General features: G+C 44.5%; 1 protein-coding gene across 2 annotated transcripts; it reads left to right on the forward strand.

The window, feature by feature from the left end:
• Window positions 1–90,255: 90,255 nt before the first annotated feature.
• KHDRBS3 (KH RNA binding domain containing, signal transduction associated 3) lies at window positions 90,256–203,573 on the forward strand. Of its 2 annotated transcripts, XR_004693199.3 has the most exons (11): window positions 90,256–90,787; window positions 134,782–134,903; window positions 144,939–145,055; window positions 152,831–152,977; window positions 156,546–156,685; window positions 169,589–169,781; window positions 173,031–173,113; window positions 192,321–192,379; window positions 197,655–197,804; window positions 199,365–199,424; window positions 203,338–203,573. XR_004693199.3 is itself a non-coding variant. In XM_035125026.3 (9 exons), exons 1-9 carry the CDS (start codon window positions 90,700–90,702, stop codon window positions 197,744–197,746), a joined length of 1,041 nt encoding a protein of 346 aa, XP_034980917.1. In that variant the 5' UTR covers window positions 90,256–90,699; the 3' UTR covers window positions 197,747–198,330. The 2 variants fall into 2 exon arrangements, 1 of the variants encoding a protein (XP_034980917.1); XM_035125026.3 differs by lacking the exons at window positions 199,365–199,424; window positions 203,338–203,573 and having other exon boundaries at window positions 197,655–198,330.
• The last annotated feature ends 84,785 nt before the right edge of the window (window positions 203,574–288,358 follow it).

The raw sequence follows: 288,358 nt of genomic DNA on the forward strand, positions 1-288,358 counted from the left end.
GGCAGCTGGAGAGGATGGTGCTGTTTTTTTCTATGACGACCCATATTTTGATGTGCCGTGGCTGCTGTTGCAAACCCATCACAGGGAGACTGCAGGAATCCTGTATATCGAAGCCTTATTCCCCCAAACTATTAATAAGGCAGCACAAGGAGGATCCCATCAGCATTTTTAAACCATTCTTCATTCTTTTATTCCTGAGGCCGACTGAATTAAGCTTCTATTGATTTCCCCGTTAGATACAATCTGATCCATTTTTACCGCATTGACCGGGGAATGAAATCGCACGAGGGGACGCGCAATGTTTGGAGACATTTCTAACAAATGCATTGGGCTTTTAGATTTTGTTTATTTAAATTTTATGAGCATTGATTTGACAATTCCTATTTCTGAAAGGAGGTTGCTTTTATGACTCGAAGCAAGAGTGGGCAGCATGCAGTTGGTTTCCTTGTGGTCTGATAATGACAATATGCCATTGTCTCATAGAGGAAGTAAACCTGTGTCTGAGCTACCCCAATTCAGACTGCAGGAAGGGCTCACATGACATGACTGAATGTTCATGCTCACTGCTCCCCCCCAAAAAAAAAATCTTTAGGGGGACTCTCCTTTTGACTCAAGAAAATCACTATTTTATAGTTCAAATCGGGGGAAATAAATACAGTAAATGGGCACAAGTACAAAGAGCATGCATTTCCTCAGATGCCGTCCTTTCAAAAACCATGAATTTACCAACACCGCAGCATTCAAATATTCTCAGTACTACTTTCAAGAATGATGTATAATCTAAGAATGGATTAAAGATTATTAAATTATAACATGACTTGTTATCTAATGGCAGTGAACAAATAATGAGAATTTGAAGAAAGGAATAGACGGGAAGTCTGGTCGATAGAAAAAGACCATCTTTATTCTAAGGTTTAGACATTACTAGTTGTCTTGTGGTGGTGGATATTTGTTTTCTTTTTCTGTATGGTGTGTTAAAGTGAAGAAGAAGAAGAAGAAGAAGAAGAAGAAGAAGAAGAAGAAGAAGAAGAAGAAGAAGAAGAAGAAGAATTTACCAACACCACACATCCACATTCCACACTGCTTCACACATTAAACGCTCACTTCCGTCTGAGACTCAGGAAACACCGTGACAGGAAATGAGGCCACCATTGGGGCTGGCAATGGAACTGACAATTCGCTATGCTAGAGAAAAAAACTAAGAAATTTAAAATTTTTAGTTTCTTCTCCAGTTAGATTTACAAAATGTTTAGGGGCATGCGTACCCCCATAAAAAAGCACTGCTCATGCTAATAATAATCCCTTCACTGAGAAACCTAGCATCATTGCAAACCTCTGGTTGTGAACAGGATCCGGAGGCCCATTTGCAACATGAAAAGGCCGCATCCTGAAGCACCGCGTCTGCGCATGCGTGTGATGCAATTCAGCAGTTCTGAGCATGCACAAAGCACGATTTAGCACTTCTGTGCATGCGCGCGCACTGAACCCGGAAGTAACCCCTTCCGGGTTCAGCGCATCTGTAACCTGAAAAGACGTAACCCACAGCGGACGTAACATGAGGTATGACTGTAGTCCCATTTTCCTGGACGCACTAGTTTTCTATGTGTGGGAATTTTTGTTTTCAAAGGAGCAGTCAATCATGTGAGGTATTTAACTGTAGAATGAAATAGAACCCAAAACTCTAAGTTATTTGTAGTATATGGCATGAATGTCACTGACACCTTTAGTAAGACTCTTATGCTACTTTAACAGCCCTGCAGAGAATCCCAGGAATTGTAGTTTTACTTTTTTTCCCAGAGCGCTGAGTGTTGTTTTGATTTGATTTGATTTGATTTATTACAGTTCTATGCCACTTTTCATTCAAATGCATCCCAAAGCGACTTACAAACAAACAAAGAGGAACAAAATAAACACGATGGAACATAGTAGAACATCACAAATACAGCATAAAACATATAGAATAATTAACAAATCATCACTGAAACAATTACAATCTGCAAAGCACTGTTAACAAAGCAACAACTGAAAAATAAGCAAAAGTCATATTATATGATTAACAAATCAATACCGGATTTTAACCCATAAAACAATATTAACAACATTAACAAAAAAGCAACCCAAAAATTAACCATGCCCTGTTAAGTTCATACACACACTCTCTGCACCTCCGTGACTCATAATCTTTTATTTCATTCAGTTGATTAAAATATACATCCATCTAATGCCTGTGGCAGCAACTCATGTCTGAAGTTTTCTTCGGCAGCACAGGTGAAAACACCCACCACCTGATGGTAAGCAGCGACTCTCCCCCCTCACGGTTCTTCCCATGGAAATAGCTCCATTATGAAGGCTCCTAGGAGACCCCTCCCAGAGCCACAGTTCACAGCACCCCCAGCAAAGCATCTCATACGGTAATTACTTGTCGCTGTTCAAGTCGTTCAAGTGGTATAAGAGTGCTTTAAATGCTTGGTGTGGGTGTGCCCACAGAGGGCTGGATCCAGGCAAAGGCTGCAATCGTAAACATGTCAACTCAGAATTAAGCCCCACTGAATTCAGTAGGGCTTAAAAGTGCAGTAAAGGTAAAGGACCCCTGACAGTTAAGTCCAGTCACAGATGACTCTGGGGTTGCAGCACTCATTTCGCTTTACAGGCCGAGGGAGCCAGCATTTGTCCGCAGACATTTTTTCTGGGTCATGTGGCCAGCATGACTAAGCCACATCTGGAGAAACCAGAGCAGCACACGGAAACATCATTTACCTTCCCACCAGAGCGATTCCTATTTATCTACTTGCACTTTGGGGTATGCTTTCAAACTGCTAGGTTGGCAGGAGCTGGGACAGACAACGGGAGCTCACCCCGTCACGGGGATTCGAACCGTCAACCTTCTGATCGGCAAGCCCAAGAGGCTCAGTGGTTTAAACCACAGCGCCAGGCAAACAGGGTTAGTTAGGAGTGGAGCCAAAGTGAGCTGAACTTAGGTCCCTCGTTGAAATTAGGTGTACACATATGTCATGATGCAGTTTCCACTGTATTCAAAGCTCAGCTTGCAAGAACGTCGCTCTTGTCGTCTAACAAAATACTGTGGGCGACAAAGTTCTCTCCACCTCCACAAAAATTGCCTTTGTTGTTTCTTATGAAGCACCCAAGATGGTCAGAGACAGTGTGAGTGAATTCTCGGTGCCACTTGTTCCTGATTGAAAGGAACTCCCGATTCCTGAAGCCATTGTTGAGGGTTTTGTCAACTAAGTAAAATGTACATGCATAAGCAAGTAAACAAAATAACTGAGGCAGAAGCTGCAACTGCACTCCCCTCCCTACAGTAGCACATCCTAAGCATCATTCTCTATCCATATTCATGCCCAGGCATTCAAACCAACAATACCCTTAACATGGCTGTGTGGGAATGTTAAGAACAGTATATTGAATAAGTATTATCCTTCCTTTCACTCATGTGAATGATGTAGCAGGGCAGATTCCGCTCAATATAGCTGGAAGCTAGTTTGCAGATTCGTTTGAATCTCTTAGTTAAGATTATTTCCTGGTGTCCCCTTTAATCCCCCTTAAAAGAGTCTTTCTGAGTAAAGTAACAAAAAGTTTACTCACATTTCCATTCACAATTTGATCCCTGAAATGCAGGCTTTTCTTAGTAGTTACACAATAAACTGTGGGTTCCTCTCATATGGAGATTGAACTCATGTGCTGCTGGCTGAGAGCCGGCAGACAGCAAAATTACATTTAGACAACAAAATGGCTGCAGGGGAGCAGCATGGCAGCAAGAGATCAGCAAGCAAGCGCAGCAAGTGAAGCAAGAAATCAAGACTGAGAAAATGGTTGTGTGACTCGGCTCTTTTGCGAAGTCAGCCAGGGCCATACCTATCTCCCAGGTCACATGCAGGGGCAGGAGCTCCAGACCAGTGGAAAAGGAAGTTACACTGACTGGATGTCTCCCTGCCTGTGCCCGCTCTAGGGAAACAAGGAATGTTGCATTTGACTGCACCAATGGATTACATCCCATGGGCTGATCCCCAGCCAGCAATTTGCTGTGAAGCAAATGCCTTCCTCTTTCCTCAGATATTTCTTCTAGAAATATGGGGGAGGGAGCTGAAACTTAAGGCCTGTGTCTGTGTGTGTGTGTGTGTGTGTGTGTGTGCACACACACACACACACACGTTTTTAAAAGCTACCCATAACATCTTCCCAAATGATTAAATAAGGACTGTGAGAACAGGTAACAGAATAAATGGACCACCCCATACCCAACAGAGGCTATTGGATTGTACAGTTTACAGACAGGAGGGGACTGAAATGAGTTGGATTCCAGCAATTTGCTGCCTGCCATCACAGGGGGCGATACAGTACTTGAATTGCAATCACTTTGCCCTGGGAAGAGGATTACTAGAGTCACTTGCAAGCTGACTCTGTGCTGTGCATCCTGCTTTGAAAACCGCGTTATTGTTTTTGAGACCTTACTAAACTTTTAAATATGGATGAGCACAGTTCATTCATACGTGTCTGCAAAGGAAATCAAAACTGTGTTTCAGCCTCGCAGTCACCAGGACCCAAAGGTCAGTGACGTTGCGCCTCATCACTGGGATGCTCAGTCTCCCTGGCTTTTGCCATCTCTGTTTTTGCTCTGTTTAATAAAGCCAGTTTTAAGTGACTCCCCGCTCCCCACATTCTTCTTATAGCCAGATGACCTTTCTTGGCTCCTAAAATTTTGATATCGCATATTTATTATGGGAAGCAATAACTCACAATGCTATTGCTCGCTGATACATTCCTTTGGCACACCCAGATGCCTCTTAGACTATGGAGGCTAAACTTATCAAATGCAAATACAAGGGCCATTTCATTCAACTGCAGCAGACTCAAGCGGAGGAAAGGTGATTTCCCCCACAATGAAAACTAGGGATAGGTAACTGGTGACCCCTGGGGGCTTGATTTCTCTCCCCGCTCCCCACAGTCTCTTCCCATCTAGCCTTCAAAACCAAACCCAGATTTCTTATGCACCTTAGGCTGCATTCACACAGCTGTGAATTCCATCTTCCTGACGTTCTCCTGGCTGTTAATTTCCACAGTATATTTGAGCTTTCCCAAGGCATAAAAGCAGGGACCAGGATCTCATATTCAGGGGCTACATCCAGTTTCTATTGAACATTTGCAAGCTGAAATCCTGCTGCCTTAGTACTGTATGTCCATTCAGTTTATACCAACACAGCCTCTGTATAGTTCTAAAGTCCTCCCCTGAGGTTCTTCATCCGCTCTCTCTCTCATTTGTCTGGGTCATGCAGTGGAATTAGCAGCTGGCATGTACAGGCACATTTGGATGCGGGTGGCACTGTGGTGTAAACCACAAAGTCTAGGTCTTGCCGATCAGAAGGTCGGCGGTTCAAATCCCCGCAACGGAGTGAGCTCCCGTTGTTCGGTCCCTGCTCCTGCCAACCTAGCAGTTTGAAAGCACGTCAAAGTGCAAGTAGATAAATAGGTACCGCTCTGGCAAGAAGGTAAACGGTGTTTCCGTGCACTGCTCTGGTTCGCCAGAAGTGGCTTAGTCATGCTGGACACATGACCCAGAAGCTGTACACCGGCTCCCTCGGCCAGTAAAACGAGATGAGTGCCACAACCCCAGAGTCGTCCACGACTGGACCAAATGGTCAGGGGTCCCTTTACCTTTATGTACAGGGACAGAATTGCAACACATCTTCTCTTGCTATCCATATGGAGAGGGAAGTGAATTGCAAAGCTCTTTGCCTGCTTGAAAATATCTTTTAATACATTTCCTCTCCCCTGGACTGCCCACATTAGGCTGCTTGGAAACTCACTTGTTCACAAACACACTTAGGGGGACAGTCCTATGGTAAGATCCACCAGGATGGGCAGGTAAGTAGGCAGCAGATCTCCAGCTCCGACAGGAGCTTCCCAGCTCAGCTGGTGTTACATCCCCAACCCCACCTTAGCTGAAGACATGCCAGCGTAACTTGCTCATCCCAGCTCAGTCTGGGTTCAGCCGGCTGAGCGGAGAATGGTGTAAATCTCCCAAAATGGGTATTCTTGGCACAGGAGCAGGCAAGCAGGACTTAAGCGGGATCCAATCTCTGGTAGTTGCATCAGAGGTGGGTTTGGGCAGAAGGACCCGTTTCCCCCCCCCCCCACTGGGTGCCGAGCCGGGGGGGGGGGTTGCCACAGGGTGCTGCAAATACAATGTAGTGCATGCACAGAACAGAAGGCAAGAGGCAGGGGGTACAATTTTTTGGCCTTGCCCAGGGCGTCGCTGAAATTGAAAGGACCAAAGTCTGCCCCTGATTGCATGACCAGGAAAAAATATTAGTGTGAGTCAAACTGTATTTTAAAGGCTTGTTTTCCCACTGACAGACTTAGGATGGCTTGGCAAGCAGTGTCCTTGCTCCTACACACTCTCCAACATTTCTCTGACGAAAATAGGGGTCTCCTGTTCCATAATAATGCTGGCTGGCAATAGCGTATTTATTACTGCACTGGTTGCAAAATTTGCCTTGGCTGCAAGTAAGTTGAGAGCTAGGCACAAAGACAAGAATTATAAGGGGGAGTGTGAGATGTGGAGGCCTTAATTTATGCAGGTGTGATTTTTGCATTGTTGTCTGTTTGCTTTGCTGCTGTGGTTCAGTTTTAAATCAGTTATTTGTATTTTACACATTGCGACCAATTGTGACGGCTTATAGCTTTTAGCAATAAAGATTTCATTCATTCATTCATTCATAATAATTTTATTTTTTATAATCCACCCAACATATGTGGCTTCCAACATATATAAAAACAAAATAAAGCATTAAACATTTAAAAAAAACCTTCCCTATACAGGGCTGCCTTCAGATGTCTTCTAAAGGTTGTACAGTATTGTTACTTATCTCCTTGGCTCGGGGGTCACATAACTCCAACCCTCCAATGACAATAGGGACATCCTATCATACCCTCCAACATTTATCCAATGAAAATAGGAACATCCTAAGGAAAAGTGGGACATTCTGGGATCAAATCAGAAACTGGGATGGCTTCTGTAAATCCTGGACTGTCCCTGGAAAATAGGGGCACTTGAAGGATTTGCTTGGATTTTGCATAATTTTATGCTGATTTAATTTATGCCATCTTGCTTTACACCAGCTTTTTGAGTGTAGGATTGCTCCCATTTTTGTTTTATTTTCTAAGTGATTATATAGCAAATCGGGGGGGGGGGGGGAACTAACCTGAAGCTTTGGACGTGAACTGTTAGGTTTGTGTGCGCGGAGAGCTTTAGCATTTACGCAAGTGAAACAAGCCATCTAATTGTGAAGGCTCTGCCATTGCCTGTCAAATGACCTAAAAAAGCAACGGAATTGTTCGGAGGCCAACATAAATGCCCTTCTGGCCACGACTATTCTGCATCTGCCATCAATAAAAGATTCAGGAGCAGTGAAGGACTTTAAAGCTGGGGAAAGCAAAGCCCAGACTGATCCGTAATGGAATTCGATTCACTGCCACAGAAGGAACATTACCAGTGTCTTATTGTAGCATTGATGGCTTTGAGGGTAACCACCGTGTGTGCACAGCCCCAGAGGAGAGCAAGTTTTTCCTCCTTGATGAAAAGGACATTCCAGCTAAGGAGTGAAAGGACAGCAAGGGAACGCCATAGCAAGTGGTTCTTTTTATTGCCAGCAGATCAATATGTCATAGTCTAAAAACAGAGAGCAGGAAAACACCGAGGCGGCAACAAGGAACAGAGGAAGCTGCCTTATCTACTGAGTCTGAGCATCGGTCCATGTAGCTCAGTATTGTCTACACTGACTGGCAGCAGTTCTCCGGGGGTTTCAGGCAAACAGGAGATTGTGGAGAATGAACCAGCTGGATGGCTCAGCTGGTTAGACCGTGGTGCTGATCATGCCAAAGTTACAGGTTTGATCCCTGTGCGAGACAGATGCATATTCCTGCATTGCAGCAGGTTGGACTAAATGGTGCTCAAGGTCTCTCCCAATGCTACAATTCTATGATTCTGTGATTCTAACCTTTATCACTGAGCTTTGTAACATTGAAATAGGATAGTGATTTGACATGTAGTTATCTCTTCCCCACCCCACCCCTCTTTGTGCGTGGGTGGCGCTGTGGTCTAAACCATTGGGCCTCTTGGGCTTGCCGATCAGAAGGTTGGCAGTTCAAATCTGTGTGGTGGGGTGAGCTCCCGTTGCTCTGTCCCAGCTCCTGCCAACCTAGCCATTCAAAAGTATACCCACGTGAGTAGATAAATAGGTACCGCTGTGGCGGGAAGGTAAATGGTGTTTCCGTGCACTCTGGTTTCTGTCACGGTGTTCCATTGTGCCAGAAGCAGTTTAGTCCTGCTGGCCACATGACCTGGAAAACTGTCTGTGGACAAACACCAGCTCCCTCGGCCTGAAAGCGAGATGTGTGCTGCACCCCTTAGTCACCTTTGACTGGACTTAATCATCCAGGGGTCCTTTACCTTTACCTTTTGTGTGTGTGTGCAATTGCCAAAAATTGGCAAGGAGTCCAAATAAAGTTTTTCATCACACGTGTTGGACTAGAATTACTAGCCATTGTGTTTTTTGCAAACCCCCAAATGATGCTTTTCCTGGCACTGCAAAATCAGAAGAGAGTTATTTGCAGCAGAGAAGCACCAATCAGCAGGAGGGTTACTTAACTCTTCCGTCACTTGTTACCTTACTCGTGCAACTCCCTCCACCCCAGCAATCTTTTTTCACTAGGTCAGAGGTGGGGGAAGTATACGGCTCATAGCTAAACTATGACACTCACTCCCATAGAGGAATGACAGCCACCAGGGGCAGACCTTGGAGTCTCAAATTTCAGCAGCGCCCTGTGCGGCACCAAAATCCCCCCCCCCGCCTCTTGCCTTCCATTCTACATCTCTGTTGGTCACCCTCTCCTAAATCTGCCTCTGCAGCCACTCACTTTCATGGCTTTAAAAGAGGATTGGACCAATTCATTGAAGATAAGGCCATCAATGGCTGCCAGGCATGATGACTATGCCTTGCCTTCATAGCAGGAAGCCACAAAACCTCTGAATACCAGTTGCCAGAAGCTGCAAGAGGGGAGAGGGTTCTTGTGTGGTGTAGTGGTTAAGAGCGATAGACTTGTAATCTGGTGAACTGGGTTCGCGTCTCTGCTCCTCCACATACAGCTGCTGGGTGACCTTGGGCTAGTCACACTTCTCTGAAGTCTCTCAGCCCCACTCACCTCGCAGAGTGTTTGTTGTGGGGGAGGAAGGGAAAGGAGAATGTTAGCCGCTTTGAGACTCCTTCGGGTAGTGATAAAGCGGGATATCAAATCCAAAATCTTCTTCCTCTTCTTCTTCTTCTTCTTCTTCTTCTTCTTCTTCTTCTTCTTCTTCTTCTTCTTCTTCTTCTTCTTCTTCTCAGGTCCTGTGTGCGGGTTGATCAGAGGCATCTGTTTGGCCACCTTTGAGAACGGGATGCTGAGAACTAGATGAGCCATTGTCTTGACCTAGCAGCCTCTTCCTATGTGCTTATATGTGCTTTTTAATGCGCACCTCCCACACTGCTGTAGAGGAAGCCTTCACAGAATGTTATTCCAGGTGATGAGCAGCAAGGAGAGAGAAACCTGTTTGCTATGTTGGTACATCCACTTCAGATTGGAATGGATCGATTGGTCTGATCACTCATTACATTGACAGAGATGTGATCAATACATCACCACCACCCCCGGCCAACCGCTCCCGAAATCCATTCCCTGTAGTATGTCTGATGTGAGCTTTACTTGCCGTTTGACGCTTGCAAAGTGTTTTGCTGCAAGTGATCAGATTAGACCTGAAATGTTTACTATTTGCAAGCTAATTTCAGTTCCCTCGCAGAGCATACGCCGGGGGTAAGCTTGATTAAAATAGACAATTGACTTTTTGATTTATGCTGTACTTTGAGGGGCAACGTAACGGCCCCCGACGGATAATTAGATGAAGCATGCAGAGCTCGGCGTGCAGGAGGGAAGGAGTCCTCCTGGCCAGTCTGCCACCTAACATTATGGAGCTGAGCAGAGTATGAAGGGAACTGTCACCAAGCAAGGCTTTGAAGTCAAAAGGCACAGAGGTAACATGCCCAGTCTCCGGGTGCTAGAATATGACCTTGAGACATCTCCTGTAAATGCCAAGCAATCTGGCTATATCCACCAACTTATATGGCTTGCTATAGTCTCTGCATTGTAAAATGCAGCTCTTGAAATATTGCTCCTGGACTGCAATGCCTCTATTAAAAGAAAGAAAAAAATCCATCAACAAGGGGGGAAGTGGCACTTCGCACACACACACACACACACACACACACACACACACCCCAATAATTTTCAAGGCTTATGCACAGGGCTGTGTGTGTTCAGCAGTATCGGAGCACTTCAACCCCATATTTCCATGCCAAAAGTTTTGCAAAGGAGACCCATTACATAAATTAAGTATATCTTTTATGACAGCTCCGGTTTATAAGGTGCATAGCACTTTTAATATGCAACATGCAGGTGAGAAATTGGAAGGCTTGGTATATTGCCTCCTTTATTGAGTTCACCTTCCTAATATCCTTGTTAAAGCCACTATTTCCATTCTATACATGGGGAACTGAGGCAGGCAAAGTGCGTGTGACATGACCAAGCCAACACTGTCATTCAGTGGCAGAGGTGCAATCTGAACACGCATCTCCCAGATCAACTTCCAGGTGTTTAGCTTCTGGGTGTCACATTTATGCCTTTTTTATTGCCTCTGGCAATAGGACTTTGAAACAAAACCCAACCATATTGGAAGATACAAACCATGGAGATTTCAGTATTAAATCATGGTTGCAAGGTTGGGTGATGGACATGATCAGAGATGCCTTTGAAAAAAGACGATGCTTCAACGTCCCTCTCTCATAATACTAGGACCTGGGGTGATCCAATGAAACTGAATATTGAAAGATTCAGGAGATACACAAGGAAGTTCTTCATGCAGTACATAGTGTGGAGTTCTCTCCCCAAAGTGATGATCTCCAACCTCAATGGCTTTAAAAGAGGATTGGACAAACTTATGGAGCATAAGGCTATCAATGGCTGCTAGATGCAGTGACTCTGTTCTACCTCCACTGTTGAAGCACTATGCTTCTGAATAACAGCTTGCAGACTTCCGATAGGCACCAGGTTGGCCAGGGCCGTCTTTACCTAGGGTGCAAGGTGTGTGGGCCACCCGGGCGCTGAATTCTGGGGGGCACCCAGCGCTGAAACCACCTAAGCTCTTAACGATCTACCTGCTATGAAATAATAAATAATTTTGATCAAGCTGACATTCAAAGCCACTGCTGCCTCCACCCTGTTGGCTTTCTCCTCCCTGGTGTCCCGCCCTGCATGGAGAGTCGCCGCAACTGCTGCATCCCTCTTCTTCTCCTTCCTCCTCCTGGGGAGCTATTAAAAGTGCCTGGATGTGAAGCTGTGCACCTCTGTGGAGCTCAGGCGTCTGGTTCTTGAGGGGCAACAGCAGCAAGACGTGGAAGAGCAGGCCAACGCCAACGCCATGGCCTTGCCTACAACTGCGGAGAAGTATATCTTGGGTATACCTGTTTCTCATATTTTAAGGCATCCCCATAAAATAAGCCATAGCAGGATTTTTAAGCATTCAAGGAATATAAGCCATACCCCGAAAATAAGACATAGTGATAGGAGCAGCAGCAATGCCGGCCGCGGCAGGAGGAGGAGGAAAAAAATAAGACATCCCTTGAAAATAAGCCATAGTGTATTTTTTTGAGGAAAAAATAAATATAAGACGTGTCTTATAATATGAGAAACACGGTAGATGTGGACAGCACTAAATTTGGGGGCGCTGTGCAGATCTTTGCACCCCGGCGGCGCATAAACTAAAGACGGCCCTGAGGTTGGCCATTATGAGAACAGGGTTCTGGGCTACATGGGCCTTTGGCTTGATCCAGCATACTCTCCTGAACTTCAACAGCAATTAGCCATGACTGCTACAAATGGAATAGCCATATTGTATTCTCCTCTGATAAATTAATGCAAGGGCAAACTCACAGCCTGTCCGCAGTAATACATATATTGGTAGCACATTGTTTGATTACCGTAATGCATTACAATCAATGCATTGCATAAAGTGCAACGCCAGAAACATCAGTAGTTTGGAAATACAGCTTCTTGGTTCTTGACTGAGCTCTGGAAGCGTGAAGCAGTTTAATTTTTATCACCACTTTTTTAAGACAACAACACTATACCGCTTCCCTTTTTCCATTTCTGAGGCGAGTTTACCTCCCACAGACCTATAGTTCCCAGCAACTTTAATAAACTACAGTTCCCAATATAATTTGGGAATTATAGCAACAGAACTACCTAAACTGTATAGAAACTTATTCATGTACACTACTACAGTGGCAGGAATGTTACTCTCCCAAAAATGGAAAGAAGCAGAAGTCCCAGCAAAGGAAGAATGGATACAAAAACTTATGGAATATGCAGAAATGGCGAAACTTACCAGAAAAATAAGAAATCAAGATAACAAATTTTTATAAAAGAATGGAAATGGTTTATTGAATATTTAAGGATGAATTGTAAACAGATAAGAACATTGGCAGGATTATTGTAATAGGCTGCAGTTTTATAAGAGTATATATTTAATGTAGATGAATAAATGAGAAAATTAAGTTAATTTGGATATGCAGAAGATATAAAAAATAATTTTAAGGAGCTGTGAAAAGAAGGGAAAGGAAGTCGAGTTTTGAAATGTTCAAATGATTGTAAAATTAGTGAAATGTATAAATGTATAAAGGGATGTGGGTGGTGCTCTGGGTTAAACCACAGAGCCTAGGGCTTGCCGATCAGAAGGTTGGCAGTTCAAATCCCTACAAGGGAGTGAGCTTCCGTTGCTCAGTCCCTGCTCCTGCCAACCTAGCAGTTCGAAAGCACACCAGTGCAAGTAGATAAATAGGCATTGCTACAGCGGGAAAGTAAACGATGTTTCCGTGTGCTGCTCTAGTTCGCCAGAAGCAGCTTTGTCATGCTGGCCACATGACCTGGAAGCTGTACGCCGGCTCCCTCGGCCAATAACGCGAGATGAGCGCCGCAACCTCAGAGTCGGTCATGACTGGACCTAATGGTCAGGGGTCCCTTTACCTTTACCTATAAATGTATAAACCTGAAAAGCATAAATAAAATTTAAAAAAACAAACTAAATTATTTGGTGGAAGTCAGGTGCTTTAAATAGATGGTGTTTATGCAGCCTTAGCTTCAATGGATGACTCTGGGTTCTGGTGGTGACCCTTGTCTGACTCTCAGCCTGGTTGGAAACATAAGATTCTGAGCTTTCTGCTTTCAATATGTGGTGCTAATCATTTTGGAATGGCTCCTAATAGTGCCTGCAAATACGACACATCTGACCGCACACATCATTCTCTCTATTTGTAAAGGGGCTGTCACAGAACATTTTGCTAGCCGATAGCAATGACTCCCTGGCCACATTCTCCTTGAAAAATGCCACTCTTGCCTTCAACACTTTTTTTAATTAAAAAAGCTTTTATTTAAATTCATTTTTACAAGAGATTAAAAAAATAACACACAGAAAAACCAACACAGACAAACAGATAAACAAAAACCCCAAACCCTAAGCCCCCAATACATAATAAATCATATATAAATCATAATAATTACAAATCACATTTAAATCATATATAAATCATTTAAATAAAAAAATTACAAGACCACCAACACACACAAACAGACATACACAAACCCCAAACCCTAAACTCAAAATACATAATAAATCATATATAAATCATAAATATAAATCATAAATATAACTCATACAGAACCTATTTAGATATCCACATAAAAGGAATTACAAGACAAGGACCCCATTTCCACCCTCCCCCCCTTCAACACTTTAGGGATCTAAAAGTCCATGGGATTTCCAATGGGCTGTCCCTGGGTTCTTTGGTTTACTGCCTCCATTATTATTCATTTGTTTGGCCTCATCCTTCCTTTTCTCCTTTCATAATAATCAACAGCAGCCCGTTTCTTGATAGAGATGGGAGATCCGTATTGGCAGCTGCAACAATTGGATCACAAAACAGTTTGATTAGTGCATAATGAGAGTCGCCGGTAACTGATAAACAGCTCATTCTTGTGTATGAAGGATGGGACTTTGCATCTTTTTACTCCCTCTTTCCTTTTTCTGCATGCCCCCACCACCCCGGAATTCCTTAAACAAAGCAGTCATATCGCATTTGACTAAGAAGAAATGTGTTGACAACTTATGAAGACTCCGCAAGTTTCTCCTTCCCCTTTTTCTTATGTCATTACAAATTAAGGTGGGGCGGGTTGCATCAGTTAGAGAGGGGAAAACACTGGCAGTCCTTTCATGGAAAGCGAAAAGAATCTTGTTAAGGCTGATAACATTTGCTGGGGAAGGTGGTCAAGGCCTCTTTTGCAGCAAAATGTCAAACCACCTAGGCCGGTGGTTCCCATTTGGTGGTCTGCAGACCCCTGGATGGTTCAAACAGGGTGTTCGAAGCACCATTCACGTAACAAAAACTACCATAGAGATCTGGTAGCGGGTCCATGGTTTGGCTTTTGAAAAACAGGGGGTCCGCTGTACTTGGCTAATTGGGAATCCCTAACCTAGGCTGTTAGGGAGAAGATCAGTCTACTTCCCAATTCCAAAGAAGGGCAGTGCCAAAGAATGCTCCAACTACCGCACAATTGCGCTCATTATACACGCTAGCAAGGTTATGCTTAAAATTCTACAAGGCAGGCTTAGGCAGTATGTGGACCGAGAACTCCCAGAAGTGCAAGCTGGATTTCGAAAGGGCAGAGGAACCAGAGACCAAATAGCAAACATGCGCTGGATTATGGAGAAAGCTAGAGAGTTCCAGAAAAACGTCTACTTCTGCTTCATTGACTATGCAAAAGCCTTTGACTGTGTCGACCACAGCAAACTATGGCAAGTTCTTAAAGAAATGGGAGTGCCTGATCACCTCATCTGTCTCCTGAGAAATCTCTATGTGGGACAAGAAGCTACAGTTAGAACTGGATATGGAACAACTGATTGGTTCAAAATTGGGAAAGGAGTACGACAAGGTTGTATATTGTCTCCCTGCTTATTTAACTTATATGCAGAATTCATCATGCGAAAGGCTGGACTAGATGAATCCCAAGCCGGAATTAAGATTGCCGGAAGAAATATCAACAACCTCAGATATGCAGATGACACAACCTTGATGGCAGAAAGCGAGGAGGAATTAAAGAACCTTTTAATGAGGGTGAAAGAGGAGAGCGCAAAATATGGTCTGAAGCTCAACATCAAAAAAACCAAGATCATGGCCACTGGTCCCATCACCTCCTGGCAAATAGAAGGGGAAGAAATGGAGGCAGTGAGAGATTTTACCTTCTTGGGCTCCTTGATCACTGCAGATGGTGACAGCAGTCACGAAATTAAAAGACGCCTGCTTCTTGGGAGAAAAGCAATGACAAACCTAGACAGCATCTTAAAAAGCAGAGACATCACCTTGCCGACAAAGGTCCGTATAGTTAAAGCTATGGTTTTCCCAGTAGTGATGTATGGAAGTGAGAGCTGGACCATAAAGAAGGCTGATCGCCGAAGAATTGATGCTTTTGAATTATGGTGCTGGAGGAGACTCTTGAGAGTCCCATGGACTACAAGAAGATCAAACCTATCCATTCTTAAGGAAATCAGCCCTGAGTGCTCCCTGGAAGGACAGATCCTGAAGCTGAGGCTCCAATACTTTGGCCACCTCATGAGAAGAGAAGAATCCTTGGAAAAGACCCTGATGTTGGGAAAGATTGAGGGCACTAGGAGAAGGGGACGACAGAGGACGAGATGGTTGGACAGTGTTCTCGAAGCTACGAACATGAGTTTGCCCAAACTGCGGGAGGCAGTGGAAGACAGGAGTGCCTGGTGTGCTCTGGTCCATGGGGTCACAAAGAGTTGGACACGACTAGACGACTAAACAACAACAACCTAGGCTGTATCACTTCAGGCAATAAGTGTTCCCTCTTGGACAATCCTCCAAGCCCCACATCCGAGAGGCATGCAGGGCCAGATGCAGAAAGTGGTTGAAGCAATGGGTTTTGAAGCTTAACTTTGTGTGCTAGGCTGCCTGCCAGTTTCGCAAGCGTCAGAGTTTTCCGTGAGCACACAATCTCATACCTTCCAACATTTTTTGGATGAAAATATGAACTTTTCTTTTCTTTTTTTTTCTTTTTTGCATGCTCTAATTGCATTTTATTTTTTAAAATGATTTTTATTTGGTTTTACAAATTTGTTCACATTCGAAATCACAAATAATAAAAATTATACAAGACTCTTCCGAATCTCTAAACTTCCCTCCTCCCTTCCATGGGTTCTTTAGTTATTCATTTCAACTGCATACAGTCAATCACTCTAATTTTTCAGTTCTCCACTATATCCAAAGTCTCCAAATTACAAGAGTTATCCAAATTACAAGAGTTATTTAAAACCTGCTAAAGAGTTCAAATGTTTACAGTGATCTCTCAAGTATAATATAAATTTCTCCCATGCTTTATTGAAGTGTTGATCCTCCTGGTTTATTATTTTCCCAGTCATTTTTGCCATCTTTGCATAGTCCAGAAGCTTGATAGGAACATTTCTCACTCTCCCCCCCAAAAAAACATTTGCCCTCTTCGACCCCTGACAGAGCGTTTCCACTCCTACTACACCAATGACAGGCAACACCCTCCACCACCCTGAGAAAACCCCTTGACCCCAATTTGATTTTATTCTTCAGTAGATTTACAAAAGAAGAAAACCCACACACCAATAAATAAATTTTAGAAAGGGGCAAGATTAGAATAATAGAATCATAGAGTTGGAAGAGACCACAAGGGCCATCCAGTCCAACCCCCTGCCAAGCAGGAAACACCATCAAAGCCTTCTTGACATATGGCTGTCAAGCCTCTGCTTAAAGACCTCCGAAGAAGGAGACTCCACCACACTCCTTGGTAGCAAATTCCACTGCCGAACAGCTCTTACTGTCAGGAAGTTCTTCCTAATGTTTAGGTGGAATCTTCTTTCTTGTAGTTTGAATCCATTGCTCAATGTCCGCTTCTCTGGAGCAGCAGAAAACAACCTTTCTCCCTCCTCTATATGACATCCTTTTATATATTTGAACATGGCTTTCAAATCACCCCTTAACCTTCTCTTCTCCAGGCTAAACATACCCAGCTCCCTAAGCCGTTCCTCATAAGGCATCGTTTCCAGGCCTTTGACCATTTTGGTTGCCCTCCTCTGGACACGTTCCAGCTTGTCAGTATCCTTCTTGAACTGTGGTGCCCAGAACTGGACACAGTACTCCAGGTGAGATTAAACACAGTCACACAAAACCCAGACTCCTTACATTCTGCTCTGCACCCCTCTTCTTTCCGCTCAGGGTTGCCCTGCCCTCTGCCTGCACCTCAGAGCTGGCGCATCACAAAAATGCTGAGTCTGGGTGGCAGCAACCTGTCCTTTCCCTTGCTCACTCTCCAGAAGCCGCTGTGAGCTGCCCAAGGGAAGAGGCTGGCCGCAGTGGCCATGGAGAGGCCATGGGGTGCTTCCTCGCAGCTGCCACTGCCACTGCCGCAGTTGGTCAGGACAAGCAGTGGCTCATCCTCCTCCCTGAGCTCGGCGGCAGTGCCGGCAGATGAAATAGGGACATTTCAGGATCAAATCAGAAGCCAGGATGGGTTTCATAATTCCAGATCCAATCTCTCTTTCTCCATCTCCATCCAAAAAAGCAAGAAGGGCTTTTCACCGTTGAAGGGCACATTCCAGCCTGGGGGGGGGGGGGCAGGGGGTGGGTTGATGAAGGGTGCAACCTGGGGAGAGGGTCCTAGAGGCCAGGTAAAGGTACCAGGAGAGCAACATCCAGGTACCCACCCCTCACCTACAGTCACTATCAGAGAAAGAGGTGGGAACTTATATCCCACAAAAACTGGCCTGTGTTGCAAAACCAGACAACCTAACTCTTTGACCTGGTGCTCCTTTGTGATTTGGGTAAGATGCTCAACTTCCTTGGCTCAAGGTAGAGGGCTGCCACATACCACCTGCTTAACGTAGCTCCTGGCACCATTTCCACAGTGTCTTTAAGCTCTCCTGGCTTTTAACCAGCTCACTGGGATAACAGCAGGTGCAATCGCCTGATGCCATGAATCTGCAGTAGAGCCAGGTTGAAAATTCAAGTATCCCTGGCTCTCGTCGCTGCGTTTTGATTCCAGGTGTCTGTCTGGGGTGGCCTCAGGAGCTCAATTTTCTCTTAATCAGAATCTAGCAAAAGTCCTGGCTTAGGGGGAGAGAAAAAAACATACAGAATCATATATATCCACCATTTGGACTCAATTTGGGAGAAGCTCCCAAATACTAAGTGCCTCTCCAGACATAATGAGCCACTAGAGGCTGAAAAATTGGAGTGGAGATTTAGCACACGCAGAAGTTTTGTGGGAGAGTTTTGAGCCATTAGGTCTCTCTTGCAGACCAGCTCATATCAAGATCAGGGGGACGTTTAGCGGCTGTGCAGTGTATTCTGATCCATGCCTAAGTTAGAAAGAGAAAGGCAAAACATACTGTACTGGCAGTGGAGGGGAAGGCAGGATTCCTGTGCTTTTCATGGAGGAAAGGGCTACCAGCCATGGTGTCTATGTTCTGCCTCCACAGTTGGAGGCAGCAATGGTTCTGAATCCCAGCTGCTGGAAACCACAGGAGGGAAGTGTGTTCAAATCCTACTTGTGGGTTTCCCAATGGCATCTGGTTGGCTGCTGTGAGAACAGGATGCTGGGCTAGATAGCCCATTGGCCTGATCCAGTAGGTTCTTCTTATGCTGTTATGTTGAGTGAACCCACATCCTCCCATGTGAACCTTCCTACTTATTAAGTCAGGGGTCACAAACATGGCACTATGCCCACCAGAACTGTCCATGGCCATAGCTGCCAAGTTATCCCTTTTTTACAGGGATTTTCCCTTATGCTGAATAGGCTTCCTCGCGAGAAAAGGGAAAACTTGGCAGCTATGGTCCATGGCTTCTGAAAAGGTCTTGGTATAGATCCCCTTAACAACCCGCAATGCACGAGAAACTGTTTGCTCTTCCTGATCAGTTCCTGGCACAAGATCCCCTACATTGAACACACACACCCTTAAGCTTGTCCACATTTCAGTGGGTGCCAGGATTGGGTGCCCACCCTCGGTTCTGTTCTGAACAGAGGGAGGACAGGTGCCAAGAGCTGTTGCCTGATGAGTTGCCTTTTCTCCCTCTGTCCGCTGGCCCCTAAAGACTGATGGTTCCTATTTTGATATCATTATTGGAGACTATTTTCTAGGAGTCCTAACCATTTCCATGTTAAACTGAGCAAGAGCCATTAGTGTGATGCAGTTGCTAAGAAAGGCTAATATAATCTTTGTTATTGTTTAGTCGTTTAGTCATGTCCGACTCTTTGTGACCCCATGGACCAGAGCACGCCAGGCACTCCTGTCTTCCACTGCCTCCCACAGTTTGGTCAGACTCATGTTCGTAGCTTCGAGAACACTGTCCAACCATCTTGTCCTCTGTCGTCCCCTTCTCCTAGTGCCCTCAATCTTTCCCAACATCAGGGTCTTTTCCAAGGAGTCTTCTCTTCTCATGAGGTGGCCAAAGTATTGGAGCCTCAGCTTCAGGATCTGTCCTTCCAGTGAGCACTCAGGGCTGATTTCCTTCAGAATAGATAGGTTTGATCTTCTTGCAGTCCATGGGACTCTCAAGAGTCTCCTCCAGCACCATAATTCAAAAGCATCAATTCTTTGGCGATCAGCCTTCTTTATGGTCCAGCTCTCACTTCCATACATCACTACTGGGAAAACCATAGCTTTAACTACCGGTATACAGACCTTTGTCGGCAAGGTGATGTCTCTGCTTTTTAAGATGCTGTCTAGGTTTGTCATTACTTTTCTCCCAAGAAGCAGGCGTCTTTTAATTTCGTGACTGCTGTCACCATCTGCGGTGATCAAGGAGCCCAAGAAAGTAGAATCTCTCACTGCCTCCATTTCTTCCTCTTCCATTTGCCAGGAGGTGATGGGACCAGTGGCCATGATCTTGGTTTTTTGATGTTGAGCTTCACACCATATTTTGCGCTCTCCTCTTTCACCCTCATTAAAAGGTTCTTTAATTCCTCCTCACTTTAATTCCTCCTCACTTTCTGCCATCAAGGTTGTGTCATCTGCATATCTGGGGTTGTTAATATTTCTTCTGGCAATCTTAATTCCGGCTTGGGATTCTTCTAGTCCAGCCTTTCACGTGATGAATTCTGCATCTAAGTTAAATAAGCAGGAAGACAATATACAACCTTGTCGTACTCCTTTCCCAATTTTGAACCAAACAGTTGTTCCATATCCAGTTCTATAATCTTCTATAATATCCAGTTCTATAATCTTCTATAATATAATCTTAGGCTACCTTAACAGAAGCATAGCATCTAAGAAGTAATAGTTCTGCTGTATTGTGAGTTTTAGAACACTGATATCCCACGGTTCTAAAGCAGAATCCATAACTACTAGAGGGCTTTATTCTTTTCATCTGGTCACCCACTACATTTGAGCCAAGTCATATAACTGGTGGAAACCCTGCAACCTGAGTCCTCCTCATTCAGCCCATGAGGCCATTTTCGCCAAGCCACATCCACCACCCCCTGCCCCCCTGAGTGATATATACAGCTGATTGGCAATGCCTTCAAAGCAAGTTTTCAGCTGAGCCACATCTTTACCTGCCCCACACTTGATGGCGTTTAGAACAAGTGGTATGGCTTGGCCAAAGTGCCCATCAACCTGCTCATTGACACTGGGGCATTCTGCACACAGATTTGCAAATGCAGTCTACCCTCCCAGAACAAATCAGCCTGTGGGGAAAATAATCAATCTGTATGGTATCTCAAATTTTAAACTTTTAGGTTCTCATACGTCTGTTTAATTCAGTTTTAAGTCTTAAGCGGTTTCCTGAATACTGTTTATAAATGCAAATTTTATTTTTGTGAATGTGCTGTTGGAGCTGGTTTACAACTGTAATAAAGCATTTCATTTCATTTCATTTCATTTCACTGGGGCATCACAGCCAATGATCCCAAAGGAACGGGGCTTGGCACACAGTGCCCGTCAGCTGATCAGAGGGGTTTGCATAGGGCATTTCACCTGCCCACACAATTTGATGTGAAACTGTGCAGTGTAGTGTCACATTCTGCTCTGATTCCAGCACCTGCAGGGAAAGCAGCAAGGGTGCAGGACCATGGACAGCTCCAAATGCGCAACTTGCTCTGACAAAGCTTGGGTGTGGACTGAGGTCTTTTATGTGTCTGTCTCTAGACCACCTCCTTCAGGCTCCATCCTCTTGATAGAACCTCAAAGCCTTGAAATACCAGCCCTCTGGCCTGAAGATGGGCACTCCTCCTGCGTTCCATAGCCTCCCTCCTGGCACACTCCTGGACTTATGATTTGTGGTGGGAGGCATCTGGTTATTCAGGTGCAGAAAAGAGTGTCCATGGCAGTCCAGGCTCTATTCCCATAGGCCCTGGAGTTGTGGGGGGTTCTTATGGTAGCTCTTCTCCCACTGACTCAGGTGCAATGGTCACCCTATCTTCTGCAGTCGACTCTGAGCCCTGATCCAGACATGACCCCCATCTGGTACCCCAGCAGTCCCTGACTCTATGTCCAGGCCACGGCTGGATAGAGGGGCAAAGGAAAGTAGGTCATGGGCCATCACTGTGATATCAGGTGATTGGCAAATAGACAGCCTGTCCAACTTGACTCACATGTCAAACCAAGCTCAAGGTCGTGGGGAGGGGAGGTAAGGTTCAGGGCCACAATCCCAATCCAGTTCCCTACCCATATTTTAAGTGAAGGGGAATAAGGTTGAAATATTCCTTCTCACCAACTTTTATCTCCTCAAAGCAATTTTGCAGAGAAAACATTTTTTTTTTTAGAAAAAAAAGTCTTTCTGCAAAGTCTTACGTATCAACTGATTATATGAATAACCATATTTTTCAGACACTTTCATGCAATTATGAATAAATCAATTAATGAGCTCAGCTGTGCATCCACATTTACATGTCGATCACTTACCTGATTATGTCAAATTCTTAGCTGGAGAAGATTTAATAATGGGAATTATTAGAAGATCTCTGTTCCCCTCATGGAGCTACAGTTTCCAGAGTGGTATAACCACCATTCCATCTTCCTGGGGAACTTTGGAAATTCTTAGTGGGAGGGGGGAGCCATGACTGTTGTAAGATGCTGCTTTAAATGAATAGTGCCAATGAGGCCTTAGTTGTTGCATTTGGAAGCTGCCAAGATGCCATTAGCCCAGACCCTGGAGAGACCTGTTCAGAAGACGAACCTTGTAACTCATGGAGAACCACATCCCACCAAAAGACCTGGAGGAACCCAAAGTAGCCCCAAGGAAGGCTGAAGTGCCCCATCTCAGGCATGCTTCATCTGGGGGCCCCAAGAACCCTTTCAACCCCATCCTGAGACCTGCCTTGATATGTTATTGTGCTCCAAGATGGAAACCAGTAGAGGGCCCAACAAAAATCCCAGAGTTGCCAGATGAGTGCCTGTTTGGCTGCCAGGCAGCACTCTCACAATGAATCTACTAAAGAATACAGGTTGACTGGTTCTGATTGTGACTAGTAGGACAGGGAGACTAACAGCAGGTGGAGCAGTAGGCAATGACAGACAGAGCCAAGTAATTCTAGATTCGCCCACATCTTCCTCCCTGCTGAATTCTACAAGGGCAATGCTGAAAGTTGGATGTAAGTAAGAAGACAGGCAGGTAGAGCTGATGGGCAGCACTCCAGTCAACCTGCTGCACCAACCTCCACTGGCCTACTGCAGAAGAGGTAGAAGACCATGGGTTGGCAAACTAAGGCCCGGGGGCCAGATCCGGCCCAATCGCCTTCTAAATCCGGCCCACAGACAGTCCGGGAATCAGTGTGTTTTTATATGAGTAGAATGTGTCCTTTTATTTAAAATCATATCTGGTTTATTTGTGGGGCATAGGAATTCGTTCATTTTTTCCCGTCTGGCCCCCCACAAGGTCTGAGGGACAGTGGACCGGCCCCCTGCTGAAAAAGTTTGCTGACCCCTGTAGAAGACCAAGTTGCAAGGAATGACTCAAAAGAGGACCAGATAGAGGAGGCTCTGGCAGTGCCTATATAGAGACTCATCCAAACCTTTGCTGGGCTAATAGTTCCCTTCTGAGCTAACTGGCCTCCAAGTTCTTCCAGGTTCGATTTGCTCTTCAATATCCACACCAGATGCTGATCACAGACCAGGCGGTCGGAGAATGATGGAATGAGCTGGGGTGCTCCTATTTTACAATGGCCCTGCTCCTGGGCTCATTACAGTAGCTACTGGGCAAGAAGAATGACCTATATCACAGCTTTTTATCTTCCTAAAACATAGGTCACTTCTAGAATGGCAGTATTTTGTGGGAAGGATATTTAAGCCTGGATCGGAAATGGAGGTTTGCTCAATTAAAGTGAAATAATGTACAGTACTCTGTTGTTCAGGAGTAACAAGGCCACCTTTTTAAAAAAATAAATAAACATTTTGCTGTTTGGAAAGCGATGGAGGAAATGCAGTGAAGTGTGGACAAATGATTAATGAGAAGACATCTAAGCACCATGCAAGCAAATCAGGGTGCGTGTTGATTGTCATATAACCTGCCTGCAAGCAAAACAAAGACCAGACATGGTCTAACCTCTGCAGAAACTTTGTGCAAAGAAATTTGGATGAATGCTCAATAAGTAGGTTTTCTTAAAGAGATCAGGAGACAGATCGAGAGAGAGAGAGAGAGAGAGAGAGAGAGAGAGAGAGAGAGAGAGCTGTTGACTGTACTGTTCTCCAGTTCCTACTCCACTGTTTTGTAAATAAAATATGATGGTAATGTCTGGCGCAAACCATTTCTGGACTAAATCAGACATTTTTTTCAGATGAGATTTGGATTGGGGCTATGGATGCATGATTTTTTTTTGGGGGGGGGGGTTAAACCTTGTTCCACCGCCAGTCCAAGTTACTCCCCACCCCCATCCTGCAATGCATTTAGCAAAAAAGAGAGGAGATAATTCACACACTTCTAACATCTCCTCTGGCTTGCCTCCTATATGAACAAGGATGTGCCCTTTTTGCCGAATGAAACAAATTGTGCAGATGTTTGGGCTACATCTGAAAAGCAATTGTTTAATTTTGGATTGATTTCATGGGGTGTTTGTTTGTTCTCTCTCTCTCTCTCTCTCTCTCTCTCTCTCTCTCTCTCTCTCTCTCTCTCTCTCTCTCCCCTGGCTGAGAGAGTGCCATTGCAGACTGGCTGTTCCAAAGGACACTGAGGATCTGACCACAAGGACATTTAAATGTCAATTCATTACTGCATGCAAATAGTTGAGGCTTGTGATCCACTTCCCTAAATTAATCTGAATTGGTTAAATGCAATCCAATGGCCAGAAGACAGTTTACTGATGGCAAATTGATAATTACAAAACCAGGAGATCGACGGCGTGCCTGATGTGTTCATTCCTGGGGGGAAGCAAAAGGGGAAGAGGCTTTGCCATTTGTTTAATGAATTAATGCCATTTGTTGCTTATGTGCCCTTGCAAGGGATGCTTTGGTGATACAGGGGAATCTGTGTGTTTAATCTTGTAGACAAATTATATGAGCTGCTGCTGCAACAGTGATCCGAATGGACCACAATGACCATTACTCTGGAATGCTGAACTGGCCTATTTCTCAGTCATACCATATATCTAGCTCAGCATTGCCAACACCAGTCTACCCAAACCTGGTGCCTTCCAGTTGTTGTGGACTATAACTCCCATCTTCCCTAACCAGTGGCTGTGCTGCCTGATGCTGATGGGAATTGCAGTCCAAAACTTCTGGGGGATATCAGATTGGGGGAAGATGCTTTAAGGTTTCCAACCTTACCGTTAGGGACTGCCTGGATGAAGCGGAGTGATGGGAGACACCCACCAGAGAACCCGCAAGAGAAACCCCAGAGGAGGAACCTCAGAGCCCAGGGGATTGGTTGTGGGACACTGAAAAGCCAGAAGGAGAAGACTGGGAGGAGATGCCGGAAGGGAAGCAGGGTTTAGTGAGCAGGAAGCACTTGTGACAGGGAGCAGTTCAGATTCTGAGGCTGAAGCAGAGGAGGGACGTCAAGAGACTCCTGGAGAATCCAGGGAGGGTCCCTCACCCCACTGGTCTCCAACGGCACACAGGATTGTGAGAAGAGCAGAACAGAAGCCAGAAATGCACAGACGCAGTATGAGACTGCTATCTGGAAGAGGAGGAGCTCAGTTCTGGCAACTGGAAGAGGAGGAGCTCAGTTCTGGCAACTGGAAGAGGAGGAGCTCAGTTCTGGCAACTGTCCAATAGGGCCAAGTCCTGCTGAGAAGTGTTGCTGAGACCACAAGGCTGAGCTATATGTTCACTTCATTTTCCTTAACTTCACTGACAAGGAAGATCTGCTTCCTTTATTGCCAACCTGCATCTGACTCCAGCCCTGACATTTACCTGCAGATATTGGAATCGGAACTTGAAACTTTTGTGTGCAAAGCAGATGCTCTACCTTTGAGCTATAATCGTTACCCTTATCATCTCCAGCTCTTTATCATCTACACTTACCAGCAGTGGACCTCCAGTGTTTCAGACATTGGTCTTTGCCAGACCTACCTGGACATTATGTCGATTGAACCGGAGGCCTTTTGCATGCATAGCAAATGCTCCACCGCTGAGACTTTCCGCCGCTTTCTGAGCCGCTCCTCAAGGCCCCTTCAACCGACATGGAGGGATACATTCTTCAGCCTTGCTTCTGAAGATTCGGAGGGCTCAAAACCCTTGTCCTTGCTCTCAATCCACTTCATCTTCTCGTCCTCTGTTCGCTTCCCTGTCCCCCCTGATAAAAATCCAGCCTCAGCCTGAAGTCATGATGTGTCTTGAAAATCAAGACATTGGAACGTGCACCTTTGCCATAGATGATGTGCTCCTCATCGCCTCTCCAGACATTGCGGGGGGTCGTGGGCTGACAGGATGGATATCAAATCAAATTGCTTCTCTTAAGTTTTTGTCCTTGGCTTCATCCTCCCCAAGTGCAAAGGTAGCAAGTGCCGGAAGAGAAAATATCAGAGAGAAAGCTTGAAGGGGGCCTTTATTTATGGGGATTAAACTGCCATCACATCATTCTCTCCCCCCCTCCCTCCCCCCTCTCTTTTGCAGCCTGTACTTTAAAGAGCAAGCTGTCCTATTTTGGTAATCCCCTTAATTTTGAGCAACACACGTACATTATCTCTCCCCCCACCGCCCTTTCTCGTCACCTTAACAAATTATGCCTCTCTGTCCTACTAGAAAGGCCAAACACCACACAACAATCACTGTTCACAATCCCCATTTAAATGAAATTATTTTTTTGAAACGAGAGAGAGAGAGAGAGAGAGAGAATGAGATTGAGAGATTCTTTTCTTTGAACAGGTACCAGAATGATAATTTCAAATGAACCTAGGAATACACGATCAACATGAACAAAGCCCTTGCATCTTCAGTAGGAAAGAATATATAGAAGGCTTTTGCACAAAAACATACTCAAAGGAGAAATTTAAAAGGAGCAAAGGCACCGGAACAAGCTTTGTTTCCCTGTGTTTCCTGCTGAGACATGTCATGCACTTTTGTACTCTTAATTATAATAATAGCTTTCTGCTGATTTGGCTTCCTTCCACTGCAAAGTTTGAATCAGGGACGGGGGACCTGGCAATCTCCAGGGGTTGTTGGTCTCCAGGTCCCATGAGCCTCTACCAGCATGGCCAATGGTCATCGCTGATGGGAATTGGAGTCCAACAACATCTAGAGCAGGGGTGAGGAGCACTTTCATCTCCCATCAAGTGTGGGGAACCTTTGGTCCTCCAGGTGTTGCTGAGCTAGGACTCCCAACAGTCCCAGCAAGCATGACCAGTGGCCCAGACCAAAGGCTCCCCACACCTCATTGAGAGTGTTAGTATGGCATAGTGCTTAGAGATGCTAGGGGTGAGGACATTTGGGATCAAATCACCATTCAACTGTGAAACTGAGAGGCCTTGGGCCAGTCACCATTTCTCAGCCTTACATACCTCACAGGGTTGTTCTGAGGATGAAAGCAGAGGGAGGAAAAAAACAGATGCACAATCTTGAGTTCCTTGGAGGAACGGGGGGGGGGGATGGACGGGGGGGAGGGGGGATAATACCCCAGAGGACAGGATCACACTTCAAAATGACCTTAACAGATTAGACAACTGGGCCAAAGCAAACAAGATGAATTTTAACAAGGAGAAATGTAAAGTACTACACTTGGGCAAAAAAAATGAAAGGCACAAATACAGGATGGGTGACACCTGGCTTGAGAGCAGTACATGTGAAAAGGATCTAGGAGTCTTGGTAGACCACAAACTTGACATGAGTCAGCAGTGTGATGCTGCAGCTAAAAAAGCCAATGCAATTCTGGGCTGCATCAATAGGATTATAGCATCTAGATCAAGGGAAGTAATACCGTGTTTCTCATATTATAAGACATGTCTTATATTTATTTTTTCCTCAAAAAAACACACTAAGGCTTATTTTCAAGGGATGTCTTATTTTTTTCCTCCTCCTCCTGCCGCGGCCAGCATTGCTGCTGCGCCTATCACTATGTCTTATTTTCGGGATATGGCTTATATTCCTTGAATGCTTAAAAATCCTGCTATGGCTTATTTTATGGGTATGTCTTAAAATATGAGAAACAGGGTAGTACCACTGTATTCTGCTCTGGTCAGACCTCACCTGGAGTACTGTGTCCAGTTCTGGGCACCACAGTTCAAGAAGGATACTGAGAAGCTGGAACATGTCCAGAAGAGGGCAACGAAAATGGTCAAAGGCCTGGAAATGATGCCTTATGAGGAACAGCTTAGGGAGCTGGGTATGTTTAGCCTGGAGAAGAGAAGGTTAAGGGGTGATATGATAGCCATGTTCAAATATATAAAAGGATGTCATATAGAGGAGGGAGAAAGGTTGTTTTCTGCTGCTCCAGAGAAGCGGACACAGAGCAATGGATTCAAACTACAAGAAAGAAGATTCCACCTAAACATTAGGAAGAACTTCCTGACAGTAAGAGCTGTTTGGCAGTGGAATTTGCTACCAAGGAGTGTAGTGGAATCTCCTTCTTTGGAGGTCTTTAAGCAGAGGCTTGACAGCCATATGTCAAGAATGCTTTGATGGTGTTTCCTGCTTGGCAGGGGGTTGGACTGGATGGCCCTTGTGGTCTCTTCCAACTCTACGATTCTATGATTCTATGAAATTGTAACAGATAATGGTAGTCCAGTATTGCCTACTTGATAGGCAGTGAGTCTCCTGGATCCCATGAGCCATTTCGAAAAAGCATCTGTACAAGCCGAGCTCCCCTTTGATATTCTGAAACCAAAGGGTACTTTCTCTGATCTGGAGTGAGCTTGTTTGCAAGCTACTGATTTTACTGGAAACAGGGCTCCTCTCCTTAACCCCCCCCCCGGTGGAATTTGCAGGCGTATATAATAACTCATTCTTAATTTCCCATGTGTTTTAGTAGTCCTTTCACATTTTGCTCAGAGAGCTGATTCATCAAAGAGAAGGAAGCACAAGAACCTTTCTTATCTCGCGTGCACAACAGGATCAGGCCTATCCTATATTTGAACACTTCTCGGCTTTCTCCTTGCCCCCTTTCTATGCAAGGGGAAATCCAGGTCATGCTTCCGAACACCAGTGTAGCAGCTTCACAAGGACATCATTCACCCAGGGATGGCCCATGACATCCCCGTCTCCCCACTTGACATAAAGAAGCTGGCTGAATGTGACTCCAGCACTGGTGGTGCGATAGGGTCCTCCACTGCATCTGAAACAAAACACTCCAGGTCAGGCTCTGCAGCAAGCACAGCTCTGTCCTCCAAGTGGAGCAACAGCCAAGGAGACAGGTCCAGCTGATGAAGAGGCATGAGTGTCTCCCTGTACTACAGTGGTGGGTTTCCCCACAGTCTCCCAGAACCAGGAGAGGCATGAAAAGGGCAGACAAGAAGTTAGCTCCATGCAGGTGCAGCCTCTGATTGCTTGAGAAAAGCCCTGGAGAGTAAGACCTAAACGGCCTCGGTCCTGTATACCTGAAGGAGTGTCTCCACCCCCATCATTCAGCTCGGACACTGAGATCCAGCTCCGAGGGCTTTCTGGCGGTTCCCTCACTGCAAGAAGTGAGGTTGCAGGGAACCAGGCAGAGGGCCTTCTTGGTAGTGGCGCCCGCCCTGTGGAACGCCCTCCCATCAGATGTCAAGGAAATAAGCAGCTATTCTAGTTTTAAAAGACATCTGAAGGCAGCCCTGTTTAGGGAAGTTTTTAATATCTAATGCTGTATTGTTTTTAGCACTCGATTGGGAGCCGCCCAGAGTGGCTGCGGAAATTCAGCCGGATGGGTGGGGTATAAATAAATAAATAAATAAATAAATAAATAAATAAATAAATAAATAAATTATTATTATTATTATTATTATTATTATTAGGCAGCTGTGGGGAGGCGGTAACCTTCAGTCTCAGCAACTGCTTCATGGAGGGCAAGACCTGCCAGAGTTGAGTTCCTCTGTTAGCCCTGACACTCCTGTGCAATTACTGTTTTTGCTAATAAAGAGTTAATGCCACTTCCTCAGTGAGATTTACTGTTGGTTTGCTCTGGTCACCCCACCTGTCGGTGACATGTCACCTCCTAGGAGATTGCCCACAAGGGAATGAAGCTTTGGGGCTGAAAAAAAGAGATGCCCCGTTCCTGCTTTATACAAGGCATAAACAAACTTGTACAATTTATTGGCATGTGGAAGCATGGAAGCGGAGGCGGGGAGAGGAATCACGGGATTCTCTGTTATGCATGCTTCAAAACCTGGCCCCGTTAAATGCCGTGCTCTACGTTTAATTTATTTTAAGTAAATTTTGCTTAGACAAGTGGATTCGCTCTGCCCTGAGACTTGCATTAGTTCACCAGCGGTAGAAAATAGTGCTGAGAATTTAATCTGGATCTATTGACTGTAAGGGAATTTACAACGCTGCCGGCTTTGTGCACTTGTTATGGAAGCCCAAGCTATCAATCATCTTTTGGAGCTCTTGCCAACAAGGTGAAGTGCCCAGATGTCTTATTTTAGCAACTTCATTGTGCTTTGTCTGAACAAAAGATCAGCCTTCTTCCTTGTTCTTGTTACAAAAGGTGCCTTCTTCGATTACAGTGACGGAAACTGGTGGAAGCACCAGGGCCCCTCTCCCCAAGCTCCTTCAGTTCTGATGTCCAATTCCCAAGAGAACCGGGCATATCATTTTCTTGACTGCAAGCTGGTGATTAAGGAGAGCTCTGTCAATGAATCTTGTTAACGGCTTTGTGAATGGAGCGCAACCATTCATCAGCTCCGAATACCTTGTGGGCTGGCAAGTGAGGTGGGGGGAACAGGAGTGAGCAAGACACCTCCCTTCCCCCCCCCCACTGCTGTCCCCCTCTCTGTTTTGTGATTCCATTCATTGTCATTCTTGCAGGTGTCATTCATGCCATTAGGCGTTCATTTAAAGAAAAATCACATTTGTTTCGCATTATTCATTTTTTTTGTTTCATTGCTCACAATGAGGATTTGGAATAATCCAGCTTGCCCAAGCCCAGAAGCTCAATTTTCTACACCCACACCCTGGCATTTGCAACTAATACATTTATGACTAGATAGATGATAGATAGATAGATAGATAGATAGATAGATAGATAGATAGATAGATAGATAGATAGAGATATCAGCCTGAAAGGAAAATGAGTGCCACAACCCCATAGTCGCCTTTGACTGGACTTAACCGTCCAAGGATCCTCTACCTTTTTACCTTGATAGATAGATAGATAGACAGACAGACAGATAGATAGATAGACAGATGATAGATAGATAGATGATAGATAGATAGATAGATAGATAGATAGATAGATAGATAGATAGAGATAAGGAATCATGAGTACTAGAAACTTGCTGATTTTTCTTTCTAAGAGGGATTTTGAGAATCTAGAATACCAGGCAAATATTCATATGTGGGAAATCTCTGAAGGACACCTGTCCCTTTTCATAGTTTGCTGATATCCACAAACATGGACTTCTTTATTAACCTAGGGAGTTTTAGATATTTTCCCTTTTTCTCAAGCAGAGCTGAGAAAGAACAAACTGTCCCACTGAGATCCCAGAGAGTCATCTGCTGAGTGTGCATATTCTTGCACATCAGTGGGCCTGTGCAAGGGCTGTGATTTTCAGTTGCCTCCGCTAAACCTTTACTTTTCCTGTTGACACCCCACCACCACCATGCATTTTCCTTATCCCATGCCTTTCTAGAAAGAAAGAAAGAAAGAAAGAAAGAAAGAAAGAAAGAAAGAAAGAAAGAAAGAAAGATCAGGCAGGGGGGCGGGGACCTTATCATGCATCAAACACAGGTGATACCTGTTCTTTTTATTGTCACCTAACATCTTCCTTTGTTACATTTGCAAGGCTCTGTTCTCCCTAGCAACATCTCAAGAGCTTTGTTTTATTTGAGCACAGGGGATGCACCATCTCCTGGCTCCATCACTTGTGTCAGAGTGGCTGATCAAACCAAGTGTTCTAAAACTGCATTGCTTTAATATGATTCATTGCATCCAGGTTATAATTTGGAACAAAAAGAATTAGAGAGATAGAGGAAGAATGTCCTGGTTCCTCTCCTGATTCCTGCGACAGAATTCAGGAGATCAAATATCTAGGGTTGCTACTTTGTTTTTAAGAGAGGTTTCTAGATCTTATATCATTTGCTTGGAAATGCTTGAATGGTGACTGGGAAAATTTTAGAAGGAGGGAGATTGGGGGAAGGGATCAATAGTTGCCGTGTGAGATTTCACATTCCTAAGCCTCTCCCTGCTTCACTCTCACCCACCCTGACAAGCAAAGTAAATTATGTAAAATAAGTAAATATTGGCAGTGGTGCTTAATTTGCATAATGTATTCTGGCCACAGATGTTTGCCTTTATGGTGACACAGAATTTCCATTGTCTTTTGGTTTATCGACCTATTTGTTAGCACAGAAAACTCACCGCCCTGACATGAGTGGCAGATTCACAGCCTAAATGTGTTTCTTAGGGCTGCGCCAAATGTTCCCCAGATTTCTGTTTCTGGTGTTGAAAACAGTGGCTTTGGGTGGAGCAAAAATGTTTCCTCTTTTTCTTTTAATACTAAGGTTGCTTGACAGAAATGTTTAGATAAATAAAATGAGCACCTACATCTCTCCCCGCACGTTGGCATCTTACCTGTATACCTGGTCAAACTGAGGCTGCAGACACACTATGTTGTGCATCCCAGTTTCCAGAAAACCCTGGAAACTGCAGTTTGTTAACGGTGCTGGGAACTATTGCTCTTTGATAGCTAAACGACAGTTCCCATGATTCTCTTGGGAGGAGAGAGAAGCCAAAGAATGGCCATTGGTCAGGGATAATGGGAGGTTTTCTTTTGTGTGTGAAAAGGAAAATGAATGAATTTGAGACATTTGGGCCCAAAGATTGGGGGGGGGGGGGAATTACTTAACAGAAAGTAGAAAAGTTGAATGTCATCCTAGAGTGAATGATTCGGATAATTTATTTTATGTAACTGACAGACGAAAAATTGGAAGTCTACTTTTCTTTCTTATTTCCTCCTTTCCTTTTTTATATTCTTTCCTTCTTTCTAAATTTTATTTATACTTTTCAGATTTATACATTTCACTGATTTTACAATCATTTTGACATTATAAAACTTGACTTCCTTCCCCTCTTTCTGCGGTTCCTTAAATTTATTTTTAATATCTTCTGCATATCCAAATTAACTTAACTTGCTCCTTTATTTATCTTCTTTATATATATACTCTTATATAGCTGCAGGTCATTACAATAATCCTGCCAATGTTTTTATCTGCTTACAATTTATCTGTAAATATTCAATAAACCATTTCCATTCTTTTATAAAAAGTTTGTTATCTTGATTTCTTATTCTTCTGGTAAGTTTCACCATTTCTGCATATTCCATAGGTTTTTGTATCCATTCTTCCTTTGCTGGGACTTCTGCTTCCTTCCATTTTGGGTCAAGTAAAGTTCTTGCCGCTGTAGCTGCATGCATGAACAAATTTCTGTACAATTTAGGTAGTTCTATCCCTATAATTTCCAGAAGAGAACTTCTGGGCTTTTTTTTTTTACAAACATTATTTTAAACATCCTTTTCTTTTCATTATATATCAATTCCCAGTAACCTTTAACCTTACTACAAGACCATCACATATGATAAAAAGAACCTTCTTTCTCTTTACATTTCCAACACTTGTTTTAGTTTTATACATTTTTGCCAGTTTACTCGGTGTTAGATACCATTGATATATCATTTTCTCTTAAACCATAGCATGCTGTAAATTTCATATCCCTATTCCACAATCGTTCCCATGCTTCCAAGTCTTATTCTTTCCTTCTTTTTATCTACTTTCTCTTCTTTCGCTTTCCTTTGGTGTCCTCTGCTCTGGGCCATTATTGTGGTCCAAGGACACACACATGGAGGTGAGGATAGTTGGTGAAGGACCGTGCGAGAGACAGGGAAGGGAAGATCTCACAGGACGAGAGACTGGGAAAAGAAAGTGAAGCTCCCTGGTGAGGGCTGGGAGGGTCCACCACTTTCTGTGTAAGATAATGGTTAAGACAGGGGTAGTCAACCTTCTTGGTAGTGTCACCTGCCCTGTGGAACACCCTCCCACCAGATGTCAAAGAGAAAAACAACTACCAGACTTTTAGAAGACATATGAAGGCAGCCCTGTTTAGGGAAGCTTTTAATGTTTGGCAGACTATTGCATTTTAATATTTTGTTTGAAGCTGCCCAGAGTGGCTGGGGAAACCCAGCCAGATGTTGTTGTTGTTTAGTCATTTAGTCGTGTCCGACTCTTCGTGACCCCATGGACCAGGCACTCCTGTCTTCCACTGCCTCCCGCAATTTGGTCAGACTCATGTTGGTAGCTTCGAGAACACTGTCCAACCATCCCGTCCTCTGTCGTCCCCTTCTCCTAGTGCTCTCAATCTTTCCCAGCCAGATGGGTGGGGTATAAATATATTATTATTATTATTATTATTATTATTATTATTATTATTATTATTATTATTATTCACTAATGCATCTTTCTTGATGGTAGAATTTCCTTACCGCCCACCAGTGCTCAATGGAAGGAGGATTCAGCTTGTGCCGTAGAACCCCCTACCGCCCACCTAGAATCCTGAAACACCCACTAGTGGGCCGTAGGGACCAGGTTGACAACCCCTGGGTTAAGATCTACCTTCGAGTGAGGGCTGTGATTTCTTTACTCTTTCTCTCTCCGTTTCTGTTTCTATTTAGATTAGTTTATTTTATCTTGTTGTATTATGAAAAAGTTTTTTTAAAAAAAATCTAATTTTTTAGAGGAGGAGGAGAAGGAGGAGGAGAAGAAGAAAAAGAAGAAAAAGAAGAAGAGGAGGAGGAGCAATAGTCCAGTCACATCAGGAAGGTCACACATTGCTCATTCGTGACTTAGTCATAAGCATGGTAATTTGTGACTCCTCACTGCATTCTGCAAAGCAGGAAATGTAGCCAATTTGGGAATGAGGAAAAATATAAACAACTTCAAACTCCTTTTTTTATATTAAAAAAACATAGCAATAACCCCCTGCTGATAGCACAGCCTCCCATTTCCCACTAGATAATCTGTATTTAATTCTGCACTTCACCTCTTTCCTGACCTTTGGATATATTCCTCATGACTACCAATCAAAACACTCCACAAATTAGAAATTCTCTTAGATCTTGCTGGAGCCTTAATCATTTTACATTTCCAAGATATTCAGCCGAGGCTCTTGCAGTTAGCTGATTTACCAAAATCACATGAAGATAATGTTTGCATACTTAAAGTGGAGAAATCAGCAGAAATGACAAGCTGAATTATCCCGTTTCTCCCCCCCTTGCAGTTGAAAATACATGAATATTTCATTTGAAAAGATGCACCTCATCACACACCCCTTTCCCCCCACTTGCAAAGTTTAAGAAAAGCTCAGCTAATTATGCTGTATATTCTACAGTTAAGGAGTAACTGTGACTGAGTTTAAGAAAGAGTTTATATTCAGAAGCTGTAAGGAGTGAGATAATGAGAAATATGATAATGATGATTAAAGCCTCAATGCACAGCTTTCCTACTTTGGAGCAATCACGTTATTATAAATAGCATTACTTTAGTGAAGCAGGAGGGGAGCATATTCTTGAAGACCACTCGGTTCTGTAGACGGTGACTCAGGGAGGCAGAAGAGAAATTTGCAGTGGATAAATCCCATTCCATTTGGCAAAATCTGTAGTAAACTGAGGGGAATTGTGGGCTGGCCCAATGTTCACAACATGGAGCAACACAGGTGTAACAAGGTATTTTAAGTGAGTTTTGTGGCTACTTGAAACTCAGAATGGAAGGCTCGCCAGACCCAAAAATGAGCTATCCCGGAGTAATTTTGAGGAAGACATGTCCAACTGCGTACCCTCCAAGTGTCTCTATTTTCCAGGGACAGTCCCGGACTTACAAAAGCCATCCTGGCTTCTGATTTGACCCCAGAATGTCCCTATTTCGCCTGCCAACCCTGCCGCCACTGAGCTCGGGGAGGAGGAGGAGATGGCACTCTTAGAATTTTGAAGTGTCAGGCATAGCTCTAGTGGCTTTAGCCCAAACGTAGCAGAGTTTTCCTGCACAGCGCAGAAGCTAGTTGAGGTGGAAATGACTAGTCGGCTAGATGCAGAATAACTATTTACAGGATTTATTAGAAGAAAAATAAAACCAGCAGAGTTTCTGCATACAAAGCAAAGCAAAATAAATCCTCTCTGTCTCTCTCTCTTCAGCCTTACGCAGCACTCCTACTCCTAACACCCAACAAGAATCAACTGTGCTAGCATTCTTAGATAACAGAGTTCAGTGCTGGTCATTAACCAATCAGAGCGCTGTTGCCAGGCCAGGCAGACCTTGGCTTCATAGCTGCCAAGTTATCCCTTTTTTAAAGGGATTTTCCATTATGCTGAATAGGCTTCCTCGCGAGAAAAGGGAAAACTTGGCAGCTATGCCTTGGCTTTCTGCCAAGAATAAACTGACACTGCCTTGAGTTAACTGTGCGAAGCAAGAATCTGTAAGTTTCCCATGAGAACCAATTATCAGAAACTGAGCGGCAGAGGCAGTGACAGCTGCGAAGGAGCAGCCCGTTGCCTCCCCATGGCCTCTCCATGGCCGCCGCCACTGGCCTCTTCCCTTGGGCAGCTCATAGCAGCTGCTGGACAGCAGGCAAGGAGGAGGAGAGGCTGTCACTGCCCAGGGGTGGAGCTTCATGCTCCGGCACCAGGGGGCGGAGAGCGGGTGGGGTGGGGCGCGTCCTGGGGGTGCGGCAGCATCCTGGGGCGTGGTGCGCCTCCCGCAGGGGCATGGCGTGCGTCCTGGGGGCGTGGTGCCCAGCGCCGGTGGGGGGCAGCCGCGATGGCACCCCACTGGGATTGTGCTGCTGGGGGCGGTGCGCTCCCCCCACTCCTCTTCCTCCGCCAGTGCCACCATCAAGGCACAGCTTCATGTGATGCACCAACTTTGAGGGGCAGGCAGAGGGCAGGGCTGCCCTGGGCGGGAAGAGAGGTGGAGCGGAGTTCAAGGAATCTTGATTTTAAAAAAAGAAATGTTCTGTGCGTCCGCATCCAATCTTGCCCCTTTTCTAGAATTTATTTATTGGTGTGTGTCTTTTTCTTTTTGTAAACCTACCAATGAATAACATAAAATAAAAACGGGATTAAGGGGTTTTCTCAGGACGGTGGAGGGTGTGTGTGCTGTGTCTTGTTAGTGTCGTAGTGGTGGCAAACTCACTTTTTATGATAGGTAATGCTCTGCAGGACAGGGACAAAGATGGGGGGGTCAAGGAGGGTCAGTTGAGGGAGTGAGAAATGTCCCTATTTTCACTTGAGGAAAGTTGGAAGGTATGCAACTGAGAGCTATGGATAAAAACTTGGGGGAGGGAGTGTTATTGGATTGTTCTTGTTTTTATTTTGAACATGTATTTTGTGTTTTTTTTACGTTGTGGTTGATTACTGTAATGTGTTATATGCAGGGCTGCCCTTGAAGATGAAGCAGAAGACTCCATTAGTTCAGAATTGAATTGCTAGGCTGCTTAATCCAGATCAGGAACAGGTAATCAGATGTTGTTGAAAAACAGCTCCCATCATCCCCAACCATTGGCCATTCTGGCTGAGGCTGGTGGGAATTGGCATTCAACAGCACTCTGCTCATTTGCCATTTTCAGCACCTGGAATTAAGTTTTGTTTTCAGGTCAGAAAGGAGAAAGGCAGGTTTTTCACCTGCTCCTACAAAAACCCTACAAACTTTTTGCTAAGTTTGGAAACTTGTTTTTCAAGATCCTCACAACTCTTGGGCTTTCTTCACTTGCTACCTGACCATTGGGCACAGGTGCTGCCTGAAAGAACCGACACTGGGGTCTCTCACAATGCCACAAAGTCTTCTAAGGTTAAAGGAACCTGTGTCCCAAGCTGTGTGGGGCCGGAAGCCTTCTTATCCCTTTCTTACAACTTCATGCTCTCTGTGACGATATTTGATGCTAAAACTGTTCTGCTGGCACAAAACGTACATTTGAAGATTGAGCGGCTGCCATTTGTCAAGGTCTCTGTTTCATTGCAAAGTTATGGGAAGGTGACCTGCTTAGGTCTTATCTCCACATTTGTGCTTGCTTAGAGGAGATGTGCTCTTTCTAGTGCTGTGCTAAAAAATTCTCCTGCATTTTCTCCATGACCAACATTGCCGTTCTCCATCCATTAATCTCTTTATTACAGTCAATGGCTGGTATTCAAAGAGCAGCTTTGTCCAAATATCTAAAATAGTACCAAACAGAACAAGATAGAGAACCGTAACAATAAAATTACTAGTTTGCTGTGTCATGCTACAGAACACCAGGCCTACAAAGCAAAATTCAAAGTTTGTTGAAATCAGTGGCCGGTGAGTTTTAAATGCAGCAACAGACTAGCCACCCCTGAGAAGGTAGATGCATTATGATCTGAAAGGAGTGAAAAATCGTATCATCATGGGAATTTTTGTAGAAAGCATTCAGTAATAAATCTTATGTTGTTGTTTAGTTGTTTAGTCATGTCTGACTGTTCATGACCCCATGGACCAGAACACTCCAAGCACTCCTGTCTTCCACTGCCTCCCACAGTTTGGTCAGACTCATATTGGTGGCTTCAAGAACACTGTCCAACTATCTTGTCCTCTGTCATCTCCTTCTCCTAGTGCCCTCCATCTTTCCCAACATCAGGGTCTTTTCCATGGAGTCTTCTTTTCTCATGTGGTGGTCAAAGTATTGGAGCCTCAGCTTCATGGTCCGTCCTTCCAGTGAGCACTCAGGGCTGATTTCCTTCAGAATGGATAGGTTTGATCTTCTTGCAGTTCATGGGACTACAAATCTTATGTATATCATGATAAAAGGAACAGTACATAATCATTAGGAAGAACTTCCTGACAGTAAGAGCTGTTTGGCAGTGGAATTTGCTACCAAGGAGTGTGGTGGAGTCTCCTTCTTCGGAGGTCTTTAAGCAGAGGCTTGACAGCCATATGTCAAGAGTGCTTTGATGGTGTTTCCTGCTTGGCAGGGGGTTGGACTGGATGGCCCTTGTGGTCTCTTCCAACTCTATGATTCTATGATATAAGTTATTGATTCAACCTCCTCAGATTCACAAGGTCATTGACGTTGATAAGAGGAGGTCTTTTGGGGGGGGGGAACCTCCACTGATGGAAGAACATTTAAACACACTGGAGTAAAGGCTATACAATGTTTCTGAATAGAAAGCACAAATTAATCAATTAATGCACGTGATGCTTGTGCTCTGCCTCCACTGTTGGAGGTGCTAAGCTTCTGAATACCAGTTCCTGGAAACCACAGGAAGGGAGATAATGCCTTCCGACTACAATTCTATGATCTCTGTAATTTAATTGACCCCTGTGATGGACCTATACATTATCCTAGATGGGCCATTGGCTTGATCCAACAGACATGTTCTTATGATCTTGTGTTCTTAATGAGAAAAGTAGCTGCAAAAGGAGCAATGCCATATTGTCCCTGCCAATGTGTTTTCACCATACTGACCTCACAGCTACCTTTCCCCACTTTCTATACCTCTCAGTAAGCAGAGGAGCAGGAGTAGGAGCAGGAGTTTGGACTTGATATTCCACCTTTCACTCCCCTTAAGGAGTCTCAAAGCGGCTAACAATCTCCTTTCCCTTCCTCCCCCACAACAAACACTCTGCGAGGTGAGTGAGGCTGAGAGACTTCAGAGAAGTGTGAGTAGCCCAAGGTCACCCAGCAGCTGCATGTGGAGGAGCGGGGAAGCGAACCCGGTTCACCAGATTACGAGTCTGCCACTCTTAACCACTACACCATGCTGGCTCTGCAATGCAACCAACCAGAGGTTAGATGAGCAGAGACTGCCCACCACTCCATGCATTCCTGCTGTGAACTATGGGGCACCGTAATGTTTAACCTTAAACAAATTGCACCATAAAGATTTCTTACACAAAACACTATCACGGATGCTTTAGCTGAGATGGCTGCATTGCAGGGGGTTGGACTAGATGACCCTCGATTCCATGTATGTGAAATGTTCCCCTGGAACTGGAGCCTGGGAAATTCCTCTGCCTCTTTGCAACATGCCTTCATTGCTTTTCTCCCCCCACTCTTCTATGCATACAACTCAATATCTCTTGATATAATTAAGACAGAAGATTGGATCACAGACAATCTGGAAGAGCATGTCTCACACTTCAGGTCGATGCATAATGCTTTGAAATTTATCCAATTTATTCTCTCGCAGAAAATTAAGTCTCCATCACACCTTTGCTCGTGGCAAAGGTGTTCAGGAGCGGATGCCCTAGATCCAAATAACATGCCTGATATTGAGGAAGGTAAATGTGATAGAGATGAATGAGGATAACTGAAATATACTCGGAGTCGAGAGTGAATTTCATGTTCTTTATTCAGCTCATATTCATCAAGGAGGAGAAGAGAAGACGAATAGCTCTTTTCCCAAAACCATCTGCTTATATACATTATTTACACAATGGGCCTTGCGTGATTGGCTACTTCAGGGCTACACCTGTGGGCCAATTATATTGTGGATTGACTTCTGCCTGCAGCCTGATTGGCTGCTCCTACAGGCCAATCAGGTAGCAGATTCACTTCTGCCAGCCGCCTGATTGGCTGCTCCAGCAGGCCAATCAGGTTGCGGATTCACTTCCACCTGGAGTTGGATTGGGTAGCTCCCGCTGATTCTGAATCCTATTGTTCTAGGATTCCGCTCAGTACATAACACCCCTCCCCTCTAAGTTCCAGTCCTGCCTGGGAAGTTGCATTCATAGTCCCCAAGGTCTGCTGGCCGCCTCCGTGTGCGTTGTGGCCTGGGGTGTTCCTTGGTCAGGGGTTCTGGTTCTGGCTCGTGTTCCGAGGCTGCTGGCTGTGCCGGGGCTGTCTGGTCTGGCGCCACTGAACCACTAGGTTGTGACTCTGGTTCCGGTGTCCTTCCAGCCTCGGGGCGCCCCTCTGTGCCTACTGCTTCTGCTTCCCCTGCCCACCCCTCTCGCTCTACAGGCCTCACTGCCCTGCTGTCCCCTTGGGACCCCTCTGTCCCGCTCTCCTCCCGGGTTCCTCCTGGGAATCGTCGCCGTAGCTGGTCGCAGTGGCGGCGCCAACATTGCCCCCCTTCCGTTAGTACCTCGTACGACACGGGACCGGTCACCTTGGTGACTGTGGCGGGTACCCATGCTGGGCCTGCCCCAAAATTCTTCGCATACACTGGGTCCTGGGCCACAAATGTCCGGGGGTTCCTGCCTTTCCCCACCACTACCTCATCCTGAGCTCTGTCGGGGTGAAGTCGGTCCAGTCTAGTTGCAAGGCGCCGGCCCATGAGTAGTTCAGCTGGGCTCCGGCCCGTCGTTGTGCTTGGGGTGCTGTGCTGTGCTAGAAGAAATGCGGCAAGGCGGTATTCCCAGTCCCCTTGTGTTATGCGGCGGAGGCTGTCCTTGGTGGTCCGCACCATGCGCTCCGCTTGGCCATTGGTGGCAGGGTGGAATGGTGCTGAGCGGATGTGGCGGATGGCGTTCTGCGCTGTGAAGGTCTGGAACTCCTCTGACGTGAATGCGGTTCCATTGTCCGAGACGAGGGTGTCAGGGAGCCCGTGGGTTGCAAACAGCTTACGTAGTACCCGGATGGCTGCCGCCGTAGAAGTGGACGGTACCAGTGCGACCTCCAGCCATTTGGTGTAGGAATCCACCACTATGAAGAATGTTTTTCCCTGGAAGGGGCCAGCGAAGTCCACGTGCAAGCGTGACCATGGATGTCGGGCGGACTCCCAGGGCTGGACTGGGGCCCTTGGGGGATCCGGGCGGGATTCTTGGCAGGTCTGGCAGTGTTGGACCCAGGCCTCTATCTCTCTGTCAATCCCCGGCCACCACACATAACTCCTGGCAAGGGCCTTCATCCTCACTACCCCTGGGTGTGTCTCGTGTAGGGCTGTGAGGACCCTTTTGCGGAGGGGCTGGGGAACAACAACCCTGCTTCCCCATAACAGGCACCCCTTGTGGGCCGACAGTTCATGTTTGCGGTTTGTGTAGCCAGCGAATTCTGGCCCGGGGCTGCTGCTGGGCCATCCTCGCCACACCCAGTCCAGGACCCGGGAGATGACCCTATCTTTTGTGGAATGGTGCGCAACTTCTTGTGCCTGAATGGGTCGGTCGGGAAGCAGCTCCAGGGTCATAACCTCTTGCGCAGGCGCTGGGTCGGGGCCTGTTTCTGGTAGTGGTAGCCTGCTGAGTGCGTCTGCGTGGCCCATCGCCTTCCCAGGGCGGTGGATTAGTGCATACTGGTAGCCGGCAAGGAAAATTGACCACCTGAGGACACGTGGAGACAACACTTGGGGGGTCTGCTTCTCGGGGGCAAACAGGCCAAGCAACGGCTTGTGGTCAGTCACTATGGTAAAGGGCCGCCCGTACAAGAAATCATGGAATTTTTTTACGCCCTTCACGATTGCCAGACCCTCCTTGTCAATCTGTGAGTAGTTTCGTTCGGCTGCAGCAAGCGTCTGGGAGAAGTATGCCACCGGCACCTCTCTTCCATCCGGGAGTTGGTGTCCCAGGACAGCGCCGATGCCATAGGGAGAGGCGTCGCATGCCAGCACCACTGGCAGCCTCTCGTCGAAGTGTGCCAAGACCGAGTTCGAGACGAGCAAGTCCTTGACTGCCTGGAATGCGGCCCTTTGTCGCTGGCCCCACACCCAAGGGGCCCTTTTATCTAGGAGTCTGTGTAGGGGCTCCGCTATCGCTGCCTTATGGGGAAGGAAGGCATGGTAAAAGTTCAATAGTCCCAAGAATGACTGAAGTTCGGGCTTGCTCTTGGGCGCTGGGGCCTCACAAATGGCCCGTACCTTGTCACCGGTTGGATGGACCCCTTCTGCGTCCACCTTAAATCCCAGAAAGTCCACCTGCGGCACTCCCAGTAAACACTTTTCCCGCTTCACCTTGAGGCCCGCCGTCTGGAAACGGTGCAGGACGGAGCGGAGGCGGTCCTCAAATTCCTCTGGTGTGGGCCCGGCGATCAGTACATCATCGAAGAAGGGGGTGACGCCAGGAATCCCTTTAAGGAGAGAGTCCATTAGATTCTGGAATATGCCTGGTGCCACGCTAACGCCAAATTGCAGCCGCTTTACTCTGAATGCCCCTCTGTGCGTCACAATCGTCTGAGCCTCTGCTGTGGCTTCGTCCACAGGCAACTGTTGATACGCTTGGGCCAAGTCCAGTTTGCCAAAGATTTTTGACCCAGCCAGGGTGGCGAGGACATGGCTGACCACTGGCACTGGGTATGCATGAGCCGTGAGAGCCTTGTTTATGGTGCATTTGTAGTCTGCACAGATGCGGACCGAACCGTTAGGCTTGACGGGTGTGACAATTGGAGTTTCCCAGGGGGCGTTGGGCACCGGCTCCAGCACTCCTTGCTCCACGAGCCGGTCCAATTCCTCGTCTATGCGGGGTTTCAGGGCGAACGGGACCCGGCGGGCCTTGTGCCTGATGGGCCGTACAGCGGGGTCTAGCTGTAGGGCAATGGGGGGTCCTGTATATCGTCCCAATGCCCCATCGAAAACCCCTGGAAACTCTTTGCATATGGCGTCCACGTCCACTTGTAAGCTAGTGCGGTTCACCCCGGTAACGGCTAGCCCCAGAGGTCCAAACCATGCCAGTCCCAGTAAGCTAACGTAGGGGCCCTTAACTACCAGCAAGTCCAATTGTTGCTTTCGCCCTCGATATTGCACCCTGAAGGTCCCCACCCCCATTGTAGGGACCTTACGTTTCTGGAAGTCCCGCTCCATGCGGCATGGGGCTCCCTCTATCTGTACCTCTATATAAATTTTCTCTGTGCTGGGATGGGGCAACTGGAATACCTGGTAGTCCGTGATCTCCGTCGAGTTGCCTTGGTGCATGGTGCCGTGTGACCTGGGGCTCCTGGGTCGGTCATCTGATGCTTGTCGACGGGTGAGTCGAGCCCGACACACCCGGGCGATGTGTCCCAATTTTCTGCACTGCCTGCACTCTGCGTTGCGGAAACGACAGGTCCTCCTCTCGTGGTTCTCCCCGCAGCTTGCACAGTTCCCTCCTTCTCGTCGAGGCTGCTGTGGTGTGTGTGCTGCTTGAGTGCGCCGCTGTACTTGGTGTACTTCCTCCCTGTCAGATTCGGATTCGTCGGTGAGGTCTTCGTGGTAGACCCTCGGTTGGGATGGCGGGGCCGGTCGTGCCTCTTGCGTTGACCTCTCGGCGGCTTCGGTTGCCCGGGCTTCCTCCAGAGCAATCTGGAACGTGAGGTCTTTTTTGGCGTAGAGGCGTCGTTGCAACATCTCGTCCCTCAGGCCACCGACGAGGCGGTCACGAAGCATGTTCTCCAACTCTGAGAAGTTGCATAACCGGGCGGCTTGGCGGAGGGAGGTCACAAACCCAGTTATGGTTTCCCCCGGGGCTTGCCGCTTTGCGTAGAAGGCATTTCGGCAAGCTACCACCGAGGGCTGTGGTGAGAAGTGCTCCTTCAGCCGTTCCATTATTGTTTTGTAAGAGACGGTAGCGACATCTCTAGGTGCAAGGAGAGCCCGGGCGATTTCAAACGTCTCCTCTCCACAGACGCTGAAGAATGTCGCCCTCTTCATGGCATCGTTGGTGACTTCTTTCGCTTGCAGGAGGAAGTTGAAACGGGCGGCGTACCCTTCCCAGTCTCCTGATGCTGGTTTGAATGGCGAGAAGCTGCTGTCGGTTGCCATTCTGGGTTCCTTGGGTCCTGGAGCTGAAGCCTGGATGCACGGTGCGATGCAGCGGTGCAGCAGGTGGCGGTGCTGCGGTGCAGTGCGTGGTGGCGGTCAGCTCAGCAGGATCCCACCTTCGTCGCCAGTGAAATATACTCGGAGTCGAGAGTGAATTTCATGCTCTTTATTCAGCTCATATTCATCAAGGAGGAGAAGAGAAGACGAATAGCTCTTTTCCCAAAACCATCTGCTTATATACATTATTTACACAATGGGCCTTGCGTGATTGGCTACTTCAGGGCTACACCTGTGGGCCAATTATATTGTGGATTGACTTCTGCCTGCAGCCTGATTGGCTGCTCCTACAGGCCAATCAGGTAGCAGATTCACTTCTGCCAGCCGCCTGATTGGCTGCTCCAGCAGGCCAATCAGGTTGCGGATTCACTTCCACCTGGAGTTGGATTGGGTAGCTCCCGCTGATTCTGAATCCTATTGTTCTAGGATTCCGCTCAGTACATAACAATAACAGAGACAATGGCATATTGTACTAGGCAGCTTCAGTGGAGAGATCAGTATTTATATTCCTAACAAAACATGAACATGAATTTGACTGCTTTAATATAAAAAATGGTCAAGCCAGGAGTTTAAATAATGATTTGAAAACAATTTGTAGACGATTCAGCTGTAATTATGCCTTTTAGAGTAGGGATATGGGAGAAATTGAGTTTGTGCAAATCTGATTAGCACTTCCCAAAGGAATACGTGGACCAAAGTGCAGCCATCCTTTGGAATTTGCACTTCTCTGAGTTGTCTGGAACAAAATATGTGTGTATTATGGGAAACTAAGCATGAAAAACCTCGCAGTAATGAAAATAGCATACAAAATGCATTGAATTGGGGGGAATTGCTTTAAAATGTGTCCATTACGCAGAATCACATACACAAATGTGTTTGCTAGGAGAAATGAGATGCTGATGAATTTTCATAATGAATTGTTGTTGTTGTTTTTTTTTTTTTTTTTTTAAAAAAACCTGATGCGGAGATGTGGTGAACTGCGAATTTAGGACCGGGAAAATGAGACAGTGTAATTGACAGATAGGTCCACCCTTCTTTCAAGTCGCATTTGTTTTCAATGAGCGAGATCTAAGCATGTGCACACTTGGCATTCCTCTGCCTGCATATATCCCTATATCTTTTGGGGCTTGCCCCAACCACCCAGAGCAGATTTGGGGATGGTGTGGGGCATGGCTGGCAGGGGGGAGAAAGTGGGGGTGTGTTCTTGTACTTGTACAAAATTGCAGCTCAATACCACCCATAAGATACATAAATAGTCATAATACAATTTACTGAAAATGTCTGCTGGAACATAAAGGATTCCATCGCATGCGAGAGAGCTTGGGAACAAAACAGGAGTATCCCATAAACTTTGGAGAGAGGATCTAAAGTTCACGGCGTTATACATTCTTAAAGTAAACTATATGAAAATGCTCTATCAATGGTATTTGACACCCAGCAAGTTAGCAAAAATGTATAGAACCAGCTCTAACTTGTGTTGGAAATGCAAAGAAATAGAAGGAACTATGTACCATATGTGGTGGAAATGCAAAAAGATAAAGGAATTTTAGGTTATGATTTACAACGAGCTAAAAGAAATGTTTAAATTAACCTTCGCCAAAAAAAACCCGGAAGCCTATTATAGGCATAGATATACCGAAATATCTGAGGGCGTTATTCATGTACAGTATGCAACCACGGTCGCGAGAATGCTATTAGCCCAATGCTGGAAAGGAGATAATATACTGACAAAAATGGAATGGCAGACGAAATTATTTGAGTATGCTGAGATGGCAAGATTAACAGGGAAAGTTAGGAATCATATCAACCAAAAGTTTAACAGAGAATGTTGTTGTTGTTTAGTCATTTAGTCGTGTCCGACTCTTCGTGACCCCATGGACCAGAGCACGCCAGGCACTCCTGTCTTCCACTGCCTCCCGCAGTTTGGTCAAACTCATGTTGGTCGCTTCGAGAACACTGCCCAACCATCTCGTCCTCTGTCATCCCCTTCTCCTTGTACCCTCCATCTTTCCCAACACGTTATTCAATATGCAGTTAATGTAGAACTGTAGAGGACCCATGTAGGAGTGAAGGGAAGTCTCAATACTTCATTACATAACTTTATTTCCAACACTTCAATATTTCTTTTGTGTACATTTCTGATGGAAAATGATAACTGTGATGTATTTTTTTAATAAAAAAAATCAATAAAGATTAACCCACCCCTCCAAAAAACAGGAGCATCCCAATGTTGGTCAGCAAGGTGTTGGAGGGTATGAATGTATCTCTATTTAAATTATAGTGGTAATTTCTAAATTTGCACCAATGCAAATAAATCTACAGCCACCCTACCACCCTTGTGGGTCCATACATATGACTGAAAAGGGTTCACTGTTCTAGTTCCCCTGAGCTTGGCTTCATTCACACAGCTGTTTATTCCCTTTTCCCTGTTCATTTCCGCATTGTGTTTGAAACTTTCGCACAACATAAAAGCTGCTACTGGAATGTAACAGAAGTTTAGCACTCATTTCCCTGTTAATTGGTTCCGGGAATTATTCTTTTGCAACCCCATCCACCGAGAAAACGGCAGGACTAAAGTGACAGGATTTGGGGAAGCATACCAACATACAATTCTTTCTTGCTGCTTGAATTATTGGGGGGGGGGGGTCAGAAGCACACGTGTGTGGAGAGGGTGGGGGAATAGCAACATTGTCCAATGACTTTTCTTTCTTTCTTTTTTTTTTTTTTTTGGTCCATACTACACTCACTGGTGTGAATAAAATACAGCACAAAATGTTGGTATATTGGTTAATAAAAAAGAAAAAAGCATAGTTTCGTAACACAACAGGCACTGCAGTGTTAAAGGAACACTAGAAAATAGGGCAGACATACTGGCATTATCATCAGGAGAACTTAACACATTAATCCTCATGTCCGAATGCACCTTTGGAGAAGCTATCTATATGAACTAGCTTGTTCTAAGTTTTTTCTTTGTTTCACAGTTGGCAAATCCAGGGGTGTAGGAAGCTTGGGGTGATAGGGGCGGGCTGCCCCGAGCGGCGGGCTCCAAGGGGTGCCAACGCGGGCACCTGCCCTGCCCCCAAAACGCACACCCCGCCCCGGAACGCGTTTCACACACCCCCGGGAGGCATGCCACAGCCCTGGAACGTGCGCCCCGCCCCTCCAGGAGGCGCGCCCCGCCCCCTGGGCAAATCTGTGCCTACTACTCGCTGAAATGTGCTGAGCCTTCTTTTTCTCTCCTTCCACTATCCATGAAAACCCACCCCTCTGTTATATTTACAACTGATCTAATGGGGTTACTCAAGGTGGGGATGGGGGGGGGAGAGAGCATTTGACATGGAGCTGATAGTTCCCGCAAGCCATCTTAGTCATCATTTGTGCGCTTTACAAACAGCATCACCTTTGCAGCTACTCCTTAATTTATGTTTCGGCTGCCACTAATTGGTGTCTCATTGGGGGATTTTTCTAAACCAGCTGGGTGACCATATGGAGAGGGCCATTTTTATTTTTATTTATTTTTTTAAAAAAATTTACAAGCCCTGTTGTTTATATACATGGAAAACTAAGTACCTAGGGAAATAAAACATTTCTAGCTATATTTTGCAAGGGGGTTCAAAACAGATGAAGGGAAGGAAGGATTTTGGCAGATTTCATAGATGGCATTTTCAATACATGATGTTTAAATAGCTCTCAAGCCCCTGTCTTGCTGCTTACATGAACATGGGATCAATGTGTAGGACAGGAAAACAGAGTAGTGGAATTAGTGATATAAACAGTGATTGATTGATTGATTGATTGATTGATAGCATTTTTGCCCCTCTCTTTAGCCGAACAGACTCTTGGAGAGGCTTAAGTAGTTTAACAGGGAATACAAGTCCTGGCCTCAGGCTTACAATCTAAAAGATATGGCATAGAAGGAAAAAGGAATGGGGATGGAAGAGGAGAGAAAGCAAGCTCAGGCTTTTAATGTTTTGGTTCTGAATACTGACTAGCTGGGATGAAATTAGTTCAGGTAGAATGATGAAATGGCTACCTCTAGGTGATAGCCAAAGCAGTTAATCTCTCTGCAGAGTCAATGAAATAGCCCTGCTTTGCTTTCATCCCTCTACTCTGCAGCTTGGTGGAATGGCTACCACTATCCCATAGCAAGCCCTGTGATTTTTGTTTGTCATTTCTTTGCCAAGAAGAGCATTTTAACAGGGATGGGAAGGAAGGAGGGGTAGGGGGAACAGCAATGAGATCCATATGACCCATGTGTGGGTTAATTAACGAAAGAATTCGCTGGATGACTAGATTCAAATCATAGAGTTAAACAGCAGCATAGTGTTGGAATATGGGTTGTTGTTAGACCCCTTTTCATATCCCATTTTTAATCTGTTTACAGCTCTTGCCCTTCTCTGCACCCTGCTGGCAATGAGCAGACCGCACACTGTTAAGTTTAAAACACTTTACTTACAGAATCCAAAGGTCTGGTTCATATATCGTTCCACGCAGCAGCAAGGAGAGCACAGGCAGAAGACTATTGGGTGCAAATTATGGTAAGATACCGGTAGTTTCAAGCATGCATGTCCTTCCTGGTCGATAGCATGGCATGAAGAGAGTGGGAGAAAGGAACAGAAGATGCTTCACTTCCTCCCTCACCAGAGCAGAGGGGGGTGTAACCTAACAGAGTCTAGGAACACAGCTCTGTGGTCTCAACCCCTTCATGCATTAACTAGCATTCATGCTAGTTATGTTTGACTGCAATTCCCCACAACAACAACCCTGTGAGACAGTGTTGACAGAAAGACAGCGACTGGTCACCCAATGAGCTTCATGACTGAACAAGGATCTGAACCCTGGGGCCCTAGGTTCTAATCCAGCATGCTTCTAACCAACACACCACACTGACTGTGGATGCCCTCTGGCTTGTAGCATAGCAACTGCAGCTGCCATCAGCCATTCTTCTGGCCAATGCAGGTTTTCCATTACCGTTGGGCTTTAGCACTGGGACAGGGACAGGAAACCTCAAGTCTGAGGTCCGAATGCAGCCCTCCAGCCACTTCTTATCTGGTCTTCAGTTCTGACCCCCAGGTCACCCACCCTATCTTCAGGCCGCGCCTCTCACCTTCCAGCCAGGCAAAAGCACAGAAGGAAAGTGTAATGCAGTTTTCATTCAGTGTTTTTGCCTGGCTGGAATTTGCCCTTGAACTCTGGTCATTCTTCCTGCTTGCCTGGATGTATATGTAAGAAACCAACTCACTATAAAAGGCACATGCCTACCACTCGCATCCACATCCTCTGCAATGCTTGCCAGAAGGGAATGTGATTCTCAGAGGGAGAAAGATTCCCCATCCCTGAATTTTGGGTAACCGAAGGACCTCTTGGTTCTGCCTGACTACCGAGATCTTCTTCACAGGCCTTGCTTGGTGGTGACAAGAGATGGGGCCTTTGGATTCTGGTGCCTCATCTCTCCATCTCCCTCCTGTTCCCCATTCACCAAGCTGCTTTCCCCCTTCCCTTTAGCTTCCCAGAGAGCATATTTAATGTGTGCTGTTGAAATATAGATCCGTTGCCTGTTTTTATCTGCTAATTTTGTACCAATGTGTTTTATGCTGTTTTCTAGCCACCTTTTTTGTGGTGGGATGCAAATACTTGAAGCAATTCCATTGAAATTACAAGTGGCTTCACAACAAAAAAAAGCCTCTATGTCTCATGTATGAAACCACCACTAGACTCTTTAGAGAGAAACAAAGAGGGGTGACTTGTCACATGAGGAGCTCAGCTCGTCTCTATCTCTTTATTTCATCCTAGAATAATTACATCAAGTTCTACCTCCATAGAACCTTCCAAGTTCACTACTTGGCTTTGTACAAACATTGACCACAATCTAAAGCTCTTTAAGGACTCGGAATAGAATCAAACTACAGTACCTTTGAGTGGAGCTATCTCTGGAATGAGAATGCCATGATGGGAGAAGCTTCACCAGTCAAGTTTCTCCTTGCTGTGCTCCTGCTAATGGCCCAAGAGCACAGTAAACAAAGCAAAACATTGGTAAGCTTATCTGAAAGCAGGATTAATGTGGCCACTTTAATTTGAGGCACAGAGTGGGTGTAGATTTTAACCACTTGCTTGGCTGGTCAATCTTTTTTCTCCCAACGGGTATTGAGGACACTCTTACCTCACTTCTGAACCAGGCCAGAAATCCATAGGAGGAATAAGAATCCCCTAAACACCTGACACTACAGATAACCAGCATGCCTGCCTTGGAAATGCCTGTATCTGCTTTGTAATTAAGCTGAAGCTGAGGATGGAAGCAAATTCCACTCCATTGGGAATTTGAGCAGGAAACTAGACTTCCATGGAATTGCTTGCAGAATCAGTCAGGAACCTAGCACATCTCAGATCTTTTCCGGAAATAACATGGAAGGCCTAAGCCAGAGGCAAGAAGCTTTGGACCCTCCAGATCAGGCATCCCCAAACTGCGGCCCTCCAGATGTTTTGGTCTACAACTCCCATGAGCCCTAGCTAACAGAACCAGTGGTCAGGGATGATGGGGATTGTAGTACAAAACATCTGGAGGGCCGAGGTTTGGGGATGCCTGCTCCAGATGTTGCTGAGCTACAATGCCCATCAGACCTAGCAAGTGTGGTGGGAGTTGTTGCTTACCAATCTCTGGGAGGAAAAAAAAGATTCTGCTAGGTAAGCTGCATTTAGAGTAAGGCTAAAGAACATGTGAATCTCCAGATGGTGTTGGACTACAACTCCCACAATCCTTGACTACTGACCACCCTGGCTAGGACTGATGGGAGATGAAGTCCAACATCAGGAGAGCTGCAAATTCCCCATCCATGGTTTAGAGCTCATATTTCTAAGTGTATCTTAGAGCTCGTGTGTGTGTGTGTGTGTGTGTGTGTGTGTGTTAATGTAGGAGAGGGGGGTGCAATCCCATGTGTGGTATAGCAGGCCTAGGATACTTCCTAAGAATACCAGAACTCCGAGTTGGAAGGGGGGAGGGGGGAAATCATAAAACCAATCAGCAAACCAGCAGGAAGGGAAGCTTTGCCAAGCTCCCTCGCCAATTACTATTCTGCCCATGAAGTGCCAGAAGTTGGTGTGGAATAACTCAAGCCTTAATACTATTGGTTTTTCCTCGGTTAAAGGTGCCGAGTTTCATATCCTGGTTTGGCAGGCTGAAAGGGCAGAAGGAGGGCAAAAATGTGGACAGAGTTGGCCCTACGAATAGGTAAAGTGCAGAAGCAGGTGAAGGGATGGCAAAAGTGGCAGATCCCTGACTCTACCCTTCTGCTGGAAGACTGGTCAATTTTTGTCACGTGGCCTGTCCCACACCTCCATAATTCATAGAATCATAGAATCATACAGTTGGAAGAGACCACAAGGGCCATCCAGTCCAACCCCCTGCCAAGCAGGAAACACCATCAAAGCATTCTTGACATGTGGCTGTCAAGCCTCTGCTTAAAGACCTCCAAAGAAGGAGACTCCGCCACACTCCTTGGCAGCAAATTCCACTGCCGAACAGCTCTTACTGTCAGGAAGTTCTTCCTAATGTTTAGGTGGAATCTTCTTTCTTGTAGTTTGAATCCATTGCTCCGTGTCCGCTTCTCTGGAGCAGCAGAAAACAACCTTTCTCCCTCCTCTATATGACATCCTTTTATATATTTGAACATGGCTATCATATCACCCCTTAACCTTCTCTTCTCCAGGCTAAACATACCCAGCTCCCTAAGCCGTTCCTCATAAGGCATCGTTTCCCCTCAGGTGTGGTGGGGGACCTGGTCTCTTTGCTAGTCCAGTTGTTTTCTGAATGTGGAATGTTGGGCAGGGGAAAACCATCTTGTATTCTGCTCAAATAGCAACACATATTGTTCTAACAGCTTCACCCCCCAAGGAATCTTGGGAACTAGTTTGTCAAGGGTGCTGAGAGTCATTAGGAGAACCCTATTTCCCTCACAGAGCTCCAGAGTTCACCGGGAAGAGGGATTGACTGTCAAACCACTCCAGGGGCACCATTTTGTGCCCAAGATTGGGGGAGGAGAGTGGCAGTGCGTGCCATGTGTGTGTGTACCTGGCGTGCATCACACGTGTGAGACTTCATGTGCCCAGCACGCATCCCATGTGTGTGACATCATGAGCCTGGTGCGCATGATGTCACATCGATGGGAGGAGGCCAAGCCCAGAGCCCAGCATGGTGTGGCTTCCTCTCGCACGCTCAGGAGGAGCCAGCTACTGAATCATGCCTCCCCTGCCCCCTCAACATCGAGGGGGCCCAGCCCCCTGCCAGCAGATATTGAGGGGGCCGGAGACCCCTCTGCCCCTAGAATGGCATGCCTGAACCACTCTTACAAGTGTAGCTCTCCGAACCCTTAACAAACTATGGTCCCCAGGATATTTTTGGAGAAGCTAGGACTCGTAAAATGGTAAAACTCTTCATAACACCGGTCTTGAAAGATATACATTGGCTCCCAGTACGTTTCCGAGCACAGTTCAAAGTGTTGGTGCTGACCTTTAAAGCCCTAAATGGCCTCGATCCAGTATACCTGAAGGAGCGTCTCCACCCCCATCGTTCTGCCCAGACTCTGAGGTCCAGTACCGAGGGCCTTCTGACGGTTCCCTCGTTGCGAGAAGCCAAGTTGCAGGGAACCAGGCAGAGGGCCTTCTCGGTGGTGGCGCCTGCACTGTGGAACGCCCACCCATCAGATGTCAAAGAGAAAAACAGCTACCAGATTTTTAGAAGACATCTGAAGGCAGCCCTGTTTAGGGAGGCTTTTAATGTTTCATTGTTTTATTTCATTTTTCTGTTGTAAGCCGCCCAGAGTGGCTGGGGAAACCCAGCCAGATGGGCGGGGTATAAATAATAAATTATTATTATTATTATTATTATTATTATTATTATTATTATTATTATTAGTGTAAGATGCAAATGTGTCTTATGAGTCTGACTTTGGGGGCTGCCCTTGTTACGGAAAATGCTGCAATGTACCGATAACAAAAAAAGGGAAGCCTTTTGTTCAGGAGTGGACTTTTAACAGCCTGCCAGATGTTTTCTAAGACATTAATCCATGCTGGTTTGCGGGTTTGTCTCCCCACCTCCTTATGGTCAATATCAAACAATACTCTTATTTGCTTGATTTGTTTGATCAGGCTTTGCTCCCTATTAAAATATGGTAATGGGGTCTGAAATCAGAGAGATATTGTATAATGATTATGAATGCTATTTATTCATCAGCGCTTTAAACTGGGTTTTGTGGGGTTTTAAGGGTGAGCGGATTTGTTGGTGTGCTGGGATATCTGATGAGGAGCGTTGTGAAGGGAGTTCACAGGTGTTCAGAAGGCTCCCGATTTCTTTCGGAATGGGGAGACGAGCTGAACAGAGATCGCTGGAGATTGTCCACTAGGCAAATGCAACAGTCCATCAGAGAGCAAATGGGAAGCCAGGAGTCTTGTCTCTGGTTCTGAGCACTACGTTTCAAGAAAGACATTGACAAACGGGAGCACATCTGGAGGAAGGCAATGAGAGTGGTGAGGAATCTGGAAACTGAGCCCTGTAGGAGGCCATTGAAAGAGCTAGGTCTTTTTAACCTGGGAAAGGTCAGCTAAAGGGGGGGAGGGGAATGATAGCTGTCCTCAAATTACATCTTCATGCTAGACCATGGCACTCTCACCCATAAGAGACAGTGGTGGCCATCAACATGGATGTATCATAGAAACACAGAATTGGGAGGAATCGCAGTGGTCCTCTAGTCTAACCCCCTGTGACGCAGGAATCTCAACTAAATCATACATGATAGGTGGCCATCCAACCTCTGCTTAAAAACCTCCAAGTAAAGAGTCTGTTCCACTGTCGAACAGCTCATACGGCCAGAAAGAAATTCCTGGAGGATAAAGGAGTGGCTGCAAGTCGTGATGGCTCTGAGCTGCTTCCACAGTCAGAAGCAGTAATGAATACTAGCCGCTGCAAATCACAGGGGGTAAGAGTGCTTGGGTTTATTTATTTTGTTGCATTGTTTTGTAGGGGCTCTGTGGGGCTCAAGAAGCAGAAATATTGCAGGGGATTCCTACTCTGAGTCAGAAGATGGTGACCATGCTGTGTCTTCTTTGGGGTGAAGGCATGAACCTCCTTCATGGCAGTGTTGTCCATTATGTCAAGATCCCTCGACCATGACACCTCCCATATCTAGACTCTCAGGCTTTGCAAATTTCAGGATGACTCCTTAACGCAAAGCTCTTCCAAGAAGCATCTGCCACCTTTAAGTTTCAAACTGGTGATCCCATTGGCATAAGGAAACAAGGTGAAGACATTTGAGCCAAACAATAACCCCACTGCCCCATATTCCCCATAGTGAATCTAACCTATCAGAAATCCCAGTAATTAGGTGACAATTAGAAGCCAACACTGTCCAGAATTTCTGCATAGTTCAAAGCCTCCCATTTATTGTACTTTTGAAGTACTTTGATCTTGAGAGATCTTCATCACTTATAAATGAACCAGTCATTAATGGCTTTTTATGCATCTCCAGAGAGCTATCGCCATTCTCATTAATCACAGAGACTAAACAACTCCTTTTCAAAAGCCATATATTATCTAACACTTGTTCTTTGCTACCTTGGCCTACGGGGTCTTATATATTCCAAATGAATGAATTTAAGATAACAATTTTTTTTTATAAAACGTCTTCTGGAGGGTTGCATACCTTATTGTTCCCCTTTAACTCAAAATTGATCAAATATAGCCTGCAGAATGAGGAAGGGACAGCTGCAGTTTTGGATTAATCGTGATGCTGAAGCTAGGGCTGCCATATTTTGAAGAGGGGGGGGGGAAGAGGACACATTTGCCGACTTTGGCTTTTAACTATGAATCGCTATGACGACTCTGCCCATGAAAAAGAGGACATGTCCTGGAAAAAGAGGACATATGGCAACCAGGGCTAAATGAAGAGGGGAGATGCTGGTTCCTCTCCATTTCCTATAGAAACTCTGCTAATCTAAATCTAAATCCATCCACTTAATGTAAGTTCTACTCCCCAACATGCTGACATGTCACCCACATACTGTAAGTCGTTGATAAGATGTTTTATTTAAGAAAGGTCAAAAAATGGCCTGTTCCCTATGAATAAGAAACTCCCCAACCATTGGCTGGGGTTTCAGGTCATAGAAACATTAGAAGAATTAGAAGATATTCTGTCTTCTGAGGTAGATGTTTGGATGCGGACATCCTCAATGCCTCGTACATAAAGAGGACGCCTGTCACGGTCCGGTCGGCGGGCGGTTGAAGCCCTGGCTGAGGACGTCAGGACCAGAGGCAAGATGGTGGTGTAGAAACAGGAACAGGTGCAGGGCTGAGGGTCCAGCAGCAGGCAGTCGCAGGGTCAAGGAGGAAGGCAGAAGTGAAGGTCTGGGAGTCAAGGAGCAAGGCGTCGGCAAGGCAAAGCTCCAAGGGTCGAGGATCAAGGCGTCGGCAAAGGCAAGGGTCCAAGGAGCAAGATGTCGGCAAGGCAACCAGGCAGGGATAGCGTTGCTGTGGCAAAGAGCTGAAGAGAAATGCTGAGCTTTTATCCTTCCCAGCTCCTGCCACCAGGTGCAGTGAGGTATCAAGTGGCCTCACCTGAGTGGCCACTCCTTGCCTCTCCAGCACAAGCTGAGTCCTCACCTGAGTGGCCACTCCTTGCTTCTCCAGCACAAGCTGAGGCAGGCCCCAGTCCTGCAAAGCACTACAGGCCCCAGAGCCTGACTCCTGCCCATACTCCTGACAATGCCTGTTCAACAAATGAGTAGCCCTTCTCTCTTCTGAAAGCTAAGCTATGTAGAAAGGTCCAGAAGCTGGGTCTTCACAAGCACATTTCCATTACAGCAGGAACAGTGAACCAGTGACCTCCATATGTTGTTGGACTCCAAAACCTGCCGACCCCACCAGCCTGGTCAGTGGTCAAGAGTGATGGGAGCTGTAGCTCAGCGGCATTTGATTTCCCATCCCTCTGTTACAACCGTGGCCCAACACCAGTGCAGCATAACTAGACCAGTAATGAGATTTTAGCTGAGATTGCTGCATTGCAGGGGGTTGGACTAAATGACCCTTGAGTCCCTTCCAGCTCTAAGATTCTATGATCACTAAGCTGGAGAATCTCCAGATTCTATGGTTCTACGATCACTAAGCTGGAGAATCTCCAGGGTCCACTGGATCAAGAAGACTTCATTTGCAGTCTGATCCTTAATGGGCAGCTGTAACTTTAGGCTAAGATGATGCTGTTAACCTGAAGGAGAATATGAGACAGCAGCATCTTCTTGCTATCTGTTTCCAAATCTTTTAAACACTGGGCTCCTCCTCCATGTCTGTGTTCCTTGATCCGGAATGCCATGGTGAAGCCCAGGCACTAGTTCCTTAAGTGACTTGGAGCACAGGACCATGGCACAGATTTGCATGATAACTCAATATGTGCATTGATGCAAGTTTAGGCCCACTTTCAGAGGGAAAGTCACCCTGTAAGCAAAGGTCCTGTGCTACGTCTTATGCAGAGTAGACCCAATGAAGTTGATGGGCATGACTAATTTATGTGTATTAATTGCAATGGCCCACTCTGAATAAAAATCCTGCTTGCTAGTTTCCAATAAGCATCTGGTTGGCCACTGTGAGAACAGGATGCTGAACTTAAGGGGCCACTGGCCTAATCCAGAAGGCTTTTCTTACACTATTATGACTTAATTGTGTATAACGCAAAGTTTTGTTTGTTTGTTTGTTTTTTAAAGTGTTGGGGGGGTTTTTAGGTCAAAGGGGCTGTTGTTGTTTAGTCGTTTAGTCGTGTCCGACTCTTCATGACCCTATGGACCATAGCACGCCAGGCACTCCTGTCTTGCACTGCCTCCCGCAGTTTGGTCAAACTCATGTTCGTAGCTTCGAGTACACTGTCCAACCATCTCATCCTCTGTCGTCCCCTTCTCCTTGTGTCCTCCATCTTTCCCAACATCAGGGTCTTTTCCAGGGAGTCTTCTCTTCTCATGAGGAAGCCAAAGTATTGGAGCCTCAGCTTCAGGATCTGTCCTTCCAGTGAGCACTCAGGGCTGATTTCCTTCAGAATGGATAGGTTTGATCTTCTTGCAGCCCATGGGACTCTCAAGAGTCTCCTCCAGCACCATAATTCAAAAGCATCAATTATTCCGCGATCAGCCTTCTTTATGGTCCAGCTCTCACTTCCATACATCACTACTGGGGAAACCATAGCTTTAACTATACAGACCTTTGTAGGAAAGGTGATGTCTCTGCTTTTTAAGATGTTGTCTAGGTTTGTCATTGCTTTTCTCCCAAGAAGCAGGTGTCTTTTAATTTCATGACTGCTGTCACCATCTGCAGTGATCAAGGAGCCCAGGAAAGTAAAATCTCTCACTGCCTCCATTTCTTCCTCTTCTATTTGCCAGGAGGTGATGGGACCAGTGGCCATGATCTTGGTTTTTTTGAAGTTGAGCTTCAGACCATATTTTGCGCTCTCCTCTTTCACCCTCATTAAAAGGTTCTTTAAGGTCAAAGGGGCAGGAGACCCCAATACTTCTCTGGAGAAGCCCCTTAGAGAAGTGAGGCTGCAGTGAGATTTTTTGATCTTTGTTGTCGTGCTAGTTGACTTCTTTCGCACCACTCCCCAGAGCTAGTCCCCTTCTGCCCCCCTGATCAGAAAGGCTTTACAAAGGACTCCACTCCATCACCAACTTTGAAAAAGAAGAGCGGAAGCTTCGGAAGCACACCTCCCTCTCACCATCCCTTTATTACTTTTACAGCCTTTCCCTAGTATCACGGCACTTTTATGACGAAAGGAGCGATTGCCTCACTCTTGATCAAGTCCGGAAGCAACCTTCAGGGATTCATATAACTTCTCACAATATTTTTAACAGTGGTTTCTTATGTATTCCTGGGCGAGCAGCACTTGCTAGCAACTCCCGCGGTGCCGTTTTATGGAAGCAAATTTGGGTAAGGGGAAACAAAGAGACAGACACACACAGAGAGAGAGATCCCTTCTTCATAACACCTCCCACACAGCATCACGCACAAATCCTTTCACCCTTCTGCACCTACATGTCTTAGCTCTCTGCATTTTGTTTTAGAGACATCTCCCCCCCCCAAACGCCTAGGTTCCATCCTGAACCGAGTAAACAAGCTTAAAGCGATACCTTCATTTCCTTCTAGGAATTGTCAGCATGCATTATTGGCTAGAATGCAGTGCTTAATCATGTCTTCTGCACTCCTCTAAGTGTTGCGTGTACGAGAGAGAGCATTCAGCTCATCTGTGATTTCTGCTCCAATGGAGGTGTGATGCTCCATTTGGGGAGAGTGAGATGAAATGTTGGCCTTGACCAAAGGAAGAGGATTTCATTAAACCTTGCAAATATTAAACCTTGCTGGTGTGTGAGGAGCTGGACTGAGGAGGAATGGTGGGAGCCTCCCCCACCCTTCTCCTGAACCTTCCCAAGGGCAGGAGGACAGCATTGATTTAGAACAGCGGTTTGCAGAGGGGCATAGCCCAGAGGGGGAAAGCTGGGAAATACTGAGTGAGGAACAGCTAGAAGAGGAAACACCAGGAGAGAGACAGCTGGCAGGTTCAGTGTCCTTGGACAGCATTCCTGAGACACCCCCCCCCCTTCGCCTAAGACTAGAAGGGCTCCGAGAGTGTTAGAACAGAGAGCGCAGAGGCAACAAGCTCAGATTACCTGACGTAGGAGTGATGTAGATTAATGGGGACAGAGGGGGTGAGCCTGTACTGGGAACAAAGCCATTTCTAGAAGATACATGCATTCCTTTGTCTCTCGCTGTGATTATCAAAGAAACTAACTGGTAAGAATGCTCATTTCGCTTGATCTGCCTATCCACTGCCACCGGGGGAGGGATCCGATTCCTCGAAGCCTGGCACAGTGCCACTGCTGCCAGCATACCTGCTGCCTCCAACAGCTGCACTACCCACTCTGCAGCTGCCGTGCATCCTGCCACATCCACCACTGGAGCAGGGCTGATATCAGGCAAAGGCGCACCAATTTTGGGTGAGATCTTGCCTCAAATCGCATGAGATTTCACACGCACTGCAAGATGTCATCACAAATTAATACAATCTTGCCCAAAACCAGTGCTGGTTGTCGTGGCACTTGTACACCACTGGTAGAGGTGACAGGGCACACGCAAAGCGTTGCCTCGGGGACTTCTGCCACCTGAGGCTGTGGCCTCACACTGCCTAATGGCTGGGCCAGCTCCAGACACCAAGGACAAATAGCCAGCAAAGATCCCTTGCACCAACAGGCTGCAACAGACTATTTGATAATCCCTGACCCGTATGAAAGCTTCTGGATTAGGCTAGTTTAGAAAGCCACTTTATACTGAGTCAGACTTTTGGTCCAACCTGCTCAGTATTGACTACACTGATTGGCAGAGGCTCTCCAGAGTTTCAAAACAAGGTATCTTCCAGCCTTACACAAGAATGTAAGACCTTTTGCATGTGAAGCAGACATTCTGCCGTTGAGCCCTGGCCATTTCTACATGGCTTATTAACCTGATCAATAAGAAGGCATGTTTTTTTGCTGGCCAAAAATTGCTTTTGTCCTCCTGGGAGAAGGATCAGGAAAAAGGAGGCCTGATTAAACCCTGACAATTGGTTGCTACTTCTCTGCAGTTGGGATCTCAACAATGCTAGCTGTATCTACCGTATATCCAGGAACCATGAAGGTGGGCATTGTGTATAGGTGCGTCTTTGTGTGACTTCACATCATGGGCGTACCCAGTGAGAGGCAGGGTGCAGCTGCCCCCCCCCAGAAGCAATTTTTTTTAAAAAATCGTCCTGCTTCACGGTGGCCACGGAGTTGATGAAGCCCTTGAAGAGCTCTCGGCAGCGCTGCAGCTGAGCTGGAGACGCGTCGCAGAGCCATCCTTTCCTTTGGGGTTACCAGGGCGCCTGGCCTCTAGGCGGCGCCCCAGCGAGTCCTGCCAGCTCCCTGCAAAGCGGCTCCCCCGCCCCCTCCCTCTCCGGCTGAATCCTGCAAGGCAGCGGCTCGAGTTGCAAGCAGCAGCCTTGGCAAAGCTGCTCCTCTCCCTTGGGCTCAGCTCTTTGGCCATGATGACCTCGAAATCCCGGGCGCACGGATCATCTCCACGGGCCCAGTGCTCACGGCTCTTGCTGCTGCTGCTGCTGCTGCTGCTTCCTCCTCCACCCAGCCATGCTCCACCTCGCCAAGCTTATCTCCTCCCCAGCCCCGCCGCAGCTCCGCACGCCTGAGGCATTCAGGAACAGAAACCGCTGCACACACACGCTCTCCCCCGGGGCGGCGCCCAGGATGAAACTTCTTCCTGGAGTCAGTTTCACCTGGGCTCTGTAGCCCCGCCCATGTTCCCACTTCGTGGCCCCACCCCTCCCGTGCCTTGGCCCCGCCCCTGAACGACCATGGCTTGCCCCCCCCCCTAGTTTTGATCCTGGGTACGCCTCTGCTTCACATGCCTGTTACTGATGGGCAAACTGTACACTGTCAGGGGAAGCAACTGGCCACTGAATTGTCATTATTTCCCTGACCCATGGAAACCTGCCCCTTGTAGTTTGCCTTAAGAAACAGCCGATTTGATCATTACTTTGTTCACAGAGTCAAGTTGTAGTCTTACTTGAACCTTCTCTGTTTTGTGTGACCTAGAACAGCTATTCCTTATGAATCCACTTCCTGCTCGTGCAAGCCGGCTAATGCAAATGCCTTGATATGCAGATATTCTTTATCTGCATAACGTATGCCATATGTAGCATTTGGATCTCCTTGGTGCAGAAACTAGAACTTCGTTTTTGTTGTTGAATGGAATAGATGAGTCTCCAGCATTGAGAGGAGGCCCTGCTGTTTCGGGGGCCACAAAACACTGCCCTTCCCTTTGGCTCTGCTTCATTAGCCCGTCTGCATTTCAGCCCTGCGGCAGATAACATTCTCCTTTCTACTGTGCTGAAAAAAGAACAGTCAACAGGGAATACAAGGCTGAGCTCTAAGTATAAATTTGGGTTCCCCTGCCCGGATCTTAATGGAGCAAGGAGTTAGTGGCAGACAATCTTCACGCTCTTACCTGCTGAATCATCAGAACTCTCACACTTTGGTAATTGAGGAAAACATATAAATACTGCATAGAGATCTCCTTGGGCTGTGTTCGTAAAACAGTTATGTTCTGTTAAAGTGCTTTTCTTGTACAGGTTAATCTCTCAAAACAAAAGCTGGGAAATAACAGCAACAAAACCAGGCTGTATTTCTGCTACCCGATAAACCCTCTCTTTGCTTGTCTGCAAATAAATGATTCCCAGAGGCTCTCCTATACAGAAGCGGAGAGAACTTTTTTTTTTTTTTTAAGGGAACTGAAACCATAAAATTGGAACAAGAAATTACTCTCAAGCCCCATATCCCCTCCATTTCAACCTACCAGGCCCAGTGGGCACCAATCACCTCCACAGACCCTCCCAGTGTCCCTATTTTCCAGGGACAGTCCCGGATTTACAGAAGCCATCCCAGTTTCTTATTTGATCCCAGAATATCCTGCTTTTCCATGGGACATCCTTATTTTCATCAAAGAAATGTTGGGGGCCATGGAGTTATGCAATTCCCAAGCCAAGGAGATAAGTAACTATACAATCTTTAGAAGCCTTCTGAAGGCAGCCCTGAATAATTTTATTATGTTTTTATATATGTTAGAAGCTGCCCAGAGTGGCAGGGGGAACCCTGTCAGGTGGGTGGGGTATAAAGAGTAAAACTATTACTGTGGAATGGGACGTCCCTATTTTCATCAAAGAAATGCTGTATCCTTTATCCTCTGCCAAGCTGAGCATCACTGGGTGCTGAGAATGCAATTGCCACAATCTGAATTCCAGTCTGACTGGCTCGCCTTGCAGTCGGACCTTGGCATGCCAGAGACGAAGGCTTCCTTCGCCTTCCTCGCAATTACGCCCCTTCGTTGATTTTGTCTCTGTCCAAACATGTTTGTGAAATGCAGTGAAAACCTGCAATGTTTTGGTGAACACAGCAGGCGGAGACCAGGGACAATGGCTGTTGTTTCTTCCCAACTTCACCTCTCCTGGGGGTGGGGAGCTGACTATTGTCTGTCTCCAGTCTTGGTGAATGAGGCATTTTCCTACCTAGCAGTTGCCTGGCTTTCTGAAATGATTCAGGATCTTTGATGGGATGAAAGGCACACTATAAATCCCAGTTTATTACTATTAAGCGGGGCTCTGAATGAGCATTGCCCCTGCCTTGGAGGCGACTCCCATCTGCGGGCTGCTTATTTGTCTATAAATCATAGAAACCTACATTTCTGGGTGTGTGTTTTTTTCCTTCTAGCTTTGTATATGAAATAGGAAACTTCTGTGACATTCTCTGAATCACCAACAGCTTCCCCACAGTTTCTCAAAGGAAAGTTACCAATATATTCATTTCCTACTGTGAAAATACTTGCAATCCTGAGCACTAGGAGGAGGAGGGGATGGATGGCTTTGAACATACTTTCGCTTTCTTTGTTTTTGTTTTTGCCAAGTTATTCTATAATATCCTCCAGGCATTCTTTTAACAAAAATAAATGCATGCTATTTTCCTCCCATTTTGCAGTGAGCATCCCTGACGCCGGGCCTCCGTTGCAGCTGTACTTTTGCTGAGAAGATCCGGAAGCGTGGATTTTCTTTTATTAGTTCGTTCAGCGGTGTTGCGGTCTTCAGCTAACAATTTAATAGCTGCAATAACTTCTGCGTAATTATCTTGTAAATATGATGCAACCCCATTTGTCTTGATGGCACCGGGATTGCAGGGAGAAACATAGGTTTGCATCAAATGCAGCACTAAGCCAATCCATCTGTTAGCGTGAGGTTTGATGCTTCTGCATTGGGACTCCCCCAAATCTCCTCCCCTGTGCAGCCCTTAAATTTGTTCTGGGTTTCCCCCCCAACCCTCTGGAGCAGGCATGTGGTTCCCACAGGTGGAAGAGAGCGGAGAAATTTCCTTGCACTACTGCCATTTTTTTTGTATAGCTATATTGGTGTAAGAATACTGGCAATGATTGCTGATATTCACAAGTCTGGCAAACTCCTCTTCTAGTTGAAAGTAACATCATGGATCCTTTAGTTTAGATTCATTCATTACAGGGGGTTGGACTAGATGACCCTAGGGGGTCCCTTCCAACTCTACGATTCTATGATTTGTTGTTTGTTGTTGTTTAGTCGTGTCCGAATCTTCGTGACCCCATGGACCATAGGCACGCCAGGCACTCCTGTCTTGCACTGCCTCCTGCAGTTTGGTCAGACTCCTGTTTGTAGCTTCGAGAACACTGTCCAAGCATCTCGTCCTCTGTCGTCCCCTTCTCCTTGTGCCCTCAATCTTTCCCAACATCAGGGTCTTTTCCAAGGATTCTTCTCTTCTCATGAGGTGGCCAAAGTATTGGAGCCTCAGCTTCAGGACCTGTCCTTCCAGTAAGCACTCAGGGCTGATTTCCTTCAGAATGGAGAGGTTTGATCTTCTTGCAGACCATGGGACTCTCAAGAGTCTCCTCCAGCACCATAATTCAAAAGCATCAATTCTTCGGCGATCAGCCTTCTTTATGGTCCAGCTCTCACTTCCATACATTACTACTGGGAAAACCATAGCTTTAACTATACGGACCTTTGTCGGCAAGGTGATGTCTCTGCTTGTTAAGACACCAATTTTGATTATAAGACACCATTTTTTTTCACAATATGGCATGACTTTATTTTATTTACAAATGAAGAAGCCTATGGCCACAGGTTCCCTCCTGTTTATGTCAAAGTGTGGGTCATGTGAAAGTACATAGGCTCTTTATATATAAATCGGATTACAGTACTGTTAATTGGGGAGAAAGGGAAACATTATTTCACTATTATTATTCTTTTCATTTGGGGACTCTGTGTGTGAACTCCTCGGGGAAATGCCTGCTTCCATGGAAAACAGTGTAACTCTTTTGTCTTTTCCTGCTGGATCTTACGCCACGTATTATTTTGGTGCGGGCCTTTTTCCTTATTTCATTCTGTTGGCATGTAATTTATTTCACCTTTTGTCGTAATTTACAAATTCTAATAGTAACGAATAGTGGCAACACTGGTCAGTTTTCTTCACCGCTTTAATGAGCAAATCTTTTTCCTTACTAAAAAATGATGCTCTGTCGTGTGTGTGTGTGTGTGTGTGTGTGTCTTAATTGATGTGGGAACGATAAGGGAAAGCCCCCACTAGGAGTCAGTGTTGTGTCACTGTCTAAAGCAGGCTGCCCCCTCCCCTCCCTTCTCCTTCAGCTCGAGTTATCCAGGAGGCAGACGAGAGGAGCAGAGGGGTGCGGCGCGCAGGTCAGCTCCCAAATAAACACATCAAAGTGTCAAAAAAACATACCGCATCCCGATCTTTAGAGGCCGGTTTATCTGAATCTCCCTTGAACTGAACTGAAAAGCATTTCCACTGAAGCGGTGAGCTATGCCGCCGCAATTGACCCACGTCTAAGGTGGGCTCTGCTGGCCTGGCCATCCTTCCCCTTCCTTTCCTTTTCTTCCAGAGCTGTATTTCCCCTTCATCGGCCTCGGATCCTAATCAGATGCAAGTCTTGGTCTAATGAAAGCAGAGGTTGCGCTTAACAAGCTGCAAGCCTTATCCGCTTTTGGGAAGAGGTCCCTTTGTAAGGGTGCCTGGGGAGAAAGAGGGTCTATCAGCAGATCAGGCTTCTCCAACCTGGTGCCCTCCAGAGGTTTTAGATTACAACTCGTGTCAGCCCCCAAACCAGCATAGCGTGCTGTTTAAGAACTGAAGAAGAGCACTACTGGATCAGGCCAAAGTCCCATCCATCGGGTTCTTAAAGTGGCCAAATGGATGTTCATGGGAAGCCACACGTAGAATCTGAGTATAACAGTACTCTTTCCACCTGTGATTCCATGCAGTCTGAAGTAGAGCATACTCACCATGTTAAAGGTAAAGATAAAGGTACCCCTGACTGTTAAGCTCATCTCGCTCTATAGGCCGAGGAAGCCGGCGTTTGTCCGCAGCTTCTGGGTCATGTGGCCAGCATGACTAAGCCGCTTCTGGCGAACCAGAGCAGCACACGGAAATGCCGTTTACCTTCCTGCTGGAGCAGTACCTATTTATCTACTTGCACTTGACGTGCTTTCGAACTGCTAAGTTGGCAGGAGCTGGGACTGAGCAACGGGAGCTCACCCTGTCGCAGGGATTCGAACTGCCAACCTTCTGATCAGCAAGCCCTAGGCTCTGTGGTTTAGACCACAGCACCACCTTAACCTCTGCGAATTTGTCTAATCCCCTTTTAAAGCCATCCAAAGTTGGCTGCTGTCACTACCTCTTATGGGAGCCAACTACTTCTACTGCCGTTGTTGTTGTTGTTGTTGTTGTTGTTGTCGTCGTCGTCGTCGTCATCATCAGCCTCCTCTGCACACATTCCAGCTTGTCAATATCCTTCTTAAACAGTGGTGCCCAGAACTGGACACAATATCCCACATGTGGTAAGGCAGAATAGAGCAAGCGCTATTACTTCCCTTGATCTGGACAATATACTTCTCTTGATGCAGCCTAGAACCACATTCGGGTTTTTTTGTTTTGAGTTTGAGTGTTTTGCTGCTGCAACATCACACACTGTTCACGCATGTTAAGCTTCTGTTCTGCATCCTTTTCGCATGTGCTGATGTCAAGCCAGGTGTCCCCCATCCGATATTTATGCACCTGATTAATATTCCTCCCTAAGTGTAGAAGCTTACATTTGTCCCTATTGAAATTCGCTTTTGTTGGTTTTGGAACAAAACAACAAACACATTCATTATTCATGGCATTGGGGGGGGGCAATAAATGAAAATTGAACCAATGGGACATCATTTGGGTTGATTTCTCATTCATTCCAGGAGACATGCATCTCACTACTTTTCCAGAGAGTCAGCAGAGACATTCATCTGCCAGCAATCAATCATAGTGAAACTGAGTAATGTGCGTTCCTGTATGGGCTGAGCGGAAACAGGCAGTGGCAAGATGTTGGGGGCCCTGATTAGTTCTGAGGAGAGACTCCTCGGTATATGGCTTTGCTATGGATCATAGACAAATAACGATTATAAAAAAATGAGAGAAAGAATCATCTCTTACTGTCCAGAAAACAAAACAACAGTTCCTCTGTAATAATAATTGGATACCCCAAGATAGGAAGGTGTATTCAGGAAAGATCAGCGGCATGCCTTGTTAACGTCTCACTTGCTGCCTGCATTATATTTGCGGTCCTTTGCTTCCTTGTCACAGGCTGTCTGTCACTGTGATCTGTTTTGCTTCCCAGATGATGGAGGTTTGGGGGATGCAGCAAAAGATTTGAGCGAGGTCACTGTTAGTTGCCCCTTGCATGGCTCAGGTGCATATCTTGTATCTACCAAGAGTTGTGGGTTCAGTAGAGTGGCACCCTGGTTGTCAAACTTAATCCGTTCCGGGAACCATTCGAAAACCAAGTCACGGCTTCTGATTGGCTGCAGGAGCTTCCTGCACTCAATCGGAAGCCACGCCAGACGTTTGCCTTCTGAAAAATGTCCGCAAACCGGAACACTCACTTCCGGTTTTGCAGCGTTTGGGAGCCGATTTGTTTGGGAGCCAAGCCGTTCGAGAGTAGTAGTTTGGATTTGATATCCCGCTTTATCACTACCCGAAGGAGTCTCAAAGTGGCTAACATTCTCCTTTCCCCTCCTCCCCCACAACAGACACCCTGTGAGGTGGGTGGGGCTGAGAGACTTCAGAGAAGTGTGACTAGCCCAAGGTCACCCAGCAGCTGCATGTGGAGGAGCGGAGACGCGAACCCGGTTCCCCAGATTACAAGTCTACCGCTCTTAACCACTTCACCACACTGGCTCTCAAGGTACCAATGTATTGTGAATCCAGTTCTGTGGGGATGCCTCCCAACTGAGATCAGGCAGGGCTCCCCTGCCTCTTGAATGTTCAGCGCCCGGTAAAGACCTTTCTATTTCAGCAGAGGTAAAAAAAATTGTTTTATTTTTTATTGCATCTTTTATAGTTCTATTGCACACTGCTGAGAGTCTCCACTATCAAGCAGTGTATGAATCATTGAGATGAAATAAGCCAACGTATTGCAGGACTGTATCCTTTTTAGGGATAGGTGCTATGTAGATTATGGGAATACGCACAGAAATTGCTCTGCTCACCAGGTGCCCCTGATCTCCTCTGGGTCTGGGTTCGCAGATTAGGATTGCCATATTTTGAAGAGCAAAAGAGAGGACACTATGACAACTCATAGAAGAGGAAAGCAAGTCTTCAACCACCAGCTATGTTTATGTCTCATCCAGAAAGTATAGCCAGAGACACTTTGGCAAATCTAAAAAATCCACCCAGACAGAAATTCTACCCCTGAAAAAGAGGACGTGTCCTGGAAAAAAGAGGACACATGGCAACCCTATATGCATAAGAATTCAGTCTCAATCCTGGGAGACCAGGGTTCAAATCCTCCACTCAACCGTGTGACCTTGGGCCAGTCTCTCTCAGCCTAATCAACCTCAGGGGGTTGTTGTGGCGATCAAATGAAGAGGGGTTGAGGGAGAAAGGTGGGATATAAAAGAGATTTTTTTAATTTAAAAAGAAAACAAGATGGTCCTATGTTCCAGCCTTTGCAGCGGTATCTCACTCAATCTGTCATCCACAACTCCTTGATGTTCAAATTCATTGTTTACCCGGCATGTTGGTGTAATCCTGTGCAAACACCATTCGTGTTTGTCTAATTTTCTGTTTATCTGCCTGCCTTGGACGCCCGCCGAGCCCTTCAGATGAACGGCGATGTATGGCACTTAATTCCATTCCCAGAAAGTTAACTTTATACCGTATCCTCATCAATTCAACACAAGAAGGGTCTGCGAAAACAAACAAAGGTCTTAATCCTGTTTACAATTCTGCCATGTTCCTCGGGCCCAGGGGTGGGGTGGGAGAAGCAGCAACATTTCCTAGTATTTCCATTCATTCTTTTGACAATCTAATGGTGTGGCAAATGACCTGGAGCACAGGAGTCTGGCTCAATACTACCTACACTGACTGGAAGTGTCTCTCCAGGGTTTTAGGCAAGAGTTTTTCCCCAGCCTTACCTTCGAAGAAGCAACTCCCTATGGCTGTGCCCACACATTAGCACTTACTCTGATTTCAATGGGCTCCCACTGCTGGTGTTTGAATCTCAGACCCTCCAACACAACAAAGGCAACAAAATGGGATGGGCCTTCCCTCGCTGGCAGCCAGAATTAATTTATCCCAGGGACGTCCAACTCCCAAGAGACTGCAGTCTACTCCCGGAATAAAAAAACTGGCAGTGATCTACCCATTGGGGGGGATCCAAAGTTTTTTAGGGGGGCGGGCCAAATATGTAAAGCTTTGGGGGGGCAGTACTTACTCTGCCGTAAATCGCTAAAAAATAATAATTCAGAACTCCACCACTCTTGCCTCTGACACGGGTCATACGGCGCTTAGGTGGGCATTTGGCCCTGAGAACACTCCCGCTATGTGCTCCTCTTTGCTCGCACCGTCACGAGAAAGCAGAGAACAAGAACCAGGAATGCCACCCGATCGCATGGATAGACCAGCACAGCTGGGGCTCCACGAAGCCTCCTGCTAGAGTTAATTTGCCACAGCCTGCCGGCAGGGGCTTCCAAATCGCCCGCATAACAGGGCGCCGGTGGCCGGGTGCCGGCTGACTCTCGCCAGGTCAGGACGGCATGTGTGCATATACTCTTTTTCCCCCACGGAGGAAAATGAGCACGCGATCTACCACTGTCACTCGGGCATTAACCTGTCAATCACGGTTGACTGGTGGACATCCCTGATCTAGCCTATCTGAGACACTGGCACAGGCTAAATGCCTTCGGAGATCATACTCTTACTAAGCTCTGCTGGTTAGAGCAACTTAGGACAGGGGGCCGGGCACAAAAGTGCCAAGTTAAGTTTAGGGCTTATAACCTTCAAATGGAGAACTACTTAGCCCTTAGCCCACGTGACCTTAGAAAATTGGATTTTTGATCAGGGTGCCAACCAAGACAGAGCCTCCCCTTACTCTACTTGGTATCCCCCAAATTTAAGACCAATCACTCAAGGCCCCTTTACCTTCAGACTCTGACCTTCCCACAAATATGTGGGGCCTTTGTAAAACGAAGATTCCAACAGATGCCCTCAGCATATTTGGAAGGGAGATATCGGGGAATTCCCCATATGGATTCCAAATGTATATATGATGCACACTATCTGCTGATTTGCCCCCTGTATACAACACTCAGAGGAAAATTTGTATTGCCAATTCTTAATTGGCTTCCAGGTCGATCTGCACAGGAAGTGCCAGCTGAACTCCAGCAGATAAACATCCAAACATTACACACCAGGTAGCCAAATTTGCACTGGTAGTCAAGAAGCTCCATTCCAGCTATGTGAATGCACTCCAATCTTAAATTTTAACGTTGCGAATTTCTTTTAGGTTGTAAACCGCTACAGGTTACGTTGTATGATCTTAGATAAAAGTTTCCCTTTTATTCTCTGTCGTCCATTGTAAAGGCATTTGGCTGTATACAATAAAAATTGACTGAATGGATTAATGAGACCCATACTAAAAACATATAAAGCATTTTCATAAATAAAAACAAAATAGTTTGCTACTATTTGAGGTACAGTACTTTTTCAGAAAGAGAATTTCTGTGCTGGCTCTTATTTGGGAGACCAGTTGAGGAAATTTGGTTTCTGGTCATGTCTCCCATAATGCAGTGCACTGAGCTATGACACAACAGGCTCTTAATTAAAAAGAAAGTAGCAATGTTCAGCTAGCCATTCAGCTGATTCTCCTTCCCCCAGAAAGCCTGTAATTCTTGTGTTAACTTTTCCCACAGTGCCTTGGCTGGGCCTTGACATTTATCGGGAATAAAGACTATTATTGTGCAACAATATTGCAAAAGTCGACCTTAAGTAAGAAATTGGACGTCTACCTCCTGCCTCTTTCTGGCTGAAACCAGTTTAATTAGGTGATGCTGGTTGTCATTTGTACTGTGGACTTATTGATGTTTAGTTTTAATGCCATATTATTCTCAGAGGTTTATGAATTCCAACTGGGGGGAGGGAGGAGCTGCTGGCAGAAACCTTTTCATATTACAAGCCAGTGTCTAAAGGAACAGAGTTTTCTTTTTCCTCTCTCAGTAAAGTTACTTTAATCTTATATGAGAGTTTTTAAAACCCCAACTTCTCTCTGTTTGTCCTGCATTCTCCCATGAAGTCCTGCCCCAATGAGAGTTAGTGCTCTTATTTCTTTGCGCTGCCTCACAAAACTTTCTCCTTCAATTTCTTGGTTTTACCTATTTCTTTTCTCTACTAAAGGTAAAGGGACCCCTGACCATTAGGTCCAGTCGTGACCGACTCTGGGGTTGCGTGCTCATCTTGCATTATTGGCCGAGGGAGACGGCGTATAGCTTCCAGGTCATGTGGCCAGCATGACAAAGCCACTTCTGGCAAACCAGAGCAGCACATGGAAACACCGTTTACCTTCCCGCTGTAGCGGTTCCTATTTATCTACTTGCATTTTGACGTGCTTTCGAACTGCTAGGTTGGCAGGAGCTGGGACCAAGCAACGGGAGCTCACCCCGTCACAGGGATTCGAACCGCCGACCTTCTGATCAGCAAGGCCTAGGCTCAGTGGTTTAACCACAGCACCACCTGGGTCCCTTCTTTTCTCTACTACTTCTTTTTAATTACTTATAGAATCATAGCACTGTAGAGTTGAAAGGAACCCAGGGGTCATTTCGTTCAACCCCCTGCAATGACTTACAGTCTTACACACTTTAAAGACGGCAGACAGGGTTGTATGACTTTTATCTTTCTTTTATTTATTACATTTTTATTCGGCATTCCCTAAGGAGTTGGATGCAACGTGCAGGAACATAAGAAGCTGTCTTATACCCAGTCAGACTAAGGCTGTGTACACATTACCATTTATTCCACCTCCAGGGTACAAGGTTGGCGGTTTGAATCCCTGCGACGGAGTGAGCTCCTGTTGCTCTGTCCCAGCTTCTGGCAACCTAGCAGTTCGAAAGCTTGCCAGTGCAGGTGGATAAGTAGGTGGCGGGAAGGTAAACAGCATTTCCGTGTGCTCTGGTTTCCGTCATGGTGTTCCATTGTCCAGAAGCAGTTTAGTCCTACTGGCCACATGACCCGGAAAGTTGTCTGTGGACAAACGCCAGCTCCCTCGGCCTGAAAGCGAGATGAGCACCACAACCCCATAGTCGCCTTTGATTGGACTTAACCGTCCAGGGGTCTTTTAACTTTTACCCATGGCATTGGTAATGCAGCAACACCTATGGCAGGGTTTGAATAAGCGTTCACAACTTTATTATAGTAACAGACATTCTAGAGAACGATAAAGGAATTTACTTTGATACAAAGCAGGACACAATAAACAAAACCAAATAACTCAGTAAAGGGGGAGTTGAGAGAAGTCCAAAGGAGGAGAGGGAGAACATTTGTATATATTTTGATGAATGAGATTTGCATCTTCATTTGCTATAAACCCAATAAATATTTAATAATAATAATAAAGTTAATGCACCAACACCTGGAGGTCAGTATGTTAGCTACCCCTTGGATAAACAAGGCCAGTGTTCTGACCTGGTATCATGGACTGGTTGGATGCAGAGGAATGCTGGGAAGAACCAGCTGAGGAATCACCAAAGGAAGAAGCCTCAGAGCCCAGCGAGCGGTGATGGGACATTGATGAGTGGTCAGATGAAGAAGACTGAGAAGAGGTGTTCGAAGATGAATGGGTAACATGCAGTGCTGTTTTTCTAGAAAAAGAGGTGTTGGAACTCACTATGAACACCTCCCTTGTTCTCTTATAATGAGAAATGCCAGAACTGAATTCTGGCAAGTTCCAGCTGGTAACAGGGCTTAGTGAGCTGGGAGAATCAGTGGCAGAAAGAAGTCCAGAATCAGAGGCAGAAACTGAAGCAGACAAGTGGTCAGGAGGCCAAGAGGCAGAGATGAGCAGGCTGGTGAAGAGTCCCCCTCTTGCTGTGACAAGCTCCTCTCCGCTCTTGTCTCCCAGAACCAAAAGAGGGCTAAAACGGGTGGAGCAGCAGCAGGCGGCACTCAGACACAGTCTCCGATTGCTCGAAGAAAGCCCTAGAGAGGCGGGAACTTTCAGTGTCAGCAACTGATTCATGGGGATGAACTGCTGACACTCATTAGGCCTGGCACTCAGACAAGGCTGTGAAGATTGTGTTTTTGCTAATAGTTAATTCCAACTTGGAAGGGTGTGATTTACTGCCGGCTCACTCTTTGACACCTGGTGTGAAGCCTCTCCCGACGCATTTAATAAAATGTTGCAGCACCATCACAGCCATAATGTAAGCAGTCTGTGTGAACAGGAGCCTTGCTCTGCCTCAGACCCAATCTCACCCTAGATATGATGCTTCCTACACTAACCTGTCTGGCTATAATCCTCCAGATGCCACTCACAAGATCCAATAATCCATCTCTGACATTTTTATCCTGACTTTTCTTTTAAGCAGAGAGGCTATTTTTATCTTGTCTGATCCATAGGAACACTCACCTGCCCACATGAGTGATAAGGATTAGCTAGTGTTTGTAAAGTGCTCTGAATGTGCAAAGCACTGTAAAAGTACTTACATGTTGGGTGTTTTCATTTTTTGTTATTTTTTTTTAAACAGAATCTAAGCACATTGTTCAACACATTTGGTTTTTTGGCACTCACCTGCTCTAGTCAAATAATGACACGTTTGTTAACATTACAAGTTGTAAAAGTCATTTATTTATAGTACACCCTGATCCCCAAGCCACTGCAGGTAGAGGAAAGTTAATTCTGCATGACTTGTTTCAAAGAATGTCTGCAAAGAATTCTGTTTGCAAGGTGAAATCCTCACTCCAACGAAGGCAAAATCACATTGGGACAGATGTTTTAATGGATCTGGGCTCAATGCTCACTGAAACGTGTTTGGAAGTGCTGGTGTCTGCAGAAGCAGGGGAGGAAAAATTCCAGCGTCTCCAAGACTAGTCCATTAATGTGCTTCAAAAATGGAATGGAACAACAATTTAAAAAAAAATGTCATCTCTACAGAAAAATATCCACATCTACTCTATTGTTGGATGCTACTCAGACAGATAAGAATGCCAATCCCATTAGGAAAGGAGCTGAGTACCAATATTTGGATAAACTTTCTAGCTGTGTATAAATATTGGAATGCTTTCAGCTCCAAAGAGCTACCATGTTGTAAGACTTGAGCTTAATTTATATCATAGCTGCCAAGTTATCCCTTTTTTACAGGGATTTTCCCTTATGCTGAATAGGCTTCCTCGCGAGAAAAGGGAAAACTTGGCAGCTATGATTTATATCAGGTTGCAACACTTGTCCCCCACCAGGGGATCAATAAACCTCCTATCATGAATTTGTTGCATGCCAGGAAATGCAAAAAAAGGAGGGGCTGTGTGTGTAGTCCCTTTAACCATCCCCAAATAAATTCAGACAAGACTCAAATTTTGGTTTGGTTTTTGGCAGAATTTAGGCCACAACTTTATTGATTACAATCAAGTGAGTGGTTGCATAGTCTCTGGTTCGACTAGCTCAGGCATGTCCAACAGGTAGATCGTGATCTACCAGTAGATCACTGGACATCTGTGGTAGATCACTGGTAGATCACTGGCTCCCTCCAAAGAAGCTCAACAACTTTGGCTCCCCTAAAAATGCTCAACATTTTAGCCCTTCACCCCCCGAAACAGGGCTTTCTTCCCACCTCAGAAAAGCTCAACAACTCTGACCTGAACCCCTAAAAAATGGGCCTTCCTCCTTCCTAAAAAATCTCAACAACTTTGACCTGAACCCCTAAAAAACAGGGCTTTCCTCCTCCCTAAACAACTTCGACATGAACACCCCAAAAGGGGGTAGATCACTGCCAGTTTTTAACTCTGTGAGTAGATCGCAGTCTCTTCGGAGTTGGCCACCCCTGGACTAGCTCCCTGCACCCTTGCAGGCAGCGCTGACCCAGGGCACACCATAGGTCAGCCTTGGTTAAACAACTGGCATAGTGGAAGGCGGGGTCAAACCAGTCCACCAGCCAGGTGCCCCCCTGGACTCTGGCTCTGGGCACAACCCCTCTCAGGGTTGACCAACCAAGAGTCCCAGGATTCCTTTAACAAAATACCCATCACATAGGGATGGCCAGACCTCTCTGCCACCCCTATCACCTGGACCTGAGCCTATCCGCAATCTTACAAGTTGAGACGATTTGCTACACGGCAGGCGAAACTCAAATGGCCCCAGCCAATCAGCCAAGTGGGGAAAATTCCTGCCGTGCCCCTGTCCCAACGACAGATGACACACGACGGCATAGCAAGGTCATGTGTGCAAGCCCTAAATATAGGGAGAGGTGGGCGGGTGTTCCAATGCACTGGCCCCAAAGAGGAAGTTCAGGGAAACGTGCATGGGATTAAATAGAGGTCCCTAGATACAAATTTGCTGGCATCCCATTGGTCTGATTTCACCCAGCATCGAGGGACCTCCAATAGGGTGTTGTGGCCATCCAAACATTCCCACCCACAACACAGGGTCTGGTTGCCAGGTCGCACCACAAAATGTGTCCTCTTGTTGGGGAGGACCCAATTTATCAAGCAGCTGGTATGGTAGCTATGGGCCAGCTTTGGCCTGGTGGTCATAAGAAGAGCTATGCTGGATGAGGCCGAAGGCTACTCTAGTCCCGCATCTTGTTCCCACAGGGCTTGACCTATGGGAATACTACAAGGAGCAGCTAAGTGCAACAGCACTCAGGATTCCCATGGTGAAGCACACCTTGTGTGCAGGCCAGAGGTATATTTCGTTTACAGAAGAGGCACTATGGAGGTATTATGCTGGTTCGTTCTCACCCCGCGGAGGACCTTAAGGTCCACAAACAACAATATTCTGGAGATCCCGAGCCATAAGGTGGCTAGATTGGCCTCAACTAGGGCCAGGGCCTTTTCAGTATTGGCCCCAACTTTGTGGAGCGCTCTTTCACAGGAGACCAGGGCCCTGCGGGATTTGTCATTTTTCCGCAGCGCCCCCAAGACAGAGCTGTTCCGCCTGGCTTTGGGTTGGATTCAGTCTGACCCCAGAGTTTTCCTCCCTGTGGATTTATGGACTACTTAAAATGAGGCTGCATTTTAAATTTTAATATTGTATTTTAATCTGCATTTTAATTCATTGTTTTCTTTTCTTTTATGTCTTATTGTAATTTTATTGGTGTTAGCCGCCCTGAGCCTGGTTTTGACTGGGGAGGGCGGGGTATAAATAAATTTATTATTATTATTATTATTATTATTATTATTATTATTATTAGACTTCCTATTCATTTCTGGGCTCATTTTGAAGTCATGGATTTGATCAGTAAAGCACAGCATGGCTTGGGATCTCAGTACCTAACATAACACCTCCTATTGCATCTCCTTACCCATGCCAAAAAGGTCATCTATGGAAGTCCTTCTCCGTGTGCCCCTTCAATCTGATGGGTGGCCATTAAAAAGCGAGCCTTTTCAGTGGTGGTTCATCTAGCCATGAAATGCTTTCCCTAAGAAAGCTTGCCTTGTGTCTACATTGTTGCCCACCTGCTCCCTGGCTAAGAATTGACAGAGAGCTCAGTCGTTACGGCATGAGACTTAACCTCAGGGCCATGGGTTTGAGCCCCACATTGGGCAAAAGATTCTTGCATTGCAGGAGGTTGAACTAGATGACCCTCATGGTCCCTTCCAACTCTACAATTTTGTCCTTCCAAGGGTATGTTCTTTTATCTCTGTAGAATGGCTAGTAGCTTTAGTTCCTATATTTTCGGGTTGTTATTTAACTTCTGTGATTTGTATTTTAATTTATTGGATGGGTTTTTTGTTTTTTTGTTTTTTTGGCTTGGGGTTTTCAGATGGGGTTTTATGCTTGTCTAGATTTTTAAGATTCATTGACTGGTCTTCAGCTAACTTCTACTCAAAGTAGAACTCGCTGAAATAAATGGACCTAACTTTTTAATAGTCACGGTCACTGATTTCAGCAGATCAACTACTGTAATTAGAGTAAAACTTAGTTGAATGCCGCCCGTTGCCCATTTTTATTGTATGATTGCTATTTTGAAAACTGATTTTTGCACTATGGCAGAAGCCTGAGGTCACATTCATCAGAAGGAGTGGGAGAGCCCTCAAACACCAGTGCAAAACCCCTCCCCTGTAAGACCATTAAATCCCCCAGTCTAAAACTACCTAACTGCACCATAAAAGGTAAAGGTAAAGGGACCCCTGACCATTAGGTCCAGTCGTGACCGACTCTGGGGTTGCACGCTCATCTCGCATTATTGGCCGAGGGAGCCGGCGTATAGCTTCCAGGTCATGTGGCCAGCATGACAAAGCCGCTTCTGGCAAACTAGAGCAGCACATGGAAACGCCGTTTACCTTCCTGCTAAAGCGGTTCCTATTTATCTACTTGCATTTTGATGTGCTTTCAAATTGATAGGTTGGCAGGAGCTGGGACCAAGCAACAGGAGCTCACCCCGTCACAGGGATTCGAACCGCCGAACTTCTGATCAGCAAGCCCTAGGCTCAGTGGTTTAGCCCACAGCGCCACCTGGGCCCCCTAACTGCACCATATTCTCCCCCTGTTCCAGTACATCTGAGGTGTCCACATGCTGCTCAGCTTTCATTTGTAGCTATAAAATTATGTTTGTGCTATTTGCGTAATACAAAACAGCTAAATAAATAGAGCCAAAATGGTATTTTTCAGCATTTGCTGGCAATTGTTTCATAATCCACAGCGGAAATTGTTCCTTCTAATACAGTGCATTAGAAAAGTGAATTGAATGACTATAAAATTATGATTCCCTCTCCATCTCAAAGGGAGGTTTCTCAAGTAATAGGAGCAGAAAACTAACATTAAAATGGCATAATGGGACGTGTCATTTATAGAGTCCTTATTGGCTTTACAGTATTGTCGGCATCGGAGTGCATTAGTGTGACACATTCAAATTGCAGAGGAAGAAAAGCATTGGAGGGGGAGGGGGGAGGAAGAATGTTAAGTGTTGCATTTTATCATGTGAACAGAACATTTATGGTAAAGCCCCAGACACCAGCTCTGGTAATGAATGCAAAAAGGGAGATGCAGAAAAACTTGTAGCCAGGGACCCATTTTTTTTCCTTGGGATTGTTATGCTAATTTTGCAGACTTGCAGCAACAGCAAAGTTGAGATTTAGGAGGAATGCATCCATTACTAACTACTGATGCTATAAAGATATCCTTAGCTCCTTCAGCTAATTTAAAAGGCTCATTTATATCCTATTTTTCAAGCGCTGCACTTCTGCCGACATTACGTGAAAGGTAAACTGTTCAAAAGTCAATACAGTGGATGGCCTTTTTTTTTTTTTGCTAGGAAGCCTCAAGCCTGAGAGTGATTTCTTTGGAAAGTTTCATTTTCTAATTTGTTACTAATGCTAAGGAAAGGTGACTAATGGTTTATCAATAGGGCTAAGGATTTAAGGTATTAACTTCGTTCCCTTACAGTTGTTGCAGGAAATGTCCACTTGGCCGGCGTTCATGAGGCAGAGGGCTTGGAGAGAGTCACAGTCAGTTATGTGATTCTTGGTCTGTATGTTTTATATCCATCTAGCTTTCCAGACTACGGTACCTTGTCCCAGAGATCCAGAGAATAGAACAGAATTAAGGCAACTGCCTTAAAATATAACTGTAGGGATGCAATCCTTCCAACACTTTATTTGGACCAAACTCCAGTAAACTCAGTGGGACTTAAAGAGAAAGCCAGTTTGTAATGGTTAGAGCAGCCTTTCTCGACCTTGGGTCCTCAGGTTGGACTACAACTCCCATCATCCCTAGCTCCTCACTCGGCCATGAAGCTCACTGGGTGAAACCTTGGGCTAGTCACTGCCTCTTTGGCCTAACCTACCTCAAGGGGTTCCCGTGGGGATTAAATTACTGGGAGAACCATGTGTAGCACCTTGGGCTCCTTGTAGGAAAATGTAGGACATAAATGTGAACAAACAAACAAATAAATGTACAAGATGGCGCTGTTAAAGTAGTGAAGGGACACATAACTCATGCTTCACATACAGAAAAGGCCCATACATTTATGTTGTTGTTTAGTCGTTTAGTTGTGTCCGACACTTCGTGACCCCATGGACCAGAGCACGCCAGGCACTCCTGTCTTGCACTGCCTCCCGCAGTTTGGTCAAACTCATGTTCGTAGCTTCGAGAATACTGTCCAACCATCTCGTCCTCTGTCATCCCCTTCTCCTTGTGCCCTCCATCTTTCCCAACATCAGGGTCTTTTCCAGGGAGTCTTCTCTTCTCATGAGGTGGCCAAAGTATTGGAGCCTCAGCTTCAGGATCTGTCCTTCCAGTGAGCACTCAGGGCTGATTTCCTTCAGAATGGATAAATACATTTATATACTGCCTTTATCTTCCATGGAGATCAAGGTGGCATACAGGGTTCTCCTCCTCCCCATTTCATCCTCACAACAGTCCTGCAAGGTGGGTTAGGCTAAGAGATGGGGACTGGCCCAGTGAGCTTCGTGGCTAAGTGGCAATTCCAACCCTGGTCTCCCAGTGAGGCACCTGATTGAGGCCTGTATGAATTTAAAGGTATATTGGCAAATGTTTAATGCTGCTCCAGCCGGCTAAAGCATTCTAACTGTTGTTTGTTCATTTTCCTGCTCTCCTTGCTAGGGCCCCCTGATTTATGACAAGCAAAAGGCCTTTACAACCTCTCAGGTCGTAAAAGGTTAAAATTACTGGCTTGAGATGACCCTGCATATTTAGAAAATACAATTCAGCTGCAAATACACTAATTAAGAGTTGGTAAATATTGTTTAACAGAAAGGGATACCATGAGAGAGTCCTAGCCATTATTTTCCTAAAGTTTAAAGTTTACTGAGAAGCAATTAGGAAGATCTAATGACAACAGCAGCTGGGAGAAGGAAAGGGGGGCTCTGTAACAGCCAGAATCTTTGCCACAGGGCTCATTTCTAAAGAAGTCTTTTAAAACCTCTGCTTTCAAGCCTCTGTCTTTTGTACACAAACCTTTTCTGAAAGTTTCTGTTATATTGTATACTATTATAAACCAATGTGCCTTTTATGAGATTTGTTGGCTTAATGGAGTTATGCAAAGGATTTAGAAAGTAAGAAATGTTAGATTCTTATGTTAGATTCCTATGGCTCCTAGTGTGTGGGAATGTACATCCAGGCTTTTGTTTAGATAGAATTTATTACCATAGCCATCTGTTTTAATCATTTTGTTTTAGCCATTTGTTTTGGAATGCAAGGGCAAAGGTGATCTGGTAATTAAGGTTCCTTGTTTAGGAAAATGTAAAGATATACGACTACTTGTCTGCCATTTATGATAGAAGGAAATATAGCTCTTTGTCTCCCATAAAAGGTAATAGGAAATGGGTGTATCTTTTATTATTGGCTCTAGCACACAGCCAATAGGAATTTCAACCAAGCTGATTGGACAAAGGCAGCCAAAAGGAGGAGCAAGGGAGCTGGGCTGAGGGAATATAAGTGCTGACCAGCAGGGCTAGAGCAGGCAGAGCTTTTTGGTAACTATACCACTGTGCCTCTCATTTATTTGTCTGACAAATTATTATTTTAATTTCTCTATTGCTGCGTTGAATATTTCATTCCAGCTAAGTGTCAACCACAAGCAGGGTGCTACACCAGGGCATAGTCCCAACACTCTAACCATTACTCCAGTTCATGTTACCATTAGCCTTGTGGATAGCTCATTCGGTAGAGCATGAGACTCTTAATCTCAGGGTCATGGGTTCGAGCCCCACACTAGGCAAAAGATTCCTGCATTGCAGGAGGTTGGACTAGATGACCCTCGTGGTCATTTCCAACTCTACAATTCTATGGTTCTTATTCTGCGAGTCTCTACTATACTGCTTTACTGAGCCATCGCTCTCTGTGATCCTGCCATCACTACCTGCCAAATTGGTGGCATCTCCAGTTAAAAGGAAGGACCAGCTATGAGGTGCTGAGAAAGACCACGGCCTGAGAACAGCTGCCAGTCAGGATACAGAATACTCACCAGATGGGCAAATTGTCTTACTGCCTGTAAAACAGCTGTACGGTTTTGTACCTCCAGATGTGTTGGACTACAACAACCATCAGCCATTGCACTTCAATAATACTTAATAATATGAATAATAGCAATAACAATAAAGCCCTTCTTCTTGCAATATAGCAAGCACGTTAAATTGAGCTCATTTCCCTTCAAAGGCTCTCATATTAGGGAGAGCACATGGCCAAGGATTTTAAAACAGGAAGGAAGCTCTCCCTAGGCTTGCCTTCGTCATCTCCCTAGGCTTGGCACCATCATTTCCACTAACATTGGAGGACCTCGGGTGCAAGGGTGGTTTCTGGGTGGAGATAGATGGTCATTAGCCCAACCATTTCGGCAAGTGCAGGGGTGCATAGTTCTCAGGACAGAATCTGTCTCTCCACTTAAGAAAGGTTAAGGTGTGGGAGAGTGTGCAGAAAGACCTATCTTGCCCCCTTGGTCAGGTAACAGCCCTCAGCTCTGCTGTTCCCACCTGGCCCAGATGCTTGGTTTCCTGCTGCTTATATTCCATGATCTGACAAGGCTTTTACTCAGTCTGATCCCATGGTGAGATTTCACAGGCAAGAAGTGGTTTTATTTTCGACGGTGCAGGTAAGACCTGGGAAATGAATATTGCAAGCCCTGAATCCCACGACTCTAAATTTAAAACTTAAATCAGGTCAGGGCTACACAAAGAAGTATCTTATCTCCGCTGCTTGCTTTTCATATGAGGACCTGGCTTCTCTTTCTTCTGGCTCCCTTCTGAGCATTAAAGTGCACGTCCCCTTGCTTTGACCTTCCTTGCCTTTTCATCTTCACCTTCACTTTTCGAATTCCAGAACTACTTCTAGACTTCTTCTTTTTGCAGCACTCCAGCTCTGGGCCCCCTCAGTCTATCTCCTCACTTTGCATGTGGCCAGCCAAGCCGTAAGCAGTAGCTGGAGGCTGCAGCGGCAGCAGGAGGTGGCAGAGGAGGCAGGCAAGTGCAGAGGTGACCATAGCAGCAGGTAGGCATGGAGCATAGCTGCCAAGTTATCCCTTTTTTAAAGGGATTTTCCCTTATGCTGAATAGGCTTCCTCGCGAGAAAAGGGAAAACTTGGCAGCTATGATGGAGGCAGAGGCGGGTGCGGATGGCATTTTCTGTTTTGCCTCCCGTGAAATGCCCTGTTCCAGCCTTGATTAGGAGACTCCTACTCCCTCCCTAAAATTTCCACGGTTCCCTGTTGTCAGGGGTTCTTGTGACTACTCTAGAGTAACGATGCTCCGCATGCTTGTCTTTAAGCAGCTTTTTATTAGTGCAGGCTATTTACAGTGAGCTGGGTATGTACAACATGTCTGCTCAGTCCGATGCAGAATCCGGCACTGAACCGCCCCTTGACTTCTTCCAGCATAAGAGTCTTGGGACAGCAAACCTCCTTCCCCGCCTTCTCCTGCGTAATTCCGGAACCGGAGGAAAGGGTCTCCGCTCTGTGTTTTCCTTCTCCCCCCTTTCCCCCCTCTCTCTTCCTCCCTCCTGTCGTAGGGGCTCTCCCGTGCTGCCAGAGCCATGGCCCTCTCTCCCCACTTCCTGACTGCTTTCCTCAGCGTCCTCGCTGCCATTGCTGCTTGGGGAGGAACTGCTTCTGATGATAGGGGGAGGTTCTCTATACTCTTTCCCCCTTACACCTGTGAAAAGGGATCGATTGTTAAATCCCCCTGGAAATTGTAGCTCTGGGAGGGGAATAGCGGGGACTCCTAACAACTCTTCACAAACTACAGCTCCCAGAATTCTCTGGGGGAATCCATAACTCTTTTAAGTGCTACCATAGTGCTTTAAGTCAAGTGTGATCTAGGGACTTGGGTGGTGCTGTGGTCTAAGCCACCAAGCCTCTTGGGCTTGCCAATCATAAGGTTGGTAGTTCAAATCCTGCTGCTCTTCTGTCCCAGCTTCTGCCAACGTAGCAGTTCAAAAGCATACTAGTGCAAGTAGATAAATAGGTACCACTGTGGCAGGAAGTCATCATTTTCATGCACTCTGGCACTCGTCACAGTGTGCCAGAAGTGGTTTTTTCTTCTTCATGCTGGCCACATGATCCAGGAAAGCTGCAGACAAACGTGGGCTCCCTCGGCCTGAAAGCGGCTGCACCCCATAGTTGAATTTGACTGGCCTTAACTGGCCCAGGGGTCCTTTACTTTTACCTTTAAGTGTGTGTGGCCATTGCCAGCCTCTCTCTGCTCATGGTCTTTCGGCCTTCTTGTCCCCGATACCTAATTGCTTTCCAGCTTGCTTGCATTATGGATTCAGACTCCCTTGGATTTCTTGATTTTTGGAAACTCCCCCCCTCCCTTGCAACTCTGCTTCCTAAATTCGGATGAGGGTTCTTCCCGTGCTCTTTGGATTCTTCTGAGAATCATACTTGGATGCTAGCAGCCTTCAAAGGATCCCCTCCCCCCACCGAGTCATAAATAATGTAGAGAAGCCTTTGAGGCTGCCTGTACCCAGTAAAATTGATTGGCAATAAGTACAAAACAGGTAAAAGGAAGCACACAGTGAATACTTAATATGTGGGATTTGTTACAAGGTGCTGTGGTGACAAGCACCAATCTTTTTTAAAAAATGGGTTAGACAAATTCACGTTCAGGATAGGTTTGTCAGAAACCGCTAACCATGATAGTTAATTGGAACCTCCAGGTTCCAAGGCTATCAATGGATCCTAGTCATGGTGACCATGTTCTGCCTTCATGGTAATGCTTCTTTGTGCCAGTTGCTGGAAACTGCAGGTGAGATCCTGCTGGTGGGTTTCCCAGAGGTGTTTGGGCAGCCCACTGTGAGACCAGGATGCTGGACTAGGTGGGCCATTGGCCTGATCCAGCACACTCTTAGAATCATAGAACTGTAGAGTTGGAAGGGACCCTGAGGATCATCCAGCCCAACCCCCTGCGATGCAAGAATACGCAGCTGTCCCATATGGGGATCGAACCTACAACTTTGGCAATATCATCAGCACCACACTCCAACCAACTGAGCTATCTTCTTATGTTCCAGTTCACACATTGGTCCAAGACGTGTGGATCAATCCATTTCATGTTGGAATTCACAGATACCCAATTCCTTAAGCATCTCTTGTTATAACTCGAAACCAGCAGTTTTAAAATTATGCCGAGAAAACGCAATGGAAAGCTTGGTGCTGGGGCACTGGTGGGATGTCTCCTCCAGTAGCCATTCCAGCAAAGGGGCAGGTTAAGAGTGTTAGGAAGCCCAAGAGCCGCCTTTGGTAAAGTGCTTGCTCTGGAGTCCAGGCCAGGAATGTGGGGATCTTAGGCATGGACAAATCTTTCAAATCTCTTTCACAGACCACACCCCTCTTCAGCTGCACACCCTCTCTCCCTAGGTCACACCTCTTACCATCTCTGCTTTGTCCTCTCCTTAAATGCCCTTGTCCGGCTGGAATGTGTCCTTTGAAACTGATAATGTTTCTTGCTTGCCTGGATGCAGAATAGAGAGGGATGAGTGAGTGTTTGTAGAAATAAGCCAACTGTGTTGAGGCAAAATCAGCATTTGCTACTCTATTGCCTCTGGCCCGGCCCACCACTGACATGTGCCCCCTCACCCCCCAAAGTTACCCAGAAGGGGATTTAGCCTTTAGGCCAGTGGTGGCCAAACTTGGCCCTCCAGCTGTTTTTTGACTACAATTCCCATCATACCTAGCTAACAGGACCAGTGGTCAGGGTTGATGGGAATTGTAGTCCCAAAACAGCTGGAGGGCCAAGTTTGGCCAGCACTGCCTTAGGCTGAGAAAGGCTCCCCAACGTTGCTAGGACCTAGAATTTATGCCTTCATTTACGGCCACCATCAGTTGGTAGGGCAGGAGACTCTTAATCTCAGGGTTGTAGGTTCAAGCCCCACATTGGGCAAAAGATTCCTGCTTTGCGGGGGGTTGGACTAGATGACCCTCAGGGTCCCTTCCAACTGTACAATTCTATTATTCTATGTGCTGGTGGGCACTGAAGGGAGCTGTAGTCCAGAACATATGGAGGGTAGCAGGTTAGGGAAGGCTAGCTGGTCTTCTCCGTGTTCACTATAACCTACGTCAGTGTTTCTCAACCAGTGTGCCTCCAGATGTTTTGGGACTACAACTCCCATCATTCCTGACCACTGGTCTTGCTAGCTAGGGATGATGGGAGTTGTAGTCCCAAAACATCTGGCGGCACACTGGTTGAGAAACACTGACCTACGTCTGCACGGCTTTTCACGAGCTACAAAAAGCTACTGCAAAAGGACGAGAACAGCTGATCCTGCAGCTTCAAATACTTTGCAACAGACGGCATTACTATTCCAAAGATTGCTGCATATAACATATCTGTGCCCGTGTATTGTTGATAAACCCTCAGATAAATGTTAAAACACATGCTTTTCATAAGCTTTCTTACCGCTTATAGATTACTTTTGGTGTTTATCCTTTGCAGCAGACCACTTAATCTTACCAGAGTACTTTACAATTTAGGCCCTCAGCCTGACCTATTTAAACAACGCTGGATACTGTCAGGAAAGCTGCATGTTTCACGCAGGCAGACAGGTATTTATAACTGCTCAGCAGCAGACAGTGATAGCTATGGCATCATCTGCGCCATAGAAACACCATCAATGTCTTTTATAGCAAGAAATGATGAAGAAGTCTGAAAGTGGCTGAGGAACTAAGATGTGATCAGTTAAATGTTCCAGTGTATTGCTAGATTAATCTAACATCATACTCTGAACACAAATGTGAGCTGCAAATGCAGGATAACAATCTACCTAGGGGTTGCAGCAAATGGAAACTCTGAAGGGGGAGGGGAAGCCAGCAAGCAAGCCCATTTCTTCAGTGTGTAAGTGGAGGGGGGACCCAGGATATAGGTTAGCGTGTGTAGACACCTGGTTACAACTCAGGAGTAAGCCCAATTGAGTTCTCTGGTCCTTATTCCTAGCATTGGACAGCTAAATGTAAATAAAAGGATAGAAGGCTAGTTCATATGACCTATTTATTGAACATTTATTCTGATTTGCTTAGTTAAACCTTACACAGAAGTTAGTTTCATCTGGTCATTACTGAGCATTGGTTCTGAGTTGTTTGCAGGGATGTTATACTGTATGAGCATTCATCCTGTAGTCATCCCAGTTTTCTTGTTGAGTGTTCATACATCTTCCTGTTAGTTATTCCTTCCACACTTTTCAGTGCATTTCCCTATCGCTTTCCAAACTGCAAACAGGCTGTTTCTTTTTTAAAAAAATCAATTTATTGCTAGGGTGACAGAGGGCTTTGATCCACATTAATTGTGCAAACCTAAATCTCCTGCCTGATATGAATGACCTGTCACCCGTGTGGAATAAATAAGACACAAGGACACGTGGTTTTAGGTTAATGGGTAAATAAAGGCCACAACTTTATTGGTTAAAGCATGTGAGTGGTATTGGCTTAGGCATTGGACGGGAACACAACACGTGACTCTACCCTACCGGTGTGGAGACACTTAAAGGTTAATGAGCAGTGGGAGGAGCTTGTTCATGCAAATACAACTGGAAGCTTCCCCTAATGTCACCGGGGGTCGTGCCATGGCCCTAACCCAAGTAGGGCATCGGATGGGATCCATGACCGCCGGATCCCCTTAACAGGATACCCCTAGGAGGTAGGTGATGGCCTTAACCTGACCTCCAACACACAACACAGATACATCACATACTGAATAATCCAATGCCTAACCGCCACTACCAAAAGTTGTGACGAATTGCTATGAGGTAGGCGAAAAAACCAAGAGGCCGGTACCAATTTGCCAAATGGATAAAAAAAAAACCTCCTACCAGGCCCCTTGGGCAACCAAGGCGACCAACCGAAGTCCACAGCAAGGTCAAAGAAAAGCCAGGCCTAAAGGGAGGGACTGGAGGCAGGGCAGGTGATCCGATGAGGGCAGGAATGGAAAGAGAAAAATCTCCTGCCACTGCGGCCATTTAAATGGAGCTGGACTCCGCCCCTCCATGAGCCCTATTGGCTGGCAGAGGGGTATGATGCGTCGGTGGGGAGGGGCTGGTGCAGGGGGCCGACCACTCCCCCTGCAGACACGGGAGGCGGGCTCCGCGCACAATCCCTCCCTTCTGGAAGGGAGGAGAGTCCTTCTTTAAACATGCTGACAGTCTGGAGATGCCCTGATTCTCTTGCTGAAGGTTTGTTCTGTGTGGGGCCAATGTGGATTTCAAAAGGAAGGTGTTTTAAGATTGGAGTGTAAGACTCATCTAAATTCAGAAATTTTGGCACCATGTTTCTTAGCAGTTTCAAACAGACTTGGCACCGTGGGAGTAGAGCTCTGTCAGTCAGTTCTGAATTCTGCTGCCCTCACTCTCTGAAGCACAGAGAGTTGAGGAACATGCCAGGAACAGCATGCAATGCTCGATCCTCCAGTCCCAGCATGTGCATCAGGAAAGGTGGAGTAACTGAACGATCAAGTATTAACTCCCATCCTCCGCTTCTGTACTTAATGCACAGTAAGGACAGGAATAACCTTTGCGTGCAAGTTTTATTTTTACTAGAAAGGTGGATGCATGGATTTAAAGGAAAAGTCACCACCTGCCTTTGTGTTGAAGAGGATATGCACGTTCTGAGGATTCCTTCCTGTGTTAATAGCAATGTCCTGATTTTAAACACTCAGAACTTTGATTTTCCATTTCTCAGGGTAGATTAATTGAGTTGCATGCACTGTGCACACTTGAGACTACAGCTCAGTTTGTTCAACAAGGACATTACAGATGGCATTGCTGTTATTATACAAGGCGTGTTTGTTCTTGTACCCTTGGCTGAAGATTATTTCCGTCTCGTACTACTATTTTTGATTTTTTTATGGTGTGGTGTGGCATCCCAAAAGATGGCTAACTTGCAGAAAGCTGAGTGTGTTAAAGTATATGTGTTAATTATTTTTGTTAGGTATGATTCAAGGATTAAAAATATATGTATTTGCCATCTGTTCCTACCACTGCATGATTTATTTTATTTTAAAATGAATAGATACTCTGTTTTTCTATAGAGAACACTCAAAACAGTTAACTAGTTTGAACAATCAGTCACGTAGCACACAACATTATTTAAATATATTTTTTTTTAAAAAAATAAACATGGTTCAGTCCTAACACTGAAAACAGATTGTGAGGCTGGGCCTGGCTCACATTGGGTCCAACGGTTTTATAGCAACTTACTTTGGGACAGTCAATGGGAGAGAGAGGAGAAAGGGACCTGTTGCTACATTTTATAGACCGATATGAAATAAGCAGCACAAAGACGGCACACAAAAAGCTACCACATTTTAAAGAGCATATAGGGAAGCCACTTGTGAGCAGGATTTCAGCAGAAGTCTATAGGACACCTCAGCATTTCCACAACCATTTTTGTGCAAAATCTATGTGCTTCAAGGGTATGTAAATGTGTTTTCACTTTGGTGATGCTGGTTGATTGAACCCAGAGTTCCAGAATTTTGCTTAACACTTGGTTTACACAGTAACCCTTGACCTGATGTTTGCAAAGGTCTTAATGAGAGTTTGTTAGAGTTACCTTTCCAAAACATTTTTCAGTAGTCTATTGATTGTTCTAGTTTTGCTGAAGAGAATATAGGAGGTTAGTTTTTCTATGTGAAAGCATACCGACAGGCCCTTTAAAACTTTTTTTTCTCCTAGAAGCGTACTTACATTTTACCTCATGAACAAGTATTTTCTTTCTGATTATCAAGTACAATAGCTGTGTTTATTTTGCAAACATACTTGAAAGTCAGAATTATCATAAGCGATGCATTTTTTTTTCTTGCTCTGTTGTTAGATCCCCCAGAGCACATATATACAATGCAGTGGCTCCAATTTTGGTTTATAACCCTTCACCCAAGTATTTTGACATGCATGAGCATGGCAACAATAATTTAGATATATACATGCAGGGATCAATGTCTGGTAATTGTTATTCTCTTTGATCTTTGGTGGGAGGGCATTCCACAGGGTGGGTGCCACTACCAAGAAGGCCCTCTGCCTGGTTCCCTGTAACTTTTGGAGAGTTGATCAAGATGAGAAGTGAGAAACGAGGGAGAGAACAAGAAACCTAGTCTTTTCCTTGGACCCCATTTTCCTAATTCAAGTTGCCTCTGAAGTGGCCACGGACCTGGTTCACACATAACATTAAACCCACTCAGATGGGTGGCATATAAACTATAATTTTTATAGTATTACTATCATCATCATCATCATCATCATCATCGGCATCTCTTATGGAGAACGGATGATGCAACTGAGAGACAGAAAAAAATTTGGTGTCTCCGCTTTAGGTTTCCAGGTCAGCTGGCATTTAGAACTAAGTTTCCTTTTTTTCTCTTCCCGTCCCATCCATCTTCCTTTTGTGTCATTTCTTCTTCTTCCAAGCCTGACTGTCTTTTTTGTGTTACTGCTCTAAAGCTTTTTTGAGGCAGGGCAATTATTTGGCTTTACCATGAGGTATAATGCAATTTTAACCCCTTTTCATATGTGTAGCTGATTAAAAACAACAGGTGTCTAGCAAGACTTGGGTTTTGTTACTTAATTTGGCTTGCATTCATTCTTTTGGTTTAGATTTTAATCATTCTTCTCTGGGTTTTACTTTTATATAGCATTGCATGTCACTAACTAGTGTGATTTATACAGTTTCAATTTATTGCACTTATGGCTTCATTATTGTGATATATTTGTGTGTGTGTGTGTGTGTGTGTGTGTGTGTATGTATGTGTATGTATATGTGTGTGTATATATATATATATATATATATATATATATATATATATATATATAATGTATGCATGTGTGTGTGTGTGTGTATTAGGAAGTGTTTATTGTCAGCCTGAGGTGCTTTGAGCTCAGCTTGGATGTTGGAAAAGTGGCATACAAGTATTAAAATAGAATGAAACATATGTCCATATGCATTAACATAGCTGCCAAGTTATCCCTTTTTTACAGGGATTTTCCCTAATGTTGAATAGGCTTCATCGCGAGAAAAGTGAAAACTTGGCAGCTATGCATTAATGTAGCAGCATTTTATTATAGTCTTGATGACATTTGCTTCAGCGATGCTTTTCCATAATAAGGAAGGGAGGCGCTCTGAAAACATTCCTGTTTAGAAAAGCTTAGAAAGCTGAGGTGATTTTAACCTGTTTTCGTGTTTTCTGTTTTAAAACTGGACTGCGGATTTTCCCCTCAGTTTTACTGTTTTATTTTTCTTTAAACTGCTTTGAGGTTGCTTTAAAAAAAGCGGCGTATACATTTTGTGAACTAAACAAATGAGGGAGCGAGCGAGAGAGAAAGGCTCCCTGAAGCTCCACGCACTGTCAATTGGCGCAAGCGCGCCGCTTTTGCCGTTGACTTTGGCGCGCGAGTCTCAAACACCAGCGGGCGGGCGGGCAGGAGGAGACGCCCCGCCGTCCTCAAACCGAACGCAGAGGCTTGGGGGGAGGGGAAAATCAACCAATCGGAGAGCGAGTTACACTTTCTTTCGTAGACAAGCGCGAATCCTACCCAGTAGGAAACAAAGGTGGGCGGGCTCGAGCAGCTCCTCCTCCTCCTTGTTCCGAGTTGCCTGAGAGGGAGAGCGGGAGGCGTGGCTTCTTGACAGCCGGGGGCGTGGCGTGCGCGGCTATTTAAAGAGGACTGCGCCGCCGTTCCAAGGCTCAGTCGCGGCTCGTAGCCGATGCTGGCGGCTGCGTTTGGGAAAGGAAGCTGCGCTGTTGCGCTGCTGGTTTGGATAAGCAGGATTTTGGTGCGGAAAGCAGAGGCGCGCGTGGCTTTTCCTGGATGCTCCCGGCTTGGAAGGCGTAACAAGTGTCGCTTCCTCCCCGTTTCTCCCCCTTTTTTCGTATTTTTGCTGCTTTCCCCTTACCTTGCTCCTTAATATTTTTTGTTTGCGTTTTTCTCCGTGCCGAGGCTGCATTGCAAGCGAGGATTTATTTGCTGCGCGGCTGCTGCTGCACCGCCGTTCGTGCGCGCGTGTTTTTCCTCTTTTTTTCTCTGCCTCCTTCCTGCTTTTCCTCCCTCTCCTCTTTTTGTTTTCTTCTGCCTGCGTGTTAGGCGAGCCCGGGTCCCCCACCTTCCCTCGGGCAGGCGGGCGGGCCATGGAGGAGAAGTACCTGCCGGAGCTGATGGCTGAGAAGGACTCCCTGGATCCGTCCTTCACCCACGCGCTGAGACTGGTTAACCAAGGTGCGGACATAGAAAGCCTGCAACTTGCATTGAGGAGGGGATGGGCGTTGCAAAACGGGGTGGGGTGGGGGGGTGTCCTGATTTTTGGGGTGCGGGAAAAAACAAAATACAAGCTTACTTTCTGGACGGAGCAATGTAAATGGGGTGCAACGTCCGCTCGGAAGTAATTGCAGTAAATGAGTCGTACGGAAGTAGGATTGCACCACCCTAAACCATTTGTTTTTGTTCTTGTTGTGTTGCATTACTGTGCGTGAATAATGGGAAAGGTAGACAATAGGCACTTGGTAAGAAACATAGGGGGCGGTGCCAGGGCACGGCTGCCCACCCCCCTCCGGAAAGGTGCCGGTTTTGTGTTGGGGTGTCGTTCCTTGCAAGTGCAGGAGATCCCTTTAAACTGGCTGCCCGCAGACTTTGGAAGCAACTCCGAAGCGTGAACTAGGTAGGGGCTTCCGGGTAAGTCTGCATTCGATGGGTAGCTCATGAGCTGCAAAGGCAATTGCACCTTTCGGAGTGTGTGTGTGTTTGTGTGTGAAAGCTTGCATCTCTCCAGGGTTAATGTGGCATCTCGGGGTGCTCAAAAGTGCTTTTTGTTGGGTGTCCTCTCTGTAATCCTAGTAGCATCTCTGCAAGGTAGTTCTGTGTTGCTACCTTGCTATATTGCAAGGAGAGGGGGGGGGGAGAGCGAGAGAGAATGGTTGCGACTGTGGCTATGCACCCAATGAGTTCCAACTCGAATTGAGATTTGGAATCAGGGTCTTGCTGCACCTTGGTTGTAGCTTTCAGCTGGGCTCTTCCTGCGTCTAGAGTTAAGCAAAGTAGGATATTGGCTCTTAGTCCTTTGCATCCAGTGGCAGCATGCCTTTAAACACCAGCTGCTGATGGCAACAAGGGGGTGTAGCCTTCCTTTGTAAGCTTCCTATAGGCACCTGGATCGCCACTGCTGGAGGTGAAAGTGGTGCTGGGCTTCCATCTGAGCCTTCTGGTATGATTTGGCAAGGCTGCCTTTGTTATATTTTGAAATGGACGCAGGAAGCATGCTAGAATGGCTTGGGATTTTGTAAAGAGAAAAGCTGCTTTTGAACGACTGGTTCTCCCAGTGTGAAACAAAAGCGGAGATGGTGTGTTTGGGTTTGAGTGATAGGCAGCCTCATTCAGGTGCAAGGAGTCCGTATTGTCTGGGATTGGAGGGCTTCTTAAAAAGTATGGGAAATGAGGTGCCAGTCGTGAGGGTCCTTGCGGGACAGCAGCACACCCTCCTGTTGACAAGTGCTGTTTAGCAGAAGTAAAGGAGCTGGAGGTTCCTGAATGCGTCTGGGAGTTCTCAGACAAAAGTTCCCTCTGTGGAAACTTCAATTATAGGCTTTGACCAGATGGATCTTAACAGACAACTGCTCATAACAAGCATTTTAGAAATGTGCTGCATGAGGGGTGATCTTTGGGGAAGCAGCCCTTGGTAAATAAATGGATGATTATTGCTGAAATTTTGTGTTTCTGGGGTCAACATGTATTTACAGGGTGTTGGGCAGGGAATGGATTTTGGAAGTGAGGATGAATGAGCGCTCTATAGGAACAAAAGATTTGTAGGGTCCCTCGGGGGCAAGGCAAGCAAGCTTATGTTCTAGATTAGAAAGTCCTTTATGGGGTAGTTAGCAGTGGATACAAATCTGGTTTCCCCCCATCCACACTAGAGGAAATGGGGTTTGAGCTCTCTGGGGAGTTGAATGAACATGTGATGCAATAGGATTTTGGGGGGAGTGACATAACCTTTTTCTTCACCCAAAGCTGTTGTGGCTAATTGCTAAAGGAGCGAGTACAGTGCCATGATGTTTGGGAGTGGCCATTAGAGTTGTGTTCTAGAAACTGGTGTGCACGGAAACACAATAAGCATGCAGCAGGTGATGATACCTTGCCCCCCCCCAAAAAACTAGGGTCTGTGCGAGTTGTTCACTCACTTGAATAGGCTGAGAGATCAGTCATCCACACACCTTCCCTCTTTGCTAGTCTGGGCAGGTGCTTTCATCTTTCTTGCCTTTGATCTCACATCTGCTTAGGAGAATTCGTCATGGTGGGAATCAAGTAGCATACTCCAGAGCTTGGTCCCCTCTCCCCCAATTGGTATTGGCCAATTCCCTACGGGGAGGGAAGCCACTGTGTGCCTGTGACCCTCAAGTGTGTCTCACCCTCAGTGGACCTGGTCCCAGAGGGACGTTCCTGCTGCCTCAGGAATTTACCCCTCTGAATTGTCCAATTTCTTTGGAGTGGAACCAAACACCCCAACCCTATTTTTCCATAGCATCTTGGAATATGAGGTGCTTTGGCAAACTATGCAGCTGTGAAGTTGGTATCTTTTTCTACAGTCTGTGTCACCTTTACATTAAAAGGGAATCTGACAACTTCTGGTCAGTAGCTCCCCCCCCCCCCCATTTTGGTTGAGAGGGCATCTAAATATCACATATTACCGACGTACTTGAACTGCACAACTAAATAGCTCTTTTGACATTTGCTCTTTCGAGGCATCTTGTGTATATATACCAAGAAAGGGGTGTCTTGAGATTAGAAAGGGGTTTTTGGGGGGAGGGGGGTGGACATGGAATTGCTTCTGTTTACGAAGTCTTGGTTCTCTTCCACCCCCACCCCTCTCTTAAAATTTTTCAGTTGGATGATTCCTTCATGACCTTGATGTTTTCATGTTGCTGTTGGGCTGTGTGTGCATGGGAGAAGTATGATGGATGTCTTGATCACCGGCAAAGTGGCCTTCATTAGCTAGGAAGCTGAGAATAGCAGATGGGACTTGCAATAAACAATAGGTTGCCAGCATCTGCCAAAGTTTGAAGTGATGCTTTCCTATTGAAATCGTGCTCATATTAAAACTAATCTAGGAAATCCGGCAAGCGGTGCTTGTTTCTAAGCTTCTAGTTTTAAGACAAGGCTCTAAAAAATAGGTAAAGGGCTGTTGCCCAGGGGTAGAACCTTCATTGTGCGGGCAGAAGTTCCCAAGTTTCAATTCCATTCATCTATAGATAGAGACTCTGGTCTGAAATCCTCAAGAGCTGCCGCCAGTGTAGATACTGAGTTAGATGGCCGCATGGACCTGACTTGGTTTAAGGCAGCTTCTTCCTATGTTCCTAAAAAGGGTGCTTTATAACAGTTGAAAGGAGGGCGGGGAATAAATATTAAAATTATTATGTAATGAGGCTGAAAAAGGGCTGTTGAGCATTCCAGACAAACCCCCCATGAGTCCAATGGGGATTGCTTGCTAGCATCTTTAGGATGGTTGCAACCTGTAGGATGGGTTTGCATCTCTGAAAGTAAAATGATGGGACAATGGCAATATGTTCTGATGGCTCACACAACTTGGGATTTGCATATTTTTCTGACGCCTCTCAGTAGGAACTGTCAGAAGAGAGAGGTGCTGCTTCATTGTGTGTGATCTGTCTGGGACATGCTTGTGACAGACAACCAGTTATTTTAAGGTCCATAATGATGTGTGGCTGGACATAGTTTGGAAAAGTGGGAAATAGGTCTAGCAGCTGCTGTGATAGCATCTTCAGAGGTGTCAAACCACCTGAATACTCATTGCTGGGGAGCAACAGTTGCCTATGTCGTTGGCCATTGTGCGCTGCTTGTGGGCTTTCCTGAAGCGTTTACTTAGCCGGTGTTGTGGAAATGGGATGCTGGATTACATATTCTGGGTTGTATCCTGTGCTTGTCTTACTCCAAGTAGGCCCACTGATGAACTTAATGCCATTAATTTCCAGTGAATCTATTCAAAGTAAAACTTAGTTGGATGCTACGATTCATTTTTAATCGTTTTGACTTTTTTTGTGATTGCTACCCTGTGCTCCTTGGGGATGGAGGGAAGGGCTGTAGATCACTGTTAGAGCATCTGCTTCACATGCAGAAGGTCTCGGGTTCAATCCCCAGCGTCTCTAGGTAGGACTGGGATTGGGAAAGACTTCTGGTCTGAGATCCTGGAGTCTGAAAAGACAGTTGTCAGTCAGTGAATATTGAGCTTAGATGGTCCAATAGTCTGACCTGGTATGTTTCCTGTGTCCCTGTGAAGGGCAGGATATACATTTAATAAATAAACAAACCTTTTGCATGATCTAGTAGGGCTTGTGTGTTAGACTGATGCCAAAACTGCTCAGTTATAGGACAGTTCATTCTGATGCAGGCTATTAAAACCGCACAAAGCACAGTGTATTTGTGTCGCAGAAGATGCCATATCATTCCCTTCTGCACAGTGCTAGAACCCCTACTCTTCATTGATAACATTTGCTCTTTATATTGAACAGTTGGAGAGTTGAATATAGCACCGTAAAAAGGAAGTACCTATGTATACCCCCCCCCCGACAAACCAATTCAGGTGTAGCTGCTCTGGAAATTAAATCTGCATCTTTTGAAAATTACCTTTGCAAGAGTGAGAACCGTAACTTGCAGCAGGTATCCTGTCACAACAGGCAACTTGAGCTGTAGGTTAATACTGTACATTTTTACTGCTTTCAGTGTGACTTGGGCACCAATGAAAACTGCCGTTTTGGTACTGCTGGGAATCTAACCTTAAAGCAACATTGGGTGAAAAAAAGGGTGTATTTTTAACACTGTTAACCTCTGTCTCTACACCTTAGAATTTGAGCTTACCCAGCAAAGTTCACTGCATGTAGCTTCAGGATGGATAGAAGCAAGGACCCTAGACAACACACACTTAAATTTGTGATACTGATTTTTTAAAAGCAAATGGTGGGTTAGGAAGATAACTTAGCAAATCAAGTTTATCAGGTTGCTTGTTGATACTAGGTTAACCTGACTATTTTTGCCAACAATGAACCAAAATGGAATGAAGAGTGTGTGTTTTTTGAATGCAGGCTACTGCAACTCAGTTTGCACATTGGCTGTATGACATGACAGTAGAACTTAAAAAAAGTAGGTTGATTTAGGTGTAGAAGCAATAGGAAATTAAACATGGAAAAGAAAGATTTAGAGCTGGCAATAACTGGTTGCTTTTATCTTTTGGGGGATTAATACAAATCTGAAAAGGTCTTTAAAAAAAATGTTGGGCAGAATTTCCACATCCACGCTGCTGAGCCAGAGCTGCCTGTACTTGCATCTCTATTAATAATATCAGAATGACACTTCTAATGCCCTCATTGAGGCATGCAGAGTGTGGAGAGCTCTGTTTGTGCATCTGTCTAGGATTCTGCAAGAGCAGTTTTGCAGTGATGAATCACTGAAGATTTTCACCTAGTATGTACTGAGCAAAAGCACTGTAGCCACAAATGTACTGTCTCAATTAAAAGGCAGGCTTATGTAACCTTTATAACTGCCTGCCTGCGAGCTGACCCAGAGTACATGTTTCAAATTTAAGAGTGTGAAGCAGCTGCTGGGTGAAAAGAAATGACAACCAAACTCCTTGCGTGGCATGTTCCCCCCTTTTTGCACAGAAGAGGATGAGCTCTTCCTAAAGAACAGCATAGCAGTAACATAAAATGCTTGTTTACAGTTACAAGCTGTTGGAATAATTGTTGTATTGTGTTTTGTTGAGGCTTTCACTCCACTGAAGTATCTCAGTCTTGGAGTGGCAATCAGCTTTGCAGCTCCAGGTTTTTGCCAGTATACCCAAGTGGCAGTCACAACTAGCCGTGCATTTTATTTATCCTAGAAATTATATCCAATTTTTACATTCAGTAGAAGTCACTCAAAACTGCTTGCAAAGTAAACAGGCAGGCAGCAACAACAAAAGATAACAATCACATCATTAAAAACAAGTCAACAGGACCAGTGTGGTGTAGTGGTTAAGAGCGGTAGACTTGTAATCTGGTGAACCAGGTTCGCTTCCCCGCTCCTCCAAATGCAGCTGCTGGGTGACCTTGGGTTAGTCACAATTCTTTGAAGTCTCTCAGCCTCACTCACCTCGCAGAGTGTTTGTTGTGGGGGAGGAAGGGAAAGGAGAGTGTTAGCTGCTTTGAGACTCCTTAGGGTAGTGATAAAGCAGGATATCAAATCCAAACTCCTCCTCCTCCTCCTCTTCCTCTTCTTCTTCTTCTCAATCCAGGACCAAAAATAGTACCGATAAAACAAAGAGCCAGAACTAACAATAGACTAAATTAGGTCACGCAAACAGGATCAAAGGCTTGTTTAAGACCAAAATGCCTTCAAAACACTGGTGGCACGCGAAGATGGAGATGGCATAGCTTTTTGGTGCAAGGAGTTTCACATTGGGTGCTGCCACAGTTAAAGCCCCAGGATAGATTTAAGGGTGTGGGGAAGTGTAAATCATTGCGCTGGTTACTTAACACTGCATGCGATACATGCCAGAGCCAGGAGCAGGTGCAACTGGCACACCAGCCAAAACTGGGCATAAGTTCTCCTGGCCAGATGTGACACCTGACCATCTGATGACAAGACTGGGCTCAGAATTTCTCTCTAGCTACGACGCTGATCTCTCAAGGGCTGAGCAACCCTTTCTGGAACAGACTGCCATCCTATCCCTGCACCAGTAGGTGAAATGACCCAAGAACACCTTTGCCTTGTTTTGATAGAATTTCAATACGTTAAAAACCCTCATTTAGCCTATCACTGACTCAGCTTCAGAAATTCACTGGAATGAGATGACAAGGAGATGCAGAGCTGTTTTTCCTCAGCATGGGCATAAGATTGAACTGGTTCCTAAGCATCGGTTTCTGAGACACGCCTGCAAGGAAGGACAGCCCAAGCCCCTTCCAATGCGAGGCAGGCTGGAGCAACAGGAACATGCTCTGAAAAAAATAGTCAACTTAGTGCAGCCAAGGCTCCCCACTCCCAAAGCAGGCCTGTAATAACCTGACTGAAGTTTTGTGTAGGAATTCATGGAGATGGGTTGGGCCCAAGTACCCAAGCACACCAGCCAAAAGAAGAAAAGAAAGATGAAAAGAAAGGGAAATCACAAAATCCCCTCTCAAGATTAAGTCTGCACAACTAATTCTACACACAGAAAAGTGAGCCCTCCCAGCTGTCACCTGGAAGCTTACCTGTGTTTCCCCAGCCTCCCACCCTAGGAGATCCTCCCACCTGTTTGTATAGTGAGAGTGCTGCTGTTGTGACCAACCTTAGATCAGGATGCGACCTCGACTCACCAGGGATGTGGATCCTGACTCGCTGGTTGAAGCCGTTTGCTCTACAAAATGGGTGAGCAGAACTCAGGATTATGTTTTTTCTAGAGCTATTGGCCAGAGCTGGGGCAGATATTTGCTCAGGTGCAGTCAGATGCAAAATGGTGGCTGAGAGGGTGAACATTGTATCATGATGGACATAATGAGTAATTGAGTGGAACCTGTGTATTTAAGTACAAATTGCATCTTGAGTTACTACTGATCAAGATCTCCAGGACCTTTATTTGGAGCAGGGGAAAGTAGTTGTCTTGATGCTGGCTTTTAAGTAATCAGGAGTCATCATTTACAGATTCCAGTCTACTTCCTGTCCACCTTTGCACTACATGGGCACCTCTTGAAGTCTGCTGTGGGAAGCTGCTTGACTTTAGCTGCTGTGAGTTGCACACTTGGGCACAACTTTTTAAGGTGCCAAGTCGGAAAACTTAAAATAGCTTGGGCACTGGGTACAGTATTTTAGGAAATGAAATTTCCCTTGCACATTTCCTGTTGTCGTCTAGGGAGGCCTTGTTGTACAGTATTTGCTTTTTCAAGGACTGGCCCCAAGATAAATAGAACCTTAGGTAAAGAATAAATAGAACCCCACAGTGGTCAGTTTTGTAGTGTTGCAAAGTTGTGTGCCTTTTCAAGTTTGCAAAAAACAAAACAGAGAAAATCCTGTTAAGCTGTTAGGTTTTACAATGTCCATTAAATGTGCCCAGAGCTACTTCTCACCTTCACCATAGCTCACCGCAGACAGTACTCTCAAATACTGAGCTTTACTTTGGTGCCCAGGGCAAGTTGCCAGCCCTGGCCTTCACTCTTGGAGGATAGACAGTAATGACAAAACAGGTTCTTTCTTGGTGTAATGTTTGGAGCAGACTCCATGCAAAGGCAAGCTAAGCCCCCCCCCCCATAAAAATGACAATTGAAGATATTATTCCAAAGGTCTGGCATAGCAACAACCCTGCTGATCATATTCTAACTTATGCCTCTTCTAGAGTTGGTCTATTTCTGGTTTAAAGTCCATTCCATCTCATTTGTATATTGGCTTGCATTTATTTTATTTTTACAAAAACAGAAACCCACACAAACTTTTCCATTTATTTCTCTCAAGATAAACATTTCTAGATAATTTTGTGAATGGTGGTTTTTTTGTGTGGTAACTTCTGCGAAGTCCAAAAGCCCTTTCCAAAGTGAGGCAAAGGTCACAGACAGGACATGGTAGACTACTGAGAAAGCCAAAGGTGAGAGTGGGGACATGGTGTGCAGACAGTGCGGCTTGCCTGGGGGGGAGGAAGTGTGCCTCACGCCCCCCCCCCCAAAGATCAGGCTGTGGCCTGCCAGGTGGAAATGTGCCTCACACCTGGTGATCAAACTGCGGCCTATCTGCGGGGTGGAGGTCCGCCTCACGCCCAGTGGTCATCCCTTCAGAAGCTTTTGTAACCCGAGGTACCACAGTATTGCTTGAGTAGTCTCTGGGGCCAGCACAAATGCCTATGCATATGCAGGACTGGCTTTTAAAAGCTTGATCAGCCCAAATAGTATATTAGAAAACCCTGTCTCTTCTGTGGTGCATTTAGAAGGTCACTTCTGATATTCACTGGCTTCTCAACTGCAGTGAGACAAACAGAATTAAAAGATTTAGAGCAGGCATCTCCAAACTGCGGCCCTCCAGATGTTTTGGACTAAAATTCCCATCTTCCCTGACCACTGGTCCTGTTAGCTAGGGATCATGGGAGTTGTAGGCCAAAACATCTGGAGGGCCGCAGTTTGGGGATGCCTGATTTAGAGAGTTACATAGTTAAAGTGCATGCACAAGATCTAGGATTCCAGCACCCTGTCTCTTGAGAGAAACTACTTTGTGATGCTTAAAGGATCTGAAACATTCCCTGCTTGGGTATAAAGTGAGCTTATTTCAGCCACAATTGGGCATCTGGGTCCTATTGATCTCTTATTGAATTAAGCATTTCATTAAACTGCTCCCATTGAAATCAGTGGCACTTAAGAAAACCCAACAACACCTCACTTTGGTGTAGTTGTGTTCCATGTTCACCTCCAGGTCTTTATCTGGTCCACACATCACATTAGACAATAGTTTGAAACAGTTTTCAGCACTAAGAAAATGCTTACTTCTCATGGTTTCTTAAGAGCAGGGAATTTGTGCCTTTCCAGGTGGTGTTGGACTGCAGTTTCCATTGGCCCCTGCCAGTATGGCTGAAGGTCAAGCATGACAGGAGATCCACAGTTTTTCACCTCTGGTTTTAAGTAAACAAGTCTAGGTTTGGATGATAGAACAAGCCAGATTCTACCTTGTTTCACCTTGTTGGCAGTACGTGGCGAGGAGCAGAGCAGGAACTTTTGAGCCATGTGTACCAGTATGTTATTTGTTCACATAAAGGCAATGATTTGTTTTAAACTATAGTTCAACTGGGCCTTTGTTTAAAACCTGGATTGAACAGAAATTCATGCATGCATGCAAAAGATTTTCTGAAGTATTGTTAAACACTTGAAACCTGCCGCTGTTAACTTTTTGTGGAACAGTAGGGGTCCAGCAGGAGATAATGAGAAGAGAATAATACACTTTTAAGTTGGATACCTTGCTTTTCCTTGAAGAGAGGGAAAAAGAAGCCCTTTCAAAAGAAAAAAAAACACCCTAATTTTATTCAGCAAACTAGCATAGAAATCACAAAAGGTGCAAACACGGGAGTCTTCAGATTTGGCATGCAGTTGCTTTTAAGTAGCAGAAATCAGAGGATTAGTTAAAAGCAAGTATTGTCATGGTGCTGAAAAGAATGCCTGCCTAGCATTCTGGAAAGTTAACTGCCAAGAACTTGGAGCAAGTTCAGTTTGAAATGCCTGATTTAATTCAGTTTAAAATACTAAGAATCAGGTTATCACTAAAATTAGTCTCTGCTTCATTGTTCTAATCCTGTGCACCTAATCCTTGATAGTAACTTAGACTTTACATAAATCATGCAACAGCTCTGTGGTACTGGCACACCGTGTCCGGTTACTTTGAATAAGATGTTTGAACTGCTCTACCTCTATTCCTAATGACAAGTCATTCAAGGCAGCTAGAATGGGTTTTTTATGCATGCCTGCTTACTTACAGTTGGTGATTTTGGCAAAGGGGTTTGAAGAATTGCACTGCTTGCTTTCTGCCTACTTGGCTATGGAAGATATGTGAAGAGTGATCGTATCATATGTTCTAAGGAAATTCATGTAGGACATCTGAAGATATTTGCCAAATACTTGGCTGTTTTGTTGGTTTTAGGTCGTGCTTTTGGTTTTTAATTACATGGTTTGTTGTACTCCGCTTTAGAGATCTAAACAAAAATTAAGCAGTTTATAAATTATTTGTGAGTGAAAAGGCTGGGAGAAGAAATGGCATTATCCACTGGGGGTGTGGAAGAAATTCAAGTGGTAGTAAACGTCAGGCAAAGCTGGTTGGGAAACCTGATGAGAAGCAGGCAATGTGTGATTAGAGCTTCTGTCCAGGGAAATAGGGGCAACAAGGACAGAGCGGAAGGAACAAGCATCTTTGAGCACAAATGAAGGTTACTACAGTAGTTTTTCATTGCGTGCAAAAAGTATATGCCTGTGCAAGCAGTCATTTCATGCTATTTGTGTGCTCATTTATGGCTTAAATGCCCTGCTCTTCTGAGGAGCCCAGATATCTCCCATCCATGAGGCTTCTGAGGTTATATAGGAATAGAACTGTGCCTTTTGACCATTACTGTATTCATTAGTGCCCACTGTACCCCTTTTTGTGATGTCCTTATGACATTTTGGGGCTACTTCTGGGTTCAGTGTCATTCGGATGTGCCGAAATTCATCGTTGCCTGTAAATTGAAATATTTTGCAGTCCTGTCCCAAGTTCACTGGGTCTGTTCATTTAAAACATCATTTTGATTTGCTGATAGAAGGTGATTTTTCAAAACACAAGCTTCCTCCTGAGTAAGTCTACTTAGTGTTTTCCTGAGCAAGAGTTGTTGTATCAGTACATATTGACTGGAGCTAAATAAATATTTTATTTCTGAGGAAAAGAATAAAAGGTGTCTGGTCATTCAGCCCATGTACCTTTTATTGTATTAGAGTTACATTTGCTTAGACAAGTGGCTCTTGAAAACTAATCAAAATACAACCACAAATTTGTTATTTAAGTGCCTGAAATTTGTCCAGAACTTTCAAGCAGCAAAGTCAGTGGTTTTTCCTAGAAAGCAAAATGCCCACATTGTCTTGTTGATATGTCAAATATTCATCATGGTCTACAGTAATTGTGTATCATACTTGAATAGTTCAACTTGGTTACTGCCTGTGACTTTTCTTTAAAGGAGCGTAGAATGTAATTCATTGTACTAAATTATTGTGTTGGCAGTCATAAGAAATGAGTATAAAAACTAACTCTTTTGTATTCACTTCATACTTGATTTTAAAACCATTAACACTTACAAGTGGCATCTTCAAAATTATTAACCTTTTAAAAATCCATCATGGCCTTGTCCTTGTTTGTGGAATTGCATAACTGTTTTTTCTGAATTTCTTCCACAATGAACTGGAAGTATATCAGCTGGCATAGGCTGACTCTAGAGCAGCTTGTGCTGAGGAGAAAGTTGCCAGAGAAGTTGTTTTCCTGAAATTCAATCCTCAAATCTGGAATCCACCGGTATGCACATTTCAGAAGGTTAGGAAGGAGGCTTAAGTGGGTAGCCTGTTCATTCAGTAAATAGTTCAGAGTTCAGACTGTGCAACATTTTTGGAAAAGCTGGGGAGGAGGGCAGTTGGAACTGGAGGCTTCACACAGTTGGTTATGATGGGTCATATTTATCTGAAGCAAGCTTTTGGCGCAGAATGTTTCCCAGAGACAACTTGTTTATCCTGCATTGGCTGGAAGGCTTTTCAGATGAGAATTCCACCCCATAAGTACAGTGGAACCCCGGTTTATGAACACCTCGGTTTATGAATTTCCGGTTTACGAACGCTGGACCCATCTGGAACGGATTAATTCACTTTCCATTACTTTCAATGGGAAAGTTCGCTTCAGTTTATGAACGCTTCAGTTTATGAACAGATTTCCGGAACCAATTGTGTTCATAAACCGAGGTACCACTGTACATTTTTTTAAAAAAAGAGTAAAGTCGGAATCTCCACTTCCTGAAGTAATGATCTACTAGCCTGTCAAATCTATCCACTTCAAGATATGAAGACAATTCTGTCTGCTCAGGCAAGCATCTGAGGAAATTAGCCAAGTAAAATCAGTAAGCTTGTTCATTGGAAAAGCACCCTCTCTGGGCAGTGACTTCCAGTGCACCCCTTCAGAAAATGACTGTTTAGGTGGCTTACACATGGCTAGAGAAAAGGGGAGAGGCTGGTGGTGTATTAAATGCTACTTTCTGCTGATGCAATGGAGTCATTGAAGTCTTCTACAGTGCCTAAAGGAGCTTTCACCATCCTAGTGCCCCCGGGTGCTTGGGATTACAATTCCCATGGGCCAAGCCACCACAGTTGTGTTTAGTTCCTCTTTTGTTGTTGTTTAGTCGTTTAGTCGTGTCCGACTCTTCGTGACCCCACGGACCATAGCACGCCAGGCACTTCTGTCTTCCACTGCCTCCCGCAGTTTGGTCAAACTCATGTTCGTAGCTTCGAGAATTAGTTCCTCTAGTTTAAACTAAATCTGAACCCTCAGGCTTGCTATCCTATTTCAAGAGATACTGGTGAAATATTAGGGGAACTCTGTAACTTCAGCATTGGGGCAAGCCACTACAGGAGAACGTAGTACCTGAACAACAATGTTTTTGAACATTGTGGTGTTGGTGGTTGTTAGAATTCATTCAGTGGTGCACTTGGGGGTTGAGTATGGCAGGAATAGAGAGGAAACAGGGCTGCACAGCAACAAGCAACTCTTGAAAAACAGAGCACCAGAAAAAAAAAATCTGCACCTTCTTAGCCCAGCAAGGGAAGGTCTTCGGAAAGGGAATGTGGGCCACTCCACCCTTCGACAGGCTGCTGGATCTTTGATGCCTGGAGCACCCCTCTTGGGGGTTGGGGATAGTCATACCTCGGTTTAAGTACACCTTGGTTTGAGTATTTTCAGTTTAAGTTCGCTTCAGGTTAAGTACAGACTTTCGGAACCAATTGTGTTTGTAAACTGAGGTACCACTGTACACAGCAGCATTTTGTTGGACAACTATATTCACTGGACAACTTCATAGATACATCAGAACCCCTCAACTTTCTATCCATGTACTTCAGAGCATTTCTATAAAGTGGAGTCCTGTCCCTGTCTTATGGATGGAATCATGACTTTGACCAGGTGTCAGGAAACTTTTTCAGCAGGGGGCCGGTCCACTGTCCCTCAGACCTTGTGGGGGACGGACGGATGGACGGACTATATTTTGAAGAAAAGGAAAAAAGAACAAATTCCTGTGCCCCACAAATAACCCAGAGATGCATTTTAAATAAAAACACACATTCTACTCATGTAAAAACACCAGGCAGGCCCCCCAAATAACCCAGAGATGCATTTTAAATAAAAGGGCACATTCGACTCATGTAGAAACATGCTGATTCCCAGACCGTCCGCGGGCCAGATTTAGAAGGCGATTGGGCCGGACGTCCAGCCCCAGGGCCTTAGTTTGCCTACCCATGCCTTTGACCAGGAGTCAGCAAACTTTTTCAGCAGGGGGCCGGTCCACTGTCCCTCAGACCTTGTGGGGGGCCGGACTATATTTTGGAAAAAAAAATTGAACAAATTCCTATGCCCCACAAATAACCCAGAGATGAATTTTAAATAAAAGCACACATTCTACTAATGTGAAAACATGCTGATTCCCGAACCGTCCACGGGTTGGATTGCCGCATCCGGCCCCCGGGCCTTAGTTTGGGGACCCTGCCTTTGACCATGCAGGTATTTTCCAGAAAAGTAACTGGTATGTGCAGATAGCAAACACTTCAGATTCGTTTGGTAAGCTTAACTCTGCGTACTAAAAATCCCAGGTCTTTCTCCCGTGAACAAGCTTTTAATCTTAATCCTGTGAGTCATCTAAGCTTGCCTTCATAGGAGTCCCTGAATACCTGTCCACATTCATTTAATGAATAAATCTAGCTGTCTTGAAATGGAATAACGTTGGCAAGAGACTGTCCCATTAAGAGCTTTATGTAAGGGTAGATTAGTTAGCAGATGTTGCAGGCTAAGGTGTAATGGAGAAGTAATACAAATAGACCTGGTTTCCCGATCTCTCTAGAAGTAAATACAGATACTTGTTTCCTCCCCTGTAGGCTGCAAAAATGTACGACTGGTGATGGCAAGCACCAAAACCACACCTCTAGTAAAGGTGCTCCTTCATGCTGGTGCACCTGTACAACAACAGCTCTGGTTCTCCCCCCCCCCCAATTTCCTTCAGAGAGCTTTTTCTACATGGATTTGTCTGCCTAGATATGCCAGAATGTCTGACATAGCACTGTTTTGCAGTGCTGAAGATTTGGGGTTACTCCCAGACTGGTGACAGTTCCATGCATTCATGTCACATGGGTCTATTGTTCTTTACCTTATTATTTTTATTTTTTACCTATTGTTGCATAGAGAGAGGGTGCCTCCTCAATAGGCCATAGCTAACTAACTGGGACCCAGGCAGGGTGGATTTGATTTAAATCAAACTGATTTAAATCACGATTTAAATCACTAGTCAGTAAGGCTTGATTTAAATCATAGTTTTCAACATAAAGACTAATTCTTGCTGGTATAACTTTAATATGCAAGTAGATTAAGATTTTTAGAATAACAACTTTTCATATTAGTTTTTTATTCCCCCAGTTTAATAGGTTAATCATATTTGGACAACTTTACTGTTGTACTTAGGAAGGAGAAAAATAATCATTACCTTAATAATAACAATTTAAATAGATTTATTCAACTGAAACAATAACATTACAGCATATGTTATTTGCTTAAACAAACATCCATGTTTGTTAACTAATTTGGCTAAACAAAAACAAATATATATATATATATATATATATATATATATATAAAGAAACTTAGACTGTCAGCCCAGCCTACACATGAAAAACTTAAATACTGTCTATTCCAAACAATCAGAAAAATATTGTTTCTATTCTGTTCAGTGAACTTCTTGAAACTTAGCACTGAAGGGATTGTTTCTGTATTCATAGGTTTGTAGAACAATAGGATTAAGGTCTTTTTCTCAACTCTGTTCATGTTATAACATTTTTGCTGTGAAGAAGAGGCATGTGATCTCTGTTGAGTCAAATTCAGTTTTGAGAACTGCAAAAGTAAACCAAGCACCTGTGATAATATCTTGTAGGCAGAGAAACTGCCCAATAATCTTACAAAAACCTCTGGAAGAGCATGACATTGTGAATGGATTAATGCAGGCATCCCCAGACTTCAGCCCTCCAGATGTTTTGGACTACAATTCCCATCTTCCCCGACCAGTGATCCTGTTAGCTAGGGGTCATAGGAGTTGTAGGCCAAAACATTTGGAGGGCCGCAGTTTGGGGATGCCTGGATTAATGGAATTTATTTACCCCCAAAAATAAACATATACAACCTTATTCTACATAATTTAAAAACTAATCTTTATTTCATGATGGAACAACCTTTGGATGGTAATATATTTTCCTCAAAAAGCATTTTATTTTAAAAAATCCGATTTAAATCAAAAAAATCCGATTTAAATAAAAAAAATCCGATTTTTTTATATTTTTTTTAAAAAAAATCATTGATTTTTATCCACCCTGGACCCAGGTGGCGCTGTGGGTTAAACCACTGAGCCTAGGGCTTGCTGATCAGAAGGTCAGCGGTTCGAATCCCTGTGACAGGGTGAGCTCCCGTTGCTTGGTCCCAGCTCCTGCCAACCTAGCAGTTCGAAAGCACGTCAAAAATGCAAGTAGATAAATAGGAACCGCTACAGCGGGAAGGTAAACGGCGTTTCCGTGTGCTGCTCTGGTTTGCCAGAAGCGGCTTTGTCATGCTGGCCACATGACCTGGAAGCTATACGCCGGCTCCCTCGGCCAATAATGCGAGATGAGCGTGCAACCCCAGAGTCGGTCACGACTGGACCTAATGGTCAGGGGTCCCTTTACCTTTACCTTTAACTAACTGGTGACAAGAGGCTCTATGAGGGGCTACCTTTGAAGGTTACCTGGAAACTGCAGCTAATCCAGAATGTGGCAGCTAGACTGGTTGCTGGGACCATATAACACCAGTCCTAAAACCTACATTGGCGCTCAGTAGGTTTCCGAGCATGGTTCAAAGTGTTGGTTCTGACTGTTAAAAGCCCTAAAGGGCCTTGGCCCTGTATACCTGAAGGAGTCTCCATCTTCATGGTCTAGTACAGAGGACCTTCTGCCGGTTCCCTCTCTGCGAGATGTACGGGAAACCAGGCTGAGGACATTCTCAGCAGTGACACCCTCCCATCATATGTCAAACAGATGAATTACTATATAGCCCAGGCATAGGCAAACTCCAGCCCTCCAGATGTTTGGGACTACAATTCCCATCATCCCTGACCACTGGTCCTGTTAGCAAGGGATGATGGGAATTGTAGTCCCAAGCATCTGGAGGGTTGGAGTTTGCCTATGCCTGATTAGAAGGCATCTGAAGGCAGCCCTGTATGGGGAAGCTTTTTAAGGAGTACTGTTTTATGTTTTTATGTGTGTTGGAAGCCACCCAGAGTAGCTGGGGGCAACCCGGTCAGATGAGCAGGGTAATAAATTATTAGTATTTCACTAAAGATGCAGCAAATAACAGTTTCTGTCCCCAATGTTTAAACCAGTGCTAACTGATTCCGGGAGGTCTTTTAAATATTCAGGTGTCTAATTTATAAAAATGTTTTTGAGATTCTTAATTGTGATAGATTCAAAAATGTTTTAAGTTTATTACATTTTTATTGCTAATGTGTTTGCTGCCTTGTGCTTCTTTGGGTGGAAGGGAAGGCATGAATTTCATAAGCTTAATGCAGAATTATTTATTGAGAGGGAAGGATCACATGGAGCATTTGAACCTATAAGGAGCAGGAGGCTGTTGGCCTGAAGAGAGGGGCTTAATTTCCCTGTTCTGTGTGGTGGTGATGGGGAGGGCAGGAGAAAAGGCTTGCTGGGAAGAGTTGTTGTGTCCAGCCCTATTCCATACCTGTGGCTATTGGTCTTTGCCAGTGACTCAACACTGGAAGCAAAGTCTCCCCTGCAGCTGAGGGGATTACGTCTCAGATTAATGGTGTGTGGCATCGTAGCTTAGATTCTTGTTGCGTTCACATAGACTGTTTGAATGCCTGGAGTACAGAAATGCTGAAGTGTGAAATGCGCTGCTTTAAGGTTTGAGGAGCAGAATGCTGACATAGAAATGTTCGTCGGGATGTTGATGCATATGGCTTAAACTCACAGGATCTACTTCAAGTCTCCTTGCTCTAAAATGCATGAAGCTGCAGCTCATGAACAGCCTAAGCAGGCAGGGTCTCAGTTGAAGCGCATGCCTTCTTGATCATGTAATGAGTGATTCTAAAATTAAAGCATTCCAATACTCTTGATGAAAAGGAAGTGCTTCTAGTCAGTTTTGCAATCAGTGGCGGCGAGGCAAACATCTAAAACCCACACTGGGGCAACAGTGGTCTTGCACTGTTTGCTGCTTCCGTTCAACTCTCATCCCACCTCCCAGTTTGGTTGTTGCTATTGCTGCTAGGAGTAGCCCATCAGTGACCAGTTTGCAGCAGTAGGAATGCATTTTCAGAACATAAAGCACTCCTGCAACCAGACCAGAGCATGGCTGTGACAAAACTGGACTTTAATTCTGTCAGTTTCTCCTGTTACCTGTTTTGAATAGAGGCAGACTGGATCTGTCAGTTTTTGCTTCTTGGCTTTTCATTTTTCCAAACTTCAGTTTGCCTGATTTCTCCACCAATTTGAAAATTTTTATAAAAGTGTACACAACAGTTCACATCTGTATGTGCATTTCACTCAGTGCGTGCACTATTGTGCACAGTTGCGCCTAATTTATTTTTGTACATTTTCAATAATTTTCACAGAGGCTTGAAATACTTTTGAAGTCTTCTAAAAAGCAAGAGCAACCTGCTTAAATTGTAAACCAAATGGAAAGCACAAGATCAGTACAACCCATATTTAACAATTGCCAGATCATTGTTCCTTAAGTAGGTCTGTCCGGCTTGGTCTCCTGCTTAAAAATAATTATTTAATTTTCAATTTTACATCTCAAAACAAACATTTTGCATACTGTTATGTATCCAGTGACTCACCCCCTCCGTTTCTTTACATTTCCAACACATATCTGACTCTGCTTTATACATCTTAGCCAACCTACTCGGAGTTAAATACCATCTATGAATGATTTTCATGTTATTCTCTTTCAAATCATTCTTCCAAAGTTTCTCCCAGAGGGTTAAATCTATATTGTCTCCTATATCTATTGCCCAGTTTGTCATTGAAGCTTTGACTGGCTCATCTTCTGTTTCCCATTCTAATAAGTTATACATTTTAGACAATAGTTTGTCCTTATTCTGTAATAATTCTCTTTCAGATTGTGAGCCTTGGTCCAAAAATCCGTTCTTAAAATCTAATTTACACTTGTCATGTAACTGGTGGTACTTTAACCAATCTGTAACAAGACTCCTTAAGTCTTCCATTGGTTTTAATCTGGATTCACTCCCTGTAAAATCCAACTAGTCCCTATAAGTTTGGTCTCCTGCTTCTGTTCGTCGTCTTCAGTCTCTCCAGTTCAGAATTTCAAGCAAATCCCTCCCCTCTCCCATCTGTTTGGCTCTCTCATTCAGCTAATTAGCTGCATTTTCTGGAGCTAATTCTTGGATTTAAGAATGTAACGCAGCGTTAAAGCAACAGGAGTAATTTGTACAGAAGAACAGTATCCCAGGAAAGCTTTTGTGTATTGCTGTGAAAAAGGCGCTGCAGTGTATCCCAGACAGTCAACTAGTTTTGCCTCAATCTACACTTCTGTTCAAATAAGGAAAATATGTGGGGCAATGCGTTCATGGTGCATGGGAGCTCCTATAGTTGACAAGTTTCCCATATCCAGCTAAAAGTGGGTTTTCATTTAAATCAGGCATAGGCAACCTTGGCTCTCCATATGTTTTGGAACTACAACTCCCACGATCCCTGACCACTGGCCCTGTTAGCTAGGGATCATGGGATTTGTAGTTCCCAAGCATCTGGAGAGCCAAGGTTGCCTATGCCTGATTTAAATAGTTTAAGGCTTTTGTTTCTTGTCTATTGCAGGGGTCCCCAAACTAAGGCCCGGGGGCCTGATGCGGCCCAATCGCCTTCTAAATCTGGCCCGCGGACGGTCCAGGAATCAGCATGTTTTTACATGAGTAGAATGTGTTCTTCTATTTAAAATGCATCTATGGGTTATTTGTGGGGCCTGCCTGGTGTTTTTTACATGAGTAGAAGTGTCCTTTTATTTAAAATGCATCTCTGGGTTATTTGTGGGGCATAGGAATTCATTCATACATTTTTTCAAAATATAGTCTGGCCCCCCACAAGGTCTGGTCTATATTTTTCAAAATATAGTCTGGTCCCCCCACAGTGGACCGGCCCCCTGCTGAAAAGGTTTGCTGGCCCCTGGTCTATAGCTTCACTTTTGATGAGGGGTGAGAGAGAGAAAGAGAGGAACCACTTGTTTTGAACTTATCACTCACATTGTGATAAGTCTTTATGACTGAGTGGGGTCATTGATGACACTAGCAGGGAAGAATGGGATGGTCCCATACTTATCTGGTGTGGCTTGTCAGAACTATATTGTAGTAGTTCTTCAGTGTGAGTATTGCTCCCTCTATTTTCAAGCGCAATGCTGGTAAAATCCTGCTGTTAAATACTAAAGCTATAGCTGACCCAAAGCACGGGATGCTTAACAGCTTTAGTATTTCCAGACTGAATCTTGGGAAAGATGACTTTGGGGATCAATTAGACAATAATGCAAATTCATATGTTCCCTTTTGATATCAGACTAAATGTTGCCTCTACCCCACTTAACCTTAGCCCACAGAAATATGCTAGAGTGGCTTCCAGGCACTGCAGATCTTTACAAATACAAATATCTCAGTGAAATACGTATCTGGACTTACCTCCATCCTTTATCAGTTGAAAGGCTGAAACAAGAAGGTTTCCTTTACAGAGGATGTAACACATTATTTCCCTCTCTTAGACCACTTTTGAAACCGCTGCCTCTTGTGAGCCTGACTTCTAAATGGTTCCTGCCTCTGCTGGCTGGCAGGAGGCCCGAGCTGTTCCTCTGTCAAATTAGTCTGAATTTAAGCCTACACTGAAGCTGCAAGGATGGGCATCAACAGATAATAACACTCAGCAGCCCCTTGTTTTCTTGAATTCTATAGTTGATTTTTGGAATTCTTTCTGGCCTCACTGTGACCTTCCACGAGTGGTAGGCAGAATCATCGAGTTGGAAGGGACTCTGAGGATCATCCAGCCTAGGGGTGGTTGTTGTTTAGTCGTTTAGTCGTGTCCGACTCTTCGTGACCCCATGGACCATAGCACGCCAGGCACTCCTGTCTTCCACTGCCTCCCCCAGTTTGGTCAAACTCATGTTGGTAGCTTCGAGAACACTGTCCAACCATCTCGTCCTAAAATGTCCCCTTCTCCTAGTGCCCTCAATCTTTCCCAACATCAGGGTCTTTTCCAGGGACTCTTCTCTTCTCATGAGGTGCCCAAAGTATTGGAGCCTCAGCTTCATGATCTGTCCTTCCAGTGAGCACTCGGGGCTGATTTCCTTCAGAATGGATAGGTTTGATCTTCTTGCAGTCCATGGGACTCTCAAGAGTTTCCTCCAGCACCATAATTCAAAAGCATCAATTCTTCAGCGATCAGCCTTCTTTATGGTCCAGCTCTCACTTCCATACATCACTGCTGGGAAAACCATAGCTTTAACTATATTTTGCGCCCTCTTTCACCCTCATTAAAAGGTTCTTTAATTCCTCCTCACTTTCTGCCATCAAGGTTGTGTCATCAGCATATCTGAGGTTGTTGATATTTCTTCCAGCAATCTTAATCCCCGGCTTGGGATTCATCTAGTCCAGCCTTTCGCATGATGAATTCTGCATATACCGGTAAGTTAAATAAGCAGGGAGACAATATACAACCTTGTCGACAAGCCAAGCCCAGGGGCAGTCAACCTTTTTATACCTAACGCCCACTAATGCATCTTTTTTGATGGTAAAAATTTCCTTACCGCCCACCAGTGCTCGATGGAAGGAGGATTCAGCTTGTGCCGTAGAACCCCCTACCACCCACCTAGAATCTTGAAAGGGACCAGGTTGACAACCCCTGGTCTAGTCCAACCCCCTGCAGTGCAGGAATATGCAGCTGTCCCATGCGGATATCGAACCTGCAACCTTGGTGTTAGCCCCTGAGCTATCCAGCTAACATTGGTAGTGCCCCTGCCTTCCTCAGTGGGCTGCTTGATACTTGAAGAGCCCATTGGGTTTACATAGGAGTTTCTTCATCTGCCTTCACTAATGCTTGGAAGTAAGAGAGTGGAGATGAAGGCTGACTACATTGAGTTGTACTGGCTGTCGGGCTGCAGAGCATAATAAAGTGTAACTGGGGGATTTTGTTTCAATTTTATTGAAAACTAATTAGCCATTTGAGCTGCGGGAAGGTTTAATGCATCAGGTTTCAGTAATAAAATTTTACCTTGCATCAGTCCGGGCAGCTATCCTATGATGGAATTTTTTAATTTTTTTTAAACGTAATTGAAATATGCCGGGATAGTGAATGTAATCTAGAGTGTGGGGGCATGTGGCGTGTGGGGGAATTAAGAGAGTGGACCAGATGGCCCCTTTAGAAAAATAGACTAGAGAATAGATGCTCCTGGCTGTCAACTAAGTCTGCCAATTGCCTGTGATCATGAGAAATACTAAAAGTATAGCTCACCATTTGAAAATAATGAAGGGGGTTAGAAGTAGAAGAGAATAAATGATAGAAATTTTCTGCCCTTGTACTTTATGACTAAACTCAAGGTGGTTAGGTGTTGTCCTTGAGACTTAAAGTTGTATTAAAATGAAGCAAATAGTCTATAAAATTGCTTTTCCAGAGAGATGGGGAAAAGACACTTCATTTTTGCAAGCAGCAGGCAACAGGAATATGAGAGACCCGAGGATACAGCTTTAAATGTACAGTAATGGAGAATCCTTTTTTTTTTTTTACAGATGCCACTTATGTTAATAGCTTGTATAGCAAACATTCAACATTAGTGCCTTTGGGGAGTCTTTATTTGCTGTAATTATGGAGTGATTTTTAAAAAGACCGTGGCTGCTGGCCAAAATGACTTTCATCAATCTGTAACCTTCCAAAGGAAGTCGGGGGTAAGGTTGCTCTCAAGCAAAGTGCATTGTGTCCGTGTGCTGCTTATGTGCAGCAAAGAAGCATAGGGGAATGGTACAGATCTTTCCTACAGAATCTGTCTGCGTCCTACTCAATTAAGTGTATTAAAATATTTTCATGTAGACGTTGGACCACATGATTTGCAGTGGTGGGGCAGGAACCTCTGGCTGGAGCTTTGCCCATTGAATGGCATGCAAGCACATAGTTATTGCTGTGTATGCTCATGTGGCCACACACCACACTGCTTCACATGGTAGTGCTTGTCAGTATCTCAAGCTGAGTGTAGCTGTCTGCAGGTGCCTTGCTGTCTTTGGGCCCTCCTGTTTTGGGCAAACTGTATGGGATAATCAATACGCGTGCTCTAGGTAAGCCTTTACCAACCTGGTGACCTCCAGATGCTGTTGGACTAAAACATCATTCTTGACAATTGGCCTTTGCAGTTGGGACTTAACTGGAGTTGTAGTTCAAAACATCTAGAGAGGAGCAGCTTGGGGAGGGCTGGCAATAAGGCAACTTGGAGGAACATTGCAAACAGTACAACCTACATGCCTAGCTGACTCTTGCAGTTCAACACATATGTTCACTCTTTAATAGGAAAGGGAGGAAACTCTGCTCTCTCCCTCCCTCCAGCAGACCTTACTTGTATAGTCACCTTAGTGAAGATGCAGAGGTTTGCATCCAAATTACAGGTAGTGTATAGAAACGCTGCTAATTAAATTGACTCTCCACATTATAAACATAAGCTTGATCTTAATCATGCTGCCTTAGAAGCCTGTTTCACCTATTTTAATACACCTGCTTTCCAGTCACCTTAGTTGCAGTGAGCAATTGCCAGTAATGAGACCGTTCGACCATTCCAGTTAATTGAACTAGTTTCAGAGTAATAGGACCTACTCTCAATGCTTAGCGTTAGCTCAAACCTCCAGGTTTGTTTCCATAATTTTTTTAACTCCACACTCTGCCACTTCATTGTTTGGAAGGGCACGTGACTCTGAGCAAGACAATGCATTTTGCCTGGTACCCCGTGCATGAGTCAGCAACAGCCCCCAGGCCCTTAGACCTCATGCGGTTTGCTTGCTGTACCTCCAACTGTGACTCCAACTGCATGTAGAATTTGTGCAGTGCAAGTCATGCCAATTTCTTTCGGTGGGCTTCTGCTACATGCAATGTTTTCATTCCAAAATAACCTCAGCCAGTTTCCTACCATAAAAGGTAAAGGGCCCCCTGACCATTAGGTCCAGTTGTGGACGATTCTGGGGTTGCGGCGCTCATCTCGCTTTATTGGCCGAGGGAACCGATGTACAGCTTCCGGGTCATGCGGCTAGCATGACTAAGCTGTTTCTGGTGAACCAGAGCAGCGCACGGAAACACTGTTTACTTTCCCCGCCTATTTATCTACTTGCACTTCGTGCTTTCGAACTGCTAGGTTGGCAGGAGCTGGGACTGAGCAACGGGAGCTCACCCCATCACGGGGATTCGAACTGCCAACCTTCTGATCGGCAAGCCCTAGACTCTGTGGTTTAATCCACAGCGTCACCCGCATCCTGTGTTTCCTACCATAGAACCCTGCAATGGGTTAGTATGAGGATTTTTTGAAACTTGTTTGCTTGCGTACACACTAAGATGATAACATCTAATCAAGCAAGTTCTGAAGGAAATAAGCAAATATATGCAACAGGGTTTGAGACAGCTCGGGTTTGATTCACACACACATACTGCTTCAGAGACATGCAGTTTGAAGCAAGAAGAATCTGTTTGAGAAGATAAATTATCTCCTCCTTCCCAGATAGGTCAGTTTTGGAATAAATTAACATGAAGTCTTTCCCCTCTCTCTTTCTGAACTAATTATTTGCTGGTTATGGAAATATTATAGTTCAAAATATGACAAGCTGTGGCAATAGAAAAAATGGCATCCATTTCCTTTCCCCTTTTAGAGGGAAAACCATTTGCATGCCTGATGAGAAGATAGATGTGCTAACGCTTCAGGCATACTAACCTGATACAGTCCTATACTGAAATCAGCATTTGCTTCTGTGTAAAACATGGATAGGATTTGGCTTTTGGTCACCTTAACGGCATCAGATCAACCATTCATGTTCCTTACTCTGCCAATGCACTTTTTCTTAGTCCTTTTCAGATAGGATGGCACTAGAGAGTACAGCAGTTAGAAAGAAAGCTGATTCTTTTGGACAAATGAGCACACCACCCACTTTTATTTAATTCTGTTCATCTAAATGACCTTTAGCAATGCATAGCTGCGTAGAAAGCAGAGAGGCATTTTATAAGCAAGGAAACAAAAGAGGATCAACACTTGTAACTTACTATAGACACAAAAGAGACAGCTGCAGGGATTGGTAGGCTCCCACATGTTTTGGCACCATCCTTTTCACTGAAAAACAACCCGTATTACTCCTCCATGAAAATAGCTCAACAATTCAATGTTCATACTGTGTTCAAAGTTATTTCAGTGTGCACAAGGGTCATCTAGTCAACCCATTGCAATGCCGGAATCTTTTGCCCAACAAGGGGCTCAAACCCACGACTTTGAGATTAAGAGTTTCATGCTCTACCGATTGAGCTATCCCAGCACTCCACCTCTGGGGGAATTAGATTGCCCAGAGTGGCTGGGTCAACCCAGTCAGATGGGTGACATATAATAGTAAACAAATAAATAATAATAAATTAACAGAATCTCTACTCCACCACTGGATGGTTTTCCTTTCTGTCCGCCCTGAGACTTCCGGGTATAGGGCAGCATATAAATTCAATAAATAATAATACCCCTTCCTGCAGGCGATTTTTCCAGGTAATACCACTCTGCCTGTTTCCTTTTGCTTCAGGTTCATGTACCTTTTCTGATGGGAGTAAAGAGACTTAGGGAGGGCAATTTTTCGCTAATAGCTTGTGGCAGTGTGTCTGCCCCCCTCCTGCTGTTTCAATCCACTTTGGAACTTATAAAGTCTGTAATAAGGTGTTGTTGTTTTTAAAAGGGGAGGGAGAGACCTACTCCTCCTCGCATCTGGCTTGACCCTCAGAAACAAACTACATTTCGCTGTCTTTTCCAGTGTCTCTTCATGTTAGGGCTTCGCTTCCCTGTCTCGATTACTAGCAAATCAAGGCACCACTTCAAAACATCATGGAGTGTACAATTTCTGTCCAGCCTTTTCTGTCTCAGTTAAAGGATTGGCAAGCAACAAATAGGGACCCATTTCTTTAAGGCTCGTATGCACTTGGAGTCGCTCCTGTCCAAAAATAGTTGATTGCAGATGCGGAACTCCCTGAAGGATCATAGACCAGTGATAGGTCAACGTGTCTCAAGCAATATAACAAGGTGGAAACAAGCTGCCTCTTGCTCTAGGTTTCAGAGCGGAAAACAGATACCTATCTTCTTTGCTCAGAAGACAGCTACTTATATGGCTATAAAAAGAACATACATGATAGGCTGAAATTCTGTGTCACCTGGGACTTAATTCATTGTCAGGGTGTTTGCTCCCAGCCGCAGCTAAACTAGATAATCTTTACTGTATGATATTAAATTGCAGTTGAAGTTCTTTACCGCCTTAAAGTGCAGAAAAGGTTAATTTTATCCATATATCAACATGAGTTTTAACACTTTTTTTGCAATTCATTGAATTGAGTTTGACCTCTTGCTCATGTGTATTCTTAGTTTGCTGATGGTGTTGAGTCCTTCGTATTCTGCTGTTGTTTTATGTTTGTCATTCCTACTGGGGGTGACAGAAGCCTTCCGCATGTGACCTCTTTATTAACACTGAAAACTACAGCATACGAGCACACAAGCTGTGTAAGTTAATGAGGGCAATTGGTTTGTGAAGAGCAAACCACATAAGTTGAGAAGGCCACACTTACCTTTAAAAGGCAGAAGACTTTCTTGACCTTTCCACCATCTTGATTACCCCTGTGTTGTGCAATACTTCTAAAAGAGGGGAAGAACTCTTTACTGGATGTTTTGCTGTTTCTTGCAATCACCAGGTGCACAGAAAGAGATGCTTGGACTGCATTCCTGTACATTTCCCTTTGAGCGCGTTTAAATAAATTCAGTTGTGCTTGCTTTTGAGTAAGCATTTGCAGGATTGTGTTATCAGTCACTCAAGCAGACTCAAGTAGCAACTCTCTTTTGAGAGTATTAGACTGGTGACTGGGAGCGGCCGCCAAGACCACATAACACCGCTCTTGAAAGACCTACATTGGCTCCCAGTACGTTTCCGAGCACAATTCAAAGAGTTGGTGCTGACCTTTGAAGCCCTAAACGGCCTCGGTCCAGTGTACCTGAAGGAGCGTCTCTACCCCCATCATTCTGCCCGGACACTGAGGTCCAGCGCCGAGGGCCTTCTGGCGGTTCCCTCACTGCGAGAAGCAAAGCTACAGGGAACCAGGCAAGAGGGCCTTCTCGGTAGTGGCACCCGCCCTGTGGAACACCCTCCCATCAGAGGTCAGAGAGATAAACAACTACCTGACATTTAGAAAATACCTAAAGGCAGCCTTATTTAGGGAAGTTTTAATCTGTGATATTTGATGTATTTTAATGTTTGTTGGAAGCCGCCCAGAGTGGCAGGGGAAGCCCAGCCAGATGGGCGGGGTATAAATAATATATTATTTATTTATTTATTTATTTATTTATTTATTTATTATTATTATTATTTTATTTATTTACAGTAATGACACAAGAGCAAAAGTTACTTGGAAATGTTTTCCCTCCCCCTGGTCATCGGCTCCATCCCATAGTAACACAAATATATAATTTTTTTGTTGGCACCCAACCTTGAAATCTGGGTTTAAAAGAGGGATGTTTTCAGGAATGTTAAGTGTGCTGTTGGAGTTTAGCATTTGGTGCCTAGCCTGGGCAAGTCAAGGATTGCTAATGGTGCCAGAAAAAAAATATTTCAAGGCCAGAAGAATCTATGTTCATTTATTTTACCTAACAAGCTAGACTCATCAGTGCATTTAGGTGCTCAAGGTAACATATAAAAGTACTGACAAATTAAATGCTAAGACAGAGAGGAAACGAAAGATACAACAGACCAAACAAGGTTGCTGGTGGTTTGCAGTGAGTGGCCTTGGCATCACCTTGGGGCATAAGTGCCTTTAAGTATCTCTGAGAAGATGAGAGGGGTAGGGGGCTGAGTTCTGGCTCTTGTGGTCTCCTCAGGGGCTGCTGTTTTGAGCTCCCTCATCTGCTCCTCTCAATGTTTTAGATGCCCTGCAGATTAATTCTGACTATATTTGGGAAGCTGTGGCCATCTGACGTGACCCTGAGCCCCTCTCATTCATCACCACGAGAAGAACAATGAGCCATGCCTACAATTCAGAGTCGCCGTCCCCTGCACCGCTGCCAGCCATGCCCACATCCCTGGTTAGAAAGAAATCGTGAAAGTCAAAGGCTTTTCTCTCGCATCCAGCAATATCTGAATGCCCTCCTGTGCCTCCTCTAGATGACATCCACGCAATTGTACTTCTGTCCCATAGTGAGATAACGCCAGGAGGATAAACAAGACATTGGATCTTCACGCAAAGGAAATGGTTTTTATAATGAGTGGAGGCTGAACAGAACTAATCTCTTTTTTGGATCATTACTTCACCTAATCGCGAAGCCTTCTTTTTAATTCCAATCCTTGCAGGGTTCTAATTGGTGACCTCTGGAGTCTGATAATTGTAGAAGATAGCTGGTCTCACACAGTATACCTAAATGGCCTGTGCAATTAAAAGTGAGAAATGTAGCTTAACCCTTATCCTGATCTTGCTAGGAGGAGTTGACTTGGGCCGTAGCATTAATCATCTGTATGCTGTCCTTGGTGATCAGATCATTACGATCGAAAGAGATGGACTTCTTCCCTTCAGTAACAGCTCAGACTTGAAAATGTTGAGAATACTTCGAGCCTTTGAACTACGGTATTGTTGGTACGCCGGGGATCATAACAAGAGCACAATATATTTTCCCACTTTCATGATGCAGTGACAGTCTGATCTCAAGAGAACTGTTATCACACTTGCTTGGGACATGCGTGTGGCCCCGTACACATCTGGAACATTTCCATCTTGAGGAAAGACGCCGTTCCAGAATATGAATGGAAGTGAATGGAATTCTCTAGTGTCAGTGAACTCTGTGATCTGGCTCTGTTCTGCTGTGGGTCTGGTTGAGCTGGCTCATAAACTAGCACATCTACTAAGTGGTTTCCTATAGACATTTGGTTGACCACTATGAAAACAATGTTGGACTAGATAGACCTTTGGTCTGTTCCACCACAGCTATTCTCCACGCCTTTTGTTGGTTTCTCTAGAGAGCCCTGGGCTTCAAAGCTCATTGTCTTGCTTCCTAAGGTGGTTCTTATTAAGAAAGATCCTGAGTACCCATTCTAACGGGGCGCCTTGCCTCTTGTTGTCTCTTAAACATGAACTGCTAAAAATAATACCTTCAGTCCGTCACACAGACTGGCCACCCCAATCTCTGCCGACCGCCTGGCACAATATTCCAAGTCATTTGGCACCCAATCAGGGCCTGTGTTCCTTTGGGGAAAATGAGGCATGGCGGAGTCTGCAGGGTCTTTGAAATATGATTTATTTACACCAAATGTTTTAAGTAGAGAGAAAATTCACAGCATTCATATCTCAGAAGGACCCCCCCCTTCCTTCACAGCAGACTTCTCCATGCCTCTCTTTCACCTTCAGCCAACCTGCCAAGATGGTTCTGGCCTTCACAGCAGCTGATTGAATTCTCTCCTCTCTCTCTCCCCACCCCAACCTCTAAATTCCAAAAGGACACATTTTTCCTGTGTGACAACTTGGCAACCTCCACCCCTCACTGGCAGAGCCCCCTGCCTGGTTGATGGGGTTTCCATTGATGGGTTAATGACTTGCTTCCAGCACCTTTTCTTTCTTACAAAAGTACTTTACCTTCTTACAATATTAATTGTATTTCTTACAAGTTTGAGGCCCTGACCTGGAAAAGAAGCTTAGCCTGTATTTTTTTTATTGGCCTGGCATTTTCCCTTCAATATTCCAAAAATGATCTAGATTCTACCATTTATTAATTTAGAACATTCACTAACTCTAGCTGTTAAGGTGCCCTTGCAACCCCCAAACTCTGTTACTCCAAATCTGTAGCAATATATTTGGTCAACTCTCTACAGGGGAGATTCCCCCCCCCCCACAATTTTATTTAGCTTCTGTTGAAGTAAGCCTGTGGGCATCATCAAAATACACCTTTCTTTTTTTGTGTGTGTGAAAATATTAAGTACAGCATTCACATTTTTGAAATGGTGGCTTTTTTTTTTTAGTTAAAAGGGTTTAGTGTGTCAAGCCTACTCAAACCATGGCACCTGCTGTGTTTGTAAAAGGCAACTAAGTAGAAAGCTGTTCCTTTTATTATCGTTTCTCCAGTAATGGTCCATCTTTTACTATTATAATTACGGAAAGAATCAATTACATTTCTCATAGCTATTTTTCATATCTCGGAAAATGAGTTCTTTGTGTTGAGTGTGGGAGGCAGGAGACTTCAGAATGGATTCTCTCTGGAACTTAGGCCCTGTTTGGGCATTTAAATCCCTCACACAAGTAAGGGAGATCATGGCCAAGGGCAGTAGCTCTGCTCTCTCCATCCCTTAAGAGGTTTGCATTCCCAAGGCTCAGAGGTTTTCCTGCATTCAATGTTGGTTGGCATCTGTCTGGCTCGGGAGACAGTGAAAGAGTGTGCCTTCAGGAGAGAAGTCAAAGCACTGGAGAGTGCCTGGTCAACGCTGTGAATACACAACCTGGCACTGCGGTCATCTGCAAGGGATTGGCACACAACATGGTTGATGTTGCCTGCGTGCATGACATGTTTGGTGCATGAAGTCATGATCTCTTGTTCTGCCAGTATTTTGATCTGAGCAGTTGTTTCGGCTCCTGGCATGTGGTCATTGTCGGTTGAGCAAAGGTTGGGCCTACTTAAAATAATTGAATCATTGAGAATAACCTGGAAATGGAGTGTAAGGGCCATGTTTGGGTGTGTGCTTGCATAGTTCCAGGGGATGTCTAGATTTAGGAAATCCAAAGAGTAATGCACAACACTATCTCAGTTCATATATTACAGGCCCCTGCCCTAGACCAGGCATAGGCAAATTCAGCCCTCCAGATGTTTTGGGAGTGTTGTTGTTGTTGTTTAGTCATTTAGTCGTGTCCGACTCTTCATGACCCCATGGACCAGAGCACGCCAGGCACTCCTGTCTTCCACTGCCTCCCGCAGTTTGGTCAAACTCATGTTCGTATCTTCGAGAACACTGTCCAACCATCTCGTCCTCTGTCGTACCCTTCTTCTAGTGCCCTCACTCTTTCCCAACATCAGGGTCTTTTCCAAGGATTCTTCTCTGCTCATGAGGTGGCCAAAGTATTGGAGCCTCAGCTTCAGGATCTGTCCTTCCAGTGAGCACTCAGGGCTGGTTTCCTTCAGAATGGATAGGTTTGATCTTCTTGCAGTCCATGGGACTCTCAAGAGTCTCCTCCAGCACCATAATTCAAAAGCATCAATTCTTCGGCGATCAGCCTTCTTTATGGCCCAGCTCTCACTTCCATACATCACGACTGGGAAAACCATAGCTTTAACTATACGGACCTTTGTCGGCAAGGTGATGTCTCTGCTTTTTAAGATGCTGTCTAGGTTTGTCATTGCTTTTCTCCCAAGAAGTAGGCGTCTTTTAATTTCGTGACTGCTGTCACCATCTGCAGTGATCAAGGAGCCCAAGAAAGTAAAATCTCTCACTGCCTCCATTTCTTCCCCTTCTATTTGCCAGGAGGTGATGGGACCAGTGGCCCAGTTTTGGGAGTACAGCTCCCATGATCCCTAGCTAACAGGACCAGTGCTCAGGGATGATGGGAATTGTAGTCCCCAAACAGCTGGAGGGGAGGGCCTAGTTTGCCTATGCCTGGTCTGATCATCTCCTGATGCAGAAACACAAGCTCCGTCCATATCACCTTTTCCTTTAAGAAGTACATATTTATCTGCACAGATAAACAACCTTTGAGGTGAAACGTAAGTAATTATTGGACTGCACCAAAATGCTGATTCAAAACATCCACTGCTTGTAGTTGGGTTATGCTGAGTTTGTAGTAGCAGTGCAGGGCAAACTGCGCTGATCTAGCTAATTTACAGGACCTAAACTCTCTCGCTGCCTTGATTTTAGAGGGGGGTGGAGAGCTAATGTCTAGACTTGATTTTTGCATGTCAAAATAACTAACGAAGATGGAACAGAAACAGACGGGAGCAGGGAAAACATAATTATGGGGGAATAGAAGAGTGTCTGCATGAGTATAGCAAGTCGTTCCATTTTTCTGATACAGTACTTTTTATCTTGCTGTGTTCTCGTACTGTTTATTCCTGGTATGTCTGTCTTGGGGGAAATGAAAAAAAACCCTTCTACTAGGAGAAACTTGAGGAATTCACATTCTGTTAAAATAATTGAATTTTGCCTTTATTTCCTAACGAGACTTGTTTAGCCAATATTATGTTCCTCTTATTCGGTTTTGTATATAAATACAGAAAAGTAGAGTATATCAACAGGAGGCAAAAAGACTAGCTGTGGTTTGGTGATCAAAACCTATGCTCAGAAATGAACGAGCCCCTTTTGCCCCCATTGTGTGAGGCCTGATTAAAGCAGGAAATCCTCAGCCATTGTTTCTGACTTCCTCTGAACTGGAAAGCTGACTAGGAGCTTCTGAACAAGTCAGGATGTTGAACCACAGTCTGAAGTTTGTTTACAAAAGTAGCTTATTCCAAAGCAGATAACTAATTTGCTGGTTCAGATGAGTTGGGAAGCTACAATTAATTAGTGACTGACTGCATAAATTGTGGTTCACACAAAGGGAAGATTGAGATTGAATCCTGACAAGACAGAAGTACTGTTTATGGAGGACAGGAAGCGGGCAGGTGTGGACTCCCTGATCCTAAACGGGGTAACTGTGCCCCTGAAGGACCAGGTGTGCAGCCTGGGAGTCATTTTGGACTCACAGCTGTCCATGGAGGAGGCACAGGTTAATTCTGTGTCCATGGCAGCTGTCTATCAGCTCCATCTGGTACGCAGGCTGAGTCCCTACCTGCCTGCGGACTGCCTCGCCAGAGTGGTGCATGCTCTGGTTATCTCCCGCTTGGATTACTGCAATGCGCTCTATGTGGGGCTACCTTTGAAGGTGACCCGGAAACTGCAACTAATCCAGAATGCAGCAGCTAGACTGGTGACTGGGAGCAGCCGCCGAGACCACATAACACCGGTCCTGAAAGACCTACATTGGCTCCCAGTACATTTCCGAGCACAGTTCAAAGTGTTGGTGCTGACCTTTAAAGCCCTAAACGGCCTCGGTCCAGTATACCTGAAGGAGCGTCTCCACCCCCATCGTTCTGCCCGGACACTGAGGTCCAGCGCCGAGGGCCTTCTGGCGGTTCCCTCACTGCGAGAAGCAAAGCTACAGGGGACCAGGCAGAGGGCCTTCTCGGTAGTGGCACCCGCCCTGTGGAACACCCTCCCATCAGAGGTTAGAGAGATAAACAACTACCTGACATTTAGAAAATACCTAAAGACAGTCCTGTTTAGGGAAGTTTTTAATCTGTGATATTTGATGTATTTTAATGTTTGTTGGAAGCCGCCCAGAGTGGCAGGGGAAACCCAGCCAGATGGGCGGGGTATAAATAATAAATTATTATTATTACTACTACTACTGAAGTAGTTTTTGTTGAATACCAAGAGAAATCCTCCTCTCCATGTATTAGTTATTTTTTGGTGTATTATTTTTGGTTGAAATTTTAGTTGCACCTGTTTGTATGGGTATGGGTTTTTTGGGGGTGGGCATGCACACACAATATCCTACATGTATCTTGCACAATGATGGTGAAAAGACAGCAAAAGCTTCAGTGTAATCTGTATTGTACTCAGTGGGACTGTTCCTGAATAAGGAGTGTTCAGCAGTGTAGAAATTTATGAAATCATGAGAATTCATGGAGAAAAACGGATAGATATTTCCCCCTCCTTGCAAATAACACTAGAGCAAGGGTAGGCAACCTAAGGCCCGTGGGCCAGATGCGGCCCAATTGCTTTCTCAAGCAGGCCCATGGACGGTCTGGGAATCAGCGTGTTTTTACATGAGTAGAATGTGTCCTTTTATTTAAAATGCATTTTTATGGGTTATTTGTGGGGGCCTGCCTGGTGTTTTTACATGAGTAGAATGTGTGCTTTTATTTAAAATGCATCTCTGGGTTATTTGTGGGTCATAGGAATTCGTTCATCTCCCCCCCTTCAAAATATAGTCACATGGCCGGAGGGACGGTGGACTGGCCCACGGCTGAAAAAGGTTGCTGACCCCTGCACTAGAGCCTCTTTCAGAAGTGCTGGCTATGCATTATTGCAGGGGTAGTCAACCTTTTTATACCTACCACCCACTAATGCATCTTTCTTGATGGTAAAATTTCCTTACAGCCCACCAGTGCTCAATGGAAGGAGCATTCAGCTTGTGCCATAGAACCCCCTACCGCCCACCTAGAATCCTGAAACACCCACTAGTGGGCCGTAGGGACCAGGTTGACAGGGAGTAAGGATGCCCCCCAAAGCTGGGTCTATCCCCACCCCAATGTTGCACACTCTGGTTTGAGCACCAGCATCTGCAGTAAGGAAGCCTTCTTTCATGTACAGGTGTATGCATGATGAAGGCTTTTCTGATGTAGACATTTGTACTGTATGCATGGAAGGGGGCTTAAGACTTGGTACAGCCCCACGAAATGGAGCAGTAGAGTCAAGCAGTCGAAACGTGCTCCTTCACATGGAGCAGGTTTTGCTTCCACATGTCGTCATGAGGGCTGCTGAGTTAAATATTTTGCAAAGAGGTCTGTAGACAAATGGCTAGAGAAGTCTATTGCTTTGGCTACTATAGCTGATCATCCATGCTTGTGTGCCTCTAGATCAGGCATCCCCAAACTGCGGCCCTCCAGATGTTTTGGCCTACAACTCCCATGATCCCTAGCTAACAGGACCAGTGGTCGGGGATGATGGGAATTGTAGTCCAAAACATCTGGAGGGCCGAAGTTTGGGGATGCCTGCTCTAGATGCCTGTTGCTGGGTATAAAATAAGAGTCCTCTCTTTGCCCTGATTGTGAGCTTTCAGAGGCATATTTCCGGCCACTGTTGGAAATAGAATGGTAGACAAGATGGGTCCTCGTCTGATCCAGCAGAGCTGCAAAAGTATGTTTCTGTGTCTTGATTTAACTGTCAGATAGTATTCATCCTTTGTGGAATTCTATGTCTTGGAACAGCTTGAATAATTTGAAGTATATTGACAGTAGTACTTTTAAAAAGAAATGTGCGTTACAAAACCTGCTTGTAATTGGTAAAATTCACGATTTAAATCAAGTACATCTGATATTAGCAATGCCTGTGATTTAGAAATTGGGCAATAAACTTCAGCTGTCTTACAAAATACTTGCAGATATGGGCATGCAGTATATTCTCCTGAGTCCATGATTACTTCAGGCCTTGCTTACTCCAGTTTCCATCGCAAAGAGTTTTTAGATTTGTTCAGTTTATTAATGGCCTTTAGCAGAATTCTGCAGTGGCTGCCAATGTGCTCCTTAAACCTGTACAGTTTGGAACTTGGATTCCTAAGAGAACAGTTTATCCTGTTTCAGATCTGCTGAGGAGGATTATTTTATTTTGGCTGTGGTGCCTTTAGTTGATATCTCCTGCACAGCACAGTGGGCAAGAGTCTTTTTGGAAGTAGCACATAACTTTGAAAATCTTTCTCCTCTGAGAAAAGCTGACACCTACTCTTATTTGAGTATTTTGCACCAGTTGAATACCTGGTTATTCATCCAGGCCTTGGTTGGAGTTTAGTGGCAAGTTGGAATTGTAAATGCAAAGAAGAAGCAATGGATTCAAACTTCAAGAAAGAAGATTCCACCTAAACATTAGGAAGAACTTCCTGACAGTAAGAGCTGTTCGGCAGTGGAATTTGCTGCCAAGGAGTGTGGTGGAGTCTCCTCCTTTGGAGGTCTTTAAGCAGAGGCTTGACAGGCATATGTCAAGAATGCTTTGATGGTGTTTCCTGTTTGGCAGGGGGTTGGACTGGATGGCCCTTGTGGTCTCTTCCAACTCTATGATTCTATGATTCTAAGAGGGGGGAAGGAATCTTTCTTTGTCTTTCTTTGAAAATGTTCAGTTACCTATTGAAGGACAAGAAATTTGACCTGGTAAAGAAGCAGGCCAGGTGTGCATAGGAGAGACTTGAAGGTTGTGTACCACTTTTTTGGGGAAGGAAGAGTCCCATCAATGACTTGAGCTTTTCTGGAGGAAGAACAGGTTATAAAATAAAAGATTTCTTGAGAAGTTAGTGGAATCCTGTTGAGGGGAAATGATGCTGAATGTGAAAAGAAGCATAACCAAAAGGGTAGGGAAATAAATGTCTCTGAACTGTGGAACAGATGAAAGCGGGACATGCTGATAGCCATAAAACGAAGAGAATATAGCTAGAAGCTGTTATATAAACCAGCAAGGAGGACTTTAGATACCTAAATTTGGTGGGCTCTTCAGCGGTTAGAGAGAAGAAAGAAATGAAAGTGATGGCTTTAGGTGTATATCAGACATCTAAAGAGCAGGCATTATGAAGCAGCAAGGAGAACCAGTAATGCCAAATCTGTTTGCTATTGCATCTACAAAAGGGAGTAGGTATATAACTTGGAACAGGTCCCTTTACCTTTACTTTATAGTGTGAACATAACTTTTTTTATGCACTGGGAAGCAAAAAAAGTGTGATTGGCTTTATTGCGGCAGTCTGGAACGGAACTTACAGTATCTCCAAGGTATGCCTGTAGTTGTATGTAGAACCCAGCCCATTACGATTGCAGTCCGTCATAATAATAATAATAATAATAATAATAATAATAATAATAATAATAATAATATTTATATCCCGCCCTTCCCAGTCAAGACCGGGCTTAGGGCGGCTAACAGCAAAAATATCAACGCAAGTATAAAAGAAACAATTCAATTAAAATGCAGATTAATACAATGTTAAAATTTAATTTTAATATTAGAAATCTACAAGTAAGATAAAACCATTATAAGATAAAACCTTAGGGGAGGGTAACCCCGGGGTCAGACTGCGTCAGTCCAAAGGCCAAGCGGAACAGCTGTGTCTTGCAGGCCCTACGAAAAGATGACAAATCCCGCAGGGCCCTAGTCTCCTGAGACAGAGCGTTCCACCAGGTTGGGGCCAGTACTGACAAGGCCCTGGTCCTGGTCGAGGCCAGCCTAACTACCTTGTGACTCGGGATCTCCAGTATGTTATTATTTGTGGACCTTAATGTCCTCTGCGGGGCATACTGGGAGAGGCGGTAAGGTAAACTTTAAGATCAAGCTGTAGAGCTTACTGTTGTGATTTAAAGCACCATTATGAACCCTATTGAAGATTTATTTTGTGATAATAACCTTGATAATGTACTAGGCAAAATGAATGTCTTAAGCAAAGCTTAAGCTACTCCTTGGGACAGCTTCATTTTCAAACAGAGAGACACCTCATAACTTCACTTGCATTTGTCATGCTAAAATAAAAATAAAATAAATAAAACCCCACTGGCAGAGTCCTGAGAAGGGTCTTTGTATGCTGGCAGAACGAAAGAGGGATAAATATTTATTTATATTACATTTCTGTCCCAGCTTTCCCCCCAAAAGAACCCAGGGTGACAAACATATAAGTGGTGGAATGAATAATAATAATAAATACTTGAAACGTCTAAAAAGATGTAGAACAACCACATTACCCTCACAGCTAATCATTTCAAGATTGCTGGGAAGAGTATCTTTCAGCCATCAAATGCCAGGGTCAGCAGGAATGTTAGTGATGGAGACTGGCACACCTCACCAGGGAAGGGACTTGCACAAATAGGGGGCTGCCACTGAGAAGGCTCTGTTGTGGGTTGGCGTCACCCAGGAAGACCCAACCACTGGCACCACCAGTTAGAATATTTTGAATGTGGAGCTCATTTTTGCGGAAAATGTATTTGATAAAGCAGAAGGACTCCTGGTTTTGCAGAAGTGTCTATGTATTGTAGATCCAAGTGTTTCCTGTTTGGCCTTGGCTGCTGATGGAAGTCTATAGAGCAGGAAGTATGTGCGGCAGGAAGAAAAAACAGCAGCACATCAATTTAATAAGGCCCTAAATTCTTTTGCACACAACTTTAATAGAAGTAACATAGCTGACAATAATAGTCCTCTCAGAGGAAGATTTAATTCTATCTTTGAGATTAAAGTGAAACAAGTCTACTTTTCCATTATCTAATGCACTCAATTATATTATGGTCTGCCATGTGGGTTCAGCGGGAAGCAATCCTTGCTTAGCCTACTCTGCTCTGAACAAAATCCAGTAATTCCTCCACTGACATGAATTTCTGGACTACTATAAACATTTGGGTCCATGGTTTGGGAACACAGGATTTTAATCCTTAGCATTATCAGAAACCTTAATCACATGTTCATCTATTATATTTGAGCTAGGAGACGCACAAAGCCTACTAGTAGTACAGAATGTAATCTAGGGATTAAGGAAAGGCAAATCCTCCTGCTCATTCGACCTTGAAAATCTGATTGGATTTCCTCATTGCTCTGGCTTGGCTATCCACTATTAATTTATTATGCTATATACTGGAAACATTCCTGCAGTGAGTTTTGGGGCTACTTTGATAGCACCTGGGTTTCATGCTTCCTCAAAACAGAAGTGGAAATAAGGAGAATGGACAAGGTCACATTTGACACTTATTTTGTGGTAGCGAGAAACTGGTCAAAGTGACAGTAGGCAGCTTGCAACTTCTGGTTCCACGTGGAGCTCTTTTTAGACTTCATTGCATCATAGATGACCCTTGGGTCCCTTCCAATTCTAATATTCTATGATTCTATGCTAGTTTGCCCTCAATTAATAATAAATAGAAGTAAATATTAATATTAATATTAGATAATGATTATAAAAGTTTCCATATTTTTCCCTGTATAAGATGCCCCCATGTATAAGACAACCCCCTTTTTTAAACCCCAAATTAAGAAAATGCACTATGCACTATCCATGTATAAGACTGCCCCTTATTTTAAACTTCAAAAATTTAGGAAAAAAATATAATCTTATACACAGAAAAATATGGTAATCTTGATAGCCCTCTATGGCTGCATAGACGAATGCGGCTGTTTAGCGTAAAATGGGAATGGCAAATTTTCTGTGAATTCCCAACCCCATCGTTGCTTCATATAGCAATGGAAAGTTTTCCATTTTTAAAGGTTGACGCCGTAAAACTCTTTAGCCATAATCAATGAATGCTGATGCAATTGGACATTTGTTTATCCAGGTTATCATCCCTGGGAAATATAGGAGAGAATACATTTTACTAATTTGTAAGCAGAGCCCGAAGAGCACAGAACAAAACAACAGATGCGCAGAACAATCCAAATCAAAGTCTTGATTCACTGAAATGGTTGTGCAGCTCACATAAAAACCCAAGCTTAAACTTCTTGTTGTTTAGTCGTTTAGTCGTGTCCGACTCTTCGTGACCCCATGGACCAGAGCACACCAGGCACTCCTGTCTTGCACTGCCTCCCGCAGTTTGGTCAAACTCATGTTTGTAGCTTCAAGAACACTGTCCAACCATCTCATCTTCTGTTGTCCCCTTCTCCGTGTGCCCTCCATCTTTCCCAACATCAGGGTCTTTTCCAAAGATTCTTCTCTTCTCATGAGGTGGCCAAAGTATTGGAGCCTCAGCTTCACGATCTGTCCTTCCAGGGAGCACTCAGGGCTGATTTCCTTCAGAATGGATAGGTTTGATCTTCTTGCAGTCCATGGGACTCTCAAGAGTCTCCTCCAGCACCATAATTCAAAAGCATCAATTCTTCAGTGATCAGCCTTCTTTATGGTCCAGCTCTCACTTCCATACATCACTACTGGGAAAACCATAGCTTTAACTGTACAAACCTTTGTTGGCATGTTGATGTCTCTGCTTTTTAAGATGCTGTCTAGGTTTGTCATTGCTTTTCTCCCAAGAAGCAGGCGTCTTTTAATTTCGTGACTGCTGTCACCATCTGCAGTGATCAACGAGCCCAAGAAAGTAAAATCTCTCACTGCCTCCATTTCTTCCCCTTCTATTTGCCAGGAGGTGATGGGACCAGTGGCCATGATCTTGGTTTTTTTGATGTTGAGCTTCAGACCATATTTTGCGCTCTCCTCTTTAACCCTCATTAAAAGGTTCTTTAATTCCTCCTCGCTTTCTGCCATCAAGGTTGTGTCATCTGCATATCTGAGGTTGTTGATATTTCTTCCAGCAATCTTAATTCCGGCTTGGGATTCATCTAGTCCAGCCTTTCGCATGATGAATTCTGCATATAAGTTAAATAAGCAGGGAGACAATATACAACCTTGTCGTACTCCTTTCCCAATTTGGAACCAATCAGTTGTTCCATATCCAGTTCTAACTGTAGCTTCTTGTCCCACATAGAGATTTCTCAGGAGACAGATGAGGTGATCAGGCACTCCCATTTCTTTAAGAACTTGCTATAGTTTGCTGTGGTCGACACAGTCAAAGGCTTTTGCATAGTCAATGAAGCAGAAGTAGATGTTTTTCTGGCTTAAACTACTTGCTTCATATGAAGCTTGCATGTGGAACCCAAACTTAAACTAAGCATATTCATTTTTGTTCCACTCTAGCAAAATATAAAGAGTTGTGCATCATATCCTTTCTCAAGCTGATAGAAATGGGGATGTTTGCATAAGTTGTGTTGCGTTTTAAGTGTTTTGAGATACTTCGGGGAGTTGCCATAGTGCCTAAGCCTTGGGCAGGAGCGTTGCCTTGTGTGGCATTGTAGTCAAAACAAGTGCAGGCTATTCTGAAGGCATATGTGCCATTTGATTTGGACCAAGTCTACCTAGGCTAGCCTTCCCCACCCTAATGCCTTCCAGATATTTTGGCTCCTATTGACCATGCCGGCTGTGGCTGACCAGAACGGTAGCCCAACATGTCTGGAAAGGGCATTGGGTTGGGAAAAACTGACCTAGGCTAAGCCAATCATAATTTAGGCTGTGTACACATCACACCTTGGAAGCACATCCTTTCCCTCAAAGAATTCTGGGCCCTGTAGGTTACCCTCCTTCACAGAGTTACAGTGTTCAAAACTCCCATGGTTTGTTCTAGGCGCATTTTGCGGCAGGGAATTTCATTAGCCAGAGTAGTTTGTACTGCGCCTAAGATTTCAGATTAAAACTGCAAAGTGGAAGGAAAGGATGACCTTTTTCTGCTTTGCCACTTCCAGCTACTCTCTGAAGACTAAAGAAGAGACCAGGGGTCAGCAAACTTTTTAAGCAGGGGGCCGGTCCCCTGTCCCTCAGACCTTGTGGGGGGCAGGACTATATTTTGGAAAAACAAAACAAAAAACGAATTCCTATGCCCCACAAATAATCCAGAGATGCATTTTAAATAAAAGCACATATTCTACTCATGTAGAAACATGCTGATTCCCAGACCGTCCGCGGGCCGGATTTAGAAGGTGGTTGGGCCGGATCCAGCCCCTGGGCCTTAGTTTGCCTACCCATGGAAGAGACCCTCTTAAGAGTATGAGGTGGGTGAGCAGGGGAAGGACTAGACCATGTGAAAAATGAACATAATATTTTAGCTGCAGATCATTCATTTTCAGCTTTGCATTCTTGTTATCAATAAAGTGTGCCTAGGCATAGCTTTGTTGTGCCCATAACCTAGATTTAAGGTACCATTTCACTCCTAGCTTTCGTATCTCAGTTTCTAACACTGCAGAGTTAAAATCACTTTTACTGCAGTACCCAGAATTCTTTGAAGGGGGGAATGTGCTTTGAATGTGCTTTAAAGGAATGGTTTGTATGCAGCCTTAGTCTAACCTGGCTCTTACACTAATGAACAGGTTCCATAGCAGCTGTTCATAGCAGCTCCCAGTATTGTTTGTTCCTTATAGTATTTTTTTTTTTACTGCAGTTTAACACTGTTCTCTCTTTAGTATCTGTAGGGCTGTCTCAACTTTAGGATTGCTCTTCTTCCAAGGAAATGCCAGCTCCCCCAGTTTTCCATCATGTTCTTGATTTGTAAACATTTTTTCTGCTGCTTTTTTTGGGGGGGGGGGAATGCTGATCCAATATGATTTAAAAAAAAAAAAAAGTTTAACTGCATACTTGCAGTTTCGTCCTTAACATATTTAGGAACTGGTTTCGGGTTAAGAATTCTTTGTGCCGGGAAGGGGGGGGGTAGCTTCATAATGAAGCAAAACAGCAGATGTTTGCACTTTTGCTTATTGCATGGCCTGTGTGTGTGTGTGTGTGTGTGTGTGTGTGTGTGTGTTTGTTTGTTTTCGGTCCTGTTTCCAAAATAATGTTTTCTGGCAAAAGCAGTTACACTGGCAGTTGCAGAGGTTGGCAGTCCTAACTTCATTTTAGGAGGGCAGCCCTTGCCTGCAAGTTTGACAGTGGGGTTCCAAACCGAAGTTAAATTCCTAACTAAAATAAAATCGCCCATAAAAGCTTTGTGGCCATTTACTCTGCCTCTTCTGTTTCGAGGGGGAAATGCTGAATATGTGTGCTGCTCTCAGCTGTGTACTTCATTGCCCCGAGGCAGGTTAGCAGTGTCTAACCCCCAGTTTGCAATATGGGGACAATAACACCCATCTGTTTTACAGAGCAGTTTCAGGGATTACTGCATGTGTCACACTTTGATCACGACTATGTGCCTTATAAATGCTAAGTACTGTCACCGGGAATGTGCCTCCATAGGTACAGAATGGGTTTATTTTAAGGCGGCCCTCTTCACATGGGATATTTTACCAACGCCTCAACAGAGGCCTTTTTGAGTTTAATGAAGAGTTTGGGAGAAAGCGGAACAAATGATGGCTAAATATACTTCTCCGTGATAATGAATATTCATTGTATCGGCATCATTAATGAGGTACTTAGGAATACTGTGTTCAGGTTTAGCCCTTCTTAAATGGCGAAAAAAACTATTTGAGAATAATTGAAGAGTTGTGTAGGATTAATTTCTTCCTTTCTCAAATCCGCCCGCTTCTAATTTGGAACTGCAAAGTTCTGAACGTGCTGACAACGTTCCTTGCCTCTTTCAGGGTGTATGAAGTCCTAAATGTCTTTAGGGAGCAGCTGATTAAGGCCCAGGAATAGAACACTTTCCTCTTAGGAGGAGGAAGAGCGCATGGAAGGAAGTAGTTTTACACAGCGTGCGTTAAACCTAAAAGAGGAACTGTCCCAGAATTTCTTTGTTGGGCTTAATCCAAAGGTTCCCTTCCCATGACAGAAGGCTACTTTCAGATCCGGCCCAGCACTTTGCAAGAAGTAACCACCACATTTATAACCTAAGTGGACAACCCCTTCCAAGAGTCCAGTGAGATCCTGACATTTTTTAGGAGCCATGGGATGTTGAGGGTCATTTGGAAAAGAACAGATATTGGGGGTGGGGAGCTGGAGATTGGAAGGCCCTTTGCATCAGGTGGCGCTGTGGGTTAAACCACAGAGCCTAGGGCTTGCTGATCAGAAGGTCGGCGGTTCGAATCCCTGCAACAGGGTGAGCTCTCATTGCTCGGTCCCAGCTCCTGCCAACCTAGCAGTTCTAAAGCATGTCAAAGTGCAAGTAGATAAATAGGAACCGCTACAGCGGGAAGGTAAACGGCGTTTCCGTGCACTGCTCTGGTTCACCAGAAACGGCTTTGTCATGCTGGCCACATGACCTGGAAGCTGTACGCCGGCTCCCTTGGCCAATAATGCGAGATGAGCCCCACAACCCCAGAGTCGGTCACAACTGGACCTAATGGTCAGGGGTCCCTTTACCTTTACATTACAGCATATAGTATTCTTGAACAGGAACAATGCATTGCAACGCTTCATTGTAGGTTCCACTTGGTAGCTGCTAGATTAGATGACTTCTTAAAAAGGAAAGGTAGAGGATTCATCTCCCTGACTGATAAATTGTATGAGTTTGAGCAGCAGTGAAGAAACCAACCAGATAAAGGCATATTTCTGCCTCCTTTTTCCATATAACCTCAAATCTTTGGCCCATGGTGATTTCCAAGTGTATCTGGAACCATGAAGACAGACAGCCATAAATTGCAGTGAAATCTGGGATTCAACAGCTGTGTTTTGCTCTCCATTGCTTAAATCAGGGCAATGTACGTATGCGGAAGGAGCATAACATGAAGTGCTAGGGTGCATCCATGCAGATTACATCCACGGCACCCCCTGTTAAAGCGACCAAGTATTAATTGATTTCTGAAGGTGCTGCTGTCAGCCACAGAACAGAGTACCTGACTAGATGGACAAATAGACCAGATTCCTGTGTTGCGTACTGTGAGATTTTTCAAAATTGCCCTGAAGAAAAAACTTCTATGTGAATCAGAAGATAAGTTCAAAGCAGTTAGGGGAAATTAACGCTAAAAACAAATTTTGTTCTCTCTGTTGCAGAAATTGAAAAATTCCAAAAAGGGGAAGAAGGCAAAGAAGAAGACAAGTACATTGATGTAGTGATTAACAAAAATATGAAATTGGGGCAGAAAGTATTAATTCCAGTAAAACAGTTTCCCAAGGTAAGTTCAGTGTCATTACCACCACCTGTTTTGCTTTGGATGTTACGGGCAGTTTGCTTTAAAAATATATATATTAAATTTTAAATATAATTTTAAAAAAAATGATTTAAAGCAGCAGCATCCAAGTGGACCCAGAAGAAGAAGAAAAATCCACCGTAGGGCATTTTCTTTATTTGGCCAAAAACTTGTGCAAACGTTCAACTTTTGCAGAACTGTTGTGTGGGGTGTGTGTGTGTGTGTGTGAAAGAAAAAAAAACCGAGCAAAGAAAGAGAAAACATGCTTTGCTGATAGTGAAACCACCTCTGTCTGCATCTTGTTTAATAAGATGGTGTGAGAAAGGAAGCTGTATTAGGTGCAGTTCAAGTGTCAGGTTGCACTGTGAGGCCTCTTGGGATTCACGAAACTACAATGGATGCAGCTGGATTTTGCAAATGCAAAAGCTGGCCATTAGGCAGGTCTGATCTGGTCCAAAACACACAGGTTCATTTCCAGGCCCCTCAGAACTGTGGGAGAAATCCTCAAGTTCTGTAGACACGAGGAAAAGGCGAACCTGATTTTGCTTGCATAAAAACTTGCAACATAAGATCCAACTCACTACATTATTATGGAAGTTCTGTAATCTAAACCCAAGAGTGGGGAACCTCCTTATGTTGAGGCCCACCCCTCTTTCTCTCTCCTGCTCCCTACTGGGAAGGGGCAGGTCTGAACTGATTGCTTGCAAAGAGCTCTTTCACCTCCACCCACTTCCTTTTTGGCTTTTGATGCCACCCCCCAAACAACAACAACAACAACAACAACAACAACAACAACAACAACAACAACAACAACAACAACAACAACAACAACAACATTTCTCTACTCTTAATGACATTAGGCAAAGGGCTGGATGGAATCACTTTGGTAGAGTAAGGCCACATGTATTCTTTTGCTACTACCTAATTAAAAATATTGTTATTATTATTACTGTTTAAATTTCTATACCACCCTTTATCCAAGGATCACAGGGCAGTTTACAATAAAAATAAAATTAATGTGAAATTATAACATGTACATCTTGATACAACAAAATGAGGCTATTTTATCTTGTACAACCTGATAGGTCCCTTTTTTTTTACAGGGCTATTTAGTTGTATCGAGCTGTTTAAAGTGTACTGATTCCTTTGTAACAAATAAATTTTTGCGTGAATATTTTTTAAAAACAACAACAACAACAACAAACCAGCCTTTTGGACCCTTTTTGCGGACAGTGACTCTGCTTCAGAAATTAGTTTTGTTGAAGCTCCAGTGCCAGGCTGTTTGCAAGCTTGCTTCTGCTGATGAGTGAACACTGCAGATGAATTATGCAGTTGGAATTATTATGAGGGCAGTCCAATAGCAAGGTCAGCAAGGACCAGCAGGGTAGGATCCAGCAGACCCAAGAGTTGTTAGACCAGAGAGTGGTTTGTACCTAAACCGGCCTTAGAAATTCTATTTCCCCATCATTAAATGAAACTCATTCATCCTATTTGTAGCCTACGTTTCCTCCCAGGAGCTCTAGGTGGCATACATAATTCTACTCCCCATTTTATCCTCATAAGAACCTTGTGAGGTAGGCTAGGTTGAGAGTGAGTGGCTGGCCCAAGGTCACCCAGTGAGCTTCATGCTTGAATGGGTCTCCCAAGTTCTCGTCCAACACTCTAACCAATGCACCACACTGGTTCTTCTGCATGGCAGTAGAGTTTCCTGATTTGGATGTTCTTGCCTGGTGATTGAGTATATGAGTTGAAGGCCTGTCCCTTGACTCTTCTTGGTTCAGGGAATGGATCTCTCAAGAGAATCTCTCCTAATGATGAAGCAACCTCCCCATTTGCTGTAGAATTATTCAGGAGCAATTCTCCTGCTAACTAAGGGGCTCCCTCAATTTCCTTAAGTGATTCATGTCATTCCTTGTGTCTTGCATTTTTAGTCTCTCTTGAGGATGGTGGAATAAATGGATGGTTTTCACAGTAGAGGAAAGCAAAGAATTGGGGTGTCCCAAGGATCTGTAACACATTTTTATAATAGCAATATGGGACACACATTAAATATTGAGACCGGAGACTATTTACTTATTCATTAACGAACTGAAGTCAGTACTAAGTAGCAAGGCAGCCCAGTAACTGAAACATCTATGCTGAAAAGCTTTATCCTTTTTATCCTGGTTTTAACTGTTTGGGTTTTCTGCAAAGTAACCTAGCATTTACAGTTTGGTGAGGGCCCATAGAATATTCTCTGCTGGGGATACTTAGCCAACATTACAGAACTACAGTTCCCAGAGTTCACATTAAACTAGTTTTAAGTCTTTGGCAGCCTTCTCCAACCTGGTTCTTCCAGATGTTTTGGGCTCCACTTCCTTCAGCCCCAAGCTAGCATTACCAAATGATAAGAGAGTATGGGAGTTGGAAGTTCAAAACATTTGCAGGACATCAGGTGGGTAAGCTTGGTCTATGGTGCAGATACACCCTAAGAGTTGTTAGCTCTTTAGACATGTTGTAATTGAGCCACTCCGGAAGCTTATTTCAGGTTTCCTTTGTGCCAGTTAGGGATGTGGGTGGCGCTGTGGTCTAAAACCACAGAGCCTAGGGCTTGCCGATCAGAAGGTCGGCGGTTCGAATCCCCGCGATGGGGTGAGCTCCCATTGCTCGGTCCCAGCTCCTGACAACCTAGCAGTTCGAAAGCACGTTAAAGTGCAAGTGGAGAAATAGGTACCGCTCCAGCGGGAAGGTAAATGGTGTTTCCGTGCACTGCTCTGGTTCGCCAGAAGCGACTTAGTCATGCTGGCCACATGACCCGGAAGCTGTACGCCGGCTCCCTCGGCCAGTAAAGTGAGATGAGCACCACAACCCCAGAGTCATCCGCGACTGGACCTAACGGTCAGGGGTCCCTTTACCTTTGCCTTGTGCCAGTTATTTCTTAGGAATATTGCTGACACCTGAAGAGATGAGTACACAAGAGGACTGTTGTTCTTTTTTTTTAGTGTTATGTGTACTATGGCTCTACATCATTCTTTGAAGAAGAGTTCCAGCTTCTGTAGCATCTGATGCATCCCAGTAATAAGAATCAAGTGAACAACATGAACAGGATATCTCTATTGATATCAAAGGGAATGCAAGTTCAACAACGGCAATTAATTATGCATTGAAATCTATATTTTAGATTGTAAACACTATTCACAGGGCTGTGGTTATGTGGGAAGACTGCAAAGAGCAGCATCGTTATTGCTGCGTATCCTCAAAAATGAAAAAGAAAAAAATCTTGGCTTTCCAAATTGCTTGCATCAGTAACAGAGCTGAAGTTTAATATTTCCTAATTGATATTTTGGGTCTGTATGAATGTTCTGCCTTCAGATTTATATCTTAAAGTAGCTACTTGACATTGTGATATAGATTTCTTGCATGGTTTACTGTAAATGAATAATTCCTCATTTAGGAATGCATTGAAGATTTATTTATATTGCTTTCCCTTAATAGCATACCTGGCTGTGTATTTCAGACGGCTCTATTACTGCAAAAGAAGCCTTGTAATCATTAAATCATGACAGGGTTTGAAATATATTGACCACTGTTCCATTAAACTAAAAAGCAGATCTTTATGTAAGTTAACTATGGAGCACCATTTTAAGCTATGATTGTTTTCTAATAAAATGAGGGAATTGTCGACAAGGCAATATTGATGTCTGGAGGGTTCTCTCTCCCCCCCCCTTCAGTGCTTTTACTAATTGTTTGAGGCTACATCTACTAAAAATAAAAACCAACAACAGCTGCCCTCACCAAATTGTCATTACTTCCTTCAAAGAATCCTGGACATGAAGCTTGCTAATCTTGAAGTTTTGTTGGCTCCCCTGTAATTCCATGGAGAGGTCATGATAGTTAAGAGCCTGTGCAAATCCTGCTTTAGCTATTAACTAGAATTCTGTGATAAGGAGTAGACTGTGGGATTGGGCCATTCCCTCCCCTAACTGCTCCTTGCTCACTTAGTGGGCGTGTTCCCACACCATGGTAGGCCGTGGTTAATGGTCCATCATGATCATTCAGATCGTTCCCTCATCACACCCCCTGAAGGACCAGGTGCACAGCCTGGGAGTCATTTTGGATTCACAGCTTTCCATGGAGGTGCAGGTCAATTCTGTGTCCAGGGCAACTGTCTACCAGCTCCATCTGGTATGCAGGCTGAGAACCTACCTGCCTGCAGACTGTTTTGCCAGAGTGGTGCATACTCTAGTTATCTCCTGCTTGGACTACTGCAATGTGTGGGGCTACCCTTGAAGGTGACTCAGAAACTACAACTAATCCAGAATGCAGCAGCTAGACTGATGACTGGGTCTGGTCACTGGGACCATATAACACCAATTCTAAAAGATCTTCACTGGCTCCCAGTACGTTTCTGAGCACAATTCAAAGTGTTGCTGCTGACCTTTAAAGCCCTAAACGGCGTTGGTCCAGTATACCTGAAGGAACATCTCCACCCCAAACGCTCATCCTGGACACTGAGGTCCTCCTCCAAGGGTCTTCTGCTGGTTCTTTCACTGCAAGAAGCAAAGTTACAGGGAACCAGGCAGAAGGTCTTCTCAGTAGTGGCGCCCACCCCGTGGAACACCCTCCCATCAGATGTCAAGGAGATAAAAGAACTACACAACTTTTAGAAGACATCTGAAGGCGGCCCTGTATCAGGGAGTTTTTAATGCTTCATGTTTTACTATGTTTTTATATATGTGGTAAGCTGCCTAGAGTGACTGGGGAAACCCAGCCAAATTGGTGGGGTATAATAATAATAATTATTTATTAGCTCCTTATGAGAAGCGAACAGGAGCAAGCAAACCACAATCCTTGGCTTGAAGTTGGATTCAAACCAGGGATCATGGTTTGTTTTGCTCCAAAAACACTTGAAGTCAAGGCTAGGTCTTGGCTAAACAAAGGATCTTGTTTGTTCCTGCTTGCTAGCAGGGAAGAGGAATGCGAGAGTGATGCAGGACCAATCTGCGGCCCTAATGCCTTCTCCCCTTTACCCTGTGCCAGTAGGGTATCTGGTGTCAATATCAAAACTTTGTTTAAAAAAAGAAGCTAGCATTGAGTGACCCTGTAGTTTCATTGGCCAAAGATTAAAGTTGGACACATGCAGTACTGATGAAACAGGAAGAGGGGGAACTTGTGAGTGAGCAGGAAGGAAATAGGGGAAGGAGCCCACGATCCTGCAACCTATCCATGATCACTTAATGGCTATGCTAGAATTACAGCTGCATCAGCCTCGCATGAGCTTAAAACTACTTTAGGTTTATATTATAAAAGTGGCTGAAAAGTAAGTTCCGCGGGTCATTTTTGACACAGTAAAAGTCTTGACTTCTTTGCTATCCTGGTGAGCCTTTCTTACAGCTTGTTCCTGCATGGTGACAATCGAATCCCCATTTCATGAAATCTCAAAAGAGGGATTCTTATGCAGCCTGGATAGCTCAGTTGGATGTGCTTCTTTACATAACAGTGGGTGCTAGTTCAATGTGTTGATGGATAATACCCAGTCTGAGGTCCCCAAGAAGCTTGGACACAAGGTGACTTCCTATCGATCTTCCATAATGTTTGCTGATTAGAAGAGCTTAGTAAGAACATAAAGGTCCTTCTGGATTCAACTGAAGAGCCACAAAGTATAGTGTTCCATTTCCTGAATCAGGCATTGCCCCTCTGAATCTGGGTGTTCATTAAGCTGTCTCAACTAATGGCCATCAAATATCCCCCTCTTGTCACCTATGAATTTTCTTCCGTTCTTCTTGAAACATGGCATTATCCTGTGGAAGGGTCAACAATCCATAGGGTGAATAAATACTTTCCTTTTGTCTGTTCTGAAGAGACATCTGATCAACTTAATTCTAATTTCAAGTACAGTGGTATCTCTACTTACGAATTTAATGCGTTCCGAACACACATTTGTAAATCGAAAAAATTTGTAAGCCGAATCCCATAGGAATGCATTGGGAGAAAAAAAAATCGTAAGTAGAAGCAACCCTATCTAAAAATTCGTAAGTAGAAAAAATCCTATCTAAACCGCATCCAAGATGGCGGACGGAGCTCCATTCGTAAGTAGAAACATTCGTAAGTAGAGTTATTCGTAAGTAGAGGTACCACTGTACTATATAAGAAGGGGATTCCCTCGCATCAACTCTCTTCAAGCAATTGTTATATTTATACCTTAATTATGCCACCCCAACAGTCATATCTTCTTCTAACCTAAAAAGCTTCAAACGCTTTATCCTTTATAGGGAAGGTTCTCTAGCCCTTTGTTTTTGTTGCTATTTTCTATATATCTTCTGGTGCTGTCATCCTCCCTTGGATATTTATTCATTTAAAAGATTTCTTACCCAACCTTCACTGTGAGGTCCCAAAGCGGGTGACAGCAATAGAATAGACAATTATGAAAACCAGCTAAAACGATTGCAATAATTAAACCCACCCTGAATGGAACAGGACAGTAAGAGAGCTATATATTGTATTCCAAATGCAGTCACACTGTAGATATGAAATCTGTAGAAATAAGAACCTGTTTCATTACATCTTTCACTGCTGGAACGCTGTTGGAGTTGACACTTTCATTGCTCTCTCTACTCTGCCTCAAAGATCTTCTTAGGTAGTCACAGCCAGTTTAGATAACATCATTACATCTATAAAGTTCAATTCCCCCCACCCCACTATGCATCATTTTACACTTGTTGAACCTCATTTCTCTTCTTGCATCTTCACCCACTTTGAAGAAACACTTCTGGAGTCTTGCAGGTTGCTTTGGATTTCATGATTATTTGCTGGCGTCAGAAAATTTGGCTATTCTACCAATCGCCCCTGACTTCACATTGTTTATGTCATTGGCCCCAGTACAGAATCTTGGGGGGGATTCCTTTGATTACCACTGTGAGAAGTGTTTGTCCTTCCCTCTGCCCCTTAACCAGTTACAAACCTACGAGGCCAGGAACTGGTTGAAGAACAGGAGCAAGAGAATAGGAACAAACAGCTTTTTTCTTCTTTTTCTTTTTTAATAGCCTGCTTAAAATGGAAACTAGGGTGTGGGTGGAGAGGCTGCAGAGAATATCCTAGACCTGCACACAGAAGAGAGTTCTTCCATATACATAGAGTCTTAACAGGGATGCATGTTTCTTAACAGAAATGCACAGATGCATTTCTCGCCATAACGATTACTGATAACCAGACTTATATTGACACAATTTCAAGTAAACTTTTCTGTTAAGAGGTACTGTGTCACTCAGGTGACATCTTGTAAAGTACTCCGCGGACCCATCTGGAACGGATTAATCCACTTTCCATTACATTCAATGGGAAAGATCGCTTCAGGCTAAGTACGCTTCAGGTTAAGTACAGACTTCCGGAACCAATTGTGTACTTAAACCTGAGGTACGATTGTACACAAAAGGATCTGTCTTCTTTCATAATAATAATAACAACAACAATAACAACAACAACAATAATAATATATTATTTATACCCCGCCCATCTGGCCGGGTTCCCCCTGGGCTGCTTCCAACAAAACATTAAAGTACAGAAATCAAACATTAAAAGCTTCCCTAAACAGGGCTGCCTTGAGATGCCGTCTAAAGGTCTGGTAATTGTTCTCTTTGACCTCTGGTGGGAGGGCATTCCACAGGGTGGGTGCCACTACCGAGAAGGCCCTCTGCCTGGTTTTGAGTGACAAGACTTTCTGAGTTACTTCTTTCAAAGTCCAAGTACATAGTGTCTACCAGGTCACCCGTGTCCAAATGTGTTTTGATACTCTGAAAAGCAAAGCACCCCATCCTTCCAAAAACAACTCTTAAAATGTTGGTGAGATGTCATTGACCTTTGCAGAAACTATGCAAATTCTTAGTCAACATGATCTGTTTTTCCTATATGTTGGATATTCCTTTTTCTTCAATACATTTTGAGCCTGTTTCAGACTATTTCCGCCCAGATGGGTATATATTTTCACTGTCTTGTCTTGAAGGATGGTTTAAAATATTCTCAGTTGGGGAGGGGGGGGGAGTCATCCAGTGTGAAGATCATGGACTTGCTGTTACCTTACTTGGATTGAGAGAGGAGTAAGGTGGGCACAAATACCACACCAGCTCAACCACCCTGTGGTTGATACTTGTCTTGACAGAGCTGATCGCCCATTTTAATAACGCTCTTTCCGCGGTAATTTGGTTACCAGTTAATGTTGCTACCAACCATTGCCTGTGTCTGCAGTTAAGGAACGTTTCCCTTTAATTTTGCATGCCTAAATTGGCCTGATGTGTTAAGAGAGCAGAGCTCTGTCTGTGCTAGCCTTTTCGAGCCTGCTTCCTCTAGGAAGCCTCCAGGGATTAAGTATATAGTATCTGCAGAGATCTCTTTACTGACTTCTATTATCCACAGAGGCTTTTCCTCTTCCAATCTACTCAGATATTGAAAGGAGTTGAACTCAATCAGTCACTCTTAAAGGCTTGGGGTACAAAACGGCAGAGTAGCTTCATTGCAAGATATCTCCTAATCTTTTAAACCTGATGGAGCACTTCCTGCAGCTGCTTGGATGTGGGGAACAATTTGGAGAGGCCAGTGCTAATCCTGTATCAGTTGTTAAGAAGTTTCAGGGCTGGATTTCTTGCCAGTGACAAAGGAGTGAGGGACTAACACAAAAGTTACCCTGGTCCCCTTAGTGGTCAAGTTATGTGCTAACCTTTTACAAGCTTAAGGAGAAGATTTAAGTTTTGGAAGCAGGGAGGGCTGTGGTTAAGATTGCTTCCTTATAGTGATGGCACCAACCTCCAAAGTTTCATGCTTTTTGTGTTTTGAGCATGCACACATGTACCCACCCTGAGTTGGGCATTTTTGAATTGTGCTTAGCACTGCTGCAGTTCACAACTGAGCATGTGTGCATCGATTTAGTGGGAAAATGTCATGTGGCAGAATGGGTTGGAACGAGTGCCACAGCTTCCATTCAATTTCAATCGCCTTAAACTTAGAGCACTAGTTTAAGGGCAATCGAAGCTGTTTGGGGCTGCTGTAAACACAGGTACTTCAGCCCCAATGTGAACTCTTAAAAACTTGTCTGCAAGCTTCCCTTGGAATGCGGAAGAGCCTTCTGTGAAAGGTATTTCTTGGTTCACGCTGTGGTGCCCACCGTCCGTTCCTCCCACAGCTCCTTCCGGTCCCTAGAGAAGTTTTACAAACTTGCTTAATTGTGTGTGTGTGTGTGTGTGTGTGTGTGTGTGTGTGTGTGTGTGTGTGTTGTTTTCATTTCTTAATTGAAAAACATAAGAACAGAAACGCACACGTTGCTTTTGCCAAACAAATGCAGACGCGCTTGATAGCCGCATGGTGCTTTCACATTAAAGAATGAGCGTAGGAGCAAGGCTGACTGCTGAGCCAGTTCTAAGTTCACTGGTTCGTACATTTGCCAAGCAAAGTTCAAAGCTGGAAGGAAGCCAGGTTCACACAGTTGGAGAAGAACATAATGGTTTAGAACCTTAACCACAAGTAGAAGGGAGCTCATGGATCTTTCCCACATCAGCTGGAGGCACCTTGCGAAAGTAAAGCCCACCTGTTCTCATGATCCCAAGACTACGTCTGTCCATAGAAATCCACGAAGCAAAGGGGTGTGAATTGACTAATGCCGTCTGGAGCTGTGGTCTTGTGTGGATGCTGCTGCTTTCACGTTCCTGCATTTTTCATCTTCTTACCTCTGTCAACTGTATTCTTATGCAGCCTTCTCCTCTCCCAAAACTTTTTAACACAGTTACTGCTCAGTGTGGAATAACCACAGAAATGTCGGTAGCTTTGTTTTCTGTGTCTTGTCCCCCCCCCCTTTCCCCTTCCTTTTTCTCTTTTTCCAGTGGCTCTAAAATTTACAACCCAATACCCTTCTTTATTTTGCAGAAACAGCCAAATGCTGTTTTCAGCAACATTTTTCATACCTGGCATGAATCTTAAGTCACTCTTACAGCTCCTCGGCACTGTGGGTAGTTTTTTTATTGCCTTATTTTGTTGTTGCTTATTTTTGTCTTTCAGTTCAACTTTGTGGGGAAACTTTTGGGCCCACGTGGCAATTCTCTGAAGCGCTTGCAAGAAGAGACATTGACAAAAATGTCAATATTGGGAAAAGGATCCATGAGGGACAAGGCAAAGGTAAAATTGCTAGCTGAAGATCATTAGTGTGCACTGTACTGCTGTGTGTGCCTTTCTTCACTGTCTCTAGTATAGTCTGGGGAGATTCAAAGCAAACACAAATCAAGGTGTATATTATAACCCCTTCTCTTGAGTCCTGCCTACCTGCTGGTCCTCCGTCTATGGTATATATTCCTCACTTCAGAGGAAATCCCCCGTGGCAATACCTTCTTTATGGATGCAGGCAGCTGTATCACTGGAGTATAATGGCAGGCTCGTGGTGGGTCTCTGAAACCAGCCGCCGCCCTCTTTACCTGATCGCACCTAGCAATGAAGTGGGTGGTGTGATGTCACTGTGCTGCATGCTTTCCTGTCTACTCCCCTTCGAGGTCTGCCACTTGCGAAGGGGTGGAGACACCCAAGGGGGTGAATGGGGATGGGAGAGAGGAAATGTAGGGCTGTTCTTTTCAGAGCGAGGCACATTACTCCTTACTGTATCCAGGAGTGAGGAGGCCAGTAAGTTTATTCCGTGGAGTATTGGGGATAAGAGTTGGAGGGTCCGAGGAGGCTATTCTGGTCCAGCCCCCCTGCACAGTTCAAGAATATCCAGAGCTAGAGCTTGTAGCAAAATACAGATGTCCAGCAGATGTGAAAACACCACTACTATTCCGTAGAAGAAAGTGTTAGTAGGAGAAGGGCTATAGCGTAATAGTAGAGCAACATTTCCATATGCATGTGGTCCCAGGTTCAATCCCCAGCATCTCCAAAGTAGACGTGGGACTGTCCTCTGTCTAAAACCTTGGGGAGCTGCTAGCTGGATGGATCAGTGGTCTGACTCTGTATAAGGCAGATTCCTATGTTCCTACATCATCCACTCTGTTCATTAGGAACCTCTCAATCTCACCCACCCACTACCATTTTGTACCATAAAATGGGCGTTCTTGATTGCTTGTGATTGTCCTAAGACACTCTCAGGTGTGTTGAAAGCATTTACACCCCACCCTTCAGCCAAAAGGGATCTTAAGAGTGGCTTATCAGGCTTACAGTCTACAACCAGGAGCGAAATTATGCACCATCTATACAAGTTTGCTTAATTTGAATAATTGTTCAATGACTTCTGAGATCTGCTTAGTTAGTGCCCATACTATGTGCTTGGATTCTGCACTTCACAAATTGTTGGATATCTCCGATTCAAATTGTAGAGACTCTGTGCTCGCAGAAGTGTATATCAGAAGTATAGTGAATTATCATTATGAATATTTAGAGTGTGAGAGTGTCTTAAGCTCTCGATCGTGTTAAGTCCTACTACTCATTTGTTTCTCATGGAAGAGCTCCCCCTTGGATTAGTTGAAAATCCCGAGTAGAGCAATGCTTGGAAAGTTCTCTCTTGTATTTATTACTGGTTTGCCACAATTATAGAACTGGATGTCTAAATCCCACTTCATCGGCTGGACATTTCAAATACAATGCTTTTCAGCAATTGTTATGCTTATCCTTCATATGAATAAGCCAAGTGTCTTTGCAAAAAACAAACAAACAAAACCACTCTTTTCAATTTACTTGGCCTATGCATATTACCAAGACGTTATTATCTTTTTAATGTGCAGTTTTGTTTTGAATTCTGAATGCTGCTTTCAGATAATATTGGGACATGCAGGATCGTTCACTAGACTTATCTTTTTCCAGTGCTTTGTTTAGTCTTAAATTATTCAGGAGCTTGGAGCTTGTACAGCTTCCCAAGGGAGATTATTAGAGTCTAACAGATCTCACCGTTAAGAAGGATTTTGTGATAGCTGGCTTAGATTTCTCAATTTTAAATTTCTTCTTGCTGGCCTTACCCCTTCTGCCTCTGGACGTCCCTAAATTACTCATAAGCAAAGAATTATCTTCATCTTTCAAAAGCTTACGTCATTATATGCAAACAAGACAACCTGCTGCTAAAACTGTTGAATACAGTGGTACCTCGGATTAAGAACTTAATTTGTTCTGGAGGTCCGTTCTTAACCTGAAACTGTTCTTAACCTGAGGTACCACTTTAGCTAATGGGGCCTTCCGCTGCCGCCATGCCACCACCGCACGACTTTTGTTCTCATCCTGAAGCAAAGTTCTTAACCCGAGTTACTATTTCTGGGTTAGCAGAGCCTGTAACCTGCAGCGTCTGTAACCTGCAGCGTCTGTAACCCGAGGTACCACTGTACAAATATTGAGCCTGAAGAATTTCCAACTTTATGCTATGAACAGGAGTGGGGAGCAGCCCAAAAAAAGGGTAATATTGAGGGAGGCTTTCATTTATATATGTTTTGCTGTTACTTTTATTACCAGCTTTGACAAGTTTCAGACAGCTAATTATGGCGTGTTAATTCCCCCTGCTCTGAATTTGCTAATCAACTAATCAGATTGCTTTGCTTTTCCATCCAATTTAGGCAGCCTGAATGCTCTAAATTTTACAACAAAAAGATTAGTGGCAATAAGCTGGTGCTGATTGTCATTTCTAAGTAACTCATAATTACGACACACCGAGAGCAAACACAAGAGCTTTTTAAAAGTCAGTCAGTCAAAACTTCTATTTGTGGACCTATTCAAAGTGAGAGATACCAGCTCAAGAGTATTTTTAACACTTCCTAAATAGAACAAGGGATACTGTTATGATACCTTAACATGGCACAGACAAACATGCCATTTCTTTGTAAATTGGAGAGCGCATAGTGATATACAGTATGCTCTGCTTAGTATGTCTGGACTTGTACATGGTTTTATGCACGGGGCTTCCAGCCTTGACCCCACTCTGGAACAGTGTTCGAGACCCCTTCCCAGTTCTCTCAGTTTTATTTCTTAAAATTGATATCCATTTTTGTTAGTGTTGAAAAGAAAAATCTGCAGGCAGTATGTTACAGTAAATAAATAAATGCTATTGTTGCCTTACATTGTTCTGACCCAGTGTTTCCCAAACTTTGGTCTCCAGCTGCTTTTGGGCTACAATTCCCATCATCCCTAACCACGAGTCTTGCTAGCTAGGGTTGATGGGAGTTGTAGTCCAAAAACAGCTGGAGACCCAAGTTTGGGAAACACTGTTCTGACCAATGGGTGCAGCAAGATAAGACACTTGATTGTAAAAAGATGGACCAGACCATCTAACTGCAGTTACCTGATAGTGATCTCTAGGACCATGGGAGCATTTCCCTCACCCCCCCCCTGGTTCTGAGGATACTTACTTTGCCTCTCTTCCCTTCTTGACATAGGACCCTAACATAAGGCTATCAGATTTTTTCAATGAATACGGGGACTTTTCAACTTCAATGGATTTTATATGGAGACTGATTTGTAAATCTGGGGGACTGTCCCCGGGAAATGGGGACGCCTGGTAACCTTACCCTAACAGACTTAATCTTGTCGCCGCCACCCTTTCAGTTCTCCATGGTTCACCTTTGCTTCTTCTCTTCTTCTTTGGCGATCACTCATAGCTAAGTAAGATTGTCTTCCATAAACACGGTTTTAATAATGGGTCCGTAAGTGACTGTGGAGGCCAATTCTGGATCCACACGTCCTTCCATAGTGGGGACATTGGTTCCAGGCGGCAGTTGATCACGGTGTGGATTTGCCAAGCGTGTCTTCCTCTTAGCACGTTTCTTTCCTGTGTCCTCAGATCCAGGGTGGATAAAAATCAATGATTTTTTTAAAAAATCAAAAAAATCGGATTTTTTTGATTTAAATCGGATTTTTTTGATTTAAATCAATTTTTTTGATTTAAATTGGATTTTTTTAAATAAAATGCTTTTTGAGGAAAACATATTACCATCCAAAGGTTATTCCATCATGAAATAAAGATTAGTTTTTTTAATTATGTAGTATAAGGTTGTATATGTTTAATTTTTGGGGTAAATAAATTCCATTAATCCATTCACCTCTTCCAGAGGTTTTTGTAAGATTATTGGGCAGTTTCTCTGCCCACAAGATATTATCACAGGTGCTTGGTTTACTTTTGCAGTTCTCAAAACTGAATTTGACTCAACAGAGATCACATGCCTCTTCTTCACAGCAAAAATGTTATAACATGAACAGAGTTGAGAAAAAGACCTTAATCCTATTGTTCTACAAACCTATGAATACAGAAACAACCCCTTCAGTGCTAAGTTTCAAGAAGTTCAGTGAATAGAATAGAAACAATATTTTTCTGATTGTTTGGACAGTATTTAAGTTTTTCATGTGTAGGCTGGGCTGAGAGTCCAAGTTTCTAAAAATATATATATTTTGTTTTTGTTTAGCCAAATTAGTTAACAAACATGGATGTTTGTTTAAGCAAATAACATTTGCTGAAATGTTATTGTTTCAGTTGAATAAATCTATTTAAATTGTTATTATTAAGGTAATGATTATTTTTCTCCTTCCTAAGTACAACAGTAAAGTTGTCCAAATATGAATGATTAACCTATTAAACTGGGGATAAAAAAACTAATATGAAAAGTTGTTATTCTAAAAATCTTCATCTACTTGCATAATAAAGTTATACCAGCAAGAATTAGTCTTTATGATTTAAATCAACTATGATTTAAATCAAGCCTTACTGACTAGTGATTTAAATCGTGATTTAAATCGTGATTTAAATCAGTTTGATTTAAATCAAATCCACCCTGCTCAGATCGAGTTTCTTCAAAGCCCATGACACCTTTGGTAAAGGCTGTTCTCCAATTGGAGCGCTCGCAGGCCAGTGTTTCCCAGTTGTCAGTGTTTATACTACATTTTTTTAAGATTTGCCTTGAGAGAGTCTTAAACCTCTTTTGTTGACCACCAGCATTACGCTTTCCATTTTAAAGTTCGGAATAGAGTAGTTGCTTTGGAAGACAATCATCAGGCATACACACAACATGACCAGTCCAACGAAGTTGATGTCGAAGAATCATTGCTTCAACACTGGTGAGCACCTTTGCTTAACCAGTATGGATTCTGAGGCTCAGGAGCATCTACAAAGCATCTGTGCATCTCCGTTGCCAAGCAACAGAGGCAAGAAAGATGAAGCAGAGCGGAAGTAAGGTACTTGGCAAAATGGAAAGTGGAAGAAAAAAGTTGGAGCAGAATGAAAGCTGCTGGGTGGGGAGTCGTCGGCAGCCCAGGAGAAAATAGGAAAAATACTTCCCCAGTGCTGCTAGCTTCTGGTTTTAAAAGCTCCATTCCTAGTGGATGAAGCAGAGAGCAGAACCTGGTGGATCAGCAGGTGGAGTCTGGCAGGTTAGCAGCAGAGCCAAGATACAACCTGGCAGGTCATGGGTGAAATGTGTTGCAATCTTGTCTCAGGTGGTAAAGCCAGTATTTCATTCTAGTTGAACTGCCAGAAGAGTAAGACGCTTGGCTGGTTGGCAGCTTTATTGGGCAGCAGCAGGGCAGAAGAAAAATAACATTTAACTTCCATTACTGATTTCAAGAAAAACAGAATTACTGGTGTTAAAAGTAGAGTGTTTATATATATATAAAGTATAGAATGGGTTGGGTTATTTAAAAATTTTTCCCTTACAGTGCTTAAATACTGTACTTCTTTTCTAGGAAGCTTCCATCAAAACAGAATCTAGTATTAATTTTTTTGGTCCAACATGTGGTTGGCTACCATCTAACAGACTTCTAGAGGAGTGTGACGAAGGGTTAATGGCTGACCGAGCACATTGACAGGCGTGGATTTCTTTTCCGGGATACAATTTTCCCCTTAATTCTACACAGTGAGAGAGAGTCCATGTCTGATCACTTATTGGGGTTGGATAACGTTAATCTACTATTGTTTTTCAGTGCCTTAGGGGTTTTGCACATATGACATGGAAGTGATGACCATACCTTGTGTTTTGTTCCCAAATTCTAGTATTCAGAGGCATACATTGAATTTCCATTTAACTGTCATGTTTCATAACCATTGACAAATATGTCCTCTGTGAATTCGTCTAATCCTGCTTTAAAGTCATCACCCTTGACTATTTGCTATGCTCGCTGGGGCCAATTCAATAAATTGATTCTGCCCCAAATCTTTCTCTCAATGCTTAGGATCGTTCACTCTGGAATATAGCTATAATGGAGATATGGACCAGGACTAGAACCTCTGGACACTTTTTATATAGTTCTCTTTGTTTTATATATGTTATAAAATGAAATGATAATATATTTTAACACACACCCCCGCAAAAGAAACCTGATTCTGAGCTCAGAAATTTTCAAGGTTGAACATTTTCCTTTTATCCATGCAGTCCCATGTAGTTCTGTTCCTTCCGTTTTCCTTTTCGATTCTCACTGGTGGAGGGTTCCAAGCATTTTAGGGAACTTTCTTGCTGTTTTCCTGTGTGCATCTGGGAAGTAGCGAGCCATTTCCTTTTAGTTTAGGCCAGCTCACTGGGAAGGCCAAGTCCTGCTAAGGGAAGGCTTTTCGGAAAGATAAGCTCCTTTCCCTTGGGATATCCCTTCAGTGAGCTTGAAAAAAAATATGCACGTCTACCGATATCATCTGCTCTAGTCTCAATTAGTCATGTGGACTGAAGTGGTGTTTTTTTCTTATTGAGCTGGATTGTAAGCAGTTAATATAGTTCCCAAACGAGGGAATCCTCATGCTGACCCACTGTCCTTGTATTTAATCAAAGCCTTCCACCTTGTCAAATAGTTATTTTCTAAGAAAACTGCTTGGAGGTAGGGAAACCCACAGTTGATGTAAGAAATACTCATTAATGATTTTAATTCGCCAGCTTGAGCAAATAAATGCAGGATTCCGCTTGTTCGGGGCCTGTTGTTTTGCTTTAGAGATCAAGGAGGTTGCTCGATATTTATTTTCTAATGTCTGCTGCATGTTTGTTGAAAGTCATTGTAGACTCACCACATTGGACTTGATCTGAGAGATTAGCTGAAGATTCCTTGCTTCACATATTGTGGATTAGAGTGTCTTAGCTGTGGTTCCCACTAGATGTACATACAGTGGTACCTTGGTTTACGAACTTAATCCATTCCGGAAGTCGGTTCTTAAACCAAAGCTCAATTTACAAATGGAACACACTCAACAGGAAGCGTGCCTGGTGTGCTCTGGTCCATGGGGTCACAAAGAGTCGGACACGACTAAACAACAACAGGAGGAAGCGGAACATGTTCCGCTTCCAAGGTAAAGTTCACAAACCAAAACACCCACTTCCGGGTTTGCAGCATTCTTAATCCAAGTTGTTCATTAACTAATTAAACCAAGTTGTTCATTAAATCAAGGAGGTACCACTGTACTTAGGGTAAGAGAGGTATGTTTGGTTGCATCAGTCATGCAGATGCATGCACTGTAATGTATAATGTGTGACCGTGTATGGTGATAGATAGATTTCAAACTGTCAATGCAGAAATGAATTAGAAGATTAATATACAATTAATATGGTAGGTAAACTGTAGTGCTGAAATGCCTCTTCTGATAGTTGTTGTGTTAGGATCAAATGGAATTTCCACACTGCCTTATACTAAGTCAGACCACTGGACCATATAGCTCACTATAGTCTGTACTGACAAGAGGTCTCAAATGTTTTAGAAAATAGTTTTTCAAATGTGCCCTTCCCTTTGTCTTGAATAAAACAGATCATTAACAGGACCAGGAACAATCCTTTGATTAAACCATAAGGTGCCAATCCATACTGTAAATTTATTTCTAGCCTTGTTTTGGTTGTATGTTTACAATAAATAAAAAATGAACTGTCTTGAAAATGGAAACCATTAATGAAAGGTTTGCTCTCTTTTTTTCTTTTTCTTTTTTGCTTTCTTTCCCTCATATGATGAGTTTATATGTAATTTTTCTGTCTTCCCAGGAAGAAGAGTTGAGAAAAAGCGGAGAAGCAAAATACTTCCACCTAAACGATGACCTGCATGTGTTAATTGAAGTGTTTGCCCCACCCGCAGAAGCATATGCCAGAATGGGGCATGCGCTGGAAGAAATCAAGAAGTTCCTCATCCCCGTTAGTACATATTGGAACCTCTTTTATGTCAATATTTACTGCACATGAAGAATCCCCTTAGCTTTCATGAATTTTTCTTCCCCTACCCACCCCGTAAGATTTTCTGGTTGGAATGTAAATTTCAATTTGAAGGCCAATTCCGTTGGCCAAAACTTTGGTGAACATCTTGAGCGTTGTATTTCCGCAAGACACTACTGGTAGAGACTTGATTTCCTTCCATTGCAATAAGATAACAGTGTTTCCCCCACCAAACCCACAAAGCCCTAAGAAGAATTCAGGCCTGTGTGTTGTTCATCATCTGCTCATGGCTAGAAACAGAGCTGTTCCGCCATCATGGAAGACAAAGAGCAGAAGATACTGCCCTGTGCGAAATCAAAAGCATCTCTTGAAATTTCTGCACATGCTATTTTCTTTTTCAGTAGACAATGTGCCTCATCCCATTGCAGTTTTGGGGGACTTAGCATCCACATGTCACAGCGCTCCATCTATGTCCCTGTCTGTTCAGTGATGGAACATACTAGTGGGGGTTCCGTGGATTTTGGTTAATAATGTCTACCCACATTGGGTGAAATTTCCTGCTCATAAAAAGATTGCACCAGGACTTTAGCATCAATGCGTCAGCTTCCAGATAAGAAATTTATTTGCTATTTAGTAGTGTTTCCTTTCAGACTTACAGTCTTGTTGGAGCTATCCACTTTGTTGGAATAGGATTTGTGTTTTACTAGACTTTGTCTTTCTGGTTTTGAAATGATTGATAGGTTAACCAGTTTTTCATTAAGAAATTCCTGTAAGCTGCCTTGATAATAATAATTAATAATACATTTTATTATTTATACCCCGCCCATCAGGCTGGGTTCCCCCAGCCACTCTGTGCTGTTCTCAACAAAATATTAAAAACACATTAAAATGATGGCTTGGGAAAGCAGGCTATAACTTTTTTTAATGAACCTGAGCAAACCTGCTACCAAACGTGGACCAGGTGTAGCCTCTACTTAAAGAAAATTCACATAAATTTTGCTCATTGGGTACTTGTTATGTGGCATCCTTAAGAACTTTGTTCCCCTTTAAAATTCATACTCCTAGGTACTATTGGGCAACACTTATTTATAGCCAACTTGTGTGCATCAGTATTTTTTGGCAAGCAATAGCTGTGCTCCTATACTTGGTGTTTTATTAATGCAATTAGTGTGTTGTTGTGGTTTGTGTTTGTGATATATGAGTGTCTACTTCGAGCCATTTTAACACCTGGTGAACATAGCTAAGAGCTTATGATGGGGTTGGCACAGTTATAGTCCCTCCCCCAATGCATTCAATGAATACAGTATTGAAGGTGTGAAAATGTTTTTGTTCTGTTTTTTAAATTACTATTAGTCTAGGATGTGCTGATGAAGTTGTTCATACCGTAGGATATTTGTGTTAGGCCGTGAACCCATCACCAGAATTTCTAGTAATTATCTGTGTAGAGCCTTCAGCTGCAGTTCAGATATTCCATTTGGTAGCAAGTAAAGAGGAGGTTCGCACAGACCTGCGTTTGCTCATTTTTTAATGTAAAAATGCACAGTAAACAATGTGTATGCTGCCACACGTAGGAAACTAGGGAGAATATTTTAGATCTCTGCATTGCCTTCTCTCTCTCAGCTTCACCCAGTAGTCTTTGAAGACATTTGTTTTAAGAAGAAGGGGGAAAAAAATCCAGTCTGTTCCAGTTGTTTGGTTAATGAACTGTTTAAAACCCTAAATTCTGCCAGGATTACTAGCATTTTCAATAAATCTCTTCGGTGGGAAAGGAAACCCACACAGAGCAAGGTTTGGAGTAAGATGAAAGGAGCTATATTGGACTCTGTCATCCCTGTTACTCCTTCACACAGCGCTATCTAACTCAATTATAGAATCCCCTGGAACAGAAATTGAACTCTGAAGTGCTAACATTAGCTCGCTTATCTTTTTTGTGTGTCCTGGGCAAGGAGGAGTGTGTCCTCTTTGAACATGGAGGAGTGCTCATTGCTTTGAAGTGCTCCATACGGTTGAGAGGAATCCTGTGAACTATGAAATAACTTTGTTTTGAATTTTGTAATACTCTTTGAAAAGGGAGCTCTGTGGAGAGTAGGAAAGTTTACTGCTAGAATCTTATTTATGACTTAGAGCTCCTAGCTGGGAATCTTTTGAGCATTGGGTATTTTTAAGTCAAACCACTCTCAAACTGATTCAGAGGCTGAATATAAGTAAGGAATTCAGGCAGCTTATCCATCTAGAAATAATAATAGTAGTAGTAGCAGTAATAATAATAATAATAATAATAATAATAATAATAATAATAATAAACTTCTACCTCATCCATCTGACTGGGTTCCCCCAGCCACTCTGGGCGGCTTCCAAGGGAATATTTAACCTTATGCTAAACATGACTACTACCATATTATATCTTCTTTGGGGTAGATTTGTGCTACAGTTTGGGACTTCTTTTAACTTGGTCTGCATAGGTGCATGTTTAATTTGCAAATCCACTGATGCATAGACATTATGTCAAACCCATAGATTCATGATGGTTCCAGATTCTGTTGACATCACTGTGCTTTTCCTCATACAAGAGTATTTTTTTTCTTAGGGTGTGTGTGTGTAGGGGTTTTGAAATTAACGATTCCATCAATGGCAATCGGCGATGACAAGTAATTGGAGAATCGATCAGTAGAAGCAGTAGACTTCTGCAAAAAAGGAGAACCCCATCTCTGTCACGCCTTGCCTGTGAATTCTCAGAGGCATATGGAAAATACAGTGTTGTGCTGGATAGACTTTGATTTGATTCATCAATACATTTCTTATGTTCTTGACACTTGCCTCAGCTCCCTGACCAAGATACAAGAGAAGAGAGTGTGTCTCAATCTTGGCATCAGTTTAATGAGTTTAATCAGTTTAATTGCCCTACGAGGAATGTATTTCAAACTTTCCCATTAAATCAGCTCAGTAAAAGTAAGTCTGTGCCAGTCCTGTGCCCCTGTCTTCAAGAAGGATACTGACAAGCTGGAACGTGTCCAGAAGAGGGCAACCAAAATGGTCAAAGGCCTGGAAATGATGCCTTATGAGGAACAGCTTAGGGAGCTGGGTATGTTTAGCCTGGAGAAGAGAAGGTTAAGGGGTGATATGATAGCCATGTTCAAATATATAAAAGGATGTCATATAGAGGAGGGAGAAAGGTTGTTTTCTGCTGCTCCAGAGAAGCAGACACGGAGCAATGGATTCAAACTACAAGAAAGAAGATTCCACCTAAACATTAGGAAGAACTTACTGACAGTAAGAGCTGTTCGGCAGTGGAATTTGCTGCCAAGGAGTGTGGTGGAGTCTCCTTCTTTGGAGGTCTTTAAGCAGAGGCTTGACAGGCATATGTCAATAATGCTTTGATGGTGTTTCCTGCTTGGCAGGGAGTTGGACTGGATGGCCCTTGTGGTCTCTTCCAACTCTATGATTCTATGACTGTGTATGGAAAATTTGTAATAGGAACAATGTCTTAAGTATGTGGTATAAGTATCTGCATACATGACTGAATATCATATATTTTTTCTTTCCTGTCTAGGACTACAATGATGAAATCAGACAGGCACAATTACAGGAATTAACTTATTTGAATGGTGGCTCAGAAAATGCAGACGTTCCAGTAGTTCGTGGAAAGCCTCCTTTACGAGCACGGGGAGTTCCAGCTCCTGCATTGGCAAGGTAGCGGGTGTTTAATTTCTGCACCTTTTTTGCTTCTGCGGAAATGCTTAAGCAGCTCCATTTTTCAAGTCTCCTCATGCCACTCACTCAAGCCACACTTCCAGGCATATTTATATTCTTACAGATGGGGAGCTGTGGCTGTGTGACCTTGTCTTTAATGCATTGCCACTTGGTGAGTTTGGGGTAGGTGCAGGCTTGAACCCAGGTAAACCCACAAACCATCAGTTTTTGTATTTGTATTTGTTTAAAGAAACAATTAAAATTGTCTTTAAAAAGAAAGTCGGTGGTAACCAACATGGGGATCTTCCAAAATTCGCATAATCCAAAACCTCCAGGAAGACCTGAGGTTGTCTTCCTCTGTCCTACACGTTTAGCCATACATGTGAAACTGTTACCTGTGGGACTCTACAGCCTCTCTGTAAGGCTTTTCATTCCATGCTAGAAAAACAACAACAATCTTTATTACGGTCCATAGACCCATCAATTCGTTACCAAGCGATACACAGCTGGGACACCCCGCCCTCAAACCACTCAGACATCTTACTCAAATTCGGAATAGGAAACATTAGTTCTTGTGACCACCGATAAAAACTTTGCCACTGCTAGTGTTCTGGCATTTGACCGGTCTTCCAATAGGAACCTGATATAGAAATCCTCTGATTTTCCTGGGAGCAAGGCTAGCAGGGGTGAAATCACTTCAGCCCTAGCTTGCTCAAACTTACCACAGTGCAGCACAATGTGTTTTATAGAATCTACATCATGGGTGCACGAGCACAGTCTTTCCTGGTAGGGTACTCCTCTCATCCTGCCCTCCAGCACTGCAGAGGGGAAAACATTCAGTCTTGCTTTTGTGAACAGCCTTCGGTAGTTTGGCACTGTCAAGGTTTGAATATAGGCTGCTGGCTTAAAGACATGCCCATATTGTACTCCTACTGCCAATGGACTGCAGATCGCAAGTGATTGATGTCGTAGATCACTGTGTGAATTATCCCAAAGTCTTTGCTTTAAGGTCTTTAGGGCACCTTCATATCCCAGGCAATAGAGTTGGGTGGGTGACAGACCTAAAGCAGTGGCTTTTCTCGCCATGGTTTTCTGCCATTGGCTGATGTATTCCTCATTGTTCAGGTATTTATACAGTCCCTCCCCAAGTTCAAATACTGCAATCTTGAGCCAATGTTTTAGTGCAGCCCACCATGCCTTTGTTGAAATTGGGCATTCACCCGTTTGCTAGGGGGGAAAAAAGCATGAAATGAATGGGGTCATACCTTCCCTACAAAGTGTTTTCCTCTTCACCAGCACTTTGAGTTTGTTAATTTCGGGAGGAAGTGCCAGCTGTGGGGGGTGGAGGGGGGAAATGGACAGTTCTCACAATGGAGGAATGGAGGAAGTAGAGCAGGCATCCCCAAACTGCGGCCCTCCAGATGTTTTGGCCTACAACTCCCATGATCCCTAGCTAACAGGACCAGTGGTCGGGGAAGATGGGAGTTGTAGTCCAAAACATCTGGAGGGCCAAAGTTTGGGGATGTCTGAAGTAGAGTCTTCCAAAGATCTGTTTGGGGACCTGTGCTCTTCCTGTTCATAAATTATTTAGAGCAGGGTTTCCCAAACCTTGGGTCTCCAGCTGTTTTTGGACTACAATTCCTGTTATCCCTGGCCCACTGGTCCAGCAAGTGAGAGATGATGGGAGTTGCAGTCCAAAAACAGCTGGAGAGAGACCTTAGTATGGTAAACTCTGATCTAGAGAGTTAGAGATGAGCGCTGAGATGCCCATGCTTGCAGATAACCCCAAATTATTCAGGGTGGTGAATACAAAAAGGGAGCGGAAGAGTTCTGAAAGGATTTCTCCAAAGTGGTGAATGAGGATTAAAATTGCAAATGCCATTGGTTTGTGAGTGGTGCAGGGAGGGAAGGAATGACTGATTTCACATATGCATGGAAGGGGTCTGGGCTGGTGGTGACTGACTCTCTGAAGGAGATTTGGGATTTGTGGTGGAAATATCAAGCCAGGTTGCAACAGCTGTGAGAAATGCAAAGTCCGTCCTAGGAATCATTAGGAAAGGGATTGTAAAAGAAACTACCTGTGTCACAATGCCTGTATACAAATCTGCGGGGCAACTATACTAGGAATTTTGTGTTTCTCCAGTTCTTGTTGCTGCATTCCAAAAAGGATACTGCAGAGCAGGTAAAATGTGCAGAAAAGGGCAGCCGGACTAACCGAAGCAACATCTTTTACAACAAAGGGTTGCAACAATGTTTGGGGCTCTTCAGTTTAGGGGGAAAGGACACAATACGGGTGTACAGTATTATGCAGGGTGTGCAGAAAATAAGAGGTAGAGAAGACCCCAGTAATACTTGGAACAACTTCAGATGGCGCACAGATAAATGGTGAAATTTGCTCTCATAAAATATAGCTATGGTTGCCAACTTAGATCCCTTTCAAACAGGATTAGACAAATTCATTGGGGATCAGGGGATTAGTGGCTACTGGTCCTGATTCTTTATTCTGCCTTCAGGATCAGAGGCATCGTGCTCCTGAATATTGTTTGCTGGAGCAGCAGCGAGAACATGCTCTTGTTCTGCTTCTGTCCTTTTTGACCCCATAGGAAAGGGACATTGGTTTGAATGACCATGTAGGAAAGAGAATGCTGGACTTAGGCCTTTCATCTGACCCATTTTTATGTTCATCCATGGACCGTAATCCCGCGTGAATTAGAGATGCCTAGACCCACTGATTTCCGTGAATTTAAGCATGCTTACTTGAAAGTGGCCCATTGGCACAGCACATGATGCCAAAAAAGGCTGCCCAAAGTAACATTCTGTATAGGCGGTTTCAGATTCTTTAAAAAAGACATATCTGCAGTACTTTGAGTAGCAGTAGATAAATAGTGCAGACAACTCCCCATTTACACGTGTTAGTGCACACTAGGGTGATGACTTTTTTACAACCTCATTTCCCTGTATCATAATTTGATGAGCTTTCATTAAAGATTAGATAAAATCTTACTTTCAAAGCGCTTTGATTAAAAAACCTCAAGCACAAAATGATTTTTAAAAATTTTATTTATCAGTTTTTTGACCATTTTTGAAGTCACTAAGCAGATATAAAATTGAACCCAAGCTTTAGAGTCACATATATACAACACTATATAGGGTCATCAAACACACAAGGAAGCTTTTTTTAGCTGCAGTAACAGTATAGACGCCGCTAGAGGACGATGTTTTGCTACCTCTCCTGTAGGTTCTTTTCCCAGCATGCCCGGCAGGATCTGCTGGCTGAGTTTTGAGGTCTCAAAAAGGGGCTTTTACCTTGCGCAGGTGTGACATTTGTATACCCTATGTTGCTAAGAACACTCCCCATTGTGGAAAGTGGTGTTCTGTCCAAATTTGATAGAAAATATATATAGAATGGTTAATACAATTTTATGAAATGATAAAACGGCATACAAAAAAATGTAAAACGGTTTGTGCGTAACCTTTTAAAATATTTCAATGGAATATACCTCATTTTAGTCATTAATAGGCAAAAGTTCATCCATTTGTGCTACAGGAAATAATTTTTGAGAAAAGAAATGAAAAAGTCACCACCCTAGTGCACACTCATCGCCGTGAGCCTGGAAGTGGCATGGAAAGGGGGCAGGGATGGGGCTGGCTTATGCACATCCTCAATGCCTCGAAACGCAACCCCCGTGTAAATTGTGGGTACGCACATTCCCTGCTTTTTAAAGGATATATGACCTAAAATATCTTCCCGACTTACCACAGACCTTAAAATTGTCAACTCCTTCACAAGCTGAAAAAGCAGGCTGACTTTTCCATTCTGACTTCTCCTGGTGTACTGTCAGCATCTTGTCATGGTCTGTGACTGCCCCAGTTTACCATTCAGTATGGCCCATCTGGTGTGGATGTCACTCGTTGGAACATTAGGTTTTAGCTGAAATAACCCCAGTTCCAATCTTAGCTTTGCCACAAACTTTTAAAATGTCCTTAGGAAACTCAGTGTCTCTTTCCATCTATGACATGGGGATAATGCTAACCTACCGTGGAGAGACCTGCTTTGGACAGAGACGTTGGATTCTTATCTCATTATACATGACAAAGCGATCCTTAGCCACCTCACCCCTTGCTTTTTCATGCAAGTCCATTTGCAGTCGTTTGCAGTCGTCAACAGCTATCAGTCAGTCTATCACCCATTTCCACCACCCCTCCCCACCCTTTCTCTACATATAAGCGTCTGGGGACTTCTAATTCAGTGTATCTGAAGAAGTGTGCATGCACACGAAAGCTCATACCAAAATAAAAAACTTAGTTGGTCTTTAAGGTGCTGCTGGAAGGGATTTTTTTATTTTGTTTCGCTAACCTACTGATGTAGGTTGTTGCCCAACTCCCATGGGACTGTGAGTCAGCTAAGTCCATGATCGGTCAGAGAAAAATGGATGGAGACTGGAAAGCAAGTAAGATGTTTATTTTTTCTGTTGGAACAGAGTTCCCTCCCCTTCTTCCAAAGAGGGAGAGACCCTGAACTTATGTGTGCAGGAACTTGTAAAGACTTGACATTGCCCAACCCCTTTAGCCAAAGACCACCCCAAAGTCATTATACAAACATCATAGGAGGTGGTCCACAGCAGAAATCCTGTCTGCCAGGATACCCTGATAATAGTCATTGATTGCATTACTTGGGCAGCCTGGCCATTCTTTTTGATGGTTAATACTTTAGTTCCTGCATCCAGGTCACAGGATCACCCTATTCATACACAAATACACCTTTAAGACAGGATTTATTACAGTGGTACCTCGGGTTGCAGGTGCTTCAGGTTACAGACACTTCAGGTTACAGATTCCCCTAACCCAGAAATAGTACCCCAAGTTAAGAACTTTGCTTCAGGATGAGAACAGAAATCGTGTAACGGCAGCAGCAGCAGCAGCGGGAGGCCCCATTAGCTAAAGTGGTACCTCGGGTTAAGAACAGTTTCAGGTTAAGAACGGACCTCCAGAACGAATTAAGTTCTTAACCCGATGCACCACTGTAATGGAAAAGACAATGGGAAGGTTTTCTCCATTTGCCTCCCATTCTGCAGAGGAATATTTGAGGTCATTGAGTGAGTCAAAATGGCTTCAGGATGCTCTCCTATACTATTTCAGACACATGGTTTATATATTTAGATATGTGTGCATTTATGAATATTTATTCTATATTTGACAACTTACAATTCTATAACACCTACCATATAAGGTTGCTCTAAAGATATATATAAAATTAAAGGTAAAGGGGCCCCTGACCATCAGGTCCAGTCGTGTCCGACTCTGGGGTTGCGGCGCTCATCTTGCTCTATAGGCCGAGGGAGCCGGCGTTTGTCCGCAGACAGCTTCCGGGTCATGTGGCCAGCATGACAAAGCTGCTTCTGGCGAACCAGAGCAGCGCACGGAAACGCCGTTTACCTTCCCGCCAGAGCGGTCCCTATTTATCTACTTGCACTTTGATGTGCTTTCGAACTGCTAGGTGGGCAGGAGCTGGGACCAAGCAATGGGAGCTCACCCCGTCGCAGGAATTCGAACCGCCGACCTTCTGATCAGCAAGCCCTAGGCTCTGTGGTTTAACCCACAGCGCCACCTGGGTCCCATATAGCGCATATGCACTATTTCTTGCATGGAAGTTATTAGGCTAAGGCTATCTTCATTAAATGAATGTCAGGGTTGTCAAAATAGTTGTTGCTGGACTAGACCAGATGATTCTTTGCCTGATGTAGCAGGGTTGTGTTTTTTTTTTTTTTTGCACATGTGCTTCTGCAAGAGGAAGAAATTTTGAAATTCAATATGTGCAGATGTGTGTGTTGTGTGTGTGTGTTCAAAATGCCTTACTGGAGAAGGAAAACCAATTTTATTTTAACACCTTCTCTGTTTAAATTGCTAATCAGAAATGTCCCTTTGAAACAAAAGATTGCAGCTTTCCCCGTTGCATTTCATCATGCAAAACACACGTCAGTCAGCATGCATGCAGCTCCTGGCTTTGCCTTTATTGGAACTTATGCTGAACTCTCTGCCTTTTCTTACCCCCCACCCCCAGCTTCCCAGCAAGAACCCAGAAACAGACTATAGCCTCACTGTTTATGCAGAGGTTTGCATGATGAAATAAAGTGGGAAGGGCTGCAATTGGGCATTTGAGATTAGAAGCATTGTCAACACCTGTTGAGAACGCAGGGCTCTCTCTGCACTGTGTGTCTGATTATATCTACTCCTAGTCTCCAAGATACTCCTCTGCTAACTTGTTTAGAAGTCCTGGCAGATGTAATGCTTTTCTCCTAATGATGGCTACGTAATCGGGAGCACTATGAAGTTCCTCCCCTCCCCCTCCTCACAGCTTCACACTTATTGTTGATTAGCATTGCATCACACAAGCAGCTTTGCTAACCGTAGTCGGTGTCAAGTCACGATTTGCAACCATATTCATAACCTTGTTATGCATTAGCTGTAGGTGCAAGAAGACAGGAAGCGCTCTGCTGGGTTTGATCAAATGCCCATCTATTCTAGCATCCTTGTCCATCAGATGCCTATGAAAAAACCACAAGCAGCCCTCATTCAGTGGTAGAGCATCTGCTTTGCAAAAGGAAAGTCTCTGGTCCTATCTCCAGTTAGATAAGGTTGGGAACGTCTCCAGTCTGCTGCCAGTCAGTGCAGACTGTACTGAGCCTCATGGACCAATGGTTTGACTCAGTACATTCCTCTGAGCACAATAGGGATCCTTGCTTGTGATCGCTAGAAACTGGCAGTGAAAGGTATCCTGAATCTCTGGTGACATAAGTGTGTCCATTATGGTGCATGATTTTTGTTTGATTTTGTGGTGTGTGTACATAACATTCTCACCTTGAAAAGTGTATTGCCTGTTTGCAAAGGCTTAGCAGCTGTTTACAAGGTGAGAGGTATAAGGAGTGTTTTGCAGCGCAATTAATACCGTTGCCAAAATGATAGAGAAAACTTGACATGCTCATAATATATTCTTATTCCTTATCTATTCATACTGCATTTTAGGGCCAGGGACAGAGCGAAGGGGGCGGGTATCTTAAAACATGGCCATCGAAAGTGTTAAAACATACTTCCTTCCCCAACAAACACACAGCACCTTCCCTTAGATAAAATAAATGTTCTCCTCTTAATACTTCAGCTGCCCTTGCAACCTCGGGGGGAGGGGTATGTGGATATGTGAGGAAACTTAATTATTTTTCTGGTGCTTTAACAAATTAAAATTTGTATAATCTTTTAAATTTAGTGTAAGAAATGTGTGGCAGATAATCTCTCTTCACAAGTTTCCGTTATTGGTTTTAATTGCTCTTCAACTTTTGGTACATTTTAAAATTTGGGTTATATGTCCAGGCTTCATTGTTCACGGCTACATCTATATCTGCTTTCCCAGATAGCGTAGTTATATTGAGGAGAGCTTTGCCGCATTCTAGCAGTAGGGATGTGAATGGAGGTGGACACAATTCTTTAATACCGTAGGTCTAAGTTTTATTAGCACAGGAGCTGCGTTGCGTGGGCGGGGCACCATAAATTCCTAGAGGAGTATGTCATATTTGAGGAACCCTTAATTCCAACATCTAGGGTGATAGATCTAAAACCGGGATTTTTCCAGTACTTGCAAGCATTTTGAGTTTGGCAGAACCCTTCGTTGGGTATGATGAATAGATATACTTGCTACTTGGATTTCCATGAGGCAATCTGAGCTTCCCATTTTGGAACCATTCAAATATTCCCCACTTTTATTACTCCCCACTAAATGCCCTTAGGGCATAGTTTGAGGATTTGATTGATAGAGAGTGTGGTGTTGGGCCACTTGACAGCTGCTTCATAAAAATCAACATGCCCCCTTGCATTCTTACAAAGCAGCGGCTCACAAATCCTGGTCCCCTCGATCCCATTTTAGAGCCCTAGAAACCAGGAACCACCACAGAAGGGAATTTGGGCATTTATTTATTTTTAATCCAAATGGACATCACTTTATGCTTGCTTGCACTGAATCACGTTACCATTCCGTTCACCCAGTTTGGAGAGACCATTTTGGAGTTCCCTACAATCCCTTTTTGTTCACTCCAGCCTGAACAACAGGCATATAGCAAGCTGCTCGAGTGTCAGACCGTTGTTCCATCTAGTTCAGTATTGTTTACAGTGACTGATAGCAGCTCTCTGGGGTTTCACGCAGGAGGCCTTCCCACCCCTGCGTGGAAATGCTAGAGATTGAATCTGGGACCTGAATGCGAAGCAGATAGATTTGCATGTCTTCAGGGGTCCATAGACACTTTTGTTGTTGTTGCTGCTGCTGCTGCTACAGAGCAGCCAGGCTCTGTGACCTCATCCTGTTGTTCAGCTTGGTTCTTGAAAACACAGTCTTCAGAACAAAGGACCGCCCTGAACAGATGGGGCACAGCTTGCCTGGCAACCCTGACAGCAAACTTGGACGCAGACAAAAGTTCCAAGAGCACCTAGGAAAAACAATACAAGAGCCTTGGGGGACGTCAAATGAGTCACAAACTCAAGAGAGCGCCGAGAGCTCTCTCATTGACCCAAGCCACTTTTGCAAGGTGCCAACATTCACTTAAGGTTTGTGGGGCCAGAAGTACCCTGCATGCGTACTTCCAGCCTTTGCCAGCCCGGTGACCCTGATCTGGTACCCTGGACCACAACTCACATCAGCTCCAGCCACCTGTGTTGGCTGGAATTGGTGTTATTTGCACTCCCAAAAAACCCTGGAGGGATGATTAGGCCTCTAGTGCAAGTTGAGCACTCTAGCTGCGTCACTGCATGATAAAGGTCACTCAGAAGCATTACAAATGCCTTTTTAACGGTACATTGATGTCAAAATACGTTGGTCAAGTGGTTTGTCTGTGGTTGGATGTCCCTTAAGCCTAAATGAGGGAGAGCAGGGTTAGGTCAGGGTCTATAACAGTGAAGAAGACCCTTTACCCTTGCAGGAAAATAATGGTGGTAGAGAACAACAGCCCACTTTCTTCCTCAAAGTGGAGCAGGGCCCCATGTGTATGGCCAACTGCTCTCAGCCAGTCAGTTCTGGGCGTTTGGGCAGGCGAACATAAACAAGTAACCTGCCGCTTGCCTCCTCCATATTGCTGGGCACAAAGCCCCGTGATCACATCCGAAACTACATAAAGAATGAGTGAGCTTTCTCCTTTCCACTTCAGTCCTGAAGCTGTTGACAAGGAAGTGGAGCTCCCTGGGTCACTGCCCTTCCAAAAGATCCTCAGGGCAGCAACTGGGCCCCTCTCATTTCACCGTTTCAGAGATGTTGGGGAGGTTGTCTGATTTTTCCTCTGTGTCCAAACAATACACACACACACACACACACACACACACACACACACACACACACACGTGAATTGTCAAGAGTACCTGCTTGTTTGTCTCTGTTTTGATAGTTATGCAAGCAGCTATCGGTAGTAATAAGCAGAACATAAAATGAATGGCAGGATGCTGTTGTGTTTTTTTTTTTGTAATCCTGATGCATTCACAGGAATGAAAGGATAATATCACAGATGTTAACGTCACAGGATTTTAGTATGTGCAGCTGGAGGCCAATGCTGTTGTTAAAGGAAAGCTTAAATGTTCAAGACAGTGGAACACCAGACTGCACAGGATGAATAGCTCATGCTAAATCTATATAGATATTCCCCCCACCCTCAAAATTGTACGGCTGTGAAAACTTACAGTGTGGAGGAGGGGGTTATGCCACAGATGTTCTACATGTCTCACAAAATCCTGACCATGTCACTTCAGGCACCCGAACCTTCGCCAGGTACACTTCATATTTCTTTTGGTCACTGCAAGATCTAGGAACTTGTTTTGTTTGGGAAGAGAGAGGCGAATTTTGCAGAATATAATACAATGATAACAAGACTCCATACTGGCCTTGTGAATCTTTCTGGAATGCATCTAAAACAAAGGAGATGTTGAACAGCTGTATCATAACTTGCATAAGCTTGCATCAGAAACCTTGAACAGAATATAAGATTACAGGTAACTGGAAGTTGGATTTGAACATCAAAGAAAACAATATAAAAATAGAACAGATAGTGCTGATGTGTGATATTAATTAGGGCAAATTGTTTAGGTTCAGTTCACTTTGGGGTGTTTTTTCTTTTTCTTTCTGTGCTGCATTTATTTACAACCAAAATCAAAAGGGGCAGATTTCCTTTCTGGTTAAAGGATAAGGAGTGAGAAAATAGGAGGGGTGTGTGTGTGTGTGAAAGAGGCATCAGCAATTGATCCAATCAGCTGAAGTGGTTGAAACAAATTGGATTGGTTCCCAAAGTTGTCTGCACCTATTAGAGTTAGAGCCGTCTCAGAAACTGAGCAAAGGAATAGAGTGTGCTATAGACCAGCAAACCAGGGCATTTTCACACACAAGGCTCAAATCCTCATGCATGCTATTTTTTAAATATCTGGTTGTTGCTCATGGAGAAGTGGCATTTGTGATACAGTGATACTTCAGGTTACATATGCTTCGGGTTACAGACTCCGCTAAGTGGTACCTCAGGTTAAGAACTTTACTTCAGGATGAGAACAGAAATCGCGCGGCGGTGGTGCAGCGGCAGCGGGAGGCCCCATTAGCTAAAGTGGTACCTCAGGTTAAGAACAGTTTCAGGTTAAGAACAGACCTCCAGAATGAATTAAGTTTTTAACCAGAGGTACCACTATATAGGGACCCAGGTGGCGCTGTGGGTTAAACCACAGAGTCTAGGGCTTGCCAATCAGAAGGTCAGCGGTTCGAATCCCTGCAATGGGGTGAGCTCCTGTTGCTCGGTCACAGCTCCTGCCCACATAGCAGTTCGAAAGCACATCAAAGTGCAAGTAGATAAATAGGGACCACTCCGGCAGGAAGGTAAACAGCGTTTCTGTGCGCTGCTCTGGTTCGCCAGAAGCAGCTTTGTCATGCTGTCCACATGACCCGGAAGCTGTCTGCAGACAAACGCCGGCTCCCTCGGCCAGAGAGCGAGATGAGCACCGCAACCCCAGAGTCGGACACGACTGAACCTGATGGTCAGGGGCCCCTTTACCTTACCACTATATAGTAAAGTAGTCCACTGGCCAATGCCATTGTTTACATTGATGCAAGGATAGGGAACTGGATCTCCCTCAGCCCCTCCATAGGCCAATCCATCTACCTGCAGTTCACCTGATGTCATAATGATGTTCAGGGGGTTTGAACCTGTTAAAAGAAGGTAACCGCAACTTCTGCGCTGATCAACTGTTCCAACATTCTCCTACAGAAACACTCTCGATAAGGTGGAAATGCTTAAATCTCAGACTAGAATTAAAATTAACTCTTGGTCATCTGTACCATTGCGCTCAAGAGAGGGGACCATATGGTTGCAAGTGGCACACACATAAAACATTATTTGAAATCTGCGAAACATCTTGTATTCATATTGGCTTTCAACTCCCTAAAAGGGTTTTGATGATGATTGCTTATTGAGATTAGGGGGACATTTCACGAGCCCATCACTAGCATATTTGCATACTAATTCCAAGCAGCATCTCATTATAAAGTGGCTGATTTATCTGCTGGACACTTGGGTCTGTTTTACAAATTAGGTTAGCTGTCAAAACCGGGGAAATGGTCATACGGATGAGTGCCTCTTGCTGACTTACATACCTACCGGTAATAGCTGTTGTTGTTTATTTATTAAATTTGTATACCGACCTTCATCTGAAGATTGCAGGGAGGTTCACAACATAAAAACACAAAATGAGAACACAAAATACATCATAACACCCCCCTCCCCCCCAAAAAACCCCCAATAACTCCCCCTCCCACAAACACAATTAATATTATGCGGGTTTGAATTAGAACACATAACAGCTACTTGGGAGTGACTGAATATACTCTGTAATGGGAGGAGGGAGAATAAGCTCTCTGAAGACAAGGAAAGAACATGAGAGTTGGCTCCCTGCCATTAAATCTATCCGTGTCTTGCTTGTTGAGCAGTTCCACAGGTCACCACTTGTGTGGCTTCCCTGTTGGAGGAATGTGTGTTCTGTATCTGAATATATGTACTACCCTTTGTTTGCATTTTGAATTCCTAAGTGGGAAGAACCTTTGTGCAGAAAACAATAACATAGTTGCCCTGTGGGCATGCACATCACACCTAAGTGTGTTTTTGTGGGTGGGTGGGTAGGTGTACACATTGTAAAAAGCAAAAACAATGACTTTGTGGCTTCTGTTCCATGCATGGCATGGAAAGGGGGAACTCTGCTGCTAAAGTAAGCCCATAACTTGCGTGCATTCAGCTCTTGTGCATTCAACTTGCCTCCAGATTTGTGCACATGGCAAAAAATTAAAAAGGAGGCAGGGTTCTGGGGAATATGACTTTGGCAGTCCCACCCGCCATTGAACCCAATGAGTCTTGACTACACGGTTTGGGTTTGAGGCACAGTCCCCGGAACATAACCTCCATATAACTTGTGGGTTTGCTTTACTTCATTACTGGCTAGTAGGATTTCACAGGGGGAGGAAGCTACAGAATGTGCCCATCCTAGCTACGGGATTCTACCCAAGTCTCTGGAAACAACCTAAGGAGAACTTCATGATGATGAGCAATTCTCAAACGGAGGCATTGGCTACCTAAAAGCAAGACCTACTTACCGTATCTCTTGTGGCACCTTCACTTGATTGCAACATGGGCACAAGCTTGCCCACTTAACACCGTTCATTTACTTCTCCTTTCAAATAAGTGCTGGATTTACTCTTGTTTCCTGCTTCAAATTTCATCGCCAGAAAAGCTCTTTAAGCTGGCTCCCAGTTTAGGTCTGGTTATGATAGTCACGTAATGTTTTTTGTGTTTTATAATAGGGAAGAGTTGGAATGTGCCATTTTAATATAAGTTGCTTTCTTGTTGTTAGAACTCGCGGAGGTGTGCCACCCCCACCTGCAGGCATCCCAAGAGGGGCACCCGCACCCAGAGGAATACCCCCTGGTAGAGGTCCCATCACCCGTGGCCGGGGTCTTCTAACTCCCAGAGCAAGAGGGGTCCCGCCATCTGCTGGCTACCGACCCCTTCCTCCTCCTCCAGCACAAGATACCTATGGAGAATACGTAAGTAGAACCCACTTTAAACTGCAGGAAGCTGTCCTATATTGAAACAGACCGTTGGTCTATCGAACTGGTCTCCGGTTCGTTTCCTGGCCCAGTTCAAGGTGCTCACATTGATGTTTAAAGTCCTAAATGGCTTGGGCCCCAAATATCTGAAAGACAACCCCTTTCCCTCCAGAGACCCCCTTGGATGTTACAATCAGCGGAAGGGGTCATCTTAGTAGTTCCATTTCCCTGAGAAGTTTGTTAGGGGCAACTTTTCTATGGGATTATATCGTAGTGACCCCCTTACGTACTCTGCTAGAAGACTCCTGGGAAGCATGATGCTTCAGGAAAGCCCATGGCTGTTCTCCCCAGGGAAATGGTTTTCAGGATATATCCCCGTACCATAAATCTAACCTGCCTTAACATACTGTGTCAAGGTGATGGGTGAATAAATTTGGATGTTTATTAATTATTCTCAAACCAACTGTTTCTCATTAGTTCCATTTTTTTTACAAAGTGCTCCCATGGCACACTCTGCCTCACTGTTAGCAACATCTGTTGGAAAACAAACCTGTTAGGACTGAACATTAAGACTGAGCATATACCTCACTGTGTTATTAGCCAAATTAAGACTTTCTTAGAAGCATAAAGGAAATAACCTGACACAAGAGAGCCTTTGCAAAACAATGACACACACAGATCCTGTTACTACCCTCCTTGCCGGGCCCCAGCACAGCTGTTTGGTTTTTTTTGGGGGGGGGAGGTTGTCTCCCCCCCCCCGGCAGTGTCTGGCATCATTTTTGAATGGGAAACCAGCATAGGCATTGCATTTTTGGGCAAATTAAAATGGCAGGCAGTTCCCGGAATGGCTCCCATTAGAAAATGGCACAGCCACCTGCAGTTTACAGAAGTAAATTGACTAATAAAAGAGCATGATTAACTATTATAATAAACATGATTGTTTTACAGTAGCCAATGAGGACCCAACGTAGCAAAGCTATATATGAGAAAGGACACAATTGAAAAAAAAATGCAGCAATGGTATTCTGGTCCTCAAATAGATCTGCTCAGGCCAGTTCAGCTCTCCGGTAGTTGGTGGGTACCTCATCAGATGACTCATAGAAACCTGAGCATTTATGCAACAGGAACATGGGTTGTTCTAGGTGTAGTTAATAAGAAAGGAGCTGACCACCTCATATTCTGATTGGAGGGCTGGTTTCTTCTGTTTATAGCTGTCCATCAGCTGAGAAACGTTGGGGGGGGGTTGCTATTTATATTTATCACATACAAAGTAGCTAGCATTTCCTGAGTGCTGCACAGAGGCCAAACGCACACAATCAAATAGACATGCTGCAAAAGCAACAGGGTAAGGAAGCAGAAAGCAAGCATAGGAATAGTGTTCTTTCTAGCAGGGAAGAGGAAAGCCTGCTTGCCTTAGGTCCCCTAACCCGGTGGCAGAAGCCCAAGTATGCTTCCCTTCACTTCTGCAAGCCCAGGGGTTGTTAATGTGCAATTCCCAGTGCTGTTGTCACACATTGTGCTGCATTGTACCTGGGTTTCCTGTATACAGTGGCGTGATGAATTTCTGAGCACCTGCTTATCACCATTACACTTTACATTAAGTGTATGTTTAAAAACAGAATGTGTGAGGTGGCTGGCCCATAGGAGGCTTTCTAAGGAACCTGAAAACCTGTTTTCCCCATAGCTCTACTAACTCAGCTACAAACAGAAAGAGATTTCCTATTGAGAGTAGCAGCAGGATAGGAGGGAACCAACGTGGCACTCCATAAACAAAGAATTCTAGCTTCGTTGCTGTTAGGTGACCTTTCGTAACACAGCCAAACATTTTCACTTCAGTTTCTCTGCCGCATCACAGCAACAGAGTTATATGGCGGGCTTTGCTCTCCCTTCTTCCAACACATACACCTAACCAGACATAATTCTCTAGGACTGCAGGTGGTTTTGCATTTCAGAAACCCAACGCAGAACTGGCCAAATAGGAATAAACGTGCTGCACTTGAAACCTCAAAACACAGAAAACATGAACAGGAAGATGTCAAATCTAATTACGGACAACCTTTAAAGCATCCTTGAGCTCTACTTGATTGCTATTTAAAGAGAGTCTGTGAGTTGCAAGATAACGTGAGAGTTAAGTTTCTTACATTCTGTTTTGGTGCTGTGTTCAAGAATACCATTAAGTTAAATCACCCTCTTATAGAGATGGTTACTTACTGTTCTTGCAGTAAATCCTCTTATAATCCCCAACCCCAAAGTTTAGTGTAACCACCTCAGTTTGGCCCTTTCCTCTAAAGGATTAAGCAGAACACTTCACTACTATTGACTGAGATCAACTACAGTGACTTCAATGTCCTCGTTAAATGGTGTTTTCAGGGAGAGCAGTAAGAACATGTCTTGAGCATCACACCGGTCAAATAAGAATGCCAGTGGGATAGAGAAAAGTCCTTGCACTCTTCTCATTTGCTGGGGCAGAATATGCACCCCAACACCACTAGGGGTGCCAGCTCTTGTTCTTCCCTGTTGCTGGCTTTTGCTAGGACAGGAATCAGAGGTCCGGTCACATGTTCCTGCCACACGTGTGGCATAGCTGCCAAGTTTTCCCTTTTCTCGCGAGGAAGCCTATTCAGCATAAGGGAAAATCCTTTTAAAAAAGGGATAACTTGGCAGCTATGATGTGTGGACCTCTTCAGGGTTACAGGGTTGGGAGAGAACATGTATAGGATCTTGAAGGGGAGCAGGTGCAATGGCCAAGGATTATTTCTCTCATGGTTTCTAGGGTGGGAGGAAGAGGAAGAGGTGGACAGTGTGTGGCAACTCCCTGTTTTCTGCTGGACTGAAAGAGATTACTGTACTCACCAAATTAAACAGGACGGTTGCCCATGGTGAGAAAGTCTGTGGTCCACTATCTGTTCAAGAGCCTTCCATTGTTGAGCCAAAGAACTATTTGGCTTGCCTGGACAAGTTCATGTTGTCTTTTACTTGGAATGGAAATTCATGCCACCAACTTAACTGTTTACCATGTTGCATGAGGGATTGCTGTTGAAGAAATCCAGAGACTCCTTTGGGACACAGAACCTGTTGTGGACCTCCTTTTGCTCAGGGCCTATTTAACTAAGGTTCAGAACACCTTCAGTAAATTTATATTCCTGGAGATGTCATTTTGACTGGGAAAAAATAGGTGGTGTTTTGAGTTCCGTAGTAGCTCCTTGAATTGTAATGTGGCCTTTGTATTGCAATTTGTTTTCCCAGGACTATGACGATGGCTATGGCACTTCATATGATGAACAGAGCTATGATTCCTATGATAACAGCTATAGTGCTTCAGCACAAAGGTAAGGAAGATGGCTTAATTCATTTAGAATGGTTACATGAGTCACCACATATTACTGGGGTAAGTGGTTTTGATTTGGGATTAGTCTTGAAATACCCAGCTTTGATAATGGGCAGAAGATTCATCCCTGGTGTAGGAGTGGAACAGCTGTTTAAGCCACTGAAGGCTTTCCATTCAGTACTCTATCATAGCCAAATATAGCCTGTTGCCACTGGCAGTGGCTGTTCAGGGTTTCAGGTCTTCCCCTTCGTCAGCTACGGAAGGAGGAGAATTTTATTCAGTCCACATTTTAAAGCAAACAGATCCAATTTGCAGTCCCCGCACTTAAACACTGACTGGAATGCAGTTGTTAGCTGGACTACACAGTTCTCATAATTTTATGGCGCAGTTCAAGCTCAAAAAATGTTTACCTTTTAATTGGGGGGATGCATATGAAAGCATTAAAAAAAAAACCTTGTTTTTTAGAGAGATGCACACAATGTGAATATTTGTGGGTTCCCCCTTTCCATGCCAATGCATGCAAAACTGAAAAGGAGTGAAAATCAGCTGATCTGTCCCTCCCTGTCACCTGCTCCCTGGCCCTTTCAGCAGGAGAGGTGAAGAACTGAATCTAGATCCTTTTCCATGCAAGAGATGCTGTGATACCTCCATGAGATGAAGTGCTTCCTCTCTAGGTCACATTCTGCCCACCTCTGCATGGTCTTGATTGCCATTTGTTTTTGACAGGGTTAGGTGTAACACGCAACAGAAGCAAATATTCCACTTCCAACATACCTCTCCCACTGGTTGATATGAGCAAGACCATATTGAGGAGCAGATGGCCGCGCGGGGCATGAGGGTGCGTGGCACTCACTTGACCTCTGTTCGCCCACAGCACTGATGCACACTGGGAGGGGCAAGGCGGCAGTGAGGTCAGCAAGATGAAAATGCACCAGTGGAGCCAATTCAGAGCTCTCACCAGTGCATTTGCCCCATGTCAGGCTTGCTCCTGCTTCGCCTCTCTCTGTTGCGGCATGCAGCAGTGGTGCAGGTAACTGGATGTCAGGTGGGAGCCCCCATCCCCGCAGCCACTAGTGACTATACCTTTGAACAGAAGTGTGATAGTACACACCCCATTACGCAACTAAACCAGCCCACATGCGGTTTATTTTCAGCAAAAGCAAAAGTTTTATACTATTTTAAAGTGGACTAAATAAATAGATGCGATACCTTATTATACGCGAATCTTCAACCTTGCATGGTTTTTGTGCTAGCGGATAGCTGTTGAATTTGGGGTAGTCTCTGGATTTTCACCGAGAAGTTAATCGCAAGCTTCCTTGTACAACTCAGTTGAAAGACTCTTTTGTTATCCATTCGCGTATTTTTAGCTACAAAGATCCCACGTCGGTTGGATTGGGTTGGCTTGCAAAGTAAGCATCATTTTGGGTTCCTGCAGTCTAGCTTTCAGTATGCCTTATCACTGGCCCCAAGGAAGTCGATTCCCAGCAACATAACTCATGGCGATGTAGTGGACTTCTAAAGGAATTACTTTTGGCAGCTGATTAGAATGCAAATTGGGCCTGCTGTGATTTGAGCTGGCTGTAGTCACTCAGCTCCATTGACTAAAGTGAGAAAGATGACGTAACTCTTTAATGTTGAGGGATAACGTTCAGTGGAAATTAGGCGCAACAATTTACACATGTTTAATGAGACAAGCCGGTGCTAAGCCAGTCCAGTGTGCCACAATGAAAGAGGAGAGAACAACAATATTGGTGTAGATTTCGAAGGCTGTACAATACCAGGCACTTGTTTATATTGCTCTCTGGTGATTTGGGACAAGCTGTTTGATTTTCAGACTGTCGAAAGCTAGGTTTTCAATACCAGGTTAAGAAAAGCAAAACCTCCAGATGGCTGTATGAGAGACTGGCAGTTACGTTTTGTGTGATGGGTTGAGCAAGTCTCATCTTAAACTGTTGCATATAGATGGCTGTCTTGGTTTTCTGCAAAAATTAGTTGCCCATTGAACTGGAGAAGTTTAAATGCCCTGTAAACCGTAGCCTCCTCCCCGTGTTGATGCACGCAGCCCAAATGCCTTTACGCTGGCTTTGATCACTTCCCTGTGCTCAGTATATTTATTGGGACACCGTAATACTCCTTGATCCCAGTAATGTTACTCAGATTTAGAGTTACAAGAATTCTGTTCTTCAATTGGCCTAATAACCGTACTGGAGCAATTTAATCACCAAATCCCTCCTATAACCAAATGGAAAGTCTGGGTCTCTTTGGTGTGTGTGTGTGTGTGTGTGTGTGTGTGTGTGTGTGTGTGTGTGTGTGTGTACCCCCTGCAAACTGCAATTTAGCACTTTGCAAAGACAAATTGTGCTGAAACGTGGAATCTGTTTAGAAACATTACATTACACAAAATGAGGCCAGCGGTCTATGTGCCTTGAGGGCTTCCCACGTTTTCCGCGCAAGTGTTTGGTAACGGGGCAAACGCAGACTGCTGCTAATAAATCAATTGCCTATGCCTGCTCACTATTTAATGTTCTCCAGAATACATAAGATTTATCACAGAGGAATTGTGGGATAATGGTAGAGTATGGAAACAAAGTCCACCGGGGAGATGTACTACATCATTTGGATTTAGCGCTGCCATCTGCTTAATAGCACTGAGATGACTACCGAGGTACTTATGATCAACCATTCATAGCAGTGACAGATGCTGCAGAGAGTTAACATGGCAGAGAATGAGCTTTGTTACTAAAATTTGGATTATGTGACAAGGTTACAGAAAAAGGGAGGGGAAGGAGTGGTTACGTACCTGCCCTTTGCCACTAAAACGCTTCCTTTTTCCCTGCATTATCACCTGACGGTTGGCTGCCCTCCAGGTTCTCAGTCTGATCCAATATGAGAAAAGGCTTAACAGGTTTTCCAAAACTGATTGATATTATCGAGTTAGTCATTTTGCACAAATGCTTACCGATCTAAAGGAATGTACAGACATTGTTGACTTTGAGGTAGATTTGTATTCACACTAGGTGTTCTGATGTAAACTCAACATGGTAGGATTGTGTTAACACTGTTGCTTCAGGCCAGGTCAGTTACTGGTGGAGCAACAGCTAGCTGGCTTTGTAGAGTCTGGAATCTCAACTCGTGGTTGCAGGATACTAAGGCAGTTTTGGAACCATTTTAAGGCCTGGTCCAAATGACTGGGTGGCGCTGCCTCCAAAGAACAATTTTGGACCTCATGGTATTGCTAGAGTTTATATTTGCATGTGATTAGTGTAGCTTTAGGGACAGTTGCTGTTCCTTAACTGTAAATGGAAACCTGGCATTTAGCTGGAATGCATATAGAGTTGCCAGACTCAATAGAGGGCAGGGCAATTAAAGGCACACAGAAGTCCTGTCCTCTATTGAGTCTGGCAACCCTAAATGCATATCACCCAAGTGGCGAGGGCGACAGGGTGCCTACAAGAGGCCAGCACTGTTTTCTCAAGCACACTCTCCCAAGGCAGTTTGCCCAAAGGAGACCAACAGACCACACTCCCAGCCAGGGCACAAAATGCCCCCCCCCTCCTTTCCTCTCCCTGGTCCAGAGTTTGTCCTGCTCTGGAGTTCAGACAGGCATTGAGGATTCCTTCAAGGGAGTCCAGGTGACTCTGATGCAGAGGCAAGGTTGAGCCGGGAGAAAGAGAATGACTGGGGCAAACTCACAGCATGGTGCTAAACATCACAAGGCTTCTGCACCTTCCTGTTGTGTGGGAAGGGAACTTCCGGTAAGAGACATATTTACAGTAGGGAAAACTGGGGTCCTCATCACCGCCTCCTCAAATTTGCTGCCCTGAGCAAGCGCCCCATTTATCCTCCTGTAAATTTGCCTGTAGATGTAACTCTCATACACACACACATATCACAAAATTTGGTCTCAACAGCTTGCTTGGTGCCATACGACCAATGCTCTGGGGTATAAAGCCCTTCCCTTAATTATCACACACTCTTTGCAAATGGCGAGTAGGGCTGTGGATTTTATTCATTTGTTTGTGGTAGGAGGAATGTGTACAGGATCGTCTTTTTTCTGCAAATGCACCTATAAGCAAATGATGTGATTCTGGAGAAGTTTCGAAGCCACGGTGGCTCATACAGTTGAAGGCTAAATTAAGCACCTGAGACCAATAAAGAATGACGGTAGTCTAAAGCAAAACAAGTGTGTTGCGGAGAAATGATTTCACACATGAAAGCCATAGTACCTTTCTGAGAGGCTGAGAGCACCAAAGCTGTGGTCTACCATCCTGCAGTTATCAATCACAGGCTGAATGGCCTCGTGCTGCTGCAGAGGCAACCTGCAACATTCTTCTTGTTTTTGTTTTGTTTTGTTTTACTCTGTGTTTAATTAGAAAATTCAAGTTTGGAGATGCACATTGGAGGCAGATGTTTAGAAGTGGTAGCATTGAGATTTAAAAGTTGTACTAAAATTTAATTGCTAGCATTGTGCTTCCAGTGCGCTGAATTATATTTAAGTCGACTGTGCACCTTCAGGGCATACCCAAATACTTACTGCACTAAAGCTGCAATCTTGCATGCAGTTACAAGTCCCAGAGCCATAGATGTTGAGACTCAATCCTCTCAGAAGAAACTAAGTTCTCTGACCCGAAGGATCTAATCTCCAATCCCAGATCTGTGTGATGATGGAAGAGCCCATTGGACATGCCTAGATATATTGCTTTCATTCTAGGGCTGAATCCTAGTTATAACTTCAATGAGACTCGGGCACATCTTAACTGTGCATAGAACTGTAGCCTTACATGACCCAGTTGTGGTGTTGAGCTGACAAAGAAGGCATGCCATTATACCATGATCTGTAGAATAGCACTGATGAAGTGCTATGGCTCTTTGTACCATGCAGATAAGCAGGGGCAATAATGCCATGCAAGCAGCAACACCCCACACCAATTCCTTAAGCCATTAGCCATTTCAGCAGTGACTTTTGAGGGTGTGGCAATGCAACTGACACTTCTCTTTTCTGTGCCTTGCCATTAATGTGCAAGATAGGATTGGGACAAAATAGAGTACAGCAAGGAATGGGACTCATAAGCCGGTTGCAATTCCCGCTCCTCTTGCTTGCTATCACACCCAAAATTATAGTTGATGGCCTCCAACTGAGCAGAATGTACTGTAGAATTGGTTGTAAAGCAAAAAGTACTGGGACTGAAACTTGACACAACACACAAGCATTTTGTAGGTATTCTGGTCATCACAAATCTGTATGCATCACTCCTGATACGCCTGGTACTTGGAAATAATAACCTTCTAAGATTTTCCTGAGACACAGTTGTTGTTGTTTAGTCGTTTAGTCGTGTCCGACTCTTCGTGACCCCATGGACCATAGCACGCCAGGCACTCCTGTCTTGCACTGCCTCCCGCAATTTGGTCAAACTCATGTTCGTAGCTTCAAGAACACTGTCCAACCATCTTGTCCTCTGTCGTCCCCTTCTCCTAGTGCCCTCAATCTTTCCCAACATCAGGGTCTTTTCCAAGGATTCTTCTCTTCTCATGAGGTGGCCAAAGTATTGGAGCCTGAGCTTCACGATCTGTCCTTCCAGGGAGCACTCAGGGCTGATTTCCTTCAGAATGGATAGGTTTGATCTTCTTGCAGTCCATGGGACTCTCAAGAGTCTCCTCCAGCACCATAATTCAAAAGCATCAATTCTTCGGCGATCAGCCTTCTTTATGGTCCAGCTCTCACTTCCATACATCACTACTGGGAAAACCATAGCTTTAACTATACGGACCTTTGTCGGCAAGGTGATGTCTCTGCTTTTTAAGATGCTGTCTAGGTTTGTCATTGCTTTTCTCCCAAGAAGCAGGCGTCTTTTAATTTCGTGACTGCTGTCACCATCTGCAGTGATCAAGGAGCCCAAGAAAGTAAAATCTCTCACTGCCTCCATTTCTTCCCCTTCTATTTGCCAGGAGGTGATGGGACCAGTGGCCATGATCTTGGTTTTTTTGATGTTGAGCTTCAGACCATATTTTGCGCTCTCCTCTTTCACCCTCATTAAAAGGTTCTTTAATTCCTCCTCGCTTTCTGCCATCAAGGTTGTGTCATCTGCATATCTGAGGTTGTTGATATTTCTTCCGGCAATCTTAATTCCGGCTTGGGATTCATCTAGTCCAGCCTTTCGCATGATGAATTCTGCATATAAGTTAAATAAGCAGGGAGACAATATACAACCTTGTCGTACTCCTTTCCCAATTTTGAACCACTCAGTTGTTCCATATCCAGTTCTAACTGTAGCTTCTTGTCCCACATAGAGATTTCTCAGGAGACAGATGAGGTGATCAGGCACTCCCATTTCTTTAAGAACTTGCCATAGTTTGCTGTGGTCGACACAGTCAAAGGCTTTTGCATAGTCAATGAAGCAGAAGTAGACGTTTTTCTGGAACTCTCTAGCTTTCTCCATAATCCAGCGCATGTTTGCTATTTGGTCTCTGGTTCCTCTGCCCTTTCGAAATCCAGCTTGCACTTCTGGGAGTTCTTGGTCCACATACTGCCTAAGCCTGCCTTGTAGAATTTTAAGCATAACCTTGCTAGCGTGTGAAATGAGCGCAATTGTGCGGTAGTTGGAGCATTCTTTGGCACTGCCCTTCTTTGGAATTGGGATGTAGACTGATCTTCTCCAATCCTCTGGCCATTGCTGAGTTTTCCAAACTTGCTGGCATATTGGGTGTAGCACCTTAACAGCATCATCTTTTAAAATTTTAAATAGTTCAGCTGGAATATCATCACTTCCACTGGCCTTGTTATTAGCAGTGCTTTCTAAGGCCCATTTGACTTCACTCTCCAAGATGTCTGGCTCAAGGTCAGCAACCACACTACCTGGGGTGTACGAGACCTCCATATCTTTCTGGTATAATTCCTCTGTGTATTCTTGCCACCTCTTCTTGATGTCTTCTGCTTCTGTTAGGTCCTTACCACTTTTGTCCTTGATTATGGTAATCTTTGTACGAAATGTTCCTTTCATATCTCCAATTTTCTTGAACAGATCTCTGGTTTTCCCCATTCTATTGTTTTCCTCTATTTCTTTGCATTGCTCATTTAAGAAGACCCTCTTGTCTCTTCTTGCTGTTTTTTGGAAATCTGCATTCAGTTTCCTGTATCTTTCCCTATCTCCCTTGCATTTTGCTTGCCTCCTCTCCTCCGCTATTTGTAAGGCCTCGTTGGACAGCCATTTTGCTTTCTTGCATTTCCTTTTCCTTGGGATGGTTTCCGTTGCTGCCTCCTGTATAATGTTACGAGCCTCCATCCATAGTTCTTCAGGCACTCTGTCCACCAAATCTAAATCCTTAAACCTGTTCCTCACTTCCACTGTGTATTCATAAGGGATTTGATTCAGATTGTATCTTACTGGCCCAGTGGTTTTTCCTACTTTCTTCAGTTTAAGCTGGAATTTTGCTATAAGAAGCTGATGATCTGAGTTACAGTCAGCTCCAGGTCTTGTTTTTGCTGACTGTATAGAGCTTCTCCATCTTTGGCTGCAGAGAATATAATCAATCTGATTTCGATGCTGCCCATTTGGTGATATCCATGTGTAGAGTCGTCTCTTGTGTTGTTGGAAGAGAGTGTTTGTGATGACCAGCTTGTTCTCTTGACAGAACTCTATTAGCCTTTGCCCTGCTTCATTTTGAACTCCCAGGCCAAACTTGCCAGTTGTTCCTTTTATCTCTTGATTCCCTACTTTAGCATTCCAATCCCCTGTAATGAGAAGAACATCCTTCTTTGGTGTCATTTCTAGAAGGTGTTGTAGGTCTTCATAGAATTGGTCAATTTCACTTTCTTCAGCACCGGTAGTTGGTGCATAAACTTGGATTACTGTGATGTTAAAAGGTCTGCCTTGGATTCGTATCGAGATCATTCTGTCATTTTTGAGATTGCATCCCATTACAGCTTTTGCCACTCTTTTGTTGACTATGAGGGCCACTCCATTTCTACTACGGGATTCTTGCCCACAGTAGTAGATATGATAGTCATCCGAACTGAATTCGCCCATTCCCTTCCATTTTAGTTCACTGATGCCCAGGATGTCGATATTTATTCTTGTCATCTCATTTTTGACCACATCCAGCTTACCTCCATTCATGGTTCTTACATTCCAGGTTCCTATGCAATATTTTTCTTTACAGCATCGGACTTTCCTTTCGCTTCCAGGCATATCCGCAACTGAGCGTCCTTTCGGCTTTGGCCCAGCCGCTTCATCAGCTCTGAATCTACTTGTACTTGTCCTCCGCTCTTCCTCAGTAGCATGTTGGATGCCTTCCGACCTGAGGGGCTCATCTTCCAGCGTCATAACTTTTATATGCCTGTTGTCTTTGTCCATGGAGTTTTCTTGGCAGGGTTACTGGAGTGGCTTGCCAGTTCCTTCTCCAGGTGGATCACGTTTAGTCAAAACTCTCCACTATGACCTGTCCATCTTGGGTGGCCCTGCATGGCATAGCTCATAGCTTCTCTGAGTTATTCAAGCCCCTTCGCCACGACAAGGCATTGATCCATGAAGGGATCCATGATCCATGAGACACAGTATAAATGGTCAAAGGCCTGGAAACGATGCCTTATGCCTTATGAGGAATGGCCTAGGGAGCTGGGTATGTTTAGCCTGGAGAAGAGAAGGTTAAGGGGTGATATGATAGCCATGTTCAAATATATGAAAGGATGTCATATGGAGGAGGGAGAAAGGTTGTTTTCTGCTGCTCCAGAGAAGCGGACACGGAGCAATGGATTCAAACTACAAGAAAGAAGATTCCACCTAAACATTAGGAAGAACTTCCTGACAGTAAGAGCTGTTCGGCAGTGGAATTTGCTACCAAGGAGTGTGGTGGAGTCTCCGTCTTTGGAGGTCTTTAAGCGGAGGCTTGACAGACATATGTCAAGAATGCTTTGGTGGTATTTCCTGCTTGGCAGGGGGTTGGACTGGATGGCCCTTGCGGTCTCTTCCAACTCTATGATTCTATGATGTGATGACCAAGCACCTGATTCAGAAAGAGAGCTTTCTGGATGTAGGCTAGGTATTTGATTTGGATGTTGCCAGCCAGACGAGTCTGCTGCTGAAAGAGCCATTTCCCTGTGGGCAGTCAGCATAGCAAACAGTTAAGACTACCAAGGGCTGCCATAGTTGCGGTAGTTGTTGGCATGTATAGAAGACTAGGGAATTGATGGTGTTTCTTCTCTGGCTTCGTACTGAGTTTTGGAGCAGGAAACAGCAAAAGGTTTGGTTGCTCCAAGTACCCCTGAAACCAGTATGAGACCTTCAGCCATCTCTGATCTATTCCACACACTTCTTTCTCACACACTCAACATGAAATGGAAGACTTACCTACCACCTCTTATTTCCCTCTGTCGGGATAGCTGGTGGCTTAGGTCCTAGCTGTCTGTTCAATAAATCAGGACACAGTGTCATATGTCATGCGTTGTTCACCCGAGGTTGCATTTTCCTAATTTTAAGACCTGCTAAGGAACAGGTTATTGTTATTTTGCCCTGGTATGTAAAACCACAACATTAAAAGAGGATGTACTTTCTTTTTCCCATGTATGAATTTAGGTGTTTGTGAGATGGGGCCGTAAAGATTTAGTTGACATGTGTACGCAAACAGATGTAGATGTGCCTTTAAAAACCTAGGTTTTGGGTCTAGGTTATTGGTTGCCTTTTTCTTTTTTACCAGAAAAGTAAGTAATGGAGGTAAGAGCTGGCCTCATTGAGCCATCTGCCTTCCCTATCCTTTGAAAACGTTCTGTTCCCAATAAAGCAGTGCTATATTAAAACCGAAATATGCATTTTGACTTCCTCAGCTCCACACGGCAGATGCTGTCCTGTGGATATAAACTGAATCTGGAAGGCTTGAGTCACAAGAAGTACGCTTGGGCTTCTTCTTTCATGATCATAGGAGGCTCAGGGGAGCAATGCAGGTCTTCACATGTCCTTGCTAGCGAGGCATGCGAGGAAGAAAGACTTGAGATCTAATCCCCTCCTGACGCCCGAATGGCAGATGCTTACAAGACTTAACTTTCCTAGAAACATTGTGCATGAGATGCAACAACATTCACACAAAACGGAAGCTTTCCTTTCAATGGTCAAATAAGATTCCAGGCTCTGCGGTAATGAGGGAGAAGTTTGGGAATTGCAGACTCACTTTCTCTCACCAGAAGCTTAGTCTGATGTAGTGGTCTAAGTAAGAGCATCTCCTCTGCTGCCGTATCCATAGGGGTCTCTTAGCAAGCCACTGTTCACTCTTTTAGCCTTATTCTCTCTCGCCCTCAATGCAATATAGGGATAACAAAACTGATACAACATCACACAGCAGGGGCGTACCCAGGATCAAAACGGGGGGGGGGGCAGGAGAGGGGAAGAGAGAAGGAAGGAAGGAAGGAAGGAAGGAAGGAAGGAAGGAAGGAAGGAAGGAAGGGGTGTGTGTGTGTGTGAGAGAGAGAGAGAGAGAAGGAAGGAAGGAAAGAAAAAAGGAAGGGAGGAAGGAAAGAAGGAGAGAGAGAGAGAGAGAGAGAGAGGAGGGAGGGAGAAAAAGGAAGAAAGAAAGAGGGGGGAAGGAAGGATGGAGCTCCTGTCCGCCCCGCTCCCCCGGCTCAGGCTGCTCCTCCCCCCTCCCACGTTCCTGTCGCTGGCTGCGGCCACGGAGGGGGCAAAAACAGCCCGATTTCAGGCTGCTTCTTGCCCTCCCCACGTTCCTGTCACTGGCTGCAGCCGTGGAGGGGGCGGAAACAGCCCGATTTCCATAACCTGCAGCGACTTTTCCTCTTCAGTTTTTGGAGGGGAAAAGTGTGGGTTATGGTCCGTAAAATACGGTATATATTTTTTTGCTTTGGGGGGGGCTGCCCCCACCTGCCCCTTGCTGGGTACGCCCATGTCACACAGTCTTTGTAGAGACCATTGCAGTAATGTTTGTGAAGCATTTTGATCATTTAAAAAGCAATATGTAAATACTGTTCCATGTCATATAAGGAAGTATTTCATTAGTAGAATCGTAGAGTTGAAGGAGACTATGAGGGTCATCTAGTCCAACCACCTGTAATGAGTGAATCTTTTTGTCTGACATGGTGTTTGAATCCACAGCGCTGAGATTAAGAGTATTGTGGTCTACTGACTGAGGCTGGGAAGCCTGTGGTTCCCCCCCCCAAAAAAAAAATACAGCAGAGATTGGTACATTAGGGCAACTGAGGAACTGCCCTACCATTCTCAGGCAGTCCCCTTGTAGAATTCAGCAGGGAAGAGGACAAGTGTCATAACTAGAATTAGGTGCCACTGACTCCATCTGCTGTTGTCCTCTTTGCCTCCCACCCTACCAGTCCCAATGAGTACCTCCAGGTTTTAGTGGTCTCCAACTCCCATCAAACAAAGCTAGCATGGCCAGTTGTTGGGGATGGTGGGAGTTGGGAGTCTGACAACATCTCCAGGACCGCACGTTCAATAGGGAAACCAGCCCTTCTCAAGACAGTAGAACTCGAACCAATGGCTTCAAGTTACAAGGAAGGAGATTCCAATTGAACATCAGGAAGACCTTTCTCACAGTAAGAGCTGTTCGATAGTGGAATGGACTCCCTCGGGAAAGGGGTGGACTTCTTCCTTGGGGTTTTTAAAGCAGAGGTTGGACCTGCTACGGATGCTTCAGTTGAGATTCCTGCATTGCAAGGGGTTGGACTGGATGACCCTTGGAGCTCCTTCCAACTCAACGATCCTATGATTCTCGCACATTCTAGATTGAAGAAGTGTGTGAGATTCTGCTTTTCAGGGGAGAATAACTTTCCAGTTGCCGGTGTGGTGGAGCGGTTGAAGTGTCTGATTAAGAGATAGGAGACAAGGGTTTGAATCCTGACTCAGCCATGAGGCTCATTGGTTGATCTAAGGTTGTCACTGTCTCTCAGCTTAACCTACCTCCAAGGGTCATTGTGGGGATAAAATGGGGAGAGGAAATAATCATGTACACTGCCTCTAGTTCCTTGGAAGAAAGGTGGAATAGAAACATAATAAAAATAAACAAAAATTCACTCCCCATCGAGTCCTATGGCCTCTCACTCTTGCTGTACCTTGGCACCAATCCACAGTAATTAATTCAGAATAAAGCAGGCAATTGGAGCAGAATTTTGTCATTTCATTGTGTCGTATTCAAGCCTGACAGGTGTGCTGGACAGTGTATTCAAGCCCACTTCCTCACACTTGATATAGACAGAGCATTTTTGGTGTTTAGCTAAAATAAGATTTAGAACGAGCAATCCAAAGAATTATCCACGTTGATGAAACAGTATCACGGAGGGGGCTGAGGCTTGCAGTTCTCAGAGGGGAAAGTGTGTGTGGGGGAGAGTAGAATACTCAGTTGGCGGCTGTCCTAATCGCATTCATGTTCATAGCTTGTGGAAGAACCTTGGGGAATTGGGGTTTGGTAGAACTGCCAACACAGAGAAGAATCGAAGATCAAGGTTGATGTTATCTCTGGTGCCAGACAAGAGCATCATTAATACTACACAAGCATAAAAGGCAGCAAGCTAAATTAATGGGAAGATCTCTGTGACTGTGAGGTGGAAGTTGCCATGTTTAAGGGCAAGGGGAGACTGAAATATCTCTTCATTTGAACAACTTAGGCTGCCTCGTGCATCACTTTTATTAGGTCTATACCTAAAATATTGTAAGTGTGTACTTGAAAAAAAATGCAAAGTTCTGGTGAAGACAGACTTGTCTTTGCAGAAGTGCAGTGGATTGTTGAATATTACTTTTATCTGATATGAAGTTGCTTCTTTAAAAGTCATATTTTTATTATGACTTAATTTGTACTGGATCAGATTGTCACAAGAACTTTGCTGCATATTTTTGTTGGTTCTTCAGCTTGTTGTAGACCGCCTTGTGTATAGAGATATAGAAAGGCGGTATACAGATTAAAAGTAGAATGAGATTAAACGGAAAAGCCCTTGGGTTGTGTTAGAAAAAATGTGTGTTTTCAAGTTTAGCAGAATTCCATTGGGCAGCCAAGCTTCTCCAGTACTTTTCCTGGTTTACATCTCAGTGGCTCTTGATGTAACGTGAACAGGCAGTTCTCTTTCTATGTGACTGGATGCCTTGGACTTGAGGCTCTATTCAGCCAGAACTCTGAATATTTTTTACCTTGAACATCCCAGTAGTTCCACACAAGCACTCATGTTAAGCACTGCATGGAGGCCTTTGCAAAGGTCAAGCAGATCCACAGTAGCTAAACGGCTAGAGCAGTTGACCCAAGGAGCTGAACTTGGTATAATAGCAAGGCGGTGCTGGGCACTCTTACCAACAACTGGATTAGCAGCTGTACAGAAGATGCAAGCCGTTTCTTTCTGGTAATACGTAAGCAGTGTTACATTGTCCTCACTTAGCATATTCTAAAGTCACTGCAGCACAGCTTGCTTGCCACCCACCCCAGGAAAATGGTTTTCGTTCCTTTCTAGAGGAAGAGTGCTTTAAGTGTTGAACTGCAACTGCTGTGCTGCCCAGCTGGCGCAACCAGTAGTCAGGGATAAGAATTTTATTATTTATACCCTGCCATCTGTCTGGGTTGCCCTAGCCACTCTTTGTGGCTTCCAACATATACAAAAACATTACACATTAAATACAGGGTTGCTTTCTGATGTCTTCTAAAGGTTATGTAGTTACTTGTCTTCTTGACACCTGATAGGAGGGCGTTCCATAGGGAGGGCACCACTACTGAGAAGGGGCTCTGCCTGGTTCCCTGTAGCTTCACTACTTGCAGTGAGGGGACTGCCAGAAGGCCCTCGGAGCTGGACCTCAGTGTCTGGGATGAACAATGAGGGTGGAGATGCTCCTTCAGGTATACAGGGCCAATGCCCTTTAGGCTTTAAAGGTCAGCACCAACACTTTGAATTGTGCTCAAAAAAGTATTGGGAGCCAATGCAGATCCTTTAGAACCAGTGTTAATATGGTCCTGGCAGCCGCTCCCAGTCACCAGTGTAGCTGCTGCATTCTGGATTAGTTGTAGTTTCCGGGTCACCTTCGAAGGTAGCCCCAGGTAGAGCGCATTGCAGTAGTCCAAGTGGAAGATAACCACTCTGGCAAGACAGTGCTCAGGCAGGCAAGGTCTCAGCCGGCATACCAGATGGAGGTGGCAGAGAGCCACCCTGGACACAGAATTAACCTGTGCCTCCATGGACAGCTGTGAATCCAAAATACGGCCATACTACCCTGAACACACCCGATCTCGTCCAAAATAACTCCCAGGCTGCACACCTTGTCCCAGACATTGTGGGATGATGGACGTTGTAGTGTGAAACATCAGGGGAGTGCCACACTAGGAGCAGGGGTAGGCAACCTCAGGCCCGTGGGCCGGATGCGGCCCAATCGCCTTCTCAATCCGGCCCACAGACTGTCCGGGGATCAGCGTGTTTTTACATGAGTAGAATGTGTCCTTTTCTTTAAAATGCATCTCTGGGTTATTTGTATTGCCTGCCTAGTGTTTTTACATGAGCAGAATGTGTGCTTTTCTTTAAAATGCGTCTCTGGGTTATTTGTGGGGCATAGGAATTCGTTCATTCTCCCCCCCCCCCAAAAAAAAATATAGTCCGGTCCACCACATGGTCTGAGGGACAGTGGACCGGCCCACAGCTGAAAAAGGTTGCTGACCCCTGCCTTAGAGCATGCCTCTCTTGATGAGTGCAATCTCTAGTTGGCATGTATTTGCCTTATACTGGGTTGGATAGCCAACACAGCCCTTCCGGCAACCAATCTGTGCTCCCAGCGTTCACCTTCTCTTAAGTATTGTTCATTCAACTGTTCCTGTGGATTGATTGAGGGGAGAACGTTGACTGATCCATGGAGAAAACCGGCCCATTTCAGCCCTGTAGCATTGCACTCTCCTCTAAAGCTTGTCTTCCACTTCGAGGTGGCTTTGCTTTTTGCGGCAGTGTTTTTATTTTGATTTGTCTGCCACCCTGGGCAATGTGTTGGAAAGGCAGAACACGAGGAGCACAAACAAATAAAATCTTATCGATTCTGACAGCTTGTTTCCAAAGTGGTTTTTAGCATATTTATTATTTTTATACAGAGGCTTCTGATTAGGATGGACGCATTCTGAATTCCCGTACTTCACCGCTATTTCTGCTCGGGCACTTTCTCTGAGGCTGAAACCCTATATGTTGTTTAAATAAACAAATGAGCCCTGGAGTGCAAAATTCAACACCAAGCAAGTACACAGCTAGTGGAATATGTTCAGCTTGGCAGGTTGCAAGTTGTTTAGGCCTGTGCAGTTTTTTTTAACAAGCAATCGTTCTCCCTCTTTGGCTCATGAATGATTGCGGAACTTGGTTTTTCTTCCCTGCCTAATAGCTTTTCCTCACTGTAGAAAACTTGCTGTTATTTCTTGAGGTCCAAGGACCAGGAACTTGTCGTGGGGTAGAAGGGAGCCTGTGAAGGTCCCTTGTTCTCTTAAGCAAGTCTCTGAGCGCTTTTAGGCCTTGTGACCCAAAGGATTATTGGCGCCCAGAAAGAGTGGCTGCAGGTCACACTCCACACTCTTTCCAGTGAATGTTTCCTGGCAGGTTAGCTTGGGATAGATGATATTCAGTGCCTGATGTCTAGAATGCATGGTGCCTGCATGCTTTCAGTAAAACTTGGAGCTTCTCCTCAGTCCAGCACAGTTCCTGTTGTGCAAGTGCAACACATTGTGTGTTGCACAAGATTGGCAGCCTACACAACAAGTTTTCCTGAAGCTGCCCACTTCTGTTTTCTGTGGCCATGCCTCTTAGCATGTGCAGAGTGCCAGCAATGTTAGAAATCAGCCAGGCGCATTTTGGAACTGGCACGGGTCCAATTGTGGAGATCTCTGGATGCCAGGCTGGTAACTGGGGGAAACAGAATATCCCTTAGAGAAGGATCTGTAATATTTTCTTTGAAGCTTGAATTCGTTTTATTCTGGATCTTTTTATTTGATGTGCCGGCATTTGAGATTTGTTCTTTAAAATATAAAGCGGAATAGAAATGAAATGAACTACAACAACCATATAAACCTCAATGGAAAAAGGAAAAAAGGCACCTAGGCATTCCATTGTGGCAACCATAACCTAAGTTTAAGGTGCCATTAGTGATTAGATTATATATCTGACTTTCTAACACTGGGTGCCCCATGTTTTAAGGCAGTGCTCCCCAACCTTTTTATCGCCACGGACCAGTCAACGTTTGATCATTTTACTGCGGCCCGCTGAGGGGGGGACGTTGATTGTTTCATGGCCCCCTGAGGGGGGGGGACGTTAATTGTTTATATTTTCTTTAGATTGTTTTGATTTAATAATTTTAATTTAATTGTATTTAATGTTCCTTGGGCGGCCCGGTACCAATTTATCCACGGACCGGTACCGGTCCGTGGCCCGGGGGTTGAGGACCACTGTTTTAAGGGACCTAATGTCAGCTTGTGCGGAGTGTTTTTTCTCCTTCTGACAGAAGGCTTAAAAAAAAAACCCTTTCAGAGCACCTACATATTTGCTGTTAAGAATGTATTTTAAAGTGCAATGCAGAATGCCTTTCCTTGTGATAAACACCATCTTTGAAAACATACCTCAGGAGAATATTATTGAACATCCATTTCCCTCCCTTGGCCTGGTAGGTGAACTCCTGGCCAAGGGTGCACCCCTTGAAATTTTCCCTATGGCCAGCTAGGTATATTTTGGTTGTGCCTCACTTTCTCTTGCCACCTTCCGTAAAGTTTCCATATTTAAGAAGTTATCCAGGTTCATTTCAATCTGCCTGCAAAATGAAGGCTCGCAGGAGCACAATTCAATTACATGTTGGGTGGGCAGAAATGCAGGCCGCACTCGAGCAAACAGCTCCATCCACCTTGCGTTATAACTTTCTGATGTGGTTATTGGTGCTGAAGGGTCTGCCTGCTTATAAAGTTTTGAGGATTCCCCCACCCCCTTCTCCAGATACCTTCAATGTAAATAAGTGAATTTTCCCTCCCCACCAAGGATTATTGGTTTTGCTGTTTACATGCCATGAAAGGCAAGTCGCTTTCGGTTTAACAGGCACTTAGATTTGTAAAATGAAGCCCAGCCAAAGTAATTCTGACAGGATTGACAGGTAAGGGGATGGGGGGGGGGCTCAGCTGTTTTCAGGCCTGCAGACTTGATGAGTCGTACAATGAGTAATCGGATACTGTATGGAATGATAGCAAATGTCAGTATATAAAATTCGCTCATCAAAATACGAGTGTGCATTGGGCGGGGGAATTGCTTTCGTGGAATTTAAAAGTGGCGCTGCTACGTGCCCTCCTATAAAGATTTTTGGTGGTCCTTTCGATCTGGCTTTCTTCCTGGAAACCTTCTTTGGGTTTCCTCAGTGACCAGATGGCTTGGAGGAAAGATTGTCCACAATTATCAATCAATCCTCCATTTAATGTGCGTCCTCTAGAGCAGCCATGTCCAACTTGAGATCTACTCCCACTATAAATAAACTGGCAGTGATCTACCAAAGCTGTTGAGCTTTTCTTTGGGTGGGGAAGGGTCCCACAATCTACCAGTAGATTGTAATCTACCTGTTGGACGGCTCTGCTCTAGAACTAAGAGCAGGCCCATTGAAATTAAGGAATGTGGCTGAGTTAGGTCCATTAATTTCAGTGGGTCTGCTCTGAGCAAAACCTAGACGAATACCACCCAAGGTCTGGAGCTTGATGGTAGGAATATGAGATTTTCATTTCTGCACCTCTGCTTAAGTCAGGCACGGCCAGACTTGGCCCTCCAGCTGTCTTGGGACTACAATTCCCATCATCCCTGACCACTGGTCCTGTTAGCTAGGGATCATGGAAGTTGATCATGGAAGGTGATGGGAGTTGTAGTCCCAAAACAGCTGGAGGGCCAAGTTTGGCCATGCCTGGCTTAAGTGGTCTCTTACCTCAATTAGCTGGGTGAAGAGACAGAAAATGTTGGCAGTCAAGGCCAAGTCATAATGGACTAGTTAGCCATTGACCCAACAGCATGCAAGAGCCCCTCTGTTTCTTTCTAATGTGCTTGAAACAACTTGCCTTTGTGAACCAATTTGTCCACTAATTGCAGAATAATTCAGATCAGCAAAGCAGGTATAAAAAGGCCGTTCTCTTTCCCTCGTTAGAGGCCAGAGATGGAGGACTTTTGCGCTGTGACATCCCATCAATGGCACCCCCCCTCCCATGGTGGTTTGTCTGGCACAAATGCTGCTTCCCATTATGCGCCAGATGAAAGCCTTTTCATTGTCCCAGGCTTTTAGAGTATTGGCAAACTTCTGTTTCATCTGCGGGTGGTTTTTATCGCGTGTTTTTTGTTACTATTGTGTGTTGATGGATTAAATTTGTGAACTGCTTTGGACCCATTTCTGGCAGGGGGGGGGAACACCACACAAACATATTTCAGCTGACCTGGCTTCGTGTAAAACATATTGAACCCCTTATGAACATAATAGAGCTATTTTACACTGAGCCACATGATCGCTCCACCCAGCCCAGAACTGTCTGTTCAGCTGGGAAATGGATCTCAAAGGGTAAAATATTCCCAAGCCCTATTCAATGAGACCCGCACTTTGGGCTGGAGATGTAGGGGACGGAACCTGCATACAAGGCAATGGCCCTTATCCCTGAGCGGTGGCCCACGTTTGGGCCAAGGAACATCCCAAACAATTTTTTAAAAATAATTGTGTGGCTAGTAATATATTTCAATAGACCCAGGGCAATGTATATTTTAGCTGCATAAATAATTTCTATACCAGTTTACAATTCTGCAGGGGAAGTGGAGGTTGGGGGCAGGGAGAAGGATCTAAGCAATTATTAAAAAATTGCTGATAGGCAGGGAAGGGAAGATGTCCCAGGGTGGGAGAGGAAAGGAAAGCTCCCAGGTGAGATAAGACTTAAGAGTGTTCTGTTTTTATTTAGATCAGTTCATTTTTAATTGTATTACAAAAAGCGTTAATATAATTTTATGGATTTTTTTAAATCATTCGCCTCTGTGCAGGGATAGCCAACATTGGTCAGTGGTGATGGGAGTTGTAGTCCACCCACATATGGAGGGCACCACATAGGTGACCCCTGCCCGGGTAGCAGGTTCGACATTGGTTTTTGAGTGGGCAGGGGGAACCCAGCTGCAAAAGCACATTCTCACATGCTGTGTTGTGAGCTGTGTTCCTGCTGTATCACAATTCTTTTATTAACAGCTGGATTGTTTTTGTCTTTCCAAACAGTGGTGGCGATTACTATGATTACGCCCATGGTCTGAGTGACGACACATATGATTCTTACAGTGAGTAACTTTAATGTTCTGGGAGACGTTATTTTATGTAAAAAGAGAAGTGGTTCTCAGGCATTTTGAATTTGCCGCCTTGCATGAAAAAACAAAACAAAATCTCCTCTCACATCTGCACACTACAAGACACCGTTTCCACTGAAGCGGCAGATTTCATTATGAATGCCATGGAGGAAGTGGGTAGAGAAACGTTTTTTCTCTGTCTTTCATAATACTAGAACCCATCCCAGGATAGGCCAAAGAAGCCGAACGTTCAGAATCTCAGGCAGCACACCAGTTGCTGGGGAGTGTGAGCGAAAGAGGTCTTTTGCCTTCTTGTCCTGTTACTGCGCTTCTCGTCAACATCTGGCCAGTCAGTGTGAGAACAGAATGCAGGACCAGATAGGCCTTGGTCTGATCCAGCAGGGCATTTTCATGTTCTTGCTGTCTGGAGTTCTCCTGTCTTGCAAATGCTTCTTTCACTTCCCCTTGTTGCCATTTGCCGACAGCCCCCACCCACCCGCCCACCATGGTAGTTTCCCACTGTGGCAAACAGTCTGTCCTGTGCACAACATCGGCTGGAGAAACTTTAGCATAGCCAACAGGTGCCTCCCAATTTACGGTGCTGTGTTTCGTTTCACAAGTAGCGCTGAGCCAAGTCAGGTATCCCCGAAAGTCCCCAACGAAGAGTTTAATGGAGCTCAGCTCATTGGTTTCTCCTTTCATGTAGCTGCTACTATTCACCTCCTTTTGATCTCCCCGGGAGACTGCAAACATGTGCTAATACAAATAATGTTATTAATACCCACACATATATCCATACGCTGTATATAATAATGTTTTTAAAGTAGTACAAGCTTTAAATAAGTGTGGAGGGGAGAGAAGCCCCAAGGACTTTTTTTATCATCAGGGTTTCCCAAACTTGGGTCTCCAGCTCTTTTTTGGACTACAGCTCCCATGATTCTTAGGTAGCAGGACCAGTGGTCAGGGATGATGGGAGTTGTAGTTCGAAAACAGCTGGAGACCCAAGTTTTTGGAAGCACTGTTCTAAATCCTGATAGAGGGCAAAGCGTAAGGAGAGATGAAATTGTGCAAATTCAGTTTCACATATTTACGCTTCATTTTAGTTCATAGAGGAGGACCAAGGGGTTAAGCTAAAGGGTTTATGTAAGAGGAGCCATCTGAGGTGGGGATTAACAAGCAGAGGTAGTAGCCGAATTATCCCCAGTTGTGGAATGAGTTGGCCATGCCCATAGAACAGGTGTGCCATGATGTCTGAGAACCTGCCTTCTAGCTTCTGGGTATACCAGGCTGCTATCTGCGTCTCCTTGGCTCAAGCTGGTGTGTCTGGATGTATGAAAGCGCCTTTGACCTCATTCTTAACTCAGGTTCCTTGCTGAATATTTTTAACGCTTCTCACTTGGCCTGAAGGGTTTCTCTCCCCCCCCCCCCAATGCTTTAGATCTGCTTTTCTGCGCCACTTGAACGAATTCGAGGAGGTAGGTCATTAAACAGAGGTTATTTTTTATAAAAAAAACCAAGGTGCTTTAGGTAGGCAGAAGGAAAAAAGAGGAGCTGGGGTGCTTGTTGATAAAGAATAGTTTCCAGAGCAGAATCCACATGCTACTCGGCGGAGATTAATTAAAAACACACACGCGCCGAAGTGCAGAAGGTGACAGGTTTAATTAAAGAAAGCTGTGTCGGATTAGACACACAAAGCATGTTAAGAGACACCTTTGCTTTGGGGATAAAGTTAAAACCTTTGGCTGGAGATCAGAGGGGCTCAGGATCCGACCTGTCATGAGGCTGAGCACCCCCCCCTCCCGTCTTGCCACAAATACATCCTCGTGACTTGCCTGCTGTCAGAGCAGGTGACTCACAATTTGCCCGCTAATGGATGTTTGCAACACTTTTTCAGGGACAAGTCTGGAAACCGTTCCTGGGGACACCTTTGATGTATGCTTGATGCTTAAAATAAATAAATAAATAACAATATCCCCACCTGAAGCAACCGGGGGCCCCCCGCTTGGGTTTGTTTGTCATAATAAATAGTTCTACCACACAGGCTGCCTGCGTGTCACAGGCTTAAATGTCCGCAAGTCACCTTGAGGGGGAGCAGCCGATTACACGATAGTATCAAAAGGGAAAGACTGCTTTAAGCCTCCTTTTTACCCCCCTTGCAACATGCTAAATTGGTCTCCACGGACTTGCATAGCTTTGATCGTTTTCATGCTTCGGCATTAAAATGAGCTGCCTGGCAGCAGGAGGCCTGGCTTCCGCTCGCCTCGTGATGGCGAAGCGTTTCAGCAAAGGGGCCTGCAATGGGCTTAATGCAAACACACAAAGCAAGAGTTTCTGTCTCTCCTTGCTTCCAAAGTGATACCTAAATACAGTGGAACCTCGGTTTATGAACACCTCGGTTTACGAATGTTCGGTTTGCGAACGCCGCGGACCCATCTGGAACGGATTAATTCACTTTCTATTACTTTCAATGAGAACGTTCGCTTCAGTTTATGAACGCTTCAGTTTATGAACAGATTTCCGGAACCAATTGCACCCATGCTTCGGGTTAAGTACGCTTCAGGTTCAGTACTCCGCGAACCCGTCCGGAACGGATTAATCCACTTTCCATTACTTTCAATGGGAAAGTTCGCTTCAGTTTATGAACGCTTCAGGTTAAGTACTCTGCGGACCGTCTGGAACAGATTAATCCACTTTCCATTACTTTCAATGGGAAAGTTTGCTTCAGTTTATGAACGCTTCAGTTTAAGTACTCTGCGGACCGTCTGGAACAGATTAATCCACTTTCCATTACTTTCAATGGGAAAGTTTGCTTCAGTTTAAGTACTCTGTGGACCGTCTGGAACGGATTAATCCACTTTCCATTACTTTCAATGGGAAAGTTTGCTTCAGTTTAAGTACTCTGCGGACCATCTGGAACAGATTAATCCACTTTCCATTACTTTCAATGGGAAAGTTTGCTTCAGTTTAAGTACTCTGCGGACCGTCTGGAACGGATTAATCCACTTTCCATTACTTTCAATGGGAAAGTTTGCTTCAGTTTATGAACGCTTCCGTTTATGAACAGACTTCCGGAACCAATTGTGTTCATAAGCCGAGGTACCACTGTAAACCAAACGAAACAGGGTGGTCTGGAAGCTCCCATTGGTTCAGAATGGCTGCATTCAGATATTATTATTATTATTATTATTATTATTATTATTATTATTATTATTATTATTATTAGACTCTGCCCATCTAGCTGGGTTGCCCCAGCAACTCTTCCAACACGTATAAAAACATAATAAACATAAAAAGCCTCCCGACGCAGGGCTGCCTTCAGATGTCTTCTAAAAGTTGTATAGCTATTTATCTCCTTGACATCTGATGGGATGGCTTTCCACAGCGTGGGTGCCACTGCCGAGAAGGCCCTCTGCCTGGTTCCCTGTAGCTTCACGTCTCACAGTGAGGGAACCACCAGAAGGGCTATGGGGCTGGATGGTGGGAGTGGAGATGCTCCTTCAGAAACACAGGGCCAAGGCCGTTTAGGGCTTTAAAGGTCAGCACCAACACTTTGAATTGTACTTGGAAACGTACTGGGACCAAACTGCAGAGTATGTCTGAACCCAGAGCTTGTGGTTTGCCTGGAGAGGAACTTTGCATGCATCTTAATGCATAAGGCTAAGCCCAGCCATGCTGCGATTCATTTCCCTTTTTCAATAAGGGGGGAGTGAAGAGAGAAAGCTCAGGCTATGTGCATAGGATGTTTTTGTTTAATTGTAGTGACTGCCTCTTTGTTAATGCAGTCATCGTAGCTGCCAGCTTTGATCTGAGGCTGATAGAATGGATCTTGGTACACTCATTAATCCTCCACCAGTTTTGTTAGTTGCCAGTTCGTCTCCGGGCTCAATTCAAAGTGATGGTTTTGACCTTTAAATAGTCTGGGACCAGAGAATCTCAAGAAACACACACACACACACCAAAAACAACCCGCCTGAAAGCTGCACGCTATCTCTGAGGTTTTTATGTAGCTCCCCAAAAGGTCAAGACAGGAGAAACACTGGAGGTGTGAAGCAGGGTTAGAATCATAGAGTTGGAAGGGTTCCCAAGGGTCATTTAGTCCAACCCCCTGCAGTGGTGAGGGGCGTGTCCTGAAGAGGGTTTGAAGGCCTGGAAGGCTATATTTCAACCGCTAGACCTGAGATCCCATAGCCCTCACCTACTCCTTCACACTGAATGGAACAAGGAATTGCCTTACAAATACAGGTAGGTAGCCGTGTTGGTCTGAGTCGAAGCAAAATAAGAAAATTCCTTCAGTAGCACCTTAAAGACCAACTAAGTTTATATTTTGGTATGAGCTTTCGTGTGCATGCACACTTCTTCAGATACACTAGACTTCTGTTTCTAGTGTATCTGAAGAAGTGTGCATGCACACGAAAGCTCATACCAAAATATAAACTTAGTTGGTCTTTAAGGTGCTACTGAAGGAATTTTTTTTATTTTGCCTTAAAAAAATAGTCTCCCCAGCTGTGCTTTCTGGAAACTGGTATTCAGAAGCCAACTGGCCTCATTCATGGACACAGAGTATAGCCAGGCTAGTAGCCATTGATAGCCTTTTCTTCCATGAGTTTGTCTAATCCTCTTTTAAATCCCTTCCAAGTTGGCGGCCATCACTGCCTCTTGGGGGGGGGGGGTCATCTGTCCCTGAATCTCCCAACCTTTGACTTCATTGGATGCCTAGAAGTTCTAGTGTTATGAGAGAGGAAGGAAAACTTTTCTCTGCCTGCTTCCTCCATGCCATGCATAATTTCGTAAAATTCCATTATTCAGCTTTTCTCAAAACTGCAAAGTCCCCAACACTGCAAACTCTCTCTTTTTGGGGGAGGGGGAGGTACTCCACCCCCTCGGATCATTTGGGTTGCGCTTTTCCAAACCCTTCTCCCACTCTGCAATACCCTTTCTGAGGTGAAGCGACCAGAACTGTACAAAAAGGTCAGGGATGATGGGAATCGTAGTGCAAAAACAGCTGGAGACTCCCAAGTTTGGGAAACCCTAGTCTAGAAGGTTTATGAACAACTTAAAAAGCACAGGTCCCAATACTGATTTTTGGGGGGGTGGGGCTCTACTTTCTGCACCCCTGTTTCAGGAGATCTGTCTGTTTATTCCTCCTCTCTGCCTGCTCCCCTATCTAGAGTTGTGCAACTGAGCGATGCCCCTTTTCCTCCCCCGCCCCCCAAAAGCCACAGATCTATGTAGCAGAAGCCTGAACCATATTTACGCTTGCTTATTTCAGGACAGGAAGAATGGACCAGTTCAAGACACAAGGCACCTCCAGCAAGGACAACAAAAGGAAGCTACAGAGAGCAGCCATATGCCAGATACTGATTACACTATCTGATGTTGTGAAATACCCAATCTCCACCAGTCCTGTATACTGTTCAAAGTAATTTTTTTCTATGAACAATCCCTTTTTATTAAAATCAAAGTGCTTAATCTGAATGGACGGACTGAGCTTAATCTATTTTTTGCTGAATGAAAAGCCTGGACAGGAAGACACGTTGAAACGCGGAACTTTGTTATTTCCAGATTGTATTTGGGCGGGTGGGAAAGGGGGGGGGGGGAAGAGAACCGATAGGTGGTCAAAACAAACAAAAAAAGAGAGAGAGAGAGAAAAAAAAATATAACCTTTGATTAACTAGTGTTAAAAACAGCTAGGTTTATTAAATATGTTAATCCATTATTTTAACCTAAGCGTAACCTTTTATTTTAAAGGTTTTCAACAATTTAGTTCTTCTAGTTTTTATCTTTCAACCATTTTGCTAGTCTTTCTCTTTGCAAACATACGTAAAAAGGGAGGCAGATCACAGATGCAAATAATGTGGTATTTTGTAACTTGAGTCTTGAAATGTTCTGTAGTGTTAAGCAAAGATTACTCTTGCTTGATACTAAATAAACTTTTGAAAGAAAAATCAGTGTGTGTGAGAGTATGCATTATTTATTTAAAAACCTTCATAAATAGTAGTAAACAGGGAGGGAGTGATTTTTAACAACGATCAATATTAAATTGCTCCTACTAAAGCACTGTACAACTATTTGCTTTTTTAATAAAATGGTATAAATCTAAAGGTGCATTTCATTATATTATAGATATACACACGCATATATATATATATTTACACATATATTTATTCACCTATACACAATATAGACTTAAAGGCTTTTAAAGGAGTTATCCAAATGGTATCGATCTACTGGATTGCCACATTTTTTTAAAAAAACAAATTATTGGTTTAAAATAGTTAATGCTTTTTCTGAAACAAAAAATTAAAAACAAAACACCTGTGACTTAGTTTTCATCTTGTTGAGCATTTCTTCACTTAGTGCAACTTCGGAATTTTTGTTTGTTTTCTGAGAATTTTGGTACCTTAATGACCACCTCACTCCGTGCTGGAAGCAATAAACACAAAGCTTTTAAAGACTTTCTGACTTGACTAATTGAGGTCGCTTTCGTCAGAGGCAGAGGATGTGTAACCCTTAAAACGGTCTTCATTTGCAAAGGTAAATAAATCAAATAAGATTTTAATCTCACTTAATTTATCTTAATATAACCAATAAAAGCAGGGAAGGGTACAAATTAGCAAGTTCTATTTTAGATTATAGAAAAGGGAGGCTTTAAGATCACCACCTAAAATTTCATATTAAAAAGCTTAATTTGTTCTAGTCATCTAAAAAGCCTTAGTTCGGTCAGTTTAATTGGAGGAAATTATTCCCTATTAAACAAATGTAAAACCTCATAACTAGTAACTTGTAATCCTAGAATTTATGGACAACTAATGTAACTAAGAACTTAAAACATTACAAATGTGTGTTTTCCCCCCTAAAGCTTTTTCATAATTGTTGGTTTGATGTCTTTTAATATTGATAACTATGAACTGCTACCTATTTTAGATTTTAGAATTCTGGGGTGTTTTAGTTAGTAAAAAGAAATCTTTTCTCTTGTCAGGAAACACTGAATGCCAGGGGAAGCCAAGAAGATGAAAAACATGTTTCTGTTGATGCATTGGTAGGTACCTGTGCTTATTTTTAAACTTGATTAATGGTATGTTGGGGAAAATATCTAAACTAGTAAACAGCATTTCAATCCCTTTTGCATCTTTTTACCCACCCCTTACAATGGAAATTGAATAAGCCTACATACCGAATTCTGTTCCTCGGGGCTCGGGTGAGATACTGGAATTGGTATCCTGTTTTCGGATAACCTGCCAAACTCTCGTTCTTCACCTGAGTCTATGTTTGGGAGGGGACGCCAAACGAAAATACCACATGACATTTTAGAGTTGGTATGCAAATCGTAGTTACAGTGATTGCTCTGCCTCCAAAATTTGTGCAAGTGGGAACTGAATTTGTGAAGTTGTCTGTACAGATGGAGCTGGTTTTTTATTTGTGTTTATACTTGTTTCATGGTTTGTAACTGTTTTTTCTCTTTGATTGTTCCAATCCACCCTGCGGCCTTTGGGGGAAGGGGGGGGGTAAGAAAGCTAACGGAGTGTGCTTCGTTTGATGCCTGGCGTTGGGCAAGTAATGACCTGGGTGAGCCAAAATGGGGTTTCCAAGCACCGCTGGTCCACTGCTCAGCAGTGCCTGCATAGCCCTGTGCAAGGCAGAACCATGAGCTGGTTGTTGGGTCTTGTCCAGGCTCCTGCAAGGCACCCCACAAAATAGCACTCTGCAAAAAAGGTACCTTCCAGCGTGGCCTTCAACAGGTAGGGGAGATAACAGTCTGGATTACTGGCCAGACAAATTTGCCGACCCCTGTTTTCGGCAATCATCTAGCCAAGCACACTTGGTAGAAATGCACTCATCTCATTCCATAAAAATAGGTTGCTGTTAACCAGCTAGCCAGGCCATCTAACTACCTGTTTTCAAATCCTATCTCTGTGTTTGTGCTGTGCTTTAAAAATTTATGCACCAAGGAAAGCTCAGTTCTGTGACATCTATCAATTCTCCTACCTCTCCATTAACGTATGCCGCTTCTTCCTTGGGTATCCAGAGAAGGAACTATTTATTTACAGTGGTACCTCTACTTACGAATTTAATGCGTTCCGAACGCACATTCGTAAGTAAAAAAAAAATGTAAGTCGAATCCCATAGGAATGCATTGGGAGAAAAAAATTGTAAGTTGAAGCAACCCTATCTAAAAATTCCTGAGTAGAAAAAATCCTATCTAAACCGCATCCAAGATGGCGGACGGAGCTCCATTCGTAAGTAGAAACATTCGTAAGTCGAGTCATTCGTAAGTAGAGGTACCACTGTATTTATTTCCCGCCCTCCATCCTAGAGTTGGGTTACAACCTTAAAGCGTGCTGTTAAAAGAACAGTTCAAAACAAAAAGAATAATAAAATGGGTCCCGACTTCAGGTGTCGAAAGCCAGGGTAAATATGTCTTCCTGACAGTAAGAGCTGTTCGGCAGTGGAATTTGCTACCAAGGAGTGTGGTGGAGTCTCCTTCTTTGGAGGTCTTTAAGCAGAGGCTTGACAGGCATATGTCAAGAATGCTTTGATGGTGTTTCCTGCTTGGCAGGGGGTTGGACTGGATGGCCCTTGTGGTCTCTTCCAACTCTATGATTCTATGTGCATCATCAGAATTTCGCTGGAAGCTGTAGGTGAAAGGTAGCGTTACCATCGACACTTTGGGAGAGACACCTGCAGTGCTAACCATTGGCTAGTGCATTTTGAACTGGCAGCAGTTGGCACAGCCAATATATGTGCCAAATATATTTGCCAAACACCCTGGATTGGTGTTAGTCTAATAGTCAAAGCAGACTAATCCCCAGGGAGCATGGCTGCGTGGAAACATCCTAAGAAGCTGAGTCGGAAGAGCACAAGACTCTTGATCTCAGAGTTCTGGGATCGAGCCCCACGTTGGGCAAAATATTCCGTCATTGCAGGGGTTTGGGCTGGATGATCTTTGTGGTCCCTTCCAAATCTACAGTTCTCTTATTCTAAGCCAAGGTTCAGATCTCACTTGGGAGAATCTTGTGGGTCTTTTGAATAAGAATGGATTCAGCCATGCATGCCTACTTTGCTCACTGCATTGCAGTAGAACATGTGAACGGTCTGTTCGAGAATCATAGAATTGTAGAATGTAGTCCAGCCCCTGCAATGCAAGAATCTCAGCTAGATCATACATGACAGGTGGCTATCCATCCTCTGCTTAAAAACCTCTAGGAAGGGAGAGTCCTCCTCTTTGGGGCGTCTGTTCCACTGTCGAACAGCTCTTACTGTCAGAAAGTTCTTCCTGATGTTTAGTCAGAATCTCCTTTCTTGTAACTTGAAGCCATTGGTCTCCGGAGCCTCTGGAACAGGGGACAAGAAGTTTGCTCCATCCTCCTTGTGACAGCCCTATATAGATATTTAAAGAAGAAGCAAAAGGATAAGAAAACTTGGCATTTGGTGTTTTATCTGGGATGGCTGTTTGCACATGAAAGCCATCACTTGAGGTTGAATGCATAAAATAATGCAAGCATGTGATAAGTGCTGGCAATCACTTGAACCAGACATTGCTCCCCAACCTAAGAAAAGTTTTTTTAGTCTTGCAGGGTTTGATCTGTTTCTGAATTCTTAAGTGTGTGGAAGAGTTACATATAAGCAGACTTTAAATATAAGCAAACTCTCTTGTGGGAAAATGTCTAGCATTAAAGAAAGAATGTTTCTTTTCCTTCTTCCTTGAAAAAAGATTTTTTGTGTGTATTTGTACACCCCAAACAAGATCTTACAGCATCACTTGTCATGGAAACAGTCAGAAGATCAGACTCGATGTTCAGCAAATCTCCATTTCCTCAAAACAGGAATATAGCAACTCTTCTAGACTTAAGAGTTTGAAAGGAGCATGTGAAAACAATTATTCTGTTTTGGCACAACAGAAAGCCAATCCAGGTCTAAGTTTAATGCTCCAGGACTTTGTCCAGTCAACACATAATTGCAAGAACACAATAATTGCCTTGCCCACCCAGATTCAAGTCCAGCATCCTATTTTCTAGTACTGATAAACCTCTAGAAGAGCTATGGGCTTTTCTGTGGCGCTCCAGATGTTGCTAATCTCCCATCATCCATTGGGACTTGGGGCTGATGGGAGCTGGAGTTTAGCAACACCTGGAGATGCTCAGGCTTTTATCCATCCAGTTACAGGTTCCCAATCAGGGCCTGATCATTGCAGTCTTTCCCCCAAAGCCTGGCTTGGATGGGATTGGTAAACCTGTACCGGGGCTGCACCGCTTCCCACAACCTCAGTAAGAACTGGGTCTTTAATTCCCTGGTGTCTGTGTCTCAAAGACATTAACACTGCTTCTGGAACATTAAGATTTGCATTTCCCAAAAGCACTCTGACACTTTCTGTACACAGAGCAGAACGATGTCTCGCTGCAAGTAGAAAACTTGTACATCTCAAACCCTGCTGAGCTTTCTTCCTGAGCTGCTAGGCCTTTGTTTTTCTTATGTGTCCAGGGAATTAGTTTACACGAGGTGGCAAGGAGAAATGTCTCCTCTGCTGCTTCATCCTGTTGCATATCCAGGTCAGGCCTGAGCTGATGGCTGTCAAAACACCCCTCATAGCATTTGTAGGTTTTGCATTTGCTGATTTATGGCACAGCTGAATGTGCGACAGCTGGAGCAAAGATAGGCCTGTCTGTGGGATATCGCTGCTAGTCTTCATCTCCCAAGCGGGGTGTGAAAAGGGTGTGTTGTTCTTCTCGGAATTTATCTTTAGCCTGCCCTTTTGCGGTTGGTCATCTCTGCTTAAAAGGACACCCACTCAGTTGTTTTGTTCTCGGATATAAAAGGTTTCCCCGCATAAATCAGTAACATTTCTAATTGGTGCTTTCCGCCACCTGCAACGTGATCGTCCCCAGAGCGTCACCAATAATTATTGGTTCCAAGAATATATACATATGTGTGTCTTTTGTTCTGCTGTTTTCCAGGGACTTTGCACGCTCTTACGGACAGATTTGAAACACCCCCCTCACCGACGTGCCTCGGAAACAATAGCCAGCAGCTCTTTGAAACTCCACTTTGACTTCCTTTTTATGCTACCTGCTGTACCCTAGACTTGACAAGATGTATAGTTTTTCAGACCTCAGTTTTAACTCTATAATAATGTTTATTCATTTACCGCTGTAACTTTGTGAAGACATTAATAAAAGATTTTTCCGTTTCATTGTCCTGCGCAAAGAAATATTGATTCTTTATCAGACTCTTGTAAGTTCTTGCACAGTGAGAGTTAAGCTTGAGGGAGTCTCTTTCAAACTAGCCCATTGCTAAAAAGGGCTTATCACCTGTGTGTGTGTGTTCACGCAGCAGCTGCTGCTAAGACAAGTAAACCAAAGAGTGTTACAGAAACACTTATCTAAATGTAAACATACATGCCCAGAGCACAAGGGAGAAGGATTTTTGGAATGGGAGGGGGAGCAGTCAGGTGACCTAAAATTCTTCTGATTTCCGCATTATGCATGCAAAATGTGCTTGACATATAAGTGCATGCTGTCCCCCGCAAAACGTACACATGACAGTTCCTAACTCAAGTGGAGGAGTTTGCGAGAAGTCTCTGCCACGCTACTTGTACCTACGGGACCACCTCTCCTGGTATGCCCCGCGGAGGACCTTAAGGTCCACAAACAACAATACTCTGGAGATCCCGAGCCATAAGGTGGCTAGATTGGCCTCTACTAGAGCCAGGGCCTTTTCAGTATTGGCCCCAACTTGGTGGAACACTCTTTCAGGGCCCTGCGGGATTTGTCATCTTTCCGCAGGGCCTGCAAGACAGAGCTGTTCCGCCTGGCCTTTGCGTTGGATTCAGTCTGACCCCTGTGTTTTCCTCCCTCATGGCTTGGATTTGTGGACTACTTAAAATGAGGCTGCATTTTAAATTTTAATACTGTATTTTAATCTGTATTTTAATTAATTGCTTTTTATGTTTTATTGTAATTTTATTGGTGTGAGCCGCCCTGAGCCCGGTTTTGACTGGGGAGGGCGGGATATAAATAAAAATTATTATTATTATTATTATTATTATTATTATTATTATTATTATTATTTACAGGTAGGTAGCCGTGTTGGTCTGACGTAGTCAAAAAAAATAAAAATCCTTCCAGTAGCACCTTAGAGACCAACTAAGTTTGTCATAGGTATGAGCTTTCGTGTGCATGCACACTTCTTCAGATACACTGAAACAGAAGTCACCAGACCCTTATGTATGGTCAGAGGGTGGGGAGGGGTATTACTCAGAAGAGTGGTGGGAATGGGTGATTGGCTGATAGGAGTGGTAAACCTGTTGATGACTGTTAACGACTGTTAATGACTGCAATTGGTCTTGCAGGAAAAAGCAAGGAGTGCCACACTAAGCCTGCATTACTGCAATTCACGCGCATAGGCTTTCTTCCTGCTCTCCCATTGAGCAGCAGACCTCACTCACGCCGTATCGTGCATTACTCTTCCTGCAAGCTCTGTCATCTCCCTTAGCCAAACTCCTCCGCCAACCATCTTCCTTCTCGTTCCAAGCTCACTCCACATCAGCAAAGTTGCCTAGTTTCACTGTGGCTCCTCCACTGCCCATTCCGCTTTTAATTCTCTGAATCCAGTTCCGATATTTCTCTTTCCCATGATGCAGACCTTCTCGGCATGCCCTTTGCTATCTTTGGCACGGCAGACAACAGATCAGCGTTAGTTTCTTAAATCTAAAAAGCTGAAGCGTGTATTGCAACTGCTACACAACATACTACTCATAGTTGGGCTCCAGGGGTACAGAGTAGTCTGCAACACTCCACCTTCCTGCATCAGATTCTTGAGCGATCTACCCTTTTTACTTTTGGGTCAGCCACACCGCCACCCTTCTGCCCTCCATGTTGTAAAGGGGGGGGGTGGACACACGCAATCCACTTGGTTGTGCTAAGCTACTTCAGGGCAGCCGGAACGAAAGCACAGTGGCATAGCAGAGAGTGATAACACCGTTAGTCCAGTGGGTGCAAGCAATCTTGAGGATTTTCAAGCCCTCAGGAACAGGTTTCTGGAGAAGATGCTGCAGCAGGAAGAAGAAAGTATGGGAACTGGCTGTGCCTCTTGCTGATTTTAGCATCTCATTCATCGTAGGGGTGATATTTCCAGAGTGTCAGAATCGTGTCTCCAGGTGTAGCTTTACATTGGTGTAAGCTAGGCCTAAGTGTGCTTAACTTGAATTGGCTGCACATTATTTGCCCTTAGCTCAACCTTCACTTTTTTGAATGACCTCTCCAGCATTTGAATTTTAAATTGTAAGCTCTTTGGGGCAGATACATTTTCCCCCTGTTGCTCTAAATAGCATGCACCTTGATGGTACAATTTAAATAATAATTACTAGGCCTGTAACATTTAATTGATTTCTTTTAAAGGGGCGGGGATGACCTAACAGGTTCCTCGATTACTCAGGGTGCAAAGTGCATGTTTTTTTTATTCCAACCAGTTATTAAAAGAGTCCTTTACTCTTTTCTCACATAGAAGGGGGAACACACCTCCTAATGTGTCGGCTGCAACACACACATGCATCACCCAGACGCGAAAAATAATTAGAATGATTATTTTAATCATGCAAATGTATGCAATTGGGTGACGGCCCTAATGATTGCGACCTCCTAGCGGCTCACAAATCTCAAGTTTTAAGAACCACTTTAGATGTTAGTCTGTGGTTAGTGCTGAAAAGTCTTTCTTCATACAGGGAATCCATGTAACAGGGCATGTTTTAGCAGCGCAGTCAATGGGACTCAAAAGTAAGTCCCATTGACATACACAGGATTGGAGCCCCGCATCTCCTGTGTGAACCATTCTAAGGTCATAGACCGGGCAGGCGGAAGCTGTGGTTTTCCAGGTCTTGTTGGGAAGCCAATTTCCATCAGTCCAAACTGCATGTCCTATGATCAAGGGTGATAAAAGTTGGAGACAGCAGCAACAGCCACAGGTTCCCTGGCCTCATCATACAACCTTAGTACACCTGTACCAATAGAGCTTTGACCCTTGGAGCATTGGTGGTTGAGCGTTCAACATGTTTAGACCACAACTCAACCTACGTCAGTAGCTTTTATTAAACGACGTGGGAAGCAACGCATAAGCCAGCCCTAATCCTCTGAAGGATATAAATTGCTTCAATATACGCAAAGCAGTTCCAGGCTGTACAAAAATAATTGTATTCATGGCAGCCATGCACACGTGTGAAGTGTGGACAGACAAACATCCTTAGCACATCCAAGTGGGAGCCAATAAACATGAGTGTTTAAGCCTGAATGCCTTCATTTACAGTTTGCTGTTGGTCCCCTGCAGTTTCCCAAAAGCAATCACAATTGCTGTGTGCACCACCTTTGAATGCAACAAGCAATTAGGTGGGCAAGAATGGCTGGGATGCGTTTTCTCTGACACCCGTAAAAAATGCACATGCTCTTTTTTTCATTTGTGCAATGTTTGGGGAAAAGGTTACAGCAGGCCTGCAACTTATTGGAAGGCTATTAACCAGGGTAGTTTTTTTTAAAAAAAGCCTACGTGTTCAGTGACTGTGTACCAGACCACAAAATATGTACACCTTTGGTTTTTCTAGAATGGCAATTGGGAGAAGGCAAGGCTCAGGAGTAAACTCTACTAAGACAGTTGGATGGCACCTTGCACATTTTCTTCCAGCAACTCTTGCAGCCAGGCTGGTGCAAAATGTACTGCTCTGCTTCCCTTTGGACATCAGCAAGGCAAAGAGGGGGGTCTTGTCATCTGGGCACCCCAGGACCTCCACATGCATTGCCCCGGCTTGTGCCCCAGAGAAGGTCTCTTCGGTGCTGCAAATGCAGCCTTTTATATTTTTATTGGTGGGCAAGCTGGAAAGATTTGTGCTGCTCCTTCTCCACAGTTCAGCAAGGCATGCCTAGCAGTTTGTTCTCTGCTATCCACCCCAAAGTAGAAAATGCAAAGTAAGAAAAGACCCCTGGGGAGAACAGATCGGAAATAGGTTTTTCCTTTAAAGCACTGTTAAGGAATTTGTTACCGTAAGTTGAAATAACTTGTGTCTGCAAGCACGGCCCTATAGAGATCTATGGAGGCACTGTGTTCAGAAATAAGTCCGGCTGTCTCTTATTATCATCACTGGATTCGTAATACTCTGGAATAAAGAAGTTCTTAAAAGGCAGCTTGTCAAGCCTGAGGATCCTGTCCTCAGCTGTGCCTCCCAAGTGCCTGCAGTAAGGCTAGTTAAGGAACTCAAACCATTTTTTCCTTCAGGCAAATGCTTCTAATCTGGATTGTAGAACCCTTGCTTCCTAAAGCCATTACTGTAGTCCCTGATGGTGCAGTCTGATGTAAAAAAAGACGGGGAGTTTTCTTTGGGTCCAGTGTAGATTGACCTGAAAAAGTTGCTCTGGTTGTAACTAGAGATGGATGGATCTTTTTATTTCAGTTTCTCACGCTTCCTTATTTTTCAAGTCATAGAATGGTAGAGTTCGTTTGTCACACTTCGGCATCAATTTGCAATTCATATTTTTTTTAAAGAAAGTCATCATGAAACCCCATCAGCATTTTAGTGCATGTTTCTCAACATACTCATTTTTAATGCAGTTTTGCCTATTATATACGTATTTTTGAAAGCCATTTTCCCTAATATAACGCATGTTTACTGTTGTTTTCACTAGTGCATGCATTTTAATCCTCTGTTAATGCTCCATTTTTATTTTTTAATGCACTTTTTATTTTTTTAAAAATTACATTGAAAAAAGTGTTACTTTTGAAGTATCACTGTGTATATTTTCAGAAAGAATGAATTAGGCAGGATCACATTAAAATGCATACTGAACCAAATTTCTAATCCATCCCATAGTAACTGCATTCAGCAGCAACATTTTTCTCAATGTATCTATACAAATGAAGCTATACAAATGAAGGCAGAGGGCCTTCTTGGTAGTGGCACCCACCCTGTGGAACACCCTCCCACCAGATGTCAAAGAGAACAACAACTACCAGACTTTTAGAAGACATCTCAAGGCAGCCCTGTTTAGGGAAGCTTTTGATGTTTGATGGATTACTGTATTTTAATATTTTGTTGGAAGCCGCCCAGAGTGGCTGGGGAAGCCCAGCTAGATGGGCGGGGTATATTATTATTATTATTATTATTATTATTATTATTATTATTATTATTATTAGCCAAGTTTCAGCAATCTGCCCAAGTCTGTAGGAGCTCCCATCCTATGGAATTTGAATGTGAGGCTTTTCATAAATTTGACACATGGTTAATGTCTGGTAAAGCATACAATGAGTTGAGAGGAAGGGTACTATGTGTTGGAAAACCATAGTATAGGGACACAACACTGGGACAGCTCAGTTGGTAGAGCATCAGACTCTGAATCTCTGGGCCGTGGGTTTGAGTCCCATGTTGCAGAAAAGATTCCTGAATTTCAAGGGGTTGAACTAGAGGTAAAAGTAAAGGACCCCTGGACAGTTAAATCCAGTCAAAGGCGACTATGCAGTTGCGGCACTCATCTCGCTTTCAGGTCAAGTGAGCCGGCGTTTGTCCACAGACAGCTTTCCGGGTCATGTGGCCAGCATGACTAAACATCTTCTGGTGCATCAGAACACTGTGGCGGAAACCAGAGCACACGGAAACGGCGTTTACCTTCCCTCCTCAGCGGTACCTATTTATCTACTTGCACTGTGGTGCTTTCAAACTGCTAGGTTGGCAGAAGCTGGGACAGAGCAACGGGAGCTCACCACTGTAGAGTGGATTCGAACCTTCTGATCAGCAAGCCCAAGAGGCCCAGTAGTTTAGACCACAGCGCCACCCGCATCCCTAGAACTAGATGACCCTTATGGTCGCTTTCAACTCTACGATTCGATGACTCTGTGACTCACAGACAAGAAGGAGGGAAGATGCTACAGAGCAGGTTACAAAGCAACCTCCATTCTTATCCCTCTCCCACTTTAGCCTTGGAGCCGTTTGCAGATTGCCCAGATGTATTTCTATTGCCTTAAGGGATAGACTCCCTTGGAGAAGGGCTGTAGCTCAGACTTGCACGCAGGTGGTCTTGGGTTCAATCCCTGGTGTCTCCAATTAGGACTAGGAAAAAACGTCTGGTCTGAGATCCTGGAGAGCCACTGTCAATCAGTGTAGACAATATTGAGCTGGATGGACCAATGGCCCTACCTGGTATAAGGCAACTTATTACGGACTTCCCTAGGTTTCTTCTATTCAACTTTCAACGTGGATTGTTCTGCGTAGCCTGGCCTCTCCCACTGCCTAGAATCCCAGTCATATCTACTCAGAAGAGCCCATAGCTCAGTGGCACACCATCTGCTCTGCATGCCAAAGGTCCCCGGTTCAAGCCCTGCCATCTCCCAAGGATCGCTGGGAATGTCCCCTTTCTGAAACCCTGGAAAGCTCCTTCCGATCAATGTGGACAATCATAGAATCATAGAGTTGGAAGAGACCACAAGGGTCATCCAGTCCAACCCCCTGCCAAGCAGGAAACACCATCAAAGCATTCTTGACATATGCCTGTCAAGCCTCTGCTTAAAGACCTCCAAAGAAGGAGACTCCACCACACTCCTTGGGAGCAAATTCCACTGCCGAACAGCTCTTACTGTCAGGAAGTTCTTCCTAATGTTTAGGTGGAACCTTCTTCCTGAACTTAGAACCTCCAATAGTCTGACAGTATAAGGCTGCTTTCTATGCTCCACCCTTGTTTGTTTAAAAGAGTGTGCCACCACTGAAAACTGCAGGATGAATTTCACGGTTTTGTACCAGGCTCTGTGTGCAATTCCATAAAGCGTTTCCCATACTGAACAACTAAGTCTTAAGTACAGAATGAATGAATAGGCCTTTGAATTAAATTAAAACTTAACCAAAAAAAATCACTTAATCTTCCAAGTGTTTTAATGATGAGGCATCTGGGTTCCGGCTTGTTTTGAGGCAGATTTATCAAAGCCAATTATAGTTCTTTTTAGAACTTACAAAGGAACACTGGAGATCAGGCTCAAATTAAAAAGAAGTGTATCTTTGTTGTTTCCCCCCCAAATCCCTTTCAAAACTGTTCCTTGCTTTCATGTTTTCAAAGGTTGCCATTCACTCATGCCCACAATCTCAAAGTATTTAACCAGCGGAGGGGAAGGCATTTGCAAAAATCACAGGTTAGTTGCTCCTTACTTGGCCTGTCACACATGTAGATGAGTCAAAAGATAAAACTTGCTTGCTTTCCCAAGCAATGGTATTACTTATTGTTAAAAGTCCCACAAATATCCTGAGGTTTGTATTGATTCCCTGGTTTTCTGAAAAGCAGACTTGGAGACTTTTGGAGCGAGTTTGTTTACTTTATTTATTTCCAATATTTATTGGTTGCTTTTGATTATCAATGATCACACAAGGCAGATTCCAGGGCAATCAATAAAGCAATGCATCAGTCAAATAATATGGTGTTTAAAACAATAAAAGCTAAAGTTAACAATATAAAACAGGCCTAACAGAACTTACGTAGAATGCCTTTTAAAACAGAAAGACCTTCATTGGGTACCTGAAATTCAGTGGGGAAGGAGTGTCTGTCTGATCTCAACTGGGGAGTCCCACAAAACTGGGCCCACAGTGCAAATAATTTGGAGAAAAGGCAAGTAAGAGGGGACATGATAGAAGTTTCTAAAAATCATGCAAGGCATGGAGAAAGTGGAGAGGGGAAAGTTTTCCTCCCTCTTTCACAACCTCCAACGAAGCTGAACGTTGGAAGATTTGTGACAGATAAAAAGAATGTACTTCTTCAAGTAGTGAAGCCATGCTGTGAAACTCACGGGAGGCAGCGGTGGCTACCAACTTGGATGGCTTTAAAAGAGGGTTAGACAAATTCATGGAGGAGATGGCTCCCCACAATGGCTATGCTCTGCCCTCCACATCTGGAGGCAGCAATGCTTCTGAAAAGCAGTTGCTGGAAGCCACAGGAGGGGAGAGGGCTCTTGTGCTCCTGCTCTGCTTGCTGGTTTTCCATAGGCATCTGGTTGGCCACAGGATGCTGGAATAGATGGTTCATTGGCCTGGTCAAACAGGGTATTCTTATGAATGCACATGGAGGACTACCAGCAAAGACTTCCTTGAAGATCTCAGTGGTTTGGCAGGAGGTCCTTGAACTTGTTGTCTTTGTCCATGGAGTTTTCTTGGCAGGGATACTGGAGTGGCTTGCCAGTTCCTTCTCCAGGTGGATCACCTTTAGTCAAAACTCTCCACTATGACCTGTCCATCTTGGGTGGCCCTGCATGGTATAGCTCATAGCTTCTCTGAGTTATTCAAGCCCCTTCGCCATGACAAGGCATTGATCCACGAAGGGGCAGTGCAAGACAGGAGTGCCTGGCGTGCTATGGTCCATGGGGTCACGAAGATTCGGACATGACTAAACGACTAAACAACAACCTTGAACTTGGCCCAGTAACATGTGGCCAGCCTGTGCAAGCTTTTAAGCCCTTTTTAGATACCACAGGTGATGTGTCCTGCACTACAAAGGGCAAACCTGTATCTGAAGGGCTGGAGGTGACTCTACCATGTGCCCCTTCCTGGATGTATTGATCCGTTCTCATTAAACATACTTTGTCTTTGTCCAAGACAAATGGGAAACCAGAGACTTTTATTTTTATTTTATTTTTCAAAAAGGGAAATCCATCACTTCCTTGCTTTGCGTTCTTTCTAAAAGCAAACAGATTTAAAGTCGGAAGATGGAAAAACCACAAGTGGTACTGAAGCAAATGAGATGTATGGAGTCTCTATGTCCCGTTGGCAACAAAATGGAGTCCTATTTAATGGGACCCCTGAGATTGAATTAATGGAGGTAGTCAGATTAGACATTCTGTCCACAAAACTACTTCCATGTTGAGGTTATTTATAAGAAACCAGCACAACCGTGAGCTCATTAGCTTTCTGTTTTCTTCCTCAGTTTTACTCTTAATACAAAGCACTCAAAAGCGACAAGCTTATTCCAAAGCGACTGGAGATGGAAAAACCCAAAGGAGCTGAATTTGCAGGGAGGAAATTTCCCTTTCAGCCGAGCTCCTTTGCCCAATGTCAAACCTCGTCTCTTCATACGTGTGGAAGGATAATCTCCTTTGACTCGCCCTCATTGTTCGGCTCTTTAGAAGCCACTCCAAGAAACAGATTTAAAAAGCAATTGGAAACAACAGTCTCCTGACGTTACAACTTCATGATTTTAACGTAAACAGCAGTTTTCCAGATTGGCAGGGCCACCTGACCTGTGTTTAAGTGCAGGTTAATGAAGAAGAGGAGCTGAGTACGGCAAAGGTTTAGCCATCCGTGCTCTGATGCTGGAAAACTAGCAGGTAGGTAAAGGTAAAGGACCCCTGGACGGTTAAGTCCAGTCAAAGGCGACTGGCGTTGCGGTGCTCATCTCCACTTTCAGGCAGAGGGAGCTGGCATTTGTCCACAGAAAGCTTTCCGGGTCATGTGGCCAGCATGACTGAACCGCTTCTGGTGCAATGGGACACCGTGACAGAAACCAGAGCGCATGGAAACACCGTTTACCTTCCTGCCGCATCAGTACCTATTTATCTACTTGCATTTTGGCGTGCTTTCGAACTGCTAGGTTGGCAGGAGCTGGGACAGAACAACGGGAGCTCACCCCGTCACAGGGATTCGAACTGCCAACCTTCCGACTGCCAAGCCCAAGAGGCTCAGTGGTTTAGACCACAACGCCACCCACATCAAGTAGCATTAAGCAGAGAGCACTGGGGAGCATTTCTTCTGCTGGTGGGGAAGGAGCCAAGGAGGGAGGCAGTGAAAGAGATTGCAGCTTTTTAAGGAGGCAGCAGCAAACAATTGAGACTGGTTGAGTAGTTCTGACGTGATATTGCCAGAATCTGTGTCCCTCTCACCTTCTGTGAGATGTCATAGTTGTGGCACCTACTGTGGTGCCCCAGAAGCTCTGCTCCTGATGCAGCCCTTTGCCCAGGCTCAATGTGAATGTTTCATTTCCATTTCTCCTGGGCGTGCTATGAATGTTAGGTTGGAAAACAATCCACTCTTGGGCTGGTGCACATCTGCTTTTGTTAACAAAGCCCGACAGGTACATATCTGTCTGTGATTATGGTGGCACAGCTCACTAGACTGAGGTAGGGCTAGGTGTTGCTGGTGTGGACCACAATTCCCATCAGATCTAGATCACGTGGCCAATGGCCAGGGATAATGGGACATGTAGTCCAACAGCATTGGCAGGGCCACAGGTTTCCCAGCCTTGCTCTAGAGTCATGGCTACCAGGGGAAGGGCTGTAGAACATCTGCATGTAGAAGGTCCTGGCATCTGCAAGCTGGGCTGGAAATACCCTCAGCCTGAAACCCCAGAGAGCTTCTGCCAGTCAGTGCCAACACTATTGAGCTAGATGGGCCAACATTCTGACCCAGTATAATGCAGCAGGCTGACTTGTGATCTTCAGGAGAAATGGGGCATGACTCCGAAGCAGTGGTGGTTGTGGGCTGGCTGATGGCCTCGGCTTGCACCCCTTTTGTTCGTAGCTCCCTTCCCGAATGAGGTCGAGAGCATTTCAAGGAAGCCTTCGCCCTGAGGCGGGTGCCAGACAGGCTGCTTAACCTGTGGCAGAAGAGAAGGCACTGATGTATCCTCTCTGCAGCTCCGTCGAGGCCCCGTCACTCTGTGACAGCCAGCTCTTATCGGAGGAGCGAACAAAGAGGTAGTCGTGTTGGCCTCGGGAAGCGAAGCGCAGAGTCTCACAGACAGCTGCCTGCTTGGTATAATAGCTTTCTATTTTTACTCTGGTCCTGACCTGGTTTTGCGTGTAGTGGAAAGACGCTTTGCAGGGATGGATTGGCCAGGAACACGGGAGTCTCGAAGCATCGGGGCTTGTACCGACACTGGTACGCTTGTCTCCAATGGCTTGGATCCTAAGATAAATTAGCTCTAGTTCATGGAAGGAAGGTTTGCCGGCAATCCCTGGGCTTGTTGTAGGAAGACCAGGAGGTGCAGGCTGGGTGCAGAAATTTTTAGGAGCACAAAATTACAACACCCAGTGCTGCTTCAATGCAGCTGCACGCTTCCGTCGCTGGGCTCCATTGGAGATGGCTTCTGCATGTGAACCAGGAAGTGACCTCTCCAGAAAATGGAATCACTCTTCTTTTCTTATCTCGGCAGCTGCAATCTCCTGGACGCCATTAGGTAGTTCAATATGCATGCGTACTCCATCTGTTTCCCTCCACGTGGCCCTGGGTGTCAGCAGCCCACGCTATGCCACTGCAATGCCCCATCTGCCCAACTGGACCAGCTTCCAACATACTTCTGTTTTGTTTTGTGTTCATTGCCTCCAACAGACTTGAACCACAGGGGAAAGGGTGAAGTTGTCTCTGTGCAAGAGGAGATCCTTTCAGATGCGTTCCTCCTCCTACAGTCTTATCATGACTATTTATCCCACCTTTTATCCAAAGGGCTCTCCTTCTACTCCTCTTCATGTTATCCTTACAACAATCTTCTCTCGGGTTAGGCTGAGAGAGAGTGACCGGCCCCAAGCCAGGCAGTGGACTGCATGGCTTGAACAGGGATTTGAACCCTGGTCTCCCAAGTCTTCAACCGACAGTCTAAGCACTGCTTCACACTGACACTCAGCTAGTAGGTGTTTATTAGCAGCTGTCAATTAGACTAGGTGTTCGCCTATAAATCTGTGCAGTTTGGATTCACGGGACCAGAACAAGGGTGCATTCAGACATGAGGAATATTGCATTCGTTTTCCTGGTTATAATGCTCAAGCTTCTACCCCTGTTTCCTCATGTTCCTTTCACATTGCAGTACCTGTTGCATTACGAAGCAGTGGCTCCCCCCCCCCCCGATGTACTGCCATGCGAAGCCAAATTTCACTCACACCGGTGGGTGTGGTGTGTCACAACAGCAAAGTTCATTGGACAACATCCCAGTCTTTCCACTTAAGTTCCCCCTTAATCCCCCATCGAATCACCAAGAAAGAACTGGATGCTGGTGTACCGTCCCAGGTTTAATTGCTTTACCCCCCACAATTGGGGGGGGGGCGTTAAGTAGATTCCACTAGGTTTCCAGTTGTCACGGTCCGGTTGGTGGGCGGTTGAAGCCCTGGCTGAGGACGTCAGGACAAGAGGCAAGATGGTGGTGTAGAAGCAGGAACAGGTGCAGGGTTGAGGGTCCAGCAGCAGGCAGTCGCAGGGTCAAGGAGCAAGGCAGAGGCGAAGGTCTGGGAGTCAAGGAGCAAGGCGTCGGCAAGGCGAAGGTCCAAGGAGCAAGGCGAAGGCTCAAGGAACAAGAAGCAAGGCGAAGGTTCAAGGAACAAGAAGCAAGAAGCAAGGCAAAGGTCCAAGGGTCGAGGATCAAGGCGTCAGCAAGGCAAGGGTCCAAGGGTTGAGGATCAAGGCGTCGGCAAGGCAAGGATCCAAGGAGCACGAGGCCAGATGCAACCAGGCAGGGATAGCGTTGCTGTGGCAAAGAGCTGAAGGGAAATGCTGAGCTTTTATCCTTCCCAGCTCCTGCCACCAGGTGCAGTGAGGTATCAAGTGGCCTCACCTGAGTGGTCACTCCTTGCCTCTCCAGCACAAGCTGAGGCCTCATCTGAGTGGCCACTCCTTGCTTCTCCAGCACAAGCTGAGGCAGGCCCCAGTCCTGCAAAGCATTATAGGCCTGACTCCTGCCCCTACTCCTGACACCAGTTAGGGAAATCGAATAAGCCACCATATAAACGCAGCCCATGTCTAGATTATAACGGCCACAAAATCCTGGTTTTTCACAAGAGGAGGAGAATCTTTGCTCACCCATAAAACAGGCTCTGAAAGAGGGGGGGGGGTTCCCTCCTTCCCATACGCTTTAACCACCTTCATTGGATGTACAAAGAAGTGTGAGTTAAGGGGTAGCTAATCTGCATTAAGTGATCTTGATTATGCCCCACAGATGGAGTGGCGTAGAAGTGAGCACGGCACTAATCAAACGGCTTCTTGGTAAATGGCAGCACTTATTAATCATCGCCGTTGGTCGTTGGCTCTCTTGCTGATCCATCTGAAGAGTTGGCAACGGTTTCAATTACACTCAGGAATTTATTTTTCAACGAGGTTTTTAGTACTACGGGAGGAAAATCTTTCCTGCCAAATGCAATTTGTTGTTTACTTTCTGTTGAGGACCTGCTGCATTTTGAATTTTGTGCTCAGAACTTCCAGCTTATTTTATATTGCTGTTGCTGTAGGGTTCTTCTTCTTCTCCCTCCCTCTCTCTCTCCCTCCCCCCTCTCTCTGTCAATAAAGTGATAATAAACCTACAGAATAAAAGCAAAATACCAGGACATTGGCACTAACCAGGATTTTCAAGATCTCGGGAATAGCAGTAGAATTTGGAACAACATACTAGTCCTCTTTAGGTGTTCTCTCATAAATCTCTCATTATTTGCAAATTTTCACATGCAATTTTGTCTGATCTGCACCTTTTTGAAAAACATTCCCCCCCCAAAAAAAATATGATCCATTTTGTATGTTATACTAACTAATATATGCATTTATATATTCATGTGCATGCCCAGGAAACTGCCTCACAGAATTCAGAGAAATACATATTTTGAAGGATGGTTATGCTTTGATTCACTATTGTTTCAGAAAGTGCAAATTAGATAAGTTCTCCTTTAGATGCGAAATGAATTGAATTTCTTCTCCATCTGTAGTTGGAGGAAGGAACTCCAAGAGGAAGAGAAGGAAGGAAGGAAGGAAGGAAGGAAGGAAGGAAGGAAGGAAGGAAGGAAGGAAGGAAGGAAGGAAGGAAGGGTTTCCCCCCCCCCCCTTGCATTGCAGAAGTCAGCACAGCACCCAGCATAACTTCAGATTTTGCCTGGAGTGGCAGCAAAAGATGCAGAACTTTGTCGCTATATGGAAGGACTTTCGCCGGCTGAGCCCTGGAAGATTACCTTTGCCCATAACGTGGCAGCTTTGTCATCTTCTGCTGAGGCTGCACTGGTGATAACAAATGTCTTTTGCACCTGGCTGCTGTCGCAAGCGACTCTCACTCTCTCCTATTGATTTCTCGCTCTCTTCGCGCATGCTTGTTTAATAAGAAAAAATGTTGTTCAAAACCGAGTCTGATAATCTTAAAGATGTTATTTACTTTCTGAAAGGTGTGCTGGATTATGATTAATACGGTGAGCAGTGGGAACCTAATAGAGGCAATGCTTCTCTATATAGCCAAGTGGTCCAATGTTCCTGGGGCAGGGGGGATAAAACAGTCAATTCCACATTAAACACACCAGACTTTTCTTGTTCTTGTTCAGGCGAAAGCCTCTTCTTCTTCTTCTTCTTCTTCTTCTTCTTCTTCTTCTTCTTCTTCTTCTTCTTCTTCTTCTTCTTCTTCTTCTTCTTCTTCTTCTTCTTCTTCTTCTTCTTCTTCTTCTTCTTCTTCTTCTTCTTCTTCTTCTTCTCCTCCTCCTCTTCTTCTTCTTCTTCTTCTTCGGCAGAGTTGCTAATCGGCGGGGAGCCAAACTCTCCTCCAGGAAAGCCAGCATTCCTCAACCTTGCAGATTATGTTCATTAAACATGATTATGTGTCGTTTCATTCTGCACAATTTATTCTAGTTTTATTTATTTATATGAAATGTTTAGGGTGCAAGTTACAGAATGGCTGGGGCAACCCAGTCAGATAGGTGGGGTAAAAAAATAAAATTATTATTATTATTATTATTATTATTATTATTATTATTGAATAGGACATCCCTACTTTCATCAGAGAAATGTTGGAGGGTATGTTTTGATATAGCTGGAGAAGACCTTCGTTCTGAAGCTTCTTCTGAAAGGAACTTATCATATAAGGAAATAATAATAATAATAATAATAAATTGATCACTTATACCCCACTCTCGGTGACTCCCAGCAGAATATTAATAACACGATACAACATCAAAAACTTCCCTAAACAGAGCTACCTTCAGGTGTCTTCTAAAAGTCAGATAGTTGTTTATTTCCTTGATATCTGATGGGAGCATTCTGCTGAATACCTGCCCACAATGCATTGCCCTCCATACTTCCTGTTAGTTTCCTCTATAGAATCTCAGTCTAAAAGCTTCTTTCCTTCCTCTCCAACACCAGGCAGAAAGTATTGCTTGTCACATCTCCTGTTTACCGCAGCTTTTAATATTTGATGCCCCGGGTGTAAACGGCCCAGAAAATGGTTCTGTTCTTTTATTACTTCTTTTCCAATTGGGAATCTTTGGGTTATTTATGAAGCTTAATGACTTATTTATTTAATTGTTATTTTCTTTAATTAAAATGCAAAGCACTCAGAGACATGTGTGCCTTTTGGTGATGATAATAATAGTAATTATCATTGCAACCCCATAGGACTAATATAGTAAAAAATAATGATTTTTTAAAAAAGAAACGTGAAAGAAAACAGACTATTGCTTGATTTTCTTTCTTTCCTAACCAGAGAATGGCAGATTGCTCTTATTAACATTTCATAACCAATATCAATCCAAAGTCCTCTGGGAGCCCCCTTGTTATAATGGGAGAGTGACTTGCAAACTCAAGACGTACATGGTGCCTTTATTTTATTTATTGAAATGTGTAGCTCACTTGAAAGTCTTGGGTGAGTTATAGCTATGACTGCACATGCATTTAAAGCACATTTTGCCTTCCCCTGCAAAATAATAATAAAATCACGGGAACTGTAGTTTACCCCTCATAGAGCTACAGTTCCCAGCATCCTTAGCAAACTACAATTCCCAGGATTCCATTATATTTAATGAGTTTGGGAGGCAAAGAACCCAAAGGGAACTTTTTCCAAAATGGAGATTACAACCCAATACCTCTCACATGATCCCTGGTTTGCAACCCTCACCTGTTAGCTACCAGAAAACAACAATCAATGATCAACTAACTCTGCAAGAAGCTCAGAGAAAAACTTTAGAAAAACTCTTGTGGGGAAAACCCCCCGTGTTAGAAATACACAGTTAGCCATTTTCCATTTGAAACCTTCATTAATACATATACATTTACTTAACAGACATAGTGGCCAGAGTGTTGGACTAGGACCTGGGAGACCAGGGGTTAAATCCCCACTTGGCAGCTGGCGCAACAGAGAGGCCCCAACCCCCACTGGAGCTGTATGCAAGCAGGCGCAGACTCTGCCTCTATGTATCTTCCTGCTCCTCCCTCTTCATTCCTCTTCTGGTCCTGGAAGAGAGTGGAGCAGGAGGAGGAGGTGTGGAAGCCCTTGACTCTACACCAGCCTGACCTCTCTCTCCCTCCTCCTGCCCCTGTTCTTCCCTCTCCAAACCTCCAGATTCTCCTGCCTCCAGGGGCAGAGCAAGGTGGGGGCTCACCTACCCTGAGCTATCGAGAGAAGGGGGGGTAGTTGCACCGCTTTTCACCACTTCGTTTTGACAGCCCCACAGTCCCAGGCTGCTGGAGGAGGCAGGCAGGCAGGCAGGCAGAGGATGGGAAGGAGGCAGGAGAGCAAACAAGTGGAGGGTGGAGGGAAGGAGAGAAACAGAAGCTTTCTCAACTCAGAACTCAAATCCTGCAACCCCCCCCCCAAAAAAAAAGCTCAACAACTTTGGCCAACCCTCCCCTAAAAAAAAGGCTCAGCAATTCCTGGCAGTGACAATGTGTAGATTTTTATATAGCCAGTCTTTTTATACTGTGAGTAGATCACAGTCTCTTGGGAGTCGAACTAGATTTCAATGGGGGAGGGTTGACGAGAAATTTTCTGCACCGGGTACCACCTGACCTTGCTACGCCACTGCCTGCCTCTGACTCTCCTCTCCTGGCTGTCACAGGGAACCCCAGTTGTGTGCCGAGGTACCAAGACTTCCCACCAATAACTCACAATTCACACAGAATTTAAGTTTAAGGTTTTTGGCATTAATTTTGGCCACAACTTTATTTAAATACAACTGATGTGAGTGGTTGCTTAGGCATTGGTTCCCCAGCCATCTGTCCCCCACATGGGACAGATCTGACTCCCCTAGCGTACTGGGGAAGCCAGGATAGGTAAGCACCCTCTGAGAGAGGCCGGGGCAGGGCCACCAAGCCCTTGACCTCTCCCCCAGATGCTCCCCAAGGCTCATGCGCGGTCCTAGCCCCTACCGGGGGTACGGACAAACGTGGAGCCCCAGGATTTCTTTAACGGAATACCCCTAAAGGCAGCAGCAATTTTGAGGGGCAGGCCCAGCCAAAATCATTACCCCCTCCACCATCCAATTTGAACCAATGCCTAACCGCAACCTTACAAGTTGTGACATTTTGCTATGTAGTAGGCAAAAACCAGCCAATCAGCCAAGTGGCAAAATTCCTACTAGGCCCCTGCATCAAAACGGACGACCCCATGACAGGCACAGCAATGTCATGCGCAAACAAACCCCTAAATATAGGGAGGGAGGGAGATCCGTTGCAAGCACCAAAAGTGAATCCGTAAGCTGCTTGCTCGGTATATATAGGCTGTGGCTGTCAATCAAATAATTGCAACATAACATTCTCCCCAGCAACAATACCCCAGTGGCCATCCAAACTGACCCGCCCAACAAACCAGGGAATGTCTTGTTAACCCTTCCGCAACCCATGCTCTCCTTAAGGGGAGAACCTGCTATCACTGATTCCTTCTTCCAAATCAGTCTCCAATCCCTCTCCTCCCGTGGCCACTGCCACTCACGGACACCTGCATGCAGCCTTGAGAAGCACAACCTCCATCCCCTTCTGCCCAGGCAGACTGGCAAGCTCTTTCTTGGGTTCTCCTTCATCTTTCCTCATTTCTTTTTTTGGGTGTGTATGTGTGCGTCTTTTCGACGAAAGCAGCCATTTTGAGCTGCACCCTGCACAGTTCCCCTTAATCTCTGTTTATCTGTGCTAAGTCTTCCGTCTCCTCATCCCGACTTCCTGACAAAGCGCTCCTCTCCTCCCAGCAGTTCTTAAGGATGGATGTTGCCTCCTTCTCAACCATCTGTCTGCTGCGAATTCATTTGAAATCAGCAGCTCTCTCTCGACCAAAAAAGACAGTACCCTGGAACTCGGTATTCCTCCCCACCCCCTTCCACCTTCCTCCTCTAATTACGCTCTTAATGTGCATCTGTCGGCGTCCCACTCCACCTCCTCCCGACCAGACTGTTGATATTATTTAAAAGGGATCTTGATGGTTCCTTAGCCTGCTTTCCCCAACCCCGCAGTTGTTGCACATACCGCTCCATTTCATGTCAGGATGTCAGAATGAAAGTAAGTGGGGTCTGTGGGGTCTGTAGAATACAGTATACAGTTTTAGGACCCCCCCCCCAGGTTTCCAGGAAGATACTGAAGCCATAGCTTTGGGTTCGGCATGACAGAGCAAGACACACCTCTGTATCTCCAGCTTTCTGCATCGGCCAAAACTCACATGCAAACTCTGGCTATTGTAGTGTTACCTTAAAAGATGATGCCTCTTTCCAGCTGAGTGAGGAGAGTTACCCACATATGTCTCTAAGGCAACAGGGCAACCTCTTGGGACATGTACATGGTGGCACTTAACTGGCCATTTTCACGTGCTACTAGTAAGCCAGATGTCCCCCCCCCCCGGTCCTATATTTGTGCAGCTGGTTCTTCCTGCCTAAGTGCAGAACCTAACATTTGTGTCCCTGTTGAAATGTATTTTGTTAGCTTCGGCCCAGTTCCCCAAGCTGCCGAGGCCGTCTTGAATTCTGATTCTGTCTTCTAATACCCGTTTGGTATTATCTGCAAATCTGATGAGCATCCCCTCAGTTCCTTCGTCCAAGTCATTTATAAAGACGTTGAACAACAGCTGGCCCAGGACAAAACTCTGTGACATCCCACCAGGGGTACCAACTTGAATAAAATATTTGGGGTGGAGGTAAGCCCCACCCCACATAATTGATGACATGACATGGCACACACACACACACACACACACACACACACACACACACACACACACACACACTATTTGAATGGCAATGCCCATCAACTTTGGGGGGATCCAGGCCACTCAAATATTTTATGGGGGGGGGGCAAAGGGACCTCAGCCCCAGGAGTTGGCCCCTATGTACCCCAGTTGTCACATTTATTCCCCTAGATGATGAGGAACCATTAGTGAGCACTCTTAGGCCGGCCAGCCCGCTACAAATCCACCTAACTCATAATATAACTGGGACAGAAGAAGCATGAATGGTGGTCAGGCACTAAATGGGAAGGACTAAGTTGCTCGGGGCTAGTACATTTGCTTTGTGTGTAGAAGATCCCAGGGGTTCAACCTCCAGCCTCTCTTGATAAGGCTGGGAATGTTCTCTATCTGAAAACCTGGATGGCTACTGCCACTGCCAATATTGGTCCGCCTCTGTGCAAGGGAGCTTCCAAGAATGATGATATTTAAATGCTGACTCTGGAAGGACCCTCAAAGCAACTTGTGCAATAGAATTCCATATCTGATAGTGCAGAATAATATACCAAAATAACAATATAATGAACACACGCATGCGCCTACACACACCCCAGTTAAAATCACAGTTATATGCTGTACACATCTCTAAGGCAGCAGTATATAGCTTGCATGGCACTCAGTTCAAAGCCCTTTTGCAACAGCCCAGATTTAACTGATTTTCTTAAAGTTAAAAGGTTCCATTAGCTTTGTGGAAGGAATTCATTGTGCAGTCCTTAGCTCAGTAATGCAGCATCTGAATTGCATGCAGAACATCCTAGGATAAATCCCCGGAGTCTCCCGATAGGACTGGGAGAGATCCCTATCTGAAACCCTGGCAGAGCTGCTGCTGCTGCTGCCAGTCAGTGTAAACAGTACTAAGCTACAGGGGTCGTTGGCCTGAGTCAGTACAGTGAAGTTTCCTGTGTTCCTATGTAAGATGCTTCCTACTCCATCCTAGACCGGCTCCTATGTAAAAACAAACAAACAAACAAACAAACAAACAAACACAAACCACCACCACTTAACTCATAGCTGTCAACCCTCCCTTTTTTGCAGGAAACTCCCTTATTCCAAGCCACAGCTGTCAACTTTCCCTTTTTTTGCTGGAAATTCTCTTATTCCAGCGCCGTTTCCCACTGCTATCCTGGATTGTTACATATACCGTAGACTGTCCCCAGGACAGGTGAGGCTGTTGATCCCTTATTTTCAAATCCAAAAGTTGACAGCTAAATCTTAACTAAATTACATGAAATGCAATCCATGTATTTAATACAAACTGTAATTTGACCCTGAATGTTGACTTAAAAATTATCTGTTTTAGATATATGCATAACTGGAAGGAGATTACGTTTCGGAAATGATAACAGCCTGTATTCTTACCTCCCAAGCAGCATGTATCTGAAAAAGCATTGGTGGTCATGTCAGATTCCATCAAAGCATCTTTGCAGGGTTGCCAGCTGTCATTAAATTTATTTGATGACTTTTTTTTATTTTAAAGGAAAACCATCAAAGCAGGCTGTCAGTGCAGGGGGAAAACGCTAGTAAAACAGTAAGATCATTTAGAGAGTTGTGTTGGAGAACACGGGGAGGGAGGGGATTGTTTTGCTCTTAACTCTGGTTAACATTTCAGGGCTAGATGAATATTTTTAATATGTAATCGGGACTTACAGGTGGCTTTGATGTTTCATAAAGTGGGTTGTGAACAAACGTGCATCATTTAAAAAAGGAAGAACTCCAAATTGCTTTGAGGATTGCAATTTTCTGGAGTGAATAAGCATTTTAAGGTGAGCTTTCTGTATACACATTCTTTTATTGTACTTGAGATCTCATCAGGAGAAAAGTTGGAGAGCCCATTAAACATAGCCACAGAAACAACATCCCCCCCAGTCATTGAATTATTTTGGGGAGTAGATGCACAGTGCAAACTAGCTTTTCTTCCAGTTCTGGAATACAGGGATGGATTTTTGCTTGAGGTGTGCACTAACCACAAGGATTGGTTTAAATCTCAATTAGGTGCTTCAGAAAAATAGCAATATCTGGTCTGCAGTAATTTGAAAGCTTCCTGATTCAGCTCAGGATCCACCCTGATTTGGAAAAATGAAGCTATGTGCCGCGCTCATTCACTATTATGGCAGAAGCAAAGAAGGGTTGTAACTTTCTTCTTCTTGGCAGAATTGAATGAAATTTGCAGGCAGGTGGTGTGTGAGTAAAACTAGCCAAATCACAGACAAATAGGTCCAGTGGCTTTTTTTGCTGGACACCATTAAAATATAAAATTAGTATATTATAAATTGTGTTTTTTTTTTGGAAATAAGGAACAAATTATACCTTTTTTATTTTCTCAGTAGAATTGGATGAACTGTGCAGGCTTAGCAGCCCCTTCTGAGGGGACAAACCACACCAAATTTCAGAAGGACAGCTGCAGTGGTTCTCCTATCGGCAACCTTTGCAATATAGAGTGGTTGAAAAGGAATCAGTTCATCAACCCTATTGGGATTTGTGTGATAATAACACGAGAGAGAGAGAGAGAGAGAGAGAGAGAGAGAGAGAGAGAGAGAGAGAGAGTCAGAGAGTCACATAGCTCAAAAAAAAGTGATCTGGGGATTTTTCTCCTGGGGTAAAAAGGTAAGAAGGTAGCTTTCGTAATTTGATGATCGCATGATCTAGGGAATTATGATGAATGAATAAAACAGCTTCAGGCATACGTTCTGCTCAATTGGCACCAACAGCTGCAGCAAAGCTGTTTTGACAGGAGTGGGTGTGTAGGCCTGTGGCAAAAGGACTTCAGTGTCCAGAATTTTCCAAGCAAGCAGCACTCACAGAACTAGCAAAGAGCACACAACAGACAAGAGCAAGGTGGTACCTCAAATTAACATCCCTACCCTTCAAAGCAGGGACCCAGGTGGCGCTGTGGTTAAACCACTGAGCCTAGGGCTTGCTGATCAGAAGGTCGGCGGTTCGAATCCCTGTGACGGGGTGAGCTCCTGTTGCTCGGTCCCAGCTCCTGCCAACCTAGCAGTTCGAAAGCACGTCAAAGTGCAAGTAGATAAATAGGTACCGCTCCAGCGGGAAGGTAAATGGCGTTTCCGTGTGCTGCTCTGGTTCGCCAGAAGCAGCTTTGTCATGCTGGCCACATGACCTGGAAGCTGTACACCGGCTCCCTTGGCCAATAACACGAGATGAGCGCCCCAACCCCAGAGTCGGTCACGACTGGACCTAATGGTCAGGAGTCCCCTTACCTTTACCTTTTTACCCCTCAAAGCACTGTGGCTGGAGAGCCCTGGTGAAACAATTCCCTCTCATTAGAACCCAGAGCTATCAATCACGAAAGAGCTCCCCAATCCCTCCCATTCCTTATATGGAAGATTCCCGCCCTGCCCCATTTTTGTAGGCACAGTGAAGCATGTGGGTGGAATCTGCTTCATGTTGACATACTCCAGCTTGGACAAATTCTGAATCTGTCCAAAGTACCCAGACTAGGTCTTTTGATTCACGGTAGTCCAGATCTTTTGCATGCCTCTAGTTTATACTCCTTAGTTAGCACTGTCCCCAAGGAGGCCATGTGTCTGTGTGCAGTCAGTGGCTGGCTGGCTGGGTCACGGCCCCCAACTCCCAGAGGAACCTGCAATGTCATGCTTCAGCCTTCCATCTGCTAACCGTGATATGGAGGTGGAACACTTTTATTTCTTTTGTATTGAATATATTTCAACGCTGCTTTTCTTCTGCTAACCAGAGCACCTTATCGCACTCCCATGACACTTGCCCGGGGCTGTTAATCCAACAAATAAGATCAGAGCATAAAATAAACAATGGAATCAATAGCGATGAATCATCCAATCTCCATAAATGTCTCAGAAGGGAGGACTGGAACCAGTGGGTGAAAATGGCAAGGAAGCAGAATTCAGCTAAACATTATGGGAAGCTTTCTAATGCAGGGGTAGCCAATGATCTCTACTCCTCAGATGCTGTTGGACTCCAAACCCCACCTGTCCCAGCCAGCATGGCCAATGGCCAGGGTTGAAGGAAGCTGGTGTCCAATGACATCAGGAGGGTGCCTGCACCTCTCCTGATGGTAAGGGCTGGGTGACAGTGGAACAGATGGCCACCAGAGATGGTGGGCTCTCTCCTTCACTGGAGGTGTTTTAAGTCAGATGGCTGGATAGTCATCTGACAGGGATACAGCAGTTTCATCCTGCATTGCAGGGCCTGTTCTGTGCTGTGGGATCAGACTAAGTGTCCACTAATGTCCCTTCCATCACCGTGATTCTATTATTCCATTTGCTTCTGTACTGGCCTAGTGTCAGGAGGACACTGATGGGGCTCAGTCTCAGAGGCAAAAGAAGGAGCAAGTTCCTGAGCCCACGGTCCTCAGATCTGCCAAATAAACCCAGCTCCACCTCCATCTAGTGCCAAGGGTTGCTATAGTCCAAAGGTTGGCAAATCTGCCAGGCATAGTGTTCACTCTGCTATGTCTATTGCCAGCCAGGTAGTTATTCCTTTAGTACTGCCTTGGTGACTCCTCCTGCAAGAAAGTATTCTTCTATATTTATTTATACCCCGCCTTTTGACCTGAAGGTGGATTACAGCTGAAAACAATTGCTAAAAATATAGAAAAAAGCAATCAAATGTTATTAGAATTAAAACTATATACATACAGGCGGTATGTATAATATATACATATGGGGGTTCTGTTCCTGGCTCCCACATCCATCAACATACCGTAAGTATGCCCTGCCGTGTTCTGACCCCTGGTCTGACCCCATTCTTCTGGGTCCAAAAGGACTTGCTCGTTGGCGATTGCGGGTCAGTTGAACATGCGTAAAATGGTCATTGCCTGTATATAAAATCTGTTCAAAACATACAGATAATCACAATAAAAACAGCACCAGCCATTTCATTAAATGCAGTCATTAAATTCCTGTTGAAACAAGGAAGTCTTCACCCACTGGCAGAAGGACAGCAAGGAGGGAGCGAGTCTAGCTTCTCCAAGGAGGGAGTTCCAAAGTTTGTGAGCTGCCACTGAGAAGACAAGCTGGCCACTTCAAGAACTCCATATCTAAGCCATTGTTCCTGGGCTTTCTTTCCCACCCTCCCTCTCAATTCATTCTTTTGTGTCATGTCTTTTTCGATGGTACCGGTATATCTGAGGGCAGGGTCTCTCTTTATCACTGATGTGTGCAAGCCACTCTGGGAGTCTCTCCCCTTTTTTGGCTGAAGAGTGGAACGAAAACAACAACAACAACAACAACAACAACAACAACAACAAATTTAAATAAATAACAGGTGAGAAGTTCCATCTTGTCCATTGGGTCTGGCAAGTGCCGGATTTACGTATAAGCTAAACAAGCTATAGCTTAGGGCCCCACTCTCTTGGGGGCCCCCCAAAAAAAATTAAAGGAAAAAACCTGGATGTACATTTCCAAAATATAAGATGAAAAGCAAATAAACTTTGATAAAATACATATTTTTGTTATGTGCAAATGGCTTTAGATACCTATTAGGTCCATAAATTACCATATCATATATTCAACACAAAAAACAGCAAGAATTTGTTGTTGACAAAGGACAGCTGGACATACAAAGGGCCCTATTGCCCTCAGTAGCTTAGGGCCTCATCAAACATAAATCCGGCCCTGGGTCTGGCAGTAAAATGTGCTGGGCTGAGCATGCCCTGCCCTGCCCTCTGTGGGGAGAAAAATGGGATTAGCCTGCCCCATCCATGCTGGGTTTACATTCGCAAAGAAGCACGTGCCATTTCTACTCTGCCCTGCCTGTAAAAAGGCCTGGTGTCGACTGGCTTTCCTGCTTGCTGCTGCAGGAAACTTTCTGAGCAGAACACTATTTCCCTCCCTCCTCCCTGCCATCTTCTTCCCTGAGCGGAGGTGCAGGAGAGGGAACTGAACATCTACAAACGGTTCCTACGCCCAAATGTTTTAATTCAATGACATCTCTTGCCGAGAGAGTTGGATCTCTATTGGGTAGCCCATCTGTCTGTGCTCTGCTTCGTGCTGCCTTTGGTTCATCTTGATCCATTTTTAATGCTGATACCATGTTGGCTTCTTTCTCATTCCTTAATTCTTTTTGATACACAAAAGTTACCTGTCTCAAATCCTGTTAGCCCAAGTTCCATCTGTCACCAAAGTGTGTGTGTGTGTGTGTGTGTGTGTGTGTGTGTGTGTGTGTGTGTGTGTTGGCTGCAGCAGTGGGAAAGATGAGAAGCAGAACCCAACCCATCAGCTCTGCCACAATACTATCTCCACAAGGCTTCATCTGTCTTTGTGACCTTTCCAGCTGATCATTCTTGACATCAGTCCATCTCGGGAGACAATGGAAGACTGCACTTTTGGGGGTGAAGTCAAGCAGTTGGAAGGCTGTAGCGCCTGCTTTGGCTGTAGAAAACGATATGGGAGAGACATGTTTTGTTGCAGCTGGGGCAGATGAAGGTGTTCGGTTGTGTGGCTACAGAAGCATCATGGCATTTCTTCTCTCTGTATTCCTCCCATTGTAAAAACAAAACAAAACCCTACAGTTTAGCTCATGGGTAGGCAAACTAAGGCCTGAGGGCTGGATCCGGCCCAATCGCCTTCTAAATCCGGCCCGCGGAGGACGGTCTGGGAATCAGCGTGTATTAACATGAGTAGAATGTGTCCTGTTATTTAAAATGCATCTCTGGATTATTTGTATAAGGTGTATAATGAAGGCTTCAGGCGAAATTCCCTGGGGATAGCATTCCACAAATAGGGAGCCAGCCACTGCAAAGAAGGCCCCATTCTTGTGTTGCCACCCTCCAGACCTCACGTGGAGGAGGCACACAAAGAAGGGCCTCAGATAATGAATGTTTTAAATGGGTATTGGATATGGTTTAAATGTATGGCATAGATCTGCCCAGAGTCTTTCAATGGCTATACTTTCCCTCCACTGCCAGAGGCAGCTAGCCTCTCAATGCCAGTTTCAGGGGATCACAAGCAGGGGGAAGAGCTGTTTCATTTGGGTCCTGCTGGCAGGCTTCCCATGTGGGCATCTGGTTGGCCACTGTGAGAACAGGATGCTGGACTAGGTGGGCATTCGGCCTGATCCTGCATCGAGATTCTTCTTAGGTTCTTTGTACTATTTCAGGCTCCATCCCGCCTTGTCAGTTGCATCTTCTTTTCCAATTCCCCACGTCGGTGTCCTAATTTCCTTCTCACTTGAAAGCTCAGTTCTCTCTCCCCACACCACCCCTTATTGCTTCCCGTTCTCATACAGAACGGATGCCTGTTTTGAGCTGCATGTTATTTTGGCGAGGAGGAGGAGGAGGAGGAGAAGGTGTTTTGAGCTGGAATGATGTGGTTGGAGACCATTCGCTGGGAGAAATCTGTGGGGGTCAAAAGATGCTGACCGCAGTGATGCGGAGATAGTATGCTTCCTTAAAATGAAAACAAGAAAAACAAGCGCTCACAAATCTTGTTCAGCCCACAATTCAATCTGTCCACAGGGGGAGTGAGGCTGGGCTACTGACCCCACCTCTCACCTCCAAGCATTGATCAGTTCTTCTGAAGAGACCCTATGCTCAATCAATGCTCAGAGGCAGGGCAATAGAGCGAGTGCATGTGATCTTTCCTTCTTTTCCTTGTTCTGATTCTACACTGAATTTCTGTCTGAATGGTGTGTGTGTGTGTGTGTGTGTGTGTGTGTGTGTGTGTGTGTGTTTTAGGAATATGGCATTGGAAGAGTCAAGTGTTCCACAAAAAAGCAATCTCGGGCCTCATCTGTGTAACATTGAAAACAGTATCAGACCACTTTGCACATCATGGTGGTTTAAAGAATTGTGGGAACTGTAGTTTTTAAGTGCACTGAGAATTGTTGAGAGACCACCTACTCCCCTATAGTTCCCAGAGCTCCGTGAGAAGAGGGACTGATTGTTAAACCACATTGGGATTGGGGTCTCCTTACAGCTGCCAGCTGTCCTTCCCAGGATCCTTTGCAGAAAGCCATGACAGTTTAAAGTGGAAAGTGGTGGGCTCTCCTTCACTGGAGAGTTTTAAACAAAGGTTGGAGGACCATCTGCCCAGGTTTCTTTAGCTGTGATTCCTGCACTGCAGGGGTTGGACTAGATGGCTTTTGGGACCCCTTTCTACTCTACAATTACTGTATATGATTCAGTGATTTTGCCATTTGCAAATTGGTGGGGTTGTCATTTCAGCTGGGACTGAGCCCAAACTGTCAGAATTGTGTGGGTTTTTTTGGGGGGTGGGACCTGGGATTCCCATCAGCTAAGTCATGGGTAGGCAAACTAAGGCGGATGCGAACAATTGCCTTCTCAATCGGGCCCGCGGACCGTCTGGGAATCAGTGTGTTTTTACGAGTAGAACGTGTCCTTTTAAAATGCATCTCTGGGTTATTTGCAGAACATAGGAATTAGTTCTTTTCTCCTTCTCCTTCTCCTTCTCCTTCTCCTTCTCCTTCTCCTTCTCCTTCTCCTCCTCCTCCTCCTCCTCCTCCTCCTCCTCCTCCTCCTCCTCCTCCTCCTTCTTCTTCTTCTTCTTCTTCTTCTTCTTCTTCTTCTTCTTCTTCTTCTTCTTCTTCTTCTTCTTCTTCTTCTTCTTCTTCTTCTTGTGTGCCCCCCACAAGGTCTGAGGGACAGTGGACTGGCCCCCTGCTGAAAAAGTCTGCTGACCCCTGAGCTAAGTTCTACTAAGAGTAGAGTCGTTGAAATTACTGGATCTCAGCTTGTCACACACAGTAATTTCAATAGGTCTACTCTGACTAGCGTTGGATACAATCACTGGATCTGGATTCCTGCAAGGCCACACTGCTCAGGTCTATCCACGATTTTTCAGCCTCATCACACAAGCAGAATTGTTGTGAGGGATGGAGGGGAATAAGACGCCTTCCCCGCATTGTTGTTGTTGTTTAGTCGTTTAGTCGTGTCCGACTTTTCATGACCCCATGGACCAGAGCACGTCAGCACTCCTGTCTTCCACTGTCTCACACAGTTTGGTCAAACTGGTTCGTAGCTTCAAGAACACTGTCCAACCATCTCATCCTCTGTCGTCCCCTTCTCCTAGTGCCCTCCATCTTTCCCAACATCAGGGTCTTTTCCAGGGAGTCTTCTCTTCTCATGAGGCTTACATTCCAGGTTCCTATGCAATATTTTTCTTTATAGCATTGGACTTTCCTTTCGCTTCCAGGCATATCCGCAACTGAGCCACCTTTAGGCTTTGCCCCAGCCACTTCATCAGCTCTGAATCTACTTGTACTCGTCCTCCACTCTTCCTCAGTAGCATGTCGGACACCTTCCGACCTGAGAGGTTCATCTTCCAGTGTCATAACATTTATATGCCCTGTTGCCTTTGTCCATAGAGTTTTCTTGGCAGGGATACTGGAGTGGCTTGCCAGTTCCTTCTCCAGGTGGATCACGTTTAGTCAAAACTATCCACTATGACCTGTCCATCTTGGGTGGCCCTGCATGGCATAGCTCATAGCTTCTCTGAGTTGTTCAAGCCTCTTCGCCACGACAAGGCAGTGATCCATGAAAGGGTCCCCGCATTGTATCTTTCTCCAAATTCCTAGAAACAAGAATGGGATAGAAGAGTATTGGGTTTAGGTTGGGAAATTGATGCTGAGAGATTTCCCAAGATCACCCATCTGTTTTCTGATGGGGCAGGGAAATGGGCATGTGCTTCCTCCAGGTCATAGGTCAACATTTTCTTTCTTCTCATCCACAGCAGCAGGTTTCCAAGGTTGTGGAAATCTCACCTCAGCTTGTTACGCAGATTTGCATGGCAGTTAACAAAGAAAAAGTACAAAGCGTATTATTGCCTCCCCTCTCTCCTAACCACATTTCTTGCCTTTTTATGGCAGGGCGTTGGCCTTGTTTATTGTTCTCTTATGGAAATAGCTTGGTCTGTCTCTTTGCCTCCTTTCCTCTTTTTATGTATTTGTAATTCAACAGATCTGAGCATGAAGCAGATCTGAGTATTTCCCATGTAGCTATTTGACTCGCATAATGTGCTTTGTGAAATCTGCTTGCCATTACCTTTTGATGCAGGGTTCACATCCAGTTTTGGCAGAAGGGCACGGGATCATTATCGGCTCAGCACCCAGTTAATTATGCCCCTCATCAGGCATATGTCTTGGCCGGATGGATTAGCAACTGGGAAAATCTTAAATTACACACACACACACACACACACACACACACACACGGCTACAAAGGTACAATCTCGTAGCTGCAAATGCAGTTCATCCAGCGTAAGGCGGGTGTATATCTATATATAGATATAAAATATATCAAAGGACATTTCTGCATGTACCCCTAATTCTGCAAATGGAATAACTGGTGCAAAAATCTGGAAGCATTTTTTTAAAGAAAAACCCTGTAGCTGTTGCAGTGCAAGCTTAGTTGTAACACCATCCTACATGATATAAAGTATGCTGGGACTTCCCCTTGGTGAGTTACGGTTTGTATACAATTTTGCCTTGTATTCACAGATTTGCAAAGCTTTCGTATGCTGCTTTCATGAATATATGCATTTATATGCACCGGTTACCCTAGAATGTGCATTTTGCAAAATTCAGAGAAGTGTGTCTTGCTTTGGAAAGTGCAAATCAGGTAGATTCACCTGAAATGGACAGAAAACTGGAGAGAATTGTGCAGCCGAAATACTGAACAGGGAGAATGCCACGCTGCAACTTTCTGTTGCACGTTGCACTTACAACAATAACACTATTCATTCAGGGCCTTTTGTAACTAGACATTTTTCCTCAAGAAATGATGCATATTTTTTTTCTATTTCACATTTAAGTCTGAAACATACTGAAGACTAAATGGTGAGAAATTTTTTTTGATTTTTTTTTAAAAAAAGAGGGCAAGGGTTCAGATTCTCAGTAGTTGGCTTGTTTCCCTCGTCTTTTAACCAAAATACAACCATGACAAGGTGTCACTCCAGTGAAAATATGAGCATATGTATGAAATTGATTTAGTATGTGCTGGAGGGACATTAATCCAACTTCAGATTTTCACTGTGCAGAAATAACCCAATAAATTTCAGCCACTTTCTAATATTAGAGTTGTTGTCACACAATAGATACCTCACACACCCCACACCCCAATGTAAAAAGTGTGCTATTGGTGAAGAGATGCTATTCATATCTATACCTTTTTTTTGGAAATAATTAGACAAACACATTTCGGACAATAAGGAAAATTTCCAAAATCCATGTTAGGGAGATGGTTTGACAAAGCTCTTCCTCAGTAGCATGTTGGACGCCTTCCGACCTGAGGGGCTCATCTTCCAGCGTCATAACTTTTATATGCCTGTTGTCTTTGTCCATGCAGTTTTCTTGGCAGGGATACTGGAGTGGCTTGCCAGTTCCTTCTCCAGGTGGATCACGTTTAGTCAAAACTCTCCACTATGACTTGTGACGACGACAACGACAACAACAACAACAACAACTTATTTTATTTATACCCTGCACATCTGGCTGGGTTTCCCTGGCCACTCTGGCTTACAGCATATATAAAACATACTAAAAAATCACACATTAAAAAATTTCCCAATACAGTGCTGCCTTTAGATGTCTTCTAAAAGTTATGTAGTTCTTTATCTCCTTGACATCTGAAGGGAGGGCGTTCCACTGCTATTCCTGCCTGCCCCTGTCATCCCTTCAGGGGAATAATCACCCAAGTATTCAGAGGCCTGGGACTCTTGGAAATAAGAACCTGGATTCAGGCTATGTTTATTGGATGAACAGATTTGTTTTAGATTTCCTTCCTTGCTCATAGCTATATACAGGCTGCCATTCTTCCCTCCAGAATTCCAATTTCTCCTGTCTGTCTCCTGCAAGTCATGTGATGGACTGGTCTAGGAACATCCCAGGTTATTCTGGAACCCTGGAATGGATCTGCCATAACCATTACAACACTTTCCCCTTTTCTTTTTTATATCATTTTTATTAAATTTTCTGTTTTACAATTTAAAGCACTCGTTTTTACACCCTTAAAATTCCTCGGGATTCGAACCCTGCGGGTTATGTGTTTTCGGGTTGCACTCTTTGCTGAACCTGGAAGTACGGGAACGGGTTACTTCCGGGTTTTGCGCTCGCACATGCACAGAAACACAAAATGACATCATGCGCATGTGCAGAAGTGCCGAATCACATCACCCGAGTGCGCAGATGCGGCGCTGCGGGTTGCGAATGCACCTCCCGCACGGATCATGTTTGCAACCCGAGGTATGACTGTATCAATGACTTCCCTTCTTCTCTTTCTGTGGTTCATTTTACATAGTATCTTTAATCCCTGCATCTTTTACAGAAACTATACCATTTAGTATTCCATTAGTACACCCATCAAAACTTTTTTCACTGTTGAATTTATCTTAATGCTGCCAGCATTTTCAGCTGTACACAGTTATTTCCCATATATTCGATAATCGCTTTCCAATCTTCTCTAAACATATGTTCTTCTTGTTCTCTTATTCTGTATGTTAAGTTTGCAAGCTGCACATATTCTGTCAGCTTGAGTTGCCATTCTTCTTTGGTCGGGACCTCGTTCGTTTTCCATTTTGGGGCTAACAAAACATGGGCCGCAGTATTAGCATACATAAATAACCTTTTTTGACACCTGGGAATTTCAGTCTGGATTATCCCCAACAGAAAGGACTCTGTTTTTTTTGGGAAAGTATTTTTAAACATTTTTTTCAATTCATTATGAATCATTTCCCAAAACCCTTTTACAAGTTCACCACATATGAAAAAAAAGCTCCCTCAACCTCTTTGCCTCCCAGTACTTACCAAATTCAATCTTATACATTTTAGCAAGTCTACTTGGAGTTAAATACCATCTGTAAGTCATTTTCAAGTAAGTTCTCCTTCAAAGAATAACATGTTGTTACACTTGGGAATATGCTGACCCAACAGACAGAATGTGTACCCCAGAATCCTATGCAATTCATGTTCCTCCGCAATTGGCAGTGCAACCCCAATGCATGTCTTTTTCAGGTTCTTTTAGAATCAGAGAATTGTAAAGGACCCTGAGGATTATCTAGTCCAACTCCCTGCAATGCAGGAATCTCATACTGCAGTTTCCTCATCCAATTTGAAACCATACTGGACCCTGCTTAGCTTTGGAAATGTGCTAACAGTTGTATGGCTGCACCACTAGGAGGTTAAGTGTAGGCTTACCGTATAGTCAGAGTCTGCAATCCTGTGTACACATTGCTGATTACAGTGGGAATCGCTACTAAGTAAAGATGCACAGGATTGCAGCATCAGTCAATGTGGGAAAAGTTCCTTCCAGGTAGAATGTTTGAAAACACAGTGATCTAATTGATGCGGGCTTTGATTTCTGACTTTATAGCCCAGTGTTTGGTTTCGTCTACTTGGGAGATCACACCCTACGGCAAGGCTGGGTGGCGCAGGGCGCCAGGGTGCTGGGCCGCCAGGGGGGTGCCATGCTGCTGAGCCTGCGGTAGCCATGCTGCGTGCTGCGCCCGCCAGACAGCCGCGCTGGGAACGGGGCGGGGGGGTGCTGGAGGGATGTTTGCGCCAGGGCGCCAGATATGCTTAAGACGGCCCTGATCACACCAAAGCTGATGGGCCACTGGGAAGCGTGGATGAGAATGGAAGCCAAGATCGGAGCACACAGTTAAGGCAACTGGAGAGCGAAAGAGATTTGCTTCTGGCATTTGAACATAGCAAAATAATAAATGAATAGATGGGCCAAGGAGGAATATAGCTATTAAGCACTGATTGCTATAAACTGCTTGAACAATTTTATATTTTGCAGTGGTCAGCAGTGCTGAGTGAAAGGGGCAGGGCAGCTGTTTGCTTACACATTATTACCGTTACTGCTGTTGTTGGTGAAAAATCAAATTAAGGATGATGCACAGCTACATAAATATAGCTCAATGTTTAATGCATACAGCTTTTTTTAAGTTACAGGTAGGTAGCCGTGTTGGTCTGGTGTAGTCGAAACAAAATAAAAAAAATAATTTCTTCTTCTTCCAGTAGAACCTTAGAGACCAACTAAGTTTGTCATAGGTATGAGCTTTCGTGTGCATGCACACTTCTTCAGATACACTGAAACAGAAGTCACCAGACCAACAAACATATCTACATGCTTCTAGCTACCATCCCAAACATACCAAACAATCTCCAGCTTGCTGCCTTTAACAGCCTGCAACCTTTATTCCTCTAGATCACATCACAAACAACTCTCAACTCTGAATTCTGGCTTTAGCTCCTTTCATTATCTTAGAACTGGAGGAGGGGCCTGGCCCATTTCCCGTCCAACAAAGAACCCATCTCCTTGGCTTCTTTAATGGCTCATTACCTTTCCTTTGTTTTCTTCATGGCTCATCTCCCAGGTGATTATCTCCTGAGGAAGCTGGCCTGGCTTATATTCTAACCCTTGCTGGATCCAGGGGTTCAGGAGGCTTAATTAAATTCAAGCACTTACTGGGGTCTAGGAATTTAGAAGTGTCTAGCGCCCACCAACTCATAACAGTATGTTTCCATCTATGCGCATGTACTGATATAAATATACTGATGGAAATATAGAAATAATTCTTACTTGGGTGAAGTTGGACTTGTTTGAACCATTAGGCATCCCTTTGCACATACAGTCAACCTCACCTGGCATGCTTTCCCCCACTTCCCTGGTTAGCCGATAACTATGAGTAAATGAAGGTTCGTTCCCATATTACTGTCACTGACTCCCAGTGGGAACCTTGGTGTCAGAAGTAACCACGTCAGTTACCTGACCCATGCAGCTCCTTTCTACAGATCGCACCCCAGCAGTGTAGGATCCAGCCATGTGGAAACAGCTGCTGTGACACTTCAGTTATATACGAACAGGCATTATGGCCTGTCCCCTTCTGACTGCACATGATAAGGGCATAAGAATTGCCTTGTTGGATTAGACCAAGGACCTATTTACTCCAGCTTTTCCTCTCTTAACAGCATGTACGCTGGTGTACCCAGGGACTCTGGCCACCCTTGGCAGCTGAATTCCTTTTAATGGGAAGATCAGCACACACAAAAATAATAATTGCGAGGCTGGGTTCCCCCCCCCCAAGCTTTCCTCTTGAATACTGAAAATGAAATCTGCTGTCAAAAAGTGGGCTTGCTTGGAACCAGAAAGCAAATGTCTGAATTGTCAGCTCTCCAAAGATGTGGATTTTCTTGCTGGAATGCCATTGCAAGTCTGTGATGCAGTACTTATGCATTAGAATGGTCCGCTTTGATTTCCTCTTGTTGTCTTTGGGGTCTAATGCATGCCAGGAAAAGGAGTGCCTGTATCCAGGTGTGAATGGAGGATGCTCTTTATTCCTTCTGCATCATTTCTGGAGGGAATAAGAAATCTCCAGGTTCTGCTCCTACAAATAGGATGTGGTTTCCCTCCCGTTTAGCAGATTATGCATATATGTGTTTGCAATACAAACACATACACATTTCTCCTGCAGTAAAGAGATACGTAGATTTGCTGACATTTTGGGTTGCTCTTAGCCAGTATCTTCTGCAGTGACAGCTTCATCTCCCCATCTAATATAAAACTGTCAGACTGTCTGTTACTCCAGGAAAACCATTTATTTTTCCTACTTGTGCAGGGCTAAATCATGGTTTGCAAAACAGCACTTTAAGACCCAACATCCCTCCCTGGCTCCCCTAGGTTTTTTTTTTTTTTACATTCACAATTCCCACATTGGTGTAATTGAAATTGTGTGTGTGTGTGTGTGTGTGTGTGTGTGTGTGTGTGTGTGTGTGTAATATTCTGCTCATCTGGGAACAATTTTTCCAGCCATCGCTGATGACCTCTTGTTCCCTTCAGAGGTTTGTAGACAAAGGAAGGTTAGAAGATAAAGTTTCTCATTTGCCATTGCATTCAGCCCAATATACCTTATGCTGCCGGCATAGAAAAATGTTTTTTTTCTTTTAAAAAAGAAAAAGAAAGAAAAGAAGAAAGGAAGCCTAGCAGGATTAAGGGGGGGGGGGGAGAGGTAAAAAGAAATCTGATTATATCAGAATCGATTAAGTCTGCTGTAATTCTCATTCTCTGATGATAGACTTTTATCTCAGAATGAGTTTTCCTGAAATGCTTATATATATATATATATATGTCATATATATATATATATATATATATATATATATATATATATATATATATGTCTAAGAGCTTTTAATAAGTCAAACCTCAAAATTTCTGCCTTTATTCTTTTGACTTTTAAAACAGGATGACGAGCGACAGCAGCGAGAGGAGGGAACGGGAGAGATGAAAAAGGATTCCTATCAAAGCGATTACTTGGCACAAGCATTGCAGTGAAAACAACAGCTTCCATTCCTCCGTCTCTGCCATTCTAGATTCCTGCTTTTTTTTGCTTCCTTTTGCATTTGCAAATGTAGGTCACCTTTTCAAAGGTGGGCCTGGGCTTTCATTTCTGAGGCAGAAGTGCTACTTAGGCTGGCTTTTGTCGGGCAGAATAAGGCATTTCCATTATTTTCTGGAACATAAAGGAATTTTTTTAAAAATAAAAAACTTGCTCTCTTCTGCGGCCTCCTGATTCTGCTGTGCTACCCCTTAGCAGTGGGGAATGTCAGGGACCAGGAGTCAGCTTCTATTCAGGTGATGGTGCTGAGGACTCTGAGGCAAGCAAGGCCAGCCGCCTAAGACAAAATCCCTGCTTCCCACAAGCCTGGGGTGTGTGTGGTCCATGTTCCTCTGGCCACAGGTTGCGGCATTACCACCTTGGACTCTGAAGGCTCCACTGAATCATGGAATCATGGAATTGTAGAGTTGGAAGGGACCCAAGGGTCATCTAGTCCAACCCCCTGCAACGTTGGCATCTCAGTTAAAGCACCCATGACAGATGGCCATCCAACCTCTGCTTAAAAACCTCTAAGGAAGGAGAGTCCACAGCCTTCCAAGGGAATCTGTTCTACTGACGAATAGGTCTTACTGTCAGAAAGTTTTTGATGTTAAATCAGAATCTCCCTTCTTGTAACTTGAAGCCATTGGTTCAATTCCTACACTCCGGAGCAGGGGAAACCAATCTTGTTCCCTCTTCCATGTGACAGCCCTTTCGATATTTGAAGATGGCTATCCTATCTCCTCTCGGTCTCCTCTTTTCCAGGCTAAGCATACCTAACTTCTTCAACCGCTCCTCATAAGGTTGGTTTCCAGGCCATTGATCATCTTGGTCGCCCTCCTCTGCACATGTTCCAGGAACAGCAGAAACTCCTCCCGTCTGCCACAGTAGGAGAGTACTTTCATCAAAGCAGCAGACTCTAGGAGTCTTGGTAGACCACAAACTTGACATGAGTCAGCAGTGTGATGCAGCAGCTAAAAAAGCCAATGCAATTCTGGGCTGCATCAATAGGAGTATAGCATCTAGATCAAGGGAAGTAATAGTACCACTGTATTCTGCTCTGGTCAGACATCACTTGGAGTACTGTGTCCAGTTCTGGGCACCACAGTTTAAGAAGGATACTGACAAGCTGGAACGTGTCCAAAAGAGGGCAACCAAAATGGTCAAAGGCCTGGAAACGATGCCTTACGAGGAACAGCTTAGGGAGCTGGGTATGTTTAGCCTGGAGAAGAGAAGGTTAAGGGGTGATATGATAGCCATGTTCAAATATATAAAAGGATGTCATATAGAGGAGGGAGAAAGGTTGTTTCCTGCTGCTCCAGAGAAGCGGACACGGAGCAATGGATTCAAACTACAAGAAAGAAGATTCCACCTAAACATTAGGAAGAACTTCCTGACAGTAAGAGCTGTTCGGCAGTGGAATTTGCTACCAAGGAGTGTGGTGGAGTCTCCTTCTTTGGAGGTCTTTAAGCAGAGGCTTGACAGGCATATGTCAAGAATGCCTTGATGGTGTTTCCTGCTTGGCAGGGGGTTGGACTGGATGGCTCTTGTGGTCTCTTCCAACTCTATGATTCTATGAATGAGGCCAAGGGCCCATCTAGTCCAGCATCCTGTTCTCACAGCAGCCAAACAGATGACTGTGGAAAATCAGCAAGCAGGATTTGAGCACAAGAGCACTCAACCTTCCTATGGCCTCCAGCAGCTGGTATTAAGAGGCAGTGGATACCCCTCACGGGTAGTAGTCCTCTCCTCCACAAATTTCTCAATTCCTCTTTTAAAGCCATCCAAGTTGGTGGACATCAATGCCTCTTGTGGACGTGAGCTCCTTAGTTGAATTCTACACTGTGTAGGCCACATTCACACTATACATTAAAAACATTATGATACCACTTTAAAAAGTCATGGCTTTCCCCAAAGAATTATGGGAGCTGGATTAGATGAGGCTAATACCTTCTATAGATTGTCGTGCAGAACACCACAAGGGTCCTTGGAGCGTGGTAGAGCGATGGAGCTTGCTCTCCTCTGTCCTCCCTTTAGCTTTTGATTTCCCAGCTATGATATAAGCGGCTGCAATCTCTCTCTGTAGGGCCTCTCAAATTATCAGTCATTCTGCATCTCGTCTGAGCAAAGCCCGAGTACCTTGGCTCCCTGACCTCCTTTGGAGAGTTCCAGCACAAACAATTAAAAGTGATCGGGGATTTTCTGCCCTCTCGCTGAACTCCATTAATTCAAGGCAGGCCCAGGAGTTGCGTTGTAGGGGCACTGCCAAACATGAAATGACTGCCTAGCTCATGGCATTTATTATTAGGAAGCCATATCCTTCAAGTGTCCTGATTTCCCCGGGACATCTCCAGAATTACAGAAAGCATCCGGGCTTCTGATTTGATCCTGGGATGTCCCGTTTCCCCCCTCCGGTGCCGCCACAGCTGAGCTCAGGGAGGAGGAGGATTCTGCACTTGTAGTGGTGCGGTGCTCTCGCAAGTCAGCTGGTTCCCGTGAGGGCGCAGCAGCAAAATGCATGGGGACAGTGAAGGCTGCTCCATAAAGGCAAATGGAGCAATGCCTCACCAACTGAAGTCTGCCTTCGGCCAGCTCCCACCTGACTGATTGCCTCCTTACTTGCAGCCAGCTCAGGGGCTGAAAGTGCCTGTCGTCTTCCTCCTCCTTATTTTCCTTGAAGAACCCAGAAGGTAAGAGGAGGAGAAGGACAAAGCTAGAGTCAACAAGCCCTGACTGTCATTGGCTTTGAACCTGTCTCCTCTTGTGCTACTTGCCTTCTGCTCCACCAGTCCCAATGGGCACCATTCTCTACTGGGGTCACCTCAAGTATACTGCCCGCACCCTCTTATTTCTCTGTTTCTCCAATTTGGCCACAGTCCTAGTGGCACTGACCAGCTGAGCTCACTATTCAAAGGATTGATGTACAGTAAACCGGGGTTTCCCAAACTTGGGTCTCCAGTTGATTTTCGACAACAATTCCCATCATCCCCAGCTAGCAGGACCAGTAGTCAGGGATGATGGGCATTGTAATCCAAAAACAGCTGGGGACTAAAGTTTGGGAAACACTGGTGTAAAGTCATTGCTTTGTGTCTCCAGCACGTTCCTTTTAAAGTTTGCTCAATCTTGGTATCATAAAGGATTTTTTAAAAAAAAATTCAATCTTTATTAGTTTTTGAAGACATACACTAAAAAAACACACACAAAAACATATCAGGCAAGGATCTCCAGGCAAGAAGCTTCCCATTTCCACTCTTTCATATGGTTTGACTCTTGTTTCAATAATGCAATTCCCCCCTTTCTTCCTCCCCTTCTTCTTCTTCTTCTTCTTCTTCTTCTTCTTCTTCTTCTTCTTCTTCTTCTTCTTCTTCTTCTTCTTCTTCTTCTTCTTCTTCTTCCTCCTCCTCCTCCTCCTCCTCCTCCTCCTCCTCCTCCTCCTCCTCCTCCTCTTCTTCTTCCTCCTCTTCCTCTTCCTCCTTCTCTTCTCTTCTCTTCTCTTCTCTTCTCTTCTCTTCTCTTCTCTTCTCTTCTCTTCTCTTCTCTTCTCTTCTCTTCCTCTCTCCCCCATCTGACTGAGCTTCCCCTCACCTCTTCACCAGAGAGGTGATTGCTGCGAAGTGGTGGGGAAGGGCAGTTGCTCAAATGAAATAAAAGAAAATTAGTTTTTAAGGGGATCAAATTGAATGGAATAGGGCCCTTAAGGATAACAATCTGGCAATAATTCACTCGCGCTCTTCCTGGACTGCTTGTGTTTATTAAATATTCTTATTGACTTCGGATTCTCCTGGCGTTTCACGTTCTGGAGGGGGACAGAATTACAGCGGTGGAATGTTCTGTCAAGAAATGCTGACTGGCGACCTGATAAATGAGCACTCTTCAGAAAGAAACCCTTCACTTCCACACAGTAGGGCAGCCCTGCCACTAGGCAGAATGAGGCGGATACAGTGCCAGATTTACGCATAAGCTAAACAAGCTATAGTTTAGGGCCCCACTCTGTTGGAGGCCCCCCAAAAAATTTAAAAGGAAAAAAACCCTGGATGTACATTTCCAAAATATAAGATAAAAAACAAATAAAATAAAGCCTACATACAGCAATAGTGGTTGGTGTTGTGTAGGCTCCTATGATGTAAGTCATGGGCCCCACCTATTAGCCTGCTCCCTAAAATATCACTATCACTATTTATATATAGTGGCATCTCTAGTTACGAACTTAATTCATTCCGGAGGTCCGTTCTTAACCTGAAACCGTTCTTAACCTGAGGTACCACTTTAGCTAATGGGGCCTCCTGCTGCTGCCGCGCCACCGCCACATGATTTCTGTTCTCATCCTGAGGTAAAGTTATTTACCCGAGGTACTACTTCCGGGTTAGCGGAGTCTGTAACCCGAGGTGTTTGTAACCCGAGGTACCACTGTACTTCTTCTTAATTGTATTTCACTATTACAGTGGTACCTCTGGTTGCGGACTTAATCCGCTTCGGGGTGCCGTTCACACCCCGAAAAGTCCGCAACTAAAGCGCCTCATCATCCATAACAAGAGTGGAACGCAACACGAGTTATGACTGTAATATACTTCTTCTTAATTGTATTTCAGTTCAACAATTACTTTGAGAAAATACATATTTTGTTATGTGCAAATGGCTTTAGATACCTATCCTATATAATAAAGTCCCTGTGTCCCTGTGTCCACGCTACTGCGCATGTGCCCCACGGACACAGGGATTGGACGCGGACGCACGCGCTCTCCCCCCCCAACCCCTCTGCCTACGGTTTACCTACCTGTGGCCGCCAACCGCCGCTCCCCGTGTGAGCGAGCGGGCGCCCAGGAGAAGGCCGCCATTCGGTCTGTTTCAGCGGTGGCGACACGTTGGGGGGGCAGCCGGCCCCCCCATGCGCCGCCGCAGAAAGAGGCTGAATCGCGGCCTTCTCCTGGGCACCCGCTGCCCGGCTGGGCTCAGTGGAGCGCCCCAATGAAGCGGCGGCCGTGGGAGGGGCCAGTCGGCTCCCCCACGCGCTGCCGCCGCAGAAACAGGCCGAATCACGGTCTTCTCCTGGGCGCCCGCTGCCCGGCTGGGCTCAGCGGAGCGCCCTTGAGGAAGCAGCAGCCGAGGGAGGGCCAGTCGCCCCCCCCACGCCACCGCCACCGAAACAGGCCGAATCACGGCCTTCTCCTGGGCACCCACTGCCCATCTGGACTCAGCGGAGCGCCCTTGAGGAAGCAGCAGCCGAGGGAGGGCCAGTCGCCCCCCCCACGCCACCGCCACCGAAACAGGCCGAATCACGGCCTTCTCCCGGGCGCCCGCTGCCCAGATGGGCTCAGCGGAGCGCCCACTGCTAAAGGGAAGGAAGGCTGTGGCCCCGCTGCTCCTCTCACATACCGGTATGTTCTAGTGCCCGTTTTTTTAACGGGCTGAATGACGCTAGTTAGGTCTATAAATTACCATGTGGCATATATTCAACACACAAAAACCGTGACAATTTGTTGTTGACAAAGGACAGCTGGACATATAAAGGGCCCCATTACCTTCAGTAGCTTAGGGCCTCTTCAAACCTAAATCCGGCCCTGGGCAGATGCCTCCACCAGCACGCTGGCTGGGGCTGATGGAAATCCATGACATATGGAGAAGGGCAGGAATGGGCTCTTGAGGTGGAGTCCATTTCTATGGAGATTGGAGGACACATGCCCACCATCCTTTTTGAGCAAGCTTATATACTATGTATGTCTTACACCAGGAACTTTGTTCTGCACGGTGTCTGAATCAGGCCTTGAGTGTGGCAGCACCTCCTCTTCAGAACTTTCTCCTATCACATATCAGACCAGGACCATCTCTCCTGTCTGTTAGGTGCTTGTTGAAGACTTTTCCTCTTTCAACAAGCCTTCTAAGTGGAGATTGCTTTCTCAGCTGCTATCTGTATTGGATTTCAAATTGATTTTGCATACCCAGCTGTATTTCTTTGTTTCTAAATTGTATTTATATTGGCAATTGTTCTGTTTTTACCTATGCAACTGTATGATGTATGCTTTTCTCCTTCCTTAGAGGTTTTAAGCAGAGGTTAGATGGCCTTCTGTCATGGATGCCTTAGGTGAGATTCCTGCTTTGCAGGGGGTTGGACTAGAGGACCCCTTCCAACTCTATAAATCTATGATTCTATATTCTAGATGCCTCATAGGAAGTGAATCCTAAATTACTACCACCACCAGCAGTATTATTAGTAATAATGATGATGATGTTGTTGATGATGATGTACAATTGTATAGTGCAAACATGAAGGTCTTCAAATGAACCATTAAATGGGCATTGCAAAGCCAATCATAGAATCATAGAATCATAGAGTTGGAAGAGACCACAAGGGCCATCCAGTCCAACCCCCTGCCAAGCAGGAAACACCATCAAAGCATTCTTGGCAGATGCCTGTCAAGCCTCTGCTTAAAGACCTCCAAAGAAGGAGACTCCACCACACTCCTTGGCAGCAAATTCCACTGCCGAACAGCTCTTACTGTCAGGAAGTTCTTCCTAATGTTTAGGTGGAATTTTCTTTCTTGTAGTTTGAATCCGTTGCTCCGTGCCCGCTTCTCTGGAGCAGCAGAAAACAACCTTTCTCCCTCCTTTATATGACATCCTTTTATATATTTGAACATGGTTATCATATCACCCCTTAACCTTCTCTTCTCCAGGCTAAACATACCCAGCTCCCTAAGCCGTTCCTCATAAGGCATCATTTCCAGGCCTTTGACCATTTTGGTTGCCCTCTTCTGGACACGTTCCAGCTTATCAGTATCCTTCTTGAACTGTGGTGCCCAGAACTGGACACAATACTCCAGGTGAGGTCTGACCAGAGCAGAATACAGTGGTACTATTACTTCCCTTGATCTAGATGCTATACTCCTATTGATGCAGCCCAGAATTGCATTGGCTTTTTTAGCTGCTGCATCACACTGCTGACAATGTACAGTGGTACCTTGGAAGTCGAATAGAATCTGTTCCGGAAGTCTGTTCAACTTCCAAAACATTCAGAAACCAAAGCATGGCTTCTGATTGGCTGCAGGAAGCTCCTGCAGCCAACCGGAAGCCGCAGGAGCCCCATCAGACGTTCAGGTTCCAAAGAATGTTCGCAAACCTGAACATTCACTTCCAGCGTTCGGGAGCTAAAACGTCCGATTACCAAGGCATTCAGGATCCAAGGCACGGCTGTACATCTACAGTAGTGCCTCGCTAGACGAATTTAATTCGTTCCATGGGTCTTTTCTTATAACGAAAAATTCGTCTAGCGAATCCCATAGGAATGCATTGAATTTATTTATTTTTTGCCCATAGGAACGCATTAATTGAATTTCAATGCATTCCTATGGGAAACCGCGATTCGCTAGACAAATTTTTCATAAAACGAACTCGTCTGGCAAGGCAACCTCTGCTCGAAAAATCCTTTCGTTAAGCGGAAATTTCGTTAAGCAGGGCATTCGTTAAGCGAGACACCACTGTAGAACCTTTCCTCCTTTTGGATTGGGGCCCTGGTGTTTTGCAGAGTGAGAATCTTTGTCAAATAATTTCTTTAGGCAGCTGTGAATTCAGAAGAGCAATACAATATATGAATATATAGAATTGTTCTCGTCATTCTGAACCATTCATTTGGGTCTCAGGATTCACCGTCCCCTGCTCTGAATCATTCCTTGGTTTTTAAATAAGTCTTCTTGCTCATCATGCTTGGAGTATTCAGTCCCCGATTCAAATACTGTAACAATGAATTCCATTGAGGTGCGACCTTTCATGACTCTGCAGCCTGTCATGAGCCCTGGAGATAAAATTAAAAAAAAAACCCTTGGCAGGCTATTGTTGCTAAATAACCCAGAGGGCATTATTTTATTCTCCCGCACAAGGAAGGTAGCTTTCACTGGGGAAATGCACTTATTTGCCTTTTGCATTGTGTCCAGTGCTTGGAACCGAAAAATCTGGGCGAGGATATATCTGGAAGGTGAGCAAGTTTCGCGATGGGGAGAAACAATGGCGCCCCCATCCCTTTCAGTCACTATTGTGGTGGGGCGACAGAGCTTTTCCGTCTGCAACTCAGTATGGAATGATTTACAGATCTGTCTCCTCTTCTCCCCCCAACAAACCTGGTTCCAGTTGGTAAGATTTCAGTTTCTGTCAGGAGGAGGTGCCTAAGTCATTTTGGTGGCTGAGCCAGGAAGTGGAAGCCCCCTCCACCAAGGGTTCCAACTTGAATAAAATATCTGGGGTGGAGCCAATGTTAGAAACTGAGATATGAAGGCTAGGTGCTAAATTGCACCTTAAACCTAAGTTATGGGCGCTGCAACGGAATGTCTAGGTGTGTTTTTTTTAAAAAAAAATATACAGGGTGAGTCTTTTAAAAGAGGCTCCGTGGAACACGTGTACAGTGGTACCTCGCAAGACGAAATTAATTCATTGCAGGAGTCGTTTCATCTTGCGATAATTTCATCTTGCGAAGCGTCTTGCATCCCATAGGAATGCATTGAAATTTAATTCATGCATTCCTATGGGGGGGAGCGCCAAAAAGGCGCCGTCTCACCCTCCATGGCCGGAGGTTTTTCAGGGGGAAGCAGGAGGAGGGCCAGGGAGAGGCTCCCTCCCTCCTTCTCCAGCAGCCAGACCCTCGCGCTCAACCAGACAGACAGCCCGTTCGTGCGCAGGTAGGCAGGCTGTCTAGTTGGACTTTCCCATTCGCGCTCTCCCGTTCACACGCAGGCGGCTTAAGGTGAGTGAGGGGGGATTTGGCTGCTGCGGAAGCCGAGCGATGGCGGCAGCGGAAGCGTGAGGCAGGCGGGCTCTCGGTCTGACTTTCTCCTCCTCATGGCACCCTGCTTTCTCTTGCGAAGTTTTCTATGGCACGGCCATAATTCTATGATTCTATGAGTCTCCAAATAAGAAGGCTGTGCTCTTCTAAAGAAGGCTGATTGCCGAAGGATTGATGCTTTTGAATTATGGTGCTGGAGGAGACTCTTGAGAGTCCCATGGACGGCAAGAAGAACAAACCTATCCATTCTTAAGGAAACCAGCCCTGAGTGCTCACTGGAAAGACAGATCGTGAAGCTGATCGTGAAAAGACCCTGATGTTCACAGATCGTGAAAAGACCCTGATGTTGGGAAAGATTGAGGGCACTAGGAGAAGGGGACGACAGAGGACGAGATGGTTGGACAGTGTTCTCGAAGCTACGAACATGAGTTTGACCAAACTGCGGGAGGAAGTGGAAGACAGGAGTGCCTGGTGTGCTCTGGTCCATGGGGTCACGAAGAGTCGGACACGACTAAATGACTAAACAACAACAACCACAATGAGTCTCCAATGCAAGGAATGTCCATCCATTACAATGGATCCACTTCCTCTTTCCACCTTAGTTCCACTTCTTCCTTTTCCCCACCCTATATTTTCCTTAAATGGTAAGCTTAGAGATGTTTAGTTCCCCTTTTAGCAGATGCTTGTCTGCAGCTTTCTCCCTCCACCCCAACACCTGGGTCGCTGAGGCACTACAAAGCACTTCAGGGATCACTGCTTTGACTTGTGCTGCCTCATATAGATCCTGCTTCGCCTCTGTAAAATCCATAGTGAATCTGAGGCACATGCTTTTAGTTCAGGATTTGGGATTCATCCAATGCACTCCACTATATCTCTTTCACCGTCTCTATTTGAGACTAATTAAGGGGAAATCCCTACTGCTGTTTTTGACACTTCTCTCTTCCTTCCAAATTATCAGTTGGCAAACTGACAATTTCGGTGAGGAGAAGAGCTGCGGAAATAAAATTTGGCCCCCGGGGCACAACAACAACAACAACAACAACAACAACAACAACAACAACAACATATTGTGCCAATTTAAGCTGTCTACTGGCCTTGGCTCTTTATGGTTTCATGCAGGAGTTTCACCCCAAATGTCCCTGGAGCTGTTGGGGACTGAACCTGGGTGAGCTGATGGTCTGGCAAGATGGGTGAGCTGGCACTTCCCCAAGCCAGCTGCATTTGGGGGCCACGCCATAACATCAACAAGATCTCAGACGAAGCAAGAAGGCATATTCTTGCTCTTAAAGTATTTGTTATGAAACGTTGAGGTATCAAATGAAAATCTCACCAGCTGCTGCCAGACTCAGCAGTTCAAGGAGAGGCTGCTCTATAATTGTTGTTCTCAGTGGATCTCCAAAAGCATAAAAGCACAATTTATTATTTTTATTTGCTACCTTCATACTTTTTCCTCCAGTGAGCTGTGAAGGGGTCATGCACGGATTGCTCCCCAACATTTTATAATGTGATTATAGATGGTATTATTTGAGGTAGGCTTAGGTTGGAATAAAATGACTAACCAAAGGTCACCTAGTTGTGTTTCATTGTTAAGTCAGGATTTTTATCCAAGTCTTAGTCCTAGCTAACCATTACCACTCCCCATCTACACACACTCTCATATACCGTATATTCTTATGAGTTTGTGGGGAGCCTGGGGTCCCCTTCTAATTCCTGAACCCCACTTCTAATCCAGAGCTCCGGACACTGAATTCAGCAGTGTCAAAACACAGGCGAATGCAGTTTTCCAAGTTCAGCAAATTGCCATTTTAATGGGCCATTAAAAGAGGACCAAGGGAATTGTTATGACCCATTAAGAAATCCATCAGCAAAGCTCAGGCTATGCGAGAGCCAACGAATGGGTGGATCCCAGCCCTGGGCTCTAGGTAGTTAGCAGAAGGTGATGCAAGAGTTTTTAGGGGAAGTTTTGCAGGCTAAAAGGTGTCAGTTTGCAAGTGGCGGCAGGCTGGAGAAAGTTGGGTCGGAGCACCACTTGGGCTAACAGTTCGAATCCAGGACTGTGGACATTGGAGAAACAGAACCCTCTTGGAGTGTAATGCTTTAAACCCCTCCAACATAGCCTCAGCTTGTATATATGTGTAAATAAAACATATATCCTAAAGACACTACAGTCTCTGCTGTGCCTCATTTCCAAAAGGAAACATACAAGTCAACAAAAGCCACGTTCACACCATAGTTTGGAAGCACTATGATACCGCTTCAAAGAGTCATGACTTCCCCCCAAAGACTTCTGGGAGCTGTAGTTTGTCAACTAAGGGTGCTGGGAGTTGTTAGGAGGTCCTTAAACTCCTACCAGAGCTACAATTACCAAAGTTCCCTGGGAAAAGGGATTGATGGTTCTGTGAGGAATTGTAGTTCTGTGAAGGGAATAGAGATCTCCTCTCAACAAACTGCAGCTCCCTGAATTCTTTGGGGGAAGCCATGTCTGCTTAAAGTGATGTAATAACGCTATCAATCTACAGTATGAATGTGGCCTAAGTTAGGGGATTTCAGCAGTACATTATGGGATATCACTGTTAGGCAGTGAAGCCATATGACCACCCCAAAATGTTTGCAAGCACAAACAGTATTCAAGAGCATCATGAGTGCAATGCAAATGACTTCTGGAGGGGCTCTCACACTAAAATATTTTAAGAGGCATTCCTCCGAAAAGGAAAGGGACAATTAGGACAGGGTTTTGCCAGGGAGAGAAAACCTGATAAACAGATGCCATTGATATGGCAGCCATTAATTCAGGCCCATCGTGATATAAGCAATGACCTAGTGTATGGACTCAGCTATACAGCTGCAAATAAAACGTTCTAAGTGTGTTGTAAAGTGCAGTGTACAGATGTGACACTAGATGGCGACAGTGAGCTATGGCAAATTCAATGCCTTTTTCAAAACTTTTTTTTAAAAAAAGCATTTTCAGAGCGTTTTTTTAAAAAATTGTGTGTAGATTCCACCTATGTTGCTCAAGAGACCTTGCCTTACTCAACAGTTTCATCTCCTCCTGATTTTCTCCTGCTCTGTAGTCTTGTCGAGAGAGACTGCATAAAATACAGGTTGTTGCAAGTGAGACCCAGTATTCTTAATTTGTTCACATTTTTCAGAGCAGCAGCACTAGATGAAATATTTATACGTTCTCCTTCCAACTGGATTCTGCACCCCTACCCCTCTCCTCACAATATTCAAGTTTGTTTATAACTGTAGTTAAAGGGGGCGAGGGAGATGAGTGCCAGAATCCTATTTGGTACAGATTCCTCAATTTTTCAATATTGTACAACACTGAAGATTATTCACAAATATATAATTCATAAATATCTTGACCTTATAACAAATAAGAAGAAAGTAAACTGCATACAAAAGTGGGGAGCAGGGAAGGAAAAGGGAGGGGAGAACCCTACATTTTCTGGAGATGATTCCACATCCCAAGGAATACATCTAGCTTACACCTGTGCTTTTTATATTGTATTTTTATATTGTATTTTAATCTGTATTTTATTTAATTGTTTTCTTTTATGCCTTATTGTAATTTTATTGGTGTTAGCCGCCCTGAGCCTGGTTTTGACTGTGGAGGGCGGGGTATAAATAAAAATTCATTATTATTATTATATTATTATAAAGAGATGTCAATCAGGCTTCTTTCTTCCCTTCCTTCCTTCCTTCCTGCCTGCCTGCCTTCCTTCCTTTCTTTTTAATGCTTTTATTTTAGTGGAGCGATTGATGGTTTGCTTTCAAATCAGCTAAAATATATTTCTAAAACCGTTGCAATTAAAAACTTCTAAAAGCTAGAGTTAGAAAACATTCTAAGAGCATTTAAATACATTCTTCCACCATGCAACCTTGGGGTCGCGAGAAACATTATTAATCAACCACCAAACGCCTGGGTAAAAAGGAATGTTCAAATTTATCCTGAAAGTTAATAAAGTTGGAGTTAATTGAACCTGAGACATCAGGGAAAACAGATGATTTAGCACTGAACTGGGACCCTATGGTCTATCTACAGCTTTGGTCACTAAAAGGAGCCTCCATGGAAAGCAGCAGTATACCTTTCTGAATATCCAGTGCTGGGCGGAAACTGAAAGTTTGAACTCCTCCCTCCATGTGGACAGTTTTTCAGATTCAACAAGACTCTTTTTAATGCTCTTTTTAATGCGAATTTGTTGCACAGATGCAGAGAGGGGATTGAGAGAGGGGAGAGAGGATTCGGGATTCGGCTGAACAGAAGGGAAATTTCCTGTTGCCTACTATTATTTGACTACGGAATGGTTTCCCAAGCAAAGTTCATGGTTTATTTAATACCAAACTGGGCAGGATGCTAATCAAGTATTCTGCAGTGGGAAAGATAAAGCCTGGAAGACCTCATTGCTGCATGACTCTGGGGACTCTGTCATATTTCGTGGATGCGATCAGTATCCACAGTGCTTAATAATTAATACTGGCATCTGCTGCAGGAAAACAATATTGACTCAAGCATCTTGGTGTTCAAAGCAGAATTTCGAAAAGAGTCAGGCGGGCACAACCGTGCTCCTGCTTTGCTTCATCTTTCCTTAGAGAGGAGCTGCCCCTACCTGCCCTGCTATGGTCTTCTCAAACCCATCGCCGCAGAAGGAGAACGTGCTGAAGGAGCCTCAGTTTGCAGGGAGCTGGTCCAAGAGCTGCCAAACTTTCAGGGGCCAGTGGGCACATTTGGGGTGCTGGGAAATTAAAAAAATGGCTGTTGTGGCATCGTGGCCTAACACAAAATAGCTGTGAAGAGGCATGGCATAACACAAAACAGATTCCATATCCTATGTACTAGAAGCTGTTGCAAAGCACAGCAGTGTAAGTTAAGACAGAGTTAGGTTACACCAGATCCAAAACCTGGTCACACATCCTCCTACATTCCTCTCATGAAAATAGGGACATTTCTCACTCCCCCCCCCAACTGGATTCTCCTTGACCTTTCATTTTTTTTGTCCCCCCCCCAACATTTCCTGTCAGAAGAAGGGCGACTGCCACCACCAATGGAACGCAGCACACACGCCCTCCTGAGAAAACCCCTTAATCCGGATTGGATTGGACTTTAGATTTACAAAAATAAAGAAGCAAACCAATAAATACATTTTAGAAAGGGGCAAGATTAGATGTGGACACACAAAGCATTTTTAAAACAAATAAAAAATCAAGACTCTTTGCAGTACGCTCTACTCCCCCTTTTTTCCTTCCCAGGGTGGCTTTGCCCTTTGCCTGCTCCTCAGAGTCAGCATATAACCTGTGGCAGGGCCTTATTGGTGGCAGCACCTCCTTCTCCTTGTCTGCTCTCCAGCAGCTGCTACAAGGTGCCCAAAGGAGGAGGACAGCTGCGATGGCCATGGAAAAGCAGCAGGATGCTCCCTCTCAGTCGCCACCACTGCTATTGTCATCATTCTGGACCAGTGTCGAAGCAATGATTCTTCCACATCAACTTTGTTGGACTGGTCATGTCATTGGATATCTTCCAAAGCAACTACTCTATTCCGAATTTTAAAATGGAAAGCGTAATGCTGGTGGTCAACAAAAGAGGTTTAAAGACTCTCTCAAGGCAAATCTTAAAAAGAAAAAAAGGAGTATAAACAACAACAACTGGGGAACACTGGCCTGCCAGCGCTCCAATTGGAGAACAGCCTTTACCAAAGGTGTCATGGGTTTTGAAGACACTTGAACTCAGGATGCAAGGGAGAAACGTGCTAAGAGGAAGACACGCTTGGCAAACCCTCACCATGATCAACTCCCACCCGGAAACCTATGTCCCCACTGTGGAAGGATGTGTGGATCCAGAATTGGCGTCCACAGACACTTAAGAACTCACTGTTAAGACCGTGTTCATGGAAGACAATTTTACTCGGCTACGAATGATCGCCAAGGAAGAGGATTGTCATCATTCTGGAAAAGCACCTGCAAATCCTCCTTCCACGAGCTCAGTGTCAGCTGCACTGGCAAGGGAAACAGGGACATTCCGAAATCAAATCAGAAGGTAGGATGGCTTTTGTAATTCTGGGACTGTCCCTGGAAAATCGGGACATTTGGAGGTTATGTGTTCAGCTGCTGGTGGTCTGCCTGAGTCTGACAGGGGGAAAACACGCCTTTAAAATAGTGTTTTAGGCTGGGTCTCCAGGTCATTTGACTGAGTTAAATGGACTTAGGATCCAGCCTAAGTCCTGACTTTCTTATCCCACCCCTGCAATCCTACCCAAAGAGACCTTTCTAGGGACTTGCCCTTGGCTCAGCCAGCTTCGAATCAGCTAGGATGAGCAAGCTGTTGCTTATCTGCCTCCCATCCCATGTTGCATCTCCTGAAAATATTTTTTTATTTGCTGCCAGCATGAATACTTAAATAATTTCTGTCTTCCCATTGACTGCCCTGTGTGGCCAGTCAAAGCCTGGAGCACTGTGGTGTGTTGAATTTTTCAGCTTCCAACTTCCCCAAAAAGGAAGGTTGCTATGAAGTTGTAATGTGACATGGGAACTCAAAAGATATTTTGGTCAAATTAATACAATTTAGTGTTACTTGGAAAGTAACGTGTTTGTAAAATGGCATAGAAATCACTGAAAGCGATTGCCAAGTATTAAATTTGTGATTGTTAGTTAATTAATTGCCATTATTTATTAGGATTACCTGACATATTCAAAAGGTAAAATTAAAATGTTCTGGTTTTCCAAGAGCATTTTATGTGCTTCTTCATCAAATGTAGACTTGCCAAGGCAAATGTTGCCCAATCACAAAAAAATAAATAAAAGCAGATTTGAATTCTGCACAACCAGAAACATAATTTTAACACCCCTTGCTGAAGAAATACGCAAAAAATAAATTTGATGGTGGGGCAGCTCCATGTATATGCCAAGCACTCTAAGGCCCTTTATCTCTGGACCGCGTTGATTGTGCATTTCAAACCCTGATTTCCTTTCCAAATTGCAGCATGTGCTACAAAAACTTTTGGGGTTTGTTGGTGCCATATGCAAATGGAATAAAAACCCCTAAGGAGTCGGCACCGTGGGGGACCGTTGTTTCCATGTCTGATGAGCAGATGAGTGGTTTTCGGAATGCTAAATTAATTGCTAATACTCATTGATGATGACATTTCTGACATTTCCTAGAAGAATGTGACACCCAGGCTTGCAGGGGTCCTCTCCTCACTGGGGGAAGGAAGGAGAAAGGAAGAGTGTGGTTTTTCTTCTTTGTTGGGATGCTACACAGAATTGCAGACACAAAGACGCCATATTTCCCTATTCAGTAGCAGCTTCCCTCCTTTTTACTAAGATTTTTGTGTGGGGGTGGGGGATGAGTTTAACCAGTGCTATTTTCCTTAATTAAAAAAAAAAGTTTAGGGGTATTTTCAGTTTGACTCAAGAAAATCACCATTTTCAAATTGGGAAAAATAAATACAGTAAATGGACAAAAGTACAAAGATTCACAAAATGTTTAGGGGTATGTCCAGAAAATGTCCAGAAAAAAAGCTTAAGTTTAACAACTCTGAAATATTCAAAACAGGTTCATAATAGCTGTACCTGGCTTAGGCTATTGTAATTTATATTATATCTATCATCTATCTATCTATCTATCTATCTATCTATCTATCTATCTATCTATCTATCTATATCATCTAATCAATGATAATTAATTTATTATTTATACCTCGCACATCTGGATGGGTTTTAAATGTTTTTAATTCTGAATTTTAAATTGTTGCAATCTGGGATCTACTGACAAAGGGAAGAAGAAGAAGAAGAAGAAGAAGAAGAAGAAGAAGAAGAAGAAGAAGAAGAAGAAGAAGAAGAAGAAGAAGAAGAGGAGGAGGAGGAGGAGGAGGAGGAGGAGGAGGAGGAGGAGGAGGAGCTATTTTTCGGGCGGGAGGGGAGGTGCCAGAACTCACCATGAACGCCTCCCTTGTTCTCTTATAATGGCAATGGCGCCCACCTGAGAGGTGATGGAACTAGGTTCCAGTGAGTTCCGGCTGAGGGAAAAGCCATAATAATAACAATAATAATAATCATATAAACAACTTGGATGAAGGAATTGCAGTTGACACCAAACTGGGAGGGGTAGCTAATAACACAGAAGACAGAATCAGTAATCAAAATGGCCTTAACAGATTGGAGAACTGGGCCCAAGCAAACAAAATTGAGATTGAGGTTGGTGGTTGCGTATAGAGCCTCTTTTGTCCCAACAGATCAGTTTCCCCTGACTTGGAAGGAATGTTTGCAGCATCTTCAGACAAAGTCCTGCTGACCTCTTGTGCAAGAAGACTTCCTGCACAAATCCAATGCTTTTGCATAATGGTTGAATGTTGGCGCCCAGTTTGAATTACCTCTTTAGTGCGGATTGACCGGGGTAAGATGCACTAAATAATAGTTGAAATGTCTAGCCATTTCCCCAGTATGCTCATCTCGTTTGTGTGTGTGTGTGCACGCAGGGGAAGCTGAATATTAAAGGGAAATAAAAACCTTCATTATCGCTGTGGTTAGAATGTTGAGAGGTTGAGACCTCAAGGGTGGTGGTGTGAAGGCTCAAATTTCGACACCTCTTTGAACACCCTGCAATAAAGACAAACCTCACGTTTTCGATGTCCTGAATTTTCAAAACGGTTTTTAGCTGTTGTCCAGACTGCAAAGCATCTTCAAGGGCTCGTGAGGCAAATTGACAATTTAGAAAATGGAAAATGCATTCATTTGCCTTGCTTTAGTACATTTGCCACTTCAGAATATTATCCCTGTGAGAGTACACAGCTGTTCCTGTTTCCTAATTGGAAAAAAAAGACTCATAAAGCTAAGACACTTAGGGTCTAACTAAATACTGCATGCAAATATGTGTAACAAAGCCCAATCGTTAAAGGAGGAGAGAGATGTGTTGGGAAGAACACTTTTCAGAGAATGTGCTTAACTATTTTCCTGCTTGCTACTTCTTCACTCCAAATCACCTCCTAAGCCATTAGTCCAGGCATCCACTGGTCCACACTTATTTTATTTACTGACAAATATTTGAATACTGTTTTTCAATTCAAAGAAAATTCCAAGGTGGTTTAACTTATTAAGGTTAATAATGCAGCAAAACATCATTCCCTTCCAGATGTCTTTATTATGCACCAGGATGATTTGTGTTCACGATGGGTGTTTATATGCAATGCTGCTTTGAATACTTTTTGCACCTGCAAAGGTTTTGGAATACTCCGTCATTTCCAACCAATGCATGCCCCATAACAAGCCAGGGAATGCTTGGGTGAATGAATATATTTTTAGCAGCAGAAGAATATTAGCATAGGTGCATACCATATCTCGGGGGGGGGGGGGCAAAAGAGGCGGTGTAATGGAGGGGGGGGAAGCCCTCCTCCAGGTTGCCACAAGATGGATGGATGAAGTTCAAGGCACAATTGGGAGGGCCTTCTCTGAAGATCTTAGTTCATGGGAGAAGGCATTCTTTCGGGGAAGCATGCCCCAAATTGCATAGGGGAGTCTTAGACCTGGCTTCGTAGGAAACTGGCAACCAGGGCAGGTCTTTCAAGGATGTATGGGTCACATGCCAGTGGCATTGCGGTAGGAAGCTTGAGTTGCACCTTCCAAGCCAACTTTAAGGGCTGCCCCACACAGAGCGTATTAGGGTGGTTCATAAAAAACTTTTTTTTAAAAAAAATGCCTGCTCCAAAGGTCTTATCTTACTACACTAGGGATTATATAGCTACCGTGTTTCTCACATTTTAAGACACCGTCTTATATTTATTTTACTCAAGAAAACAAGCCTATGGCTTATTTCCAGGGGGTGTCTTATTCGGGGGCTGGATCATAACAGGGAAATGATTTTTTTAATATGAATTTTACAGATGCTGTACAATTGGCTGTGTTTATTTCTCTATTTAGAAATCACGTTTCTCTCTCTCAGGACTGATTAGCCAGATGCTGCCTGAGATCACAATTGGCTTTACCAAATAGCTGTTAAGTACTTTCCTTTGATGCCCAGATCTCATGGCTACCATAAGGTTTCTACCTTTCAGGACAAAGGCAAGGTGATAATAGGAAGTTGTCTTTATCTATCTCCTTAATCTCCTCTTTCATATGCATAACCTTTGAAGCCTAGGAATGCAAGTGGTCTGGGTCTCTCGGCAAAACGAGACGGGAGGGGATGGCTGGCGGGAGGGGGGTAGTGGATGAAGGGTCTTTCACTATGTCTTATTTTCGGGGTATGACTTATATCGCGCAATTGCCTAGAAATCCTGCTATGGCTTATATTATGGCTACGTCTTAAAATGTGAGAAACATTGCCATTCATGGGCCACTGTAGCCAAGTTCCTCCTATCCACGAAGGGCCAACACTGGAGTATCAGCCAACTTTGGGAAAAGGTGTTCCTAGCAATTCCTGTGACGGCAATGAATTAAGTAGCCCATCCCCTGCAAATGTGCACCTGTTCTTTCGGGGAAAGTGCAACCCTATCTAAAATATACACTGCACCTAATTATAAACTGTATGTTAAATATTTTTTCCTCTGTTTCTCTTAAGACAATAACTGTGATGGACAATTTGGAAAGTGCAAATGCAACCTTTCCAGCATTTGCAAATTTTGATGCAAATCTGCCCCGACCTTCACCTTCCCAGGTGCATGCAAAGACTCAACTCCTCAAGGATCTCTAGTTCCAGGTGAGGTGATGTGTATTGCCTGCCTGTGAGACTGTTTCTACACCAGCTCAGTCCATCACCCAACATTGCAGTCATAAAGAGACTGTGATGCATGTGTGAATTAGCAAGGCGGCTGTCTCATTGCATCGGCTCCTCATCAGTGAAATGGGAACAATAATCATCATCTCATTTTTATGGGTTGGAATAAGAAACCAATTACAAAGCCTCTTGCACCGGTAAATCCTGCTTCAGATTTAATCCTTATGTCAGGGACATTGGGCCTGATTTCATTGGAACGTCAGGGGTGGATGCAATTCAAAAAAAGAAAGTGACAGAGAGAGAAGGAGGAGGGAGGAAAGGGGGTGTAGGGAAGAGAGAAGAGGAACTGACTTCCCATTTCTGGTTTCGGTTGCCATGTCTGGGGAATTTTAGCTTAGGGGGGAAAGTGAGTAAACACAATAGAGCAGGCGCCACCAAACTCGGCCCTCCAGCTGTTTTGGGACTACAATTTCCACCATCCCTGACCACTGGTCCTGTTAGCTAGGGATGATGGGAGTTGTAGTCCCAAAACAGCTGGAGGGCCAAGTTTGGGGATGCCTGCAATAGAGGGATATAAAATTATACGTGGTGCAGAGAAAGGGAATTGGGACAGGCAGTTCCCTATCACATGGTATAAATGGGTGGGCTATTTAAAAAAAATATTATTGTTGCTGTTGTTATTATTAAAATGAGCACCAATTTGGAGGACTTTAAAAGAGGCTTAGATCCCACTTTCACTATACTTTGAAAGCACTCTGATGCCACTTAAACAGGCATGATTTTTCTCCAGAGAATCTGGGACCTGCAGTTTGTTAAGGGTCCCTAGAGTTGCTAGGAGGCCCCTATTTCCTTCACAGGAGCTACAGCTCCCAGAGTGGTTCAGTCTTCCCAGGGAACTTGGTGTAACAGGACTGGCCCACCCATGAGGCAGTGTGAAACATCAACCTTGTGTGGCAACCCATGCTACGCCACTGTGGTGCAACCTCAAATGTATATACGGTGGTACCTCGGTTTACAAACTTAATCCGTTCTGAAAATCCGTTCTTAAACCGAAACCATTCTTAACCCGAGGTGTGCTTTCCCTAATGAGGCCTCCTGCCACCGATGCCCTTCCACTGTTCGGCTTCTGTTCTTAGACCGAGGAAAAGTTCACAAACCGGGAGACTACTACTTCCAGTTTCGCAGCGTTCGTAAACCGAATAGTTCGTAAACAGGGCTGTTCTTAAACCGAGGTACCACTGTAAAGTACAGATAGGGCCTTAGGCAAATTCACTGGGGAGGGTGTTGTCAGTGGCTACTAGCCATGGTGGCTAAGCCCCCCCCCCCCAATTAGAGGAAGTATGCCTCTGCATCAATAGGAGTATAGCATCTAGATCAAGGGAAGTAATAGTACCACTGTATTCTGCTCTGGTCAGACCTCACCTGGAGTACTGTGTCCAGTTCTGGGCACCATAGTTCAAGAAGGATACTGACGAGCTGGAACGTGTCCAGAAGAGGGCAACCAAAATGTTCAAAGGCCTGGAAACGATGCCTTATGAGGAACGGCTTAGGGAGCTGGGTATGTTTAGCCTGGAGAAGTGAAGGTTAAGGGGTGATATGATAACCATGTTCAAATATATAAAAGGATGTCATATAGAGGAGGGAGAAAGGTTGTTTTCTGCTGCTCCTGAGAAGCGGACACGGAGCAATGGATTCAAACTTCAAGAAAGAAGATTCCACCTAAACATTAGGAAGAGCTTCCTGACAGTAAGAGCTGTTCGGCAGTGGAATTTGCTACCAAGGAGTGTGGTGGAATCTCCTTCTTTGGAGGTCTTTAAGCAGAGGCTTGACAGGCATATGTCAAGAATGCTTTGATGGTGTTTCCTGCTTGGCAGGGGGCTGGACTATATGGCCCTTGTGGTCTCTTCCAACTCTATGATTCTATGAATATCAGTTGCTGTGAACCACAAGTGGGGAAGAAGCTGCTATGAACTTGTCCTAGGCATCTGGTTGGCAACTTTGAGAACAGAGTGCTTGAACTAGATGGGCCACTGGCCTGATTCAGTAGCCAGGTTCTTCTGACATTCTTTGGGTCCATCCATCATTGGCTCCAGGCCACTGACCCAATGAATTCCCTGGACCTGAGTAGAATGAAAGACTCCCGCCCCTGCTTTTGGCAGTCAAGCTAGCCCGGCGCAAATCATCATAGCTTATCCCAGCCAGCTAGATTGAATTATGCATCATGATAATGGCTGTGTAACACCTCCACCAACTTCAGTGAAAATTTCAAGAGCAACCTCAACAGGCCCAGCGAATTTCACAGATAATAATTTGACCATTGATAGATGGTGACGGCGGGAATTCTTCTTGCAGATCCCATCAAAATGGCATTAACTGTAATATTTTTACATCATTTAAAATGATCGTAAAATAATGCATTCCCTGTGCATTTTATCACATAGCTAGTCTACAGCTGCCCTGATGGACAGATTAAATAAAACCAGGATAGTAAATCATTGTGGTCTGTTTCCCAATGATCCCCCCATCCCAATTTTAGGGGTAGTTTCCTCCAGTTTGTTGAAAGCTCTTAAAAGTTGTTTCATCTCCTAGCACTTGCTAGAGTGCCAATTTCAATCTGCTGCAAGTCTTAGCTGTGCATTATTATGCTGTGTGATATATATATTTTTTAATTATTATGTTACGTCAATTATGTTTTTTGATGTTGCACCCTGCCCTGGGATCTCTGGATAAAAAGGTAAAGGTAAAGGGACCCCTGACCATTAGGTCCAGTCGTGACCGACTCTGGGGTTGTGCGCTCATCTCACATTATTGGCCGAGGGAGCCGGCGTATAGCTTCCAGGTCATGTGGCCAGCATGACAAAGCCGCTTCTGGCAAACCAGAGCAGCACATGGAAACGCCGTTTACCTTCCCGCTGTAGCGGTTCCTATTTATCTACTTGCATTTTGACGTGCTTTCGAACTGCTAGGTTGGCAGGAGCTGGGACTAAGCAATGGGAGCTCACCCCGTCACAGGGATTCAAACCGCCGACCTTCTGATCAGCAAGCCCTAGGCTCAGTGGTTTAACCCACAGTGCCACCTGGGTCCCTGGGATCTCTGGATAAAGGGTGGTATATAAATAGAATGATCGAACGAATGAACAAATGAACAAATGAATGAAGACTTGCTATCACAGCTTCATGTACATTTTAGATAGTACTGGGGACAAAGTCGTACCTTGTGGTCCCTTGTAATTAAGCTGTCAGTATGCACACACATAACCCCCCAATCTGGCCATGGAGGTAGGAATGGAACCGCTGTAAGGCAGTGCCTTCAACTCTCAACCCATGGAGATGGTCCAGAAAGATTCCTTAGCCAATGGTATCAAAAGCTGATTTACTAGCCAAGAAGCATGCATAAGTTTATTAATGAAAATAAGATGCAAAAGTGGGAAACTGCTTTGCAAAAACGTTAGGAGAAATTTGCATTAAAATGCTGGTGAATTTTCACAAGGACTTAAAAGTCCCTTGCAAACTGATATGGAAGTGCAGATAACTGAACTCAAGACTGGAGGGGAAGGAGAAATTAAGAGTACCTGAAATTGACTAATCATAATCATATAGTCATTTTTTTTTAAATGACAGCAGAGAAGAATGCACAAAATGGTTCTGTTTTAAATTTCTGCTTCATATAAACCATGAAAGGCACAGGACAAGGTTTGTTTTGTGCAAATGTTCTGGAATGCTGGAAACCACGACATCGCAGAGTCTCCCACCAGTTCAGCCTTGCCCCCAAGCTATCGCTGGGGAAATGTTTTCAAGTTCAAGGAGAATAAAGAGCTGGGCTCTTCCTTGCTTCGTTGTCCATTATGGCACCACGTGGGGCTTCACATCAGCTGGAAGATCTTTTCATTAAAACATGTAGCAGAAAGGAACTGCTGAGAAGGATTCAAAAAAAGGAGGAAACAGACTAATAAAGATTCTTTGAAACTGCCCTGTCTGCTGTGTGCATTTTCTTTTCTCAAATTCTTCCCTTCCTTTCCAATGTAAAGGGTGAGCTGCCTAGTTTCCCAACACACAAGGCCTTTCAAAAAGACCACAATCCTGCAGCCATAACTTTTAAAAATATATTTTATTTATGATTTTCAGTTTTATACATTTCAATAATTTTACAATCATTCTTATGTTTCTAAACTTGACTTCCTCCCCCCCTCTTTCTGCGGTTCCTTAAATTTATTTTTAATATTTTCTGCATATCCAAATTAACTTAATTTGCTCATTTACTCATCTACTTTAAATATACACTCTTGTAAAACTGCAGGTTATTACAATAATCCTGCTAATGTTCTTATCTGTTTACAGTTTGTTAGTAAACATTCAATAAACCATTTCCATTCTTTTATAAGAAGGTTTGTTATCTTGATTTCTTATTTTTCCAGTAAGTTTTGCCATTTCTGCATACTCCATAAGTTTTTGTATCCATTCTTCCTTTGGTGGAACTTCTTCTTTCCATTTTTGGGCAAGTAACATTCTTGAGCCTGTAGCCATAACTGGAGACGGAATGCCTAAGTGGGTACAAGATGGCAGCCTGGGTTTGGGTTCATTTATTTATTTTCAAATATGTTTATTGATTTTTATAACATACAACAAATACAACAAAAATAACAATATCATCAACAAAAAAAACATTCAAAATACAAAAATACAAAAACACCTAAAGACAAAAAAATTCTTATTTCATAATCTCACTTCTTATCTCATCTAGTGACTTCCTCATTCCTCCTCCTTCTGTGTTACAATGTAAATCCCTTTTAGTAATTTCAAAATCATATTATACAACTAACTTTACTTAAAAATTGACTTAATTCTATATCTTATAATCCTTGATATTTACCTTCCATTTCTTTCTACATACATATAACTACTTCTAACAATACTTATTTCTTAACTTGTTATTATCTACAACCTCCTTGTATCTCCTTCACTTCCATTGATTCTACTCTATTATATGCTTATTCTTTAAATAAACTTTGAATTTCTTCCAGTCTTCTTCCTCTGTTTCTTCACTCCGATCTCGAAGCCTCCCGGTTAACTCAGACAATTCCATATATTCTATCAACCTCTTCTGCCATTCATCCACTATTGATATACTTCACATTATTTAATCATTAACTCATTGTTTATTTCTACTTAGCCTCTAATTTTTCCCTTGAAATATTCCACATTTGCTAAACTATTATTTCTATCTCATCTGATATATTAAATTATAAACCCCCTTCCCACCTCTCGTCCTAAATTATAATTCCAGCTATACCACATCTCATTCCTTAACCCTTTCCAGTTCAGAACTTGTTAATCCGTCCTTTAATTTTAATTATATATTCCTTTCATCCCACCCCCACCTGAGTTTGGGTTTAGGGCTGGCACTGAGGAAAGCGGGGTTCTTGCACCTTTGACAGCTTTATTTCCACTATCAGGACCAGGAGGACATAGCTGACTTCCCAAGGTAAGCGTGAGATTGTCTGGGGGCAGTGGGGGAAGCAGGAGGAGGTAGCCACTGTACTCTCTTAAATTTTGTAGGGATGCGGGTGGCGCTTGTTAGTATTTTAGCTCTTCTTAGCTGCTTCAGCAAGGACTAGTGTGATTAGTTTAAATCACATGAGGGTCTGAGAGAGTGTGGGAATGAAAGTCTGTCTTATCTCTTCCACATAAGTGTTGTTTTTGTATGTTGCTTTCACTTCTGTCGTGTTGCAGTTTCTGTACTGTTGTTCAGAGAACACAGACGTGATGTTGAAGTCTCTGTACATAGCTTGTAAATAAAGTAGTTTAGAACTCCAGGTGAGTCTTTCTTCTCGCTGCAAGATGCTAGAAGACCTGCATGCTCTTTTCATGAGTTAAGGGTTGCATATTGCTGGCGCTCTGGACTGAAGGGACAATGCCAGCCCGAGAGGGCCACAGGAAGATGCTCTGGAGTATTGGGGAGTATGCCGTCACCCCCAGAGTGTTTTTCCAACAGCGCTGTGGTCTATAACACTGAGCCTCTTGGGCTTGCCGATCAGAAGGTCGGCGGTTTGAATCCCCGAGACAGAGTGACCTTCCATTGCTCTGTCCCAGCTCCTGCCAACCTAGCAGTCTGAAAGCATGCCAGTGCAAGTAGATAAATAGGTACTGCTGCAGCGGGAAGGTAAAAGGTTTCTGTGCACTTTGGCTTCCATCCCATTGCACCAGAAGCAGTTTAGTCCTGCTTGCCACATGACCAGGAAACCTGTTTGTGGACAAACAGGCCTGAAAGCAAGATGAGCTCCGCAACCCCATAGTTGCTTTTGACTGGACTTAACCGTCCAGGGGTCCTTTACCTTTACTTTTTACCTTAAATTTTGTATAATGCCAGGCCATGCTGCTGCCACGGCAGCCATATTGTGACTGATGCCCACAGCCCTCACTCTCAAACAATGCTGGATTTAGGGCACCACGGGCACAGGGCACTGATCCAAGGGGGTGCAAAACTGAGACTATTCATAACTGAGAGGATCCATTTAGGGGCACCAAGTTTTGGGCTCACACGGGGAGCCATGTTATGAATTTTGCTCTCAAAATCTGAAGTGTGTCCACAAGTCCAAGGAGGTTGGCTGGCTGGGGCCACAGACCCTGAGCCACCACCTTTGAACCCGGTGCTCTCAAGATGGGTTCTCTAGATTGGGGTCCGTGAAGTGCACATAAGAACACAACACCACAATAAGATCAGTAAAAAATATCAAGAAGTGGTGGCTCTGTAAAAGTATGTTATGTATATATTATGCATATATTTATATTATGAATAAATGTATATTTTTTGGCGGGGGAGAGAGATATTGGGTTGCTTTTGTTTTGATTATGCATTTTGCATTTTTATATTGTGATTTCATCTTGTGAACCAGACTGAGGCCTGCGAGCATAGGGCGGTACAGTGGTACCTCTAGTTGCGGACACGATCCATTCTGGGGTGCTGTTCGCAACCCGAAAAGTCCGCAAGTAGAGCAGCGCTTCTGCGCATGTGCGAAGCATGTTAAATGCTTTTGCTCATGCGCACGCAGCGAAACCCGGAAGTATACAGTTCTGGGTTTGTCGCGTTTGCAACCTGAAAAGCCGCAATGTGAAGCAAACACAACAAGAGGTATGACTGTATAAAAATGTAATCAATAATAATAATAATAATAATAATAATAATAATAATAATAATAATATATTCTCCATTCCACTCCATGTGACTCTCTCCTCTCCCTCTCTATTTAAACTTTCAGCCAAAATGTAGGCATTGAATATATGAATGAATAAATGAATGAATTAACAGCAGCAGCAGCAGCAGCAGAAAACAAAAACAAAAGAAATCTGCCAGCCATTTCAGGCAATTCCTGAAATAATTGGCATCTCAACACCGGGTGCCATTCCCAAACACCACATCTTTCAACAGAACCCAAATGAAATGCTCCAAATTGCCTTATTTATTTATATTTGACAAATTGCTAACGCCTCCAAATCTTCACACTGAATTTGTCTGTCAAAAATAAGAACACGGAAAGGTGGAAAAGAAAATTCGCCCTACTTTAGTTCTTGTTTATATATAATGTTTTTTTGCAAAAAAAAAAAAAAAAATTGAGAAGAAAAATGGAGATGTCTGCCGCAATGTCGGGGGTTGCCGAGCAGCTAAGCAAAACATCCTAAAGGATAAGGCTATCGATAGCCACTAGCCAAGATGGCTATGCTCCCCCTTCACTGTGGGGTCAATGTGCCTCATACCTGCCAAGTTGCTGTTGGAGAAATAAGGGACCGGGCAGAAGTAGCAGACCGGAAGTAGCGCTGCCGCCATTTTGGAACTAGGCGGAGCATGCTCAGAAGTGACTTGATGCTGCTTTGCCCAGTTCCAAAATGGCCGCCGCGCCAGAAGTCACACTGCAGCCATTTTGGAACTGGGCAGAGCAGCATCAAAAGTCGCTTCTGAGCATGCTCCGCCCAGTTCCAAAATGGCCGCTGCGCCAGAATAAACCGGGGAAAAACAAAAAAATCCATTTTTTCAGCTAGGAACAGCTGGAAAAACGGGGATTTCCCGGGGAATACAGGAGACTTGGCAGCTATGCTGTGCCTCTGAGTACAAGATGCTGGGAATCTCAAGATGAGAAAGTGCTTTTGCTTACAGGCTTCCCATGGAATCCTGTTTGGCTACCGTGAGAACAGGTTGCCATACTAGATTTCTTTTTAACCTCCTCTACCATGGCTTTTATGTTCTTAATCTGTGATGGAAGTGTCCGCTGGGTAAGGAGAAAGGTGGAATCAGGCAGGCTCCAAATTCCAATATCAAGGAAGAATCTCCAGAGCACCTCACATTTTCCTTTATTGCTTTTGTTCAACTTGAAGAAGCATTGCTCGAATGAATTGATCGGAAGTGACTGAATTGGTGCACATGCTAGGGGTTCTCGCGCAGAACCTCGCTGCTGAACAAAATAGAAGAAAAGGGAAGGAAAAACCCTCAGTTGGAAGTGTCAAATGGAAGGAGGCGTTTTGCATGTTTTCTGGGCTTGCCTGATGACAAAGCCCTTTTGAAACAATAAAAGGAATTGCTGGCTATGGCTTTCTACGTAATCCAAAAACGATGGTTCAGACACATTTGAAAAACAGATCCTGGAGGATCTTGTGCTAGTTAGAGATCTACTTATATCCAGTGGATGATAGTCTGTTTGGAAATCTCGAAGGTTTCTTATTTTGGGCAAGCACAAATGGATTTTGATCAGACACGGGCAATTCTTTCAATTTTGTTTTCTGCCTTTGTAGAACTTTCTGATATATGTTTTAAATTGAAGAAAAATTTATACACATCTCCATGCAAATATCTCCCAATAAGCTCATTTTTTAAAAATGCAATTTTGCCTATCATAAACAGTTTTACAATCTATTCCATCAGATACAGTACAATTTTATTTGCTATTTTCACTAACACGTGCATTTTAGAGTGCAATTTTCTATCCATACTTTGCTTGGGAAACTACATCACAAAATTCCCTTGATTTTCTGTGTTAACATGGTTGCAAGTGGCCTGAGGTTTGTGCTACAGGATGCTGTGAGGACCCCTTTCAAAAAGTAAAATTATCGGATAAGATCTGTTTCGGACCAAGTTCCATCCAGCTCAGCCTTTTCTTCCCCCCAAAAGGGCAGATAAATACCTTTGTACTTTCCCAAAGTATAAAGGTGATATTTTACCTCCATGGTCTGTGCCTAGTGCCCAGGGTTCAGGTATAAGCTGACCAAAAATTCATTAAAATATAATTAATTGCTGGATTTGTGCTGCAAGGCAGATGCTTCACGTGAAAAGAAAGAAACCCAATTCTTTAGCTACGTATGTTTTTGAACCATTAACAGCCTGTTTAATTCCAGGCTGGTTTAAGTGGTAAGAGATCAGAGAGGGTGGGTGGGGGGAAGCAGGCAGCTATTAGAAACCAGAATTATATAAAAAGGGTTCCTTGTCCTTCTCAGATTCTTGTTCTTTAATTCTCAAATGTGTCCAGAGTATTGCAGCAGAATACCTGAATGATGCTGCAGTTAGAGATGGAAGGATCTGTCAATGATGATCCTCTCAGTTTCTCATTTCCCCCAATATTAAATTCAGTTAAGCAGCACCGCATCCGAATATATATACTGTATATATATGATGCCTCCAAACTATCTAAATGAATGCCGTAGTAAATCTTGCCCTGGGAACAGTGTTCCTCAAGAGGACAGAGAATCAAAAGAGGTCAATGACTCAAATAGTGGCGGGCAGTTTACAGTCCGTGGGCTACATGAACTCCTGGTGTGTGTTCAGATCACTGAATCTGTACTGCTCAGCCCTCCAGGTTGAAGAGAACCGGGCGAGGATACAAACGTCTGCAGCCCCCCCCCCCTCTGAAGAAGTTGATTTCCTATTGTACTAGATAAGTGAGGAATAAAACTTTAAAAGGCCATTTTTGCTATTGTGGACTCTCATAATGCGACGGCTTCGTGGGGCTCCAGGCAGAGAGGCCAGCTGTTCAGCAAAACGAATGGCTTAGGCCAACCATCTAGCAAAGCCCCTTTCCTGCTCTGCTATTTCCAAACGGATTTATTTATCTTTCGAGTTGCTTGGGATGCTAGGATCGCCTTCAGTGCCGCCACGCATTTCTGCATACATGGGACCCACCTGATCCTGGTATGTGTCTCAAAAGCAAGGTGTAGATAGGTAGCCGTGTTGTTCTGACGTAGTCAAAACAAAAATAAAAAAATCCTTCCAGTAGCACCTTAGAGACCAACTAAGTTTGTCATAGGTATGAGCTTTCGTGTGCATGCACACAAAAGCCCATACCTATGACAAACTTAGTTGGTCTCTAAGGTGCTACTGGAAGGATTTTTTTATTTCATTTTTGTTTTAAAAGCAAGGTGTGTTTGTGGAGGGGGGGTAGAGTGCTGGACGAGGACCTGGGAGACCAGGGTTCGAATCCTCTCTTAGCTATGAAGCTCACCAGGTGGCCTCAAGCCAGTCTCACTCTCGGCCTAACCTACCTTGCAAGGTTGTTGTGGGGAGTACCGTAAATGAGGAGCAGGGAGAACTAGGTACACCACCTTGAGCTCCTTGGAAGAAAAGGTGGGATTCCTACTAAACGTCAGGAAGAACTTTCTGACCGTAAGAGCTGTTCATCAATGGAATGGACTTCCTCGGGAGGTTGTGGACTCTCCTTCCTTGGAGGTTTTTAATGCAGAGGTTGGATGGCCATCTCTCATGGTTGCTTCAGTTGAGATTCTTGCATCGCAGGGTTTGGACAAGATAGTACCTTTCTCAGAATACCTTCCAATTCTATAATTCTATGGCAAACAGACAGACTGAATCCAGACACTTCAAGCCAGGATAACGTTATGATGCTCCTCTTTCTGTAAACTTGACTCATTTGCTTTCAAAACCCAGTTCTCTCTCTCTCTCTCTCTCTCTCTCTCTCTCTCTCTCTCTCTCTCTCTCTCTCTCTCTCTCTACAACTGGATGTACATTTCAAAAATATAAGGTAGAAAAACACATAAAATAAAACCTACATACCGTACAGCATCAGTGTTTTGTGTTGTGTAGGCTCCTATGATGTACGTAATGGGCCCCACCTGCTAGCCTGCTCCCTGAAATATCACTATCACTATTAATATTCTTTGTCTTAATTGTATTTCACTATTAATGTACTTCTTAATTGTATTTCAGTTCAACAATTACTTTGATAAAATACATATTTTGTTACGTGCAAATGGCTTTAGATACTTATTAGGTCCATAATTTACCATATAGCATATATTCAAACACACAAAACCAGCGACAATTTGTTGTTGGCAAGGGACAGCTGGACATGTAAAGGGCCCCATTACCTTCAGCAGCTTAGGGCCTCATCAAACCTAAATCTGGCTTTGTGTGTGTGTGTGTGTGTGTGTGTGTGTGTGTGTGTGTGTGTGAGAGAGAGAGAGAGAGAGAGAGAGAGAGAGAGAGAGAGAATGAGTGAGTAAACACCCTAGAAAGAGAGACTCCTAGAAGAGAAGAAGAGTTTGGATTTGATATCCCGCTTTATCACTACCCAAAGGAGTCTCAAAGCGGCTAACATTCTCCTTTCCCTTCCTCCCCCACAACAAACACTCTGTGAGGTGGGTGAGGCTGAGAGACTTCAGAGAAGTGTGACTAGCCCAAGCTCACCCAGCAGCTCCATGTGGAGGAGCGGGAAGCGAACCCGGTTCACCAGATCACGAGTCTACCGCTCTTAACCACTACACCACACTGGCTCTTGAGAACTAATTTTTCTGCAATTCTTTTTCAAGTGCTCATTTATTTCAATAAAACAGCTATTGAAAACACAATGCAAAGCTCGTCTTCCGCTTCCCCCCAAAAATAGCACCAGTTGTTGGCATGAATATAGAACGAGAATCCCTCTGATACAGCTACTTGGGTTTTCTTTTCTCTTTTTGGTGTGTTTCCCCCCTTTTAAAATAAATAAAACCATTTCATGAGGAATAGGGAACGCTGCCTGATTGGATTCCTCCCCCCTCAACATTAATATTAATAGAGAAACAGTTCTCTCTGCTGCCTTTCTATAAAAAGTCAGGTAGGAATGTGTTTAAGACCAAAACACCTGTGAGTGAATTGCACCATGGAACTGATACAAATTATGCCTCTCCCATCTCTCCATGTTGCCTTCATTGGTTCTGCCAATGGGGGAAAAAAACGCACAAAACAAAACCCTGACACATCTATAAGATCTCAAATCTGTCAGGGAAATAAATGCCAAGCCCGCAAAACTGCTCAGCGAAGAATATTTTCGCCTCTGTTGTTTGCCATTCTCAGAGATTAAATTTTTAATTTGAAACCTCCTCTTATCTGTTTAGCCCAAATTTATTGTACAATAATAACACGTTAATAAATGATGAAAGGAAATATTGCGTTTCCTTTCAAAGCTCCTTTCATAGGCTTGCCGGCAACGGGGGGGGGGAAGGGGGGAGGAGAAGAACGGGGAATTTAAAAAAAACAGAAAAGGGAAAAAGAAGAAGCAAAGTTTCATTTCATGCTGAGGAACTGAGGGATGTTTCTGGAAGGAGCTGGAAATGAGGGGGTTTTTTCCTTCAAAATTTCCTCAACACAAAACCTTTGGACCCACAACCGCATGGGGAGCTGCCCATTTTACGCACCTTACAAATAAGAATAATACAACGCTGGTAGTACACTGTTTGTTATCTTGTTTGTTGCTTGCGGTGTTTATTCATTTATTTATTTTTTATCCTGCTGTCAGGGGTTCTTGCGACTACTCCAGAGTAACAACGCTCCACATGCTTGTCTTTAAACAGCTTTATTAGTGCAGTCTATTTACAGTGAGACAGGTGTGTAAAACATGTCTGCTCATTCCGATGCAGAATCCGGCACTGCCCCCCCCACGTGATCTTCTCCAACATAGGAGTCTCGGGACAGTGAATCTCCTCCCTTTCTTTCTCCTGCGTAATTCCGGAACCGGAGGAAAGGGTCTACGCTCCATGCTTTCCTTTTCTCCCTTCTCCCCCTCTCTTTCCTCCCTCCTGTGTAGCCGGGGCTCTCCCATGCTGCTGGAGCCCTGGCCCTCTCTCTCCACTTCCTGACTAGCCTCCTCAGAGCCCTCGCTTCCATCACTGCTTGGGGAGGAGCTACTTCTGATGCAAGGGGGAGGTTCTCTGTACTTTCTCCCCCTTATACCTGCCTTAAGAAACACAGGGCAGACATTGCTCCCCTTCTCCTGCCCTCGCTATCCCCTCTATTGCCTACACTTGACATCTAAACCCCATCATTGCCCTAAATCAGAGCCAGTTGCTAGTTCAGGGAAGTTTTCCTGCCTGCCTTCCACTCTTCCCCCCAATTAATCCATTAACTCACCACAGCTCATAATATCTCAGAGAAGTTTCATTGCCCCACCACAAGGTAAGTGGTAAGGATCCTCAGTATTTCCCACCAGGGTATCTTTGAAACCAAAACCATATACAGTCGTACCTTGGATCTCGAATTTAATCCATTCTGGGAGTCTGAAATGGTTCGAGAACGAAGGTGCGGGTTCCGATTGGCTGCAGGAGCACTGGATGTCCGGCTTCTGAAAAACATTCGAAAACCGGAACAATCACTTCCGATTTTTGATTGCCCGGGAGCCAAAATGTTAGAGTTTAAAGGCGTTCAGCTTCCGAGGTACGATGGTAGTTCATTTTTCCTCACTGGCAGAATAGCTGGACGTGAATGCATGCACTGGGTAAATGCCTACTAATTAGGAATGAGTCAATTCCATTTTCCTAAACAGTTGTTGGCAGTGTGGTCAGTACCAATTATTATTGTTTGCTCTTCATTTGGCGGGCCGGGGAAGTTGACCTACGCATTTACAGCACTCTGCTTTCCTCTCTCAACCGTTTGCATATCCCCCAGCGCCACCGTCACATAGCCAACTGGATTGGATTCGTATCACCATGATGTCACCCTGTTCGCTGTGTGATTCCTGACTGAGTAGGACCGACCATGTGACTGAAGTTCAGAGGAGAAAGAAACCGCGGCAAGGAAGAAGACAGCAGCATCCGAGGAAGTGGTTCTGGATAGGAGTCGGAAAAGGTGAATATTCACACAGATCGCCGTGGTACCCTCAGATCCATCAGAATTTGGCCTAGTTTGGCAGTCCCAGAGGAGGAGGAGGGATGAGAGGGAGCCAATGGAGGATGGGAAACCTGGCACCCAGGGATGAAGGAGGGAGGACCTCTCCTTGTGACTTTGGATGTCAGAGAGGAGGAAGCAGCCTAATCAGGGAGAGGGGAAGACTTTGACCAGCCAAAGAAGTGGGTGGCAGAGCTGAAGACAGAGGGACTAGGCACCATCTTTGTAGGTGGGACCAGACACATGCACCCAGATGGAGTATGCGTGTGCATCCATGGCAGGATCATGGGACAATATAATCTCACCCTGCCTTTTCTTTCAAAGCTTGGCAGGAAGGATGTGCCAACTGTTGGGACAGCTTCATCACTTCCGTTCGGTTATGAACTTCTTGCCGTGCTCATGTATGTTGGAATCTTTACTTCTGCACTTTATCAAGGAGCTAAAGAACTACACAACTTTTAGCAGACATCTGAAGGCAGCCCTGTATCAGGAAGTTTTCATGTTTGATGTTTTATTTATTATTATTATTATTATTATTATTATTATTATTATTATTATTATTATTATTTCTGCTGAGCTTGTATTGCTTTTAGCCTGAAAGTATAACAGGAAACCTTTCCATCACATCCAACTTGCTATTTTTTGTCTTGGGAATCAAAACTGTTCAACTGTTCAGCTGGAATATTTTCAGCAAAGCCTTAATATTCACGATTGCTACCCACCTCCAAACCTTTAAACTTTTCCAATAAGTGGCATAAAACATGCCAACCTCCTCTCTCCAGACTTTATGACTGTGGTGGGCCCCATCAGATTCTGTCTAATTATTTTGGCCTGGCTTATTAAGCACATTTGGAAATTGGCTGAATTGCTTGATTTGGTTAAAAAAAAAGTGGTGAAAAAATTACATGCTACATTTAATCAGCCCAGCTTTAAGGAACAAATGTCATTAAACACCATTTAATTAGCTGTTCCTACATCCCCACTGTGTGAAAAATTGTATCCTTGACGACTACAAAACAGTTTTAAGGTCAAATGTGGAGGAATAAAAATATCGTTGAATGGCCTCTGGTAATAGACTACATAAAAGAGAGGCTCATTTCCATTAATTGAAAAGATCAGTTTTGTATCAGAGTTAATCAGAATTTGACGGCTGCTGTTGGCAAGGATTCTAGAGACCCAAAGTACCTAAATCTACTCTTAACCACCCCCGCTCTGAACCCTCCTCCTTTGTGAGGGCAGCAATTTGGCAATAGTGCATAGAATTTTTTATATTCATTATTTAAATGTTATCTGGTCTATTAATGTAAGAGTGCTGCGTAGCCAATGGGATGTCCTCCTGATGCAGCCGGACTACAACTCCCATCTTCCCTGAGCCAGACAGTGCACAATAATGTTTCAAATTTAAAAGTCCTTGCCATTATTTTATTAAAAAGTATTTAAATACCACCATCTAATAAAATAGAATAAATCAGGATGTTCTACAACAACATAAAAATATAATTAAAATTACCATATAGCATATATTCAACACAAAAAACAGTTCCTTCCAGTAGCACCTTAGAGACCAACTAAGCTTGTCATTGGTATGAGCTTTTGTGTAAAAATATAAGCAATACAGTGGTGCCTCGCAAGACGAATTTAATTCGTTCCGCGAGTCAATTCGTTTTGTGAAAAATTCGTCTTGCGAATCGCGGTTTCCCATAGGAATGCATTGAAATTTCTTTTTTTGTCCATAGGAACGCATTAATTAAATTTCAATGCATTCCTATGGGAAACTGCGATTCGCAAGATGAATTTTTCGCAAACTGAATTCGTCTTGCGAATCACCATCAGATTGCAAGACGCATTCGTCTTGCAAAAAATTCATCTTGCAGGGCATTCGTCTTGCGATGTACCACTGTATAAACAATGCAGAGTCTAACAACATAGACCTGTTGGCAGAAAATAGTACTTAAGAGATGCCTGAAAGTCGTATATTAGGGTAGGCCTTCCCCTTGTAGGCTCAAATTCATACCCTCCAGAGTTCTGGTTACAGGTAGGTAGCCGTGTTGGTCTGGGTCGAAGTAAAATAAAAAAATTCCTTCAGTAGCACCTTAAAGACCAACTAAGTTTATATTTTGGTATGAGCTTTCGTGTGCATGCACACTTCTTCAGATAAGAAGTCTCATACCCTCCAGGTTATGAGACCGACACACTTGCCTATTGCATGCAGTCAGGGAATACATACCAAGTGAGCTCCTTCCACAGCCCACACCTCCAGCTGCTCATTTATTCCCAGACCCTTGTCTGTCAAAGAAGGAGCCTATGTCCTCCTATCACCCCACACAATGTGGAGACCTGATTGTGCCAATGTCCCTGTTCATGTGAAAGCCTGCTGAAGAACACGCCCTGTCTTGTAGGCTTCTTCATTGCAGAAGAAAGACACCTGGAGGTGGGACCAGGAAGCAGATTTGGCCAGGGCATGGGGATGGAAGCAGGGGAGGGAATCCCTTCTCAATTCTGTTCCAGAGAGTTGGGGGGAACCCAGAAGAAGATTTATGGGGTGCACAGTGGTCGACCCATGGAGAAGTGGCACAGACTGCACACAGAATCACTTGCCCACCCCCTAACACAGAGCACCTTAGATGCTTCCTGTCACCAGTGCAGAAGGACTTTCCCATAATGGCTTGGCTATGTCAGAGCATGTTTAGGGTAGAAGCAATGAATGAGGTGTGATGGCAGCAGTTTGATGGGGGTAACAGAACATCTGGGGTATGCATAAAGTTTGCATTAAGGCAGCCTTTATTCACTCTGCTCTTACTGTGTACAGTGTACAGGTGTAGGGATACCACCTTTGTTAAAATACGAAGTTCCTTGGCATTCTGTACTGTCCCAAATGATGGTCTGCCTGCCTAAGCTTTATTCTCTCTTTCCTGCCTCCATGCTCTGGGCTATCTTAAGAATTCTTCTGAAGTTCCTGAATCTTTCCAAGCTGGCCCTTTGGATCCGCTTCAGTGTAATCTGCCAGGGATTTGAGTAGTTGCTAATCCTTTATGTTTCTGAAACTCATTAGCATGGGCGTACCCAGGATCAAAACTAGGGGGGGGGCAAGGGGAGGGGCCAAGGCACGGAAGGGGAGGGGCCACAAAGTGGGCGGGAACAGCGAACTCGCGCTCCGCCGGGCTGTGCCCCTCCCTAGAAGCAGGGCTGGTGGGCGGAGGCGGAGCCCAGCCCAGCGGAGCGCGAGTTCAGCGTTCCTGCCCGCCGCGCCGCGCTCTCTGGTTCCCCGCCGCGCTTGGCCTTGCCAGAGGGCGCGACGGGGAGCTGGAGGGAGGGCGCAGCGCGGCGGGCGGGAACGGCGAACTCGCGCTCCGCCGGGCTGTGCCCCTCCCTAGCAGCAGGGCTGGTGGGCGGAGGCGGAGCCCAGCCCAGCGGAGCGCGAGTTCGGCGTTCCCGCCCACCGCGCCGCGCTCCCTGGTTCCCCGCCACGCTTGGCTTTGCCTGAGGGCGCGCCGGGGAGCTGGAGGGAGGGTGCGGCGCGGTGCGGCGGGAATGGCGAACTCGCGCTCCGCCGGGCTGTGCTCCGCCTCTGCCCACCAGCCCTGCTTCTAGAGTAGGGCAGCTGCCCTAACTTGCCGCATGGTGGGTACGCCCTTGCTCATTAGACTGATGAAAACACAGCCTCACACACCCAAAGTAACTTGATATTGCTAAGAAGGCTTAAAAGTCTCCAATTTTTCATTAAGTCCAGTTAGTTAAAGCTATCCCTAGCAATATGCAATGGAAACTCACAGATAAAAATCCCAAGATAAAGAAATGGTTAATCAACTGCCTCTCCTGCCCAATAGGGAGCAAGTGAACTGAGAACGTGGGGTGGCATTCTTGATTAAAGCAATAATCATTGTGTTGTGCCCCACAAGAAGCTCAGAAAAAGATGGCTGGTGCATTTACCAAAGCAATTAATTTTTAAAAATACCATGCAGAAAATTATGATGCATGACTGAATCCAGGCACAAGGGTGAAGATATGACTGGCCTATTTGTTTTGCTCTAGGTTGTGTGTGTGTGTGTGTGTGTGTGTGTGTGTGTGTGTGTGTTATACTTACTATATTTAAGGGTATAAAATGTGGGATGTAAAAACGTATTGCAGTCAAATGCAACATTCCTACAATGCACATGCTGGGGGATGCTTTGTATCACTCAGGAGAAAACTTGCTAGTTCCTCCTGAGCTGGGACAGACTTCCTTTGCATGTGACTTAATGTGGGTGTGGCCTGTTTTTGGACAGAGGAGCACCCGCCTCCATGTTCTGCTTTTCTTGTTCTCCACTTTTGTGTTCCTAAGAGTTAGGAGAAGTGACCGCAGAGTCGCAATCACTTGAGACTATTTCCCTTATGGGGTAGTTCACAGAGTTATATGTTGTTCTGTAAATTAAGTCTGCCTTCAGCGAACTGGATGATTGTTAGTAAACTAGTTTTATGTTAACTTTAATCAGATGGTCGTGTCCGTTCTTTTAGGAGGGATATAAAAAGGGATCTTACCAGGAATCCTAAATAGCAAGGCTCAAACAAGCCTGCAACTAGCTAACCACTGTGTAATTTAAAGGGGGGATTGTTTAACAACTCTGCTAAGTTATAGAGCTAAGTTAGGAAGGATATCATAAAATAAAATATCCTCTCCTGCCTCCCTTAACATCCCCACATAAAAGCCTCGGACACTTTTGCACGTCTGCCTTACATCCATGATAATAATGTGTTGGACAAATCTGTCCCAGGGATCTTTCCCAGAGGGATTCAAATTTCTCTTTGAAAGAAGGAGTCTACACCACATTCAAGCATAAGCAGATTTATTGCTGGTTGACACAGTACTGTGGGCAAAAGAACCCCACAGCTCATGCTGGAAAGAGGGGATTGCGCATTCCAGTTCATATCACAGATAATTTATACCCTAAGACCGTTCTGAATATCCCTACTACAATTCCTGTCGGTTAAGAAATGGCAGTTTACAGGCAGTTTCCCAATCCACCTACATCATGTTTGCTCCTAAACATGTAAAATAGGCACCCCCAACAATCACATATATCCCATGTCCATTGAAATTAGCAGTTTTTACAAGAGGGGTGTGTTTTATAATATTCATGAAGCATTTGAGCATGCGCACTAGTGCTTAATGGACGCGGGTGGCACTGTGGGTTAAACCACAGAGCCTAGGGCTTGCCGATCAGAAGGTCGGCGGTTCGAATCCCCGTGACAGGGTGAGCTCCTGTTGCTCGGTCCCAGCTCCTGCCAACCTAGCAGTTCGAAAGCACGTCAAAATGCAAGTAGATAAATAGGTACTGCTCCAAGCGGGGAGGAGGAGGAGGAGGAGGAGGAGGAGGAGGAGGAGGAGGAGGAGGAGGAGGAGGAGGAGGAGCAGGAGGAGTTAGGATTTGATATCCCACTTTATCACTACCCGAAGGTGTCTCAAAGTGGCTAACATTCTCCTTGCCCTTCCTCCCCCACAACAAACACTCTGTGAGGTGAGTGGGGGTGAGAGACTTCAGAGAAGTGTGACTAGCCCAAGGTCACCCAGCAGCTGCATGTGGATGAGCAGAGATGCGAACCCGGTTCACTAGAGTCTACCGCTCTTAACCACTACACCACACTGGTAGACAGTGTTTCTGTGTGCTGCTCTGGTTCACCAGAAGCGGCTTTGTCATTCTGGCCACATGACCTGGAAGCTGTACGCTGGCTCCCTCGGCCTATAACGCGAGATGAGCACCGCAACCCCAGAGTTGGTCACGACTGGACCTAATGGCCAGGGGTCCCTTTACCTTTACCTACTAGTGCTTAAACTATCACCTGCTATTTCTCCTTGTTATCTTGAGTCACCTCTAAACTATAAATCTATCCCTCATTCAAGGCTAACAATCTATTTCTAACACATTCTTTACTTAGTTGTAACATTAACCAGGAAACGAGCCTCTTAGGGAGTCAAGCTTGTGATTCCAACATTTGCTTTCTCTCAGCAACTCAGGATGTAAGACATTTACAAATCAGGTTGTAAAACATGCTGATAAACAGTTCTGCAAAGGGGCCCTCCTTGGGGCTCCTTTGAACCACTTTGTTCACAGAATCGGTCTTAAGGCAGCCATGATCACCCTCACCATACCTTCCCTGAGAATAAAACTCATTTTCATTCATTTATTCCATACAGTCTATGAAGGGATTTATGCACTGCAGACTACAAAGCTCATGAAGCAGCGCAACTGTAATGCGAATTTGCTAAAAACACCAGTAGGAAGTAGGGCAGCAACAAATAAGCCATGTAGGATCTGACTTTCACACGTTTTGTATGGGGATGGGGGATATTTCATGGGTGGAAGCCTTGATTGCTTTCCTGAAATCTATTTTTCACTGGAATTTATCACCAACCCAAGGAGAAAAGGGATAAACGACTCGGGAGGTTATGGAAATAATAATATTAATTTATTATTTATACCCCACCCATCTGGCTGAGTCTCCCCAGCCACTCTAGGTGGCTTCCAACAGAACACCAAAATACCATAATCTATTAAACATTAAAAGCTTCCCTAACCAGGGGTGCCTTCAGATGTCTTCTAAAAGTCTGGTAGTTGTTGTTCTCCTTGACCTCTGGTGGGAGGGCGTTCCACAGGGTGGGTGCCACTACCGAGAAGGCCCTCTGCCTAGTTCCCTGTAACTTGGCTTCTCGCAGTGAGGGAACTACCAGAAGGCCCTCGGTGCTGGGCCTCAGTGTCCAGGCAGAATGATGGGGGTGGAGATGCTCCTTCAGGTATACTGGAAAAGAAGGTATAAAATGGCGACCGGGCTAAGAAAAGGGGGGGGGTTCCTGGTCCTAGGAAATACCCCACCAGCCCCCAAGCAGAAAAGTAATGTAAACTCAGCAATTCACCCAGAGAGGGAACTCTCAGAGATGCCCCCAAAAGCGATCGGCTGGACAGAACGGCCCAGTACCGCAACACACAAATTGCCCAGTAATTCAAGGTCCCAAAGCTGCAGCCACAGGCAGAACCGAGAACGAAAAGCCAACCGGTGAAAATTAAGTGGGCAGCGGCAAGATCCACAGACCAGGAGCACTCAGGGGGCCGAAGCCCCACAGGACAAAAGCCCCTCTAGGGGGAAGGGAAGGGAAGGGCAAGGAAAGGAAGGGAATTAACCAAGGAGGGGAGAAAAACAACTGGGAGAATCAAGGGAAAGAGGGGATAACGGAGAGAAATCACCAGAATGATCCATCGAAGGTAAATCTCTCTCTCTCTCTCTCTCTCTCTCTCTCTCTCTCTCTCTCTCTCTCTCTCTCTCTCTTTCTCCTGCACAGAGGACACGCTGTTGGTGTTCTGAATGCATGCACCGAAAGAGGAAGCTCTGGGTCACATGTATGGGTATATATAGGTCCCTTGATCCATTTGGACTGCACCCCATTGGTCAGATTGAACCCAACATCAAGGGACCTACCTATCGGGTGTTGTGGCTGACCAATCTTAGCCACCCGCAACACAGGAGGTCGGTCTCCAGGTCTCACCGCAACACGTGCCCTCTTTGAGGGAGGGCACGATGAAAACTCTGAGCTTCAGCTCCTCTCGTGTCTACCTAGCAAATCGTGAATTGTTGGTATGGCTGCATTTCTAATTATCTCCTACCTATAGTGCACAGTGCCCCAGATATTTCAGCCTTTTGAAGCCAAAGTTGTCCTATTTAGTTGGGCCTGGAAACAAGCCAGCCTTCAGCAAAACTCAGCGCAGGTGGATGTAACTAAACCTGCGGTTGTCATGCACAGAAACACAGGCAGCCATGCTTGACAACAGCTGCAACCATCGAGCGGGTTAGCTGCAAACATGGTTAGCCCTTGTAGGAGTTCTCGTCCCTTATTCTATTCAATTAAATCTCCCTTTGTAAGGCTGGAGCATGTGACCCTTTTCCCCTTAATGGAAATCTGCAAGAATCTATTATTACTTTTACCAATCTGCTTTCAAAAGAATTTCTCATTAGTAAATGCATTTCATTGCCAAGAAAGATTACAGCTGCCCGAATCAAATGGGAATTTCTATTGCAGACCCTGTCTTTACCTGTCCCTTTAATCTTGAAGGCTTTGTGCTTGCTTTAAGGAGACATCGGGAGATCTTTTAACAAAATGGAGTTTAGCTTAAGGGGGGGGGCATTTCTTTCCCTTTTCTTTTCCCCTACATGGGATATTTCATTTAAGAGATAAAAGGGACATTTATCCTGATTTGCCTCGGCGACAGCAACAATTTCGACCAGAAGCGCAAGGACTTGAACCGAGGCCCTGTAAAACTCAAATTCTGTCGTTTTTAATAGCTTGAGGTTGAGTAGACCTGGAGTCCAACTGAGTCACTTCTGCAGGTGGCATATCAGACATAAAGAGGGACAAAAGGAAAGAGCAGCACTCTTGTTTGATGGGCACATCTGCCATTTCGGTTTCTCAATTTCTCATTTTTCCAGTCAGTTTGAACCACTTTGCTGGTTTTTCTTAAACATTTTAGTTACAGGTAGGTAGCCGTGTTGGTCTGCCGTCGAAACAAAATAAAAATAAAATAGAAAAATTCCTTCCAGTAGCACCTTAGGGACCAGCTAAATTTGTCATTGGTATGAGCTTTCGTGTGCATGCACACTTCTTCAGATACACTGAAACAGAAGTCACCAGACCCTTATATATAGTGGGAGGGTGGGGTGGGGTTTTCCTCAGGAGGGTAGTAGGAGATAAGAATCCAATGTCTCTATTCAGACCAGGTATCTCCATCGTTTTTAAGTTTGGTAATAAGTTGCAATTCAGAAACTTCTCTTTCCAGTCTATTTCTGAAATTCTTTTGTGATAGGACAGCTACTATGAGATCTTGTATAGAATGTCCTGGGACAGGGGCATAGCCAGGATCAAAACTGGGGGGGGGGGCAAGCCATGGTCGTTCAGGGGCGGGGCCACAAAGTGGGAACATGGGCGGGGCTACAGAGCCAGCTGGCCTAATGACATCGTGGTGGTGGCGGCAGCAGCGGCAGCGGCCACCTTGTGCTTCTGGGGCTCGCAGCGGCGGTGGCTACCCTGCTTGGCTGGAGAGGACGGGAGGGTTGGGCAGGCTAGAGGGGGTGACAGGGTGGGCGAGGGCGAGGCAAGGCACGGCCGCAGCCACGACGGCTCCGAGGCGTTGCTGCATATCAGCATAATATTTCAACCATGTTGTGGGTTCAAGCCCCACCTTAGGAAAAAATTCCTGCATTGCAGGGGGTTGGACTAGATGACCCTTGTGGTCCCTTCCGACTACAATTCTATGATTCTATTGATATATTGCCATATCATATGCATCATTCCGCTCTCTTGAATTGTCCTACTCCTAGGCATAGCAGCCAACTCCTAGAGGCCTAGGTGCCTCTCCCCCCCCCAATTACTAGTAAATACCGTATTTGAAAGAGTCACCCCCCCATGTTGATGGGCTTTCTATGTGGGGCTTATCTGCCCCCCGTATTTTATTAAGAATGGAAGAAGGAGGAAAGGAAGGAAGAAATAGAGAGAGGGATAACTCACATTTGTGGGTGCCTCTGGGTGACGCTGTGATGCTAGAACTCTGCAGCAAGAGGAAGATACTGGTACACCTGTACAGGAGCCTTGTAAGCAGCTTTCTCTCTGCTTGATTTACAGCAGGCACGTCCAACAGGTAGATTGTGATCTACCAGTAGATCACTGGATGTCTGTGGTAGATCACTGCTAGATCACTGGCACCCCTAAAAAAAGCTCACCCAAAATTTTCCTCCTCCCTAAAAAAAGCTGAACTATGACCTGAAGCCCTAAACAAAAATGGGCCTCCCTCCCTCCTAAAAGAAGCTCAACAAGTTTGACCTAACCCCCCCAAAACAAGGCTTCCCTTCCTTAAAAAAACTCAACAGCTTTGACCTGAACCCCCCCAAAGGGGGTAGACCACTCCCAGTTTTTAACTCTGTGAGTAGATCAGAGTCTCTTGGGAGGTGGCCACCCCTGATTTAAAGTATACAGATGCAGGAGGAGGGGCAGACTGGAACACCACTGCTTTTTATTTTAACATTACTGTGTCTATCAAAGCTACAGCCCCCCCCTTTCTTATTCACTTCCTTTTAGCCTTGCAGGGCCACCTTAGTCAAATTGAATCCTCTGCACCCTCATTAAATCGCCAATAGAACTGTTAATGCGATCCCTGAATGCTCATTAACAACTCCCATTGAAGAACAATAGGGTGAATAGGGTGAACCTTGCCTGAAGGGATATTCTGCTCCATTGTCTTAACTGCTTAAGTACCGGTAGCCACTTTGCTTTATTTATTTGATGTGTTTTTTGTTACAGCTGTGTTTCCGCCCCCCCCCCAGCAAATGGAGAGCTGCTCTTGCTAAAGCAAAGCCCTTTCCACTTCAGTTTTTGGAGGGGGAAAGAGCTGGTTATGGTCTGTAAAATACAATAATTTTTTGCTTCTGGGGGGGGCAGCTGCCCCCTCCTGCCCCCCCTGTCTATGCCCATGTCCTGGGAGACTGAACTGTTCTCCTACTGGTTTCTCTGTCTTGTGATTCCTGATGTCCGGTTTATGTCCATTTATCCTTTGGCGTAGGGTTTGGCCTGTTTGTCAAATATAGAGAGCTGAAGGGCACTGTTGACATCACCCTTCTGAGTAATACCCCTCCCCACCCTCTCACTATATAAGGGTCTGGTGACTTCTGAATTGGACAAACAGGCCAAAGCCTACAATGGGTGGACAGTAAAAGTATGCTTTTGCATTTGTATGGTAGACTTCTGCCTGCATCAATTCATCAACCCCCCTGCATCCAGACAAGCAAGAGGCATTATCCGAGGTCAAAGACACATTCCATCCAGGCAAAAAACACTCAAGGAAGATGTACAACAGGACAAGGAGAGGATGTGGCTTCGGAGGTGATTTGACTTGAAGAAACTCCTGAGAGCCAGATAGAGATGATTTGGCTGCTGGGCCTGAGATTCCCCATCTTCCCTCCCATCAAGGAAACAAACAACTATTTGACTTTCAGAAGACATCTGAAGGCAGGCCTGTACAGTGGTAGTTCGGGTTACAGACGCTTCAGGTTACAGACGCTTCAGGTTACAGACTCCGCTAACCCAGAAATAGTACCTCGGGTTAAGAACCTTGCTTCAGGATGAGAACAGAAATCGTGCGGAGGCGGCACGGTGGCAGCCGGAGGCCCCGTTAAATAAAGTGGTACCTCAGGTTAAGAACAGTTTCAGGTTGAGAACGGACCTCTGGAACAAATTAAGTTCTTAACCTGAGGTACCACTGTATAGGGAAGTTTTTAATATTTGATGTTGTAGGGTGTTTTTAATACTTTGTTGGGAGCTGCCCAGAGTGGCCCAGTCAGATGGGTGACATATACATAATAAAATTATTATTATTATTATTATTAGTGCCTACAGCCAGGAGGCCAATATGGGCCAGAGACGACATTGGCTTGCATGGATGGGAGTTGGGTACACCAAGCCTTGGCAAGAGTTTAGTGAGACCTATCAGGCAAGAAGGATTCCCAAGCCTTTGATGGATCCCAGCATCCTCACTCAGACGTCTCGCCCCCTAAATCCACAAAGATTATTCCCCAAATCCATTGCATTTTTTCTGTTTTTTTCTGCATTGCCTAAATCCCCTTTACAAAGTCATTTCTGGAATGTTTATTTGGTATGGGGTTGAGGGGAGAGAGACCAATTAACTGCTAACTATGTCTACAAACTGGAAAGATTTCTGAGTCACAAACATTCCTGATTTATCTTCATTTTATGGTAAGTTCTTGCCGTCGGTTTGGAGATGGATTTATTTTGCCTGTATTAATATGGGCAGCATCATTCGGTTGGATGATTAAGTATTCACGGCTGGCTATAAATTACTCTTTCTTTGCTCCAGATAATAACAGATTATTTTTCACCCCTATATAGATGTGAATTATGAAAGATAGTGATTTCTTTAATCTCCAGAGAAGTGTATGGTGTTATGAAATGGAGTTTGTGCATTTCGTTCTCCTTAGCCGAGAAAGAAAGTGATCTCCTTCCAGGCAAACGAGGATGAACGGATAGCTGCTGTCAGAAATACCTGTCCTTTCTTTCTTTCTTTTGCTTAAATCTTAAGGAGACAAAAATAATGGATATGCATCTTTGAAACCAGCAGTAAAGACAAGTTTTGGTTCTGTGATTTCACTAGTCAGAATGACTGTCTCTGTTCCTTTGCCTGCTCACAGTAGTGACTTGGGACAAACCCTCCAAGTCTCCCAGTTTTCCAGGGAGGAGGAGGAGGAGGAGGAGGGGAGTTTGGATTTGATATCCCGCTTTATCATTACCCTAAGGAGTCTCAAAGCGGCTAACATTCTCCTTTCCCTTCCTCCCCCACAACAGACACCCTTTGAGGTGAGTGGGGCTGCAGCTCCATGTGGAGGAGCGGAGACGCGAACCCGGTTCACCAGATTACAAGTCTACCACCCTTAACCACTACACCACACTGGCCTTCCCAGTTTCTGATTTGATCCCAGAATGTCCCGGTTTTCCTTTTCTCTCCCCTCCATGTCTTGGAGAAGAATTAAAAGGGGTGTGTTTGTGTACGTGGAAAAGCAGAGTCCTGTTTATACTGAAAATAAAATACCTGCACCAAATGAGAGAAATGATGAAGTTGGCATACGAACCCCTTCATATAATTTTAAAGGAAAATGTAACCAATCCACTTTAAATTCTTTAAATGCCATACTTCAGCAGCCAGCAATTTATTTAAGGAAACACGTGGAATGTTTATTCCTTTTTTGTAAATTGATATTTTACATGTCTACTCAGAAGTAAATCCCATTGAGTTCAATAGGATTTATGCTCCGGTATGTTCCTGATCATTCTCACAGTTAATAAGAATAAGAATAAGAATAATACACCCCACTTTTTCCCCCTGACAGGGACTCAAGGCAGCTTACAGCTAAAATTTTATTTCATTCCATTTATCCGTTGAAGGTTTGTACCCGATCCCTTCCCTCACACCTTTTTTTTCTTTGCAACAATCCTGTGAGGTTAGTTAGGCCGAGAGATTGTAATTGGCTCAAGGTGACAGACATATACAGTGATACCTCGGGTTAAGAACTTAATTCATTCTGGAGGTCCGTTCTTAACCTGAAACTGTTCTTACCACTTTAGCTAATGGGGCCTGCCGCCGCCACCACGCGATTTCTGTTCTCATCCTGAAGCAAAGTTCTTAACCTGAGGTACTATTTCTGGGTTAGCAGAGTCTGTAACCTGAAGTGTTTGTAACCCGAGGTACCACTGTATGTGTTTATGACACACTTGAGTGCGGCAAGATCAGATGTGGAAGAGAGTGTCTCTTTTTTCATCTGAGAAATTTGGTAGGGAATGTTGGAAGCAGGGTCCACACATTTTAGGGCCCCCCAAAATCTTAGGCAAAATGCTGCCTCCTTTATAGTCAGTCAGTGATTCGATAGCCTTGTCTAATGCAGCAGCATTGCAGACAACCAAGTTTCTCCCTACAAAGACACAGGCAGAAGGCCTTCTACCTCCTGCTTAAGCCAGGCCCATCCATACCAGACCCTCCAAGTTCCTCTGTTTTCCAGGGACATCCCTGATTTAGAGAAGCTGTCCCGGTTTCTGATATGATCCCGGAATGTCCCGCTTTTCCTTAGGACGTCCCTGTTTCCATCAGAGAAATGTTGGAGGGTATGCCGTATCAATACTTCCTGCACCTGTTCCTTTGCCAGAAGTGATCCTTTATGTCTTGTTTTCTCCTCTGCACATGCTAAGTTGCCCAGTTCATTCAGGACACCAGATAGGCAAGAGGCATTTTGTTTTAGTAAGAGGAGAAAGGAGATTCACAGTTCCACACGTTTCACATTGTCTCACAATGAAATCTCAGCAGCCTGGAGAAAATATTGTCCTTCAGCCTTTTCCACTGGCTCTGACTAGAAGCTGGAAGAGGAGGAGGAGGAGGAGGCCATGGAAGGTAACTCAGCTTTTGAGCAGAAAATCTTCTTAAGGCCAGGGGAAGGATTGAGCTCCCTTCACCCCTACACAAATGCAGACTACAGGCTGTAATCCTATACTAAATACAGCAGGACTTATGTCTGAGTAAACATGCATAGGATTTCAGCCTTTTACCTCTTTTGATTAGTGTGTGGGGCAGTGTTTTTTAGGGAATGAGACATGTGGCAGGACTTATCTCCTGCACTGGCTGTCGGCAAGCACAGTTGCAAACGTCGAGGTTGCATTAAATTAACCTACAAGAGGAAACACGAGTTGACCCCATTCTTGAGCCCAAATACAAATGTCCGCATAGAATTCTCTAATTTGATGATGGATGAAACAATCGCCAAGATGAGAGATTTAAGCAAATGGTGCAGTTTAAGGACTGCAAAGGGCAGGAAAGATGGATATGTGTACCTTGAGGGGAGATGCTGATTCAACAGAGTGCCAGACTGAGATCAAGTGGGTTTTTTTTTTAGGTTATATAATCAGCACACACACAAACACACACACACACACACACACACACTGCATACCTTGGCAGTCCTTTGCAAGTGCAATATTCAAGATCTTTACTCCAATTTATATGTAGTACTTTGCATTATTCTCACTGTACCAAGCTGCATTTGGTGAGAGGTTTTTTCCAAAGTTGAAATTTACACACACACACACACACACACACACACACACACACACACTGTACTTTTCCATGTATAACACACACCCATGTATAAGACGCCCCCTCGTTTTTGGGACTCCAACTTGAGAAAATGGGGGAAATTACCGAGAGTTGTTCAGCTTTTCAGGGGAGAGATTGCCCAGACTTCTTGAGCTTTTTTTCTGGGAGGGATTTGCCGAAACACAGCCAATCGTACGCACATCACCGAAGCAACCAATCGTCTGATCGCTTGCCAACAACAAATGCCAATCCCCCGCCCAATTGCAGCAACAACCAATCACCCGCCAAAACACAGCTGACAATCTCCGGCTCGCGGCAGCCACCAATCGCCTGTCAATCCTCACCACTATCCATGTATAAGATGACACCAATTTTTAAGCTTCATTTTTTCTAAAAAAAACCAACAACCCTAGTCTTATACACAGAAAAATACGGTATATCTGTATTAACAATGATCTCAGATGTATGTAGCATTGAAAAAGGTTCAGATTAGTGCTTTGACTGAGGACTTTGCTTCTGAGAATGCTAAAAAAGAAGTTCATTCAGTAAATAGACTACTAGAGAACTGACTCTTAAGTAATTAGTAACTATACCATTATGTATATGTATAACTGGCTATCACCAATTTGTCATATGTCCCTCCTACCATGAGATCATACAATTATTATTATTTTTAAAAAAGGGAAGATCAAGATTGGCTAAGGAGAAATCAGAAGGGGCTCCCCTGCACGTGCACACACAATTGAAAATCAGAACTGCTGTGAAGCGACGGCATCAAACAGCAGCAGCAGCTACTGCAAGAGAACGTTAGAGCCAGAAGATATGGCAGCAAAATCTCTGTGAAACCCAAGAAAATGGAAATGTGGGAAATGATATATTATGAGTTAAAGAAAATGTTTAAAAACACCTTTGTTTTTTTAAAAAAACCAGAAGCTTTTTTATTAGGTATAGTGGGTAGAGAGATACCGAGACAAGATAAAAAAAATGTTCTTACATGCAACAATTGCGGCAAGAATTTTGTTAGCCCAAGGATGGAAACAACAGGAGTTATCAACAAAAGAAGAGTGGCAGGTGAAAATGATGGACTTTGCAAAAGTGGCAAAACTGACAGGAAGAATCTGGAACCAGCGAGACCAAGCATTCCAAAAGCACTGTAACAAATTTATATTATATTTGAAAGACAACTGTAAGCAATTAACATCATTAGCAGGGTTATCTGAAGATCTGTAAGGTGAAATTGCTACCTATTCAGGTTGAGTAATATAATATTTTTTAAAATCATCTTTATTCATTTTATAGATAGAATATAATATTTTTTTAGGTAACGATATAACAAGGATAGGAAATGAAGGAAAATGTAAAGATGTTTAATTTTGTAAACCATCAGACAGGAGGGAGGGGACTCGTTAAGCTCAGTCGAGCCAAAGAGATAAAACAAGAGGATACGATGTT

The sequence above is a fragment of the Zootoca vivipara genome, chromosome 8 (genome assembly GCF_965207765.1).
Source record: "Zootoca vivipara chromosome 8, rZooViv2.hap1.1, whole genome shotgun sequence".
Classification (NCBI taxonomy): Eukaryota; Metazoa; Chordata; class Lepidosauria; order Squamata; family Lacertidae; genus Zootoca; species Zootoca vivipara.

What these genes read in the sequence shown, in the direction of transcription:
- KHDRBS3 (XM_035125026.3), top strand. Translation starts at nt 90,700, where the DNA reads ATGGAGGAGAAGTACCTGCCGGAGCTGATGGCTGAGAAGGACTCCCTG. An exon ending in GCTGAGACTGGTTAACCAAG is followed by an intron (nt 90,788 to 134,781) that starts GTGCGGACATAG and finishes TCTCTGTTGCAG; the next exon opens with AAATTGAAAAATTCCAAAAA. An exon ending in CGACACATATGATTCTTACA is followed by an intron (nt 192,380 to 197,654) that starts GTGAGTAACTTT and finishes TGCTTATTTCAG; the next exon opens with GACAGGAAGAATGGACCAGT.